Genomic DNA, 249,213 nt, shown 5'->3' on the forward strand with positions numbered 1-249,213 from the left:
AGAGGCTCTGTCACCAGATTCTAAGTGCCCTATCTCCTACATAATCTGATCGGCGCTGGAATTTAGATAACAGCAGTGGTTTTTATTTTGAAAAACGATCATTTTTGAGCAAGTTATGAGCAATTTTAGATTTAGTTTCTTAATGCCCAACTGGGTGTGTTTTTACTTTTAACCAAGTGGGTGTTGTAAAGAAGTGTATGAGGCTGACCAATCAGTGACCAATCAGCATCATACACTTCTCATTGTTCCAGCCCAGCTACTTTCACTGCACAATCTCACTGTGCTGTGGATCATGCTGGGCTGGAACAATGAGAAGTGTATGACACTGATTGGTCACTGATTGGTCGGCCTCATACACTTCTTTACAACACCCACTTGGTCAAAAGTAAAAACACGCCCAGTTGGGCATTAAGAAACTAAATCTAAAATTGCTCATAACTTGCTCAAAAATGATCGTTTTTCAAAATAAAAACCACTGCTGTTATCTACATTCCAGCGCCAATCAGATTATGTAGGAGATAGGGCACTTATAATCTGGTGACAGAGCCTCTTTAAGGTGCCAAAACAGTGGAAATCCCCCAAAAGTGACCTCATTTGGGAAACTACACCCCTTAAGGAAATTATCTAGGGGTATACTGAGCATTTTGACCCCACAGGTTTATTGCAGAAATTATTGGAAGTAGGACGTGAAAATGGAAATCTACATTCTTTCAAAGAAAATGTAGGTTTAGCAAATTTTTTCTCATTTCCACAAGGACTAAAGGAGAAAATGCACGACAACATTTGTAAAGCAATTTCTCCCGAGTAAACCAGTTCCCTATATGTGATAATAAACTGCTGTTTGGACACACGGCAGGGTTTAGAAGGGAAAGAGTGCTATTTGGCTATTGGAGCTCAAATTTAGCAGGAATGATTTGCGGAGGCCATGTCGCATTTGAAAAGCCCCTAAGGGACCAAAACAGTGGAAACCCCCCACAAGTGACCACATTGTGGAAACTACAATCCTTGGGGAAATTATCTAGGGGTATAGTTAGCATTTTGACCCCACAGGGTTTTTGCAGAAATTATTGGAAGTAGGCCGTGAAAATGAAAATTGACATTCTTTAAAAGAAAATGTAGGTTTAGCTAATTTTTTCTCATTTCCACAAGGACTAAAGGAGAAAAAGCACTACAACATTTGTAAAGTAATTTCTCCCGAGTAAAACAATACCTCACATGTGGTCATAAATGGCTGTTTGGACACACGGCAGGGCTGAGAAGGGAAAGAGCGCCATTTGGCTTTTGGAGCTCAAATTTAGCAGGAATGGTTTGCGGAGGCCAGGTCGCATTTGCAATGCCCCTGAGGGACCAAAACAGTAAAAACAACCAAAAAGTGACTCCATTTAGGAAACTACACCCCTTAAGGAATTCATCTAGGGGTGTAGTGAGCATTTTGACCTCACGGGTGTTTCATAGAATTTATTAGAATTGGGCAGTGAAAATAGAAACAATCCTTTTTCTTCAGTAAGACGTAGATTTAGCTAAAAAAGTTTCATTTTCTCAACAAATAAAGGAAAAAAAAGAACCATAACATTTTTAAAGAAACTTCTCTGGAGTACGGAAATACCCCATATGTGGTCATAAACTGCTGTTTCGGCACACGGCAAGGATCAGAAAAGAAGGAGCGCCATATGATTTTTCGAGTACAGCTTTTGCTGGATTGGTTACTTGACACTATGTCGCTTTTGCAAAGCCCCTAAGGTACCAGTACAGTGGAAACTACCCAAAATGGACTCCATTTGGGATACTACACCCCTTGAGGAATTAATCTAGGGGTGTGGTGAGCATTTTGACCCCACAGGTGTTTCATAGATTTTATTTGAATTGGGCAGTGAAAATAAAAATTCGCTATGCAGCATTTGCAAAACCCCTGTGGGACCAAAACGGTGGAAACCCCCCAGAAGTGACCACATTTTGGAAACTACACCCCTCAAGGTATTCACCCAGGGGTGTAGTGAGGATGTTAACCCCGCAGGTGTTTTGCATAAGTTAGTGTGCACTCGATATTGCAGAGTGAAAATGGGATTTTTCAATAGATATGCCAATATGTGGTGCCCAGTTGTGCCACCATAACAAGACAGCTCTCTGATTATTATGCTGTGTTTCCCAGTTTTAGAATCACCCTACATGGGGCACTAATCTTTTGCCTGGACATTCGACAGGGCACAGGAGTGAAAGAGTACCATGTGAAATTGAGACCTAATTTGGCGACATATAAAAGTATTGGTTCACAATTGCAGAGGCTCTGATATGAAGTAATAAAAGAAACCGATGAGAAGTGACCCCATTTTAGAAACTACACCTCTCAAGGCATTTATTAAGGGGTGTAGCGAGCATTTTCACCCCTCAGATCATTTCCATAAATGAATGCGCTACCGATGGTGCAAAATAATAATTAAAATTTTCCCCCAGATATGCCAATTCAGTGTCAAATATGTTGTGCCCAGCTTATGCCACTGGAGACACTCCCCCCAAAAATTGTTAAAAGGGTTCTCCCGGGTATGGCGGTGCCATATATGCAGAAGTAAACTGCTGTTTGGGCACACCCTTCCTGGTTTCCTAAAATCGCCTCTTGAAACAGACTAAATGTTCCCCTCTGAACTGCACATCTGCATATTTTTATTTCCTGACTTATTGGTGCCTTAACTCATTTTATTTTTTCATAGACGTAGTGGTATGAGGGCTGTTTTTTTGCGGAACGAGCTGTAGTTATTATTGGTACCATTTTGGGGTACATGCGACTTTTTTTTATCACTTTTTATCCTATTTTTTGAGCGGGAAGGTGACCAAAAAATAGCAATTCTGGAATAATTTTTTTAAGGTTTTTTTTATACAGCGTTCACCATGCGCTATAAACTACATGTTAACTTTACTCTGCGGGTCAGTACGATTTCGGCGATTTTATAATTTATAGCACTTTTTATGTTTTACAACTTTTTGAACAATAAAATTACTTTTGTAAAAAAAATGTATTTTTTCTGTCGCCATGTTATGAGAACCATAACTTTTGAATTTTTTCGTCGACAGAGCTGTATGGGTGCTTTATTTTTTGTGAGACGAGCTATAGTTTTCAAAGCTACCATTTTTGGATACATGCGATTTTTTGATCACTTTTTATTTCAATTTTTGTAGGGCAAAGTGACCAAAGAAATTCTGGCACTGTTTTTTACGTGTTTTTTGTACGCCATTCACCGCGTGGAATAAATAACATAATATTTTTATAGGTCCGACCGTTGCGGTCGCAGCAATACCACTTTACAAATGGTTTATTATTTTTTTTCAATAATAAAAGACTTGATAAGGGAAAAAAGGCGATTGTGTTTTATTTTATTACTTGAAACTTTTATTATATTTTTCACAACTTTTTTGTTCACTTTTTTTTACACTTTTCTTTAGTCCCACTAGGGGACGTGAAATTCCAACTGTCAGATTTTTTTTCTAATACATTGTACTACCTATGTAGCGATTTCATTGCTGGGGCGTCGATGAGCTGCAAACACCTTAAATGCAGCGATCGGCTGCATTTAAGGGGTTAATGGCAGGGATCGAAGTTAACTTCAGTCCCCGCCATTACAGCAGAATGTCAGCTGTAAGATACAGCTGACATCCGGGGATGATGGCACCGACTCAGCTTCTGAGCCGGTGCCATGCATTTGTCGTAAGTACACAAAATTTTGTGGGAAGCACTGGCTTTCCATGACGTATACTTACGAAAAATGTCGGGAAGGGGTTAAAGGTAACAATACATTGTTATTTTGTAAGCCCAGTTAAAAAAAATATATATATATATATATATATATATATATATATATATATATATATACACACTACCGTTCAAAGGTTTGGGGTCACCCAGACAATTTTGTGTTTTCCATGAAAACTCACACTTATATTTATCAAATGAGTTGCAAAATGACTAGAAAATATAGTCAAGACATTGACAAGGTTAGAAATAATGATTTTTATTTGAAATAATAATTTTCTCCTTCAAACTTTGCTTTCGTCAAAGAATGCTCCATTTGCAGCAATTACAGCATTGCAGACCTTTGGCATTCTAGCTGTTAATTTGCTGAGGTAATCAGGAGAAATTTCACCCCATGCTTCCAGAAGCCCCTCCCACAAGTTGGATTGGCTTGATGGGCACTTCTTGCGTACCATACGGTCAAGCTGCTCCCACAACAGCTCTATGGGGTTGAGATCTGGTGACTGCGCTGGCCACTCCATTACAGATAGAATACCAGCTGCCTGCTTCTTCCCTAAATAGTTCTTGCATAATTTGGAGGTGTGCTTTGGGTCATTGTCCTGTTGTAGGATGAAATTGGATCCAATCAAGCGCTGTCCACAGGGTATGGCATGGCGTTGCAAAATGGAGTGATAGCCTTCCTTATTCAAAATCCCTTTTACCTTGTACAAATCTCCCACTTTACTAGCATCAAAGCAACCACAGACCATCACATTACCTCCACCATGCTTGACAGATGGCGTCAGGCACTCTTCCAGCAACTTTTCAGTTGTTCTGCGTCTCACAAATGTTCTTCTGTGTGATCCAAACACCTCAAACTTTGATTCGTCTGTCCATAACACTTTTTTCCAATCTTCCTCTGTCCAATGTCTGTATGCTTTTGTCCATATTAATCTTTTCCTTTTATTAGCCAGTCTCAGATATGGCTTTTTTCTTTGCCACTCTGCCCTGAAGCCCAGCATCCCAGAGTCGCCTCTTCACTGTAGACGTTGACACTGGCGTTTTGCGGGTACTATTTAATGAAGCTGCCAGTTGAGGACCTGTGAGGCGTCTATTTCTCAAACTATAGACTCTAATGTACTTGTCTTGTTGCTCAGTTGTGCAGCGGGGCCTCCCACTTCTCTTTCTACTCTGGTTAGAGTCTGTTTGTGCTGTCCTCTGAGGGGAGTAGTACACACCGTTGTAGGAAATCTTCAGTTTCTTGGCAATTTCTCGCATGGAATAGCCTTCATTTCTAAGAACAAGAATAGACTGTCGAGTTTCACATGAAAGCTCTCTTTTTCTAGCCATTTTGAGAGTTTAATCGAACCCACAAATGTAATGCTCCAGATTCTCAACTAGCTCAAAGGAAGGTCAGTTTTATAGCTCCTCTAAACAGCAAAACTGTTTACAGCGGTGCTAACATAATTGCACAAGGGTTTTCAAGTGTTTTCTAATCATCCATTAGCCTTCTAACACAGTTAGCAAACACAATGTACCATTAGAACACTGGAGTGATGGTTGCTGGAAATGGGCCTCTATACACCTATGTAGATATTGCATTAAAAACCAGACGTTTACAGCTAGAATAGTCATTTAGCACATTAACAATGTATAGAGTGTATTTCTGATTAATTTAATGTTATCTTCATTGAAAAAAACTGTGCTTTTCTTTCAAAAATAAGGAGATTTCTAAGTGACCCTAAACTTTTGAACGGTAGTGTGTATGTATGTATATATATATATATCACACACAGTCGACTCACATTATTATGACCCCCTGTTAATATCCTTAGTAACTTCCGTGTGCAGCACGGACAGCAGCTAGACAGACTGGGAGTGACTCAATAAGATGCTGGCAGATTGTATCAGGTATCTGAAGCCATTCTGACTGTGGTGCATCCCATATTTGCTGGAGGGTGTGTGGGGGAGAATCCATAGAGCGAATAAGACGATCGAGGTAGTCCCACAGATGCTCAATTGGGTTCAAGTTTGGCGACTTAGGTGGCCAGGGAAGTACTTGGAAGTATAGCCGTGCTCTTCCAACCACTGTCAGACATTTCTAGCTGTGTGACATGTTCTATTCTCTTCCTGGAAGATTGCATCTGCCCCAAGGTAGACAAACAGCATGTATGGGTGGCCGTGATCTGCAATGATGGAGTCATACCGAAATTGGAGTGCCTTCCACATGGATGAGTGGGCCCAGAGAATACCATGAAAAAATTCCCCAGGCCATAACGCTGCCACCACCTGCTTGTGTTCTTCTAGCAATGGTTGCTAGGTGTTTGTTCTCTGACGTTTCTCGTTTGACATGCCAACGTCCATCCGTTCGATGAAGCAGAAAACGTGACTCATGGGAGAAGGCAACCCTTTGCCAATCATCGGTGGTCCAATTCCGAAACTGCCGTATAAATTGAAGCCTTTTTTTCCGATGCAACTTTGTTAGCATAGGAGCAGTGATCATCCGTCTTCTTCGGAGCCCCATACGCAGCAGGGAATGCTTGATAAAGGCCCATTCATGGGTTGAAACGTTGCAAGTATTTTTATGCTTGGTGAATAAATCAAATACACTTCATTGGATTCTCTTCAGTGCTGCTCCTTCTTTCTTCGATTGCATATTGATAGTTTCCCTTGGACCTGGGATTCTTTACTGCTTGCACCACCCATGTTTGGGGAGTTGTCCTTTCCCACAAAAATTTTTTTATGGCTGTGCTGCTGTTTTCTTGAATATCAACTGCCGAGACACGTCAGGATGATGGAGGATCGAGGCTGAAGTGAAGGCTGTCTTGAGGCCATTAAATGCAGATTCTGCCTCTAGAGTCCACACCTTGGCGTTCACACCCCTCTTGGTAAGGGTAGAGATGGAAGACATCAGTGATGAGAAGTTTGGGATAAACTGCCTGTAGAAGTTGGCAAATCCCAAAAAACGCAGTATGGACCACAGGCCTTGAGGACGTGGCCATTCCAGAACGGACTTTACTTTCTCAAGATCCATCTCGAGATGATGTAGCCTAGGAAGGGCACATAATTATTTTCAAAGACGCACTTCCCCAGCTTGGCATATAGACGATTCTCTCTTAATCGAAGTAGAACTTGACGGACATGCCTCCGATGAGTGATCGGATCTGGGGAGAAAATCAAAATATCATCGAGATAGACTACAACACAGACAAAGAGGAGATCTCGGAAGATATCATTGACGAATCCCTGGAAGACCGCGGGAGCGTTACACAATCCGAAGGGCATCACCAGGTATTCATAGTGCCCCTCTCGGGTGTTGAACGCAGTCTTCCACTCATCACCTTTACGGATTTGGATCAAATTATAAGCCCCATGCAAGTCTAATTTTTACAAAATCCTGCCTCCTCGTATATGGTCAAATAGTTCGGTTATAAGTGGCAACGGGCATTTGTTTTTGACCGTGATCTGGTTGAGACCACGGTAGTCAATGCAGTGTCGAAGAGATCCGTCTTTTTTTCTAACGAAGAAGAACCCGGCCCTGGCCAGGGAGGAAGACTTTCATATGAAACCCCTCTCCAAATTCTCCTTGATATAGACAGACATGGATTGAGTCTCTGGCAGGGAAAGAGGGTATACCCATCCACGGGGAAGAGAGGCATTTGGAACCAGTTCAATGGGGCAGTCATAAGTCCGATGTGGGGGCAGACTCCCTCTTGCTGAAGACATCCACAAACTGAGCAAAATGAGGGGGTAATCCTGCTAATGACTGAGACATTTGGAGCCCCAATGGAGAACCTCTCCGGAATTCCAGTCCAGGACTGGGGCATGTAGTCGAAGCCAAGGCAGACCCAGCAGAACAGGATTGATGGCTTTGGACAAAACAAGAAACAAAATCAGTTCTGAATGAAGAACTCCAACTTGGAGCATCAGCGGCTTGGTCTCAGAAACAAACCGATCGGGCAGAGGCAGTCCATTAACCGAGGCAACAGCCAAAGATGTCTCCAGAGGAACTGTGGGCAACGTAAGATGATCCACTAGATCCTTATGGATGAAGTATGCCGCGGACCCGGAGTTTAGAAACCCGATGCGTCTTCTCGCCGGACACTATGGTCACAGAAATGGTCAGCTTGGAATTGAACCAATTATTTGATACCATTACGCCTAGGGTCGTCTCTCCAACCAATTCTAGGCACTGGGGTCTCTCTGACTTCTGGGGACACAAATGCACAACATGGCTTCCGAGGCCGCAATACAGACAAAGTCCTGAAGTGCATCTGTGTTGTCTGTCCTGGGTAGACAATTTGGCTTGGTCCATCTGCATAGGCTCCTCTGGTGGGACGACTGAAGAGGACAGTAGAGATTGCTGGAAAGTAGAAGCCAGCCTAGGAAATCCTCTCTCCCGGAGAACCTCTTGGGAATGCTCCCGGATCCTCTTGTCAACCCGGATGGCTAGTAGGATGAGATTGTCTAGGGTAGGTGGCAGATCGCGAGTGGCCAGCTCGTCTTTAATCCCAGGAGATAGTCCCTGCCAGAATGTGGCCACCAAAGCCTCGTTGTTCCAGGTTAGTTCAGCAGCCAGGGTACGGAACTGAATGCCATACTCGCCCACGGAGAAGTCTCCCTGGTGTAGAGTCAGCAGGGATACAGCAGCAGAAGAAACTCTCCCAGGTTCCTCAAATATCGAACGGAAAGTCCGTAAAAATCACTGCAAGTCACGAGTCTCTGGTCCCTGATGTTCCCACAGAGGATTTGCCAGTAAGGAGAGAGTGTATGATGGCAATCCTAACATCATCTGAGAAGGCCCTGGCATGTAGTCTGAAGTGGATCTGGCACTGATTCAGAAATCCCCTTAAGGACCTCGTGTCTCAGTCATAGCAAGGAGGTAGCGGCAGGAAGCATAGGGGATCGGCACTGGTACAGACAGGAGGTGTAGCAGGAGGAACAGCAGGAATAGGTGCAGTGATGACTGTGGCTTGAGCAACCAGCCGATGTCCAATGGTGTTCACCAACAGGAGGAGTTGGTCTTGCCGTGACTGAAGGTCTTGCATCTCTGCCAGCATGGCTTGTGTCGTCAAGGTCTCAGGTTGACCAGCGGGGTCCATGGCCTGAGCGTACTGTCACGGTCTGTGGGTATGTGGACCCACTAGGCCGCACCGCCGTAGTGGGGAGGCAGCTGGCCAAGCAACAGAGCACCCAAACAATACAAAGTCCCGCGCTAGGGTACCTGAATAGTCCAGACAGTGGCCAAGGCTTTATCATGAATGGAGGTGGGTACAGTAGGTTACGCCAGACGTGGCGGATGACAACAGGTGCAGTAGGTTGTGCCAGACATGGCAGATAACACTGGACGTGGCAGATGACACTGGACGTGGCAGATTACAGCATGTGCATTAGGACACGACTCCAACACTAACAGGCTCAGGAACAAGGACACAGCACGAGATACAGGTAGCAGGGCACGGTTAACAACAGGAGCAGGATTACACTAAGGGACCTTTTGCAAGACTGACATGGGAATACTAACAACGCTTAGGCAATGAGTGAAGGGGCAGGGCCCTTCTTATAGTCCAGGGTTATCTGGGAGCAATCAGTCAAATCTAAAAAATGTGTGTGCTCTGGCCCATTAAGGCCGGGAATGAGCCTAGTGGTTACTGCAGGACAGGACGGCCGCATGTGCTGGCATCCCTGGAGAGGAAAACGTCTGCAGGATGATAGAAGTCTGCGGTCTGCGACCGCGGACATTACAGTTGTCAATTCTGGTACAACCCCTTTCAACATTTGCGTTGCTTATGACAACAGAGACAGTGGTTGTACTTATGTCCTTTTCAAAGACTAGTGGAAAGCATGTTTCTTAATGGTCAGTTCCCAAGGCGGACTTTGTGTGGCGGCTCCCGCTGTAAAATCAGGTAGCTCAGACAGTACACTGTGATGAGCAGCAAAGTGAATAGAATTTAAATACAATGTACAGTCCCAGAAAAAGTCTTCATCTTGTAAAGTTCATTGAACTATATATGGGATTTTGGATGAAGAATGGAAACTGCATAGTTCTAGAAATACTAGCCCACCAAAATTCTAAAGGGGCAAGCATATATGCTGGAAAAATGAGTTATTTGTGTTTATTGTAAATCATTTAAGCCGTTGTCACTATTATGCCCCCCCTCAATGAGCAGGGTGCCACTCTGGCGGACTCAACACAACCATGTCCTACATGGATGCTGTAAATCGTCTTCAGATGTGAACATATCCTTGAAAGGTGTGTACATTCTTTAAATGAAGGGTTTAGTGAGAAATTCCGAATGCCTTTAAAGATGCTCTGTCACCAGTTTATAAGTGCCCTATCTCCTACCTAATCGGATACGCGCTGTAATGTAGATAACAACAGTGGTTTTTATTTTGAAAAACGATCATTTTTGAGCAAGGTATGAACAATTTTTAATTTATGCTAATTAGTTTCTTAATGACCAACTGGGTGTTTTTAAACTTTTTACCAAATGGGCGTTGTAAAGAGAAGTGTATGACGCTGACCAATCAGCGTCACACACTTCTCTTCATTCATTTTTAGCTGTACTCACAGCACAGTGTTATCTCGCAAGATCACGCTGTGCTGTCACTTATTCCCACGTTAACTTTACCGAAGTGTCTTGAGAGTGAATAGACAATACCTCCAGCCTGGCTGGTATATACAGGGATGATGGCTGGTATATAAAGGGATGATGCTTGATATATACAGGGATGATGGGGGCTATATATGGGGATGATAGCTGGAGCAGCCATCATCCATGTATATAATCCCCACTATCTCTGTACACAACCCATCATCCCTGTATATACCAGCCATCATCCCTGTATATAACCCCCATCATCACTGTATATAACCCCCATCATACCTGTATATACCAGCCTGGCTGGTATATACAGGGATGATGGAGGGTATATACAGGGGTGATGGTTGATATATACAGGGATGATGGGGGTTATATATGGGCATGATAGCTGGAGCAGCCATCATCCATGTATATAACCCCATCATCTCTGTACACAACCCCTTATCATCCCTGTATATACCAGCCATCATCACTGTATAAAATTATATAACCCCCATTATCACTGTACACTACCCCCTATCATCCCTGTATATACCAGTCATTATCCCTGTATATAACCCCCATCATACCTGTATATAACCCCATCATATCTGTATATAATTCTATAACCCCCATCATCACTGTACACAACCCCTTATGATCCCTGTATATAATCCCCATCATTACTGTACACAACCCCCTATCATCCCTGTTTATAGCAGCCATCATCCCTGTATATAACTGTATATACCCCCATCATCCCTGTATATAACTGTATATAACCCCCTTCATACCTGTATATACCAGCCTGGATATTATATACAGGGATGATGGAGGTTATATACAGGAATGATGGCTGGTATATACAGGGATGATGGTTGATATATACATGGATGATGGGGGTTATATATGGGGATGATAGCTGGAGCAGCCATCATCCATGTATATAACCCCCATCATCTCTGTTCCCAACCCCCTATGATCCCTGTATATAACTGTGTATAACCCCCCACATCCCTGTGTCAGTTTGAAAAAATGGACCACATAATTATTTTTGACTTTGAGCCAACGTGGACATCGACTTGGTGAGCAACATGTTTTTTAAATGTATTTTCTATCAGTATATTAAAGTGTTTTTCTATCTGAATTATAATAGCTGCATGCTGTAGGTCTAATTGTGAATGTACTTCTGGCGGCTCACCTGCTCTGCTTCTGGGATTTGGCAGCCTCTGCTTTGTATATGATAAGGTTTATGTGATGGATTAGAGCCGATGTTCTCCTTGCTTATATTTGGCTAGTCTACTGCTTTCAAGTATCAAGTTGGTTTGGATGTGTATCTCCTTTTGATATACCGCTGAACTGGTAATATAGTCTGCTATTAAACTTCTATAGATTAGGATGTGTCTCTGATATTGAGATGACTGCCGTGTCCTCTCCTGTTAATCATTCCTAATGTAATAGTCCCCTACTTTTCTACTGTTTTGCATAATGTAGTAGATAGCATTTAAACTAGGCAATACATGTGTAATGTACTTAAAGTGTAGCTAAACGTTTGACAATCTTCCGACATGTCATAGTGACATGTCAGAAGCTTGGATTGGAGGGGGTTGGATTGGAGACCCCCACCAATCACTAGACCGAAGCAGCTGAAGCGCTCGTGTGAGGGCTTCGTGTCTGTTCGGCTTTTTCCGGAAATAAATGTATTGCTGTACAGACTCAATAGAAAGTCTATAATCCCATTCTCCGATACAGCGGCTTTCTGGAAAAAAACGAACAGACACGAAGCGGCTGAGCGCTCAGACGAGCGCTTCAGCTGCTTCGTTCTAGCGATTGGTGGGGGTCTCAGTGCTCGGACCCCCACCAATCCAAACTTCTGACATGTCAGAAGTTTGTCAAACGTTTAGCTACACTTTAAGACAGCCTTTTACACTGCTCTCAAACTTTTAATTATCCTATAACTAGGAAAGACTGAGCCCCATAGCAGACACATGACTGCCCCCCCCCCCCCCGTGTGCCACAAGCAGCCCCCCTTATAAATAGTGCCCCCTGTAGAATGTGCCATACAGCCCCCCTGTATACAGTGCCATATAGCCCCACCTATAGACAGTGTCACACCCCATTTGTAGATAGCGCCCCCACCTCCCCCTTGTAGATGGTGCCATACAGCCCCCCTGTAGATAACGCCATAAAGCCCCACTGCAAATAGCGCTATACAGCTCCCACTGTATATAGTGCCTCACAACCCCCCTTCCTTGTATATAGTGCCACACAGCTCCCCCTTAGTAGATAGTGCAGCACAGTCCCCCCTTACTAGATAGTGCCACACACAAACCCCTGTAGATAGGGCCACAGCCCTCCCCCTTGTAAATAGTTCCATGCAGTTCCCCCATGTGTATAGTGCCACACAGCTCCCCCTTTTGTATAGTGCCACAGCTCCCCCTTGTGTATAGTGCCACACAGACCCCCTTTGGGTATAGTGCCACACAGCCCCCCCTTGTGTATAGTGCCACACAGCTCCCCCTTGTTTATAGTGCCACAAAGCTACCCCTTGTGTATAGTGCCACACAGTCCCCCCTTGTGTTTAGTGCCACAAGCAATGGAGCATCTGAGAAAGTTGTATCAGCCAGGGAGATGTCACTCAAATATGGAAAGGTGGGTTTGGAAGCAGGACTATGTGACTCTTCAGGATAGCGGCACCGCACCATGACCATCTAATGAGTAATTATCATATAGTGTGCGCTGTTTTAAAAGTGGATTTTAAAGATTTTGCTGCATCTGAAAAAAACATAAAAGGGAATGTTTGGAAATATTGTCAGGTCATGTATTACTGCATGGTGGCGGTTCAAGGAGTTAAAACTACCTGACTGATTCCCATGAAATATACAATGAATTGAAAACAATTCCATCTACCCTGCAATTTTGTTATTATAAATATATCCTATATAATTACAGTACCACAACCAAGCTCAGTACATAAATACAGCATCAGAACCAAGCTCAGTACATATATACAGCACCAGAACCTAGCTGAATACATAAATACAGCACTAGAACCAAGCTCAGTACATAAAAAAAGCGCTAGAACCAAGCTCTGACATATATACAGCACCAAAACAAACCTCAGTACATATATACAGCACTAGAACCAAGCTCAGTACATAAGTACTGCACTAGAACCAACCCCAGTACATAAATACGGCACTAGAACCAACCTCAGTATATAAATACAGCACCAGAACCAAGCTCAGTACATAAATAGATCCCCAGAACCAAACTCATTACATACACTAGCGTTCAAAAGTTTGGGGTCACCCAGACAATTTTGTTTTTTCCATGAAAACTCACACTTATATTTATCAAATGAGTTGCAAAATGACTAGAAAATATAGTCAAGACATTGACAAGGTTAGAAATAATGATTTTTATTTGAAATAATAATTTTCTCCTTCAAACTTTGCTTTCGTCAAAGAATGCTCCATTTGCAGCAATTACAGCATTGCATACCTTTGGCATTCTAGCTGTTAATTTGCTGAGGTAATCGGGAGAAATTTCACCCCATGCTTCCAGAAGCCCCTCCCACAAGTTGGATTGGCTTGATGGGCACTTCTTGCGTACCATACGGTCAAGCTGCTCCCACAACAGCTCTATGGGGTTGAGATCTGGTGACTGCGCTGGCCACTCCATTACAGATAGAATACCAGCTGCCTGCTTCTTCCCTAAATAGTTCTTGCATAATTTGGAGGTGTGCTTTGGGTCATTGTCCTGTTGTAGGATAAAATTGGCTCCAATCAAGCGCTGTCCACAGGGTATGGCATGGCGTTGAAAAATGGAGTGATAGCCTTCCTTATTCAAAATCCCTTTTACCTTGTACAAATCTCCCACTTTATGAATGAGAGAAATGAAAATGCGGCACTCACTCGTTTGCAAATCTTTTTAACTTTATTGTGTCACCTTGGCGAGGGTAAAAGCATTACAGGGAGGACAGCTAGTTGTAGGTTACAGCCTGTTTCGCGCTGGAGATTGCGCTTCTTCTGACCTAGTACGTCACTGCTGGAGGCGTTCTTTTAAACTGCCAACAGCTGTAGCTTCCATAGTAACGCATGTAGCAACAGTGAACAGCTTCTGGAACACACCCCTTTATGTTAATTTCTTTTCACAAAGCAAGCATCACTTTTACCTTTCAAGGAAAAGGGCTCCATTCACACCTTATTCTGACCTGAAGGCCGCAAAGAAGCAAAACTTCCATCACGGACACATCAGACAACGATAGGTGAGTATGATTTTAAGAAAATATATACATATATATGTAGATTAATTAGAATGGAAACTTTTGATGAATTATCGGGGGATGGAGCAAAGAACTGTATTCAATTAAATACACTATAAATAAATAGTTTTATCCTTACATAGCCATTTTTGTTTGTACACCATAATGGATATGATATAGGAAGTCGTTCATTGTTCCTTTACAGAAAGCATAGTTACACTGTTGTACACATAAGTGAGGATAAAAAGCAACACATACATCATATGTGTGGCAAATTAAAAACAAAAACTATAAGCACAAATATAAAGATTGTTATAGAAAGACTGCCATGTCATTTTTATCATTTAGGCCGGCAGGTCCCATTGCATTGGTACGGATAATCCATCCTGATTCTTTTCTCAATAATATCCTGTGTCTATCCCCCCCATTTTCAGGAATTGGGACATGTTCAATACCTGCGAACCTCAATAGATTAGAGTCTCCACCATGGGCTTTATTCATATGGTGGATTAATCTGGGAGCTCCCTCATTTGTTGTTATAGATTTACAGTGTTCTCTGAATCTAACATATAGGCATCTGATGGTTTTTCCTATATAAAATCGTCCACAAGGACATAAAATGATTTTCGTTTTGCAACTGATTTTCGTTCGAATTTCGTTTTGCAACTAATAAATTGTTCTATTTTTTGTGTGATACCCCCAAAATTCAATATTTTTGCCTGGAGGTTAAACCTACAGAAGGCGCAATTTCCACATCGATGGTTCCCTTTCGGGATTTGTTTGTCAAGCCAATTATGTTTAATTTCAGAAAATCTACTATGTACTAGATTGTCTTTTAGTGTGGTACTTCGTCTGAACGAGATCAAAGGTTTTTTTATGGCTATATTTCTCAGACTTGAATCTTCTTCGATTAAATGCCAATATTTATAAATCGCATTTTTGATGATTTGTGCTTGACCAGTATATTTGAAAGTAAAGATGAATCTTTTTCCCTCCTTTTCATTCCTATTTTTATATTTCTTTGGTTTTAACAAATCGTTCTGATTTTTCATGAATGCAGTATTCATGGCTTTATTTAATATATCAGGCGGGAAACCTCTTTCTAATAATCGTTTTTTTAGGGTGTTTGCCTGTTTAACCCCTTAGTGACCAACAGTACGCCTTTTTACGTTCCTCACTAATGGGCTTTAGGCTAATGCGACGCCTTTTAACGTGATCGCATTAGCCTAAAGTAGCGCCGAAATTAAAGATCGGGGCTCCGTTCTCTCAGCTACCGGAGGTAGCTGAGAGTTCGGGGCAACGACCAGAGACCATAACGAGTGGTCTCTGGTCACGTGATCGCCGTGAATCGCTATTTCACGGCGTTCACGCTAAACCGGCAGATAATCGCCATTTCTCTCTCCTCTCATGGAATAACTCCTTAGAGAGGAGAGAGAAGGGGTAAATAGTGCGTCCCCCCCCCTCCCACGTCCGATCCCCCCCGTCCGATTCCCCTTCATGTCCGATTTCCCCCCCCCCCAAAATGGCGCCCGAGTGCGCTTTGCATGTCTTACCTGTGTCGTCATCTGGCACAGCAACAATCAGGGACCGTTGTGACTGGTCCCTGATCAGGTGATCTCTGTGATAAAACCTATCACAGAGATCACTGACAGTTATTTTCAAAACACAGCCAGGACATGGGCTGTGTTTCTCTCTCCTCCCATTGTAGTTGTTCTGAGAGGAGAGAGAAATCAGTCTAAGTCCTGTGCTGTGAAGAAAGAAAAAGTGAAAAAAAAATCATCGTTCTTATACACACATATATATATATATATATATATATATATATATATATATATAATATATAAAATCTATATTAGCGTCAGCGCTAGATTAGTGTCAGCGCTAGTTTAGCGTTAGTGCTAGTTTAGCGTTAGTTCTAGTTTAGCGTTAGTGCTAGTTTAGCGTTAGTTTAGCGTTACTTTAGGGTTAGGGCTAGTTTAGCGTTCGTGTTTAGGGCCGTTTAGAATTAATTTTACGTTTGTTATATAAAAAAAAAATATAAAAATATATATATATAAAAAAATAAAATAATAATTTGTGTCGTTTTTAGGATTTTAGGTTTACTTTAGGGTTAGGACTTATAGGGCATATATATATATATATATACATACACATCTATAAATATGTCTCAGAGTATGTACAGCGCGGAGCAAGCCTACGCCTTGCTATGTTCCGAAACTTCTGAAAGCGAAACAGACACCGCTTCAGAATTTGTTCCAGACAGTGACGATTCTAATTCCACCGCTGAACCCCATAGTCCTATGGTGGTGGATACGTCAGTCGCTGTAGGGTGTCAGGTGTCAAGTGCAGGGCCGAGTGTTGCAGTCCCTCCCGTGATGTGGGATCCTGCACTATCATTTTCCCCCCAAGTACCCCAATTTGAAGCGACCCCAGGAATTAGTGTCGACGTCCAAAATTTTACCCCCTATAATTTTTTTAATTTATTTATATGTGATACGGTCCTAGACTTGATAGTCCAGCAGACTAATCTGTATGCTAGGCAGTTTGTTCTACAAAAGCCTGCGTCTATGTACTCCAGAATGTGGAGCCCCACAAGTGTCCCAGAAATAAAAAAAAAATTAGGCATTACCCTCAATATGGGTTTGGTTAAAAAACCCTCTGTCCGGTCCTACTGGACTTGTAATGCTGTCCACGCTACCCCTGTATTTGCAGCAGTGATGTCCAGAAACCGCTATGAGGCCCTAATGCGATTCATGCATTTTACTGATAATTCCCAAGTCCCCCCAAGAAGTGACCCAGCTTATGATCGGCTTAATAAATTAAGGCCATTAATCACCCTTCTAAGTGATTTATTTCTAAAGTTGTACACCCCTGACAAAAATTTGTCAGTAGATTAATCGCTCATGAGCTTCAAAGGGTGTCTTTCCTTTCGTCAATTCATCCCTTCCAAACGAGCCAGATATGGGGTGAAATTGTACAAAGTGTGCGAGAGCACAACGGGTTACACCTGCGGTTTCAAAATCTATGAAGGCAGGGACTGCCAAATTTATACCCCAGGCTGCCCAGAAACTATTGGCACCTCTGGCAAAATTGTGTGGAACCTAATGGAGCCATTTCTGCACAAGGGGTACCACGTCTATACAGACAATTTTTATACCAGCGTTGCCCTTTATAAAGCCCTCCATGCTGCAAATACAGGGGCCTGTGGGACAGTACGGAAGAACAGAGTGGGACTCCCACAGTTGGTGTCCAGGCGTTTGGGAAAAGGAACATCCATGGCCCTTGCAAGTCAGGAATTGCTTGCAGTGAAGTGGGCCGACAAGAAGGATGTCTACATGCTGTCCACCGTACACACGGACACCACTGTGGCAATTACGGAGAGGGGGGCTACCACTGCAAAGCAGAAACCTGTCTGTGTAACAGACTACAACAAATTTATGGGGGGTGTAGACCTTTCCGACCAGGTGCTTCAGCCTTACCTGGTGAAGCGCAAAAATAAGGCCTGGTACAAAAAGGTAGCAATCTACCTCATCCAGGTTGCTACCTATAACAGTTTTGTTATTTTCAAAAAAGCCCAAGGAACGCTCACTTTCCTTCAATTTCAGGAGAAGGTCATTGAGCATCTCCTTTTTGAGTCCACTATACCTGCAGAATCCTGCGAATCTGAGGATGTGCGCAGGCTTTCAGAGCGCCACTTTTTACACCCTATTCCCTCCACTGAGACCCAAAAATATCCCCAAAAAAGGTCTCGGGTATGTAGCAAGCATGGCAGGAGGAGGGATACCCGCTTTTATTGCCCCATGTGTCCATCAAAACCAGCCCTTTGTAACTACCCCTGTTTCGAAACCTTTCACACGGTTGCAAATTACTAGAATTTAACACAAAAAAAAAAAATGGGTTGGGGGCCTTTTTAGGGAGTCAATTTCTTTATATTTTCTTTTTAGTTCGTGGGCTTTCCAAGTAGGGATTATTTCTTGTGGGAGAGGTTGTAGAGCACATTTTTTTCAGACCGTGAAACTAATTTTACCCCTTTATGATTTTTTTTATTTATTTGTGGGTGATCAAGTGCTGGAATTAATTGTCCAGTACAAAATCCCACATCCACAATTTTTTTATTTTGACTGTTCTTATGACTATGTCCTGCCACATACAGCTGTTACATTCCTAATTCTGTACCGTGATACGGGCATGATCTTTTTTTTTTATTTGGAGGATCTCTAATAATTGAGCTGTTCCTTATCAATACACCATGGGCTTTGTTACGGTTCTTCTGGAAATACTGACATCATTTTGGGGATTAGTGATCCTTTACTGTTCCTATAGATGGTTTTGGACACTGTCCTTTTATATATTCTGTAGGTGATTGGTTGTTTTGTGCACATAGCGGTTCCTACCTTGCCGGGCAGGGGTCTGTTATGGTGTACCGCGTCACTTGGCACATTCGTCCCTCATAAGGATTGATGGAGCTAAAGAGACGTTGTACAACCAGTCACTGAAAAAAAAAAACCTTGTCTTGACAGCCCTGCAGGTGTTCTTCTATCTAGTGAACAGACTCGAGTTTGCAACATAGTTGGATACATTTTCCTCCATTTGTTTGAAGATATTGCCCGTCACTCCAGTACAGTTTATTTTTTCCTCTCTGACTGATTTTATATTAGGACAGAATTCTGTCCACAATGACATCATAATGGCACCAACTGCTTCTTCAGCAAGACATAGTCATAAGTATAGGCAAATACGTCTATAGCGACATGTATCCGTTATGAATACACGGCTTCACTTCTATTCTGTGCCGCACAAATTTATTAATGTGGCATATTTCTAACAAAATAACCTTCTACCACGTCTCCTCTATTTCATGTGGAAACGTAATAAAAGCTTGAAGAAAACATTATATACCCATAGTGTCTGAAATGATACCCATTATTTCCTCCTTTAAAAAAATTTTGGTCCGCATGCCCACTACACCACTACATGAATACCTTTAGGGGTTTAGTTTTTAAAATGGGGTCATTTCTGCGTGGTTTTTTTTTTTGTTCAGGCAGCTCAATGCCTCTAAATGCATGATATGGGGCCTAGAATTTATTCAATTGTGCCCTGAAAGCCAAAGGGTGCTCCCTCTCTTTTTGGCCCAGCCACACGTCTAATAAGCAGATTGGGGCAACAATGAGAGTATTTTTGAAAACAGGAGAAACGGGGTGATAGATTTTGGGGTGTGTTTCTTCATTTTCATGTTCGCTTTACAAATAAATCGGTCTTCAAAGTGATACTTTTATATAAAAAGTGATTTATTTTTTTAATTTCACCAGCTATGCATTAAATTTAGCAAAAAACTGTGGGGTCAAAATACTCACTACACCCCTAGATAAATACCTTAAGGGGTCTAGTTTTCTAAATGGGGTCGTTTATGGGGAGTTTCTATCGTTCTGGTAGTTCAAAACCTCTCCAAATATACATTGGGGCCTAAAACATTTTCAAGCAAAATATGAGTCCTGAAAGCCTCTGGGTGCTCCCTTCCTTTCAAGCCCTGCTGTGTGTCCAGGCAATGCATTAGAGTCACAATGGGGGCATTTTTGAAAACAGGAGAAACAGGGTGATAGATTTTGGGGTGTGTTTCTTCATTCTTATGGTCGCTTTACACAGAAATCGGTCTTCAAAGTGATACTTTTATGAAAAAAGTGATTTTTTATTTTTTTTCACCTGCTATGCATTAAATTTAGCAAAAAACTGTGGGGTCAAAATACTCATTACACCCCTAGATAAATACCTTAAGGGGTCTAGTTTTCTAAATGGGGTCGTTTATGGGGAGTTTCTATCGTTCTGGTAGTTCAAAACCTCTCCAAATGTACAGTGGGGCCTAAAACATTTTTAAGCAAAATAGGAGTCCTGAAAGCCTCCGGGTGCTCCCTTTCTTTCGGGCCCTGCTGTGTGTCCAGGCAACAAATTAGGGTCACAATGGGGGCATTTTTTAAAACAGCAGAAACAGGGTGATAGATTTTGGCGTGTGTTTCTTCATTCTTATAGTCGCTTTACACAGAAATCGGTCTTCAAAGTGATACTTTTATGAAAAAAGTGATTTTTATTTTTTTTCACCTGCTATGCATTAAATTTAGCAAAAAACTGTGGGGTCAAAATACTCACTACACCCCTAGATAAATACCTTAAGGGGTCTAGTTTTCTAAATGGGGTCGTTTATGGGGAGTTTCTATCGTTCTGGTAGTTCAAAACCTCTCCAAATATACAGTGGGGCCTAAAACATTTTCAAGCAAAATATGAGTCCTGAAAGCCTCTGGGTGCTCCCTTCCTTTCAAGCCCTGCTGTGTGTCCAGACAATGCATTAGAGTCACAATGGTGGAATTTTTGAAAACAGGAGAAACAGGGTGATAGATTTTGGGGTGTGTTTCTTCATTCTTATGGTCGCTTTACACAGAAATCGGTCTTCAAAGTGATACTTTTATGAAAAAAGTGATTTTTTATTTTTTTTCACCTGCTATGCATTAAATTTAGCAAAAAACTGTGGGGTCAAAATACTCATTACACCCCTAGATAAATACCTTAAGGGGTCTAGTTTTCTAAATGGGGTCGTTTATGGGGAGTTTCTATCGTTCTGGTAGTTCAAAACCTCTCCAAATGTACAGTGGGGCCTAAAACATTTTCAAGCAAAATAGGAGTCCTGAAAGCCTCCGGGTGCTCCCTTTCTTTCGGGCCCTGCTGTGTGTCCAGGCAACACATTAGGGTCACAATGGGGGCATTTTTGAAAACAGCAGAAACAGGGTGATAGATTTTGGCGTGTGTTTCTTCATTCTTATAGTCGCTTTACACAGAAATCGGTCTTCAAAGTGATACTTTTATGAAAAAAGTGATTTTTATTTTTTTTCACCTGCTATGCATTAAATTTAGCAAAAAACTGTGGGGTCAAAATACTCACTACACCCCTAGATAAATACCTTAAGGGGTCTAGTTTTCTAAATGGGGTCGTTTATGGGGAGTTTCTATCGTTCTGGTAGTTCAAAACCTCTCCAAATATACAGTGGGGCCTAAAACATTTTCAAGCAAAATATGAGTCCTGAAAGCCTCTGGGTGCTCCCTTCCTTTCAAGCCCTGCTGTGTGTCCAGGCAATGCATTAGAGTCACAATGGGGGCATTTTTGAAAACAGGAGAAACAGGGTGATAGATTTTGGGGTGTGTTTCTTCATTCTTATGGTCGCTTTACACAGAAATCGGTCTTCAAAGTGATACTTTATGAAAAAAGTGATTTTTTATTTTTTTTCACCTGCTATGCATTAAATTTAGCAAAAAACTGTGGGGTCAAAATACTCACTACACCCCTAGATAAATACCTTAAGGGGTCTAGTTTTCTAAATGGGGTCGTTTATGGGGAGTTTCTATCGTTCTGGTAGTTCAAAACCTCTCCAAATATACAGTGGGGCCTAAAACATTTTCAAGCAAAATATGAGTCCTGAAAGCCTCTGGGTGCTCCCTTCCTTTCAAGCCCTGCTGTGTGTCCAGGCAATGCATTAGAGTCACAATGTGGGCATTTTTGAAAACAGGAGAAACAGGGTGATAGATTTTGGGGTGTGTTTCTTCATTCTTATGGTCGCTTTACACAGAAATCGGTCTTCAAAGTGATACTTTTATGAAAAAAGTGATTTTTTATTTTTTTTCACCTGCTATGCATTAAATTTAGCAAAAAACTGTGGGGTCAAAATACTCACTACACCCCTAGATAAATACCTTAAGGGGTCTAGTTTTCTAAATGGGGTCGTTTATGGGGAGTTTCTATCGTTCTGGTAGTTCAAAACCTCTCCAAATGTACAGTGGGGCCTAAAACATTTTCAAGCAAAATATGAGTCCTGAAAGCCTCCGGGTGCTCCCTCCCTTTCGGGCCCTGTCGTGTGTCCAGGCAACGCATTAGGGTCACAATGGGGGCATTTTTGAAAACAGGAGAAACAGGGTGATAGATTTTTGGGTGTGTTTCTTCATTCTCATGGTCGCTTTACAAAGAAATCGGTCTTCAAAGTGATACTTTTATGAAAAAAGTTAAATTATATTTTTTTATGCCTGCTTTGCATGAATTCTTACAAAAAAACTGTGGGGTCAAAATACTTACAACACCCCTTAATAAATACCTTAAGGGGTCTAGTTTTCAAAATGGGGTCACTTGTGGGGGTTTCCACCATTCTGACACCTATGAGCCTATGAAAACCTGGCTTGGTGCAGGAAAACAAAATGTACTACAAAATTTATAAAATTATTACTTAACTTGTAAGTCTTCTAAATTGCTCAAAAATTAATTATTTTTTTCAAAAGTGCTGCCAAAATAGAGTAAAGAGATGGAAATATATATTTAATAAAAAAAATGGTACAGTATGTGTGTACATATGTGACATATTGCAGTTAAAAATAGGGAAAAATGATAATTTTTACAAAATTTCTTCAATTTTTCTATTTTTTAAGTTATTTCCGCAAATCGTATCAGTCCACTTTTACCACTAAAATAAAGTACAACATGTGACGAAAAAACAATGTCAGAATTACTTGGATATTCAAAACTTTCACAGAGTTATTCTCTGATAAAGTCACACATACCAGATTTGACAAATTTGGCTTGGTCATTAAGGTCCAAACAAGCTTGGTCACTAAGGGGTTAAGAAAAGATTCATCTGTGTCATTTATGCATCTTAGCCTTATAAATTGACCGTCTGGAATTGCTTTCCTGACGTGTAGGGGGTGGAAACTATCGTAACGTAGTAAGGAATTTGTAGCAGTTGGTTTCCTAAAACCTTCCGTATGTAATATATTCCTCTTGATTGTTAATTTTACGTCAAGAAAGTCTAACTCCACAGGGTCAATTTTACTTGTAAACTTCATGTTCATTTTATTAGAATCATTCAAGTATGTGACAAAAAGTTCGAATTCTGATTTTGTACCGGACCAAACCATAAAAATATCGTCAACAAATCTGACAAATAATTTAATCTTAGTTAGGAATGGATTCAAATGTGTCATGATATATCTATCCTCAAAAACCCCTAAAAAAATATTAGCCAACGTACAAGCTACTGGGGTTCCCATGGCTGTTCCGTTATTTTGTATATACCATTTATCATTAAATTTAAAGGCATTATGTGTGAGGATAAAATCTAAACCTTCACTGATAAAAGAGATGACATTTTCACTCTTCTTAGCTAAGGAAAGAACTCTTTTCACTGTATCTACACCTATGTCGTGAGGGATTCTGGTGTAGAGACTTTCAACGTCTATAGACGTGAGGTAGAAATCTTTTTCCCATGAAAAATTCCTAACAACATTCAAAAACTCGTTAGTATCTTTAATGTATGATGGAATACTTTTTAGTAAGGGCCTCAGCAGCCAGTCAATATATTTAGAGAGGGGCTCGGTTAAAGAGCCTACCCCCGAAACTATTGGACGGCCGGGAGGGTATTTTTTATCCTTATGTATTTTAGGAAGAAAATACCATGATGGTTTTGAAGGAAAATCAAGGTACAATTTTTCTGCCATTTTTTGTGATAAGCAGCCGTTTTCCACGTTTTTTCTCAAAAAGGTCTGTAATTTTTGTTGAAACTTATGAGTAGGATCTCTATCTAAAACTGAATATGTACCCATATCGGACAATTGTCTCAAAGCTTCAGAGAGGTAATATTCTCTTGACATCAAAACAACATTACCTCCCTTGTCCGCTTTTTTTATAACTACATTATTCATATTTCTTAAAAGGTTTAAATCTTTTTTCTCCCCTTTCGAGATATTACTTTCAGTGCTGTATAGGAGTGATTCCACTTCATTTTTCACTGCTTTTGAAAAAAGGTTTAAATTGCTTCCTGAAAATATAGGGGGTGAAAAGGTGGAGGCAGTTCCACCTTTAAAATAATCTGCCTCGCTTCCTTCACATACATTAATATCTTCTTCCGAAAAACTATCGACTAAGGTTTGCAAACAGGCAGATTCTTCCTCTGAAAAATTTCCACTTACACTAAATCCTAGAGGTCCTACTTTGCAAGGTTTTTCACAATCTCTTCTAACACTGTTATCTGTCGCAAAATTTAAGGTTTTATGCAAGTTTAGTTTTCTTATACCCTTGAAAAGATCTACTTCAAAATCTACAACATCAAAATCTTCTACCAGACTGAAATTTAAACCTTTTTCCAAAAGACTAACACAATCTTTATCCAAAATCAAATCTGTAAGGTTTATTATATTAGTATTTAAATGGTTTTCCCGATCTTCTATTTCTTCCATGTCACTTGTTTCCTTTTCCGTATAGGTCTCCCTTCCTTTTTCTCAGTTTTTTCGTCTACCCCCTCGTCGAATTCGTTTCCTAAAGGGATACTTTGATTTATGGGGATCCTAGTAGAATCATCCGATATACTTGAATCAGAATCCGTGGTCCAAATGTCATTATTGATATTTTTTCTTCTTGCAGTAATGCGACTTTTCTTTTTTTGTTGGCGTTTATTCCCCCAATCGAAGATTTTTCCAGAATCAAAATCTTTTTTATCTCTGAGAAATGTATCTTTTTTCTTTTCTTTTATCTCTGCTTGAATAGGAACTAGTTTCTTTTCCAATTTTTTTGAAAAATCATTCATTTGTTGTTCGGTGAATCTAGTTCTCAGTTCTAATTTTGCTTTACACAATTCGGTGGTGATTTGTTCATATTCTTGTTCATTTCTTTTTAAGATGATTTTCAATAGGTTGAAAGAATGGGTTAAATGAGCCTCTTTCCATTCTGCCTGGAAAGCAGGATCTTCTTGATATAGGGAAGCTTCCTTATATGCTCTTAAACCCCTTGGTGCTCGATTGCAGGCAATATATGACTTTAAAGAATTTATAGTCCAGAATAGACGAACTTCCTTTTCAGCAAGTTGATGGATTCTGCCATGCAAAGTTTTTGTGCTTATCACTTGTAGTTCCTCTCTCAAGTTACAAAGAGCAAAAAACGCAACTGCGTCCTCCCTTCCAGCTTTAAAATTGTCCGATATGGGTACATATTCAGTTTTAGATAGAGATCCTACTCATAAGTTTCAACAAAAATTACAGACCTTTTTGAGAAAAAACGTGGAAAACGGCTGCTTATCACAAAAAATGGCAGAAAAATTGTACCTTGATTTTCCTTCAAAACCATCATGGTATTTTCTTCCTAAAATACATAAGGATAAAAAATACCCTCCCGGCCGTCCAATAGTTTCGGGGGTAGGCTCTTTAACCGAGCCCCTCTCTAAATATATTGACTGGCTGCTGAGGCCCTAAGGCGGGATTCACACGACCGGGTCGCGTCCGAGCCCGAGTGCCGGCCGGTAAAATCGGCCATTCTGCCCGGCCGGTTTGCATAAAGTTATGCATCCGTGCCGGGCCGGGCAGATCCGGACAGTGACATCATCGGCAACTCCTGAAGGGGAATCCCCATGTGTTCGGGGATTCCGCTTCTGGAGTTTCCCCTGATGTCACTGCCCAGATATGGACAGAGACATCAAGCGCTCTGTCCAGGAGCGGAATCCCCGAACACACGGGGATTCCGCTCCTTCAAGGAGCTAAGTGCGGCTAGCACATAGCAGAGCGGGGAGATACCTCCCCGCTCTGCTATAGTGGCGTCGCTGCAGTAGCAGCAGCAGCTACTAGCGGCGCCATCGAAGGTGTCGCCGGGCCAGGGTGCTTTTAACAAGCAGGGGAACGGAGCCAGCGCAGCGCTCCCTCCACCTGCTGTACACCCCGGCCCTGCCACACAGTGTACAGCGATGCCATTCGTCAGAATGGCATCAACTCCTCCTCCTCACATGCACTCTGCGCTGTGAGGAGGAGGAGATAGAGCGCAAGCGACGGAAAACCCGGCCGTCACTCGGGACACATCCCGGTGATGGCCGGGTATTACCCGGCCCCATAGACTTCTATGGGAGCCGGGCGGCCGGGTACCCGGGCGAAAATAGAGCATGTCCTATTTTTTGACGGGCGGTTTTCCCGGCCGTCAAAAAATCGGCCGTGTGAATAGCCCCATTAGGAGTCTATTATTTCTAATGCAGCCGGGTGCCGGCCGATTTATGAACGGCCGGCACCCGGCCGGGAAACCCTGCCTTGTGAATGAGGCCTTACTAAAAAGTATTCCATCATACATTAAAGATACTAACGAGTTTTTGAATGTTGTTAGGAATTTTTCATGGGAAAAAGATTTCTACCTCACGTCTATAGACGTTGAAAGTCTCTACACCAGAATCCCTCACGACATAGGTGTATATACAGTGAAAAGAGTTCTCTCCTTAGCTAAGAAGAGTGAAAATTTCATCTCTTTTGTTAGTGAAGGTTTAGATTTTATCCTCACACATAATGCCTTTAAATTTAATGATAAATGGTATATACAAAATAACGGAACAGCCATGGGAACCCCAGTAGCTTGTACGTTGGCTAATATTTTTTTAGGGGTTTTTGAGGATAGATATATCATGACACATTTGAATCCATTCCGAACTAAGATTAAATTATTTGTCAGATTTGTTGACGATATTTTTATGGTTTGGTCCGGTACAAAATCAGAATTCGAACTTTTTGTCACATACTTGAATGATTCTAATAAAATGAACATGAAGTTTACAAGTAAAATTGACCCTGTGGAGTTAGACTTTCTTGACGTAAAATTAACAATCAAGGGGAATATATTACATACGGAAGGTTTTAGGAAACCAACTGCTACAAATTCTTTACTACGTTACGATAGTTTCCACCCTCTACACGTCAGGAAAGCAATTCCAGACGGTCAATTTATAAGGCTAAGACGCATAAATGACACAGATGAATCTTTTCTTAAACAGGCAAACGCCCTAAAAAAACGATTATTAGAAAGAGGTTTCCCGCCTGATATATTAAATAAAGCCATGAATACTGCATTCATGAAAAATCAGAACGATTTGTTAAAACCAAAGAAATATAAAAATAGGAATGAAAAGGAGGGAAAAAGATTCATCTTTACTTTCAAATATACTGGTCAAGCACAAATCATCAAAAATGCGATTTATAAATATTGGCATTTAATCGAAGAAGATTCAAGTCTGAGAAATATAGCCATAAAAAAACCTTTGATCTCGTTCAGACGAAGTACCACACTAAAAGACAATCTAGTACATAGTAGATTTTCTGAAATTAAACATAATTGGCTTGACAAACAAATCCCGAAAGCGAACCATCGATGTGGAAATTGCGCCTTCTGTAGGTTTAACCTCCAGGCAAAAATATTGAATTTTGGGGGTATCACACAAAAAATAGAACAATTTATTAGTTGCAAAACGAAATTCGTAGTCTATATCATTTTATGTCCTTGTGGACGATTTTATATAGGAAAAACCATCAGATGCCTATATGTTAGATTCAGAGAACACTGTAAATCTATAACAACAAATGAGGGAGCTCCCAGATTAATCCACCATATGAATAAAGCCCATGGTGGAGACTCTAATCTATTGAGGTTCGCAGGTATTGAACATGTCCCAATTCCTGAAAATGGGGGGGATAGACACAGGATATTATTGAGAAAAGAATCAGGATGGATTATCCGTACCAATGCAATGGGACCTGCCGGCCTAAATGATAAAAAATGACATGGCAGTCTTTCTATAACAATCTTTATATTTGTGCTTATAGTTTTTGTTTTTAATTTGCCACACATATGATGTATGTGTTGCTTTTTATCCTCACTTATGTGTACAACAGTGTAACTATGCTTTCTGTAAAGGAACAATGAACGACTTCCTATATCATATCCATTATGGTGTACAAACAAAAATGGCTATGTAAGGATAAAACTATTTATTTATAGTGTATTTAATTGAATACAGTTCTTTGCTCCATCCCCCGATAATTCATCAAAAGTTTCCATTCTAATTAATCTACATATATATGTATATATTTTCTTAAAATCATACTCACCTATCGTTGTCTGATGTGTCCGTGATGGAAGTTTTGCTTCTTTGCGGCCTTCAGGTCAGAATAAGGTGTGAATGGAGCCCTTTTCCTTGAAAGGTAAAAGTGATGCTTGCTTTGTGAAAAGAAATTAACATAAAGGGGTGTGTTCCAGAAGCTGTTCACTGTTGCTACATGCGTTACTATGGAAGCTACAGCTGTTGGCAGTTTAAAAGAACGCCTCCAGCAGTGACGTACTAGGTCAGAAGAAGCGCAATCTCCAGCGCGAAACAGGCTGTAACCTACAACTAGCTGTCCTCCCTGTAATGCTTTTACCCTCGCCAAGGTGACACAATAAAGTTAAAAAGATTTGCAAACGGGTGAGTGCCGCATTTTCATTTCTCTCATTCATATTATACTACAAGACTGTCTGTTTTTATGCTGAGCACCGCCCGAAGTTTGCTTAAATGAGGAAACCCTGACTCCACTTGCATCTATCTGTCTGTTCCATGCTGTGAAGATTGAGAGTGGTGCCGACTTCCCTCTACTGTGCTTGAAATCTCCCACTTTACCAGCACCAAAGCAACCCCAGACCATCACATTACCTCCACCATGCTTGACAGATGGCGTCAGGCACTCTTCCAGCATCTTTTCAGTTGTTCTGCGTCTCACAAATGTTCTTTTGTGTGATCCAAACACCTCAAACTTCGATTCGTCTGTCCATAACACTTTTTTCCAATCTCCCTCTGTCCAAGGTCTGTGTGCTTTTGCCCATATTAGTCTTTTCCTTTTATTAGCCAGTCTCAGATATGGCTTTTTCTTTGCTACTCTGCCCTGAAGGCCAGCATCCCGGAGTCGCCTCTCCACTGTAGTCGTTGACACTGGCATTTTGCGGGTACTATTTAATGAAGCTGCCTGTTGAGGACCTGTGAGGCGTCTATTTCTCAAACTAGAGACTCTAATGTACTTGTCTTGTTACTCAGTTATGCAGCGGGGCCTCCTACTTCTCTTTCTACTCTGGTTAGAGCCTGTTTGTGCTGTTCTCTGAAGGGAGTAGTACACACCGTTGTAGGAAATCTTCAGTTTCTTTGTAATTTCTCGCATGGAATAGCCTTAATTTCTAAGAACAAGAATAGACTGTCGAGTTTCACATGAAAGATCTTCTTTTCTAGCCATTTTGAGAGTTTAATCGAACCCACAAATGTAATGCTCCAGATTCTCCACTAGCTCAAAGGAAGGTCAGTTTTATAGCTCCTCTAAACAGCAAAACTGTTTACAGCGGTGCTAACATAATTGCACAAGGGTTTTCAAGTGTTTTCTAATCATCCATTAGCCTTCTAACACAGTTAGCAAACACAATGTACCATTAGAACACTGGAGTGATGGTTGATGGAAATGGGCCTCTATACACCTATGTAGATATTGGATTAAAAATCAGATGTTTGCAGCTAGAATAGTCATTTAGCACATTAACAATGTATAGAGTGTATTTCTGATTAATTTAATGTTATATTCATGGAAAAAAACTGTGCTGTTCTTTCAAAAATAAGGAAATTTCTAAGTGACCCTAAACTTTTGAACGGTAGTGTATATACAGCACCAAAACCAATCTCCTACGTATATACAGCACCAGAACAAAGCTCAGTACTTACATACAGCATCAGAACTAAGCTCTGTACATATATACAACACCAATACAAATACAGCTCAATTTAGTGCAACCCCTGCTGTATAGGTTTGTACGGCGTAAAATTACAGCTCCCAGCATGGCCCAAACAATGGTAAGGATATGCTGGGAGATGCGGTTTCACACAAAAAAAATCATATCATAATCATCTCGCTGCAGATCATACAGTGACTACAGTGCTGATTAGAGGCAGAATAAAAATTTACATTATGTGACTCACCGGCGACGTCTCAGATTCTAGTTCTTTTCATCTTCCTCTGGTCCAGACATCTATGATGGATTTCTACCGGCCATGTCACATTTCTGAAGTTTTCCGCTCAGATGTCTTCAGTTTCTCACTTTTAAAACATTTCTTCACCTATAAACGAAGTTAAAATTCTCAATACCTCTAAATATAATAAAGCGCCATACACTGCACCTCTAACTATAATAGCGCCATACACTGTGTCACTAATTATAATAGTACCATACACTGACACACACACACACACACAGTGCCCACAGTAGATAGTGCCCCCCCCATAGAGCCTCTGTAGATAGTGCCCTACATAGAAGCCCCTGTAGATAGTGCCCACATATGGAATCCAGAGCTGCAAGGCAATAGTGCTAACCACTGAGCTACCGTGCTGGCCTACATATAGTTTCCCCTTACAGATAGTGCTCCACGTATAGCCCACCTCTGTAGTGTCTCACATATAGCTCCCCCTGTATATAGTGTCCCACATATAGCTCACCCCTGTAAACAGCGCCCTACATATAGCCACCCTGGAGCTAGTACCCCACAGGTAACCCACCCCAGTATATAGTGTCCCACATATATCCCACCCCTATAGATAGTGCTCTACATATAGCCCACCCCTGTATAGTGTCTCACATATAGCTCCCCCTGTATATAGTGCCCCACATATAGACCACCCTGTAGATAGTGCCCCACATCCCCACATATAGACCCCTCTGTAGATAGTGGCCCACATATAGACCCCCCCTGTATATAGTGGCCCACATATAGACCCCCCTGTATATAGTGGCCCACATCCTCACATATAGACCCCCCCTGTATATAGTGGTCCACATATAGACCCCCCTGTAGATAGTGTCCCACATCCCCACATATAGACCTCCCCCTGTATATAGTGGTAGTGGACCACATATCGATGACCCACCCCCCTGTAGATAGAGCCCCCACTATAGATAATGCCAGTCACAGTTTTATTAGAAAAAAACCAAAACTTTACATACTCACATGATCCCGTTCCCACGCAGTCCGATGGCAATGCAGACCTGCTCTCTTCTGAGCAGGTCTGCTGGAGCTGAACGACGCATCGTTCAATGACGCTGATTGGCGGGGCAGAATAACTTGCCCCGTCAATCAGCACCTTTCAAGCACGGATGTGGCACAATGACGTCATCACGCCGCTAGCGACATTGAAAGGCTCTGATTGGCGGGGCAAGTCATTTTGCCCCGCCAATCAGCGTCATTGTAAGGTGCTGAATCGTCAGGCACAGAACATGCCCGGCCATTCAGCACTAATGCATATATTTGGCTGTCGCTAGCACCGGGGCCCCCTCCGGTGCTAGAGACGGCTTCCTGCAAGGGAGGACCTGTGTTCCCCAGCCCATACTTGTTGGCGGCGTGGGCCCCGTAGTAGCGGCGCTACCGCTATAGCAGCCATAACGACTGCTAGCGGCGACACCGGGCATATGGGGGGGCGTGTCGGCTGGCGGCACGGGCCCCCTCAAGCTACGGGCCCCATAGCAGGTGCTACGGCTGCTACCGCGGTAGTTACGCCACTGATAATATAGCCGCGTATAACGTACAGCACTCTTGCTCATTCATAATGATAACCGATATGATTAGGATGCACCTCTGCAGTTGTAAAAATGCATTAGGGGGGCCTACTGGGTTCGCCCCCCCCCCTGTGCTAAACCCCCAGCTACGCCTCTGCTGTGGACCATGTAGTGCGATTGATTGTGTATATAACGTTCTCTGAGGTCTCATTCAGACGAGCGTGTATCACGTCCGTGTGATAGCTGTTAAAACAACGGCCATCAAATGGACTCATGCATTTCAATGGGGCCGTTCACACGACGTGTGAAGGGCCCATTAAAAGGTAGGACATGTCCTATTTTACTGCATGTCCCGCATCCCTCTATAGACTCTAGTCTATAGGGGATCCGTGACAACGCGTCCCGCACGGGTGCACCTCGGACGTGAAAAACTGCAGTTTTTCACATCTGAGGTTAGCTATGTTCATCTGAATGTAGCCATAGAGAAATAAGGATATGAGTCACCCAAATGAGACGAGCTGCCAATTTCACACAGTGCAGTTCCTGAAGAGTCTATTATTAGCCAATAAAAAGTATTAGTATACAAAGTATTTCCTTTATGCTTTTCCTCCCTTTATGTCCTACCGAACTGCTTTGGCTAAAACTAAAAGAATATCCTGTAATTTACAGCATCTAGGAAAGATAGTTATAGTTATAGGGAATGCCCAGGATTTTTAAAAAAGTTTGCTAGGAGAAGGAAAGTTGATAAAACAAAACTATACTCACCTGTTCAATCCCCTGCTGCCAGACTGATGGTTCCTGACGGTCTTTGTTGATTTGTCCTACAGTGATGAAGTGCTATTGCAACCAAACACTGGCACCACCGGTCTAGTACCGTACAAACTAGCATCACCACTGAGGCCAGTGATTAGCTGCAGCGGTCACATGCATGATCAGCATGTCATCACTGCAGGGAAGTTAATAAAGACTCACAGGGGTGAGGGATTGAACAGGCATGTATTGTTGTTTTGTTTTTTTTAATGAACCTGCTCTTAACAAAAAAAAAATGTAAAATCCCTTTAAAGGGGATGTTCAAGATTAGAAAGACCTGGCTGCTTCCTTTCAAAAACAGCATCACACCTGTGAACAGGTGAGGTGCTGGAAGGAAGAAATGTTTTTCTAATCCTCTACAATCCCTTTAATAATAAACAAATGTAGCATGGAAAACCTCTTTAAGGGCAGATTCAGACGAACGTTGCGTTTTTGCGCGCGCAAAAAACGCGGCGTTTTGAGCGCGCAAAAACCACTTGACAGCTGCGTGTGTCATCCGTGTATGATGCGCGGCTGCGTGATTTTCGCGCAGCCGCCATCATAGAGATGAGGCTAGTCGACGCCCGTCACTGTCCAAGGTGCTGAAAGAGCTAACTGATCGGCAGTAACTCTTTCAGCACCCTCGACAGTGAATGCCGAACACAATATCGAGAAACCTGTTAAAAAAAAAAAAAAAAAGTTCGTACTTACAGAGAACTTCCCTCCCGGCCGTTGCCTTGGTGACGCGTCCTTGGTGACGCGCCTCTCTTGACATCGGGCCCCACCTCCCTGGATGATGCGGCAGTCCATTTGACCGCTGCAGCCTGTGCTTGGCCTGTGATTGGCTGGAGCTGTCACTTGGACTGAATTGTCATCCCGGGAGGTCAGACTGGAGGAAGAAGCCGGGAGTTATCGGTAAGTCAGAACTTCGTTTTTTTTTTACAGGTTCATGTATATTGGGATCGGAAGTCACTGTCCATGGTGCTGAAACAGTTTAACTCTTTCAGCACCCTAGACAGTGACTATCTCCTGACGTCGCGTACCGGAAATTTTTTGCCGGGTTCGGCCAAAATGAGTTCGGCCGAACCCGGTGAAGTTCGGTTCGGTTGTCCGGGTTCGCTCATCTCAAAGACACTCCGTTTGGATGTTTGGAAACAGAAAAGCACGTGGTGCTTTTCTGTTTACATTCATCCTTTTGACAGCTGGTGCGCTGTTTCAGTCGGTTCTCACGGAAGTGCTTCCGTGCGACCTGCGTGGTTTTCACGCACCCATTGACTTCAATGGGTGCGAGATGCGCGAAATACGCGGAGATATTGAGCATGTCGCGCTTTTTGCGCAGCTGACAAACGCTGCGCAAAAAGCACGGACTGTCTGTGCTGCCCCATAGACTTGTATTGGTCTGTGCGTGGCGCATGAAAACCACGCGGCCCGCACGGACCCAATACACGCTCGTGTGAATCCCCCCTAATTGTCCTATTTTGTTACGCTAGACATAAACATTCCACGACTCATTAGAAATATCTCTGCAATAGTTTCAATTCCTCATTTACCAGCATTTAATATAATGACAAAGTTCCTGATATTTGTATCTTTCACTGGTGCTGGTAAAAGATATCCGTTGTATTGTATTTTCAGAGGGGGTGGAGGGGGGAAGACCCTGTTGTTTTATTTCTTTATAGTACGTTGTTAACGTTAGAACGACATGTATTTATATGTAACAATAAGGGCTAGTCCACATGTAGCGTAAATACTGCGGATTTCCGCAGCATAATACAGTAGCAGAGAAGTGGATGAGATTTCAAGAAATCTAATCCACATATGCTGAGATTCCGCACACAAATGAACCCGCGGTGCGTTTTTTTTAGCCGCAGCATGTCAATTGTTGTTGCGGAATCGCCGGCAGTTTGTTGCGGGTCTAGCCTATTGAATTCAATGGGGGACCTAGAACCCGCAGCAAACAGCGATTACGCCGCAAAAATCTTAGAAAAAAAACATAACACCTTATACTTACCACTGACGTTCTGCAGGCCAGCCTCCTGGGATGACGTTTCATCCCATGTGACCGCCGCTACCAGTGGCGGATTATCATTAGGGCGGTTCGGGCGGCCGCCCGGGGCCCATGGCTCCCGGGGGGCCCATGGCCGACCGAACCACACATGATCGCACGGCCCCCCTCATGCCCGGTGTGGCGTCGCTAGCACCAGAGGGGGCCTTGGTGCTAGCGGCAGCCACATTCACACATCAATGAAAAGTTACTATAGTAACTGGGGCCTATGTAATAAACTACACGGGCCCCTTTTACTATAGTAACTGACAGTACTTACCCCTCCTCTTCCTGGAGCGCATTGGAGGTTCTGACGTCACAGCGCTATGCGCAGCGCATAACGTCACGATGCTATGCGCCGCGCACAGCGTCCAGACAGTTGATGGAGTGAGGACCAGTGGCCGAAGAGGAGGTAAGTTTAATTTTATTTTCTTGCTGATGGGTTGGGGTCAGACACCCGGGACCCCCGCTAATCAGCTGTTTTGAAGGGGTTGCAGACGCTCGTACAAGCGCTACTTCCCCTTCATTCCGGTCACTTTCTCACACTGAATCGCTGACACGGACGTGACAGCGATTCACAGTGTGAGCAAGTGAGGGAAATGAAGGGGAAGCAGCACTCGTACGAGCGGCTGCAACCCCTTCAAAACAGCGGATTAGCGGGGGTCCCGGGTGTGGGACCCCGACCCATCAGCTATTGATGGCCTATACTGAAGACAGGCCATCAATGTTTAGGGACTGGACAACCTTTAAAGCCTACCGTGTGTTAGGCTTAGATACAGAGCCCAAGCTTATACTGCATATGCATACTGTCTGCTGGACCCTGTATTTAAGCCTACATTAGGCTTAGATACAGGGTCCAACAAACAGTATCACACATGCACATGGGCCCTGTATCTAGGGCCCTGTATCTAAGGCCCTGTTCACATCACCGCTGCCCTTCCGTTGAGGGGTTCCGTCTGGTTAACCCCTCAACGGAAAGGCAAATGGAAACCTTAGCTTCCGTTTGCAGCACCATTGATCTCAATGGTGATGGAAACTTTGCTAAAGATTTCCGTTTGGGGGGATATTCATTTGTATCTATAGGGGGCTGTATGTAACGCTCTCTACGGGGGGGGAGGGGATGTGTGATATCTACAGGGGGCTGTGTGTGGCGCTATGTATGGGGGGGGTGTAATATCCACAGGGGCTGTGTGTGGCAGTATGTACAGGGGGCTGTGTGTGGCACTTTGTACAGGGGGCTGTGCGTGGCGCTATCTATGGGGGGGTGTAATATCTACAGGGGCTGTGTGTGGCATTATGTGCAGGGGCTGTGTGTGGCACTATGTACAGGGGGCTGTGTGTGGCACTATGTACAGAGGGCTGTGTGTATGTGGCGTTTTACAGTGTGTGGTATTATTATATTTAGAGGTACAGTATGTGGCACCATGATAACTTTATCTTCACTTATAGGTGTGGAAATGTTGGAAAAGTGAGGAGTCGAAGACATCTGAGTGGCAAGTTCTGCAGAAATCAGTCATGGCCGGGAGAAGTCGTCATGTGCTCTGGACCGGATGGAGAAGAAAAGAGGGAAAAAAAACTACTAGAATCTGAGACGTCGTCACATGTGAGTCACTAGATTTATAGAGAATCTGTCACCTCTCCTGACATTTTTATTATCGGAAATCCTTGTATTTCACAAAAAGTCTTTCTGCAGTCCAGGACTGATAGACAATTCCCCTTGTCAGGAGGATGTGTCCCTGCACAGTGTGATACTGTCAGTATGTAGGGACACAGCCCTGTGACAAGGGGAATCTGTAACACCCATTTGTTAATGCTTGCCCAAAAAGGTAGTGTTAAAAATAGTTACGGCGCGGCAGGGCGGCGGTGCAGAAGGGGGGCCCAAGTTTGGGTAACAGCCCAGGGCCCATCATCTACTTAATCGGCCACTGGCCGCTGCAGTCCAACGTCATCCCAGGAGGCCGGCTAAATGCGGCAGTTTTCTGCAGTGGACATTCTGGGCGAAAAACTGTACCACAATTTGGTGCGGTTTTTCTAACGGAATTTCCTGCAGTCACCTGGGTGGATAAGTTGTGTACCTTGACACAGCGCATCCGCTTCGTGTGAACTTAGCCTAAGGCTAGATTCACACGTAAGTGTCCCTTTTGCGTCCGCAAAAAGGCAACATTTTTCCTGCATTACAGTTCCGTGTGCCATCAGTTTGTGTTCCGTGTGGCATTAGTGTGTATTTCGTGTGGCATCAGTTTTAGATGTCAGTGTTGGTGCACATTATTTTATTTATTTTTTTCTCTGCATTTGTTTAGCAACTGTGTGCGGGAATCACGGATAGCACACGGATGACATCCATGTGCTGTCCGTGATTTTCACGCACCCATTGACTTCAATGGGTGCGTGATTCGCAAAAACGCACAATAGGACATGAGTTGAGTTTCACGCAATGGAAACACGCTGCGTGAAAAATCACTGATGTCTGAATAGCCCCATTTAGCTGCATAGGTCCGTGTGCTGTCCGTTTCTTCACTTACCGCACACGGACGTAAAGTATACAATGTTCGTGTGAATCTGGCTTTAAATCAACCTTTCCACACCTCCTGTCTTGTCTGCCGACGACAAGCAGATGCCTGCTTACACAAGGGGTATACGGTCGACTACAAATTAGCAATTTCTCGCAGATCAGGTATTCGCTTCACAAATTTACACTGGCCACTGAATATGAACTTTTAGTCAATATTACTACATTTTACACCATAATCGCCCTGCACATAAAAGACTGTTTTGGGATATAAGATGTTTGCGGGGCAGAGGGTGATGCTTCGTTGGGAAGCTTGTGATTTTAAAACTATATACTAAGGCCCCATGCACACAACTGTATTTTTCATCCATAATTACGTATCGTGACTACGGACCCATTACTTTCTATGGGCTACGGACACCGTTCCGTATTCTTACGGATGGGTGTCCATTCCGTAGAAATGATCTGTAAAATATAGAACATGTCCTATTCTTGTCTGTGACTACAGCACGGACTCCCCATAGAAGTCTAGGGGCGCTTCCGTAATTACGGACGGCTACGGATCTGCACCCGTAGCTGTCCATAATTATGGAAGCGTTACTAAGCGATGCCAGGTTTGCAGATGTTGCAGATCATTTGTGGTTTTCTTCTTTTTGCGTATCCAAATATAGGGATGCATTACGGATGCACTATGGACCATATTTGCGGATACTGTTCCGTATATGCGGATAAGTTGCGGATGACTACGGACATGTATTTACAAACAGTATTTACGGATGGATGAAAATACGGTCGTGTGCATGGTGCCTAAGGCTACATTCACACGAGCATGAACGTTGATCGTCCATAAAACAGGTAGTCCTTTACGCGTATGTGTATCTCTGTGTGAGTTCCGTTTGTCCGTGTTTAGTGCATGTATGTTATTCGAGTTGTATGCGTATATCACAGACGCAAAATAAAATGGAATGAGGACTTTTGTAACAATTTTGTCCCAACCCTCAGAAAAACACCCACAGAAAGGACACATTATCACACAAATCTGTTTTAATTTTTTTTTCCCAATTTCCTTAGCAACAGTGCGTGAAATACGCACAAGAACACGGATGTCTTCTCTGTGCTGTCAGTTATTTTCACTCAACCATTGACTTCAATGGGCGAGTCTGATCCGCATACACGGATAAAAATAGGACATGCAGTGAGTTTTGCGCAACGGACACACGCTCTGTGAAAAATCACGAATGTATGAATAGCTTCATTGTATTTCATGGGTCAGTGCGCTGTCTGTTGTTAAAACAGACAGTACACGGACGCGGAACACGCTGGTGTGAATGAGCCCTAAAAAAAGGGGTGAGAGGGGACGAGAGGGGACTGGGTTTTATTTGCGTTATTTTTCCTCTAAAAATGAGAGAAGGAGGTAAAAATATCATAGTGACATTCTGGAATGTAAGGGGTATAAATTACAGTCACAGAGTAAAGCACATGTCTGTGTCTAATGTGGTGGGTCTCCCAGGTATTATCTGTTTGCAGGAGATTAAAGGGGTCTCTTCAATGAAGAGAAGATGGATCCTGGCAAGCTACCATAACACATATTCTTCCTACGCAAGAAAAGTGATCTTCATTTATAAAAACATACTTTCTAGAGAAAGGGGTCTGTATAGATAAGGAGGGGAGATATGTATTTCTACACAACATTATGGAATGAGTGGAGTGTGTAATTGCAGCAGTAAATAGTCCCCCTCCATTTAACCTGTTGATGACATGTGACTAACCACAAGCATGCCGATGCAATCAGGAGTGAGACAATGGCTGTATTAACAAGCTGCAGCCCTGCTCTAATGGCAGAGGTCAGAGAAACTTTTTGATCTTCGCCATTCCACGCTGATTGATTTTCAAAAAGGGCACTAGTTCTTGCCCGGGTAATTATAGACCAGTAAGCTTAACAACCATCATTGGGAAAATGTTTGAGGGGCTATTGAGGGACTATATACAGGATTATGTGACAATAAATAGTATTATAAGTGACAGCCAGCAGAAGCTGTCAAAGCAACCTGATTTGTTTTTATGAAGAGGTGAGCAGAAGCCTAGATAGAGGGGCCGCTGTGGATATAGTGTTTTTGGACTCTGAATATGCATTTGACACTGTCCCTCGTAGACGTCTAATGGGTAAATTAAGGACTATGGGTTTAGAAATTATCGTTTGTAATTGGATTGAGAATTGGTTCAAGGACCGTATCCAGAGAGTTGTGGTAAATGATTCCTACTCTGAATGGTCCCCGGTTATAAGTGGTGTACCCCAGGGTTCAGTGCTGGGACCACTATTATTCAACTTATTTATTAATGATATAGAGGATGGGATTAATAGCACTATTTCTATTTTTGCAGATGACACCAAGCTATGTAGTATTGTTCAGTCTATGGAAGATGTTCGTAAATTGCAAGCTGATTTGAACACATTGAGTGTTTGGGCGTCCACTTGGCAAATGAAGTTTAACCCCTTCAGGACTGAACCCGTTTTGGCCTTGTGGACGCAGCCAATTTTTTCAAATCTGATGTGTCCTTTTATGTGGTAATAACTTGGGAATGCTTTTACCTATCCAAGCGATTCTGAAAAATTTTTCTCGTGACATATTGCACTGTATGTTAGTGGAAAAATGTGATAAATAAATTCAGTATTTGTTTGTGAAAATCACCAAACTTTAGAGAAAATGTGCAAAAATTATAATTTTTCTAAATTTAAATGTATCTGCTTGTAAGACAGATAGTAATACCACACACAATAGTTACTAATTAACATTTCCCATATGTCTACTTTATGTTTGCATCGTTTTTTTGTTTTTTGTTTTTCATTTTTTGCGGAACAAACTGTAGTTTTTATTGGTACAATATTTGGATACATGCGACTTTTTGATCCCTATTTATGCAATTTTTTGGGAGCTGAAGTGACTAAAAACAGCGATTCCGGTATAGCTTTTTTATTATTTTTTTTATGGCGGTAACCGTGCGGGATAAATGACATTATATTTTTATAGTTCAGGCCTAACGGACGCGGCGATACCAATTCTGCATAGTTTATTTGTTTTTTTCATTTTTTTTCTAATAATAAAAGGCTTTATAAGGGAAAAAGGGCGATTTTTAAATTTTATTATTTTGACATTTTACTTTTTTTTAGTCCCACTAGGGACTTGAAGATCCAATTGTTGAATCATTGTTATAATACCCTGCAATACTTATGAATTGCAGGGTATTATACCTGTCAGTTTCACACTGACAGGAGGCATATTAGGTCCTGCCTCTGGCAGGACCTAATCGCCTTCCATAGATGGCAGACCGGAAGCATTTGTTAGGATTCCGGTTGCCATAGCAATCAACCCCCCCTCCGCAACAATTGGCCCCCGCAATCACGTAGCGGTGTACCGAAGTTGCTATAACAACTTAAATGCGGCGGTCGCTATTGACAGCCACATTTAAGAGGTTGATCGGTTCGGATCACCGCTGTGATCGACCTGAAGTTTTCTAGTAGCAGCCCGTACTGGGAGATGCCGGGCTGCGGGGAGCGCCTGTTAGGAGCACACATAGATTAACGGGCTGCAGGCACAAGGACCAGTGCTATAGCCCGCTAATCTACGTGGGGTGGTGGGGATGGGGTTAATGTAGGTAAATGTAAAGTTATGCATCTTGGTGCCAATTATCTGCATGCATCATATGTCCCATGGGGAGCTATAATGGGGGAGTCACTTGTTGAGAAGGATCATCTGGGTGTACTTGTAAATCATAAACTAAATAACAGCATGCAATGTCAATCAGCTTCTTCAAAGGCCAGCAAGATATTGTCATGTATTAAAAAAGGCATGGACTCGCGGGACAGGGATGTAATATTACCACTTTACAAAGCATTAGTGAGGCCTCATCTAGAATATGCAGTTCAGTTCTGGTTTCCAGTTCATAGAAAGGATGCCCTGGGGTTAAGGGGCATGGATAATCTAAGTTATGAGGAAAGATTAAAATAATTAAACCTATTTAGCCTTGAAAAAAGACGACTAAGTGGGGACATGATTAACTTATATAAATATATTAATGCCGCATACAAAATATATGGTGAAATCCTGTTCCATGTAAAACCCCCTCAAAAAACAAGGGGGCACTCCCTCCATCTGGAGAAAAAAAGGTTCAATCTGCAGAGGCGACAAGGCTTCTTTACTGTGAGAACTGTGAATCTATGGAATAGCCTACCGCAGGAGCTGGTCACAGCAGGGACAGTAGATGGCTTTAAAAAAGGCTTAGATAATTTCCTAGAACAAAAAAATATTAGCTCCTATGTGTACAAATGTATCCCTTCCCTTTCCCATTCCTTGGTTGAACCTGATGGACATGTGTCTTTTTTTCAACCGTACTATGTAACTATTTCCAGCATTTTTTTCTTTTAATGTTGATGATTATGCAGGGGCGTAACTAGGAAAGACTGGGCCCCATAGCAAACTTTTGACTGGGGCCCCCCCTTCCCCTGGGTGTCACACAACCCCCCCCCCCTTGTAGATAGTGCCTTTTTTACAGCCCCCCCTGTAGATAACGCCATACATCCCCCTGTAGATAGCGCCATACAGCCCCCCTGTAGATAACGCCATACAGCCCCCCTGTAGATAACGCCATACAGCCCCCCTGCAGAGAACGCCATACAGCCCCCCCTGTAGAGAACGCCATATAGCCCCCCCTGTAGGGAACGCCATACAGCCCCCCCTGTAGAGAACGCCATACAGCCCCCCCTGTAGGGAACGCCATACAGCTCCCCCCTGTAGGGAACGCCATACAGCCACACCCCCCCCCCTGTAGGGACACAGACCCCGGAAGTCCGAGGTTTGTGATGGAGAACTTCAGGGGACTTTCGGTCCCACGTTCTCCCTATCAATGCCAGCGATCACACATGTATCCCCTGTCCTGTGGAGATCCTGTGGAGAGGGGATACATGTCCTGTGGAGAGGGGATACATGTCCTGTGGAGAGGGGATACATGTCCTGTGGAGAGGGGATACATGTCCTGTGGAGATCCTGTGGAGAGGGGGGGGGATACATGTCTTTTGCTCTATTTTGCGCCTTCAGGACCAGACACCGTTTAGCCATTTTTAGCACGCGTTAGTTAAATGGCTATAACTTTTTTATTTGTTGGGCTAACGACGTGATTTTTGCGACGTTTTTTCCGTAGACAATGCAGGTTTCATTTTTAATCGTTTTCATACACACCTTTTTTGCTATTTTAGAATTTTTATTCATAAAGTTTGAAAATAATAGTAAAAAAATAAGCTTTTCTACATTTCAGCTATTTTTTTTGGGGTAATAACATAGTTTTACCCTAAAATAGACCTTTTATTTGTGATCGTCATTGTCTACCGTAAATTTTGATATATTACATGTCTACATTAGGGTAATTGGGTCAGCGCTAGCATTACAACAATGATTGGCGGGGGGGGGGAACGTTTTTTTTTGGGGTGGGTATTTTATGTGTATTTATTATTTACATTTTTTTTGCACTTTACTTTTTTATTTTTTTATTACTATGGTCTGTCCCCCAAAGGTCAAAGAAGACCTTTGGGGAACTTTATATATTTTTTTTCTTTCTTTTACACCATGTTTTTCCACTGTAACTGGAGCTGCACAGCAGCCCCAGTTACAGGGGAAATCAGCCCTCTCATAGTGACGATTGTCACTAATAGGGCTGTGCTGGGTCTAGTAAGACCCAGCAGCAGTCTGCCACTAACGGCACCCGGCGATCATGATCACTGGGAGGAATAGAGACAGCGCCGCTGCTGCTGTCTCTATTCCTGTACACAGCGCGCATTGAGCGCTGTGTACAAGTGATCAGAGAAGACAGAAGCAGCGAAAGCTGCTTCTATCCTCTCCTCAGGGTCAGACCCGACATTCAGCTGCCCGATCGCGCGGGCAGCAAGTTAAAACCCGAGCCGTAGAAAGTCTATGGCTCGGGTTTTAAGGACCATGACCGCTGGCCGTAAAAATACAGCCAGCGGTCGGGAACCAGTTAATGGCAGAGCGGGGAGATACCTCCCTGCTCTGCCGTAGTGTTCAGTGGCGTCCCGCTGTAGCAGCCATAGCGGCTGCTAGCGGAGCCTCCGGCCATGGTGGGGGCCCGTGCCGGCGGGCGACACGGGCCCCCTCATGCCGCGGGCCCCTGCTGCTACGGCGGTAGTTACGCCACTGTGATTATGGCTAACAGTTAATGAAAACCCCAAATTTAGTGTCGGCCTTATAATAAAGGGCTATTTTATAGAAAGAGAAAATTATTATTTTCCATAGACCCTATTGCCAATAATGACAATAATACATATGCTCCTAATAAATGAATATACCCATTACAAGTAATGCCCGAGGCAATGGCATGTGTAGACCAGTAAAACAGTGGCCAATTTGCAAATATAACGACACCAATTGTATATAACAAAGGCAGAGTGGCCAGAGGTATAAGTTTATTAAAAATAGTGCTTATGTCACTGTCTGTATGGTGCTTATATTAGTACATAGGAGCAGAATAGAATAAGCTGCCCTATGATTCTAATAGAACGGACGCGCTGTTCTGCAGCGGCGTCCCACAGGACTCGGGCTTAGTAGCACTAGTGAGGCGTCGGTGTAGAGCAGCGAGCGTCCATAGAGAACAGGACCAGCGTGCTGCTAATAAAGCCGCTCAGCATGTGGGAAGTGCCTCGCTCATTGAGAAGTAACGCTGCCGGCTGGCTGTATCAGTCTGGGGCACTGACTGGCGGTCCGATTGATACACAGTGTACATAGTGCCTTGCTCTTTAACCCTGTCAGGACCAAGGATCATAGATGCCTCAATAACCAGGCCTAAATTTAAAGTTTTGGCATATATTATTTTAAACAGTCAGAACTTTTGAACTACTTTGGATAACTTAACACTTTTATTAGATTTTTTTTTTTTAGCTATCTAACCTACCATTCCTGTCTGCCTGTTCTACCACTAAGAGTCACAGGGAATAGAAAGTACATACTTTATATATATATAGTCAGACCACAATCTAAAGAAAAAGGCAGCACTCTATCTTTGGATTGTGGTCTGGCGTTTACGTGAGGTTTTTCGTCAAGATTCCTCCGAGGATAGCAGCCACCATTTTTTGGTTTATGCTACAGTGCAGCTCCTATATCTTGTTTGTCCATACTTATATATATATATATACACATACATACATACTAGTCCTTCTCGATGAATTCAAATATCATCATATAGCACAGTAGACCAACTCCAGCAGATGACATGGCTCCCCAAACCATCACTGACTGTGGAAACTTCATACTGGACCTCAAGCATCTTGGATTGATGTCTCTCCACTCTTCCTCCAGACTCTGGGACCATGATTTCCAAATGTAATGCAAAATTTACTTTCATCTGAAAACAGGAATTTGTGTCACTGAAACAGTGTTGATCCACTGTGTTATATCAAGTCCAGAGTCAACGCAAGAAATTTTAGAGCACTTCGTGTTTCCCTCTGCTGACAAGCTTTATGGAGATGCTGATTTCATTTTCCAGCAGGACTTGGCACCTGCCCACACTGCCAAATGTACCAATAACTGGTTTAATTACCACAGTATCACTGTGCTTGATTGGCCAGCAAACTCGCCGGACCTAAACCCCATAGAGAATCTATGGGGTATTGTAAAGAGAAAGATGAGAGACACCAGAACCAACAATGCAGACGAGCTGAAGGCCGCTATCAAAGCAACCTGGGCTTCCATAACACCTCAGCAGTGCCACAGGCTGATCACCTCCATGCCACGCCGCATTGATGCAGTAACTCATGTAAAAGGAGCCCCGACCAAGTATTGAGGGCACATACTATACATACTATTCAGTAGGCCAACATTTCAGTATTAAAAATCATTTTTGAAATTGGGCTTATATTATATTCTAATTTTCTGAGACATTAATTTTGGGATTTCAAATACAGACCTCAGACCGGACCCCTAAATACAGACCCCAGACCAGACCCCCTAAACTAATACAGACCCCTAAATACAGATCCCATAAACTAATACAGACCCCAGACCAGACTCCTAAATACAGACCCCAGACCAGACCCCCTAAATACAGACACCAGACCTCAAACTAATAAAGACCCCCTAAATACAGACCCCAGACTTGACCCCTACAATAATAATGACCAAAAGACATGACTCCCTTAAGTAATACAGACCCCAGACCAGACCCCCTATTCTAATACAGACCCCAGACCAGACCCCTAAACTAATACAGACCCTAGAACAGGCCCCCTAAATAGACCCTATAAACTAATACAGACCCCAGACCAGACCCCCTAAATACAGACCCCAGACATTAAACTAATACAGACCCCCTAAATACCGACTCCAGACCCCTTAAACTAACACAGACCCATAAATATACAGACCCTAAACCCCTTAAACTGATACAGACCCCAGACCAGACCTCCTAAATACAGACCCCTTAAACTAATATAGACACCAAACTTCCTAAATATAGTCCCCAAACCAGGCCCCTAAATACAGTCCCCCTAAATACAGACCCCCTTAAACAAATCAATCCCCTTATAGTTATATAGCAGCTCTCCTCAGTCTTCTCTGTGGAATTTTGCTGCTGCTGCTGCTCAAGGTCCTGCAGTCATGTGACTAGCAGGTCTCTAAGCATTAGTAAGAACTTTAGAGATTATGTCATGTGACCTTATGTCTAAAGGTCCTTTTGCAGGACATACACAATGCAGTTTCGTCACGGTTTTTGCCGCGATTCGCGGCTAAAACGCAACAAAACTACAATATACTTTGGGCGGCCATCGGCCCCCCAGGGAGCCTCGGGCACCTGGCGGCCGCCCAAAACGCCCTATGATAATCCGCGATTGTATATAATATATGAGTTTCACTTTTTGAATTGAATTACTGAAATATATATACTTTTTGATGATATTCTAATTCATTGAGAAGGACTAGTATGTATGTGTGTATATATGTCACGATCACATGGTATGTGAATCCACTAGGCCGCTGTGCTGCAGCGGAGAGGCAGCTGGCCTAGTCACAGTCTATGCAAAAGTCTATAGCAGTTCGTAACACACGGGTACCTGAACTAGTCCAGACAGTGGTTATGGCTTCAGCACTGATGGAGGTAGGTGCAGCAGGTTGCGCCAGATGTGGCAGACAGTACTAGACGTGGCAGACAGTACTAGATGTGGCAGACAGTACTGGACGTGGCAGAAGACACTGGACGTGGCAGACGACACTGGACGTGGCAAACGACAGCAGGTGCAGTAGGGCACGACTCCAACACTAGGCTCAGAAACGAGAACACAGCATGGGATACAGGGCACGGGTAACAACTGGAACGGGAAAACACTAATGAACCATTTGCAAGACAGACTTGGGATACACTAACAACGCTCAGGCAAGGATCAGAAGGGCAGTGCCCTTCTTATAGTCCAGGAATCATGTGTAGTTGATGATGATGATTGTTTCACATGTGCGCACGCTGGCCCTTTTAGACTGGGCACGAGCGTGCACGCGTATCCTACGGGAGACAGCGGACCAGAGCGAAAGTGAGCGCTGGCGTTTCCTAGGAAGGAAATGCGAGCCAGCGCTCACTGATTACTGTGAGTTTACTCACCTCCCGACGCCCCCCGCCATGGACGCTACAGTATCCCCCCACTTCCGCCCGCTCTTCTTGGGACCAGAGCGAGAGAGAAATTTCTTAATGAGAGCATGGGCACTGAGGTTCTCCTCCGGCTCCCAGGACCTCTCCTCAGGACCAAACCCTCTCCAGTCCCCCAAATAGAAAGTCCTTCCAACTACCCTTTTGTAGTCCATGACCTCCCTCACCTCAAACACATCGGAAGAACCGCTGGGAGCAACTGTGGAACTGGAAGTTTTACTTTAGCGGTTCAGGACCACTGGTTTCAGGAGGGACACATGAAAGGAGTTGGGGATTCTGAGGGTAGGAGGCAACCACAGCTTATAGGAGACAGGGTTTATCTGTTGCAGAATCTCAAAAGGACCGAGGAACCTGTGAGCAAACTTGTATGAAGGCACCTTCAAACGAATGTTCCGTGAGGATAGCCAGATTTTGGTACCTGGAAGATACTGAGGCGGTTCTCTTCTCTTTGTATCCGCTTTTCGCTTTATGCGATTGACTTCCAGCAAAATAGAGGACCGGGTCTGTTGCCAGATTTGCAGAAAGTTCCCAAATGCAGAGTCAGCAGCGGGTACCTGAGATGTAGTCGATACAGGAAGAGGAACTCTAGGATGTTGACTGTACACAATGTAAAATGATGGGGAAGTGGTGGAATCGCTTGTGCGATTTTTATACGAGAACTCGGCCCATGGAAGAAGCTGTACCCAGTTATCATGCTGCAAGGAGATAAAGTGGCGGAGATAATTCTCCATGATCTGGTTGATCCTCTCGACTTGCCCACTGGACTGGGGGTGATAGGCTGAGGAAAAATCCAATCTCACATCCACGAGTTTACAGAGGGCTCTCCGGAAAATTGAGGTAAATTGTACCCCCCGATCGGACACAATGTGAAGGGGCAAGCAATGAAAGCGGAAGATGTGCTGAATGAAGAGACTTGCCAGTCGGGGAGCAGAAGGTAGGCCGGTCAGTGGGATGTCTCTAACCTGCAAAGGATTGGCAGTGACAATGCAGGATGGGTCTATGATACTTTGAAGGAGCTCCACCATGTCATCCATCTCAAACGACCTGGACAGGGCATCGGCCCTCACATTCTTGTCAGCGGGACGGTAGTGGAGCACGAATTGGAAACGGGTGATGAACAGCGACCACCTGGCTTGATGGGGATTTAGTAATTGAGCGGACTGGAAATAGGTGAGGTTCTTGTGGTCGTGTGTAGATCAAGATGGGGTGAGATGCACCCTCTAGAAGATGTCTCCACTCCTCCAGAGCCAATTTGCTGGGCAATAGCTCCCGATCCCCAATGGAGTAATTGCGCTATGCAGAAGAAAAAAGTCTCGAGTAATAACCACATACTACTGCCTTTTCTTTGGAGTTCCTCTGGAACAGAAGTGCACCTGCACCAACAGAAGAAGCGTCCACCTCCAATGAAAACTGCCGAGATACGTCTGGATGATGGAGGATCGAGGCTGAAGTGAAGACTTTCTTGAGGCTAATAAATGCAGACTCTGCCTCTGGAGTCCACACCCTGGCGTTCACACCCTTCTTGGTACAGGTAGAGATGGGAGCATTCAGAGATGAGAAGTTTGGAATCCCAAGAAACGCTGTATGGCCCTCAGGCCTTGAGGACGTGGCCATTCCAGGACAGACTTTAGTTTCTCAGGATGCATCTTGACACCTTGATCCGAGATGATGTAGCCCAGGAAAGGCAAAGACTTCTTTTCAAAGACGAACTTCTCCAACTTGGCATATAAGCGATTCTCCCTTAGTCGCAGTAGAACCTGATGGACATGCCTCCGATGGGTCGTCACATCTGGGGAGAAAATCAAAATATCATTGAGATAGACTAAAACACAGATATAGATTAGCTCTCAGAAAATATCATTGACAAATTCCTGAAAGACTGCGGGAGCGTTACACAGTCCAAAAGGGCATCACCAGGTATTCGTAGTGCCCATCTCAGGTATTGAACGCCGTCTTCCACTCGTCTACTTGACGAATTCTAATCAAATTATAAGCCCCACGCAAGTCTAATTTTGAAAAAATTCTGGCTCCTCGTATACGGTCCAACAGCTCGGATAGAAGTGGCAACGGGTATTTGTTCTTGACCCTGATCTTGTTGAGACCACAGTAGTCAATGCGGAGTCGAAGAGATATGCCTCTCTTCTTAACGAAGAAGAACCCGGCCTCGGAGGTAGATTTTCGTATAAAAACCCTCGCCAAATTCTATAGGCTGACATGGATGAAGTCTCTGGCAAGGAGAGAGGATATACCCGTCCACGGGGAAGAGAAGCATTTGGAACCAGTTCAATAGGATAGTCATAATTGCGATGCGGTGGCAACGTCTCAGCCTCTCGCTTGCTGAAGACATCTGCAAAACTGGCATACTGAGATGGTAGATTGGAGAGTGACTGAGGCAGAGGGGGCATAACAGAACAAACTTGTGACAATGGCTATGGCATCTGGGACCCCATTGAAGAATTTCTCCGGAACTCCAGTCAAGAGCGTACAGGCAAAGCAATGGCAGACCCAGCAGGATAGGATTGGTAGCCTCGGGTAGAACAAGGAAAGCGATCTGCTCCGAGTGAAGAGCTCCAACCCGTAGTGTTAACGGCTCCGTGATGAACATAATCGGACCGGGCAATGGTAGACCATTCACAGAAGCAACAGCCCTGCTGGATGAAATTAGCAGCTGCTCTGGAGTCAAGATAGGCAGAGTAGGGATGTGACGTCTCTCCGGAGACAATGGCCACAGGAATCGATAATTTGGAAGAGGTTTTAACGTTTGGCGACGTCCCACCTAGAGTTGCCTCCCCAACCAACCGTAGGTGCTGGAGAGTCCCGGTTTCTGTGGGCATTGGCGCACAAAATGACCTTTAAGTCCACAATACATACATAGTCCAGAGGAGCGTCTGCGCTGCTTCTCTTGTACAGACAACCGGACTCTGTCTACCTGCATGGGTCCTTCAGGTAGCGCACTAGGGGAAGGCAATAGTGGTCTTTGGACTGATGGTGCTGGTCTGTGACCCCTGGCTCTCCTGTCGAACCTCTTGAGTGCGCTCCTGGATTCTGATGTCAACCAGAGTGGCTAACAGGATGAGCGCATCCAAGGTAGAAGGAATGTCACGGGCCACCAGTTCGTCCTTGATGTGAGAGGTTGCCAGAAGGTCGCCACCAGTGCCTCATTGTTCCATGTCAGCTCTGCTGCCAGGGTACGGAAGGAGATAGCATACTCCTCTACTGTGGAACCTTCTTGCTTGAGGGTCAACAGAGTGGCTGTGCAGAGAATGTTCGGCCCGGCTCCTCGAACACGGCACGAAAGGACTGCAGGAACAAGGCTAGGTCCGAGGAGTCAGAGGAACTGTGGATCTGGAACAAACAGGGGGAGCAACGGGCAGTGGCAAAACAACAGCCTCTGGAGGAGGAACAGGAGGAGGAACAGTGAGTTGATCCAGACGGACCATGATAGTATTTACTGCCTCAAGGAGTTGATCCTGACGTGTGCGTAGGTCATGCATCTCCGTCTGTATCTCCTGGACTGCGGTCTTGGGCTGGCCAGCGGGTTCCATGGCCTGAGCGTACTGTCACGATCACAGGGTATGTGGACCCACTAGGCCGCTCCGCCGTAGCGGAGAGGCAGCTGGCCTAGTCACAGTCTATACAAAAGTCTATAGCAGTTCATAACACATGGGTACCTGAACTAGTCCAGACAGTGGCTGTGGCTTCAGCACGGATGGAACTAGGTGCAGCAGGTTGCGCCAGACATGGCAGACAGTACTAGACGTGGCAGACAATACTAGATGTGGCAGACGACATTGGACGTGGCAGAAGACACTAGACGTGGCAGAAGACACTGGACGTGGCAGACGACACTGGAAGTGGCAAACGAGAGCAAGTGCAGTAGGGCACGACTCCAACACTAAGAGGCTCAGAAACGAGAACACAGCACGGGATACAGGATACGGGTAACAGGGCACGGGTAACAACTGGAACAGGAAAACACTAAGGGACCATTTGCAAGACAGACTTGGGATACACTAACAACGCTCAGGCAAGGATCAGACGGGCAGTGCCCTTCTATTAGTCCAGGAATCATGTGTACTTGATGATGGTGATTGCTTCACATGTGCGCGCTAGCCCTTTAAGACCGGGCACGAGTGTGCGCGCGCACCCACCCTACGGGACATATATATAATTTTGACTATGTGATTTTCTGTTTTTTTTTTTTATATAATCTATCTCTCACTGGTAAAATTAACCTAGCCTAAAAATTCTAGACTGTTCATGTCTTTGACAGTGGGCAAACTTACAAAATCAGCAAGGGATCAAATACTTATTTCCTTCACTGTATGTACTGATATAAGCACCATACAGACAGTGACATAAGCACTATTTTAAATAAACTTATACCTCTGGCCATTCTGCCTTTGTTATATACATTTGATGTCGTTATATTTACAAATTGGCCACCGTTTTACTGGTCTATACATGCCATTGCCTGGGGCATTATATGTCATGGGTACAGCTATTAATTAGCAGCATATGTACTATTGTTATTATTGGCAATAAGGTCTATGGAAAATAATAATTTTGTCTTTCTATAAATAGCCCATTTTAGCACCTTCATTCTACCCTGCATGTAGGTATTGATATTCAAGAAAAAGAGAACTAAGCAGCACTCAAAATACTTGGGTTTCTTCAACCAACATCCACTACAACGTTTCACCCTCTCTATGAGGGCCTTTTCAAGTCACTGACTTGAAAAATCCCTCATAGAGAGGGTGAAACGTTGTAGTGGATGTTGGTTGAAGAACCCCAAGTATTTTGAGTATTTTTGAGTGCTGCTTCGTTCTCTTTTTCTTGGATATATGCTATACAAGGAGGGGTCACTCCTTGTTTAGAAGCTTAGCACCGGCCTTCATAGGCAAATAATCACAGTGCTGCTCCTACTTTTGACTTTTGTGTATAGGTATTGATATTAGTGCTGCACGGACTATTGTATAGCACTATCTGAATCAATTCAATATCCTTGGCCAATTTGCCTTACTGGATGTGATAGTGGGGGTCACTCACATCCACCTAGAAATTTTAGTTGTAGGAGATAATTCTTTTAATTATTTGGTTTATTTTATATGATATATAATAAAAGTTAATTTTTAATGAGTCAATTGCACAACCAAACACTTCTCCTTTTACCATTTCCTAATAATTAGTTACATAAAATAATAATATACACATATTTGATATAGTCACAAGAATAAACAACTAGCACAATTATAGCATTATTTATTATGATCAGTGTGTGCTGTTATAACAATAAATATCGCAGTCAAACTGCTTGTTTTCCTGAATTTTTGCCAAATAAAAATTTATATAAAACAAACGATAATGTATGGAGTACCAAAAAATGTCATCGACATAAAGTACAACTCGTCCCACAAAAAACAAAGCCTTATGCAGATACAGCAAACAAAAAATTTTTAAAAAGTTATGAGCGCCGGAATGCAAAGAAAAAAGAAAAAAAATTTGTCTGGTCTTTAAAGTGAGTTTATGATAGGAAAAGAAGACTTACCTATGCTTGCAATAGGGGACTACAATGCAGTGATTCATACAAGCATAGATAGGAACACTATACAAGATCAGCGACGAGCAGTTCCGATATTCGGAACAATAATAAGAGTTTTTTTAGCTTTGTGTAACAACCTTCTCTTTTCCCTTGGCGAGTCAGGTATGGGGCCAGAGGAATTTCTGAACATAACCAGTGCGTGCAAAAATAGAATGGCATGGAAAATTACTTCTGGTGGTTGAAATTGATATCAAATAGTTACAAGCCCATATGTGCAAGGTTTTCAACAGTAATAGCAGAAACAAGTTGCATGGGATGCATTTCAAGTGGTAGGCTAGAAGTATAGCTGTTAAAAGTCTAGCCGATTATAAAAAAAAGAAGACAGGTCAAATAAAAACTTAAAGCTAGCAGAGGAAACTGCAAAAGCCTATGCCTTGGATTCCCAAACTACCAATGCTGCGACCCGACAGTTGCAAAAAATCCAGCAGGTTGTGACACAGGTCGAATTGCAGCCACATTAACTTTCATTACCTGTGAAGCGGGCAGGGAGACAGAGTTATCTTTGGCTGTGTGACCTGTGTCGCAACCAAGTCTCCTTGTAGCCCTAGCATTATTCTACAAAATGTCTACTACATTTTAAGGAATGATGGGAAGACTACTGGCCAGTATAGTAAATACAACTCCTATATTGATTATATAGGGGCATTTCAAATGGAGGATGGCACCATCTGTAGGGAAAAAAAGGGGAAATTATCCAGGCATTTGGAAATGTATACAGTACACAATATAAGGCAGAATTGCAATGTGGTGAAACTAAATTGGATAGCTACCTAGAACATATACAATTCGCTAGAACAACACCACAATAGAGAGAGATGTTGGCCGTCCTTATTCGCATGGAAGAAATTAGGGAGGTTATTAGAGCGGTTCCAAAGAACAAATCATCAGGTCCTGACGGACCACTGTTTGCTATCCTGCAGAGGGAACCCTCTATCAATCCACATATGTTTGTTTCAAGTAGAAGGTTTTGAACAAAAATTCTTATTTGGGGAATATGGAAGGTACACTGTACTTTCAATTGAATAGGCACAAATTATATTGCTATCGATTTGAGCGGTAAATAGTACCTATAAAATAATCTAAGGGTTTTGGAATTAGGAGACTCCTTTAGATTTTTGGGAATATGGGTATCTGTGTCAGAATCTGAATTTGCAGTATGGAAAAAAGGACTACTTATTTAAAATTTTCCTATTGACTCAAATTTTATATCTGGTACAAAATGATCCCTATTAAAGAACTTTTTTCTGTACCCATAGAGCAATAATTTGAGAATTTAAATGGAAAGGAAAAGTCCCTAGATTAAACATTGAATTGCTAGAACTGCCATTGGATAAAGGGGGCCTGGCAGTGCACAACATGGAGCTATATTATTTATCTGCACAGGTAAAACACATATTATACACAAAATATTGACTGGAGAAATAGGAGTATTATAATTTCATATCAAATAGCAATTGGTCTAACAATCTATGAATTATTACAAAATTGATGTTAGATTAGACATCAGTCACAGGCTTTGTTCAACGTATACGTCGGGAGCTTTTCCTAGCGTGTATGTCAAACGGAGAGTACTAAACGCAGTGTGAAAAGAGTCCAACTGTTGAAAATGTGAGAAGGCGTTTTTCAACATGTCTTTTTCTACTGACTGACTAATCCCTCCAGGCAGTTATTTGCAAAACTTATTCATGGTGAGTCCCTCTCACTCTTGTGAAAACCCAGATTCATGAAATGCTTTCCCTACACTTCTGTTTTTTTATTTAACTAGAAGTTGCAGGCTTCCTGTTCACTGCCATTTCCTAATACATTAACATTGTCATCTCAGTTCTTTGAGAACAGTTGGCAGCGGCATTATCAGGTAAAGAAAAACAGACACAGCTCATATCAGTGAAGACAAAAGCTTACAAGAAAAGACAATTGTATTAAACTGGAAGTCAGTCACAGATAAGGTAATACTTTCATTGTCATTACCTAGCGCTCACTGGAAACATAGGGTACTTGGGATTGTGTGATGTATAGTTGTGGTACTAGATATGATGACATAAGTTACTAATCGGGCACTATTTTGCTATATATATGTAAATTTTACTTGTGGTTGATTACATTTAGGACACCGCCTTATTTAACTTATTGCCTTCCTATAATGTGTGTATAATGACTTTTATATCTTCTCAAAACACATCATATAAACTATTACTATATATTTGCTTCTTTTAGGATTAAAAACATTAAAAGAAAAAATTTGCTAGAAACTATTTATACAATTATTTTATCTATCCATGTTTCGCCTTCCAAAAGTTCTTTAAAGGGGTTTTCCAGCCACTAAAAATTGATGGCCTATCCTCAGGATAGGCCATGAATAGCTGATGGGTCAGGGTCCGCCAACAACAGCTGTGTTGAAGGGGCCGCAGCGCTCGTATGAGCGCTGCTTTCCCTTTATTTCTTCTTGCTCTTCTTGAGTCGTCGACACACATTTAGCGGCGATAAAAGGGAGAGTTTTTTTACGAGTTTTTTCATGCGGAAACTGCGCCAGAAAATGCAACAAAAAAAGGCTGAAATTGCCTCCCATTGATTTCAATGGGAGGCAGAGTTTTTTTCCCGCGAGTGGAAAAACCGGCTCACGGGAAAAAGAAGGTACATGCCCTATCTTCGGGTGTTTACGCTTCTGACCTCCCATTGACATCAATGGGAGGCAGAAGAAGCGTATTTCGCTGCGTTTTTTGCCCACGGTGCTCAATGGCCGCGGGCAAAAAAGTCGCGAAAATCGGTGTGCAGGCAGAGGAAAATCTGCCTCAAAATTCCAAATGGAATTTTGAGGCAGATTTTCCTTCTGCAAAAAAATCAGTGTGAACCCAGTCTAATAGTATGGCAGTCTTTTCTGCCGTTGAAGTGAATGGGAGAAAAGGCTGCAATACCTGTGAATCGCTGCCAAATGTGTGTTGACGTCTCACAGTGAGCAAGAAATTAAGGGGAAGCGCTGCGTACGAGCATTGTGGCCCCTTCAAAACAGCTGATCGGCGGAGGCTAGGCCATCAAATTTTTTTTAAATCAAGTAACTTTTTATTAACACAAACAATTTTTCACATTTTACACAATACTAGTGCATGCCACCCCCTACGAGCACTTATAAGTACATGCAGTGATAGAGATGCACACACATAAACATATAGACCATCAATTTTTAGTGGCTGGAAAACCCCTTTAATTGTTACAAATAGAACTTCCCCTATATTTTGATAGATCCGCTTTTATACTTCGTCTTTGGCTGTCTTCTATAGATTTTTATGCTTTTATTATAATTTCATCATAATACAGAAAAACCACAGTGCTCTTTTGGAAAGGTTTTACAATTCACACTTACTAAACTGAACCACATGATTATACCAGTCTTCATCTGACCTGAAACCTATCATATACAGCTTAATTTTCAACAATTAGGGTATGTGCACACACACTAATTACGTCCGTAATTGACGGACGTATTTCGGCCGCAAGTACTGGACCGAACACAGTGCAGGGAGCCGGGATCCTAGCATCATACTTATGTACGATGCTAGGAGTCCCTGCCTCGCTGCAGGACAACTGTCCCGTACTGTAATAATGTTTTCAGTACGGGACAGTAGTTCCACGGAGAGGCAGGGACTCCTAGCGTCGTAGATAACTATGATGCTAGGAGCCCGGCTCCCTGCACTGTGTTCGGTCCGGTACTTGCGGCCGAAATACGTCCGTCAATTAAGGACGTAATTAGTGTGTGTGCACATACCCTTAGAGGAGAATCTGCTATGTAGGAGGACAAATTTGATTCTATTGATGAGCAGAAGAGCTCAATTTTCCCAATTTCTTTTTTTGTAAATTTTGGGGAAAAAATAAGGAAAAATAATATTTAACTATTTGTTAAAGATAATTATGAAAAATTATAGATTTTAACTAGTGCCCTAGGGTAAAAAATTTTAATTATAGAAGGGCAATAAATTATCTTTATGTTTTTGGAGTGTGGGAGGAAACCGGAGTACTCGGGGAAAACTCAGGTGAGCACAGGAAGAACATACAAACTTCTTGCTATGCATTGGGAGGATTCGAACTCATGACCTCAGAGCAACAAGACTATAGTGCTTAGCGCTTGACTCACTGTGTAGAATTTAATAACCTTTCTATGCCAGTTTCCTGGCCTTTTTCTGCCACCCTTGACACTGTGAAAAGGCGGTGTGGTTTACAACAAGGAGCAGGGCCACCACCACTCCACAAAATGATTTATAATTGACACCAGAAAACTGGAGGAAATCGTAGTAGAAATCTCTACGCCAGCTCCTGATTTCACTCTGTGGGGCATAGCAAGAAAGAGGCCCATGGTAGGCCTTGTACCTTGCCCTCTATCAGACAACGCCTTCATCGGATAAAAAAATAAATAAATAAAAATAAATTATGTATGCTCACCTTAACGCTCCTCCTTACTTCTCCCCTTAGGTTCCCTCAACAGGCCGTGGCTTACACAACGTACTGACGCCTAGCAGTGTCAGAACATTATATGTGACACACCACTCAAGATGCTGAGTGCTGCCGCACATATAAGGCCGTGATGCTGCCACGTCAGGACCTTGTATGCACAGCAGCATACTGAAGGAACCTAGAGGGAAGACGTGGAGTATAATTTTATTATTTTATGTCCAATGAGGGGGAATGGTTTATGACGGAGTGTGCGCCTCTTAATAAATTTGTTGCATCTTACTCCAGCGGAGCAGAAAGCTAAGACTGGCGTATAAAAAGCCATTCTTAGTAAATCTGCCCAAAGTATCTATGCACACATAGAACCGTAAACCAACATGAATCAAGATGTACAAGAAACATTGGCAATTGTTGTTCAGTGGTGACATTAGCTAGGTAACTAGCTTCTTCTCTTAATTTATTTCAGTAGAAATTAGTATAAATAGATATGACTCTGTATACATCTGCATAAGAGCATGCTGCAATATTTTGCCCATCAAAGCGACGGACATCGTGATGAAAACCTGACTTAACCCACTTCAAAGTCAATGGATTTATTCGGCGCCATTGGTTTCCGTTATGCGACGGATCTGGCCTTTTATTGTTCTGCTACTATGACGGAGCAGAACAAGGGAAAGCCCTGATGCCGATGTGAACAGAGCCTAATCATAGAATTTTCAAAGAAACAAATATAGCTATTCTATTGTACACATTACCGGAAATGTTTTTGTTTAAATCTCTGCATATACTGTAGTAACAACTTAGAAAAAGGTCCCACAATATTTGAAAGTGGTTAAGAACAACTTCATGCATATATTTAAACCAACTCGAAAAAATGAAGTCATAAAATCCACAAAACAACAATAAGCAGAATATTATGAATTTAAAATAAACATTTTATTAAATACATTTAAAATACAGAATGAGATAAGGATACAGCTCTGAACCAGTCAACACTCAGATAATGCAGCATCAATATTGTGACAACTTAGTTGGATACATGATCCTGATGAATATGTAACATAGGAGGAGGTTGTCACGAAGGCTCTGTGGACCCACTGGGCCGTAGCGCCTTGGCGGTAAGGCAGCTAGCCAGGCAGGCAGGTAAATGTCTATAGTTCGTATAGGTACCTGTGGCAGCTCGGACAGCAGCAGGGCAGGCTCGGCTGGGACTAGGCAGCAGGTAGAAATCAGGCGAGATGAAGCAGGTCAGACGTGGAATACAGCACGACACGACTTTGGCACAGCACAGTGCTAGACCAGGATAGTATGGAATGCAGGGAACAGGAGCACACTAGGAGGCCATCATATAGACAAACTTAGGAAACATCAACAACGCTCAGGCATAGAAGGAGGAGGCTCGCCGACTCGTGGCTGCGGCTGTCAGGAGGAGATTGGAGCTGACGGCCCGCAGCCACGGACATGACAGTATCCCCCCTCTTATGCCCCTCTTCTTGGGACCTGAGCGAGAGAGAAACTTTTTCAGAAGAGTAGGGGCATTGAAGTTCTCCTCTGGCTCCCAGGACCTCTCTACAGGAACAAACCCCCTCCAATCCACCAAATAAAAAGTTTTTCCACTCACTTTCTTGGTGTCCAAGATCTCCTTAACCTCAAAGGTGTCCAAAGGGCCGCTGGAGGCAACCGCAGGGCTAGGAGTCTTGGTATAGCGGTTCAGAACCACCAGTTTCAAGAGGGAGACATGGAAGGAGTTGGGGATCCTGAGGGTAGGAGGCAGCCGAAGCTTGTAGGCGACAGGGTTGATCTTCTGCAGGATCTCGAATGATCCGAGGAACCTGGGAGCAAATTTGCACGACGGCACCCTTAGTCGGATATTCCTAGAAGACAGCCAGACCTTTGTGCCAAGAAGAAACTGAGGAGGTTCTCTTCTCCTTGTGTCAGCCTTCCGTTTCATGCGGTCGACTGCCATTAGGATGGAGGATCGCGTCTTCTGCCAGATCTGCAGGAAGTCTCTAAAAGCGGAGTCAGCAGCTGGTACCTCGGAAGTATCGGGCACCGGGAGAGGAATTTGTGGGTGCTGGCCGAAGACAATGAAGAACGATGTATTCCTTATAGACTCGCTGGTGTGATTATTTTAGGAGAATTCAGCCCATGGGAGCAACTGCACCCAGTCATCACGCTGCTTGGAGATGAAGTGGCGTAGGTAGTTCTCCAATATCTGATTGATCCTCTAGACCTGACCATTGGACTGAGGATGGTAGGCTGAGTAAAAGTCCAATTTCACACCGAGGAGTCCGCAGAGGGCTCTCCAGAACTTCGAGGTAAACTGAACCCCCCGATCAGACACAATATGCTGCGGCAAGCCGTGCAGGCGCAAGATGTGTTGGATGAACAGCTTGGCCAGCTGAGGAGCAGAAGGAAGAACGGTCAGAGGAACGAAGTGGGACATCTTCGGAAATCGGTCCACCACCACCCAGACAGCACTGCATCCAGGAGAGAGAGGCAGGTCCGTAATAAAGTCTATAGCTACATGCTGCCAGGGAGCATTGGGCACAGGTAATGGCTGAAGCAGACCAGCAGGTCTGGAGTGAGCGGCCTTGTGGGCTGCACATACAGAACAGGAAGAAATTAAGTCCATAATGTCCTTGGGCAGCGTGGGTCACCAGAAATGACGAACTATCAGATCCCGGGTCTTACGGACCCCCACGTGACCTGCCAGTCTAGAGGAGTGTCCCCAGCGGAAGATTCTTCCACGATCAGCGAGGCGCACAAAAGTCCTCCCTGGAGGAATGTCCCCAATTTGCAGGGGATTGACAGAGACAATGCAAGAGGGATCAATAATGTTCTGTGGAATCCCCATGGTGTCTTCCGTCTCGAAAGACCTGGACAAGCCATCGGCCCTCACATTCTTCTCAGCCGGGCGATAATGGAGCTCAAACTGGAACCTGGTAAAGAACAGTGACCACCTGGCCTGACGAGGGTTCAGCCATTGGGCCGTCTGGATGTAGGTCAGATTCTTGTGGACTGTAAAAATTAGGATCGGATGAGCTGCGTGAAGGCACTCTTCAGGCTATTGAATGCGGACTCTGCCTCGGGAGTTCACACCTTGGCTTTCATACCCTTCTTAGTGAGGTTAGAGATAGGAGAAGTCAGTGAGGAGAAGTTTGGAATAAATTGCCTGTGAATCCCAAAAAGCGCTGTATGGCCCTCAAGCCTTGAGGGCGTGGCCATTCCAGGACAGACTTTACCTTCCCAGGATCCATCTCGAGACTTCGATTCGAGACGATCTAGCCCAGGAAGGGTAGAGCATCTCTGTCAAACACGCACTTCTCCAACTTAACATACAGACTATTCTACCTCAACCGTAGCAGAACTTGACTGACATGTCTCTGATACGTCATAGGATCTGGAGAAAAAATCAAGATGTCATCAAGGTAAACTACTACACAAACATAGAGGTCATCACGAAAAATGTCATTAACAAACTCCTGGAAGACCGCCGGAGCATTACACAGGCCAAAGGGCATTACTAGATACTCATAGTGTCCATCACGGGTGTTAAATGCAGTCTTCCATTCATCACCCTGGTGAATCCAGACTAGGTTGTAAGCCCCACGAAGGTCTAATTAAGAAAAAATCTTGGCACCACGTATACGATCAAACAGTTCAGAGATCAGTGGCAACGGATATTTAATCTTCACCGTGACCTCAGTAGTCGATACAAGGATGAAGAGAGCCATCTTTTTTTTTGACAAAGAAGAACCCGGCTCCTGCCGGGGAGGAAGTCTTTCATATGAAGCCCCGCTCCAAGTTCTTTTTCACATAGGCGAACATGGACAGAGTCTCTGGCAAGGAGAGAGGATATACCCTGCCACGGGGAAGGGATGCACCAGGAATCAGTTCAATAGGGCAGTCATATGCCCGATGTGGAGGCAATGTCTCCGCCTCCCTCTTGCTGAAGACGTCCGAAAATGCAGCATAATGACTCGGAAATCCTGCCAATGACCGAGGCAGAAAAGGCTGAACTGAACGAATCTGCACTAGGCAACGGCTTCAACACTCAGGGCCCCAATAGAGAACCTCTCCAGATTTCCAGTCCAGGACTGGGATATGCAGTCGGAGCCAAGGCAGGCCCAGCAACACAGGGTCTACAGCCTTGGATAGGACATAGAACGACAGTAGTTCGGAGTGAAGAGCCCCTATTTGGAGCCTCAACGGCTTGGTCACAACTATAACTGGGTCTGGCAAAGGTAGTCCATCTAGACAGCAGGTAGACGTCAGGCTATGATGCGCTGGCCCCAGCCTTCTCCTGAGGAGACGCCAGTGCTTGCATCCACTCACCTCATCTGGATTCCGTAGGGTGCGCATGCACGCTCGTGCCCGCTCTTAAAGGGCAGCACGCACACCGAACTTCTGATGAACTTTAACTTGTGAGTACCCTGGACTATAAGAGGGCTCCAGTCCCCTGCTTCTATCCCTGAGCGTTGTTGATGTTTCCTAAGTTTGTCTATGTGATGGCCTCGTAGTGTGTTCCTGTTCCCTGCATTCCATACTATCCTGGTCTAGCACTGTGAAGTGCCAAAGTTGTGTCGTGCTGTATTCCACATATGCCTGACCTCTACCTGCTGCCTAGTCCCAGCCGAGCCTGCCCTGCTGCTGCCTGAGCTGCCACAGGTACACTATATGAACTATAGACAGTGACCTGCGCCCTGTTGGCAAGCTGCCATACCTTCAAGGCGGTACGGCCCAGTGGGTCCACAGACCCTTCGTTGCAGTACGCTCAGGCCATGGACCCCGCTGGTCGATTCAAGACTATGTCGACGTCTCAAGAAATGCGGGCGGATATGCTAGACCTCCGGTCTCGACAGTACCAACTCCTCCAGGCGTTGAACATTCTTGCACGTCGGCAGTAGGCACAAGCTGCCGTTCCTCCTACTACACCTCCTGGCAGTGTTGATCCTCAGACTACACCTCTTGGCAGTGTTGACCTGCGTGTTTCTTTGCCACTTCCATTACCACTATGATGGAGAAGCAAGTACCGGTCGTGGATTTCTGAATCAGTTCCAGATCGACTTCAGCCTGTATAATAGGACATTTTCGTCTGATGGTGCAAGGGTCGCTTTCATCACCTCTCTCATCACTGGCAATGCTCTTGCATGGGCGAATCCTATCTGGGAGAGACAGGGACCAAAGACCTGTGACTTTCAAACCTTCCTCCGGACTTTTCTTATGGTGTTTGAGGAGCCTGGTCGGGTCTCCTCTGCAGCGGCTTCTTTGATTAACCTACGCCAAGGAGATACTTCCGTGAGTGAGTACGCCATCCACTTCCGCACCCTGGCGGAAGAGCTGTTATGGAAGTATGAGGCCCTGTGGCTGCATTCTGGCATGGACTGGCTGCTAAAATTAGGGACGAACTTGCCGCTCGGGATCTGCCGTCTGTCCTGGATGACCTCATCCTTCTGTCCGCCCAGATAGATATATGGATCTGAGAACGCCTCCAAGAGATTGGACGTGCGTGTTTGACAGAGATGCTCTACCCTTCCTGGGCTACATCATCTCGAATCGAGGTCTCGAGATGGATCCTGAGAAGGTAAAGTCTGTCCTGGAATGGCCACGCCCTCAAAGCTTGAGGGCCATACAGCCCTTTTTGGGATTCACCAATTTTTACAGGCAATTTATTCCAAACTTCTACTCACTGACTTCTCCTATCTCTAACCTCACTAAGTAGGGTATGAACGCCAAGGTGTGGACTCCCGAGGCAGAGTCCGCATTCAATAGCCTGAAGAGTGCCTTCACGTCAGCCTCTATCCTCCATCATCCGGATGTCTCTCTGCAGTTCTCGTTGGAGGTGGACGCATCCTCTGTCGGTGCTGGTGCACTCCTGTTCCAGAGAGGTCCCAAGGGCAAGTCAAGGGTATGTGGGTATTTCTCTAAGCTCTTCTCTTCCGTAGAACGCAAATACTCGATTGGGGATCGGGAGTTACTGGCCATCAAATTGGCTCTGGAAGAGTGGAGACATCTACTAGAGAGCGCAGCTCATCCGATCCTAATTTTTACAGACCACAAGAATCTGACCTACCTCCAGACGGCCCAACGGCTGAACCCTCGTCAGGCCAGGTAGTCACTGTTCTTTACCAGGTTCCAGTTTGAGCTCCATTATCGCCCGGCTGACAAGAATGTGAGGGCCGATGCCTTGTCCAGGCCTTTCGAGACGGAAGACACCATGGAGATTCCACAGAACATTATTGATCCGTCTTGCATTGTCTCTGTCAATCCCCTGCAAGTTGGGGGACATTCCTCCAGGGAGGACTTTTGTGCGCCTGGCTGATCGTGGAAGAATCCTCCGCTGGGGATACTCCTCTAGACTGGCAGGTCACGCGGAGGTCCGTAAGACCCGGGATCTGAATGCTCGTCATTTCTGGTGGCCCACGCTGCCCAAGGACATTATGGACTTAATTTCTTCCTGTTCTGTATGTGCAGCCAAAAAGGCCACTCACTCCAGACCTGCTGGTCTGCTCCAGCCATTTCCTGTGCCCAATGCTCCCTGGCAGCATATAGCTATGGACTTTATTATGGACCTGCCTCAAACTGCTGGATGCAGTGCTGTCTGGGTGGTGGTGGACCGATTTTCGAAGATGGCCCACTTCGTTCCTCTGACCGGTCTTACTTCTGCTCCTCAGCTGGCCAAGCTTGTCTGCATTATAGCTTCGTCTATTACACGTGCACTACATTGCACTCACTTATAATTAGTTATATCTAGGTACATACATTCATAAACTACCGTTCAAAAGTTTGGGGTCACCCAGACAATTTTGTGTTTTCCATGAAAACTCACACTTATATTTATCATATGAGTTGCAAAATGACTAGAAAATATAGTCAAGACATTGACAAGGTTAGAAATAATGATTTTTATTTTAAATTTTTTTTATTTTAAATAATAATTGTAATAATAATTTTCTACTTCAAACTTTGCTTTCATCAAAGAATGCTCCATTTGCAGCAATTACAGCATTGCAGACCTTTGGTATTCTAGCTGTTAATTTGCTGAGGTAATCGGGAGAAATTTCACCCCATGCTTCCAGAAGCCGCTCCCACAAGTTGGATTGGCTTGATGGGCACTTCTTGCGTACCATACGGTCAAGCTGCTTCCACAACAGCTCTATGGGGTTGAGATCTGGTGACTGCGCTGGTCACTCCATTACAGATAGAATACCAGCTGCCTGCTTCTTCCCTAAATAGTTCTTGCATAATTTGGAGGTGTGCTTTGGGTCATTGTCCTGTTGTAGGATGAAATTGGATCCAATCAAGCGCTGTCCACAGTAGGGATATCACGATACCAGAATTTGGACTACGATACCGATACTTCGTTTAGTATTGCGATTTCGATACCAATTTCGATACTTTGCCAACAGTAATAAAAAAAAAAAAATCTTCCGTTTTCTGATGTGAGGCGCGACATATTAATAGTAATTAATCCCATCATGTTTCTCAGTCATAATGGGTTAATGTGTGAGGTACATGATGGGGTTAATTACTATTAATGTGAGGAACATGGAGGTTAAATTCATCGCACCTCGTGCCTCACATTAATAAGTCATAGAAAGCAGTGTTTATTTCATTTTTTTACAACGTACACATCATAAATGATGCAAAAAAAATTGTTGTGCGCGCCATTACTGAATGTGTGTATATTTTATGTATTGAGACCTATTTTAATGTTTATTGTAAAAAAGGTGAATGTGTATTTTTTTTTAAATTTAACAATACTTTGTTTTTACTTTATTTTTAAACTTTAATGTACTGACATATATCAGATATGTGCCAGTACATTAGCCTGTGGATGGATAGCACACAGGCAGTTGTTAGGACATACTTGGGTATATCCTAACAACATGAAATATGGTAAGACAGCCCTGGGGTCCGTCAATAGACCCTGGGCTGTCTGCCCATATATGGTATGGCCCTCGATCGCGTCACAGGAATTCCCTGTGACGCGATCCAGGGGCATCCCCCCTTCTCATTTTCTCCTGAATGCTGCAGTCAGCTGTGATCGCAGCATTCAGGGGAATAACGGCGGAGATGAGAGGTTTCTCTGATCTCCGCCGTTATAGAGCGGGGCTGCGGCTGTGTAATACAGCCATCGCCCCGCTCCTGACAGGAAGTGCGCGCGCGGTCAGCATGAGGAGGTGCGGCCGGCGCTGCACTAATGAGCGGCAGTTCAGGCACTGGAGACAGAACATGCGAGTGTTTTGCAGTGCGCCCGCCATGTTCCGTCTTCAGTGCCGCCGCTCATTAGTGCAGCGCTGGCCGCATCGCATCATCCTGACCCCGCAAACTTATCATGACTCAGGAGCGGGGCTGTGGCTGAATTACACAGCCGCAGCCGCGCTCCCATACATTCATGTATTACTATACTGAGCTGTGCGGCTGCGCAGCTCAGTATCGAAATACAGGTAATAGCGGTATCGAACCGTTTAGGGATGTACAGTATCTAAACAGTATCGAAGTTTCGATGCACCGTGCATCCCTAGTCCACAGGGTATGGCATGGCGTTGCAAAATGGAGTGATAGCCTTCCTTATTCAAAATCCCTTTTACCTTGTACAAATCTCCCACTTTACCAGCACCAAAGCAACCCCAGACCATCACATTACCTCCACCATACTTGACAAATGGCGTCAGGCACTCTTCCAGCATCTTTTCAGTTGTTCTGCGTCTCACAAATGTTCTTCTGTGTGATCCAAACACCTCAAACTTCGATTCGTCTGTCCATAACACCTTTTTCCAATTTTCCTCTGTCCAATGTCTGTGTGCTTTTGTCCATATTAATCTTTTCCTTTTTTTAGCCAGTCTCAGATATGGCTTTTTCTTTGCCACTCTGCCCTGAAGCCCAGCATCCCGGAGTCGCCTCTTCACTGTAGACGTTGACACTGGCATTTTGCGGGTACTATTTAATGAAGCTGCCAGTTGAGGACCTGTGAGGCGTCTATTTCTCAAACTAGAGACTCTAATGTACTTATCTTGTTGCTCAGTTGTGCAGCGGGGCCTCCCACTTCTCTTTGTACTCTGGTTAGAGCCTATGTGTGCTGTCCTCTGAAGGGAGTAGTACACACCGTTGTAGGAAATCTTCAGTTTCTTGGCAATTTCTCGCATGGAATAGCCTTCATTTCTAAGAACAAGAATAGACTGTCAAGTTTCACATGAAAGCTCTCTTTTTCTAGCCATTTTGAGAGTTTAATCGAACCCACAAATGTAATGCTCCAGATTCTCCACTGGCTCAAAGGAAGGTCAGTTTTATAGCACCTCTAAACAGCAAAACTGTTTACAGCGGTGCTAACATAATTGCACAAGGGTTTTCAAGTGTTTTCTAAACATCCATTAGCCTTCTAACACAGTTAGCAAACACAATGTACCATTAGAACACTGGAGTGATGGTTGCTGGAAATGGGCCTCTATACACCTATGTAGATATTGCATTAAAAGCCAGACGTTTGCAGCTAGAATAGTCATTTACCACATTAACAATGTATAGTGTATTTCTGATTAATTTAATGTTATCTTCATTGAAAAAAACTGTGCTTTTCTTTAAAAAATAAGGAAATTTTAGGACCCTAAACTTTTGAACGGTAGTGTATGTCTGTTGACTAACTAAATTGTAGCTACCTACATTTATCTCACAGCCTTTTCTTTTTTGCTAATATTGGTATTATTGCATCATCTCTCATTTTACCTCCTCCTATGTTACATATTCATCAGGATCATGTATACAACTAAGGCGGGATTCACACGACCGGGTCCCGCCCGAGCCCGAGTATCGGCCGGTAAAATCGGCCATTTTGCCCGGCCGGTTTGCATAAAGTTCTGCATCCGTTCCGGGCCGGGCAGATCTGGACAGTGACATCAGCGGCAACTCCTGAAGGGGAATCCCCATGTGTTCGGGGATTCCGCTTCAGGAGTTTCCCCTGATGTCACTGCCCAGATATGGACAGAGACATCAAGCGCTCTGTCCAGGAGCGGAATCCCCGAAAACACGGGGATTCCGCGCCTTCAAGGAGCTAAAGTGCGGCTAGCACATAGCAGAGCGGGGAGATACCTCCCTGCTCTGCTATAGTGGCGTTGCTACAGCAGTAGTAGCAGCCGCAGCAGCAGCAGCTACTAGCGGCGCCATCGAAGGGGCGCTTTTAAAACAAGCAGGGGAAGCAGGGGAATCGAGGGCGCTTTTAAAGCAAGCAGGGGAAGGGAGCAGCGCTCCCTTCCACCTGCTGTACACCCCGGCCCTGCCACACAGTGTACAGCCATTCGCAGTGGCGGATTAAGTAGACCATGGGCCCTGGGCTGTTACCCAAACTTGGGCCCCCCTTCCTCACCGCCGCCCTGCCGTAACTATTTTTAACACTACCTTTTTGGGCAAGCATTAACAGTGTTACGATTTCCCTTGTCACAGCACGGTGTCCCTACATACTGACAGTATCACACTGTGCAGGGACACAACCTCCTGACAAGGGGAATTGTCTATCAGTCCTGGACTGCAGACTTTTTGTGAAATACAAGGATTCCTATAATAAACATGTCAGGAGAGGTGACAGATTCTCTATAAATCTAGTGACTCACAGGTGACGACGTCTCAGATTCTAGTAGTTTTTTCCTCTTTTCTTCTCCATCCGGTCCAGCACTCATGACGACTTCTCCCGGCCATGACTCATTTCTGCAGAATTTGCCACTCAGACGTCTCCTCACTTTTCCAACATTTCCACACCTATAAACGAAAATAAAGTTATCATGGTGCCACATACTGTGCCCCTAAATATAATAGCACCAAACACTGCGCGCCTGAATATAATAATACCACACACTGTAAAACACCACATACACACAGCCCCCTGTACATAGTGCCACACACAGCCCCTGTAGATATTACACACCCCCATAGATATCGCCATACACAGCCCCCTCTATATATCACACATCCCCCCCGTAGAGAGTGTTACACACAGCCCCATATAGATAGTGCCATACAGCCCCCTGTAGAGAGCGCCACACAGCCCTCCCCCTCTTGTAAATAGCACCAAAAAGCCCCCCTATAAAGAGCGCCACACACATACCACTGTGGATAGCACTACACAGCCCCCCCTTGTATATAGTGCCACACAGCGCTCCCCCTTGTATATAGTGCCACACAGCGCTCCCCCTTGTATATAGTGCCACACAGCGCTCCCCCTTGTATATAGTGCCACACAGCGCTCCCCCTTGTATATAGTGCCACACAGCACTCCCCTTGTATATATCCCCCTTGTATATAGTGCCACACAGCACTCCCCTTGTATATATCCCCCTTGTATATAGTGGCACACAGCGCTCCCCCTTGTATATAGTGCCACAAGGTTATGTACACATTTAAAAACGTTATCATAATTTTATATATATATATATATATATATATATATATATATATATATATATATATATATATATATATATATATATATTAGTATGTGTGTGATTGATTTTATTAAAAAATATTTTCACTTTTTGAGATACAGCTGCTTTGTATCCTGTATCCGTCAGGTCAGCAGGACTGACAGGATCAGTGACACGCAGGATCCACCTCAAATCTATCACATCTAAGATTATAATTTAGCGCAAGGCCCGTTTCACTGATCCCGTCAGTCCTGCTGACCTGACGGATACAGGATACAAAGCAGCTGTATCTCAAAAAGTGAAAATATTTTTTAATAAAACGGAATTACAAAGTTGCACCAAACACACATTTTTATAAAAAGAAAAAAAAAAAAGACGTGATTTTTGCAACGTTTTTTTCCGTAGACAATGCAGGTTTCCTTTTTTATCGTTTTTATGCACACTTTTTTGCTATTTTAGAATTTTTATTCATAAAGTTTGAAAATAATAGTAAAAAAAATAAGCTTTTTTACGTTTCAGCTATTTTTTTTGGTAATAACATAGTTTTACCCTAAAATAGACCTTTTATTTGTGATCGTCATTGTTTACCGTAAATTTTAATATATTACATGTCTATATTAGGGTAATTGGGTCAGCGCTAGCGTTACAACAATGTTTGGCGGGAGGGGGAACGTTTTTTTTTGGGGTGGGTATTTTATGTGTATTTATTATTTAATTTTTTTTTGCACTTTACTTTATTATTTTTTATTACTATGGTCTGTTCCTCAAAGGTCAAAAAAGACCTTTGGAGAACTTTATATATTTTTTTTCTTTCTTTTACACCATCTTTTCCCCTGTAACTGGAGCTGCACAGCAGCCCCAGTTACAGGGGAAATCAGCCCTCTCATAGTGACGATTGTCACTAATAGGGCTGTGCTGGGTCTAGTAAGACCCAGCAACAGTCTGCCACTAACGGCACCCGGCGATCATGTGACCAGTCACATGATCACCGGGAGGAATAGAGACAGCGCCGCTGCTGCTGTCTCTATTCCTATACACAGCGTTCATTGAACGCTGTGTAAGAAGACATCGGAGAAGACAGAAGCAGCGAAAGCTGCTTCTATCCTCTCCTCAGGGTCCCCGGCAGTCACTGACAGCCGGAGACCCGACATTCAGCTGCCGAATCGCGCGGGCAGCAAGTTAAAACCCGAGCCGTAGAAAGTCTATGGCTCGGGTTTTAAGGACCCGTCCCTGACCGCTGGCCGTAAAAATACAGCCAGCGGTCGGGAACCAGTTGGGCAGGAGGATAAGCCGACTAACCTCAGCGCCGGTGAACGCCCGCCCGGGTCTTCTCTTGCAGCTTTAGAGCAACAGAACAGCCGTCCGTCGCTGTTCTGTTACTCATGGCGGCGCCCGCACTTGTCAGGGAGGCGTGTCCTACCCCTTTCCCGGCCAATTCCCTGCTCCTCCCCTCCTCATCTTCGGAAATTAGCAGCGCTAGCGCGCTGAATAGTTTTGTACGATAATGTGCGGTTCGGGCTGCCATGGGCCCCCTGGGAGCCTCGGGCCCCGGGCGGCCGCCCGAATCGCCCATATGATAATCCGCCACTGGCCATTCGTCGGAATGGCATCAACTCCTCCTCCTCACATGCACTCTGCGCTGTGAGGAGGAGGAGATAGAGCGCAAGCGCCGGAAAACCCGGCCATCACTCGGGATACATCCCGGTGATGGCTGTGTATTACCCGGCCCCATAGACTTCTATGGGAGCCGGGCGGCCGGGTACCCGGCCGAAAATAGAGAATGTCCTATTTTTTGACGGACGGTTTTCCCGGCCGTCAAAAAATCGGTCGTGTGAATAGCCCCATTAGGGGTCTATTATTCCTAATGCAGCCGGGTGCCGGCCGATTTATGAACGGCCGGAACCCGGCCGGGAAACCCTGCCGTGTGAATGAGGCCTAAGTTGTCACAATATTGATGCTGCATTATCTGAGTGTTGACTGGTTTAGAGCTGTATCCATATCCTTATCTGTATTTTAAATGTATTTAATAAAATGTATATTTTAAATTCATAATATTCTATATACTGTAGTATATTCTTGGTTTAGTCTCTTGTCAATTATTGATCGATGCACCAAGTATATCTTGGTCATTACCTAGGATCCAATATAGTGCATGCAATATAGCTGGCAATTATGCTTTACAGTTTACTGGTTATCTTTTCTTAGCACTACGTTTTATTGTATCCTGTTCGTTGGTATTCTATCGGTTTATATATACTGTAGTAATCAGACTCAGCAGAAGTACTTATTCATTATTAATCCTTTCCTTTTCTCTTGAAGGTGCAGAGTCCCTTTGAAGTAGTCTTCGAATATAAACGTGGTGAACATGTCTTCACAAGCAAACATCAGTGGAGAGGACCCATGCATGGTGGATTCAGAATTCAGATACTCCCTTTTTACAATATCTTATAGTTTTATTTTTATCATTGGATTCGTTGCTAACAGCTATGTGCTGTGGGTGTTTGCTAAAGTTTACCCAGCTAAGAGGCTGAGTGAAATTAAAATATTTATGATAAACCTAACAGTCGCTGACCTCCTATTTTTGGTGACGCTGCCTCTCTGGATTGCGTATTACAACTATAGGGGGAACTGGATCATGCCGGAATTTCTCTGCAATGTGGCAGGCTGTTTCTTTTTTATTAACACCTACTGCTCTGTTGCCTTTCTTGGAGTTATCAGTTATAACAGATATCAGGCTGTAACGAGACCTGTAGAGACTGCCCAGTCCACTGCCAGGTTTAAAGCAATATGTATCTCAACATGTGTTTGGATACTTGTATTTTTTAGCTCTTTGTACTTTCTTATTTTTCCTGGAACCAACCATGTGCAGACCAATGAAGGCCACAACTACACCCGATGCTTTGAAGGATACAGTACTGAAAACAGAGATCCTGTGGCTGCCATTCACTTTATTTTGATTGCTGCCTTCTTCCTTGTATTCCTCCTTATTTTAGTATGCAATGTGGTGATATTTAGGACTTTAGTTATCCAGTCAGTGCAAGTCAGACAGAGTGCAGAAATGAAGCGCCGTGCTTTGCACATGGTTGCCACTGTTCTAGGTGTTTTTGTGATATGCTTTGTTCCACATCACATTGTACATGGGCCCTGGACCCTGACAGTCTTAAGATTGTGGCATGAGAAAGACTGTGGCTTTCGACAAACCTTGAATGATGCCCATCAAGTCACTCTGTGCATCATGAGCACCAACTGTATGCTTGACCCTATCATCTACTGCTTCCTCACCAAGAAATTCAGGAAGCACCTATCTGAACGCATGCAGAGCATGAGAAGAACTCGTAAGTTTTCCAGAAATACCACCGAAACAAACATAGATGGTACCCTCCCTCTCAAAGACCAAGCAGACTAGTACATGTGAACTCTAGATTAACTATTATTTAGTGAAGGTTTTAAAGGGAACTTAGGTACGTCTGGTATAGACATTTGACTAAACCAAAAACTGTAGTAGTGTTCAAAGGTTTTTAGGAGTTAAAGAAGTGAGAAAATTTATAAGGAATGATGTTATTAAACTTTAACCAGGATGAAAGCAAAATGTATAAAAGAATATTGTGCTTGCTAAGTCTTTTTGATTATTGAATGGACAATATATAGGTCAGACATTTACAACATTCACTTGTTCACACAGAGTATTTTGCAGGCAGAATTTCTGCCTCAAAATTCCGTTTGGAAGTTTGAGGCAGATTTTCCTCTGCCTGCACGCCGATTTTCGCAGCGTTTTTCGCCATTGGGCGCAGCGGGCATAAAACGCCGCGAAATACGCTTTCTCTGCCTCCCATTGAAGTCAATGGGAGGTCAGAGGTGGAAACGCCCGAAGATAGGGCATGTCGCTTCTTTCTCCAGCGAGCCGGTTTTACCGCTCGCGGGAGAAAACCGCCCCCGCCTCCCATTGAAATCGACGGGAGGCATATTCGGGCCGTTTTTGACAAGCTTTTTGGCGCGGTTTCCACATCAAAAAAACTCGTCAAAATACTCTGTGTGAACATAGCCTTAGGCTGGGTTCACACTGAGTTTTTTGCAGGAGGAAAATCTGCCTCAAATTTCAAACAGTTTGGAATTTTGAGGCAGATTTTCCTCTGCCTGCACGCCGATTTTCGCTGCGTTTCTCGCCCGAGGTCATTGAGCCTCCCATTGATGTCAATAGGAAGTCAGAGGCGTAAACACCCGAAGATAGGGCATGTCCCTTCGCTTTCCCGCGAGCCGGTTTTTCCGCTCGCGGGGAAAAAATGCCTCCGTCTCATATTAAAATCAATGGGAGGCATTTTTGTCCGTTTTTTGGTGCGTTTCGTGGCGCGGTTTTGTGTGGACTCCCCCTAATGCTTATTCTAATTTGGATGTTGACTAAACATTTTTTTTTCATTAAACCGGTGAATGTACATATTTTGAGTGCTGTGATGGATATTTCTCCATACACCATATTTTTCTGTGTCTTCAGGAGGAGATAAGCCCCCAGTGGTTGAAGAGGAGCAGAAAATCAGTATAGCACCTTTGGATACCTGAATAACAAGAAAATAATGGACTTTTGTTTAATTGATCAAGAACTAAATTTAAAAATCATTAAATAATTAAATGGCATCTTGTAACAGCAGGAACTTCTTTCCTTGCCGTGCTTGTAGGGGATGTCCAAAACAAATTAATCTTATGGAAAAGTTCTTTCTCAGCTGAACATGGGGAATATGAACTTTTTACCAGCTGATTTTTAAAGTGTTCAACACCATTCTCTTCTGGATAAAATTTTTGGCTGGATAACATAAAGAGTATTCAAATCTACAGTATTCAGATGGAGGCCATGACTGCACAGTTCCGTATATTTCTTTTATAATTAGGTTTCTTCTGTATTTATGCTGAATGTTTTTATAATGGAAAAGTGTAAATAAAATTTGTGGCCTACTGAGGCAGTAGTTTTGTCATATACTGATTGAATTAAAGGCTGTAGACCACTAAAGTAGAAATAATGGTAAAAATGGGTTGTCTGAGATTAGAAAAAAAGCATTAGATTTTATGTAAGAAACCGTGCCACTCTTGTCTTTAGAGAAGGCCTGGTATTGTGGCTCAGCCCCATTTATTTGATTTTTTTCTCTGTTACTTTTGCAGTGGAAAAAAACAGTATCCAGATGTTAAGGGTCAGGGAAAAGCTACTTGAGTAATTTCCCAGGATGTATGCTTATGGAATTACTAAAAGAGCTATTCCATAAAAGTAGCAGGAAACTGTATGGATCAGGCGTACAAGTAAATAAGCAACCTCAAATTTGTCACTAACCTTATTGGCAGAGTCTAAGGCACGAGACCATGAACTCCTTCCATCCAGTCTACGCACTTCTCTCCAGAGATGTCTGCACATACGGCCGTCCTGTTCCACAGTGACCACCAGGGTGCGCTCGCAAGCTCAGTCCAGACTTAAAGAGGCTCTGTCACCAGATTTTGCAACCCCTATCTGCTATTGCAGCAGATAGGCGCTGCAAAGTAGATTACAGTAACGTTTTTATTTTTAAAAAACGAGCATTTTTGGCCAAGTTATGACCATTTTTGTATTTATGCAAATGAGGTTTGCAAAAGTACAACTGGGCGTGTTGAAAAGTAAAAGTACAACTGGGCGTTTATTATGTGCGTACATCGGGGCGTGTTTACTACTTTTACTAGCTGGGCTTTCTGACGAGAAGTATCATCCACTTCTCTTCAGAAGGCCCAGCTTCTGGCAGTGCAGACACAGCCGTGTTCTCGAGAGATCACGCTGTGACGTCACTTCCCCAGGTCCTGCATCGTGTCAGACGAGCGAGGACACATCGGCACCAGAGGCTACAGATGATTCTGCAGCAGCATCGGCGTTTGCAGGTAAATCGATGTAACTACTTACCTGCAAACGCTGATGCTGCTGCAGAATCAACTGTAGCCTCTGGTGCCGATGTGGCCGACACGATGCAGGACCTGTGAGTGACGTCACAGATCTGCACTGCCAGAAGCTGGGCGTTCTGAAGAGAAGTGGATGATACTTCTCATCAGAACGCCCAGCTAGTAAAAGTAGTAAAAACGCCCCGATGTACGCACATAATACACGCCCAGTTGTACTTTTACTTTTCAACACGCCCAGTTGTACTTTTGCAAGCCTCATTTGCATAAATACAAAAATGGCCATAACTTGGCCAAAAATGCTCGTTTTTTAAAAATAAAAACGTTACTGTAATCTACATTGCAGCGCCTATCTGCTGCAATAGCAGATAGGGGTTGCAAAATCTGGTGACAGAGCCTCTTTAAGAAGCCAAAGTGCAAGCAGGTGGAAGATTGAGCTGATTGCTTCCAGAGCACCCTGGGCTATAAGAAGGGCTGTGCCCCTCCCTGCAATGCCTGAGCCTTGTTTGTCATATCCTAGTTTGTCTATGCAAATGGTCTCCTAGTGTTTTCCAGTTCCCAGTGTTCCCCGTACCTGTATTCTGTATCCCGTGCTATCCTGGTCAAGTGCCGTGCTGTGCTGTAGTCATGCTGTGCTGTGTTCCATGCCTGTCCTGCTACTCCATGCCTGACGTCTGCCTGCTGCCTAGTCCCAGCCGAGCCTGCCTTGCTACTGACGGAGCTGCCACAGGTACACTATACGAACCATAGACTGTGACCCGCGCCCTGTTGGCCAGCTGCCATACTGTCAATGCAGTACGGCCCAGTGGGTCCATGAACCCTACGTGACAGTACGCTCAGGCCATGGACCCTGCTCGTCGATCCAAGACGAAGATGACGTCACAAAAGATGCGGACGGAAATGCTAGACCTCCGGTCTCGACAGGACCAACTCCTCCAGGCCTTGAACATTCTTGCACGTCGGCAGGAGGCACTAGCTGTCGTTGCTCCTACTACACCTCCTGGCAGTACTGATCCTCAGACTACACCTCCTGGCAGTGTTGATCCTCATTTTTCTTTGCCACTTCCTGACCGCTATAATGGAGATGCAGGTAACTGTCGTGGAGTTTTGAACCAGTGCCAGATCCACTTCAGCCTTTATTCAAGGGCATTTTCGTCTGATGGTGCAAGGGTCGCTTTCATCATCTCTCTTCTCACTGGCAAGGCCTTTGTATGGGTGAACCCTATCTGGGAGAGACAAGGACCAGAGACCCGTGACTTCCAGGGGTTCCTCCGGACATTTTGCACAGTGTTTGAGGAGCCTGGACGAGTCTCCACTGCAGCGGCTTCTTTGCTGAACCTACGCCAAGGAGACATCTCCGTGGGCGAGTACACCATCTACTTCCACACCCCGCGGGAGAACTGTGGTGGAACAATGACGCCCTGGTGGCTACATTCTGGCATGGACTGGCTTCTAAAATTAAGGATGAACTTGCCGCTCGAGAACTGCTGTCTACTCTGGATGTCCTCATCCTTCCGGCCGCCCGGATTGATAGAAGGCTCCGAGAACTACTCCAATAGACTCGTCGGAAGGGAGGTCTTCCTAGTCCGGTCCCTACCTTGCAGCAACGCCTGCTGTCCTCAGGTGCCGATCCTCCTAAGGAGTCTGTGAGAATGGACCAATGTAAGCTATCTACCCAGGAGAGACAATGCAGACGCACTTCAAGACTCTGTCTATATAACGGCCTCAGAGGCCATCTTGTGCATCTGTGTCCCCAAAAGCCCCAAAGCCTAGGGTTGGTAGGAGAGACAACCTTGCGCAAAGAGAGACGCCCGTCTAAATTGTCCATAACCGTGACCATAGTGTCCAGCGAGAAAACGCATCAGGACTCTGGATCTGCTGTTAATTTCATTTGTAGAGACCTGGTGGACCTTCTTTAATTACCCACTACCCCTCTGGAGAGACCGTTGATGGTTGCATCGGTAAATGGACTACCTCTGCCAGATCCAGTTATAGATATGACCAAGCAGGGGCTCTCCACTCTGAGCTTCTATCATTCTATGTCTTATCCAAGGCCGTTAACCCCGTGCTGCTGGGCCACCCTTGGCTCCAAGTACATGCCCCAGTCCTGGAACTCTGGAGAGGTTCTACAGTGGGGTCCCGGGTGTCACAGCCGTTGCCTGGTGCAGATTAGTTCGGCTCAGCCTCATCTGCCTCGGTCATTGGCAGGATTACCTGGTCATTATGCTGCATTTTCGGACGTCTTCAGCAAAAGGGAGGCGGAGACCCTGCCCCCACACCGGGCATATGACTGTCCTATCGAGCTGATTCCTTTTGCATCCCTTCCCCGTGGTAGGGTATATCCTCTCTCCTTGCCAGAGACTCTGTCCAGGTCTGCCTATGTTAAAGAGAACTTGGAGAGGGGCTTCATACGGAAGTCTTTCTCCCCGGCAGGAGCCGTGTTCTTCTTCATCAAGAAGAAGGATGGCTCCCTGCGTCCTTGTATTGACTACCGGGGTCTCAACCAGATCACGGTGAAAAATAAGTATCCGAATCCACTGATCTCAGAACTGTTTGATCGTATATGTGGTGCCAAGATTTTTTCCAAACTAGAACTGGGGCTTACAACCTCATCCGGATTCGCTGGGGTGACGAATGGAAGACTGCATTTAACATCCGTGATGGACACTATGAATATCTAGTAATGTCTTTGGCCTGTGTAATGCTCCAGCGGTCTTCCAGGAGTTCGTTAATGAAATTTTCCGTCACCTCCTCTATGTTTGTGTTGTGGTTTATCTTAATGACATTTTGATGTTTTCACCAGATCCTATGACTCATCAGAGACATGTCCGTCAAGTTTTGCTGCAGTTAAGGGAGAATCGTCTGTATGCCAAGTTGGAGAAATGCGTGTTAAAAAAAAGATGCTCTACCCTTCCTGGGCTACATTGTCTCGAATAGAGGACTCATGATGGATCCTGAAAAGGTAAAGTCAGTCCTGGAATGGCCACGCCCTCAAGGCTTGAGGGCCATACATCGCTTTCTGGCATTCGCCAATATTTACAGACAGTTCATTCCAAACTTCCAAACTTCTCCTCACTGACATCTCCTATCTCTAACCTCACTAAGAAGGGCATGAATGCCAAGGTGTGTACTCCTGAGGCTGAGTCCATATTCAATAGCCTAAAGAGTGCCTTCACGTCAGCCTCTATCCTCCATCATCCAGATGTTGCTCTACAGTTCTCGTTGGAGGTGGACGCATCCTCTGTTTGTGCTGGTGCTCTCCTGTTCCAGTGAGGTTCCAAGGGCCAGTCAATGGTATGTGGATATTTCTCTAAGCTCTTCTCTTCTGCAAAACGCAACTACTCGATTGGGGATCGGGAGTTACTGGCCATCAAATGGGCCCTGGAAGAGTAGAGACATCCCATCCTGATTTTTACGGACCACAAGAATCTCACCTATCTTCAGACGGCCCAACAGCTGAACCCTCGTCAGGGCAGGTGGTCGCTGTTCTTTACCAGGTTCCAGTTTAAGCTCCATTATTGCCCAGCCGAAAAGGATGGGGCGTAAGAGGGGGGATACTGTAACGTCCGTGGTCGCTGACCACGAACTCCTTCCATCCAGTCGACGCCCTTCTCTCCAGAGATGTCTGCACATAGGACCATCCTGTTCCACAGTGATCACCAGGGTGCGCTTGCGAGCTCAGTCCAGACTTAAGATGCCAAAGCGCGGGGGGGCGTGGCTTGGCAGCCGAGAGACATGGCAGCTTGATCCCGGAGCTCCGGTAACAGATAAAGCTAATTACAACGCAAGGCTCTTCTAATATTCTCTTAGAGACCCAAAAAGTAGACATAAGTACTCATGATGACGAGAGGAAAGAGAGGCCTGAAACAACAGGGCAAATTGGACTTCTATTTCGAGAAAGACCGAGAGGGAGAGGACGGGGCTGCTGGCCTCACTACTTATCCTTCCACTTTAAGCCCGGGAAAAACAACATCGCCACTTTCCTCTCACCAAAGCGGCAAAAGATCTTCACATACCCTAGCAGACTCCCGGGGAGCTGCGCAGCAGATCATTTCAGGATCCCGATACAGCCCTTTGGCTGCGGAGTCCAGTGAAGAAGCTGGTGATGCAGACACCATGCGGTCGGCGCCATCTTCCCCTCCACACAGTCCGGAGGCGCGGCAGCCTAAGACAAAGGAGCAAGCTCGACGAGGTTCAGAGGTAAGAGAGAGAGAGTCTCATTCCCAGGGGCCGTCTTTAATGGTAAAAGCATTCAGAGACATACCAACTACTGATGGTCCGGCCTCGGGCACTTTGATGAAAGAGATGTTAACGGTGTTTAGTGCCTCCATACATACAGAATTCACTGCCTTGCTGGCTCCTATTACAGCTACATTACAAGGCCTGGGGCAGCGGATACATCATATTGAGCATAAAATGGGAGAGTTCGCTGCCTCTCATAATAATCTAGTGGAGTCACACTCTGATTTATCTGCTGAGATCGAAAACTTACAAGCTAAGGTCATAGACCTGGAAGATAGGTCCAGACGGAATAATGTGAAAATTAGAGGCATCTCAGAGGATATTCTGCCTGCGGATCTTACTAAATATGTGCAAGCGCTTATGATGGCTATTTTACCGAAGAGTTCAGATTCAGATATCATAATCGACAGGGCACATAGAGTGCCGCGTCCGAAACACCTACCGGACACCTTACCCCGAGATGTACTGATCAGGATCCACTATTACCACGTCAAGGAGGCTTTGTTGGCAGCGATTAGATCACTGGGAGATATACCGACACCATATCAGCATATCAAGTTATACGCGGATCTATCAGCAGCCACACTTCGGATGAGGAAAAACCTATCCCCAATTACTGCAATCTTAAGAGAGCACAACATCGCCTACAGATGGGGATTCCCTGTAAAAATTTTGGTACGTCACAATGGAACACTGCAAGTTATTTCTACACTGGGGGAAGGAAGAAAGTTCCTGCACTCTAAAAATCTGCCAGTTCCGGAGATTACAGAAGAACAGGGGGGGGGATACCCCACTCGCCTGGAGCAAGAGTGGCAAAAGGTGCCACCAAAAAAGGGACCGCATCGCTGAAGAGCCAAAAATACAACATACCACGGTTGCCGTTTGGAGTTCTGGATTGTCTTTGGGATTCGAGCCCTGAGAATTTGTCCCACTATTTTTCAACAGCTTATTCAGCTGTATATGTGTTTAAGTTTGTGTGGTTGGTGCGACTCTATTTTATGGGTCAATAGACACCCAAATGTGTTTATATGTTTACGATTTCTCGTGACTAGTACAGTGATGAAATGTGAAGTTAACATACCAGATATATGGTCATTTATATGGATATATGCAATATTAAGCTTGGTAGGGATAGAGTGCTTTATATTATCCTTTCGTACACTTCAATATACAAAGTTCAAGGGACCAATGGGATATAGCAAGACACCGCATACCTACACTCTTGAGATCCTAATGTATTATGATGATTAAGTTTGTCTCTCTAAATGTAAAAGGTTTAAATAGTCCACATAAGAGAGCGTTTATGTGGAGAGAAGCTCTTTCCTTGAAATGCGACATATTGTGTACACAGGAGACTCATCTATTAGAACAGGATGCACATAGAGTAAAACATCCTCAATTCTCCAGGGTCATTCTCTCTCACCATACCAAAAAACAGAGAGGGGTACTTCTAGCAATACGAAATACAGTCGCATTCAATCCTATCTCATCTTTTCTAGATCCGGGAGGGAGATATATCATCCAGATAGGAGAATTAAACAATGTGGTATTCACCATAGTAGTTGTATATGCCCCGAACGCACACCAAATCCGTTTTTTAAATAGATTATTCCGTAAAATCAACAAAGTTAAAAGGGGGGAACTAGTAATCTGTGGGGATTTCAATACTATACATGACCCATCAATAGACTCCACGAGTGAACATAGAACCCACTCCCAGTCTCTAGCCCCTGTCTTACTAAGAGAAGATATGTACGATATTTGGCGCATTCAGCATGATTCGGAAAGAGACTACTCCTTTTTTTCACCGGTACATAAGTCCTACTCTCGCATAGATTTATTTCTGGTAGGGCGTTCGTTAATACAAAAAGTGGAAAAATCCTCTATTGAACTGATTAAATGGTCAGATCATGCAGCTATTACTATATGTGTAAACGAAACCCATAATTCACCAACACATTTCCTATGGAGAAACAATGCGTATCTGATGTCTCATTCTAAGTATAAGGAGGAATTGCGCAAAGGCCTAGAGGAATACTTTCTCTTAAATGTAAATTCTGTACGGGATCCATTTGTTCTGTGGAATGCCCACAAGGCATACATGAGAGGCCTTTTTATAAAATGGGGACATAGAGCAAAGAAAGAAAGGGATCGGAAATTTGAGGATACAATGACACAAATCCGTACTATAGAGGCCCTGAATAAAACTGACACCTCCCCAGCTAACACTGAGAAACTGCGACAACTACGTATTAAACTGAAGGATTGTTTGATGTACAAATATGAAAAAAACCTGCAATCCGTCAAAGCACAATATTACTCACAAGATAACAAGGCCAGTAAACTCTTGGCACATAGATTAAAAGCCAGGGATATCAAGAGTAAGATAGCATTCCTTAAGGATCCAATAGGAAACACTAAAATATACTCACCCGGGGATATAGCACAAAAGTTCAAAGAATACTATGAATCCCTCTATAATTTGCAACCACATACGACAAATCCACAACCGGCTCAACAGGCTGTCAAGGATTTCTTAAAAGACCTAAAGCTTCCACGTTTATCGTCCCAACAATTGGCAGATTTAAACCTCCCTATATCAGAGGAGGAAATATCCAAAATAATTAGTTCCCTCCCACTACATAAAGCCCCTGGACCAGATGGTTTATCGGGTATCTACTATAAAACTTTTGAAAAGTCTCTCCTCCCTCATCTGTTTGAAACCCTAAAGCATGCCATTTCGGAGGGTTCTTTCCCAAAGGAAATGCTGAGTGCAGTGATAGTGACGCTCCCCAAATCAGGCAAAACTCCTGATTCACCACAAAATTTTAGGCCCATCTCCCTCCTCAACTCGGATGTAAAAATCTATGCCAAGGTATTGGCAAACCGCTTGTCGGAGGTAATACCAATACTAGTTAATAGAGACCAAGTCGGATTTGTTAAAGGAAGACAGGCCCCGGAAAATACTAGGAGAGTTCTCAATATTTTAGACTATGTAAACAGGAAAAGAACTAAAGCTGTTATGGTAACTCTAGATGCTGAAAAAGCCTTCGATAGGGTTAAATGGTCATTTGTGTTCAAGGTTTTAGAAGAAATGGGCTTTGAAGGCTCTATTACAACGGCAATTCAAGCTTTATATTCCAGTCCATCGGCAAAAGTGTTTGTTAATGGTACGCTTTCGGAGGACTTTGGGATAACAAATGGAACTAGACAAGGGTGTCCATTATCGCCTTTAATTTTTGTCCTGTCTATAGAACCATTGGCACAGGCTATTAGACAACATCAAGACATATACGGGATAAAGATAGGAGATAGATCCCATTGCATTTCCCTATATGCAGACGACATAATATTAACCCTAGAACAGCCGGAAAAATCGTTGGCAACTGCATTTGAGATCATTCAGGAATTCGGTCAAATAGCATTTTATAAAGTTAATATGGGAAAATCACAAGCTATACCCTTGAATTGCTCATTGTTGGACCTGGGCTATATGAGGGAGAGATTTCCGTTAGATTGGCAACAAATGCATATTAAATACTTGGGAATAAACATCACTCCTAAAGTCTCACAGTTATACCAGGCCAATTATTGTTCTATGTTAGCGCAAATAGAAATAGATTTGAAACAATTGGAACTGCATGAAGTTTCGTGGATAGGTCGCATCGCGGCCTTTAAAATGTTGGTACTTCCAAAGTTATTGTACCTGTTTCGGACACTGCCGATTAAAATGCCCTTGTCCTTTTTTAATAAAGCACACAGGTTGGTAAGCTCTTATGTTTGGCAAAAAAGCAGACCACGCATAGCTGCTCGTTTATTGAATAAGGGGAAAAAACAAGGTGGCTTAAGTTTACCTAATATTCACCACTATTATTTGTCCACTCAGATATCGCAATTGAAATCCTGGTGGGAAGGAGATACATCCCAACATTGGGTACAGATTGAAACGGCAACATCACCTATACATAATCTGAAAGCCCTTTTAATTGTAAAACTACACCCAAAATCTCCAAATATATCCCTGCCATATTTTCTGTCCACTTCTGTACAAAACTGGGTAAAATTTCACTCTCTGTGTAGTAAATCGTCATTCTCATTACTTCCCAATTCACCGATAGAAACTCTAGAATTTCTTCTCACCGATTTGGATCTCCGACTTTGGAAAGTGGGAGGCCTGACACAGATGACATCACTTTTCGAAAACAACCAATTGGTTCAGTTTAGTTGCTTACACTATAAGTTTGGTATCGCAAACACGGAGTTTTATAAATTCCTTAGAATCAGACATCTGTTGCAAACGGATTACCCCTTTGAGGTCACAGCAAACACTGAGATATTCCGAATATGGGCTCAAACTGGGACGCGTTTTAAAGGGCTACGTCCCATTTATGACCTTTTGGGATCTAAGAATTTATTTGAAAAATCTTCTCCTTTCTTGGCCTGGGAAAAGGAACTTACAAATGAATACTCAGCACAAACATGGTCTTATGCACTTACTTTTATAGCGAAACATTTGAAATGTACTCTTCACTATGAGTCAGTAATGAAGACTATACTCCGCTGGTATTACACTCCAGATAAGCTCCAGCGCATATACCCGACCGCCTCTCACCAATGTTGGAGAAATTGTGGGGGTAGGGGGACGCTATTGCACATTTTATGGACCTGTCCGTCACTCAAAAATCTATGGAAGGCTGCATTTAAGCTGTTGTCTGATATTATAGGAATTACGGTTGAGTCTTCACCATCGTTAGCATTGCTTTTTCTGAATCTTGAGGACATTCCGGGAGAATACAGAATAATTGCAGCGCACATATTTATTGCGACCAAATTAGCAATAACCCGATGTTGGAAAAGTCAGATAATCCCTTCATTAACGGAGATTATTGCCCATATTAATAGTACATGTTCACATGAGAAAATGATGGCGCACAGGGGGCACTCTATTCTTAAATATGAGAAAGATTGGGGTCCATGGTTAGATAGCGTCTACAACTTTGCTAAATAGAAGACACAAGGTAGAGGTATCCCCTAGAATCTGAGTCATCTTAGGGGGCGAGGACACTGATTGAGAGATATGGTCCTAATTCATGTTTATTGTATTATCTATTTGTATTGTAAGACTTCCTTTGTTTTATATCTGTAAGATAACACAGGTATTGCTCACTGTTAGCTTTGAAATGCAAAATGTCTGTTATTTTGTATGTTGGAAAAATAATGTTCAATAAAAATTTATTGAGTAAAAAAAAAAAAAAGATGCCAAAGCGCACGCAGGTGGGAGATTGAGCTTTTTGCTCCGAGCGCACCATGGGCTATAAGAAGGGCTGTGCCCCTCCCTGCAATCCCTGAGCGTTGTTTGTCGTATCCTAGTTTGTCTATGCAAATGGGCTCTTAGTGTTTTCCAGTTCCCAGTGTTCCCCGGACCTGTATCCTGTAACCCGTGCTATCCTGGTCAAGTGCCGTGTTGTGCTGTAGTCGCGCTGTGCTGTGTTCCACGCCTGTCCTGCTACTCCACGCCTGACGTCTGCCTAGTCCCAGCCGAGCCTGCCTTACTACTGTCCGAGCTGCCACAGGTACACTATATGAACTATAGACAGTGACCTGCGCCCTGTTGGCCAGCTGCCATAACGTCAAGGCAGTAGGGCCCAGAGGGTGCACGAACCCTACGTGAAACTTTCCACCAGAGCTCGCTGTACAGCAGGTTGGATTTGGCTGCTTGGGACCCAGGTTGCAGCTGCAGAGTAAGATGTTAGACAAGAGGTGCACTTGCAGGCTATACCAGAACAAAAAAACCTGACAGACCAAGGGAAAAGTCAAATAAGTTGAGTCGAGTAACCAGGAGGGAAAATACAAGCCCAAATCAGTAAGCAGAGGGTTAATCATTAGGAAAGCCAAGTTAAAACCAGGAAAATCCAAAAGTAGTAACGGTGTGGTTCCGGGATTAATCAGAGCTAAGTCAGATACATGCATACACATGGAAATTGCAAGCAAAACTGAGAGACCAAGCCAGAATTCAATATCCCGCCCAGGACCAGGATTGGATGCAGAAAGAGAGATAGGATTGGCTCTACACCACAAACCAGGAAGTACTGAGGAGATAGGCTGGTAGTCATAGCAATCTTGAAAAGACAGGCGTTTCCTAACATTATGGGATTAACCATGTGTATCAAAATTAATTTCTATTCCAAAAAACACAGCAAAATAATTGCATGCAAAAAAAAAAAAACTACGGTTTTGCAGGTTTTCACTCTGGGGATGTGGCGTGGTCCTGAGCAACACCACAACGCAAAGTGTGATCATGGCCAATTATTGGTCAAAGTTATTTGCAAAATGTGTTTTTTATGTACTAGAGTGATTTTTCTTTAACCCCTTAATGACCACCTGTGACCACGGTATGATCAAAGTGAACTCCCCTCTATGATCGCGTTACTAGAAACCTCGGTGACGCGATCGAAGACCGGGTAATCCCTCTGCAGTCAGCCCTGGGGACCTAGAAAGGACCCCAAGGCTGTCTGTTCAGTTTGCCTGCTGTCATAGTGGTACAGTATAATGTATTCGCATATAAGAGTATGCTAATACATTAAAAAATAAAATTTTAAATAAAATTATTCCCGTAATGGGATTTAAAAATAATAATAAAATGTAACAAAAAAATGAATAAAAAAAAAATGGCCCACAAATGTCATTATTTTGAATAAAATATATTTTATTGCCCATACATTACACAAAAACAAAAAAAAATACACATATTAGGTATCTACACAACCGTAATAACCTGACAAAATAAACAGGTTGTTTAGTGAGAAACGTGAACAGGAAAAAATAAACAAAAACAAAATGCAGAGAATCGCTTTTTCCTATATTCAAGCTGTAAAAATCAATTATATAATTTACACAGAAATGTTTTTCTACTCCAAAACCAGGCAAAAACAAAAAAAATTTGCATAAAACAAGGACTTATACAGTCACATCAATATGTCAGTAGTTTATTATTGCCCTATTTCCGTACTAATCTAATAGCGGCTTTGCTGCTGATAACTAGTGTTTTGTTTTTTTCCAAAAATTTTTATTATTTTCAAAGTTATGTGCATTTTTCTAAATATGCTAATTTGGCTATACTTGCCAAATGGGAGGGCCCTCTTTCTTTTGTAATGTTTTCTGTATGACGCTGTCCAATCAGCGTCATACAGTTCTCCTCTTCCCAGGCCAGCAACACAGGGTGATCATATAGTATACAGCTTCCATTCGCGACTGCGTTTTCAACTGGTGACACCTCTAGTTGTTTCACAGCTAGACTAGAATTTCATCTTTCATATACCATCAGAACCACTGTTCTAGGTGGTCCACAGCCAGAGATATGGCTATTTGAAGTGATCCCCTTACCGCCAGCCTCAGTATCTCACATAGTGGAAAGCAGCTTCATGCTGATAGGACAGCATCAGAGGCTGTGAGATAGCTGCACCTCAGGGGAATCGCTGGTGTTGACACACACTTGTCTAGCATAACGTCATTTGCATATTTAGAAAAAATTATATAATAAACTGCACTTTAGCTTTGTATGTTAGGTTTAGTGTGTAGAGAGGCAATAAGGAGACAATTGGTTTCTTTCGTACTTTATTAATGTGAATTACAGTAGTAATACGTTGAGTGGTCAACTCGAGGCCGGGGACCTCAACTGAATCCAGGAGTCCCACCCTGTACCGGTTGCGTCTAATATTCGTCTCCGACCGGACGGTCGTTGTTCCTACTGCGCCTCCGTGGGTCAATGCGGGAACCCCCCCACTACCTCACGGGCTACTCCAAGAGTAGGGGAGAAGCCCTCTGCTCTTGGTTGCGCCACGAACTTAGTGAACGTCGCTGCTACGTCACTGCGAGGGGGATAAAAAAGGGCGCCATATATCAGTGCGACACCGGCCTGTGCAGAAGGGATTGCTTCACAGCGTAACACACATCTATGGATAATTTTATTGTTTACCCCATTATTATACCATCTGACTATGCCCCTGATGTAATCTGCCCAGCTCACATATGCTCCCACATTATAATCCGAAATACCAGTAAAACTCCAAAAAGCTACTACCAAGCAAAATCTACGCTTCAAAAGCCAAATGGTGCTCTCTCCCTTCTGAGCCCAAACAGCAGTTTACTTCCACATTATGGCACCACCAAACCCGGGAGAATCCTTAAAAAAAAATTTGGGATATGTGTCTCCAGTGGCATAAGCTGGGCATGACATATTTACAACTGAATTGGCATATCTGGGGAAAAATTGAAATTTTTACTTTGCACCATCCGCAGCACATTCATTTATGGAAAAGACCTGTGGTGTCAAAATGCTCACTACACCCCTTAATAAATACCTTGAGGGGTGCAGTTTCTAAAATGGGGTCACTTCTCAGGGGTTTCTTTTTATTATTTCAGATCAGAGCCTTGTAATGGTGAACCAATACTTTGTAAGTCGCCAAATTAGGCCGCAATTTTACATGGTACTCTTTTACTCCTGAGCCCTGTCGAATGTACAGGCAAAAGATTAGTGCCCCACGTAGGGTGATTCCAAAACCGGGCAACACAACATAATAATTAGAGAGCTGTCTTGGTATGGTGGCACAAGCTGGGCACCACATATTGGCATATCTATGGAAAAAATCCCATTTTCACTCTGCAACATCGAGTGCACACTAATTTCTGCAAAACACCTGCGGGGTTAACATGCTCACTACACCCCTAGGTGAATATCTTGAGGGGTGTAGTTTACAAAATGGAGTAACTTCTGGTGGGTTTCCACTGTTTTTGTCCCACAGAGGCTTTGCAAATGTGACATAGCGACCAGAAACGAATCCAGCAAAATCTGCACTCCAAAAGCCAAATGCCGCTCTTTCCCTTCTGAGCCCTGCCGTGTGCCCAAAAAGCAGTTTATGACCATATATAGGGCGGGAGAAATTGCTTTACAAATGTTGGGGTTCTTTTTCTCCTTTATTTTTTGAAAAATAAAAAATTTTGCGCTAAAGCTGCGTCTTATTGGAAAAAAAAATTTTTTATTTTCACCGCCCAATTTAAATAAAATCTATGAAACACTTGTGGGTTCAAAATGCTCACTACACCCCTAGATTAATACCTCAAGGGGTGTAGTATCCTAAATGGAGTCCGTTTTGGGTAGTTTCCACTATACTGGTACCTTAAGGGCTTAGCAAGAGTGACATGGTGTCAAGAAACCAATCCAGCAAAATCTGTACTCCAAAAGCCAAATGGCGCTACTTCTCTTCTGATCCTTGCCGTGTGTCCAAACAGCAGTTTATGACCACATATGGGGTATTTACATACTCCAGAGAAGTTGCTTTACAAATGTTGTTATTTATTTCCTTTATTTGTTGAGAAAATGAAATTTTGCGCTAAAGCTACGTCTTATTGAAGAAAAAAAATTGTTTTTATTTTCACTGCCCAATTCTAATAAAATCTTAGAACTCCCTGTGGGGTCAAAATGCTCACTACACCCCTAGATTAATTCTTCAAGGGGTTTACTTTCCAAAATGGGGCTACTTGTGGGGGGTTTCCACTGTTTTGGTCCCTCAGGGGCTTTGCAAATGCGACATGGCCACCGCAAACCATTCCTGCTAAATTTGAGCTCCAAAAGCCAAATGGCGCTCTTTCCCTCCTGAGGCCTGCTGTTTGTCCAAACAGCCGTTTATTACCACATATGGGGTACTGTTTTACTCGGGAGAAATTGATTTACAAATGTTGCAGTGCTTTTTCTCCTTTAATCCTTGTGGAAATGAGAAAAAATTAGCTAAACCTACATTTTTTTGGAAAGAATGTAGAGTTTAATTTTCACGGCCTACTTCCAATAATTTCTGCAATAAACCTGTAGGGTCAAAATGCTCAATAATACCCGTAGATAATTTCCTTGAGTTGTGTAGTTTCCCAAATGGGGTCACTTTTGGGGGATTTCCACTGTTTTGGCACCGCAAGATCCCTTCAAACCTGACATGGTGCCTAAAATATATTCTAATAAAAAGGAGGCCATAAAGCCACTAGGTGCTCCTTTGCTTCTGAGGCCTGTGCTTCAGTCCAGTAGCACACTAGGGCCACATGTGGGATATTTCCTAAAATTGCAGAACCTGGACAATAAATAGTTGCATTTCTCTGGTAAAACATTGTGTTAAAAAAACAATGGATTCAAAATCAATTTCTGCAACAAAAAAAAAAAGAAATTTGTAAATTTCACCTCCACTTTGGTTTAATTCCTGTGAAACGTCTAAAAGGTTAAGAAACTTTCTAAATGCTGTTTTGAATACTTTGAGTGGTGACTTATTGGGGGTTTCTAATATATAAGGCCCTAAAAGCCACTTCACAACTGAACTGCCCCCTGTAAAAATAGCCTTTTGACATTTTCTTGAAAGTGTGGGAAATTGCTGCTAAAGTTCTAAGCCTTGTAACGTCCTAGAATAATAAAAGGATGTTCAGAAAACAATGCCAATCCAAAGTAGACATATGTGGGATGTTAATTAGCAACAATTTTGTGTGGTATAACTGCCTAACTTACAAGCAGATACATTTAAATTTAGCAATTTTTCACTTAATTCAGGGTTTTTTTCACAATTAAATACTAAATGTACCGAGCAAATTTAGCCAGTAACATAAAGTCCAATGTGTCACGAGAATACAATCTCTGAATCGCTTGGATAGGTAAAAGCATTCTGAAGTTTTTACCACATAAAGTGAAACATGTCAGATTTGAAAAATGAGGCTCTGTCAGGAAGGTCAAAAGTGGCCAAAGCGGAAGGGAACTGGACGATTATGACCTATATCAAAATCACGATTAATTGAGCGCATAACCTTGATTACGATTACTGTATATATGATTATATTATATACTACTGTATATAATATACACGCTGACACTGCCCCTCACACATTGTAATGCCCCCACACAGTATAATGGCCCTATAGCTGCCATCCACACAGTATAAATCCCCCATACAGCCCCAATAGTGCCTAATAAAAATAATAAAATACATACTCAGCTACCCTTGTTCCAACAATGAGTGGAGGAGAACCTTCTGCTCCTCAGATCTGTGTAGTTTGGCGCAAATTTTCAGGTTCCGCTAGACTTCTGCCTTATACTGGCGTTTCAGCCATCCTATTGGTCCACGGTGTCCTCAATGCCCGCCCCATTTAATTCTTATTTAGACACAATGCCCACGCGCCATGGCGAGCGGACAGTGCCCGTCCCACTGGTATATACAGGGATGATGGGGGTAATATACACGGATGACGGGGTTCATATACAAGGTTGATAGGGGTTATATACAGGAATGATGGCGGGCTGGTATTTACAGCGATGATGGGGGATTATATACAGGAACAATAGGAACAATAAAGTATAACAATCTTCGGCCCTTTAATAAAATATATTGAACCGGAGCAGGTAAAAAAGAGGTGAAATCCTTAACACCCCAAGATAAATATAAATAAATGCCTAGATTTTACCGCTCAGACAGTTACTAAGAAGGCAGTCCAGAAAATTTTCAGAGGGTTCACTTTCCCCCAGCCTGTATTCAGATAGATAGTTCCAAGTCACGCTTGTGTGATATAAGCTGTCATCCACCTTGTAGATCCACAAGGGATACAGCAATGTCCTGACCCAGGTAGTCCTATTCGATTGTAGACCTATATCTCCGGTAGGAAAAAAAGGGACAGATAGTGCAACACTTTTGGGACAATTTACTCCACGTTTTGATTCCATACTCACAGGATAAACTAATATATAAAACATATCACGATCTAACAACATGCAGCACGCCAAACTCTCTAGCCCGACCCTGGGTTTCGCCCTTCCGGCTTCCTCTTGGGCCTGTCACACAAGCGGGACTTGGAACTATATATCTGCATACAGGTTGGGGGAAAGTGAACCCTCCGAAAATATTCTGTACTGTTTTCTTAGTAACCGTCTGAGCGGTAAAATCTATGCATTGATATAGGATTATATACAGGGATGATGGGGGTTATATATAGGGATGATGGGGGTCCCTGTATACAACCCCCATCATCCCTGTATATAACAGCCATCATACCTGTATATAAACCCCATCTTTCCTGTCTATATTAGACAGCCATCATCCCTGTATATAACTCCCATCATCCCTGTATATAACACCTATCATTCCTATATACAGGTTGATGGGGGTTATATACAGGAATAATAGGGTTATATACAGGGATCCCCTTCATCCCTGTAAATACCAGCCTGCCATCATTCCTGTATATCACCCCATCAACCTTGTATATAACACCTATCATTCCTATATACAGGTTGATGGGGGTTATATACAGAAATAATAGGGTTAAATACAGGAATGTTGGGGGTTATATACAGGGATCCCCATCATCCCTGTTAATACCAGCCTGCCATCATTCCTCTATATTACCCCATCAACCCTGTATATAACCCCCATCATCCATTTATATACAGTTGGAGCGGGCTCTGTCCGCTGTCATTGAAGCTAAACAATAAGTAAATAGGGTGGGCATTGAGGACACTGTGGACAGAAGTTGTCAAACTAACCTAATCTGTTTTTATGAAGAGGTAAGCAGGTGGGTGTTCTTTTAAATACCACTGTCAATGTTGGATGCTCAATATTGCTCCGTACTGCCTACTAGCAGTCCTATTCACCATCTACCCTGCAGAATATCTGCTTTAGTTAGGGACAATGGCCTGCCGAGGCTGCACGCTGAGCAGCTGATTTAGTTTGCTCTGCACAGGGGAACGGAGCCGAGCTGTGTCTGAGTAAAGTCCGTACACAGACAGCTGATAGCGGCTCTCCTTCCCCCAGCCCTCACCACGTGTGTGTGAATGACCTGGCAGCTCAACTTACATAACAAATAATAAAGAAACTGTGCTTCAGTATACTAACTGCCTGACAGGCAGAGTACTCACCCCTGCAAGGCACTGGAGCTCGTTATTCAGGCACACTGCCTGTGTGGCCGCCCGTCCGGGAGCACGGCCGATCTGTTACTCCCCCTTGCAGAGCTGTCACAGCATAGCAGTTTCAACACTGCTATGCCGAGATACACATACATGATAACACACAAGCTGTGATTCGCAAGTCATTGACTGCCTGACAGGGCAGAGTATTTGCTGATACATCATTCACAGGTCACTATCTAGGCAATTCAACAGTGCTGTCACTTGTTGTGGCTTGTTCCTTTCCTACTCCTGTGTAGTTGCTGGCACGCAGCAGTTTCGACTCTGCTGTGTCGTGTCTGCTCACACAGGATATTTGTGCATGCAATCTATGCAGTTATATGCATGTACATGGAACCCATTGCAGCAAGATTGATGTAGGGGTTTCCCCATCGCTGGGCTTTATCTACAGCCCGTTGGAGGAACCTTAATAATAATTTTTTGCTTGCAATTGACTGTTTTCTCACCAACACTGAGAGGTCAGTCGTCTATATAAATCAATATACTACTATAGAATTGGAGCAATTTAATTTAGACATAATTTGTCATATTGTGCCAATCTAGGGGACTTTGGCGCAACGTAAATTACATCCAACATTGTTTTTAATAACAATTTAATAATAAAGTATTTTTTATATCTATGAAACACACTACTTTTCCTACTCCCCCTGTTCCTTCAATCTTATATACAGGGATCCCCTTCATCCCTGTAAATACCAGCCTGCCATCATTCCTGTATATCACCCCATCAACCTTGTATATAACACCTATCATTCCTATATACAGGTTGATGGGGGTTATATACAGAAATAATAGGGTTAAATACAGGAATGTTGGGGGTTATATACAGGGATCCCTATCATCCCTGTTAATACCAGCCTGCCATCATTCCTGTATATTACCCCATCAACCCTGTATATAACCCCCATCATCCATTTATATACAGTTGGAGCGGGCTCTGTCCGCTGTCATTGAAGCTAAACAATAAGTAAATAGGGTGGGCATTGAGGACACTGTGGACAGAAGTTGTCAAACTAACCTAATCTGTTTTTATGAAGAGGTAAGCAGAAGCCTAGACAGAGGGGCCGCTGTGGATTTAGTGTTTTTGGACTTTGCAAAGGCATTTGACACTGTCCTCCATAGACGCCTAATGGGTAAATTAAGGACTATAGGTTTAGAAAATATAGTTTGTAATTGGATTGAGAATTGGCTCAAGGACCGTATCCTGAGAGTTGTGGTCAATGATTCCTACTCTGAATGGTCCCCGGTAATAAGTGGTGTACCCCAGGGTTCTGTGCTGGGACCACTATTATTCAACTTATTTATTAATGATATAGAGGATGGGATTAATAGCACGATTTCTATTTTTGCAGATGACACCAAGCTATGTAATAAAGTTCAGTCTATGGAAGATGTTCATGAATTGCAAGCGGATTTAAACAAACTAAGTGTTTGGGCGTCCACTTGGCAGATGAAGTTTAATGTAGATAAATGTAAAGTTATGCATCTGGGTACCAACAACCTGCATGCATCATATGTCCTAGGGGGAGCTACACTGGCGGATTCACTTGTTGAGAAGGATCTGGGTGTACTTGTAAATCATAAACTCAATAACAGCATGCAGTGTCAATCAGCTGCTTCAAAGGCCAGCAGGATATTGTCGTGTATTAAAAGAGGCATGGACTCGCGGGACAGGGATGGTAATATTGCCACTTTACAAAGCATTAGTCAGGCCTCATCTAGAATATGCAGTTCAGTTCTGGGCTCCGGTTCATAGAAAGGATGTCCTGGAGTTGGAAAAAATACAAAGAAGAGCAACGAAGCTAATTAGGGGCATGGAGAATTTAAGTTATGAGGAAAGATTAAAAGAATTAAACCTATTTAGTCTTGAAAAAAGACGACTAAGGGGGGACATGATTAACTTATATAAATATATTAATGGCACATACAAAAAATATGGTGAAATCCTGTTCCATGTAAAACCCCCTCAAAAAACAAGGGGGCACTCCCTCCGTCTGGACAAAAAAAGGTTCAACCTGCAGAGGCGACAAGCCTTCTTTAGGGGGGATTCACACGAGCGAGTATTGTGTCCGTGCGGGCCGCGTGGTTTTCACGCGCCACGCACAGACCAATACAAGTCTATGGGGCAGTACAGACAGTCCGTGCTTTTTGCGCAGCGTTTGTCAGCTGCGCAAAAAGCGCGACATGCTCAATATCTCCGCGTATTTCGCGCATCACGCACCCATTGAAGTCAATGGGTGCGTGAAAACCACGCAGGTCGCACAGAAACACTTCCGTGGGAACCGACTGAAACAGCGCACCAGCTGTCAAAAGGATGAATGTAAACAGAAAAGCACCACGTGCTTTTCTGTTTCCAAACATCCAAACGGAGTGTCTTTGAGATGAGCGAACCCGGACAACCGAACCGAACTTCACCGGGTTCGGCCGAACTCGGCAAAAAAATTTCCGGTACGCGACGTCAGGAGATAGTCACTGTCCAGGGTGCTGAAAGAGTTAAACTGTTTCAGCACCATGGACAGTGACTTCCGATCCCAATAACCATGAACCTGTAAAAAAAAAACGAAGTTCTGACTTACCGATAACTCCCGGCTTCTTCCTCCAGTCTGACCTCCCGGGATGACAATTCAGTCCAAGTGACAGCTCCAGCCAATCACAGGCCAAGCACAGGCTGCAGCGGTCACATGGACTGCCGCGTCATCCAGGGAGGTGGGGCCCGATGTCAAGAGAGGCGCGTCACCAAGGACGCGTCACCAAGGCAACGGCCGGGAGGGAAGTTCTCGGTAAGTACGAACTTTTTCTTTTTTTTTAACAGGTTTCTCGATATTGTGTTCGGCATTCACTGTCGAGGGTGCTGAAAGAGTTAGGGTATGTGCACACACACTAATTACGTCCGTAATTGACGGACGTATTTCGGCCGCAAGTACCGGACCGAACACAGTGCAGGGAGCCGGGCTCCTAGCATCATAGTGATGTACGATGCTAGGAGTCCATGCCTCTCCGTGGAACTACTGTCCCGTACTGAAAACATGATTACAGTACGGGACAGTTGTCCTGCAGAGAGGCAGGGACTCCTAGCATCGTACATCACTATGATGCTAGGAGCCCGGCTCCCTGCACTGTGTTCGGTCCGGTACTTGCGGCCGAAATACGTCCGTCAATTACGGACGTAATTAGTGTGTGTGCACATACCCTTACTGCAGATCAGTTAGCTCTTTCAGCACCTTGGACAGTGACGGGCGTCGACTAGCCTCATCTCTATGATGGCGGCTGCGCGAAAATCACGCAGCCGCGCATCATACACGGATGACACACGCAGCTGTCAAGTGGTTTTTGCGCGCGCAAAACGCCGCGTTTTTTGCGCGCGCAAAAACGCAACGTTCGTCTGAATCTGCCCTTACTGTGAGAACTGTGAATCTATGGAATAGCCTACCGCAGGAGCTGGTCACAGCAGGGACAGTAGATGGCTTTAAAAAAGGGTTAGATAATTTCCTAGAACAAAAAAGTATTAGCTCCTATGTATAGAAATTTTTCCTTCCCTTTTCCCGTCCCTTGGTTGAACTTGATGGACATGTGTCTTTTTTCAGCCGTACTAACTATGTAACTATGTAACAATAAGATGCCTGAAGGTCCATGGCAGAAGTGCAGCGGACACTGAAAATTTGCTTGCTGAGCAGCTCACGACTCGGCACAAACAGGCGCGAGTCAGTGATGTAATCGTGCATGTCTGCATAGCAACCTATGTTACACAGTGAGTAGTAGAGCAGGAAACAGATGGCTCCCTGTTCTACCATAGGATTCAACTGTATCTGTGTCCTAAGGACAAGGATACTGTTGAAAACGGGGGGAAAAAATATGAAAAAAACGATATGTGCAAGAGGACGTCGTTTATCTGCGCTGAATTTAGTTTTTTTCCGAATAATTTCTCAGCCCTACCACAAGTACAGAACATAACCCCAAACGACAGTCAGAGAGCCTCCATTACAGAACCATCAGTGAGAGCGCCATTACAGTGTCCACCATAAACATTGGGACAAAAAACACAAATTTGACCCTGGGTAGTCAGCGGGTGCAATATATAGTCAGAAAAGGAATGCCTGCAGGCAAACAAAACCCTATTTCCTGACCACCCAATAATAATAAGAATAAAGTTAGAATTAACAACCTTTATTAACCTTTATTAAGCTACGTGTAGCAAACTATACATAAATTTTAAAACTTTCACTGCCACAGACCGAAGTCAATTTGACAGCTGTAGAAACCTAGCAAAGTATCTGAAGTTCGCAATGTGTGCCGAGTGTCGGCAGACAGTTAGTGCAGGGGCATCAGTGCCACTATTAACATGCAGACGAAGATTCAGCTGAGGCAGGAATTAAAAATTAACAGAGCCCCCCCGACATGTTTCGCTAACTAGTAGCGTCCTCAGGGGTACATGGGGCTAATGGCGGCGCCACGAGAAAACTGCTCCTCTTATGGGAGTGTGGAATGACGAGAGGTGGGTGTGTGGATGACAACCAATAGGATGAGGCCAACCATCTGGAGCAACAGGGGAGAGTGAGTGTCCAATAAGAAGCCAGATAACGGGTGGCCCATATCAGCCCGTGAACTACCAGTATACAGACAAGTGCCGAGAAAGTTAAAAGACGGCACGCCTGCGCAGTGAGGCGGCTGAGAGACTCAGAGCGGAGCCGAACAAGGCGGCCTAGCTCAGAGTGTAACAGAGCATAGAGTATCGGCGCATGCGCCGTAAAGACAAAAACGGACTTAGTGCAAGGGACATTCTGACAGCCACCATGACTCACTCATGTAGAGTGTAGGGCCGGAAATAAATCTCAATTGACTGTGAACTGTATATGCACAGGTCTAAACAGAGACCCAGTGCAATACTACATGAAAGGCAAAATGCCCACGTGTCCCTCACAGACCATGTACATAGTGCATCACATACTCCCTCTGAAAAGGCCAACCGGTAGCAGCCGCTCATCCACACCAACACCTCTGAAGTGATCCTAAAATTCAATAAAGAATAAAATAAGATGACAAAGAGCATGAAGGCACTGATTGCATCTCCATTCATGCATCACAATAGAACAGAAAAGAGGGGAGAGAAGAGAGAGGAGAGAGAAGGGGCCGCCAAGCGCATAAAATGCATAGTAAGGTCACGTAAGAACAGTGAATCAAAATAAAACATATTTATAAATATATTCATATATACTATATCATATAGCCCCCTAGTCAGGAGGCCACAATAAGAAAATGTTGCCGGCAAAGTAGCCGAGAAACCAAGACAGTAAAAGCGAATAGAGTACAATATAGACAAATCCATACAGATGCGTGAAGGGAGACGCAGAGAAAATCACAAAAATGCACTAAACGTAAAGCCCTCATTAAGTCCCTGAGGGGTCATGGAACCGAGACGGTGAATCCATCGTGCCTCTTCCTGTAGAAGCCTACGATCCAGATTACCTGCCCTAGGTCCCAACTTAAGCTGTGTAATGCCCCAAAATTGGAGCAACTTCGGATTATCAGGGTGATACCTATGCATGTGTCTGGCAAGAGTGGTGTCCTCCTTAAGGTTGATGGTACTGAGATGTCTGGACACCCTTCTCCTCAATTCCTGCAAAGTTTTACCCACATAAAGTTTTGGGCAGGGACATTTAGCCAGATAAACAACTCCAACACTCTGACAGTTAAGAAATTGTTTAATGTCATATGACCTGCCGTCAAGAGGATTAATAAAACTCTTGACTCTAGGCATCAATGGGCAAAAGGAACACCTGCCACAGGGATGAAATTCTAACTTTATTCTTATTATTATTGGGTGGTCAGGAAATAGGGTTTTGTTTGCCTGCAGACACCATAAACATTGCACCCAGTAAACAGTGCCCACAAAAAAAAGATTAGTGAACTCAATGGGGGGAATTAATTTCATTTTTCCAAACCAGTTTTCAGCCATAGCAAAGTAACAAATTGCATAAATGTCACAATTTGCAGGAAAAATGGCAACATTGTGCCGTTTCAACCCCTCATGCCACTTTTTTAAAAACCTGTCAGAAACTGGCTTAAAGAGGCTCTGTCACCAGATTTTGCAACCCCTATCTGCTATTGCAGCAGATAGGCGCTGCAATGTAGATTACAGTAACGTTTTTATTTTTAAAAAACGAGCATTTTTGGCCAAGTTATGACCATTTTCGTATTTATGCAAATGAGGCTTGCAAAAGTACAACTGGGCGTGTTGAAAAGTAAAAGTACAACTGGGCGTGTATTATGTGCGTACATCGGGGCGTGTTTACTACTTTTACTAGCTGGGCGTTCTGATGAGAAGTATCATCCACTTCTCTTCACAACGCCCAGCTTCTAGCAGTGCAGATCTGTGACGTCACTCACAGGTCCTGCATCGTGTCGGCACCAGAGGCTACAGTTGATTCTGCAGCAGCATCAGCGTTTGCAGGTAAGTAGCTACATCGACTTACCTGCAAACGCCGATGCTGCTGCAGAATCATCTGTAGCCTCTGGTGCCGATGTGTCCTCGCTCGTCTGACACGATGCAGGACCTGTGAGTGACGACACAGCGTGATCTCTTGAGAACACGGCTGTGTCTGCACTGCCAAAAGCTGGGCGTTGTGAAGAGAAGTGGATGATACTTCTATACACAACGCCCAGCTAGTAAAAGTAGTAAACACGCCCCGATGTACGCACATAATACACGCCCAGTTGTACTTTTACTTTTCAACACGCCCAGTTGTACTTTTGCAAGCCTCATTTGCATAAATACGAAAATGGTCATAACTTGGCCAAAAATGCTCGTTTTTTAAAAATAAAAACGTTACTGTAATCTACATTGCAGCGCCTATCTGCTGCAATAGCAGATAGGGGTTGCAAAATCTGGTGACAGAGCCTCTTTAAGATTTGCCATAGATTTAACTCCAGAGATGCGCCTAGGCATATGACTTGTAATCAGTGGCGTAGCTATAGGGGTCTGAGCGGTCTCAATTGCGACCAGGCCCCGAAGCCAGGGGGGCCTGCAGGCCCCCCGCACCACATCAATAAAGAGTTACTATAGTAACTCGGGCCGCGGGCCCCTGTTACTATAGTAACTGACAGTACTTACATTCCTGGTTCCGGAGGTCCTGACGTCACAGCACTGTGCGCAGCGCATGACGTCACAACGCTATGCGCCGTGCACAACATCGTGATCCCGGATAGAGTCAGGACAGAACTTCCGCCGCGGCTCAAGAGGAGGGTAAGATTAATATTCCTGTCTGCCGAAGCTGATTGGCGTGGTCCGACTCCCGGGAGCCGGCAAATCAGCTGTTTTGTAGGGGCCGCAGCACTCGTACGAGAGCTGCTTCCCCTTCATTCCGGTCACTTCATTCCGTGTCGGCGATTCACAGTGTGAGCGAGTAAGGGAAATGAAGGGGAAGCAGCTGTCGTAGGAGTGCTGCGGCCCCTTCAAAACAGCTGATTGGCCGGCTCCCGGGAGACGGACCCCGACACATCAGCTATTGATGGCCTATCCTGAGGATAGGCCATCAATGTTTAGGGACTGGACAACCCCTTTAAGCCTACGATGTAGCAGGCTTAGAGGGCCCATGAGACAGGATCACAGATTGTGTGATGCTGTCTGCTGGGCCCTGTATCTAAGCCATTCACATGGTAGGCTTAGATACATGGCCCATGTGTGATTCTGTCTGATGGGCCCTGTATATAAGCCTACCACACTGTAGGTTTGGATACAGGGCCCCAGCACACAGTAATCTTAAACTGTATAAGATTACTATCTGCTGGAGCCTGTATCTAAGCCTACCTTGTGGTAGGCTTAGTTACAGGGTCCCACAGACAGTATCACAAATGGGCCCTGTATCTAAGCCTAACACATGTGTTGCTAATCGTTTTTTGTGTGTTTTCTTACAGGTTTGGTCGTTGGACTACGTCGGATTCCAGGACTACTTCGATGACGGCTTTTTTTATTATCAATAAAATGGTTAATGAGGGCTGTGTGTGTTTTTTTTTTTCAATTTCAATAAAATATTTTTTCTATGTCTTTTGGTTCTTTTTAAACTATATTACTACTGCCTTAGTAATGGGCGCCGGCTGATTGACAGCATCCATTGCTAAGGCGGGGCTTAGTATTAGCCGGTGCAGAGGCTAACACTAACCCCCATTATTACCCCGGTACCCACCGCCACCAGGGGTGCTGGGAAGAGACGGGTACGATCCAGTACCTGACCATCTGCAGTGATGGCCGGCCACCGGGGCGGCCGCAGGCTGGTATTATCAGGCAGGGAAAGGCCAGAAACAGTGGCCCTCCCAGCCTGGTAATGCTAGGCTGCTGCTGCTTTATTGTATCTGGCTGGTTATGAAAAATGGGGGGGACCCCACGTCATTTAAAAAAAATAAAAAATATTTTTTTGGGAAAGAACGATGTGGGGTCCTCCCCAATTTTCATAACCAGCCAGATACAACACAGCAGCAGCAGCCTAGCATTACCAGGGTTGGAAGGGCCACTGTTTTTGGCCTTCTTCAGCCTAATACTACCAGCCTGCGGCCGCCCCGGTGCCTGACCATCACTACAGATGATCGGGTACTGGTTCGTACCCGGCTCTTCCCAGTACCCCTGGTGGCGGTGGGTACCGGGGTAATAATGTGGGTTAGTGTTAGCATCTGCACCTGCTAAATTCAAGCCCAGCCTTAGTAATGGAGTTTGTCAATCAGCCAGAGGCCATTACTAAGGCGGTAATAATAAGTTGAAAATTTTTTTTATTGAAATAAAAAAACACAGACTCCATTAACCATTTTATTGAGAAAAAAAAAACGCTGTCATTGAAGTAGTCCTCGTATCTGAAGTCCAGCAACCGAACTTGTAAAAAAACACAAACACACAAAAATAATTAGTAACACATAAAGCAAAATTATTATTCTTACCTTTCCTGGGTCCAGCGCTGGAGCTGCAATGTCAGCGAGCTGGGCCCTATATCAATCTAATCCTATCATGTGTGATACGGTCTGCTGAGACAATGTATCTAATCCGATCATGTGTGATACTGTCTGTTGGGCCCTATATCTAATCCGATCATGTGTGATACTGTCTGCTGAGCCACTGTGTCTAATCCTATCATGTGTGATACTGTCTGCTGAGCTGTGTATCTAATCCCATCATGTGTGAAACTATCTGCTGGGCCTTATATCTAATCATATCATGTGTGATACTGTCTGCTGAGCCGCTGTATCTAATCCTATCATGTGTGATACTGTCTGCTGAGCCGCTGTATCTAATCCTATCATGTGTGATACTGTCTGCTGGGCCTTATATCTAATCCTATCATGTGTGATACTGTCTGCTGAGCCACTGTATCTAATCCTATCATGTGTGATACTGTCTGCTGAGCTGTGTATCTAATCCCATCATGTGTGAAACTGTCTGCTGGGTCCTATATCTAATCTGATCATGTGTGATACTGTCTGCTGAGCCACTGTGTCTAATCCTATCATGTGTGATACTGTCTGCTGAGCGGTGTATCTAATCCCATCATGTGTGAAACTATCTGCTGGGCCTTATATCTAATCCTATCATGTGTGATACTGTCTGCTGAGCCGCTGTATCTAATCCTATCATGTGTGATACTGTCTGCTGAGCCGCTGTATCTAATCCTATCATGTGTGATACTGTCTGCTGAGCCAGTGTATCTAATCCTATCATGTGTGATACTGTCTGCTGGGCCTTATATCTAATCCTATCATGTGTGATACTGTCTGCTGAACCGCTGTATCTAATCCTATCATGTGTGATACTGTCTGCTGAGCCAGTGTATCTAATCCTATCATGTGTGATACTGTCTGCTGGGCCACTGTATCTAATCCTATCATGTGTGATACTGTCTGCTGGGCCTTATATCTAACCCTATCATGTGTGATACTGTTTGCTGGGTCACTGTATCTAATCCTCTCATGCGTGATACTATCTGCTGAGCCAATGTATCTAATCCTATCCATATTTGATAGGGTCGTAGTGCTATAGATATGCTGTCTCCTATACACACACACACACACACACACACACACACACATTTTTTGGGGGGACACTGGGAAGGATGATTTATTTGCTTATATTCTCTGTATGAAATTTACATTGTGAATTATCAAGCAGGAGGCCGAATTACTAAGATATGTAATATGTGAAAGTGATGATAATGTTTAAATGATTTAGTTTCGTGCAGCAGCCATCTTGTCTGGAGTTCCCATCTTGGTTCTTTTGTAGTGAATAGAAAAGTCATTGTTCCTTTAATACAAGTAATGTTGATTTCGTATGTTTTATCTTTGACCTTGGTTCCCATGCGAAGATGGACAGGGAGTGAGATGGGAGGATGGCAAGTATGCGTGAAGAAAGGTCTCCCCCATCTCCACGAGGACATTCTGTCCAAAAGAGAGATAAGAAACCTGTAAACCTAATGTGTGAAGAATTATAATGATGTATCTGGGATGTACGTTATGATATGCTTTTTACTGAATAACAAATATTGTTACATTGTCTCTGATTGGTTAACCTCAAGCCTACACCCCTTCTGAATTTCAGTTTAACAGTTTGAGTTTGGTAATAAATCCTTCAGAGGAGCATTTTGAACATTTCAGAGTGTCTGTGTGTTTTCTTCTCCTCTCTCGATATATATCGGTGAAATATCCTAATTAGGATACTGACTAATGGAGTCTGGCCTTGAGAGTCTGTTGGGACTCATATAAATTTCAGTCTAATATATTTTGAGCGATGGATTTCCACGACAACACATATGTATTGGGGCTATTTCCACTGACATTTTAAGTCCTTAGTGACGCCCCTGGTTGCTAGTGCTGCATTGTTGGATCACTTAGGAGAACCAGCGATGCAGCTGAAAGCTGCGGGCCGTCGGCCATGAGAAGTTTGCGGGGGGGGGGGGGGGCAATAAGAACTTTTGCATCGGGGCCCATGAGTCTTTAGCTACACCCCTGCTTGTAATAAATTGGGTGTGTTTTATTCCAGCAATCTGTATATTAAAATTGCAATATAAAACGCCAGTCTTAATAAATCTCCCCCAATACATATGCAGCAAGCTCCCCCTAGTGGTGTCGGCTAGCAACCTTTAAAAGAGACTTGCCTGTTCTCATCGGAGCTCACCTATTTTAGTAGACGCCCAAACAATTCGAACTCCTGCACACGTTGCTTAAATGATAAGGAATTTCCATCCGCAAATTCCATATTATAGTAGCAGCAAATTGGATGAGATTTGAACAAATCTCATCCAGACACTGAAGAAAATTCTGCAGAAAAGAACACGTGTAGCATGTCAATTTACCCAGAACCCTGGATGAAAATTCTGCAGCATTTATGCTACGTATGAAGGGGACCTAAGTAGGCAGATCTTTCCAAGCTTAATAGCAGACTGTCAGAATCACGATATACTGCAATACATTAGTATTGCAGTATATTGTACAAGCGATCCAACGATCGCTGGTTGAAGTCCCCTAGGGGGACTAATATAAAAAAGTAAAAATTAGTTAAATAAAGTTTTTTAGTGTAAAAAAAAATTATTTTAAATTAAAAGTTCAAAAAACCCCCCTTTTCCCATTTTCCCCCTAGAGCATAGTAAAAAAAATAAAAAAATAAACATAATTGGTATAGGCGCGTCCGCAAAAGTCTGAACTATTACAATATATCATTATTTAACCCGCACGGTGAACACCGTAAAAAAAAAAAAATTGTGAATGCCAGAATGTCTATTTTTTGATCACCTAATCTCCCACAAAAAATGAAATAAAAAGTGATCAAAATGTTGCATGTACACCAAAATGGTATTATTAAAAACTACAGCTTATCCCGCAAAAAATAAGCCCTCATACCACTTAATCGACGGAAAAATAAAAAAGTTGTGGCTCTCGGAATTTGGCGGCGCAGAATAAATTATTTTTTACACTTAGGTTTTTACATGTAAAAGTAGTAAAATATAGCAAAAAAACTATATATATTTGGTATCGCCGTAATCGTATTGACCCACAGAATAAAGTTAACATGTTGTTTTAATTGCACAGTGAATTCCGTAAAAACAACACGCAAAAAACCATGGAGGAATCGCTGTTTTTTTCATTTTCTACCACACAAATAATTTTTTTCCCGTCTCCTAGTACATTATACGGCAAAATAAATGGTGCTACGAAAAACTACAACTCGTCCCGCAAAATTCAAGCCCTCATAGTACTATATCGACGGAAAAATAAAGACGTCATGGCTTCTGGAATGTGAGGAGGAAAAAACGAAAATGAAAATCTGAAAGTTGTTTACCACGGGAAGGGGTTAAGCCCCATAAAACACTGCGTGTGAACATACCCTAAAAGTTAATGTGGCCGCGTTGCCCTAGCATTATCCCTGACCTAGAGACCTTGCCCCGATTTTCTGTAAAGCTGGCTATAGAAATGGGATTGTTGTCAGCAGATTCGATAGTCTCAAGTCTAAGATGAGCAGTTGGACGTTGTCTGAAATTTGCCGTGGGGGGGGGGGATAGAGATCTGAGGGGTTGGAGTTATGTCTGATCCGATTGTTCCCCAGACATAAACACCACCATTGAAACAGTATGTTCAGTTGAAATCACGGGAGACAGCTGTTGGACGAGCAGTTATCTCATATCTATGGCCAGCCCCGAAATTCAATCTGAATAAATTCGCTGCAAATCACTAGTGCCGATTGTCCAGTTTGACTCTCTGATGGCTTCTCTGACTATATCCAAGTTGGATACAGTTCTAGAAGATATCATAGAGTAAAGGCCTCATGCACACCGTACTCATGGTCCAGGCCAACCGCTGGCGGCCGCGTACAGCCACGCGTTTTCGGCCCATGCTCCCATATAAAGTATGGGAGCACGGTCTGTAAAAAGCAAAAGATAGGACATGTCCTGTATTTTGCAGAGGCTTTCTATGGCCCAGACATCTACCTGTAAATATACAGGAAGGTGTCCGTGGTCAATAGAAATAAATGGGTCCGTAATTGCAGACCGTAATTACGGACGAATTCTACGGTCATGTGCCTAAGACTGGGCTTTTCGGGGGAACTTGCAATTTCACTGCTAAACTAAAAAAAATACCATACTCACCCTTCCATGGTTTTCCGTAGCGACGCATCCCCGCCGACCTCCTGAGATGACAGCGGTCACATGGGTCAAAACAACGTAAATCTCAGGAGGCCGGCAGGTGAGATGATATTATTTGTGGCTGTTGCAGTCAATAGCAGGCTGGGATCACAAGGGACAAAACATTATCTCAGGAGGGTAGCAGGGAGGTGTTGCTACGGGATACCAGGGCAGGTGGTGAGTATGGGATTTTTTTTCCCCCTCTTGTTTTTCCTTAATCTTTAAAACAACGGCCGGTTCCCGCCATTATGCCAATTCGTGCGCAACTCCAAAAGTTTAGGATTTTGTGAAATCCGAAACTTTTAGGAAATTTGGACAAAATGATTTGTACCTAGTCGGTTCGCTGATCTCTAGTTGGAGCTGCTAGACCTCCAAATCTCCTGCTTCTCTTCACACAATTATAGCTGCTTGTAGCCACCACTAGAGGGTGGCTCACTGCATACGGACTTAGAGGTATGAACAATACATCCGTATGCAATTAGATACTGCGCTCCCCTTAGCACAGGCTGGAGTTTACAGCAGCAAGTGCGAAATAAATGTGAGACCGAGGCGAACTACTATATGCATCATTGTACACTCATTTTCTATTTCTATGTAAACAAACGAGTGTATAAAATCTACATGCAAGCCCAGGGACAGCTGTAGAATTGTAATTACTCTCATTACGCCGCCTAATCTACACTTTCCCGCCGTCTACGTAACTCTAGCTGGCAGCATCCTTGCAGTACCAACCAGCGCCTGAGTGTGTGGCGTTCTCTTTCCTGGTTGGTTGCGAGACCACGCTTGCTGACGTAATCACGCTGCGAGTAGGCGCTTCTCCCGCTCCTGGCGGAAGTACCTGTGAGGTTGTTACCTGAGAGAAGGTGGAGAGTTATCCGTTGCCGTTCTTCCGGTGACCGGAACTCTGGTCATCCCCGTCTTTTCTCCTCATAGCAGGTAACGTGGATAGAATGAAGGCAAATGGCAGTGGTGTGGCCGCATGTGTTTGTGTTTATGGTGTTTGGGGCCCCGCCTCCTCTGAGCACACAAGTTTAGGCCTGGGACAACGAGTATCCCATTGCTTTGCTGTCTTTGCTCTTCTACTGGGAACTGTTCCTTCATGAATGCCTTTGTCGTGTGCCTGCAGGGTACCTATGATGTGTAATGGTGTCTATGGCTATTTGTTGTTTTGGAGGGGTCTCAGAATGTGCAGAGATCTAGGGTAGAAACACTGAGCCATATTGATCTCTGTAGCTGTTCAAGCAACCATATGTAAATGCATTCAAAGCAACAAGCAGGGAAAGATTTACGTCTGTAAACCCTGGCCTAGTTGTCTGTCTTATAACTCCTACTTTAGCTTCATAGTTCCATATGACCCTGCTAGTTTGGGCAACTAGATCCTTAGACCTGCTTAAAAAAAAAGTGCCTATACAACACTTGTTAGGGGCGAATTCTGCGTCATGGGGTGTCCAGCCTAGCTCACCAAATGTATGTAAAGGGACGGATGGTCGGGAGTATGACTGGAGGATCAGATGTTTTTTTGTTACCATGGAAACACGCAGGTCGGCATAGGTGACGTAGAAATAAAACAAAATTGGAAATTTGTATTCCTTAATTTAAAAATTTTCATTCATTGGGACAACTAAAACAAAAATGGTTTCTAGTGTGTGTCCTTATAAAATGTGTTTTCCCTACAAAGGACATTTATCACCTATCCGCAAGGTAAGTGATAAATCTATTATCGCTGCGAATCCCGAGTTCCCCATCGTTGCAAAGGAGTACAGCGCTCTGCTGTGTCAAGGGTTATTACCATACTAGACATTTTCTGCTATCTCCATGGGATAAATGTCACAAATTTCTGGTTTGGGATACAAGTTTTGTGAACTGCACCTATGTAGCGAATGGGTTCCAGCGACCCCCCCCCCCCCCCATTCTGTTTGGTGAGTTACCCTCTGCATCCAGGCGGAGAGTGAGTGAAGCGAGGTGGCCGCTGTGTGTACTATTCACGTTGTTAGGAGTTACGGAAACTGTCCAGCACTGCAAAACTGGGGGCCGCATCTTTTTATGGCATATCCCGTGGATATGCCGGTCGACTGCGCTATTGGTTCCGTCAAGAACATAACCCTGTCACAACGGTGACAAACGAAAGCCTTTAGCAATGTTTCCGTCACCGTTGAGATCAATGGTGAGAGAAACGGAAGCTAAGGTTTGTTTGCCTTTCCGTTGAGGGGTTAACCCGGTGGAAACGTCAGGCAAAACCCCTCGACGGAGAGGCAGCGCTGATGTGAAGAGCCCCCATAGTCTTTGAATGTAGCAGCAGGGCACATATGCCATTGCTCCATTTAGACTACAGTGAGGTGGAATCGGGGACTTGGGACCCCAGTTTTAGTGATAACTTAGATGTGATTGATAAGAGGTGGCGCCTGCGTGTGAGAGACCTGACTTTTTCAGGTTTCAGCGCAGAATGCATAGAAGCTGTATCTGAAAAAATAAAAATGATTTTTAATACAAACTACAAGATTGCACGAAACACTCTAATTCACTGTTTTTGTAAAAAAAAAATATAAAAAAAATACTTCTTAAAAGATTTACATAGCCTTTAAATAAAATAATAAAGCAAATGCAAAAAATACGGTAAATATTTCTTCAAACTTTTATTGAATTTAATTAAACTGTAAAAAAAGCGGAAAAATAAGGGATATGCCCTATCTTCGGGCGTTTACGCCTCTGACCTCCAAGAGAGAAAGCGTATTTCGCTGCGTTTTATGCCTGCGGCGCTCAATGGCCGCCAGCGCAAACACCATGAAAAACGCAGAAAACGGCGTGCAGGCAGATAAAATATGCCTAATATATAATGGCAGAATGCACAATAAAAGAAATGCTGTCATTATGAAGACATTTGTATAAATTCAAACGCTAACCTCTATGTTCTCAAATTATGTTTTATGCACTACTACCGCTCCGTTAATTTCCTGTTTGGATGTGGAGGCAGGGCGGGGTTGGGTGACCCCTGTTCCTATGATAATTGTGGGTCCTAGAACTGGGAACTGTATTTATCTGTCTAGACGTTTATGGCATATCCCGAGAATATGCCATAAACGTCTAAGGCCCTGTTCACTCACGGAAACCGCGCCCAAAAAAAACGTCCGACAATGCCTCCCATTGATTTCAATGGAAGGCGGAGGTGTTTTTTTCCCACGAGCGGAAAAAACGTCTCGTGGGAAAAAGTAGCGACATGCACTATCTTCAGGCGTTTGCGTCTCTGACCTCCTATTGACATCAATGGGAGGCAGAGAAAGCGTATTTCACTGCGTTTTTGCCCGCATCGCTCAATGGCCGCCAGCGAAAACACCATGAAAAACGCGGCAAACGGAGTGCAGGCAGATAAAATCTGCCTCAACATTCCAAATGGAATTGAGCAGAGTTTTCTGCCTGCAAAAAAACTCTATGAACATACCCGAAGGCTGGGTTCACACAGTTTTTTGCAGGAGGAAAATCTGCCTCAAAATTCCGTTTGGAATATTGAGGCAGATTTTCCTCTCCCTGCACGCCGTTTTTTGCCCGCGGCCATTGAGCGCCGCGGGCATAAGACTCTGCAAAATACTTTCTCTGCCTCCCATGATGTCAGAGGCGTAAACGCCCAAAGATAGGGCATGTCCCTTCTTTTTCCCACGAGCTGTTTTTTCCGCTCGCGGGAAAAATAACGCCTCTGCCTCCCATTTGAAATCAAGGGGAGGCATTTTTGGCCGTTTTTTGGCGCGGTTTCCGCGTCAAAATACTCGTCAAAAAACTCAGTGTGAACTGGTCCTTAGGCTATGTTCACACAGAGTATTTTGCAGGTGGAATTTCTGCCTCAAAGTTCCGTTTGGAAGTTTGAGGCAGTTTTTCCTCTCCATGCACGCCGATTTTCGTGGCATTTTCTGCCCGCGGCCATTGAGCGCTGTAGGCATAAAACGCAGCGAAATACGCTTTCTCTGCTTCCCATTGAAGTCAATGGGAGGTCAGAGGCGTAAACGCCCAAAGATAGGGCATGTCCCTTCTTTCTCCCCAATGGGAGGCATTTTCGGGCCGTTTTTTACGAGTTTTGCGGCGCGGTTTCCGCGTCAAAAAACTCTGTGAACATAGCCTAAGGCCTAGTTCAGAGTGTTTCTGGGCTTTATGCACTATGAGAAATGTATGTTAGCAGAATTACTAATACATGTATATTAGAAAATTGTATAATTTCCTATTCAACAAATGAGTAAAAAAAAAAATAAACATTGGATAACCCCTTAACCCGTTAGTGACCGGCCCATAGTATTTCTACGTCAATCACTAACGGGCCTTATCCCGATGCAATAGACTTTTTACGTCGCTGCATCGGAATAAGTAAACAGAGCAGGGAGCTGTCAAATCTCCCTGCTCTCAGCTGCCAGACGTAGCTGAGAGCTGGGGGCGTCCCTGCTCAACTGGGTGAGATCGATATTCGTATCGATCTCACCTGTTTAACCCTTCAGATGCTGTGCTGAATAGCGTGCACCGCATCTGAGTGGTTATGGAGAGAGGGAGGGAGCTCCCTCTCATCCCACTGACACCAGGCGATAAGATCACCGAGTTTTCGTGTCTCCCATGGCAGCCGGGGTCCTAATAAAGTCCCCCAGGTCTGCTTGTCGTGAATGCCTGCTAGATAATGCCTCTGGCATGACCTAGCAGATGCCTGTCCGTTTTACACGGACAGGCATAATACACTGCAATACAGAAGTATTGCAGTGTATTATAAATGCAATCGGAGAATCACATATTAAAGTTCCCTAGTGGGACTAGTAAAAAAGTTTTAAAAAAATGAAAAAACTGCTTTATTAACAAACAAAATAAAGTAAAAAATTACACATATTTGGTATCGCCGCGTCTGTAAAGACCCCGACTATAAAGTTATTACATCATTTAACCCGCACGGTAAACGTCGTAGAAAATAAAATTTAAAAACATGCAAAAATTGCTGTTTTCTTTGAATCCAGCCTTAAAAAAAAAAATTCATAAAAAGTGATCAAAAAGTCGCATCTACTCCAAAATGGTACCGATAAAAACTACAAGTCGTCCGGCAAAAAAAAAAGCCCTCCTACAATTGGATCAGCGAAAAAATAAAAACGTTACGGCTCTTCAAATATGGAGACACAGACAAATAATTTTGAAAAAAAGTGTTTTCACTGTGTAAAAGTACAAAAACGATACAAATTTGCTATTGTTACAATCTCAACAACCCACTGAATAAAGTTATTGTGTTATTTATACCACACGGTAAATGGCGTAAATTTAGGACGCAAAAAAGTGTGGCAAAATTGCTGTTTTTTTTTCTATTTCCCCCCCCCCCCAAAAAAAAGTTAATAAAAGTTAATCAATAAATTCTATGTACCCCAAAATGGTGCTATTAAAAATTACAACTTGTCCCGCAAAAAACAAGACCTTATACAGCTATGTCAACGCAAAAATGAAAAGGCTATATATAGCTCTTTGAATGAGACGATGGAAAAACGTAAAAAATGGCTTGGTCATTAAGTTACTTCAATTTGCAATCTCTGATCGCTTATATAATGCTTTGGTGTACTTAGTATACCAAAGCATAATTGCTTGTCCATGTAAAACTGACAGGCAATCTGTTTGGATGTGCCTCTGGCATGGCCTAATAGCAAGTTGCTGAGGGCAGACCTGGGGGCCTTTGTTAGGCCCCCGGCTGCCATGAAAACCCAGCAGTGTCCCGCTCTTGTAGCCGGGTGTTGTTGGGGTGACAGAGGGAGCTCCCTCCTACTGTCAAACACATTAGATGTCGCTATTGATAGTCGCATCTAATGGGTTAAACTGCTGGAATCGAGGAGTGACGGATATATCCGTTGCTATGCTGGAACTAGCTCCTGCTTGTGACAGATCTATCTGACGCTCATCGTTAAGGGGTTGAGCTGCTGGATCTACCCCTGTCAACTGTAATTGCTATTATTCTAAAGTGGAAGCATCTAGGAGTAACATCCGCTCAGCCACAAAGCAGTAGACCATACAAAATTACTGTAGGAGATGTTTTAAAACTGGGGCAAAGAAAAAGTGGAGCAGTTGCCCATGGCAACCTATCAGATCTCTCCTTGTTTTTCAGAGGGCCTTTGGACAATAAAAGCAAAAGCTTGATTGGTTGATATGGGCAACTAGTCCACTTTTTCTTTGCACCAGTTTTGATATCCCCCTCACTGAGGTGTAAAAAAAAAAGGCTGGGTTCACACAGAGTTTTTTGCAGGAGGAAAATCTGGCTCAAAATTCCGTTTGGAATTTTGAGGCAGATTTTCCTCTGCCTGCACGCAGTTTTTCGCCATTTTTGGCCATTGAGCGCCGTGGTCATAAAAAGCTGCGAAATACGCTTTCTCTACCTCCCATTGATGTCAATGGGAGGTCAGAGGCGTAGACGCCCGAAGATAGGGCATGTCCCTTTTTCCCGCGAGTCGGTTTTTGCACTCACGGGAAAAAAACGCCTCTGTCTCCCATTGAAATCAATGGGAGGCATTTTTGGCGCGGTTTCCGCTTCAAAAAACTAGTCAAAAAACTATGTGAACTGGCCCTAAGGGGTAATGTTTATGCAAAAGCATACAAAGATAACTTTGTAGCGAGTGTTTGGGAATACAATTATTTTTTTTTTCTGTTCAGCGTGACTGTGTCCCCGTGCGCAAAGCAAGCTACATAAAGCATGTTTTTACATGTCTGTGCAGGCCACTCGAGCTCCTACACGTCAGAGGTCTGACCTTAACCCCATCGACCACCTTCGGGCCCTGTTGTCCAACATCCGTGACTGACCTCACAAACCCTCTTTGGCTGAATGTGTGCAAATTTCCAGACACTCCAAAATCTTGTAGAAAGTCTTCAATGAAGAATAAAGTCTGTTAGGCCTCGTGCACACTTCCAACACCCTTTTCACGGTCGTTTTTGACGGATCCGTGTGCCCGTTTTAGCGGCCGTGTGCACTCTGTGTTTCCGAGCGCCGAGCATGGTACTGTCCAGGGTGCTGAAAGAGTTAATGGGCTGCACTGATCGGCCGTAACTCTTTCAGCACCCTGGACAGGACCATGCTTGGCGCTCGGAAAATACAATTTTAATGAAATAAAAAAAAGTTCATACTTACTTTCCTCCTGTCCAGCCTCCAGGGATGACGTTTCATCCATGTCACCGCTGCAGCCAATCACAGACTGTAGTGGCGGTTACGCACGTCAGGATTACGTCAGAAGGCCGGCCTCCAGGGGTGGCGCTTCATCCCACGTGACCGCCTCTGCAGACAATCACAGGCTGCAGCGGCCTCTGCAGACAATCACAGGCTGCAGCGGCCTCTGCAGCCAATCACAGGCTGCCACGTCATACAGGAAGGTCGGACTGGAGGAAGAAGAGGGACTCGTCACCAAGACAACGACCGGGTACGTATGAACTGCTTTTTATTTTTAATCAGCAGCCTCTTTTCTCTATCAGTGATTGATAGAGACAAGTGACTGCCGATTAGTGTAATATATCTGTAATGTATTTCTGCCCGCCCGGCTGTTGCTAGGCAATGGCTCCGTCACACACGGACGGCATATGGATGCCTTCCGTGTGCCTTCAGTTATTTTTACAGCCCCATTGACTTGCATGGGCTTCATGGTCACGGAGTCTCGGACCAAAGTAGGACATGTTCTACTTTGGATCGGAATTGAGCAACAGGACCGTCAAAAAAACCGGTAGTGTGCATGGCCTCATTGAAATGAATGGGTCAGGGTGCTAGCTGTCAGAAAAACAGCTAGCAACCTGAAGAAAAACACTGAAGTGGGCATGAGGCCTTAGAGCAACAAAAGTGGGCACAACTCCATATTAACGCCCTTGGTTTTGGAATGGGATGTCCAAAAAGCTCAAACAGGAGGCCTCAAAACTGCTGACTGTGCAATATAAAGGGGTGAGGGAGGAGACATTGTTACCATACCTTTTGTCTCGGTCATGCAAGTTGCATGACCGAGAAACTGAAGTTTCATTCCTCCAGTGCCGTGGTTTCAAGTTCCACGCTCTGATTTGAGTGATGGCTCTTGCAACCATTCAGAAGACCTCTAGAGCTGTTATTCAGAGGAGAGGAGAGAGGAGGGTCTGGCAGTGAGGAGAGCGAAGGAGTACTTGCACATCAAGTGCTTTCCTCAGTGGTACTTGTGACCACAGCGCCAGGGAAATTAAACATCGGTTTGTCGGTTATGCAACTTACATGACCGAGACACGTTATGGTTACAATGCCATCCCCTATATCGCGCTATCAGCAATTTTGAAGCCTCAAAACTGCTGACAGGTTACCTTTTAACCACCACTTTACTTTAGTATGAGGGGTTATGTGGGAATGAAAAGTATAAGGAGTGTACTCACTGCAGTATGCAAGTGCACTCGCTAATATACATTCCGATTCCCCTTTGCGCTGAATAAGATTTTAATATTTTTTTTATATTTTTTATAGCACTGGTGGGAGACCGGAAGTCTAGTAGCACAGCGTTTCTTCATGACCACACGACTCGTCGTAATGTGACCGGCCCCACTGTACTCTATCTACAAGCAGCAGTACATCGATTACAGAGGGGTCACATGAGGGAACCGGAATGTATATAAGCAAGTGTACTCATGTACTGTAATGAGTACACTGCTAATACTTTCCGCTTCCCACATAACCCCTTTAAAGTGTGAGTCCAGTTTCCTGCTCGAAAGAACATTGAGCTCCTCCAACCGTGCGGTGTCTCTGAAAATATCGTGCACGATAAATTCAATTTGGAGGAGCATATCTCCATGCCCTAAGTTATTTTGGGTGGGAGAGTAGAACTGGACCAGGGTATCCAGAAGATGATCGGTTAAGAGCGCCTTCCCTTTGCATTATCCTTGTAAAAGGTCTCCATTAGACAGTTGTAATTGGGGATAAACTCCCATATTGCCCTTGCTCTGATGACCTATATATCCACAAACATGCACATAACTGCTTTGTTTGGAATAACTGTTGCATTACCACACATTTGGCTATTGTAGCAGTTGCAAGATTGTCTCTTATAATTTTTGTTTTATTCTGACAGTTTTACGGGTACAGTATTTAAAATCATTCTTTTTAATCTTTCGACTTCGTAAGCTATTTGTATTTAGTTGTTTGAAGGAAACTAATCTTTGCATGGGTTGCTTTGGAAACCTTTTAGTTGCTAAGTCACAAATTGACCAGTGCTGTCCTTGGCAGACGTGCATAGAGCCACACCTGGTTGGCGCTTAATGAAAGGAATTAGGTAAAATGGGCCAGGTATTACATTGGCTAGCTGACTGTATATCCGTAATAGCCTGTTCATATAACTGTTCTACCTTGAGATAAGTCTCTCGATTTGGAAACTGAATGATTAAAAAGTGAAATTAATTAACTTGAAAGAAAAACACCAGCACCGTCCAAAAATTGGGATATTAATTTCTTAAAGAGGCTCTGTCACCGCATTATAAGTGGCCTATCTTGTACATAATGTGATGGGTTCTGTAGTGTAAATCACAGCAGTGTTTTTTTTATTTAGAAAAACAATCTATTTTCACCAAGTTATGACCTATTTTAGCTTTATGCTAATGACTTTCTTAATGCCCAACTGGGCGTGTTTTTACTTTTGACCAAGTGGGCGTTGTGGAGAGAAGTGTATGACGCTGACCAATCAGTGACCAATCAGCGTCATACACTTCTCTCCATTCATGTAATCAGCACATAGTGATCCTGCATTGTTCACTATGTGCAGTCACATACTCACATATTAACGTTACTGAAGTGTCTGGACAGTGAATAGACATTACCTCCAGCCAGGACGCGATGTCTATTCACAATCCCGACACTTCGGTAACGTTTGTGTGGGACTTACAGCACAGCAAGCGTGAGCTCGTGAGATCATGCTGTAAGCTGGCATTTACAACACGGCTTCAATACGTCGGCAAACATCTGCCCATTGCTTTCAATGGTTTGGCCGACATACTATGCCGACCTTTAATTTTACGCGCCGCTGTCAAAAGACGACACGTAAAATGACTGCCGTGGCAAAGAAGTGCAGAAAACTTCTTGGGGCGTAATTTGAGCCGTTTTTCATTGAATCCAATGAAGAACAGCTCAAAATTACGCCCGTAATTGACGGCTCGCAAAACGCGAGTACGTGCAATTACGTCTGAAATGCAGGAGCTGTTTTCTCCTGAAAACAGCTCCGTAATTTCAGATGTAATGGTTGTTATCGTGTGCACATACCCTAAGACTGACTTCATGCTTGGAGAGCCAGTACCCCCCCCCCCCCCCCCTCTAAGCTGCATCTAAGAAAGCTCATTCAGCTAACAAGTTCTGCTCTGTATAGATGAAGGGCAAGAACACCAAAACAGTGCTGTTTCTCTTTTGGAGGAGTCTCTGGTTTTGGCTGATATGAGCTAAATTTGCATTAGGGTATGTTCACACGATGAGAGGCATTTACGTGTGAAAAGACAGACTGTTAACAGCTGCCTCGTTTCACACGTAAATGCTCCTCGCATTTTGAGATGCTCGTAAATCTTGAGCTGTGCTTCATTGAGTTCAATGAAGAACAGCTCAAATTACGTGGCAAAGAAGTGCCTTGCACTTCTTTGCCGAGGCAGTCCATTTACGCGTCGTTGTTTAAAAAAAAAAAAACATGTTTTGCTGGCAACACATTCCCTTTAAGACTGGCGTATCAAATGGCAGGCTTAACAAATTCCCCACAATATTTGGAGAAAATGCATGCACCGTTTTACTGGGAAATAAAAGCCACACAAAATCTGTAAAAAGCCTCACTTTTTTTTTTCATTGAAAAATAAAGGGTTTACAAAAACCATCAATTTAGCACTCTTAGATATAGTGGATTCCTTACTATGGGATGTGTATATATATATATATATATATATATATATATATATATATATATATATATTTTTTTTTTTTTTTTAAATTTGCATTAGCTATTTGGAGAACTACAAAACGGATAAATGTCCCAACAGCCTCACAACATACAGAGGCAACTATACAACATCAAATAAAATACAAACCATAAGCAAAACATACTGAGCCTACAGCCATTAGAGATGACACACATACAAAGAATTATATATAGTATTTAGATTATGTCCAGGTAGTCCACATTATTATTTTTTTATTCCGATTGTGCATGTTAGGAGTAGAAGTTAGTGACATTTCATGATGACCTACCTATGTGACTACTAACCAAATGGTAAATTTTATATAAAAATTGCGTTTTTGCCCTACGTTTAGCTTGTATGTCGGGAAAGCCCGGGACGTACACACTAAACGTGTCCATAGGCTTCATTAGCACGACGGAGACCATAAGTGTCCTCTTGGCTCCCCTTCGTGCTTGTATACGTTATTAAATGTATGTCGGGAAGGTGTCTCCAAACAGAGCATTTGGAGGCTCTACCAGCGGACTTTGGCCTAGGGAAAGCTACTGATATAACTGTTGAAATGGGGAAAGTGACGTCGGAGGCTTCTCTAGGGCTCAAGTCCTCAGCCAGAGCGCTTCCAATGCTCTGGCCAGGGACTCCGGTTTTGCAGCTTCTGACAGGACAGTCCATATATAGACGGTGTTATCAGGGGCTTCTCCACAGCCGTAGTACCTGTTCAGAGCGCTTTTGGGGATACATGGATAGTGATGTCAGGGGCTTTTCCAGGGATGCAGTCTTCGTCCAGAGTGCTTCCGACGCTGTGGCCTGGGACTCTAGTGTTATACCTCCGGACATTACTGTCCATGTATGGACAGTGACTTCAGGGGTTTCTCCAGAGCGCTTTCAATGCTCTCGCTGGGAATTCCAGCATTGTAAAGCACTTGACATCACTGTCCTAGCTTCCCCAGGGCCAGAGTCCACGATCAGAGTGTATTAGACGCTATGGCCAAGATGTCTGGTGTTGTAGCACCTGACATAACTCTCCATACAGTGAAGGAAATAAGTATTTGATCCCTTGCTGATTTTGTAAGTTTGCCCACTGTCAAAGACATGAACAGTCTAGAATTTTTAGGCTAGGTTAATTTTACCAGTGAGAGATAGATTATATTAAAAAAAAACAGAAAATCACAGTCCAGATTATATATATTTATTTGCATTGTGCACAGAGAAATAAGCATTTGATCCCTTTGGCAAACAAGACTTAATACTTGGTGGCAAAACCCTTGTTGGCAAGCACAGCAGTCAGATGTTTTTAGTAGTTGATGATGAGGTTTGCACACATGTTAGATGGAATTTTGGCCAACTCCTCTTTGCAGATCATCTGTAAATCATTATGATTTCGAGGCTGTCGCTTGGCAACTCGGATCTTCAGCTCCCTCCATAAGTTTTCGATGGGATGAAGGTCTGGAGACTGGCTAGGCCACTCCATGACCTTAATGTGCTTCTTTTTGAGCCACTCCTTTGTTGCCTTGGCTGTATGTTTTGGGTCATTGTCGTGCTGGAAGACCCAGCCACGAGCCATTTTTAATGTCCTGGTGGAGGGAAGGAGGTTGTCACTCAGGATTTGACGGTACATGGCTCCATCCATTCTCCCATTGATGCGATGAAGTAGTCCTGTGCCCTTAGCAGAGAAACACCCCCAAAACATAATGTTTCCACCTCCATGCTTGACAGTGGGGACGGTGTTCTTTGGGTCATAGGCAGCATTTCTCTTCCTCCAAACACGGCGAGTTGAGTTAATGCCAAAGAGCTCAATTTTAGTCTCATCTGACCACAGCACCTTCTCCCAATCACTCTCAGAATCATCCAGATGTTCATTTGCAAACTTCAGACGGGCCTGTACATGTGCCTTCTTGAGCAGGGGGACCTTGTGGGCACTGCAGGATTTTAATCCATTACAGCGTAATGTGTTACCAATGGTTTTCTTGGTGACTGTGGTCCCAGCTGCCTTGAGATCATTAACAAGTTCCCCCCGTGTAGTTTTCAGCTGAGTTCTCACCTTCCTCAGGATCAAGGATACCCAACGAGGTGAGATTTTGCATGGAGCCCCAGATCGATGTCGATTGACAGTCATTTTGTATGTCTTCCATTTTCTTACTATTGCACCAACAGTTGTCTCCTTCTCACCCACCGTCTTACTTATTGTTTTGTAGCCCATTCCAGCCTTGTGCAGGTCTATGATCTTGTCCCTGACATCCTTAGAAAGCTCTTTGGTCTTGCCCATGTTGTAGAGGTTAGAGTCAGACTGATTAATTGAGTCTGTGGACAGGAGCGTTTTATACAGGTGACCATGTAAGACAGCTGTCTTTACTGCAGGCACCAAGTTGATTTGGAACGTGTATGGGTATGTGCACACAGTAGCTGGCTTTTACGTCTGAAATGACAGACTGTTTTCAGGAGAAAACAGCTGCCTCGTTTCAGCCGTAATTCCTCCTCCTCGCATTTTGCGAGGCTTCTCTGACAGCCGTAAATTTTGAGCTGTGCTTCATTAAGTTCAATGAAGTACGGCTCAAATTACTTTGCAAAGAAGTGTCCTGCACTTCTTTTGACGAGGCTGTATTTTTACGCGTCGTCGCTTGACAGCTGTCAAACGACGACGCATAAATGACAGGTTGTCTGCACAGTACGTCGGCAAACCCGTTCAAATGAATGGGCAGATGTTTGCCGACGTATTGCAGCCCTATTTTCAGACGTAAAACGAGGCATAATACGCCTCGTTTACATCTGAAAATAGGTCGTGTGAACCCAGCCTCACTGGTCTGGAGGAGGCTGAACTCTTAATGGTTGGTAGGGGATCAAATACTTATTTATCTGTGCACAATGCAAATAAATATATATAATTTTGACAATGTGATTTTCAGTTTTTTTTTAAAATATAATCTATGTCTCACTGGTAAAATTAACCTAGTCTAAAAATTCTAGACTGTTCATGTCTTTGACAGTGGGCAAACGTACAAAATCAGCAAGGGATCAAATACTTATTTCCTTCACTGTATATGTACAGTGACTTCCTGGGCATTGGGCTTCAGGTAGCACTCTGCCCGGCGGTTCAGATGTCTTATCCCAAAGTATGCGTATACAGTAGAAAACGTTGCAGCCTTCTGTCGGAGTTATATGTCGGTATACCTCCAACGAAAGGCAATGTGAACTAGGCCTAATATGCTGCACTAAAGCAGAATATTGTGAGGACAGATTCACTTTTAAAAAATATATATATTCTGATACAGGTGTGATATATCAAGCAATTGGAATAACAATTAGGCGATGAAATACTGTGATAGTGTGTTTCTTAGATCCATACAAAAACCTGGGTGTTTGGTCCATGTACCCAGTGCAGGCAATGCAGTTTCCTACAGTAATTGTATTTCTATTTGCTCAGTGTAAGGATAAACTTTGTAGATAAAGAGCCTTGTTGGAATACAAGGCTAAAGGTAAATGGGCTTTTCATCTCTGATGTTTAATATTACGTGGAACCATTAATGTAATTAGCACATAAGCAATTTTGTTACGTTTTGATCATTCTAATTATAAAAATATTACCTGTGCTTTGAGCGAATCGCGAGCAGAATTTTGTAAATCTATCAAGCTGACTTCCCTCCCGTTTGTTACCCTTGAAAAATGCTGAAGAGATGGACCTCATTTAATATATTTTTGGGGTAACGGGGAAATAAAGAGTAAGTCAATTCATTTTCATGAGTCTCTAATTGGTGGATGTCCTACCACTGAAGCCCCAATGATGCTTAGAACAAAGTAACCGGGGACCCCTCCTTTTTTTTTTTTTTTTTTTTCTTCCAAAGCAGTGGCTCCCACAATCAAGCGCAGTGTCGGTAATTGCAACTTCTGACACGATAGGTTTGGAAGTGTTCTGTTTGTGGAAGAAAAAACCTGAAGGGGCGTCTGCATTTTACCAAGTGTTAATGTCTTTTGTTGGACCACCCATATCGGACATTGACATAATTGGAGGCACCCCTTCACATGGGTATTGCTAAGATAAGCCATCACTTTAGGATTGTTGGGTGTTTGACCTCTGGGACCCCCACAGGTCCTGAGAATGAAAAAGGTTTCGGTTCTGATTTAGCGCTGCGTCCCCTTTACTGGTTCTTGAAAATTTAAATTTCTATGCTAGTAAGACCGATTATCATACTACTCGTAATAGTAAATATTTAACATTTCTCATATGTCTACTTTTTGTTGGCATAGTTTTTTAAATGTTTTGTTGTACGTAGGAAGGCCATTGTCCGTGGCATCTAAGGGTTTTTTTCTGCCGGATCTGAGCTAGCTTCGATTTAGACAGTTCACGGCAGTGTGTCACCTGTAATATACAGTTGACGTCCACTGGTGACTACGATAAAAGCTGAGCCTGCACTATCACCGCATCGTAACTCTACGCCAGTTTGCTGGAACCATACATATATACGTGGATGTCGGGAAGGGCTTAAAAGTTGGGAAAAACCTTGTTAAGGCTGTGTTCACACCACAGCAGACTAGTGATGTCACGATACCAGAATTTGGACTTCGATACCGATACTTTGTGTAGTATTGCGATACTCTATACCAAAACGATACTTTTGCCAATAATAATAATTTAAAATAAAGTTCTTCTGTTTTCTGATGTGAGGCTCGTGGTGTGATGAATTTTGAACCTCCACGTGCCTCACATAAAGGACGACATGGGGTTAATTACTATTAATGTGGGGTACATGAAGGTTCAAAATTCATAATACCGCATGCCTCACATTAATAAGTGAAAGAAAGTAGTATTTTATAACAGCGTAAACATGAATGACGCTACAAATGTTATTACGGTCGCTGTGATACAAAATGTGTATATTTTATGTATCGAGACTTAATTTAAAGAGGCTCTGTCACCAGATTTTGCAACCCCTATCTGCTATTGCAGCAGATAGGCGCTGCAATGTAGATTACAGTAACGTTTTTATTTTTAAAAAACGAGCATTTTTGGCCAAGTTATGACCATTTTTGTAGTTATGCAAATGAGGCTTGCAAAAGTCCAAGTGGGCGTGTATTATGTGCGTACATCGGGGCGTTTTTACTACTTTTACTAGCTGGGCGTTCTGACGAGAAGTATCATCCACTTCTCTTCAGAACGCCCAGCTTCTGCCAGATCACGCTGTGACGTCACTCACAGGTCCTGCATCGTGTCAGACGAGCGAGGACACATCGGCACCAGAGGCTACAGTTGATTCTGCAGCAGCATCAGCGTTTGTAGGTAAGTAGCTACATCGACTTACCTGCTAACGCCGATGCTGCTGCAAAATCAACTGAAGCCTCTGGTGCCGATGTGTCCTTTTACTTTTAAACACACCCACTTGGACTTATGCAAGCCTCATTTGCATAACTACAAAAATGGTCATAACTTGGCCAAAAATGCTCGTTTTTTAAAAATAAAAACGTTACTGTAATCTACATTGCAGCGCCTATCTGCTGCAATAGCAGATAGGGGTTGCAAAATCTGGTGACAGAGCCTCTTTAAAGTGTGCGTGTGCGTGTTTGTTTTAAATTTAACATTTATTTTTTTTACTTTTTATAGTACACAGGCAGTTGTTAGGACATACCTTAGTATGCCCAAACAGGAAATATGGTCTGACAGCCCTGGGGTCCTTTAATGGACCCTGGGCTGTCTGCCCATATATGGTATGGCCCTCGATCGCATCACAGGAATTCCCTGTAATGCGATCCAAAGGGAATCCCCCATTCTCATTTTCCCCTGAATACTGTGGTCCACTTTGATCGCAGCATTCAGGAGAATAGCGACGGAGATGAGGTTTCTCTGATCTCCGCTGTTATAGAGCGGGGCTGCCACTGTGTAATACAGCCGTTGCCCCGCTCCTGACAAGTGCGCACGCGGTCAGCAGAAGGTGATGCGGCATTGCACTGAGCAGTGGTGCAGGCAATTAAGACAAAACATGGGGGTGTTTTGCAGTGCGCCCGCCATGTTCTGTCTTCAGTGCCGCCACTCTACAGTGCGGCACTGTATGCATCACATCATCTCGTCGGCGCGCACATTTCAGGAGCGGGGCATTGGTTGTATTACACAGTGGCAACCCTGCTCATACATTCATGTATTACTACACTTAGCTGTGCGGCCGCACAGCTTAGTATCGAAATACATGAAATAGCGGTATCGAAACGTTTGAGGATGCACGGTATCGAAAAACAGTATCGAAGTTTCAATGCATCGTGCATCCCTACAGCAGATAGAAAAGTCTAATACATCTTTCTTTTGTCTTGTGTTTGGTTCGAGAAACTGCATAAAAACTGTGTGTGATCCTGGCTTTAAGCCCCCCTCCCCCCCAGAAAATGAGTTGTCAGACATGTCACTTGTACATTTCAAAAACAATTCGTGTTTTTCAATGAAAAGTGATCATAGTCACTTTTTCCTAACCATACACCAAAGAACTAGAGCATGTAGCCAAAAGTATATAAGAATATGACAATTTTATTACACAAATACGACAAAAAATATATAAAAAAAACATGTAAAGACAAGACTCTGGTAAAGTTTATGGAGCCAGACATGGAAATTGCTGGATAACATGTAAAAATAGAAAGGCTGTATTAGATGACTATTTCAGACCCAAAGGGGGTTCCATTCTGATTACCTCTAATCCCTGTAAACATTGTCGACTAGGGGGAGGGGGAACAAGAGAAAGTGTCAGTGCATGCAAATATCGCTTAGAAGACAGCCTCACCTCTAGCAGCATAAAGATTCTCTGAACCGATGTTGTCTCTGTGGTAGAGCGCCCAACGCGCATTTCGCTGAGAGTGCTTCCTCAGGGGGTGTGTTTCAGCTCCGTTGTCAAATAGCTTGTTAACCCCTTAGTGTCTAAGCCTGTTTTGGCCTTCAGGACCAGCCCCATTTTTGCAAATCTGACATTTCACTTTATGTGGTAATAACTCCAGAATGCTTTTGCCTATCCAAGCGATTCTGAGATTGTTTTCTCGTGACATATTAGGCTATGTTCACACGGGGTATTTTGCCGAGTTTTTTGACGCGGAAACCGCGTCGCAAAACTCGGCAAGAAACGGCCCGAGAACGCCTCCCATTGATTTCAATGGGAGGCGTCGGCGTCTTTTTCCCGCGAGCAGTAAAACTGCCTCGCGGGAAAAAGAAGCGACATGCCCTATCTTCGGGCGCTTCCGCCTCTGACCTCCCATTGACTTCAATGGGAGGCAGGAGAAAGCGTATTTCTCGCTGTTTTATGCCCGCGGCGCTCAATGGCCGCGGGCGAAAAAACGGCGCGATAAGGTAATTGCCGCGAAAATCGGCGTGCAGGGAGAGGAATATCTGCCTCAAAGTTCCAAACGGAATTTTGAGGCAGATATTCCTCCCCCAAAATACTCTGTGTGAACATAGCCTTATACTTTATGATACTGAAAAAAAATTCGTCGTTAAATTCAATATTTATTTGTAAGAAACACCAAGATTTTGAGAAAATTAGCAAAAATTCGCATTTTTCTAAATTTAAATGTATTTACTTGTAAAACAGATAGTAATACCTCACAAAATACTTACTAGTTTATATTTCCCATATGTCTACTTTATGTTTGCGTCGTTTTTTGAACATGCTTTTATTTTTCTAGGACGTTACAAGGCTTAGAACTTGAAGCAATTTCTAATATTTTCAAGAAAATTTCAATAGGCTATTTTTTCAGGGACCAGTTCAGTTCTGAAGTGGCTTTGAGAGCCTTATATATTAGAAAGTCCCCAGAAGTCACCCCATTTTGAAAACGGCACCCATCAAAGTATTCAAAACAGCATTTAGAAAGTGTTTTAACCCTTTAGGCATTTCACAGGAACTAAAGCAAACTATAGGTGAAATTTACAAATTTCATTTTTTTTCTTCGAAAATTCATTTGTAATAAATTTTTTCTGTACCACAGAAGGTTTTACCCAAGAAATGCCGCTCAATATTTATTGCCCAGATTCTGCAGTTTTTAGAAATATCCCACATGTGGCGCTAGTGTGATAATGGACTGAAACACAGGCCTCAGAAGCAAACGAGCACCTAGTGGATTTTGGGGCCTCCTTTTTTTAGAATATATTTTAGGCACCATGTTAGGTTTGAATAGGTCTTGTGGTACCAAAACAGTAAAGACCCCCAAAAAGTGACCCCCATTTTGGAAACTATACCCCTCAAGGAATTTATTGGTATAGTTAGCATTTTGAACCCACAGATTTTTTGCTAAATTTATTTGAATTAGTATGTGAAGATGAAAATCTACTTTTTTTTTTGTGAAAAAATTTAGAAATGTTAAATTTTTACAAGGAATAAAGTAGAAAAAACACCAACATATGTAAAGCAATTTCTTCCGATTATAGCAATACCCCATATGTGGTAATAAACTGCTGTTTGGACCCACAGCAGGCCTCAGAAGAGAAGGAACACCTTTTGGATTTCTGATTTTGCTGGAATAGTTTTCAGTGCCGTGTCGCGTTTGCAATGCACTAGAGGGATGAAAAACGTGGAAACCCCCCAATAGTGACCCCATTTTGGAAACTACACCCCTCAAGAAATTTTTCTAGGGGTAAAGTTAGCATTTTGACCACACAGTTGTTTTGCTGAATTCATTGGAATTAGTCTGTAAAGGTAAAAATCTAGTTTTTTTTTTTTCTGAAAAAAGGTAGCCATTTTTCATTTTTACAAGGAATAAAGGAAAAAAGCACCCCAACATTTGTAAAACAATTTCTCCTGATTACGTAAATACCCCATATCTGGTAATAAACTGCTGTTTGGACCCACACCGGGGCTTAGAAGGGAAGGAGCGCTATTTGGCTTTTGGAGCTCAAATTTAGCTGGAATAGTTTTTGGGTGTCATGTCGAATTTGCAAAGCCCCCGAGAGACCGAAACAGTGGAAGCCCCCCAAAAGTAACCCCATTTGGGAAACGACACCACTGAAGGAATCTATCTAGGGGTATAGTGAGCATTTAGGCCCTACACGTCTTTTGCAGAATTTATAAGAATTAGGCCGTGAAAATTAATATCAGCATTATTTCCACTAAAATGTTGAATTTTTTCAATTTCACAAAGGAGAAAATGCACCCCAACATTTGTAAAGCAATGTCTCCCGAGTACGGCAATACCCCACATGTGGTCATAAATGCTTTTTCATTAGAAAGTAATTAACCCTTTACGAACTGATTCATTTTTTGCTTTTTCGTTTTTCCTCCCCGCTTTCCGAGAGCCACAACTTTTTTATTTTTCCGTCAATAGAGTGGTGTGAGGGCATATTTTTTGCGGGACGAGCTGTAGTTTTTATTGGCACCATTTTTTGGTACATAAGACTTTTTGAGCACTTTTTATTACATTTTTTGGTTGAGCCAGGGTGACCAAAAAACTGAGATTTTGCCGTTTAAAATTCTTTATTTTTCACGGCGTTCACCATGTGAGTTAAATAATGGTATATTCTAATAGCTTGGACTTTTACGGACGCAGCGATACCAATTTTGTGTATTTTTATATTTTTACATTACTTTAGAGAAAAAATGTGAAAAGGGTTTCTTTTTGGACTTTAAATATTTATTTAATTTTTTCCACTGATAATAACTATTTACTTATTTGTTTTTACATATTTTATTAGTCCTCCTAGGAGACTTGAACCAGCGATCGTTAGATCACTGGTAGAATACACTCCAATACTAATGTATTGCAGTTTATTGTGAATTTTTTACAGGCTCCTGTAACAGCGCGATCGCTGTTTCTGTCCGTTAGTCCCGGGTATCAGCTGTAATACATAGCTGACACCCGCAGCGTATGGCACGGGCTCACTGCATGAGACGCTCCATTTATCACCCCCCCACACCACGACATGCTATTAAGTCATGGTGCGCAAAGGGTTTAATTCACAACCGATGGTGGAAAGTGAAAATTAAAATTTTCCACTGATGTGCCATTTTGTGCCCAGTTTGTGCCACAAATACCACAAATACCACAAATAAAATATTAACAGGGTTCTCCCGGGTATGGCGATGCCATATCGGTGGACGTAAACGGCTGTTTGGGCAGACTGTAGGGCTCAGAAGGGAGGGACGCTATTTGGCTTTTGGAGCGCAGATTTTGCTTGATAGAAGCTCTGGCGTTTTGCTGGTATTTCAGTTTATAATGTGGGGGCAAATGTAGGCTGGGCAGAGTATATCAGGGCATAATAAGAGGGTATAATAATGGGGTAAATAAATAATAATCCGCAGATATGTGGCCAGTGTTGCACTTATATTATAAATGGCGCCCGATCTTATCCGCTTTTGGAACGCTCTGCACATTTTGCATCGCCATAATCTGGGAGCTGGAACTTTTTATTTTTTCACCACCGGAGCTGCGTGAGGGCTTATTTGTTGCGGGACAATCTGTAATTTTCATTGGTACCATTTTGGGGTACATGCGATTTTGTTGATCACTGGTAGAATACACTGCAATACTAATGTATTGCAGTATATTGTCATTTTTACAGGCTCCTGTAACCGCGTGATCGCTGTTTCTGTCCGTTAGTCCCGGGTATCAGCTGTAATACACAGCTGACACCTGCAGCGTATGGCGTGGGCTCAGCGCATGAGACGCTCCATATATCACCCCCCACACCACGACATGCTATTAAGTCATGGTGCGCAAAGGGTTTAATGCGCAGCGGATGGTGCAGAGTGAAAATTAAAATTTTCCACTGATGTGCCATTTTGTGCCCAGTTTGTGCCACAAATACCACATAAAATATTAACAGGGTTCTCCCGGGTATGGCGATGCCATATCGGTGGATGTAAATGGCTGTTTGGGCATGCTGTAGGGCTCAGAAGGGAGAGACGCCATTTGGCTTTTGGAGCGCATATTTTGCTTGGTAGTAGCTCTGGTGTTTTGCTGGTATTTCAGTTTATAATGTGGGGGCACATGTAGGCTGGGCAGAGTACATCAGGGCATAATAAAGGGTATAATAATGGGGTAAATAAATAATAATCCACAGATATGTGGCCAGTGTCGCACTTATAAATGGCACCCGATCCTATTCGCTTTTGGAACGCTCTGTACATTTTGCATCGCCATAATCTGGGAGCCGGAACTTTTTAGATTTTTTTTTCACCACCGGAGCCGTGTGAGGGCTTATTTGTTGCGGGACAATCTGTAATTTTCATTGGTACCATTTTGGGGTACATGCGATTTTTGTTGATCACTTTTTATTCAATTTTTCGGCAAGCCAGGTGACCAAAAACCATCAATTCTGACAATGATTTTTATTTATTTTTGACAGCGTTTACCCTGGGCTATAAATGACTATTATACTTTATTCTGCGGGTCGGTACGATTGCGGCGCTACCAGATGTATATCGTTTTTTTGTGTTTTGCCGCGTTTGTACAATAAAATAACTTATTTAGAAAATAATTTATTTTCTGTGTCACCATATTCTGAGAGCCATAACTTTTTTTTATTTTTCAGTCAAAAAAGCTGTGTAAGAGCTTGTTTTTTGCGGGACGGGTTGTAGTTTGTATCGGTACTATTTTGGCGTACATGCGACTTTTTGATCACTTTTTATTACATATTTTGGGAGGGGTGGTGACCATAGTGATTCTGGCATTGTTTTTTCGTATATTTTTTTTTTGCGGTGTTCACCGTGCGGGAAAAATAATATTATAGTTGGGGTCGTTACGAACGCGGTGATACCAAATATGTGTAATTTTTTTTTACGTATTCATTTTTTCCTATAATAAAAGACTTATAATAGGAAAAAAAGCAGTTCATGTTTATGTCACTTATAACTTTTATTTTTACACTTTTTTTTAAAAACATTATTCTTTTTTTTTTTTACTTTTTTCACTTGTCCCACTAGGGGACACTTAGACTTGCAGCTCTGATCGCTGCTGGAATACATTACACTACACACGTAGTGTAATGCATTCCAACTGTCGTGACGTAACAGTCACAATGACAGGAAGCCATTGCCTGGCGTCCGGTTGCCATGGGTACAATCGCCAGCCCCCGTGATTTCACATGGGGTCTGCCGATCGGCGCTAAACACCTTAAAGAGGCTCTGTCACCAGATTTTGCAACCCCTATCTGCTATTGCAGCAGATCGGCGCTGCAATGTAGATTACAGTAACGTTTTTATTTTTAAAAAACGAGCATTTTTGGCCAAGTTATGACCATTTTTGTAGTTATGCAAATGAGGCTTGCAAAAGTCCAAGTGGGCGTGTATTATGTGTGTACATCGGGGCGTTTTTACTACTTTTACTAGCTGGGCGTTCTGATGAGAAGTATCATCCACTTCTCTTCAGAACGCCCAGCTTCTGCCAGATCACGCTGTGACGTCACTCACAGGTCCTGCATCGTGTCAGACGAGCGGGGACACATCGGCACCAGAGGCTACAGATGATTCTGCAGCAGCATCGGCGTTTGCAGGTAAGTAGCTACATCGACTTACCTGCTAACGCCGATGCTGCTGCAGAATCAACTGAAGCCTCTGGTGCCGATGTGGCCGACACGATGCAGGACCTGTGAGTGACGTCACAGCGTGATCTGGCAGAAGCTGGGCGTTCTGAAGAGAAGTGGATGATACTTCTCATCAGAAAGCCCAGCTAGTAAAAGTAGTAAAAACGCCCCGATGTACGCACATAATACACGCCCACTTGGACTTTTACTTTTAAACACACCCACTTGGACTTTTGCAAGCCTCATTTGCATAAATACAAAAATGGTCATAACTTGGCCAAAAATGCTCGTTTTTTAAAAATAAAAACGTTACTGTAATCTACATTGCAGCGCCGATCTGCTGCAATAGCAGATAGGGGTTGCAAAATCTGGTGACAGAGCCTCTTTAATTGTAGCGTTCAAAATCGAGCGCCGCAATTAAGGGGTTAACTGCCGATATCAGCGGCGATAGGCCGCTGATCGGCAACGGGGAATGCAGGGCAGACACCCTGCACAGTTAACCGCCGCTGCGATGTAGCGCCGCGCGGCGGTTAACTGCCAAAGCACAGACGTAACTGCACGTCAAGGTGCGCGAACTTACTACTCACCTTGACATACAGTTACGTCATGGTGCGTTAAGGGGTTAATAGCCGTAGGATGTTGCAGGTAAAACTGCATTACCTACAAAATTGTGTGGTTACTAATCAATACACCTTTTATGTCCCAACGATTTTACATGTAAAAGTTCGTATTACTATAAGAAATCACTAAGTACACGTAAATTAGTTTGTCTCACCATGACTCGCGTGCCTCCAGATGTGTGGCCCCAGCCATATTTAAACAAAGTACATATTGGTAGAAACAAATATTTCCAGTTCTTTGACTAGTGGTGTCCTGTAAAACACCTTTTTTAATTCCTACATGACAAGGCAGTTGTGCTCTGTTTCCGAGCTTGCAAGCAGCTTTCATTTGACAGCTTTCATATTGAGTATTAAAAAGGAAAATCAGTCTATTAAATATGATTGCGTTACATGGCTGTTACTGTAGTACTAATTGCCAGTAAGAGGGCTTTGACCCAAGTACTAAGCTCCAGTAATACGATAACACATTATTATTTAGAGCTGCCACTGGCTGGGGAATACTATGTTCAATGGATATTTCGGTTTCCTTTTTCTATATCTCTGCTTTGTCATTCGGTAGGAACCTTCATTGTTTATTTCCAGGGAATAAAAATCAGTCCTGGCCATGTGATGGGGACACAGGTGAAAATGAAGCTTTCTATTCAATGACTTCAAGACAAAAGCTGTGATGAATTGATAAAGAAAGTATATTAGAAAACTTTATAACCTGTCACTTGCTGAAACGGGATAAACCCATTTAAAGATGTTTTCTCATGGCGAGAACCCCTGCTTGGGACCCCTTTTATGTGCCAGAATAGAGACGCGCCCTCGAAGAGTGGCTTTGGCGCGTCCACGCATTACATGTAAGAATGGCCAGCATGTTTTGCTACACTGTGGCAGGCCCATGGCCAGATTATCATCACACCGTCTTTTTATAAAAAAAAATTGTCTTCGTGAGACCTCTACTTTTAATGTTTTCTGTAATATTAGTGGCACTTACAGTAGCTGAAGCCTTTTGAAGTATACGTCCCTCCTCATTGTGAATGGGGTTATCTCAAGTGTCTCCATCACTGATGCACTCCGTATTCATTTATTCCTCTATTTAGGTCAGTCAATTCCAGGGAAGATCCGGCTTGGGGGAATAGAACAGGCTATTTTACAAAATTGGATCACCTCCACTGATGTTATATTGTCAAATTTCCAAAAACACCTATAAGTGCCATGTCTGGATGCTCTCTGTGAAGTAAGCTGCCTACATTAGACTGGAGTCCTGTTTTTTTTGTTTTGTTTTTTTGTGGTGGTTATATAAATGCAAGGATTTTTAAAGAGGGTCAGATTGTTATCTATCCGCTTGGATAGAGTGAAGCGGTTCCATTAAGATCCATATTCAAGTGTGATGTTCCATTTGTTTTATTAACTAATTCTTACATTACTGGTACGTTATCTATACATTTAACCACTTCGTGACCAGACAAATATATATATATATAAAATTATTTTTTTCATGGTCACATTTAAAGAGCCATAATTCATTTTTATTTTTCTTTCCATCGACATAGCAGTATGAGGGGCTTTTCTTTTTTTTTTTTTTGGCGCCATTTTGGGTTACATGTAACTCAATGATTAATTATTTTAGGGGAGATGGAGAAAAATCAACAATACCGCCCTTCTATTTCGGTCAGTATGATTACGGCAATGCCAAATTTATATCGTTTTTTCTTTTTGTTTTACTACTTTTGCAGAAAGGGAAAAAAAACGAAAAAAAATCTACTTTTTGTGTCACTACATTCCAAGAGACCTTTAACATTTTTATTTTTCTGTCGATTATAGCTGTGAGGGCGAAGTGAGCACCCTACCTTTGATACGTAGATTCTGCGGTTACTATTGCATATAAACAGGTGGCGCTGTAACATAAAGCCCACTAGTAAATGCCATAAAAAAGCTGCATTAGCGGTCACAAATCGGTTGAGATTCTTTCACTTTTTTTCTAGTCATTGAGTAAAAAATAGCATGTGTAAGACAAGTTGCTATTTGAAACAATGCAGCAAAAACAACTATATGATATTTAAAAGTGCCAGTCACAACTATTTAACATCTAGTTGCTGTGGTAAAATATTGTAGCTGTCTAAGCACAGTAAGGGCTTATTGAGACGAACGTATAATACGTCTGTGCGACGCGCGTGATTTTCACGCACGTCGCACAGACCTATGTTAGTCAATGGGGCCGTTCAGACTGTCCGTGATTTTAACGCAGCGTATCTCCGCTGCATAAACCTCACGACATGTCCTATATTTGCCCGTTTTTCGCGCATCACGCAACCTATTGAAGGCAATGGGTGCGTGAAAACTGCGCACGGCACACGGACGCACTTCCATGTTATGCGCGCTACTGTAGTCAAAACTATGAATGGAAACAAAAGCACCACGTGCTTTTTTGTTTACAAACATAAAAACAGGGTGTCCTAATGATGCCGGCTGCGCGAAAAATCACGCAGCCGTGCATCATATGCTGCTGACACACGGAGCTTTTATGGACCTTTTGCACGCACAAAATGTCGCGTTTTTTTGCGCGTGCAAAACGCACACGCTCATGTGAATCCGACCTAATGCTGCTGCGTGTGAACGTACCTGCAGGGCAGATGTTTACAAGTTTCCTGATCTCAGGGCAACATTCCAGGTTGTACAACTTCCAAGGGCCACAAAAAAACTTTAAGGCTTCGTTCATATCTGCGTCGGGTTTCCTTTCATGGGTTCCGTCAGACCTTTCCATCAGGGGAACCCATGAATGGAAAACATAGCTTCCGTTTGCATTACCATTGATTTCAATGGTAATGCTTCCCTTGCTAATGGTTTCCGTTTGTCTCCGTTTCTTAAGGTTTCCGTTTTTTTTGCGGGATCAATAGTGCAGTCGACTACACTATTGATTCCGCCGTAAAAACTGAGACCTTACGGAACGGAGACAAACGGAAACCATTAGCAACAGAAGCATTACCATTGAAATCAATGGTAATGCAAAGGGAAAGCTAAGTTTTCCTTTTAGTTTCCGTTTCTGGATTCCCCTGACGGAACCCATGAAAGGAACCCCGACGCAGATGCAGACGAAGCCTTAGGAGTACTTTGGTAAAACTGATACTGTGCTATGCCTAGGGCAGTGCCTGAGGAGTCTATGCACTAGGCATAACAAATAATACATACTTTGCCCTACTCCTGTGTTGCTCCTCTGACTTGAAGTTCAAAACCTAGTAAAGGCATGTGAAGTTAAATAGTATTTTCATGTTGTGATATGAAATCGGGTAAGTTTGATGTAATGCTACTGCGTTTGGTGATAAATTCATAGTATACGTATTACATACCGTAATTAACATACCATTTTTGGCATTTGGGGAATATTTTTAATTTTTATTTTTTTTAATGTAATAGTTAATTTGCATTTATTTAATTTCTCTCTAAAGTGCCAGTAAAACAACTGTGATTGTTTGGTTTTATTTTTTAATTGAAGGGATAGTGTAAGGGCATGTTCACATCAGCATTCGGGTATTGTTCAACCTTTCCGGCAGAGGAAGAGATGAGCGGAAAGCCGAAAGGTAATGCTTCAGTTTGTTTGTTGCCGTTCCGTAAAGTTTCCCTTTTTTTCTTCATGGAAGCAGTAGTATTCGACTTAGGGTTGCAGGATGCATCGAAACTTCGATACTGTTTCGGTACCGTTCACCCTCAAACGGTTTGATGCCGTTATTTCATGTATTTCGATACGAAGCTGTGCAGCCACACAGCTTAATATAGTAATACATGAATGTATGAGAGCAGGGCTGCGGCTGTGTAATACAACCTTTGCCCCGCTCCCGAGTAATGACAAGTGCGCGCGCGTTCAGCATGATGTGATGCGGCACTGAAGACAGAACATGCTGGGCGCACTGCAAAACAACCCCATGTTCTGTCTTCTGTGCCGCTGCTAAAAGCGGACCACCGCATTATGGGGAAAATGAGAATGGGGGATTCCCTTTGGATCGCATCACAGGGAATTCCTGTGACGTGATCGAGGGCCATACCATATATATATGGGCAGACAGCCCGGGGTCCATTGAAGGACACCAGGGCTGTCTGGCCATATTTCCTATTCGGTCATACTGAGGTATGTTCTAACAACTTCCTGTGTACTATTCGTACACAGGCTAATGTACTGGCATATGGATATATGCCAGTACATTGAAATCTAAAAATAAAGTAACGTTAAATAAATTTAAAAAAACACACACGTTACAATAAACATTTAAAATAAGTCTCAATACATAAAATATACACATTCTGTATCGTTGCGACCGTAATAACACATTTATAGCGTCATTTATGTTTACCTGGTTATAAAATAAAAAACTGCTTCCTTTCACTTAATGTGAGGCACGAGGTGTTATGAATTTTATATATATATATATATATATATTTATATATAATTCGTAAAAGTATTGTTTTGGTATTGAGTATCGCAGTGCTACATGAAGTATCGGTATCGAAGTCCAAATTCTGGTATCGTGACATCCCTAATTCGACTACCCTATTGTTTCCATGAAAAAAAAACTAAAAAAAAACTGCAACAAACTGAAATTGAAGCATTACCATTGAAATCAATAGCAAACGGAAGCGGTAGTTTCCGTTCATCCGTTCCCCTGAACGGAACCTGAAAGCTGATGTGAACAGGCCCTAAATCTGCCTCATTCTTTCCCTCTCCCACGCTGGACCAAACTTTTAAAGGGAATGTGTCGCAAATGAAACCTTTTTTTTTAAGTGTCGTTACTTATTTCTATTATATTTTTTACGTTTTTTGCTGTATTTTTTTTTTTTTCCGTATGGTGGAAAGTATTAAAAATTAAATAATAATTTGACATGTTTTCCAATGTTGGCAACCAGGGGGAGCACTTCCCAGAATTACAGCAAGGTCAATAAGGCAAAGCAACCTGACTCACCGCTGCTGTAAATGTGGGAGGGAACCTCACCCCCCCTCTCACAAGCCAGGAAAAGGTGTCTTCAAATTGCTAAGCAGTGTCCGGCAGCCATATTGGGTGTGATTCTGCATCTGGAAGAAGTTATAGGACACACCAAAAGGCTAAGGGTATGTGCACACGGTGAGAGGCTTTTACGGCTGAAATGACAGACTGTTTTCAGGAGAAAACAGCTGCCTCGTTTCAGCCGTAATTGCTCCTCCTCGCATTTTGCGAGGCTTCTCTGACAGCCGTAAATTTTGAGCTGCTCTTCATTGAGTTCAATGAAGAACGGCTCAAATTACGTCTGAAAGAAGTGTCCTGCACTTCTTTTGCCGAGGCTGTATTTTTACGCGTCGTCGTTTGACAGCTGTCAAACGACGACGCGTAAATGACAGGTCGTCTGCACAGTACGTCCGCAAACCCATTCAAATGAATGGGCAGATGTTTGCCGACGCATTGTAGCCCTATTTTCAGACGTAAAACGAGGCATAATACGCCTCGTTTACGTCTGAAAATAGGTCGTGTGAACCCAGCCTTAGTGTATGTTCACACGCTTACTAAACAAAGGGAAAACCGCCATTTTTTAATCACTCGCGTTTTTTAACGGCCGTTTTTGGAGCTGTTTTTCTATAAAGTCAATGAAAAACGGCTCCAAAAAACGTCCCAAGAAGTGATGTGCACTTTATTTTGGTCGGGTGTCTTTTTACGTGCCGTTTTTGGAAAACTACCACGTAAAAAACGCCCTGTCGGAACAGAACGCCGTATTTCCCATTGAAACCAATGGGCAGATGCTTGTAGGCGTTCTGCTTCCGATTTTTCAGCTGAAAACATTGTGTGTGAACATACCCCTAGGGTATGTGCACACGCTAACTGCATTTACGTCTGAAATGACGGAGCTGTTTTCAGGAGAAAACGGCTCCGTCATTTCAGACGTAATTGCTCGTACTCGCGTTTTGCGAGGCGTCAATTACGGCCGTAATTTGGAGCTGTTCTTCATTGAATTCAATGAAAAACGGCTCCAATTACGTCTCAAGAAGTGTCCTGCACTTCTTTGCCGAGGCTGTTATTTTACGCGCCGTCTTTTGACAGCGACGTGTAAAATTACAGGTCGTCGGCAGAGAACATCGGCAAACCCATTCAAATGAATGGGCAAATGTTTGCCGACGTATTGGAGCCGTCTTTTCAGGCGTAAACCGAGGCGTAAAACGCCTTGTTTACGCCTGAAAATAGGTCGTGTGAACCCAGCCTTAGAATGATGAAAGTGAAGTGAATGACTTTTGAGTTGACCGGTTCACACGCCGTGTATTTGACAAGTTTTTTTTTTGCACATTTTACGTGCAAAATAACACATAAAAAACGCTTGGTTACGTGCGTGTGCGTGTGTGTGTGTGTGTGTGTGTCGCTGATTCTTCAAAACAGCTGATAAGCGGCTATGAAGTATCAGCCCCGCCCGTGCACACTCCTCTCTGCCACACACACACACGGGAAATGTCTTAAAGGGGTCGTCCAGGAAAACATGGCGCCGCACCTGTCCTCAGGTCGTGTGTGGTATTACAGCTCTGTCCTATTCACTTCAATGGAGGTGAACTGCAATACCAGACACAACCTGAGGACAGGTGCGGCGCTGTGTCTCCAATCCGGACACCCCTTCTGTCCTGCCTGAGATGACCCGACGGGGGAGGCGGGTGTCAGAGCCACCCACCGCCATCACTGCAGACAGAACCACACAACTACGGCATGAGGGCAGGGCTTGTCCTGAGTGCACTGTTTCTTGTTATGGACAGATTTATAGTCACATGAACCCCGTCTGATGAACCGATAACCTAGGTCCGATCGCATGACGGAGGGAGATCACCAAAAACCCTCTACACCCTCAGCCCGTCCATCCAGCCCTTTCCTGGTTAGATCTGCTTCTGGGAAAGCTGGGTAACCACCATTACCCCTCCTACTAGGTAGGAGGGGAAATGGTGGTCACCCAGCTTTCCCAGACCCCTGAACGGTAAATCTCTCTAATTGTGCTGAGACTGAGAGGTTCATTAGTCACATCCCCAAACAGTCTCCGCACAACTAGAGATTTATTGTTCAGGGCTTTCCCAGTACAGTTGCATCATGTGTCCTTCATACAAGGGGGGGGGGGGGCGCGTCGGGGGTCACGAGAGCGGGGGTCTGTGAGATAGAGAGTGGGACATGCAGAGACACATCTTACCTGTACTGCAGCTGGTCTTCAAGATGGCGCCTGCTCTCTCCCTGCAAACAGCTGCTCTGCTCTGTGTGACTCTGACCTGCGTCTGCGCAGTACAGAGCCATAGAGCAAAGTCAATGGAACGGCTCCCGTTCATAGACTCCTATGCACTGTAGCTGCCGTATTCCATCTCTGTATGTGTCGTTAAAGGAACAGTGTCACCCCAAATTTTTTTTTTATATCAGTTCGATTTTAGTGTTTTATTAAGAACTTTTATATTTATTTGTGTGTTTGTTTTTACTTTTTTTTTATTTTTTTACTTGTCTATGGGGGCTGCCATTTTTTTTTCCATTTCTGTATGTGTCGATTAACGACACATACAGACATGGAATACGGCATATACAGTCCCATAGTGAATGCGAACGGGCCCGTTCCATCCACTATGGTGTACGCCGTCTCTGTGGGAACGTTGCATGCGCCGCTCCCACACAGTCCAAGTTGAACTGTGCGCCGGCCGGCACCATTTTCCTGTGGACTGGAAGTCGCGGCCGGACAGTAAGATTACTACTTCCGGTCGCGGCTTCCGGAATTGTGCACTTGGAGCGGCGGTAGCAGACAGAGCGGACGGACCGGAGGGAGCGGCGGCGGCAGGAGCAGGTAAGTTATTTCTATGTATGTTCGTGTTTCAGTGTGTGTTTACTACTGTATGTTAACCTACTACACTGTGTGTTAGCTCAAAAAATGGCGACACACAGTGTAGGAGGTTTGACCGTTCTATCCCCTCGTTTCTCCCGGCACTAGCCAGGATAAAGGAGGGGGGATTCTGAGAGCTCACTAGAGCGAGTGAGTTTTTTTCCAATTTTGCAGCATAAATCAATGTGGTTGCTTTACCACATGCAATGCTGCAATTTTGGGAATTGCTCCATCTAGTGACCAGCACTGGGAAATATTATAAATTAGAATCTAATTTATAATATTTCCTGACTCGTGAAAAAAATAAAAAAAATTAGAACAATGTTTAATCACCCACACACTAATTGTTTAACTAAAAAAAAGAATACATTTTTTGCTGGCAACACATTCCCTTTAATCGACACATACAGAGATGAAAAAGAAAATGGCAGCCCCTATAGAGAAGTAAAAGTTAGAAAAAAGTAAAACACAAACACACACATAAAAAATAAAAGATGTTATAATAAAACACTAAATGCAAATTGATATCAAAATTTTTTTTTCCGTGACACTCGTCCTTTAAAAGCTTTGATTAAATCTTTTTTTGGTTTATTTTATAGAGGGCTTCATTGACCTGAGGGAGACTGCAGCCATGGAGAATGGACAGGAAATGCCAGAACAACCGGTAACTATTTTTCTACTTTGTAGCTTTTAACATTCTACCTGTAAAGGACGTATGTAACAAGTTTAACCCCTTAATGACCAGCCTATTTTAAACCTTAATGACCAAGCCATTTCTAACGTTTTTCAATCGTCGCATTCCAAGAGCTATAACCTTTTTTATTTTTGCGTCGACATAGCTGTATAAGGTCTTGTTTTTTGCGGGACAAGTTGTATGTTTTAATAGCACCATTTTGGGGGACATATTATTTATTGATTAACTTTTATTAAAGGAACAGTGTCACCACAAAAAATTTTTTCATGTCAGTTTAATGTTAGTGTTTTATTAAAAACGTTTTTATTTGTGTGTTACTTTTTTCTATTTTTTCACTTTTTCTTCCCTATGGGGGCTGCCATTTTTTTTTCCATTTCTGTATGTGTCGATTAACGACACATACAGACATGGAATACGGCAGCCACAGTCCCATAGGGACTGCGAACGGGTCCCGTCCCATCCACTTCTGTGTGGGAACTGCGCATGCGCCGCTCCCACACAGTCCAATTTGAAATGCGCGCCGTCCGGCGCCATTTTCCTGTGGACCGGAAGTCGCGGCCGGACAGTAAGATTACTACTTCCGGTCGCGGCTTCCGTACTTGTGCACTTGGACCAGCGGCAGCGGACGGGCCGGAGGGAGCCGCGGCGGCAGGAGCAGGTAAGAGATTTCTATGTATGTTCGTGTTTGTATGTGTTTACTACTGTATGTAAACCTACTACACTGTGTGTTAGCTCAAAAAATGGCGACACACAGTGTAGGAGGTTAGACCGTTCAATACCCTCGTTTATCCCGGCACTAGCCAGGATAAAGGAGGGGGGGATTCTCAGAGCTCACTAGAGCGAGTGCTTTTTTCCCAATTTTGCAGCAAAAAGCAATGTGGTTGCTTTACCACATGCAATGCTGCAATTTTGGGAATAGCTCCATCTAGTGACCAGCAATGGGAAATATTATAAATTAGAATCTAATTTATAATATTTCCTGACTCGTGAAAAAAATAAAAAATAAATGTGAACAATGTTTAATCACCTACACACTAAATGTTTAATTAATTAAAAAAAAAAACAACATGTTTTGCTGGCAACACATTCCCTTTAACTTTTATTTGGGGGGAAATAGAAAAAAAACTGACATTTCGCCACTCTTTTTCGTGTCTTAAATCTACGCCGTTTACCGTGTGATATAAATAACACAATAACTTTATTCAGCGGGTTGTTACGATTGCAACGATACCAAATTTGTATAGTTTTTGTATGTTTTACTACTTTTACACAGTAAAAACACTTTTTTTTCAAAATTATTTGTTTTTGTCTCCATATTTGAAGAGCCGTAACGTTTTATTTTTGCGCCGATGCGGTTGTATGAGGGCTTTTTTTTTGCGGGAAGACTTGTAGTTTTTATTGGTACCATTTTGGAGTAGATGTGACTTTTTGATTACTTTTTATCACATTTTTTTAAAGTCAGTATTCACAGAAAACAGCAATTTTTCTATAGTTTTTTATTACATTTTTTTACGGCGTTCACCGTGCGGGTTAAATAATGTTATAGATTTTTAGTCGGGGTCGTTACGGACGCGGCGATACCAAATATGTGTAACGTTTTAACTTTCTTTTGTTTTTTTAATAGTAAAGCATTTTGTAATTTATTAAACTTTTTTTTCACTTTTTTACTAGTGGTGTCCGTCATGTCACTGATCCGGCATTGCCGTCATTTTCATTGTTCTGTTCCTATGACAAAGCCTTTTGCATTTTTATAATTGTCACATGGCATGTTTTATAACCGGTTTTCTTTTAAAATGTTGAACATAAACTTATATTGTACCTTTTCTATTTATAAAGTTTCTCCTTTGCTTTACTACTTCTGGAGGATGCTCTTTTTAAGACTTTTGTCTTATGCACATATGGTATTACTTTACTAGTAGTACTTGCAGCATTCCAAAAGGGAGGAAAATGTCTCTGGTAAAAGCTTCTGAGGCTGTCCGGTTCAGTTCATCGTTCTAAATTCTTAAATCGGTGAAAATGTTCTATGTATTTGCTGTGCTGTTTTCGTATAAGCAATTCATGACGGCTGTACCCTATACTCTACCTGGCACAAAAGGGCACATGTTCTCTATCTGCTCTGCACCTGTCATTATACCAATTAGTCTTCAAGTGTATCAGTTGCGCAAAAACGTGTAGAATTTATTTGAAAATCTATAAATGTTGGAGGCAGAAATGTTGGCTACCCAAGGCTGCAGTAGAAGCCAGTCAGCTAGACGTGGTATAATGCAGATTCCAAATATATAGATTGGGTGTCCGGAGGCTGAAGTAATCGCGTGTTCTAAATGTCTTGCTGGTTTTTATGTGGATTCTCCGGCTTGAACGCGTTTCACTGTGTCCAAGTACATGAATTGCTGCAAAACAGGGTCCTTGCTAATCCCCTGCAGTTTTATTAGCTGCGGTCTGATCCTTCTGGTTGATAACAGCAGAAGACCGTATAACGCTTGTTACTTTACCTGCGGAACATGTGAATTAGAATTTACGTGAACAGTGTTTTTTTTACAAGTTTGTGTGGTCATTAATTCAGTCCTTTCATAATTTGTATCCCCATTTTTCTATTATCCCCTTCCCTCTGCAGCCATTTTGTTTTATTTTTTTTTCACTTTTTCCATTCGCACTTTTCAAAAGCCATAACTTTTTTTTATTATTATTATACTGCGGGAAGAGTTGTAGTTTTTCATGATATCATTTATACTATATAATGTTCTGATCAGAAAATTATCTCCATTATCTCCATGATCAGAAAATTATCACCTATATGATAAATAGGCTGGCCCAAAATCCTCAATTATCACCTAAATTCAAGGTTTTCATTTTTTAATACATATTTCTTGTCCGTGTAATGTCCGTTTTAACAGACCGCACGCTGACCCAAACAGGTCGATGGGGCTATTTACACGTTCGTTTTACCTGCATGGAGTGTGTCCGTTGCGAGAAACTTGCAGCATGTTTTATACTGGTTTTTTTTTGCGGACCAGACTCGTCCCATTTTAGTCGCTACGTAAAACCTTTATCTTGTCAGTTTTTCCCTTGTGACAAAATGTATTTCTAAAAATAAAATTTACTAGGAAAGTATTGTTTCTATGTTTTTTAGGTTTCCAATTGGTTTATTTTTCCCAGAGAAAATACTAGTGCATTTATGTAATGAATATTTATTAGGACGTTTGTTTATAGGTAAATTTAGGAGATTGAGATGAGCACAAGTGAGGTAGTAATTATATAAAACAAACAAAAAAAAAGACACTATACATCGTTGAATTTCAGGAGAAAATTTCCATTGCGATTATGTGGATTAACTGATAACCGTTCTCAAATTACTCTCCAGCAACACTACTTAAACCACAACCATCGGTTGTATGTAGCCATAGACACACACTGCCTTCTGGGGAGGTTTATCAGGAGCACTTTTAAATCATTGTGGGTTTTCTGAATAGACGTTATGCGTTGCCAGCCATGTGAAAGGGTTAAAACATCTGAAGATTTACATTTTTACATTGCACTAGTTTGAATTCTGTAATATAATAGTATTTAATATAACGTCTCTTGTTTTTTTAAAACCTATTTATCTGGAATAAAAAAAATCGGACCTTTTACTGAAATGAAAGCTTCAAAAACTAACTTTTTTTTTTTCCCTTTTAGGTCAAGAAAGCCAAAATGCAGGATGAGGAAACTTTAAGGTAAGTAAATGTGAAAAGTTTATTTTTAATTGTTTTTTATGTATTTACTGTTTTTGCATTTTAATGTTTTTATATAACCATGATAATTGCAGTCTACATTGTGACTTTTGGTAGATCAATCCAAATTGACAGCAATGACCCGTTGACACCATTAGATAAAGTTTTTTTAAAGGGACATTGATATACATGTTGTGCTATTCTCACAATAGCTTGGTTACTTCTGCTATTATATCTTGTACATCTTTTCACTTTACCGTTACAATTGTGCATCGTTTAAGAGCTTTTATTATTGTCATTTATGCCCTCGCTGACATTGCTGTTGTGCTGTAGTCATGCATGTTAGAACTCCAGGTCCTAGATTTGATTGAGCTAAAACTCCAATTTTAATGGAATGGTTGGCAAGATTTGAGCTTTATGCCTTCGATACGGTTTGAGATCAAGAGAATTCTTAGTGAATCTGTTTGTAAGCTCTATATAGGCAATGTGTAAGACCATTAAAGGCTTATGTAAACCTTTTTGAAGCAGTTTTTTTTTTTTTCAAATAAAACTATTGTGTGATTTTAGGTTCTTTATTAACTTTTTTTTTTGCTTTTTTAGAGATAGCTATCCTGTGTAAATAGAAGATGTATCATGCCGTCAAAGCCGATTCCGTCAGGTCAGCAGGACTGACGGCTCGGCAGAGAACTGAAAACGCAGGATCCAGCTGTTATCGGTCAAATCTGAGTTTGGATCCTGCATTTCTCTGACCCGCAGGATACATCAGTTATCGATCGCATCTAAGTTTATGAACTTAGATGTGATCGATAACCGCTCGATCCTGTGTGTACGAGACGCAGGACCCGTTCACTGCCGACCTGATGGATTCTGCTTTTATGCCAAGATACAGCTTTTATGTATACAGGATACATAGAAGCTGTATCTCAAAAAGTAAAAATAAAAAAAATTTAGTAACCTATTTAAAAGTTGCATTAAATCCTATAATAGTTTTATTAAATTTACTTCAAAGGCTTATATAGCCTTTCTGTTATGGACAAGCTGCATACGTTTATTTCATTAATTTTGTATGTACGTGGCTAGTGTTCAATGTACAACGGCTTGTCTGTATTGGTGAGTTCACGTACAGAAAATCTTTCAGGTCTACACAGCACGTGTACATCAGCTGGGGACTGATATTAAATAGTTGAAATTGTAAGGTTGTTTTACAACTTGGTTCAGTAAAATAATTACTAAATAATAGAACCTCTCTAACCTCCCTGTTCACAGGTTTTTTTTTTTACGCGTTTTAATGACGTGGAAACCGCGCCAAAAAACTTCCGAAAACGCCTTCTATTGAGTTCAATGGGAGGCGGAGGCGTTATTTCCCCACGGGCGACATGACCTATCTTGAGGCATTTGGACTGAATTCCTGCGTTTTTCAGAGGAGACGTCACTATCTCACAGCAATAACAAAAAAAATGCCGCAAAATGCGCACCATTTTCTGCAGGAAATGGTGCAGAATTTCTGCTAGTTTCTGCGGTAATGTTGCAGACATTTTCTGCAGCAATTCCGTTACATGTGGACAATCCCTTGCTCTGTACTGGAAATATTATTTTCGTAACCAGCTCCTATTCTTGAGTTGTCGTCATACCCCTTCAACATTGTTATATAAATACTAATCATAAATTCACTTTTTTAGTATAGCTCATTATTTTATTCTACTTCTATTCCTCTTAAGACAAGTTCCTAACCGTGAAAGCAGCCATCAGAAAGGAGAACTGTCTTCTAACCATACACTTTCCAATGCAAGTGAGTATAAATGCAAAAATCTTATTGTAAAAGAGCTAAACAAGAGATCTATAATATATAATTAAAGGGGGGAAAAAAAACTAACTAGAGCAACTATAAAAAAAAAAACAATGAAATTAAAGATTAACATTTTACTACCTGCCTCAGAAAAAGAATAATCTCTACATCAACTCTTAGCAGAGTGTAGTGTAGACCCACTTTTGAACTTTGTTTTTTCAGTTTCTACCTGTGATCTTGAATAACTTTACTTATGTTTTACTTTCATTTTTATAACCTGTCTCATTCAGACTGGGAACTACTTTTACAATGCTGCTAGCTTCCTGTTGGGCTCTGTTCACACAAGAGTTAATGGGGTTCGTCAGGGATTCTGTCCATCTTCCTGGTATAGTCGCTGGCTAGATTAGTCTACAGCGTTTTATTCTTGCCAACAAAAATACCCCAAAAAAAGTCAATTTGGTCCAGCAGAATTTGCCTGTGTTTTAAAAACTGATCTGGCATAGCTGCCATGTAAACCTCTTCTAGCAATCCCTTGCTGGTTCAGCATCCTCTCTATTTTCACCTTATGGTAGAAGAAATACACAGAGGTGCATGTCTTTATAGCATCTCGCTGAATTGCTGGAACTGTAATCCGTCAACACAGATTTCAAGTTGTAGAATTTTAACTGTATTAACTGTATGTTGTTAGGATTTGAGACCTGATGGTCAAGATCCTCCTTCACACTTGCGTATTTTGGTCAATATTTTGCATCGGAGTGGAATAGAGAAGAACTATAATGGAAAGATCTGTACCACTTCCTTGTTTTGGCGAACAAATAAGGAATGCAAAATACACAAGTGTGAGCAAAGTCCTTGCAGGGTTACTCAACAATTTATGTAGGCTGTTGCTAAGGAGCAACTCCCAATTTTAAATGCTTATCTCTGCGAAAGTGGATGTACACTTTTTAATATGACTACATTTGAACATTGTCATTTAGATACCAAAATAGAATGCCTTCAGGTAAGAACTGCAGAAAATCTCCCTCCTATATTTCTTTTAATATGTGTTGTTGGAATTGAATTATTTTTATGTATTTTCATTGGGGCTATGCCTAAATTTGATTGTTCCTGCAGCCTATGGAATATGCACTGAAGTGGATTTTGTTTTTGTTTTGTTTTTTTTCTTCTCTAGCAGTTCTTCCCTGCAGTGACTACATATCTCGTACCCCTGGTGACTATACCAGCCAGCTATATCCCTCAAAGTAAGCCTGGTGTTTTAACAGAAACATATTATTCTAGCAAATATGATTTTTTATTTTTTTTTATCTTTTGTAAATCATTTCCACTTATTGCTTATTTCAGAGTATATTTTTTTGCAACACTTAAAGAGTAATTTCTAATCGTCTAAAATGCTAAATTAATGTTGATAGGTTTGAGTTTTCAGTGTTTGTTGCATGACTTAACTTCTTGAAGTAGAACCAGGGCTCTACTGCTGCTTTATAGTACTGCGCATATCTGAGCTCTCTTTGTTGCATACTGGATTAGTGGGATGTCAGAACTATCAAATGCCAGGTTAACAATTCTACTGTTGGGAAAATTGCTTAACACAGGATGCAGCCAACAGTGATAATCTGTGAAGGTTTACCGTTCTCCCTCTCATTCGGGGTGCGTGGGGAGAAGGGGATAAGGTGCATGCCTGCAGAACCCCTTTTCTGAATAGCAATGGGTCAGAAAATTTCCAAATCAATCTCCATTAGTGCATCTAGAAAGCTCTCCCTTTTACTTATGGCCTTAGTAAATCTGGCATACAGTATAAACTATATTGTTTTCTCGTTCATATCCTTGGGGGACGCATCACCATAGGTATAGGCTCTTGCCACTAAAAGGGGGTCACGAGGTAAGAAAGCGTGTTGGCTCCGCCCATGCAGGCCATACCCTTCCCGCAGACACTGAGCTGCTTTATTTTAGTCAAGTGTTTGTAGGAGGCAGACACGACCTGCTTCTCAGGTCAGCTGCACCTTTTACATTCCGTTTTTTTTTTTCGTTTTTTTATGTTCAGGGTGGATTGTCAGTCTGGCCAACGGGTGTCAGGAAACCTGGCAGTACTCTGCACTTCCTCCACTGCCGTTCACCTTACATTGGCTTCTGCAGATGGCATGCTGGTAAACCTACTGTATGTGAGATGTTACAGAAGAGTAGACTTTTTAGGGGTTATTTCCTACCCCAATGAGGCTTTCGTCTGGGAAAGGCCCTCCTCGATCATGCTTTGGGATGCCGATCTTTCTCACTGTGGCACGTCGCAGTGCCACCGCTGGGGTGTCACTACTGTAGTCTCTGACCTCCGAGAACTAGGCCACAATCTTCCTGGAGGTTTCTCCGCCCACTTTGGTCATGTGTATCCTCTGGGCCTATCAGACGTTGTGCTCCACCACTGAGGAGACGGGTCCTGGTTTCCTTATGCGCTGGGAGGTCTCCCTCTTCAGAACGGGCTTCAGCAGGCAGTCTTTCTTTTACTAACGCCATAGCTGTGGGCATCGCCATCTTAGAGGCCTATTCGGACTTGCTCCTGCCTGTCAGCTATTTAGGATCCTCAGCCTGCTCTCCAGCTTTATCAGGACACCGCATCAGCATTAGTGATTCACTTTAATTGTGGTGGCTGTAACTCTAAATTCCCATTCAACCAGCCACTAAGCTTTCAGTGCCTACAACCCAGGGCCCCCCTGGATACTGCATCTTTGCAGAATGCGGTCCCTGATTGGGCAGCGTCCTTCACCCAGGCCTTAGGGGACATCTCCAGATTCCCAGACTATGGCTCAGTCTCTGGAATGCCTGCCATCTCAGATTGTGGCCCAGATTAATGCTCCACTGGTATCTCCCTCAGGGGTAATCCTGTAAGCGACCCAGGAGCACAAGGGTCCAGTCCCATTCTTCTGGCTCTCCACCAGCCTATGCTGTTCTGACCAGCACTGGGGAAGATATCTTTCTGCAGGATCAGTATGTTTCCCCTCAGGAATCCACCGACTCAGAGTCCGAAAAGATACTAAAATCACATACTTGCTGTCTTTTTTTTTTTTTTTTTTTTTCTTTTTTTTTTTTTCTAAAACACAGCAATTTTGAGGGTCTCGTCTCTAAAGGATGGAAGCACCCTGACAGGCGCTTGCTTGCCTCTAAGAGGACTGACATGTTTTCCTTCCAAGAGGATTTGGTTTCCAAGTCGGTTGTCTCTCCACTTGTGGAGCTGCCTGTGTTCAGGCTGTCCAAGAGCACCACTCTTTCGCTCTCCGAGCTATTCTTTTGACTAGAGGTTGGATTCAATAGCAAAGTCTGCTATTTTGGAGTCTATTTCTTCCTTGTGCCCATCGTTCGCCTCAGTCTGGGTTAAACTGCTTCACCAAGGCATCGCTGAGGGAGATCCGCAGGAGGACCTTACTGATCTGGCTTCCCAGCTTATCCATGCCTTTCTTATTCTATACTAGGCCTCCCTGGAGTACGCCCATTTTGCTGTTAGCGCAACAGCTTATTCGCCAATTTAGTTTGGCCCAAGTCATCCGCTTTGGTCTCACCACTGCTCCCAGGGTCTTCACCAACGTCCTGGTGACACTCGTGTCTCTTCTGTGTCAGGTGATTTTAATTTATCCATTACCTGGACAACCGCTTGGTGAAGGCAGCCTCCAAACAGGAACAGGAATATTTTTACAGTCAAGACCACCCTGGATACCTCGAAGAATTTTGGTTGGCTCATCAACGAGGACGTGTAGTCTCGGGTGCCCGCTCAGCCTATGGAGCTCCTGGGCATGCTTATCGACCAGAATGACCAGAGTTCTACCGGTGAACAAGATTGGGGCCAACCAGTCCGGGGTTGCTTTCCTTCACCAGGGGGGATCCAGTTCCCATTTGCCTCTGCATGCGGGTGCTGGGCAAGATGGTGTCAGCCTCTGAGGCATTTAAACTTCATACAAGATCTTTACAGAGCACAATCTTCGCACATTGGAACAAATTCCAGTATTCAATGGAAAAGCCAATCGTCCTGTCCCCTTGGGTTCGTCAGGAGTTGCTTTCTGCTGTCATTAAAGGAACAATCCATGCAAACAGATACTGTGTTATGCCTTGTGCAGGGCTTGATGGAGTGGAGCGCAACTTAGTGATTCTCTTTGGTGTTCTTAGTATGCAGTTTGCCTGGAGTGTTCCTTTTTAAAGCGCTCCTAAAATGTCTACTTTAGTAAATACTCGTAAAATAACTACCGCTTGAAAAAACGCAAAATAACTGTAAAACAAATGTGAATTACAATGTGAAAGTTGTTTCTTCCACCTACATTTATCAATTCCACATCTAATACGAGTGCAGTGTATATTAATGTTTCATAAGTAAGCCTACATCAGAAGATAATTTTTTTTTCGTGCTGCTCTTTTTAACATTTTCTGTGTTCCTCCAGGCCATATACACACATCCTTTCTGTACCTGTTTCAGAATCAATGTCCACTTATAGTGGTCAGACTCCATATCAGTCGTTGCAGCCATCTCAGCCATATACATCATACCCTCAAGCATCTCAAACCTATGGTCTACCTCCATTTGGTAAGTGTCCAAGTATTCTTCACAATTCTGCTATTTTTACGCTATAGTATTGATGTTGAACTCCTGTTTGGATAACCCCTTTCCACCTGACCAGTGCCCTGCGATTAGCTGTTAGGCAGAGTAGAGTAAAGGGTCTGGAAAGTGGACCATCTGTGTAATGTATGGGTGGACCAGTTCCTTCAGAGGGGAACGCTGCTTACAGTTCCTCTCTAATAGAGGGGGGGGGGCACGCACGCAAGTGGGATATACAGACCAGTTTGGTCTAAGGCAGAGAATCCCTTTTAAGGCTACTATGCTGCACTCCTCCCTCCTGTCCTGATAGCTCACATTTACACAAATACATTATAGCAAACTATCCGTTCGGAATCTAAGGTATTTTACTCAGAGGATTGTTCAGGCTGGATTCATTTTAGAAAACCGTCCAAACTATTAGGTGTTTAGGGTATCCATGATCTAGATGTAAACCAAAGATGTTCCCATTCTCTGACAGCAAGTAAAGATCTTGAAACTGGCTGGATGTTGAAACACTATGTATAATAGAAAGTTGTGTAGCTTTTCATTACACCATGATTAAATGGGGTTTTCTACCAAAGACCTTTATGGTATATCTTGTGGATGTGCCATAAATGCCTGCAAGCTGGCTCAGGTGTTTCTGTAACTGCCATAGACCAGAATGGAGAGAGACGAAAGCATTCTAGGCCGGCTCTCAATTCAATCTCCTGAATCTTATACTGTGGATGTGCATCAAATTTCTTTTATGGTAGGACCCCCTTTAAGATGACCTATTAGCTCTTTTGACATATCTATTTTAGTAAATGCTTTTTCCCCATTAAATAACAATTATAATAAGACCTATATTAGAACTGTGTTCTGCCATTCCTATTGTTCCTCCTAGAAATGTATGAATAAATTGACAAATGGGTGTTCTGATTCCCTTTGTCAAAGGGCTGTGTGCCTACACAGCCTCACTCTTCTAAATTATAGATCCAAAAATGTATATTTTTGGAGCTTAAATAGACTGATACGGTTACTCCACTCATGTCCCGGGATAAATGTTCTAAAGGCTTTGGTCAATTGTTTCTCATCCATCTTTTCATTAACACTTGTAATGTTTGCGATATAAATAGGAGACCGTCTTTATAAGTTGACGACGGCCCGCAAAAAATAGACAAGTGTTTCCAAGAATTCAGTTCTTGTGTGACAAAAGTGATGTGTGGAGAATTGTTCTTGAGGTAAATAAAGTGGGAGATAGTGTCCGTCCACTTAAATTTCTTCCACCCAACTTTGCTGCGCCAATTTAAAGAGGGCCTGTCACCTTTCCTGACATGTCCATTTAAGTAAATACTTGTGATCCCCATAAAATACCAATTCTGAAACAGATTTTCTTAAAACTTTGTGTTGTACCGTTTCCCTGTTATTCCTCCTAGAAGTTTATGAATAAATTGACAACTAGGTGTTACCATTCCCCTCGTTAAATGGGTGTGTTCCTATACAGTCTTGTCCGCACTGATTGGATGTTGTCAGTCTGTGAAGGGGCACACTGCCAACTGTTAGCACCCAGATGTCAATTTATTCATACATTTTCCAGGGGAAATAACAGGGGAATAGTACACCATAAAGTTCTAAGAAAAGTTGCCCCAGTTATTTTATGAGGATTACCATTATTTGCTAAAACAGACCTGTGGCCAAGAAGGAAACTCGCGTGCAGCTTTTTTTTTTTTATTTAAATTTGGGACCGTTTTTATTGCTATATACACCCATAAGAACACAACGCTCGATCAGGGATTGTTTTAAGTTGACTTTGTGGTTCCAGGAGAGACTTTAATTTGGGGATCCACCATTTGCTTTAGAGTAGTAATCATCCATGCCATCACAGTGCTGAGGGGTCCTGTGCGTCGTGATGACCTGCCGAACACTGTGGTCTGGAGCAGGATGGGTGAGACTTCTGATACAGTTTCTTTTGTCGTGTTTTATTTTTCCCTGCATTTCTGCAGAGATGCTTTGCGGTTCAGTTAACTGGGGCTAACACCCATTCCCCCTTTCTCCTTTTATATCTGCTTCATTTTCTCACATTGTACAGGTGATTGTCGTTGTGGACCGGAATGTTGCAAACCTGAACAGGATAATTCCTATTCACTGATGAACTCTGTTCATAAGAGATAGTCTTCAATTGAAAGCTTTGATATGTCTTTACTTATAGCACGTCTGCTATCATTATGTGCTACTTGTCATCTGTCTTTGCTTTGCCCCCACCCCCTTTTTTCCTTGAAAAAGTTAATAAAACAGACCTGTCAGGAGAAGCGACTGGTTCTCTTTTTAAGGTTATAGTATTGATGTAACGGATGTCACTTTAGCCCCCTAAACCGCCACTATGCAGTAATGCATGACTTGACAAGGTTTCTATGTATGTCACTGTATGTCTTCACAGATGCAGCAAAATCTATGTGAGTTCTATGCACTGTATGTGAATTCTGGATTGACATCCCTCAGCCGCTCTACGTCCCGAACGACCTGCTCCAATTCTCACGAATGTGCCGTTGCCTTGTACTGCGCAGTGCAGCGAGGCGTAGTCCCCAGGCATTCTCGGTGCAAAGATGAAGCCAGGCAGAGTACACCTTTCTGGACTTTGCATGCCCGGGGAGTACATTTGTGAGAGTTGAAGGAGGCTGTTAGTGATGTGGAGCGTGACTCTAGGATAGCGGCACTGCCGCCTTGACTCTTCTAGAGTCATTAGCTTATACATTTTGCTACATCTGTGAAAACCTACAGGGGCATGTCTTGATACCTTGTTAGGTCATGTATGGTAATTTGGGGGGCTAAAATGACGGGACAGGTTTCCTTTAAAACCTATGTATGCTTATTTCTGTTATGTATTTTGTTAAGAAAAAGCAGTGACTTTACATTGTTCTAAAATGCACAGTTTTATCGTAATGTTCAAGGGGTTGTCCAGTCATAAGAAATTGATCGGTGGGGGTCTGTCTCAGCACCCACGCCAATAAGCTGTTTTGAAGGGGCCGTCTGAATAGCACGAGGCTGTAATACTGTGGACCGCCGCTACAAGTGTGTCGGCGATTCACAGTACGAGCAGGTAAGGAATGAAGGGGAAGCAGCGCTCGTACGAACTCTGAGGCCCCTTCGAAACAGTTGATCGGCGGCGGTGCCGGGAGTTGGACCCTCACCGATCAGATATTGTTGGCCTATCCTGAGGAGCCATCAATTACTTCTGACTGGACAACCCCTTTATTCTTTCTGCCTTGTTTTTACATGTTCAGGTGCTTTGTGGCCAGGTATCAAGTCTGAAAGTGGTTTAATCCAGACACAAAATCCTACTACTGTCTTGACCTGTTCTTCAGGAGTCGCCAGTAGCCAGTCCAGCCCTGTACTGTATTCCTATCCTACCCAAGGTAAAAAATACAAAATGTTTTTATTATAAAATTTAAAAAAACTAAAGCATAGTGTCAAAATAGTTGTTGGCTTAGTTAAAGTTTTATGTAAGATGGGGGGAGGAAGACAGATGTCGATATTTTGTTGTGACTTAGATTGTATACTTAGTCAAAATATGGTGCAAACAAGGATCTGTGTGTGTGTATATATATGTGTGTGTGTATATATGTGTGTGTGTATATATATATATATATATATATATATATATATATATATATATATAAATAAATAAATAAAATGCAGCTTTACAGCAACCAGTATGTGGTTTTTTTTTTTTTTTTTTTTTTATTTTTGCTAAATCGGTTCTCACACCAAAAATGTATGGCATATCCACAAGATATGACATAAATGTCTGATAGATGTTGATCCCACCTCTGGAACCCGCATCTATCTTAAGAACCGGGGTTCCCCGCCCCCATTCTTACCTGGTGAGGCGCCCGCTACATCCTAGCAGTGAATGTGGTCATGTTCCGGAAACAGCCGAGCTTTCTGAGCTACGCTATTTCCGTCACTTCCATAAAAGGGAAAGGAAGTTACAGAAATGGTGTAACTTTCAAGTTAAGGAAACCACGTAGCTTGCTGTGCCACGCTTTTTTCATAACTCCTATTTTCTTCTATGGGAGTTACGGAAACAGCATAGCTCGGCTATATCCGAAACAAGACCACAATGCATGCATAGGGTCTTGATAGGTCTGGGTCCCAGAGGTGTGACCTGCATCTATCAGATGTTTATGGCATATCCTGTGGCTACGCCATAAATGTCTCATAAGCAACCCATTTTAAAGAGGCTCTGTCACCAGATTCTCAAATCCCTATCTCTTATTGCATGTGATCGGCGCTGCAATGTAGATAACCGTAACGTTTTTTTTTTGTTTTTTTTTAAAACTTTCATTTTTGGCCAAGTTATGAGCTATATTATATATATGCAAATGAGCTTTGAAATGGACAACTGGGCGTTTTTTTTCCGTTATGTCCAACTGGGCGTGTATTGTGTTTTTAACTGGGCGTGTTTACGTGTATGACGCTGACCAATCAGTGACCAGTCAGCATCATACACTCATCTCCGTTCATTTACACAGCAGCGATGTGCAGCCGCATAAACAGAGATTAACATTAATCAAGTGAATACACATGAAAGCCAGCCTGGACGTCATGTGTATTCAGAATCCTGACACTTCTGACTCTTTTCTTTGAGATTTCCAGCAAGGGAAACGAAAGCTCGTTTACCTCCGTAATCTCGCGAGATTACACGTGGCTTGCTGGAATCTCACAGAAAAGATTCAGAAGGGTCAGGATTCTGAATACACATGACGTCCAGGCTGGAGGTCATGTGTATTCATTATCAGGACACTTGTGTATGCGGCTGCACATCGTTCTAGTAAGAACACTATGTGCTGTGTAAATGAAAGGAGAGGAGTGTATGACGCTGACTGGTCACTAATTGGTCAGCGTCATACACGTAAACACGCCCAGTTAAAAACAGAATACACGCCCAGTTGGACATAACGAGAAAAAAAAACGCCCAGTTCATTTCAAAGCTCATTTGCATATATATAAAATAGCTGATAACTTGGCCAAAAATTAACGGTTAAAAAAAAAAAAACGTTACTGTTATCTACATTGCAGCGCCGATCACATGCAATAGGAGATAGGGGTTTGAGAATCTGGTGACAGAGCCTCTTTAAGTAAAATAAACAAGTATAAAGTTGGCATCTGACAGATTAGTGTGTACTTTTTTCTGTGGTTGTGAAAATCGTAGTAGCTGCACTTTTCAGTACCTTTTGAAAAAGGAGGTATCCACGCGTAAACCTGTCAAGAGAAAGATATATAGGACATAGAGCAGAAATCTTGTCAACAGATTTACAACTTCCGAACATTTGTTCATATTGTAAGTTATACTGGTCATAAACAGGACTATTTACCCCGAATCTGACTAGCATTGCAATGTTGGTCGTTACAATACAAGATATCCGCAAGAATAGGAATACATTTTGATTTTTATAAATTATTCTTACTATTGGCAATAATGTGTGTGTGCATTGCTGCACATGTATTTTCTCGTGCGTTAGCAGTATAATAATTAGAATGTTTAATTTGGTTGTATATGTGATACAATTACTGAATAAATAACCTACACAACACTCATTGTTAGCAATAGGATCAGGAAAGACCATGGTTAAAGAGACTCTGTCACCACATTATAATTGCCCTATAGCCTACATAAGGAGACGAGCGCTGTAATGTAGGTGACAGTAATGCTTTTTATTTTAAAAAACGATCTATTTTCACAACGTTAGGAGCGATTTTGGTTTATGCTAATGAGTTGCTTAATGCCCAAGTGGGCGTATTTTTACTTTCGACCAAGTGGGCGTTGTACAGAGGCGTGTATGACGCTGACCAATCGGCATCATGCACTCCTCTCCATTCATTTAGACAGCAGAATCGCGTTCTTACTAGAACATGATGTGCAGCCACATACACAGCGATTCTGCTTGATTTAACATTAATCCAGTGTCCTGATAATGAATACACATGACCATCCAGCCTGGACGTCATGTGTATTCAGAATCCTGATACTTCTGAATCTTTTCTCTGAGATTTCGGCAACGGAAATGAAATCTCGCGAGATTACGGAGCTAAACGAGATTTCGTTTCCGTTGCTGTAAATCTCACAGAAAATATTCAGAAGTGTGAGGATTCTGAGTACACATGACGTCCAGGCTGGATGGTCATGTGTATTCATTATCAGGACACTGGATTAACGTTAATCAAGCAGAATCGCTGTGTATGTGGCTGCACATAGCAGAATCGCGTTCTTACTAGAACACGGTCTAAATGAATGGAGAGGAGTGCATGATGCCGATTGGTCAGCGTCATACACTCCCCTGTACAACGCCCACTTGGTCTAAAGTAAAAATACGCTCACTTGGGCATTAAGCAACTCATTAGCATAAACCAAAATCGCTAATAAAGTGGTGAAAACAGATAGTTTTTTTAAATAAAAAGCATTACTGTCACCTACATTACAGCGCTCGTCTCCTTATGTAGGAGATAGGGCACTTATAATGTGGTGACAGAGCCTCTTTAACAGCTATTGTTATGTATTTAGGAATAAAAAGCTGCAGGGACGAGTGATGGGGACACAGAAACCTTTTGCTGGGCTAAGAATTTTTATTGTCTATAATGCACATGGTACTATACACGTTTTCTATTTTGTTTTTTCAGCTACCGCTACAAATTCAAATGTAATTTCCAGCGCGTCTCCTGTAGCAAATATTAGTGTTCCAACCGTTGCCAGCATCTCAAACCAGGTGACTTTCTTGTTTACGTCAAATAGCACAAAGCTGCTTTACTGTATTTTTCTATGTTTCTGATCTTAAACGCCCTTATATTTTTTAAATTCTCTTTACATTCCTCTTTTAAAGTCATGCGAGTACATACTGAAATTCTTGCAAATCACTGCTTAAATAAGGGTCTACTGCAGCTGGTGTTTGTATTATAACACCAGCCCCAGTATGAGCCCCCCGCCACTGAACTGTGGAAGCCACAGCACAATTTATTCACCCTGTGCAAGGTTAGCCACAGCATAGTGTCTCTCTTGTACAATGCCAGCCAGTTTTCCCCAAAGCTAGCTAAAATGCCCTACCCCAAAGTCGGCCCCAGTGCTCCATAACCCCCACCCCAACCTGATTTTTTTTTTTTTTTTATATATAATTAACTATTGGTTTGTATTCTTTCCCATCTGTTGACCTCTGAAGACTTTCGCATGTACCTGACCGTCCCGTGGTCTCATTCCATAGATAACAACAATATTGCTCACCTAGATGAGACTGCCCATTTCTGGTCTGTGTCCAAGGCAGTTATGAGAGGACACATTATCTCATGTCAATTTTAAACGAAGGGGGAATATCGCAAGAAGTTCCATACCTTGAACGCGGACCCTATAAAGTCTCATCAATTGCTGGTAGAATCCCACACTGCCATAGCCAAAACAGCGTATTTGGCAACTAGATCCTTACTGGAGACTCGCATACAGGGTCAGGCTAGGTGGGGAGTGAATATACAAGTAATAGATATTTTAGATGGGGTATTGGTTCCCTGCTGGCAAAAATTCACAGACCTAAACACTTGAACCACAATGTTGTGAAACTAGTGGATCCCGTGTCTCGTTCTGAGACATCCGACGAGAGTTCTAACAATTTTGCGGACTTTTATCGGATGACATCCTATGATCAGGAGGAAACTAAGTCATTTTTGTCCAAGACTCATCTGCCCAAACTAAACGAAGAAAGTAGAACAGTTTTAAATAATGATGAGGCGGAGGTTGCTTCAGCGATCTCTAACTTGCCCAATAACAAAACGCTGATGGCATATCTGCTGAATACTACAAACTTGTACCGACATTGGCGAGGACTTTACAGGCCGTGTTTAGCGGGGAGATTGACATACCTAACTTCCATGAGTCTAGGACAATATTGCTTGCCAAACCTGACAGGGACCCAACCCTTCTTTCCTCATACAGCATGATTTCCCTTTTAAACCAAGACTATAAACTCTTAGCAAAGATCTTGGCCAATCGTCTCCATACCATGCTTGGACTGATTATTGCCCCTACCCAACTGTGTTTCTTGAAGAACAGACATTCCACTAAAGGAATCAGTCGGGCTCTAGCAACCACGGTATCTGCACTTGACCCCTCCTCCCCGGTGACCATGTTGCTTGGACTTGATGCGACAAAGGTGTCTGACTCTGTATCATGGTCATTTCTCACAGCAGTGTTGAAGTCCCTGGCCTTCAGGGACCGCTTCCTAACGTTCCTCTTACACTCACAGACCTGCTCTACCACGTCCCTTACCATCAATGGGCTCCTCCTATCTCAATTTTCAGGGGTACACGCCAGGGATGCCCTCTCACCGCTACTATTTAATTTGTCCCTAGACCCACTTATTTGTCAGCTACAGTCCCTAGCATGTTTTCAGGGTATACAAATTGGAGATTCTCAAGTTAAGCTATAGGCATTTGCATATGATATTTTGTTCATATCGAACCCAGCTTCTACCCTCCAACTGATCCTCCAGGATATCTAATTTTATGGTTCCATGTCAGGTTTCAAGATTAACCCATTAGTGACCGCCAATACGCCTTTTAACGGCGTCCACTAACGGGCTTTATTCTGATGCATATGCCTTTTTACGGCACTGCATCTGGATAAAGTAAACAGAGCAGGGAGGGTCAAATCTCCCTGCTCAGCTGCTAAAGGTGGCTGGGGGCGTCCCTGCTCTGTCGTGTGAGATCGATATTCGTATCGATCTCACCCGTTTAACCCCTCAGATGCGGTGCGATACGATCGCCGAGTGTCTGTGTCTCCAATGGCAGCCGGGGGCCTAATAAAGGCCCCCAGGTCTGCCTGGAGCGAATGCCTGCTAGATCATGCCGGAGGCATGACCTAGCAGATGCCTGTCCGTTTTAAACGGACAGGCAGTAATACACTGCAATACAAAAGTATTGCAGTGTATTATTATAGCGATCGGAGAATCGCATATTAAAGTCCCCTAGTGGGACTAGTAAAAAAGTAAAAAAAAACTTTCATAAAGTTAATAAAAAAAAAAAAATGAAAAACCCACCTTTTCCCCTTACAAAATGCTTTACTATTATAAAACCAAAATAAAGTAAAAAAGTTACACATATTTGGTATCGCCGCGTCCGTAACGACCCCGACTATAAATCTATAACATTATTTAACCCGCACGGTGAACGCCGTAAAAAATGTAATAAAAAACTGGAAAAATTGCTGTTTTCTGTGTATCCTGACTTTAAAAAAATTTGATAAAAAGTAATCAAAAAGTCGCATCTACTCCAAAATGGTACCAATAAAAACTACAAGTCTTCCCGCAAAAAAAAAGCCCTCATACAACCGCATCGGCGAAAAAATAAAAACGATACGGCTCTTCAAATATGGAGACACAAAAACAAATAAATTTTGAAAAAAAAGTGTTTTTACTGTGTAAAAGTAGTAAAACATACAAAAACTATACAAATTTGGTATCGTTGCAATTGTAACAACCCGCTGAATAAAGTTAGTGTTATTTATATCACACAGTAAACTGCGTAGATTTAAGACGTGAAAAAGAGTGGCCAAATGTCAGGTTTTTTTCTATTCCCCCGCCAAAAAAAAGTTAATAAAAGTTAATCAATAAATAATATGTACCTCAAAATGGTGCTATTAAAAAATACAACTTGTCCCGCAAAAAACAAGACCTTATACAGCTATGTCGACGCAAAAATAAAAAAGTTATAGCTCTTGGAATGGGACGATGGAAAAATGTAAAAAATGGCTTGGTTATTAAGGTTTAAAATAGGCTGGTCATTAATGGGTTAATATACAAAAATCAGAAGCCCTAATTCTTAAAAGTCCCTCCAAGCCACTATGGTCCTCAAAACTTGCATTTAAATGGAACTCTGCTGATATTCCCTGTTTTGGGTGCGTATCATGAGACAACCATCATGTTTATATAAACAAAACCAGAATCCCTTTATTGCGTGTTTGGAATCCCAGCTCTTTGCTCGGAGGCACTTTACGCTATCTTTTTTTGGGAAGGGCGAATTTATTAAAAATGGTTATTTTCCCTAAACTGTTATACTTACTGCAATCCTTGCCTATATACTTGAGACCAGTGGACGTTAAGCGGTTGAACGCTCTCTTTCCTGGCTACATTTGGAACTACAATAGGCCAAGAGTAAGCATGTGCATATTACAGCAACACCTTGAACATGGTGGGTTTAACTTTCCCCAGGTTCACTTATACAATATGGCAGCTCATCTGCGAGTGATCAGGGGTTGGTTAACTGGTAGCTCCTGCTTTACTGATTCTACATTAGACCAACGATTTGCAAGACCGGTTTCCTTAACGTGCCTCCTACACACTCCCTATTCGGCTCGGTCACCTGATCAACGTGCTAACCCCCTAGTTGTGTCTTCATGGAGGACATGGACCAAGGTCAGACAACACTTGGGTTTAAACCTTAGATTCTCCTTACTCCTTCTTTGGATCAATAATTTTGACTTCCAAAATGCTAATCCCCATGCGGTTTTTTGTAGATGGGCTATGAAGTGGTTGACTTGCATTAATCAGATAGTTGACGTGTCCACTCGTCGTCCCTACCCATTTAATGAACTACGTATTCAATAAGATTTTTCGGGACAACACCCGTTTTATTATATGCAGTACTGTAGTTATGCTTACAGGGTCATTCGACACTTACGGGACCAAGACTGGGATGACTTCTTCTGTCACCTAACCCCATCTCATCAATGCCGAAAACGACTGATTACTACACATTACAACACTTTAAGACAATTGTTTGACTACTCTAAATCGTGATCAGGCATATCTTACTGGGTTGACTACTTAGATCAAATAACTCATGACGACATACTGCTATCTATAACTAACGCTGCCAAATATCTCAGCTACGTACTGGGAAATGTCCATTAAAATTGCTCATAGGGCTTACGTCTCCCCTCATAGGGGTTTTCCCATGGGTAACAGCTCAGATCATTCGTGTTTTAAGTGTGGAGCACCACACGCAGATTTATTACATTGCCTCTGGTTATGCCCAACTATTGACTTTTGGCGAAAGATACAGCACTTTGTATCAAACCCCCTGTCTATACAATACCCCCACTCTGAAATGGAGTTTATTTGGCATACCGCCTCCCTCCATGACCCCTATCCCGACCAATCGCAAAAAACGACTATATTGTGTCTCTGCGGCTGCTAGACAAGCGATCTTTCAGGATTGGATAAACAATACACCCTCAACACGTATTTTTCTAGAAAAACTATCATATCTCTTCAGAATGGATTGGGTGGAAACCTCACTTCATAAAGAGCACAAAACTGAAACCTTTTTTAAGTTATGGGAGAAATTTTTGCCTCTTCTACCACTTCATATAACACAAAAACTAATTGCATGCTTTGGTTCCACAACTTGGTATTTGGAACATCAACTGACTGGTGTGGCACCGATCACAATATAATTCCTTAATCTCCGTAGTACATCACAATGACAATGGGAGATACACGTGTCCATCCTCTTCCCTCTGTCCCAGGGTTCTCAAGCACGCGGGCTGCATGCGGCCCCTGGGGCTGTCCTCTGCAGCCCGCGGGACACAGAGCTGCTAGTACAGACTCTGCTCCGGGACTCTGGAATTCCCTGACATCGCTGTCCACATATGGACAGTGATGTCTGGGGCTTCCCCAGAGCCAGAGTCCCGTTCAGAGCGCTAGTATCGGCTCGCTGTCCATATATTGACAGTGTGTCAGGGTTTTCCCCCAGAGCGGAGTCCCGGGCAGAGGGCTAGTATCGGCTCTGCTCCGGTACTCTGTGGAATTCCCTGACATCGCTGTCCATATATGGACAGTGTGTCAGGGTCTTCCCCAGAGCGGAGTCCCGGGCCGAGCGCTAGTATTGGCTCTGCTCCGGGACTCTGGGGAAGCCTCTGACATCGCGGTCCATACATCAACAGTGATGTCAGGGGCTTCCCCAGAGCAAGAGTCCCAGTGATGACAGGAGCACAGCTGGAGTCCCAGGAAGAGCCTACTATCGCTCTGCCCGGGACTCCAGCTCTGGGGTTGCCCCTGACATCCATGTCCATATATGGACAGTGATGTCAGGAGCAGAGCTGGAATCCCAGGCATAGTGCTAGAAGCGGACAACCTAAAAGCGAACCACAAAGGGACATAACCCTTTAAGAAATAGTATACTAAATGATATACAAAAATACAAAATCTTTATTAGATATGATACAAAAATGACATAACACGGAATATAAAAGAAAGGATGAACCATACATGGAGATATAGACAGTGTATGTTCATGGTCTTTTACATCTGACCTCCGAGTCAACCAAACATGGGTAACCAGGAAACGCTCATATAATCCACAGGGAAGAAAAGGATGAAACGTGCGTATGGAATTACCATACCCAAATATTTTAAAGTGCTGCCTATCTGCAAATATAGTACATAAAAGTAAGCTCGGACAATCCTATCGTATTACATAGGCATAAATAGCCAAGGAAAGTAAGGCTGAAATAGCTAGTCAAAAGAAAATAAATCATTCAGAAATTAAAGGCCAGCACATACCCTGGAACATGATGGAGAGCGGAACCAGCAACCCAAAATGGATGGATGAATATGCGCCTCGGCGCGCCTTTCGCCCTACAGACCGGCTTCGTCAGGAGGCTCCGTGCTAGAAGCGGCTCTGCTTTGGGACTCCAGCTCTGGGCAAGCCCCTGACATCACTGGTCACTGTCCATATATGGACAGTGATGTTAATGGCTTCCCCAGAGTTCCGGCGCAGAGCCTATACTAGTGCTCTGCTCCGGGACTCCGGCTCTCAGGTTGCCCCTGATATCACATTCTGGTCCAGGAGGATCCCCTGACGTCCCTGTGTATGGACAGTGACGTCAGGGGCTCCAACAGTAGAGGAATCCCCAGCTAAAGTGTCGGCAACGCTCTGGCTGGGGATTCCACTCCTAGAGGGAGCCCCAATGAAGCCATCTACTTGGGGTGTGTGTGTCAGCATCTGCGGAGGGCACTGTGTCAGCATCTGCGGAGGGCACTGTGTCAGCATCTGCGGAGGGCACTGTGTCAGCATCTGCGGAGGGCACTGTGTCAGCATCTGCGGAGGGCACTTTGGCAGCATCTAGGGGTGTGTTGCAAATTTTAACCCCTTCCCGCACCTTGACGTAACTGCACGTCAATGTGTGCAGTACATTCACAATGGCTTCGGGGCTGCCATGTACAGAAGCCTATGAGGACCAGCCGGAGGCTTCCTGTCAGTGTGACCGTTACGTCACAATGACAGTTGGAATGAATTACACTACGTGTGTAATGTAATGTATGCCAGCAGCGATCAGAGCTGCAAGTCGAAGTGTCCCCTAGTGGGACAAGTGAAAAGTAAAAAAAAAAGAATAAAAATGTTTTTAAAAAAAAAGTGTCAAAATAAAGTTAGAAGTGATATAAACTAGAACTGTTTTTTTTCCCTATAATAAGTCTTTTATTATAGGAATAAAAATGAATACGTAAAAAAAAAGTACACATTTGGTATCACCGCGTTCGTAACGGCCCCAACTATAAAACTATAATACCGCAAAAAAAAATAAACGAAAAACAGTGCCAGAATCACTGTTTTGGTCACCACCCCTCCCAAAATATACAATAAAAAGTGATCAAAAAGTCGCATGTAGGCCAAAATAGTACCAATAAAAACTACAACCCGTCCCGCAAAAAAAATAAGTCATGGCTCTCAGAATATGGTGACACAAAAAATAAATTATTTTCTAAATAAGTTATTTTATTGCGCAAACGCTGCAAAACATAAAAAAACCTATATACGTATGGTATCGCTGTAATCGTACCGACCCGCAGAATAAAATATAATGGTCATTTATAGCCCAGGGTGAACGCTGTAAAAAATAAATGAAAATCTGAATTTTGGTTTTTGGTCACCTGGTTTGCTGAAAAATTGAATAAAAAGTGATCAACAAAATCGTATGTACACCAAAATGGTACCAATGAAAATTACAGATTGTCCCGCAAAAAATAAGCCCTCACGCAGCTCCGGTGGTGAAAAAATAAAAAAAGTTCCGGTTCCCAGATTATGGCGATGCAAAATGTGCAGAGCGTTCCAAAAGCGGATAAGTTCGGGCGCCATTTATAAGTGCAACACTGGCCACATATCTGCGGATTATTATTTATTTACCCCATTATTATACCCTCTTATTATGCCCCTGATGTACTCTGCCCAGCCTACACATGCCCCCACATTATAAACTGAAATACCAGCAAAACGCCAGAGCTACTACAAAGCAAAATCTGCGCTCCAAAAGCCAAATGGCGTCCCTCCCTTCTGAGCCCTACAGCATGCCCAAACAGCCGTTTACGTCCACCGATATAGCATCGCCATACCCGGGAGAACCCTGTTATTTTTTTATTTGTGGCACAAACTGGGCACAACATATAGTGCACTAAAATGGCACATCAGTGGAAAATTGTAATTTTCACTCTACACCATCTGCTGCGCATTAAACCCTTCGCGCACCATGACTTAATAGCATGTCGTGGTGTGGGGGGTGATATATGGAGCGTCTCTCGCGCTGAGCCCGTGCCATACGCTGCGGGTGTCAGCTGTGTATTACAGCTGATACCCGGGACTAACGGACAGAAACAGCGATCGCGCTGTTACAGGAGCCTGTAAAAATGACAATATACTGCAATACATTAGTATTGGAGTGTATTCTACCAGTGATCTAACGATCACTGGTTCAAGTCTCCTAGGAGGACTAATAAAATGTGTAAAAACAAAAGTAAATAGTTATTATTAGTGGAAAAAATTAAATAAATATTTAAAGTCCAAAAAAAACCCTTTTCATATTTTTTCTCTAAAGTAATGTAAAAAAAATACACAAAATTGGTATCGCTGCGTCCGTAAAAGTCCAAGCTATTACAATATACCATTATTGAACTCGCACGGTGAACGCTGTGAAAAATAAAGAATTTTAAATGGCAAAATCGCAGTTTTTTTGGTCACCTTCACTCTACCAAAAAATTTAATAAAAAGCGCTCAAAAAGTCTTACGTACCAAAAAAATGGCAAAAAATAAGCCCTCACACCGCTCTATTGACAGAAAAATAAAGAAGTTGGGGCTCTCGGAAAGCGGGGAGGAAAAAAGAAAAAGCAAAACATGGATGAGTCCGGAAAGGGTTAATTACTTTCTAGTGAAAAAGCATTTATGATCACGTGGGGTATAGCCGTACTCGGGAGAAATTGCTTTAAAAATGTTGGGGTGCATTTTCTCCTTTATCCTTTGTGAAATTGAAAAAATTCAACATTTTAGTGGAAATAATGTTGATATTAATTTTCACGGCCTAATTCTAATAAATTCTGTAAAAGACGTGTGGGGCCTAAATGCTCACTATACCCCTAGATCGATTCCTTAAAGGGAATGTGTTGCCAGAAAAACATGTTTTTTTTTTAAAAATGAAACATTTAGTGTGTGGGTGATTAAACATTGTTCAAATTTTTTTTTTTTTTTGCACGAGCCAGGAAATATTATAAATTATTTCTAATTTATAATACTACCCATTTTTGGTCACTAGATGGAGCTGTTCCCAAAATTGCAACATTGGGTTAAAAGCCCTCGCTCTAGTGAGCTCTCAGCATCCCCCCCTCCTTTATCCTGGCTAGTGCCGGGATAAACGAGGGGTTTGAACGGTGTAACCTCCTACACTGTGTGTCGCCATTTTTTTGAGCTAACCCACAGTGTAGTAGGTTTACATACAGTAGTAAACACACACAAACACGAACATACATTGAAATCTCTTACCTGCTCCTGCCGCCGCGGCTCCCTCCGGCCCGTCCGCTCCGTTTGCTGGTGCAAGTGCACAAATCCGGAAGCCGCGACCGGAAGTAGTAATATTACTGTCCGGCCGCGACTTCCGGTCCACAGGAAAATGGCGCCGGACGGCGCCAATTTCGAATAGGACTGTGTGGGAGCGGCGCATGCGCAGTTCCCACACAGACGCCGTACACTGCAGTCAATGGGACGGGAGCCGTTCGCAGTCCCTATGGGACTGTGGCTGCCGTATTCCATGTCTGTATGTGTCGTTAATCGACACACACAGAAATGGAACAAAAAATGGCAGCCCCCATAGGGAAGAAAAAGTGTAAAAATAAGAAAAAGTAAAACACAAACACACAAATGAATATAAACGTTTTTAATAAAGCACTAACATCTTTAACATATAAAAAAATAATTTGTGATGACACTGTTCCTTTAAGTGGTGTAGTTTCCCAAATGGGGTTACTTTTGGGGTGTTTCCACTGTTTCGGTCTCTCAGTGGCTTTGCAAATTCGACATGACACCCAAAAACTATTCCAGCTAAATTTGAGCTCCAAAAGCCAAATGGTGCTCCTTCCTTCTAAGCCCCGGTGTGGGTCCAAACAGCAATTTATTACCACGTATGGGGTATTTACGTAATCAGGAGAAATTGTTTTACAAATGCTGGGGTGCTTTTTCTCCTTTATTCCTTGTAAAAATTAAAAATGTCTAAGTTCTTACAGAAAAAAAGTAGATTTTTACCTTTACAGACGAATTCGAATGACTTCAGCAAAACAACTGTGGGGTCAAAATGCTAACTTTACCCCTAGAAAAAATCCTTGAGGGTTGTAGTTTACAAAATGGGGTCACTATTGGGGGGTTTCCACGGTTTTCATCCCTCCACTGCATTGCAAACGCGACACGGCACTGAAAACTATTCCAGCAAAATCAGAAATCCAAAATCCAAATGGTGCTCCTTCTCTTCTGAGGCCTGCTGTGGGTCCAAACAGCAGTTTATTACCACATATGGGGTATTGCTATAATCGTAAGAAATTGTTTTACATATGTTGGGGTGTTTTTTCTACTTTATTCCTTGTAAAAATTTTACATTTTTACGTTTTTTCACAAAAAATGTAGATTTTCATCTTCACATACTAATTCAAATAAATTTAACAAAAAAACAACTGTGGGTTCAAAATGCTAACTATACCCCTAGATAAATTCCTTTACGGGTATAGTTTCCAAAATGGGGTCACTTTTGGGGGGGTCTTTACTGTTTTGGTACCACAAGACCTATTCAAACCTGACATGGTGCCTAAAATATATTCTAAAAAAAAAAGGAGGCCCCAAAATCCACTTGGTGCTTCTTTGCTTCTGAGGCCAGTGTTTCAGTCCATTAGCACACTAGGACCACATGTGGGATATTTCTAAAAACTGCAGAATCTGGGCAATAAATATTGAGTTGCATTTCTTGGGTAAAACCTTCTGTGGTACAGAAAAAATGTATTACAAATGAATTTTCGAAAAAAACAAAATGAATATTGTAAATTTCACCTCTACTTTGCTTTAATTCCTGTGAAACGCCTAAAGGGTTAAAGCACTTTCTGAATGCTATTTTGAATACTCTGAGGGGTGCAGTTTTCAAAATGGGGTGATTTATGGGGACTTTCTAATATATAAGGCCCTCAAAGCCACTTCAGAACTGAGCTGGTCCCTAGGCTTTTGAAATTTTCTTGAAAATATGAGAAATTGCTGCTAAAGTTCTAAGCCTTGTAACGTCCTAGAAAAATAAAAGGATGTTCAAAAAACGATGCAAACATAAAGTAGACATATGGGGAATATAAACTAGTAAGTATTTTGTGTGGTATTACTATCTGTTTTACAAGTAGATACATTTAAATTTAGAAAAATGCTAATTTTTGCTAATTTTCTCTAAATCTTGGTGTTTTTTACAAATAAATATTAAATTTATCGACCAAATTTTTTCCCTAACAAAGTACAATATGTCACGAGAAAACAATCTCAGAATCACATGGATAGGCAAAAGCATTCCGGAGTTATTACCACATAAAGTGACACATGTCAGATTTGAAAAATCGGCTTTGTCCTGAAGGCCAAAACAGGCTCAGTCCTGAAGGCGTTAAACCTAGCGGTATTATTATAGTAATGTAGTATTATTATTATAGTAATCTAGTGTTCTAGTAGATGAAATAACTAATTTGATTAGTTCCACTTCCCATTTTTTCTATATGTGGCCCGTTCACCCGGCCGAGTTTGAGACCCCTGCTCTATCCTCTTTCCCCCTTTTCTTATGTTTTATTTAGTATGTTTTATGATTCAATGACTTTTGGCACTTCTTCATTTTGTTTTTGGGGCAAAATCTAAACCCAATTATCACTTTATGAATGATCATTTGATGTATACTGTGCAATGTGTACAATAACAGTATGTGTTTAGAGATGCTTTTCCCATGGGACATCTTGTTGATCCTTTGTTTGCTTGTTTGCAAAATAAAAATACATATTTAAAAAAAAAATTTGGTTTGTAGTTGTCAGTGGCTGCTGCTTACATTTTACCATCCAATTTTTTTTTTTAACTATTAGCAGTTTTTACGTCATTTACACCATAATTAAAGCTGTTACTTGTAGAACACGCAGAATAAATTGACTGGCTAAACAAATGCATTTGATAGTAATATGTAGTTTGTTTGCTCTCACTTTTTACTTGTACCACAACAACCTTGGTTTTTGCATCATTGGCCTGTCATTCATGGACAGATGGCTAAATGGTCGTTTTGGGTCCGACTTCATTTTAAAGAGATTTTCCGACATGTTGAAAAAATTCAATAGCTCACAATCTCCACACTATGATCTGGGCCTTGTAAAGACCGCTATAATTTGTTTTCCTGTATCCAGGATATTCTTTCATTCAGCTTTTTGTTTCTTCAAGGAATATCCCACATATACAATCCTTGGACAGAACCAGTATCAACAATGTTACCCAAATCAAAACTTCACAACAGGAACGGCCACTGGCACGGCAGAGAACATCATGGTGACATCAGATTTTCAAGAGAATAAAACAGGCTCAACATCCCCAGCACAGACTGCTCAGAGACCAGTTTCTGGTTTGTATATACTTTAGCAGTTTTACACATTTGGTGATTTAGAAAGTGTCCTTTAGTCTATCTAGACTCTTCAATACAGAATGCATTGAGTGGGGGATGCCTATTTGGTTGATTGTGGTAAGTTACTATTAAGTAGTTGTACTCTACCTATCCACAGGTATTTTCCATATAATCGGCTGTGTAATAGAAGTCTTGTTTAAAGGGAATGTGTCGCTCGGAAAAAAAATAAAATTCTTTTTTTAGTTAAACTGTTAGTATATAAAAGATTGCACATTGTTTTAATTTTTTCACAAGTCAGGAAATATTATACATTAGATTCTAATTTATAACATTTCCATGTGCTGGTCACTAGAGGGAGCAATTCCCAAAATTTCATGCCAAAAATGGCATGTGGTAAAGCAACCTCATTGCTTTATGCTGCAAAATTGGAGCAGACACACTCGCTCTAGTGTACTCAAACAATCCCCCCCCCCTCCTTTCTCCTGGCTAGTGCCAGGAGAAAGGAGGGGGTTGAATGTTCAAACCTCCTACACTGTGTGCCGCCATTTTTTTAGCTAATGCACAGTGTAGGAGGATTAGATACAGTGGTAATCAGACAGTATAACACGAACATACACACACATCACATGCATAAACATAACTTACCTGCCGCTGTCTTCGCTCCTAGTCCTTGCTTCTGAACATATGCACGGAAGCCGCGACCGGAAGTAGTCGTCATACTGTCCGGCCAAGGCTTCCGGTCCACATGAAAATGGCGCCGGATGTCGCTCTGCCGAAGACCTTCCTTTCGGACTGTGTGGGAGCGGCGCATGAACCGTTCCCACAAAGACCGCGTACACTATAGTGAATGGAACGGCCCCCGTTCGCATTCTCTATGGGGATGTATGTGCTGTATTCCATCTCTGTATGTGTCGTTAATCGCCACATACAGAGATGAAAAAAAAAAAAATGGCAGCCCCCATAGGGAAGAAAAAGAAAAAAGTAAAACACAAATAAATAAAATTTACTTTAATGACATAATAAAAGCAATAACATATATAAAAAAAAAAAATTTCCGTGACACCTTCCCTTTAACCCCTTAGTGACCACCAGTACGCCTTTTTACGTTGGTCACTAAGGGGCCTTAGGCTAGGCTGACGCCTTTTCACGTTCGCCTAGTCTAAGTCCTGCATGGGTCTCACGTGCAGGCTGGAGCCGGGGCTCTGCTGTCTGATGACAGCTGAGCTCCTGCTCCAACGCCCGCAATCGAAGTTTACTTCGATCGCAGCCGTTTAACCCGTTAAATGCCGCCGTCAATAGCGACCGCGGCATTTAACTTTGTTTACAGAGGGAGTGCGCTCCCTCTGTCACCCATCGGCGGCCCGCGAATGCAATCGCTGGTCTCCGATGGGGTGTCATGGCAGCCGGGGGCTTGATAAAAGCCCCCAGGTCTGCCCTAACAGATTGCCTGTCAGATTTACACGGACAGGCAATAATGCTCTGGTATACCAAAGCATTATAGCAGCCATCTGAAGATCGCACAGTAAAGTCCCCTAGTGGGACTAGTGAAATAAATAATAAATGTGAAATGAAGATTATTAATAAAAAGTACAGTAAAAAAAGAAATCCATTTTTTTCCCTAAAAAGTGGTTTTATTTAGTAAAAGTGTAAAAAATAAATGTACACATATATGGTATCGCCGCGACCGTAATGACTCCATTAATAAAGTTAATATGTAATTTAAACCGCAAGGTGAACACCGTAAAAAAAAAACACAAAAAACAATGGCGAAATTGCAATTTTTTTTCCATTGCCCCCCAAAAAAGTCATAATAAAAATGAATTAATAAGTTCCATGCACCCCAAAACAGTACCATTCAAAACTACGTTTCGTCCCGCAGAAAACAATCCCGAAAAATCACTACATTGATGGAAAAATAAAAAAATTACGGCTCTTGGAAAGCGACGATGCAAAAACAAATAATTTTAGTTCAAAAGTGTTTTTATTGTGCAAAAGTCGTAAAACATAAAAAAACCTCCACATATGTGGTATCGCCGTAATCGTACCGACCCATAGAATAAAGGTAACATGTTATTTACGTCGCATAGTGAACGGCGCCAATTTAAAAACGCATAGAACAATGGCGGAATTTCAGTTTTTTTTTTATAATCCCCCCCCCCCCCCAAAAAGTTAATAAAAGTTAATAAAAAAATTATATGTACCCAAAAATGGTGCTATTAAAAAGTACAACTAATCCCACAAAAAACAAGTCCTCATACAGCTATGTAGACGAAAAAATAAAAAGGTTATAGCTCTTTGAATGCGACTATAGAAAAACGAATAAAATAGCTTTGTCATTAGGGCCTAAAATGGGCTGGTCACTAAGGGGTTAACCAGACAACACCTATCTTGCCCATCACCTTTTAACATACCATTACTAGATCAGCCACGTTTGTGGCAGTAGAAGATTGTTTTGGTGCTCTGCGTAAACCTGTTATTTCCATACATTTGTGACACAAAGCACTATGATATTTGGCTTGCGAAGTTTCATGGCCACGGCCTTTTTTTCTGATAGCATATTGCTATGCAAAACCACTGTGTGATATTCAGCATTTTTATGATGTCTTACTACTGTACAAACAGCTACATGATCTCAAAGGGGTATTTCGATTAGATATTTATGCTATATCTGTTAGAGGGAGCTACGCATGTGTAGTTAGGTCTAGCCTGCCCCTCCACCTGTTTTTGGCTGCCTCCTGAAAGATGGGGTCAAACTTCTGGTCCCACCACCTATCAGATGCTTATGGCATATACTTTGGATAAGCCATAGATGTCTTGTGTCAGAATATCCCTTTTGAGCTGGCTATTCAACTTAGGCCGGATTCAGTCGAGTGTGTGCGTTTTGCGCACGCAAAAACCGCGGAGTTTTGCGTGCGCAAAAGGCACTTGACAGCTCCGTGTGCCCTGTTCATATGGATGCGCGGCTGCGTGCTTTTTGCGCAGCCGCCATCTTTATGACACTCCGTTTGGATGTTTGTAAACAGAAAAGTACGTGGTGCTTTTCTGTTTACATTCATTCTTTTACTGTTATTGCGCAAATAACGCTTGTCCCACGTGGGGCATGCGTGATTTTCACGCACCCATTGACTTCAATGGGTACGTGATGCGCGAAAAACGCCTAAATATAGAACATGTCGTGAGTTTTACGCAGCGGACTCATGCTGCGCAAAACTCACGGACAGTCTGCACTGCCCCATAGACTTGTATTGGTCCGCGTGAAAACCACACGGGCTGCACGGACGCAAATCACGTTCGTCTGAATCCGGCCTTAGATTAATGTCAGGAGATTGCGCCAGCAATTTGTACAGATGCTTTACACCTGAAACAAGGATCGAGCATGTTGGGATTTCCACATGTACGATTGATCCTTTGTTGCCAGGGAGGTATGAGCTGCCAGAGGGCCCGGTATTATCCTCCTGGCCCTATGGCAATAAAAATGCAAGCTTGCCTGATGTATGTTTGAGTGAGTTTAGGAACATTCCTGACAGGCGTGTTGTGTATAACCAGCTTTAGGTCTTATTTACACAAACGTGTGCGTTTTGCGCACGCAAAAAACGCGTTTTTTTTGTGCGTTGCAGTTCAGTGTGTCATCGGTGATTGGTGCGTGGCCGTGTGAATTTCGCGCATATGGCATCCTTATGACACGCGGTTTTGAGGTTTAGAAAATGTAATGAAGGAGGTGGTTTTATTTTTCCCTTCATTTCTTGAATATCTGTTGCGCGAATCATGCGCAGCACACGGAAGTGCGTCCGTGTGCTGCGTATGATTCGCGCTGCGTGAAAAACACTGAATGTCTGAATGGCCCCATTGACTTACATAGGTCCGTGCGTCGTGCGTGATTTTCACGCGCCTATCACGGACATGAAACACATTTGTGTAAATAAGGCCTTACTGTGTGTGTGGTCCTTATGTTAGAGTATAGTAGGGATAGTTTCCTATTCTTACATTTACTATTATGTCTTCAGTTTTTGTGTTTTTAAGTTGATCTGAAAGTGTACTGGCTATAATCGGTATGTCCGTGTATATATAGATGGTTTGTATGTGTTCTCACAAAGAAAACGTCATTAGATTATGAGAAAGCTACCCAAAAAGTTTAGTGCCAGCAGCAAATTTCTAGGCACATTGGCTTCCTTGTTCCTGGATTTTGTCCAGTTCTAACATTAGAGTATTAAAGCTTAAGTGTTGGATTTCTTTCAAATTAAAAAATTAGAACAGATTTTGGTCCAATTCTCAAAGTATCTGTGAATACAGGAAGTGAGCGTGAATGTATTTATATTCTTTGAATACCAGTCAGCTGTCTTTTTTATTATGTGATGACTTATCTTATATTGACCTATCTTGTTGTATTCTTTTGGGTTGGCTGGTGCTAGGGCCTCAGAATTCATATCCCCAATTCATTAACCCCACAACTATCCTGACCAATAAATGGGCGATAGACCTACATTTACAAAATATGATAGTATATACAGCATATTACAAAATTCTGGGCTTCCCTGGCTGAGATAATAATATTTTTGTAAAGATCCTGATAATCTTTCTTATCCTTCCTTCTAGGTGATAACATTGCAGGCCAGGCAATGATGAGAGCAATGAGCAGCAAAGAGACCGAGGAACAAAGTAAGAAGAATGTAACTGTAAAGAATAGAGGGAAGGGTAAGAAAAGTGATGCCTCCTCACCACAGCACAGCGATCTTGAGGTAAGTAAATGGTACTGCAGCCTGAGTTAATGTACTTTTGCCGTGGCTCTCTGGAAATGGCTAATTGAGGGAGGTCCCAAGCGTGGGGATTCCCTGTGAAGGTCATATGTGCTAATAGGATATATGGATAGGGATTGTCTAGATGTGACCGCTCCTTTAACATAAAACTTACATAGTAAGGGAATTAACTATATTGATAGTCTGTAACTATGACTTGAAGGGCAAGTCCTTTGATGTTTAGTTTGCGTGTATTCACTGACATAATTGAGAAGAAGTTCTGAAAGAAGTTGGTCAGTGTGTACATAACTTAGATGGAGTTCACTTTTTAATAAAGTGGCTTTTAGGGTTGTTGGAGATGACTTTTTCTTCTCAGAAACTGCACCCCTCTTTTCCATGTCCTGTGTCTGTTATTGAATCTTCATCCTATTCACTTGATCTCCGGACACAGCCCATTGACAAAAGTAGTGCTGTTTCTGGGGTGGGGGATGAGGGGTAGCAGACCACTTTTTCATACAAGCCCTTTAGATAGACTGCACACTCTTAAGCCTCATCCACACGAACGTGTTATACGTCCGTGCTACGCACGGGATTTTCACGCGCGCCGCACGGACCTACCGTGTTTCCCCGATAGTAAGACACCCCCGATTGTAAGACGTATCGGGGGTTTCAGGGGGGTCGGCTAATATAAGCCGTACCCCGAAAGTAAGACATATGTCTTACTTTCGGGGAAACACGGGGGTATTTCTGATGCGCGGCTGCGTGATTTTCGCGCAGCCGCCATCATAGAGATGAGTCTAGTCGCCGCCCGTCACTGTCCAAGGTGCTGAAAGAGCTAACTCTTTCAGCACCCTCGACAGTGAATGCCGTGAAAAAAAGAAAAAGTTCGTACTTACCGAGAACTTCCCGGCCGTTGCCTTGGTGACGCGTCCTTGGTGACGCGCCTCTCGACATCGGGCCCCACCTCCCTGGATGACGCGCCAGTCCATGTGACCGCTGCAGGCTGTGCTTGGCCTGTGATTGGCTGGAGCTGTCACTTGGCCTGAATTGTCATCCCGGGAGGTCAGACTGGAGGAAGACGCCGGGAGTTATCGGTAAGTCAGAACTTCTTTTTTTTTGACAGGTTCATGTTTATTGGGATCGGAAGTCACTGTCCATGGTGCTGAAACAGTTTAACTCTTTCAGCACCATGAACAGTGACTATCTAGAAAATCGAGCAACGCAACGCAATATAAGACATACCCCGAAAGTAAGACATAGTGGGGATTTTGGGGATAAAAAGAAAGTAAGACACTGTCTTACTTTCGGGGAAACACGGTATGTAAGTGGGCCGTTCAGACTGTCAGGGATTTTCACGCAGCGTATGTGTGCTGCATAAAACTCATGACATGTCCTATACTTGCCCGTGTTTCGCGCAGCACGCACCCATTGAAGTCAATGGGTGCGTGCAAATCGTACATGGCACACGGAAGCACTTATGGGTGCTGCGTGTGATTCGCGCAACCGTAGTAAAAAGAATGAATGAAAACAGAAAAGCACCTCGTGCTTTTCTGTTTGTAAACCTAAAACCAGAGTTTCATAATGATGCCAGCTGTTCGAAAATCACGCAGCCACGCACCATATGCTGATGCCACACGGACCTTTTGCGTGCGCAAAACGGACACGTCCGTGTGAATAAGGCCTAAGTATAGTATTTATACTGTCAGATCCCAAGATCTGCTCTGAATGGCTCTGGCGTTTTTTTTTTTTTAGGCTAGGCCGTCACAGAAATTTTTGATCACATTCTGGTTAAGAAAGTTAGACAACTATGGTAGAATAATTTTTGCAATCGTCGCTAGTTATCCACAACTTTTTCTCCATGGGAAAACATTGAAGTCACTTTTTTTTTTTTCTACAATAATTGCATAACTAAAAGTTGCCATGGCGCACTAGCCCAAGTTACTATGTTAGGTTGCTATAATGTTCTGTGATACGCTACATTCATGAAGATCAATGCACATTTTTTTTGGCAGAGCTGCTTACACGAATGCAGCAATGGAAATTGACAGCACTTTACACATACTTTAACCATAATGAATAATAAATAACCCTTTATCAAAAAGGATTATTCATTTCTATGATGTTTTTGTTAGTTGCATCAGTCATGTTAGTCTGTTATATTAGTATATTGTTTTTGTGGCTAAGTTTGAGTTATCTTTGAGACACTACACGAGCGGTCACTGGCCATCTACTTGCGTCTTCTGCTTTTCTTTCCATTTTTTTCTTTTTTGCCAGTATGACTGTTCTTAGACACTACAAAGCTTGTTGCATATATTTCTCTTTGTTTCCCCAGCGTGTGTTTTTGTGGGACTTGGATGAGACCATTATCATCTTTCACTCTCTGCTCACCGGTTCATATGCACAAAAGTATGGAAAGGTACAGACTTCAGGATCCACTCTTGAATGTAAAACACCTATGTACTCATCTATCGTCAAACCGTTCAATAAGTTCAGTCTGATAACTGTGACTACACTTCCATTTCATTTTTGTTAAATTTCAGCTTTAACAAATAAAACAGCAGAAAGCTGAATGTGCTTTCAGCTGATGATATACTTTGAGGCATGTTTATGGGATGTGTAGGTGGGACATAGGTGAGTCATAGTTTTGTTTGTTCAAAATCGGCCATATACTTGCACTTCTGCATAAAGCGGTTTGTAACTTTTTATTTTATGCTGACACTCAAAGAGAATCCTCACCTTTTATCATCGTGTCATGTTTTATGCCCAAAATTCTGTGCAATAATTTCTTTTATATCTCTCTATCGGTCAGGGCGTTGTTTTTCTAATACAGAGCTCCAAATACTGTGCATAGACACAGTCCCAGAGAACTCCTATAAATCCATGACATTAACAGTCTAGCCTTAGAATAGGCCATCAATCTTTTATCAATAGGGATCTGACCTCTGAGACCCCTGTCGATCATTGAAGGGCCACGGGTCTTCTGCAATCGCCCCGTCCCCTTCATTGTTTAAATAGGCAAAGAGACTACTCCATACAAGTAGCCGTGCCTGGGTTTGCAGCTCATACTATTTAAGTGAATTGGGATGAGCTGCTGCACCAGGCCACAGCTTTTTGTACAGACAAGTCTCTTTGCTTACGTATGTAAACACTGACCACAGCCCTTTCAATGGGCTGATCGGCAGCTCATTGGGAAGGCTACCGGCCAGTAGAATTTTCACAGGGACCCTATATAAGGGTAGGAGAAGTCTCATAGTCTTCATTTACTGTAGTTTTACAAGTTGCAGAACTCTTGAGTTTTGTCAACTTGTTATATTAGACTGGCTATTTACAACCCAATTGGTGTCCTGTCTGGCAGGAAGTTTACACCTCCGCACAGAAAACCGTTTTAGTTTTAATAGAACTAGCTTTTATAACCGGCGTTGCTCAGGAGGTTGACTTACGGTATAGATGGCGTCCGTCAGAGCGCCATGCGCATCCGTCAGACACCGGCGCCATGTTGCATGACACGGGACTCCTCGCATGCCCAGTGCAGCACGAGAACACCCCTCCCCCGCCTGTGCACATCGCGCACGTGCCAGGGCCGCCCACATCGCGGCACTCCGCGCGTGCCAAGTGCGACGGCCGGGGGCAGGACCAAGCACCACACCTCCCGTACCCAGTGCGCATGCAGTACCCAGTGACACCAGGAGAAACATGGCGCGGCTCCCTGCGCATGCGCAGTACGACAGGCGCCGGATGCCTCAAGTCCAGTAACGGGAACGATGCAGCTCCAGGGAAAGTGAATGTGTGTAGTGGTGTATGCGATAACCGCAATGTGTGCCCCACTTATAATAATAATAATAAATGGTACATAAGAAGTGTGTGTTATTAGAGGTTGGAGATGATAGAAAGAATCCATAACCCTCAATATTATGTAGGAATAATGACAACTTCCCCTTTGGCACATCCTGTTAGTATGATCCATTTTAAACCAGTGAAAAATCGGTCTTCAAACAAACTTTCGATTTTAGTTTTAATAGAATACCCCTCTTAGCAATTCAGCGCTTAAAGGGGTATAACGATCTCAGACATTTATGGTATATCCTCAAGATAAATCATTAATGTCAGCCGCTTGTCCCATCCCTGTGAGCAGAACATGAGGGTTCCCAACACTCGTCCCTTCTCACCAGGCAGAGAATGAATGGGGAGGTGTGCGTGGCTCTCTCCACTCTCTTCTATGGGAGGTACTGAGGTGGATATTCCATAAATATCGGAGATAGGAACACACCTTTTAATACATTAGTGCTGATCCTTTTTGCTCATTTAAAGTCTGTTAAGCGTCCGTATGTATGAGTGTTATTTTATTTATTTTTTCTTCATTTGAAGAGATGAGTCGTTTGTGATATTGGCCTGATTGCCACATATTGACAGCCGTGGCCGTATTGCAGCTGCAACACCCAACCCTGCAGCAGTTCTGCTGAATCAAACTTAGATCACCAAAGGTTTCTGTGTTGAGTTTAGTTTAGTTGAACTCGGGAGGAGTTCTATGTATTTCTAAATGCGGTCGTATTAAAGGTTAGGCTTAATGTTCCTTTCACTCGATTGATCAGTACTCAAAGTGAAGAAAAGTATTGGGAGCTACATGAATGTAGATGTATGCAGATATCTACTGTTTACTGGTAGATCTACTTGGGTATAATGAGGGCAAAAGGATTGATACAGAATGTTTTCTCATTAATCTCATAGGTAAACAGGAGAAGTTTGCAAGATCTATTCCAGATGGACACCGCAATAAAGCAGCGGATTGTGTCTGATGCTTAGCTGTAGTTAGTACTTGTTTGCAGGGTTCTGATCTAGTGACTTGTGGTGCCTTTTGTGGAAAATAATTGTTTAGAGGAAGATTTCACTGAAATAGTTGCAAGTTTTATGAAACCTATTATGCATACTATGTGTTTCAAGCAGTTTGTCATGAATAAGATTTTGTATACATCTGCATTTGATGTTTCCAGTTCTGCTCTGTCATAGGAGCAGATCAACGAAAATCCTGAAAGCGCCATATCGGTTGCATGACGGAACCCATTGACTTTAATGGTTTCAGTCATGGTGTGCTTTGTTTTACCGGAAATAAATAGCACAGCATGCGGCACTATTTTTTTCTGGTATTTTAAACTGGATCTGCTATACCGGGTCCAAACAAAATCTTCAACGCAGATTTGAATAAAGCCTAACTTGAGGAACTCTGGGATATGTAGCAATCTTCCAATCCTATATATGTATTTTATAGGTGGAGTGCTTGTGAAGTGTCAAGTATCTCAAACAATAGGGAAAGAAGTATCCCGTGACCTGCAAGACCACTAATAAAGCGATTTTCCATAATTTTTAAAGATGCCTTTGAGACTCTTCTGGTTTCAAATTTGAAACAATTTTGTTTTTTTTTGCAAAATGTATTTGATAAAGGTGTCAAAAAAGCTTTTTGTTCATGTGCATATAATAAAGTATGTCACCCAGCGTGCTAGTTCGTTTTGAGGATCCGGTTAGGTTTCCTTTATCCCGGTTACTTTTTTCTTGGACTAGCAGCAGAGACTACATGGAGGATAAGTCGGCATCTCACTACGCCTGGTACGACATTTCGGGGGTCGGTCCGAGTATTAATGAATCAAAAATACATATTTCGTTAAGATCGGTCGGACTGACGCTATTTCAATAATATATCTAGTATACCTCTTTGCAGCAATTTAATTAAAAAGTGATTATAATCCTTCCCATCCATCTCTAATTCTATTGTATACTTTATATAATTATATATTAAAGTACATGGATGTCAATTATATTAAATATATATATTTTGAACTTGAGTTGTATTGTGTAAACACTTATTATTTTTTACCAAGATGTAAAGAATTGTTTTATCGAAAAATATTCAAATTACATGTTTCATTAACACTCGTTGGACTAGTACTCATCAATGTACAATGCATTCGGAAAGTCTTCAGACCCTTTCACTTTTTTCACATTTTGTTATGTTGAGGCCTTGTGCTAAAAGAAAAAAAAAAATTCTGTTTTTTTCCCCATCATTCTGCACTCAATCCCTCATAATGACAAAGTGAATACAGAATGTTAGTAATTTTTGCTAATTTTATTGAAAAGGAAAAACTAAAATATTGCATTGACGTAAGTATTCAGACCATTTACTCAGTACTCAGTTGAAGCACCTTTGGCAGCAATAACCGCCCCCAATCTTCTTGGGTATGATGTCGCATGGTTTGTACACCTGGAAATGGGGATTTTCTGCCATTCTTCTCTCCCGATCCTCTCAGATAGCTCTGTCGGGTTGGATAGAGACCGTCGGACAGCCATTTTCAGGTCTCTCTAGAGATGTTCGAATAGGTTCAAGTCAGGGCTCTGGCTGGGCCGCACAAGGACATTCACAGAGTTGTCCCTAAACAACTCTTGTGTTGTCTTGGCAGTGTGCTTTGGGTCCATTATCTTGTTGGAAGGTGAACCTTCAGCTCAGTCTGAGGTCCAGAGCACCCTGGATTAGGTTTTCATTAATATCTCTGTACTTTGCTCAATTCGTCTTTTTCCTCAACCGTGACCAGTCTACCTGTCCCAGCCAATGAAAAACACCCCCACAGCATGATGCCGCCACCACCATGCTTCACTGTAGGGATGGTATTGGGCAGGTGATGAGCAGTGCCTGGTTTCCTCCAGATGTGACGCTTAGAATTGAGGCCAAAAAGTTCAATCTTTCATCAGACCACAGAATCTTGTTTCTCACAGTCTGAGTCCTTTAGGTGCTTTTTTTTTGGCAAAATCCAGGTGAGCTTCCATGTGTTTTTTTTTACTGAGAAGAGGCTTTTTTCTGGCCACTCTGCCATAAAGCACAGATCGGTGGAGTGCTGCAGTGATGGTTGACATTCTGGAGGTTTCTCCCATCCGTACATAGGAACTTTGAAGCTCAGCCAGAGTGACCAATGCGTTCTTGGTCACCCCTTTACCATGGCCCTTCTCCCCCGATTACTTAGTTTGGTGGGGCAGCCAGCTCTAGAAAGAGTCCTAGTTGTTCCAAACTTCTTCTATTCAAAGGAACAGTGTCACGAAAAAACATTTTTTTACATCAGTTTGATTTTAGTGTTTTATTAAAAACTTTTATATTTATTTGTGTGTTTGTGTTTTACTTTTTTTTATTTTTGAACTTTTTCTTCCCTATGGGGGCTGCCATTTTTTTTTCCATTTCTGTATGTGTCGATTAACGACACATACAGACATGGAATATGGCACATACAATCCCATAGTGAATGTGAACGGGGCCCGTTCCATCCACTATGCTGTACGCCGTCTGTGTGGGAACGGTGCATGCGCCGCTCCCACACAGTCCAAGTTGAACTGTGCGACGTCCGGCGCCATTTTCCTGTGGACCAGAAGTCGCGGCCGGACAGTAAGATTACTACTTCCGGTCGCGGCTTCCGCACTTGTGCACTTGGAGCGGGAGGTAGTGGAGGGAGCGGCGGCAGCTGGAGCAGGTAAGTTATTTCTGTGTATGTAAGTGTTTTACTGTGTGTTTACTACTGTATGTTAACCTACTACACTGTGTGTTAGCTCAAAAAATGGCGACACACAGTGTAGGAGATTTGACCGTTCAATCCCCTAGTTTCTCCCGGCACTAGCCAGGATAAAGGAGGGGGGATTCTGAGAGCTCACTAGAGCGAGTGAGTTTTCTCAAATTTTGCAGCATAAAGCAATGTGGTTGCTTTACCACATGCAATGCTGCAATTTTGGGAATTGCTCCATCTAGTGACCAGCACTGGGAATTATAAATTAGAATCTAATTTATAATATTTCCTGACTCGTGCAAAAAATTAGAACAATGTTTAATCACCTATACACTAATTGTTTAAAAAAGAAAAAGAAATTTTTTTTCTAGCGTCACATTCCCTTTAAGAATTATTGAGGCCACTGTGCTCCTGGGAACATTCAGTGCAGCATACATTTTTTTTGTACCCTTCGCTAGATCTGTGCCTCCACACAATCCTGTCTTTGAGCTCAGTTCTTTCCTCCTCATGGCTTGGTTTTTGCTCTGATATTCATTGTCAGCTGTGAGACCTTATAAAGACAGGGGTGTGTCTTTCCAAATCATGTCCAATCAAATGAACTTACCACAGGTGGACTCCAATCAAGGTGTAGAAACATCGAAGATCTAGAGGAATGGGCGGCCCCCAGAGCTAAATTTCAAGTGTCATAGCAAAGGGTCTGAATACTTACGTCCATGCGAAATTTGAGTTTTTCATTTTTAATAAATCTTGCAAAAATGATCACATTTTTTTTCACTTTGTTATTATGGTGTAATGAGTGAAGAATGATGGGGAAAAACATTTATTTTTTTTCCCTTTTAGCACAAGGCCTCAACATAACAAAATGTGATAAAAGTGAAAGTGTCTGACGACTTTCCGAGTGCACGGTATATATCCAGTATACCTCTCTTTGAAGCAATTTAGTTCTAATATGATTTCATCGTTGCCCTCTATCTCCAAGACCGCTTTGTTTCAAACAAATGTTTGCCTACAGTAGTTTCGCCAGGTTTTCTTTTTGGTTTCTCAGTTATCGATGTTTGATCTTTTGCTTTTGTTTTTTTCAAAAGTTTTAATTGCTGATCGATGTCCATTTATGCACGTCTTCACAAAACGCATATTCTGACTTATTAAAATGTCAGTGCGGTAAAGTTGATATAAGTAGATCACATACTTTCAATATTTGTTTTATAGTAGTTCTAATCATATTGGGGTGACTTTCATGGGTGGGGATAAATAGGGGTTTTTGTTTGGTGTTTTCTGTTTTACATTGAGCTCCGAGCCTATACTTTCCATTTCGTTCCTTTTGATAGCCTCCTTCAGTGAATTTGTGAGTTATTTTATTTTTTGTTTGTGGTATTCTCGGTCATCACTGAAAAACATATTTTTGCTTAAATGAAAACGTAACATGAGAATTTTAGCCCAATAAATTTATATATATATATATATATATATATATATATATATATATATATATATATACATACACATTATGAAACTTCCACTATATTTCCATTTAACTCAATGTTTGTTTTTATAGTTTTTAACTTTATATACACTAAATAGCGATTCATTAATACTCAAGATTTTTTTTGTAGAAGTCATTTGTATCACGTTAAAAATATTTAAGCTGGTGTCTGGTGTAACCATGCATGCTCGAGAAAGGTGGCAGACCCCCAAAAACATCGCACCAGGCGTAGTGAGACGCCGACTTGTCCTCCACCTGTAGTCTTTGCTGCCATTTCAAGAAAAGTAACCGGGAAAAAGGAAACCTAACTGGATCCGCAAACTGACTCTAGCACACTGGGTGATATACTTTTATTATCATATGCACATGATCAAAAAGTTTTTTCGACATACCCTTTTCTATAAATGAAAATACACTTTGCAAGAAAAAAATTGGTTCAAATTGTAATCCGTGCTTTTCTATATACATTACGTTAATCAGAGACATAGAAAGAGTCTCTTACAGCACGCTATACCCGTATGCTAGTTTAAATCAGGTCTACAAATCATTCATCTTACTGTTCCGGTTTACACATCTGGTTTTGAATAATAATTTAAAGGGAACCTGTTAGCGTGTCCATCTGTCCTAACTGCGGGCAGCATGGTTAATCGTCGGGTGCCCTGTTTCCATTAAACTGTTATTTTAAGGTGTTGCAGCGTTTTAGAGAAAATCATAGTTTTAATACCGGCTGGACTCTGGAAGAATAGTCTGCTGGGTGACTCCCCTGCAGTTTTTACTACACCCGGCTCAGCTTCATCAACAGGTCTCGCTCTATTTGTGTATAGGGAGATACCTATGATTTGTCTAAAACACTGCAGTGCTTTAGAGTAAAGGATAGTTTAATGGAAACGGGGCACCTGTCGCTAAAACATGCTGCCCACTGTAAGGGCAGCATGAACGTGCTGATAGGTTCCCTTTAGGTAACGGAGTGGAAGAGTGGGGGAGCTTGCTGTTGCATGTAATATAAAGCTTTTATATAATGTTTTTGGTTTTTTTTTTCTTGCTGTTTAGGACCCCACATTGGTGGTAGGCTCAGGTTTGACTATGGAGGAGATGATCTTTGAAGTGGCAGACACACATTTATTTTTCAATGATTTGGAGGTAAGACTGTGACTAATATTTATTTTGGCAGTTGTCATCTTGCAAAAGACAAAGTCCGTCATTTCGAGCATTTATGGTGTATCCAGAGGATAGGCCCTAAATGTCTGATAGGTAGAGGTCCCACCTCTGAGACGTTCATCTATCGGGAGATTGGGGGTCCTTGTGACCCTCGTTGGCCAATTCAAATCAGTCGACGGTAACTACTTTTACCATTGTGATCAATAAAGAGGTGACTGTGCTTGCATGGCTCTCTCCATTGAAGTCTATGAGAATCCTAGAAAGAGCTTCTTTCTGATCAATGGAGTTCCCCACCTATCAAGCATTTGGCATTCCCTGTAGATGTACCATAAATGATTAAGATGGGAATACCCTTTCTGTCTCCTCAATTATTGTATAATCTGTGCATTGACAAAACGTAAACCATTTGTGGTATTGCCTTTCGGATGTATTCTACATCTACATATCCTGTTGTATGTGTCTGGATGTTGTCCTGTCCTTTGTTTTAGCCTTTTTAGTTTAAGATTTTAGGATTTGTGCTTGACCTGTTTTTTACAATAAAGATTTTTGTGATGTGAATTCATATAATCTTTTTAATTATTTTGGGTATAATTGGTATCACTTTTTAGGGTTACTCTATAGGACATTGGTAATTCAAGTTGTCTCCTCTAAAAATACAGCAACTTGAAAGGTTTTAGTTTTATTAATGTGACCTGTTACTCAGGAGGTGGAATTGGTACATCTGTTCTAATGACTCTGGATGGGGTGATAATTATGCAGTAGATGTCTCCATATAATGGCATTTAATTGTATATCCCTAGGAATGTGATCAGGTTCATGTGGAAGATGTGGCATCCGATGACAATGGTCAAGATTTAAGGTAGGCGTTATTTATCACTTGGCACACAAGTATGTTCAATTTGGAGAAGCTTGATGTGACCTAATAAAATTTAGAAAAATGAAAGCTTTTGTAAATAGTCATATTACTTTAATCTGGCATCTGGTAGTCCCAGAAATGTATTTAGACTATTTATTTATTTTACACATTTTAAAAAGGTTCTGGATTTCATGTCCGTAAGGCTTATTCAGTATATAATAAAACGTTATGCAACTTTCTGATATTCTTTTTGTAATCCATTTCTACCTTTTCTAGAACATTGCATTATACAATGGTTAAAAGGGTCTTTAAAATTCTCGCTTGTCCTTCGAATCAGCAGAACGAAGCAGCCCCTTCATTGTTTATCCAGGCACACTGCCGTACAATTGTGTTTGTGCATGCTACTGCAGTTCTGCTCGCTTATGTGAAATGGGTTGAGCCGCAGCACTACAGCCGCTTCGTTCTGCTGATTAGTGAGTCCTGGGGGGGTTGGACCACCACTGATCATACGTTGATGGCTAATCATGAAAATAGGCAGTCAAAACGACGGAACCCCGTCACAATGGTGACAAACTGAAACCATTAGCTAGGTTTCCGTCACCATTGAAGCTGAGGTCTCCGTTTCACTTTCCGCTGAGTAGGGTTAACCTGATGGAAACCTCCGACAGAACCCTTCAGTGGAAACTAACGATGATGTGAACAGGCTCTAACCTGCCCTAGTGACATGGGATTGTATATCGGTTGTTCTAGTAACACAAACCGTAATGATAGCGGAGAGGCTGATAGCCTGTGGTGTGAGACAATAGGAGGGATGTCTCTAAGAGAGAAACATTACACCTCGTTGTTTGCCCCTTTTCTGAATGAAAATGCAGTCTATGGAGTGTTCAAGTTTATCTTATGATTTATGGGGTGGGTACCCTACTGACCGCACCCAACATCCACGCAGTGTGTCACCGACAATATCCTTATTGGGGATCACGAGGTCTGTCAGGGTTATGCCTCATGCACACTGCTGTAGCTGTGTGCACAGTCCGTGATTACAACAGATGGGCCGCTGACTTCATCCGCGGGCAGTCCGCAATTCACGGACCGTGCCCGCATTGGTTTCAATGAGCCCAGATCGCAAATCTGGACCGTATAATGACGTCCTATTTTTTTTACGGTCCAGGCAATACATGGACCGTGGAAACTATAGTCGTGTCCATTGACCCGAAGGTTAGGCCTCATGCACACGACCGTATTTTTGATCTACACTTACGAACCGTAACAGGTGTCTGGGCCATATAAATGATCCGCCAAAAATAGAACATGTCTTATTTTTATTTTTTTACGGACCATGCTCCCATACTTTATAATGGGAGCACATCCCGCAAACGTAGGTGCCTGTCCGCGGCCGACCGTGCCTGTAATCACGGGCCGTGCAGGGGGCATAAACATGTGTTTTATACTATCCGCAATTGCGGATAGTATACGGCCGCAAGTGCACGGTCATGTGGCTTTTAGATACGGGGAAAAAAAAAAAAAGTACAGCTCATCAAATGTGTGTAAAAACCAGAGGCAGCACGATCAGAACTAACAAGTAGTGAGTTAGTGACGGTGCTCGTTGTTTGCTGATCGGTGCTGTCTGGGAATAAAAAAAACAAACTTGATCCTGCACCGACCAGAGCATTAAGGCCTCGTGCACACTTCCACCACAGTTTTCACGGCCGTTTGTGACAGATCCGTGTGCGCTCCGTGTTTCCGTTTCCGTGCGCCGAGCATGGTACTGTTCAAGGTGCTGAAAGAGTTAATGGGCTGCACTGATCGGAGGTAACTCTTTCAGCAACCTTGACCGTACCATGCTCGGCGCTCGGAAAAAACAATTTTAATGTAATAAAAATAAGTTCATACTTACATTCCTCCTGTCCGGCCTCCAGCGATGACGTTTCATCCATGTCGCCGCTGCAGCCAATCACAGGCTGTAGTGGCGGTCACGCACGTCAGGATGACGTCAGAAGGCCGGCCTCCAGGGATGACTCTTCATCCCACGTGACCGCCTCTGCAGCCAATCACAGGCTGCCGCGTCAGAAAGGAAGGCTGGACTGGAGGAAGAAGAGGGACTCGTCGCCAAGACAACGACCGGGTACGTATGAACTGCTTTTTTTTTTATTTTCAATCAGCAGCCTCTTTTCTCTATCAGTGATTGATAGAGACAAGTGGCTGCCGATTAGTGTAATATTTCTGTTATGTTTTTCTACCCGCCCGGCCGTTGCTAGGCAACGGCTCCGTCACACACGGATGCCTTCTGTGTGCCTTCAGTTTTTTTGACGGCCCCATTGACTTGCATGTGCCTCACGGTCACGGAATCTCAGACCAAAGTAGGATATGCTCTACCTTGGATTGGAATGGAGCAACGGACCGTCAAAAAAACGGAAGTGTGCATGGCCCCATTGAAATGAATGGGTCAGTGTGCTAGCCGTCAGAAAAACAGCTAGCACCCTGAAGAAAAAAACTGATGTGGGCATGGGGCCTAAGCTTCAAGGTGAAAAAAATAACTGCTTGTTACTAGCGCTGCCTCCGGTCATTACACTATCCCAAGCATGTCAGAATGTCACTTTTATGAAAACTTCCACTTTCTTTGTTCTCATGCATAGGTGGCACAATTCTAAGACCTAAAGCCTCTTTTACATCGTGTGCACTATCATTCAAAGTCTCTGTGTCTTGTAGTACCGTATCTACTGGATAATCCATGTCCTAATTTAAAAGGGGATCTGTCATCAGACTATGCTGCCCTAGGCAAAGGCAACATAGAATGGAGGCTGTTATTCTCTCCTATTAGCCAAAACGGCACAAAAAAATATGTTGTGCTGTTTGGATAAAAGAATACACTGGGCTTATAATTATAAATTCAGTGTATTCATGAGGGAAGCTTTCCCACCTGCCCTCTCAGTGGTGATTGATGGCTGGCTGCTGTGCATCTGCATATATATATAACAATCAATCAATCAATCACTGTGAGGAGTGCCCCCGTATAAGGCCAGTATCATATATTTTTCCGCTGGTGTTAAAAAATAAAATAAAAAAATAATTGTGTGTATACTATTATCTCACTGTGCTGTCCTATTAGCACAAGTATTATAGCAGCACAATGAGTGTATTATGTCGTACCGTAATTTCTCTGTGCTGTAATACTGGTACTTATTATAGCGCCAATAATAGCAGCATCACCGCGGCTCCCCACCAGTAATATAGCAACACAATATAGCCATTTGTGATCAGCGCTATTTCAGTAGGAGGAGAGGCTTACAAACATAGCACAAAGAAAGTCTTATTTTTTTGTTGTTATAACATTAATTATGTATGGATTTTTTTTATTTTAACTTTTTCAACCTAGGAGCCGTATATGCGGTTCACTGAATTGACAACTGAGTAAAAAGATATCTTTAATAGTAACTAGTTTAAAAACAGGGGTAACACACCACTGTGACATAAGCCCCACCGTGAAAATTTAAAAAATGTATTAAACAAGGAAACACTGAGTTATTATGATACCTATATCTCTGTGTATAAACGATATTTGTAGGAATCAGCATATACCCAGGGCACAACAGTAGTACAAGCCCTAATTATAGCATAGGTGTCCGACAATTACGGATCTCCTAACGCTGGGTTTCACACAATATATTGTCCCCAATGCACACATTCCTTAAACATTAAACGACCCTACGCGTTTCAGATACTCATCCTCAGGGGTCCGTATCTTGGTAACTCTGGCCTCATCACCAGCGATATTAGTATTTCAACAGCGGATATTCCGCTGTGCGTCACGGGAAGATGCACGTATCGATGTCAACGGCATACTCCATAGCAGGCGCTAGGTTACTATAAACGCTAAACTCCACCCATCGTGTATAAACGATATTTGTAGGAATCAGCATATACCCAGGGCACAACAGTAGTACAAGCCCTAATTATAGATATAATTAAAATTCTTTATATTGTGGGAGCACAATTAGATTCTATCTAACTATACAGTGAAACTATATTTAATCTATACAGTCAATAATTTTGTTTTATCTGGGTATGGCAGCCTTTGCACTCTCAGACTTAAACACAGAAGGGTGGATGAGTGAGGCTAAAAGTGTTTTCTCTGAATGTGAACTGGTGTATACAGTTCAGGGTGCGTCTCTTAAATCTACCTTTAAAAACCTTAATAGATTGCATAAAGATTATACGAGAAGTTGGTGGGAGATCCAGAGTCTGGAAAATTATTTAAAGAACAAGATAGTTCCCAGAGGCCTCAGGGTCCCCATTGTCCCAGCATTAAGATTAAGAACTGCTAATATAAAAGAAAGGTGGGAACAGGAGATTACAGGGAGTTCACTTAGGCTTATGCAGATTTTGGTAGAGGAGGAAAAAATTCAGTTCGACTTTATTAGTGCTGAGCTTAAAAAAGAGATTGAGGCAGTTAAAACCCTGGTAGATACCCCTGGTTTTGATAAACGGGATAAAATCCTTCAACAAACTTTAGAGAGATTTACCAATCATCTTAAGGAACGCAAACACTTCCAATTCCAGAGAGATCTACAGGAATTTAGGGAGAAAAAAGCGTATGATTTTGTCCATACACAACAACAACAATATCAACAGACCAATAGGGGGACGAGGGAATCTGACCCTTCCACATCAGAGAGTGAAACCACAGACTCTGAAAGAGTGGGCCCATTTTTCGGTGGTAGCGGTGGGAAACAAAAGTTTAGGGGAGGAGCTAGAGGTAGAAATAGAGGCCGTGGTAGAGCCTCTTCTAATAGTGGCAATAATTTTTTAGCCAACAATCCTCCCATTTCCCGCTATATGCTGAGGGGACAAAAGGATTAATGAAGGGAAAAAATATGGATAGACTACAAATCATTAACCTATCTGAATACAATTTGAGCGCATCAGAGAACACATTATTAGAGAAAGGACTTTCCTTTGTCCCCACAGTTAAATTTGACTCTTTCTCGTGGATAAAAGATCTTAATTTATTTGCTCGCAAACTCAAATGGATTAAATTTTTCAAACATCATAATAGAAAAAAATGTATGGAACTAGGGTTGGAAGAGTCTGATATGGAAGGCCTTGTAGCCTTAGAGGGGTTATTAGAGGAATCTGGAAGAGCTCCAGGTCTAGGTCCCTTTACCAACCTAAAAATGAAGAGTAGAAAGCTGCCACCTATAGGAGATTTTACCAATGTGGATTTATTTGTGGATATGGTGGGAGATGAGATCAAAAATCTTAGTCAGGATAGTAGGGGCATGGATAACAATTTGTCCTGGTCCGAACGATTAGCTCTGACCACTCTAGAGAAAAAACAGAACATCGTGTTAAAAGCATCTGATAAGGGTGGTAACATTGTGGTCATGAGTAGGGATGATTATAAAAAAATGTGTGAGGACATATTGTTTAACCATAATTGTTACACCATTTTAAAGGATAACCCCACAGCACTATTCAAGAAGGAGTTGCTGAGCATTCTGAGTGATGCAAAGAGCAGATCCTTGATTAGTGCAGGAGAGTTTGGGTTCCTGTACCCACAATTTCCTGTTATGGCGTGTTTCTATAGCCTGCCCAAAATCCACAAAGGGTATCCTCCCTTACGTGGCAGACCCATTGTTTCAGGCATTAACAATTTAACTCAAAATGTGAGTACTTATGTTGATCAGGTGTTGCGCCCCTTTGTCTTAAGTCTTACATCATATGTACGTGACACCATGGATGTCTTGAAACAGATTGATGGTATTTCTCTGGAGAAAGATACAATCCTGGCTAGTTTGGATGTTGAGGCCTTGTATTCATCCATACCTCACAAATGTGGCTATAAAGCGATTGAGTACTATTTGGGATCAAGAGGTACACAGTTTGCTGCTCATAACCAATTTGTTTTGCAGTTATTACAGTTTGTTCTTGAAAAAAATATATTTATATTTGAAGATAAGATCTTTCATCAGCAATGTGGAACTGCAATGGGGAGTCCCGCTGCTCCCACCTATGCAAATCTATTTCTTGGCTGGTGGGAGGAGACAATTGTTTTTGGTGACAAATTTGTAAATTGGACTTCATCCGTTGGACTGTGGATTAGATATATTGATGACGTGCTTATTCTCTGGAACTCTTCAGTAGACGAGTTCCATAAGTTCGTAGCAGCCCTCAATAAAAATGATGTAGGACTTAGGTTTACATGTGAGATCAGTGAGAATGAACTGTCCTTTCTAGACTTGAAAATTATAAAAACGGAAGGAGGTACAATTCGCACAAAGGTACATCGGAAAGAGACAGCAACAAATAGTTTTTTGCAATGGAATAGCTGTCATCCTTATTCCCTCAAACGTGGCATTCCGAAGGGCCAATTTATGAGAGTACGTAGGAACTGTAGCTCTATGGGTGATTTTGAGTGCCAGGCCCAGGAACTCAAAACAAGATTGAAGGATAGAGGTTTCCCCAAGAGTGTTATTAGAAAGGCCTATGAGGGAGCTAGGGATGCAGATAGGCAATGTCTTCTGGTCCCTAAAAAACGGAAAGAGGAACAAGTTACCAGACTCATAGGCACCTATGACTCAAAACAGAATGACATTATGCAGATACTGAATAGGTATTGGCGTATTCTCAGTTCTGATATAGATCTAGCAGATCAGATCACACAGAGGCCTTCTGTCACGTATCGGAGAGGGAAAAATATAAGGGACAGAGTCATGCACAGCTGTTTTGACCCCATTTCACCTAGGGGTACATGGCTGGATAGACAAACACCAGGCACTTTTAGATGCGGTGGTTGTAAAGCCTGTGATTTCATTCTTAAAGGAAATAGCTTTACCAGTGTTGTCACCCAAAAACAATACAATATTCGGGACTATGTCAATTGCAAGACAGCTGGAGTAGTCTACCTTATTACATGCCCATGCCCCCTAAATTATGTGGGTAAAACAGCACGACAACTTCGTCGTCGTATTAGGGAGCATGTTGGAGACATTATTCATGGTAGGGACACTCCAATATCCAAGCACGTGCATGCAAAACACCAAGGCCAGGCAGCAGTGTTAAAATTTCAAGCAATTGAACTTGTCAGACCCCCCAAGAGAGGAGGGGACTGGGATAACCTGATTCTACGGAAGGAAGCGCAGTGGATCCATAGACTGGAATGCATACAACCACTAGGTCTAAATGAGCAGACTAACTATACATGTTTTATTTAAAATGTGTGATACAATCCCCCTATAGGTGTTTTACCTTGGGGTGGGTGAGTGTTTATCTGCATTTGTGCATTACTTATTTGAGATGGCTATACTTGTTAGCCAACATACTAAGAGATCGTTTTGTCAGTTTTTCTAAGGAATAGGGACCTCAGCAATTTCTTCCACCTCATATGTGTCTTTTTTTCTTGAGTTGCTTTGTGAGGTTGCCCACTTGCGGTGGTACACTGTGCCGCAAGATATACTTACAATATATTATCTTTTAGCGCTTACCTCCTCGTGTTTGGCAGTCCGGGCGACACGTCCTTGGCTTCCACTGCGCCTGCGCGTTCGGCTTGATGCGGCCGATGATGACCCCTGGCTGTCAGCTGACGGCGGGGGGTCACATGGGCAGGTGTCACGAATCGAGAGGGTGTTGTGATTGGTCAATTCATGTTTTGCCGCCGTACACGATGGGTGGAGTTTAGCGTTTATAGTAACCTAGCGCCTGCTATGGAGTATGCCGTTGACATCGATACGTGCATCTTCCCGTGACGCACAGCGGAATATCCGCTGTTGAAATACTAATATCGCTGGTGATGAGGCCAGAGTTACCAAGATACGGACCCCTGAGGATGAGTATCTGAAACGCGTAGGGTCGTTTAATGTTTAAGCAATGTGTGCATTGGGGACAATATATTGTGTGAAACCCAGCGTTAGGAGATCCGTAATTGTCGGACACCTATGCTATAATTAGGGCTTGTACTACTGTTGTGCCCTGGGTATATGCTGATTCCTACAAATATCGTTTATACACAGAGATATAGGTATCATAATAACTCAGTGTTTCCTTGTTTAATACATTTTTTAAATTTTCACGGTGGGGCTTATGTCACAGTGGTGTGTTACCCCTGTTTTTAAACTAGTTACTATTAAAGATATCTTTTTACTCAGTTGTCAATTCAGTGAACCTTATAATTAAAATTCTTTATATTGTGGGAGCACAATTAGATTCTATCTAACTATACAGTGAAACTAGGAGCCGTATATGCCTAGGTAAAATCTGTATAAAGAAAATATTGATTTGAATTGTGTTTTGGTATAAAATGAGATCGAAATTCGCCCATAAGGTTTAAAAATGTAGATTTTATTTCTAGGCCATATTGCTCAGCCCTAGTGGTAACGCATACTTGATTCTAGCTGACAAGAAGGTTACAGTATTTAATCTGGTCGTTTCTTATTTTGGCCGCAGAACTGGCGCTCATTGAATGTATTTTTTTTTTTCTTTGCACCTAAAAATTATAATCTTCGTAATAAATATTTTTTTTGATAATTCTAGTATTAAATTGCTTTACTTGAATTGCAGTAACTACAGCTTTACCACGGATGGATTTAATGGTTCTGCAGTAAACCGGAATCATCCTTCTAGCGCTGGGGTACAAGGTGGGATGGACTGGATGAGAAAACTGGCATTTCGCTATCGGAGAGTCATTGAGGTGTACGAGAAATACAAGAGCAATGTTAGTGGTGAGTGAGTAATATGACTAAGGCTTCGTTCACATCTGTGTTGGGGGTTCCGTCAGACCTTTCCGTCAGGTGAACCCATGAATGTAAACCGTAGCTTTCCATTTGTATTACCATTGATTTCAATGGTCCTGCTTCCGTTGCTAATGGTTTCAGTTGGTCTCCACTCCGCCGAAAAAACGGGAACCTTACGGAACGGAGAAAAAACAGAAACCATTAGCAACTGAAGCATTACCATTGAAATCAATTGTAATGCAAACGGAAAGCTATGGTTTCCCCAGACGGAAAGGTGTGACGGAAACCTGACGCAGATGTGAACGAAGCCTAAGGCAGCATAGGATTGAATTGCTTCCACCCTGTGTACTGTCTTTTTTATAGCTAGTTTTGCTGACATGGCAGCCATTTTTTGTTTTTAATGACCCAGTCCACAGTTTTGAGGAGAAACTTTTAGCCAAAATGTGTATTATATATCAATATGTCGATGCTGTAACATTGGAAAAAAAAAGCTTTGCTGTAAAACATGTTTTACTGTCTTAAGACAGTGTACAGTCTAACAAAGCTAGTTTTAGAATTGTATTACAGACCATTTTTCTGGATATTTTAAAATGTAGAAAATAGACTATACCTATACAAAGTTACTGTATAATCTGGATTTCCTCGGAACTGTTTTGTCTACTCTAGAGCCACAAGATTTATTTATTTTTTATAAAAAGTTGACCACTAGAGGGCATTCTTCTACTGTTGCTATTCCAAGTTCCATCACCTAGTCACGGAGTCAGAACTAATTTCACTTGTAATGCCTGGCATGTATTTCTTACATTATTTTGTCTCTAATTGACAGCACTTCTCAGCTCACAGCGGCGTGATTCTCTGCAGAGGCTTAGAGCTGATATAGAAACGTTGACAGATGGCTGGTTAGGAACTGCATTAAAATGCTTACTACTTATCCAGTCAAGGTAAGTACTGATAAATGTTGTAGACCTAAGCTACCAAATGCTGATTTATAGTCCTTATTTCACCATATTATATATATCACCCTCTTTTCACACTTTTTTTTTTTTAATACTTTAAATTTATCTATGTATGTCTTAAATCGGTTTCTGCATCTAATTATAACCGAAATCTATTTAATAGGGTGGTAAGACAGCCGCTTTGCCCCCATGGTCTACCTTTCTTTTATTCCCACTCTTCTCGGACTGGTTGCTGGAGACTACCTGCCTGGCCATTCATTTCAAAGTCTCTAGATGTTAGGCACTGAAACAGACTGTCAACCATGACTGTACAGCACCAAATCTAAATGAGCACTCTGCCGACAGGCAAGGAGGGGAAAGTCACACCATTGCCCATGTTGGCATGCATTATAAAGCAGGTTTTTCTGATTACTAAATGTATGTAACTGGCCCAATTACCATGGGAATATTTTAGTGTAAGTAACCCCGAGTTTTCCTACTATAGTAAATTACACTGTCTGGGTCCCCTCACTGTTTTACTCTGGTCACTTCCTAAGAGTTACCAGACGCCTTGTTTTCTTTTGACAGAAAGAACTGCGTTAACGTGTTAATAACAACCACGCAACTAGTACCGGCTCTTGCGAAAGTTCTACTCTATGGCTTGGGGGAGATTTTTCCAATTGAAAATATATACAGCGCCACAAAAATAGGTAACATCCTTTATACTGTCTGCATCTTAAGGACAAGATTTAATGTTTGTAGCTTTGATCTAGTGTAAGAATGATCGTGTCTGAGTCCAACAAGTGACCACTTATGACTTTGTACACATCTCTGTATGAAAAAACAAATCATGTACTACTTTGTATGTTACTCATTTTACGGTTTGGAGTAGCTTGTCCAGCTATTAATTCTGGAAAGCTTTGATCTATGTGGTAACATGTTGCCAACAAACGTTCATGTACCAGGCAGATGGCAAAGCTGTGGGATTGAGGTTTGGCTTGCCATCAAAATGATCTGTTATTTAATGTGTGTCTGTGTAGTTAATCTAGTTTAGCTACTTATTGACATTTAACGTAAATGTAGAAAGTACGGGGAGGGGGGTATGGAGCGGACTCACGGGCCTCTACTACGTACACCATAGGCGTCAGCTGATCCATTCAATCCAGGTTGATTAGCTACTTAACTTCTGCGATGGTGGGGTGCCGATGGTTGTCATTGCTGCCTGGGGACCTAATGACGGCACCCAGGTCAGCCATCTTGGTCCTCCTATTAAGCTCTGCCAGAGACATGCCTTAATAGGAGGATGCTTAAAGAATAACACTGCAATACATAAGTATTGTGCAAGCAATCGAACAATTGCATGTGTAAGTCACCTAGCGGGACTAAAACAAATAGAGGAATTTTATTTTTTTTCCCCCATTCCACAAGATAATAATTTTTGAACGTTTACTAGTACATTATATAGTTCATTAAATGGAGCCATTAAAAACTTGAGGGAGGGTGGGGGGGGGATGAAAAATGGTTGCAGCAGCAAGGGGTTAAAGGACAAACCCCATAGTTTTTTCCCTTCTGTACGAGGTGTCGTAGATCTTCATTGACTATTGAAGAATCCCACGTTCTTTTTTCCTAAGCTTATAGCCTAACTTTGCCTGTTCTTTTTATTAAGATTGAGTTAACATTTGGAGTATGACTTCGATGTGATTTAGCATTTTTCTGCTCTTCACATCTGTAATGTTGGTATTGTGCTTCTATAGATTATATGAATATTCTTGACTTACAGGGAAGGAGAGTTGCTTTGAAAGAATCGTGACAAGGTTTGGGAAGAAGGTTACCTACGTGGTTATTGGAGACGGCCGGGATGAAGAAATGGCGGCCAAACAGGTACAAGAAATGTGTATTTTCTTTAGGTCCTTATAAAGACTATTGGTACTATATGTTTGTCATTATAGTGCTGTTATTTCTTAAATATAGCTCGCTCTACAATGCCAAGGAGCAACAAATTTCTAGTCCAAATCGTAAATATTTTTGGGGTTTGGAGTCATTTAGGTGGCTATAATGTGGCTGCATTTTAATGTCTGTATTATGGTCACAACACCAAGACACCTAGCAAATCGGCTGAACCAATCTTAAATCAACATAGACCCATATGCCGGGGTATTGCAACCGTAATACAGACACTAAAATGCAGCTGCATAATGGCCTTTGAATGAGGCCTTTCTTAGGACAAAGGTGGGATAAAGTACTATTTTTCGGACTATAAAACGCACATTTTAGGAAGAATAAATCTTGACAAAAAGTCCCAGCGTCTTCTATTCGGCAGTCAAGGGGCCTGACTGTGCCAGACCCCGCTGACCGCTTCCTTAACCCCTTCCCGACCCATGATGTGCAGGCATGTCATGGGGGGGGGGGTGATGATTGAAACATGCTCACACGTGGAGCCTGCTCGATACACTGCAGGTGTCAGCCTTGTTTTACAGCGGACATGCTGTCCTAACACCCAGGAACAGCGTTCGTGCTACTCCTGGCCGTTTAACTAGTTGAAAGGGTTCTCCCAGGAGGGACATTTAAGACATATCCACAGGATATGTCATTAATGTCAGATAGATGCGGGTGCTACCTCTGGGACCCGCACCTATCTCTAGAACGAGGTCCCCTTAACCCCACTCTAGCTTTTTGTGCTCATGCTGCCTCCTGGCCACTTGCTGATTACACGGTCAGGAGTTATAGAAACAGCATAACTCACTGAGCTGTTTTCGTAACTCCCATAGAACTGAATAGAAGTTACGGAAACCGCATACCTCGCATGCTAAATTGCATCTGTAACTGCTATTCACCACTATGGGAGTTAAAGATACCGTTACGTGGTTTCCGTAACTCACGACCATGTAATCAAGAAGTGGTTGGGAGTCAGAGTGAGCACAAAAAGCTAGAATGGGGTTTAGGGTTTGTTCTAGAGATGGGTGTGTGACCCGCATCTATCTAACATTTATGATTTATCCTGCGGATATGCTATCAAAGAAAGGAACTGCAGCACTCAAGATAATCCAAAATAATCCCTTTAGATTATTTTGAGTGCTGCAGTTCCTTTCTTCGATTGCATATTGATGTCTCCCTTGGACCTGGGATTCTTTGCTGCGTGCACCACCCATGTTTGGGGAGTTGTCCTTTCACACTGAAGAATTTTTTGTGGCTGTGCTGCTGTTTTCCTGAATATTTATCCTGTGTATATGTCATAAATGTCCCTCATGGAAAAACCCCTTTAAATGCTGCGGCCCCCTCCGACAGACCAACTCGATAGGAATGGGGGGCACCGATGGTTGTCATGGCAGCCCAGGGGCTTAATGAAGGAACTAATAGAATGTGTAAAAGAAAATTTTTAAAAACATTCGATACATTTTCAAGTGCAAGAAAAAATAAAAAAAAACTCCTTTTAGCTTTCACTTCTGTTCAGAAAAGCACAAGCATTGTGAGCTTTACACCACACCTTATTTGCTTCTTTAACCACTTCCTGACCAGGAACTTCACCCCCCCCCCCCCTCTTCCTTGTTCTATTATTCTTCCAACCTGCATGTATTTGTCTTGTTTTTCTCAGAACATATTGGGCTTCCATATTGTGTAAAAAAAAAAAAGATATATTTTGCTTCTTTAAAAAACATGGAAGGAAAAATGGGAAGTAAGGTTGAAAAAAAATGTGAATGTGTGAGTTTAGGTTGATTTTTTTTTTTTTTTTTTTTTAACATCTGGTGCATGCCACTGGGTAAACACACCTGAATACATATTTGGCAACTTCTACCGACTTCAACTATACCAAATATGTGTCTGTCTTGCAGGGTGGCGCTTACAATGAATGGTGCGCAAACTGGCTTTTAGAGAAAAAAATTCTAAAGCTGGTTCGCTGACACTATACGACCATTAAAGATATTGTGGTGTTTCCAGTCCACAAAAATTGATTGCCTATCCTCAGGATAGGCCATCCATATCTGATTTGGTCAGGACCCGACACCCCCGTCGATCAGCTGTTTTGAAGAGGCCACTGTGCTTATACGAGCGCTGCTTCCCCTTCATTTCCTTTACTGCTCACACTGTGAATCGCGGACACACTTGTAGCGGCGGTTCACAGTATTAAAGCCTTCTCCCATTCAAGTGTAAACTGTAATACTGTGAACAGCCGCTACAAGTGTGTCCGTGATTCACAGTGTGAGCAGTAAAGGAAATGAAGGGGAAGGGATGATGGTACGAGCATCGCTGTCCCTTCAAAACAGCTGATCGGCATGGCTGCGGGGAGACGGGCCACCACCGATCAGATACTGATGGCTAAGGCTCTATTCACAGTGTCGGCAGTTTTGCGTCCGTTCCAGGCCGTGTTTCCGTTTTTAACGGTCACACAGACCCCCCGTAGGTAGTGCCCCACTGCCCCTCCCCCCGTAGGTAGTGCCCCACTGCCCCTCCCCCCGTAGGTAGTGCCCCACTGCCCCTCCCCCCGTAGGTAGTGCCCCACTGCCCCTCCCCCCGTAGGTAGTGCCCCACTGCCCCTCCTCCCGTAGGTAGTGCCCCACTGCCCCTCCCCCCGTAGGTAGTGCCCCACTGCCCCTCCCCCCCCCCGTAGGTAGTGCCCCACTGCCCCTCCCCCCCCCCCGTGGGCAGTGTGCCACACTGCGCCCCTGCCCCTCGGTGGGCAGTGTGCCACACTGCGCCCCTGCCCCTCGGTGGGCAGTGTGCCACACTGCGCCCCTGCCCCTCTGTGGGCAGTGTGCCACACTGCGCCCCTGCCCCTCTGTGGGCAGTGTGCCACACTGCGCCCCTGCCCCTCTGTGGGCAGTGTGCCACACTGCGCCCCTGCCCCTCTGTGGGCAGTGTGCCACACTGCGCCCCTGCCCCTCTGTGGGCAGTGTGCCACACTGCGCCCCTGCCCCTCTGTGGGCAGTGTGCCACACTGCGCCCCTGCCCCTCTGTGGGCAGTGTGCCACACTGCGCCCCTGCCCCTCTGTGGGCAGTGTGCCACACTGCGCCCCTGCCCCTCTGTGGGCAGTGTGCCCCACTGCGCCCACATGCCCCTCTGTGGGCAGTGTGCCCCACTGCGCCCACCTGCCCCTCTGGGCAGTGTGCCCCACTGCGCCCACCTGCCCCTCTGGGCAGTGTGCCCCACTGCGCCCACCTGCCCCTCTGGGCAGTGTGCCCCACTGCGCCCACCTGCCCCTCTGGGCAGTGTGCCCCACTGCGCCCACCTGCCCCTCTGGGCAGTGTGCCCCACTGCGCCCACCTGCCCCTCTGGGCAGTGTGCCCCACTGCGCCCACCTGCCCCTCTGGGCAGTGTGCCCCACTGCGCCCACCTGCCCCTCTGGGCAGTGTGCCCCACTGCGCCCACCTGCCCCTCTGGGCAGTGTGCCCCACTGCGCCCACCTGCCCCTCTGGCTAGTGTGCCCCACTGCGCCCACCTGCCCCTCTGGGCAGTGTGCCCCACTGCGCCCACCTGCCCCTCTGGGCAGTGTGCCCCACCTGCCCCTCTGGGCAGTGTGCCCCACCTGCCCCTCTGGGCAGTGTGCGCCCACCTGCCCCTCTGGGCAGTGTGCGCCCACCTGCCCCTCTGGGCAGTGTGCCCCACCTGCCCCTCTGGGCAGTGTGCCCCACCTGCCCCTCTGGGCAGTGTGCCCCACCTGCCCCTCTGGGCAGTGTGCCCCACCTGCCCCTCTGGGCAGTGTGCCCCACCTGCCCCTCTGGGCAGTGTGCCCCACCTGCCCCTCTGGGCAGTGTGCCCCACCTGCCCCTCTGGGCAGTGTGCCCCACCTGCCCCTCTGGGCAGTGTGCCCCACCTGCCCCTCTGGGCAGTGTGCCCCACTGCGCCTCTGGTTAAAGTTCCATGATACAATGGTCAGGTACTGGATCGTACCCGGCTCTTCCTGATACCCCTGGTGGCGTTGCGTACAGGGGTAATAATGGGGGGTTAGTTGCAGCCTTTTTACTGGCAAACAGACAACTGCCATTACTAAGGTGGTAATAAAGTATTAAAAAACAGAGATATAACTCCCTGTTCATACACATCTTGCTGGCACCGATCTTGATGCGGAAATCACGTAGGAATCAGCGCCATAAAACCCCCAAAAAAGCGTAGTTTCCTTTCTTGCAGCTTCCGCCTCTGACCTCCCATTGAAATCTTTTCGGAGGCGTTTTTGCCCATGGTCCTTGCATTAGCTTCAATGGCTGCGGACGTAAACTGCGGGGAAAAAGTGCAGGCAGTTTAAAATAGTCTTCAAAATTCCTGAATGAATTCTGAGGCACATTTTTTTTTTTTCTGCCTGCAAAAAACTGTGAACAGGGCCTAAGGGTGTATTCACACAGTGCAGTTTTGACACGTCTTTCCCGTGCGGCCGAAAACCACATCGAATCGGCTGCGTGGCGAAAACACTGCAAAACCGCACTGGTTTGAATAGACCCTCAGAAGTTTATTTTTTTCTATTCAAGTAAAAACTCCCCCGCACAACCCATTTTATTTTTTTTAAATAAACGTAGTCCAGCGTATCTACGTCGTAGTCCAAACGGTCGATCAGAACCTGCAAAATAAAAAAAAAGTTAGCAATATAAAAAATACAATTCTTTTCAACTACAGGGACTTCGGTCTTCTCCCTGCACCGCAATAAAAACTAGACGCCAATGAAAAATAATTCCCTTAGGGCATGTTCACACGACGCTCCAAAAAACGTGTAGACGTGTCAAATACACTAGCGTATCTTGTGAAGCGCCTTTTAAAATACGGCTTTATGTGTTTTTCACGTGTTTTTTTTTTTACGCATTTTGCGTCATTGGGAGTTCCATTGACTATGGGAACGTTTGGCGCGCTTTACGTGCCAAAGAATTGACAAGGCGCTGCTTTTTTTTCCTCCCAACGCGTTTTTTTAAAACACTTGCGTAAAAAACTCGTGTTGTATGTACTAACGGCTCGCTTTCCCACTCATGTAAATATGAAGCCAAGCGTTTGATACGTAAAATGCAACAAAAACCGAGTCAAATACATGTGAACCAGTCAACTGAAAGGTCATTCACCACAGGATCTTCCCTCGTGACTTTCATTATTCTGAGCCTTTTGGTGTTTCCTGTAGCTTCTGCCAAAAACACTCCCAAAATGAAGCTGGACACTGCTTACCAATTTAAAGACGCCTTTTCCTGGCTTGTAGCCAAAAATAGGGAGGGGGTGAGTCCCCCCCCCCTCCCACACGTTTACAACAGCTGTAGGTCAGGCTGCCCTGCCTGATTCACCTTGCTGTAATTCTGGGAAGTGCACCCTCTAGTGGCCAACATAGGAAAACATGTCAAACTATTTAATTTAATACTTTCCGCTTTACTTAAGTGATAAAAATAAGTAACTTACTTAAAAGAAGCAAAAAAAACAACGTTTTATTTGGCGACACATTCCCTTTTAAGGAATATGTCTCAGACATTACTCCAAATCCGTTTTGGTATAGTGCTAACATCCTTCCCAGTAGAAGTATTGATACATGAGCACCACTGCTTTTTAGTGCATAAATCCCTAGACACGTCTATGTCCTGATTATGCTAATTCAGAAAATTGTCATATAATTAGAATCACCGTTTTTCATATGTGAATGTTATTACTATACTTTAATAATAATAATGCATGCTAATATTGTATTTCCTCCCAATGATCTCCAAAACTGCCACACCACCTATGTAAACTATGATATATGTTTTTCAAGGTCAATTGGGTCATAAGCAAGCTGCAACAGTAGCAAATTTTATTATTAAATATATATGGAGGGTTCTCCCGTCAAATAGCTTTGACTGGAGAAGCTTTTAAAGCGTACCTAACTTTTCAGGTGACTTCTCAGAATAAGGTGTCATATGTGTGCACATGCGGAATAAAACTATTTCTGGCCGTTATATCACTTGTATGTAGCATTTTTTTAGCTGATATCCCCTATGCAGGCGCTCTCTAATTCTCTGTTTTCCCTGAGCTAGTGGCTGGAGTGTACCTGCTATCATGTCTTCTATACACAGCACACATAGAAGAGGCAAATCCTTCTCACCCCTCCCCTCTCCATTGACTTCTATAGACTGCAGCATCTGTCTCTTTGCTGCTGCTCCCCTCTCAATAGACTTCTATAGGCAGCGTCTGTGTCTCTCTCTGCTATCCCCTCACGTCTCCATAGACACACCCCCAATTCCTGCAGTGTCCTCTGCTCTGAAACTAGAGACTGATTTTGCTTGATAACTGGGTGAACAGCAGATTACAGGAAGTGGCAGTAACTTCACACAGAATTTTAACAGTAAGCAAATTACAAAGTTGATCTACATTTCTGTGCAAAAGTTTTAGGCAGTTGTGGAAATAATGCTGCCAAAGTTTTAGGCAGTTGTCAATTAACCAAATACGAAGTGAATGATCAGAAGAGAAGTCTAAATCAAATCAATATTTGGTGTGACCACACTTTGCCTTCATAACATGCCAAGACTGAGCACAGCAACAAGACACAAGGTATATTTCCCTCGATGCCTCACATAAATAAGAATACCAAACTATGTAGCAAAATATAAATACTTTATTATTACTTTAACAAATCGTTGTACAAACCATTAAAGGCACCCAATTAAAATATAATATGCAAGAAATTGCACACAAACAGGACAGTGTGATTTATATAAGACAGGACAAAAGCAAGTTTAACATATCTACTAATGCATCTATATACATAGTACCAAACTAATCAGTAAGCATTTACTATATGTGCAAAATTCCCAAAATCTTACATGCGCATATCCATAAAAACAGATGCAAGCTCAATACACAAGTAGACATTATCCACCGTCAAGTAGACATTACTAACTGCCTTCACACTGTAAAGCACCCCAACACACATTTCGCACCTGGCTATTCTGCAGCAGGATAACAACCCCAAACGTTCAGCCAATGCATTTAAGAACGATCTTCAGCATAACTAAGAACAAGGAGCCCTGAAAGTGATATCGCCCCCACAGAGCCCTGATCTCAACATAGAGTCTGTCTGGAATTACATGAATTGACAAAGATTTGAGGAAGCCTACATCCACAGAAGATCTGTGGTTAGTTCTCCAAGATGTTTAGAACAACCTCCCTGCCGAGTTCCTTCAAAATATATTGATTTGAGTTAGATTTATCTTCTGTTCATTCACTTTGCATTTGGTTAATTGATTAAAAAAAAAACTCACACTTCTATTTTTGAAAGCATGTTTACATTGCAGCATTTTTCCACAACGGCCTAAAACCTTTGCACAGTACTGTATATTAGGTATACTGTTGGACTAACATACAATGTTTAAAAGGTTAGTGTTCATTTAAATACAGTTGCTATAAAATGTTGTGCTCTTGGGGTCTAACAGATCTGAAAACATGTTAAATTCAGGAGCGTTCTGTTAACCAGCATTGCTGGATCAAGAGGACAGACTGTCCTTTTCTGGAGTTTGAGCATGCTAGAAATAATAGATCTTTGGGGCCGAGGGTTACAATTTGTTTTCAACTAATATGTAAATGTACTTTGTACAAAGAATTAGTCTACTGTTTGTTACATTGAAATATCTAAAATTTAGCTGAAGCAGGCTTTTAAAAAAACATTTTTTCTCTTCATTTAAAAAGCATAACATGCCTTTCTGGAGGATCACAAACCACAATGACCTCATCTCCCTACACCAAGCTCTGGAGCTGGACTTTTTGTGAGAAAAGCATGGACTCTTGTACAAGCCACCAGATCTGCTGAAATGAGATGAGCAGAACTAAATTTGTCAACCTAAGAAAAATCAGTTTGATCTGATATCTGCATCTATCCTCCTGGAAGAGGAAAAAGCCATTGGGTTCTGGCCTCCATGGATGAAAAATCATTCACATGTTCCTGTCCTTCAGTATTGCAGAATGTCCAACTGTCTTTTACATGTCACCTACCTCTTCAGTTGATTGCCAGACTATTTAGTTTCCTGCTGGGTATTTACCATGGCACCTACCTCTTCAAGCTCTTCACGTTCAGCGTCATCACAACAGTAAGGCCATCTTCTTGTGAAATACACATTTTCCATCAATAAGACTAAGTAAATAAAAAGCAGACTTTTTTTTTTTTACTTTTTTTGGTTAATATCTGATGAGCCGTGAAATGTAGCAGTGGATCCTGACTTATTCTGAATTTCATCCTTGTATCAAATGAACTCCCCAAATCTTTCAACTACGGATGGATACTGTCTGCATCAGACTAAATCTGTCAGCTCCCCTAATCTGAGTAAAGATTAGGGTAATGTACGTTTATCTGGGATTTTTAATAGCAGAACAAGTCATAATGGCTTGTCTTTATTGTTGTCTTCTTGATAACCATTCTGGAAAACTTTATGAAATACCTCGATGAGGGAGGGGAGAAAGACTCCCATTACTATATCTTAAAAGTTGGTAACTTATTAAAACGTTTTTCTCCTCTCTCTATATTCTTCTGTCTTATTTTATATCTCATATTTTATGGCCATCAAAGAACACAAACCCTGTGGCGTGGATTGAAATGTTACCATTATCTGATAATGTTGCAATATTGAAGCCCAACGTATCAAGAGTCTGTATTAAATGCATAATTTCAGTGTATTGTGGAAAACATAAACAATTGTAGGGTGAACAGTTGTCAAGAAAGGCATGAAGGTAACTATGCCCACTGTGACCTGGGTGTCAGTCAGTATATTGTAACTGCCTTATTTATGGGATTCATAATGTTGTGACGTTAGATATGAGCAGACAGCTCAGTCTCATCATATGTAAACTTTTACAAAGCTAAAATAAAACTACCAACAAAAACTGTTACTCTTTCAGTTTAATTTAAAAACAAATGTTGGTTCATGCTCAAGGACTTCAGGCAGCTTAATCCCATAAAGGGATTTTCCAGCCAATAAAAATTGATGGCCTATCGTGAAAAGGCCTAGCTGATGGGTCTGGGTCCGACCCCCGGGACCCCCGCTGATTCTGATGTTTTGAAAGGGCCGCAGCGCTGGTACGAGCGCTGCTTCTCCTTAATTTCTACTTGCTTGCTCACTGTGAATGTTCGACACACTTAGTGGCGATTCACAGGCATTGCAGCCTTTTCTCCTGTTAAAGTGAATGGGAGAAAAGGCTGCAATACCTGTGCATCGCCACTAAATGCATGACGGACATTTACAGTAAGCAAGAAGAAATTAAGGAGGAGCGCGGCGCCCCTTCAAAACAGCTGACCGGAGAGGGTCCTGGGAGTTGGACCCCGACCCATCAGCTATTGATGGCCTATCCTGACAATAGCCCATCAACTTTCATCAGCTGGAAAACCTCTTTTTCACAAACACTTTGTAGCATTTCTTGGGGTTTTTATTTTGCCCAAAAGTGCTGTGGCCAGAAGTTACTTTAAAAGATGTAGCAAAATATGAGAAGCCTACATAGTGTTTTGGTTTGTGCCATTTTTATAGCATTTTGGTCAGTGGCATTTCTTTCAAAAGGCGTCTCTAAAGGACTTTAAAAAAAAAAACATGGCTTGTAAAACTTTTAAAACGTTGATAAAGTGTGTGTGTGAGAAGGAAGCTTAAGAAGAAATCTTTACTAAGGAGCAGATAACATTTCACAAATATTAAAAATATATTAATACTGTAGTTTGTAAACACTAATAAAACAATACGGACACAATATAGCAGTAACAATATATACAGACACACACATGAAAATGATGCATAGATATGTACACAATCAACTTTTCCAGCGTATGTTAAGGCAATCTGGTAGGAAATCTTACACATAAGCAGCAACTGTATAATAAAGCTTGTTTAATGCTTCCAGAATTGTGACCCTTAGTAAACACACAAGTAGCTACTCCTATGTGTAGTGTTCCCAAAGGCAACAAGCTGTATAATAGCCATCTGTGGGTCATTTATGTAATGTATTAAGTAGCCCTTGTGTGCGATCAATTGGTAACCAGAATAATGTAGTGTTGGTTCCCGGATTCATGAAAAGCCTGTTTCCCATTCCTGAAGCAGCATTGAAAAGAAGTGAAGTCAAATGCATTAATGAACACAATGTCTATAGGATAAATGACAAATCACTTGTTGGCCAGCCATTGTGTGTACACTACACAATGGTATATACTACTGAGACAAACGTGTAAAGGGGTTGTCCGCTAGCAGAAACTGATGACCTATCCACCAGATAGGTCATCAGTATATGATCGTGGGGGTTTGACACATGGACTCTGCACCGATTGGCTGCCAGCGGGCACCTGATGTCATTGCACAGCATGCAATGTAAGGAGCCGGATGCAGTTGGCTCCGTACATTCCATAGTGGCCATGTTGCAGCTCTGCTCCTATTCACTTGCATACTGCAGCTTGGCCGCTATTACGTGACCGGAGCCATCTGCGACCGGCATGGACGTCTGATGCCCAGAGGCAGCTAATTAGCGCAGGATCCGGGTATTGGATCCCCACCGATCGTATACTGATTACCTATCCGGTGGATAGGTAGGCAGTTGTCCGGTAGTGGACAACCTCTTTGTCTCTTTTACACAGGTCGATCATTGGGCGAACCAGCGCACTTCATATAACATGCCCAGCGATCAGCAGACAAATCAGAAAATGCTTGTTTGTCGGCTGATTGGATCTTTTGTGACCAATAAGTGATTATTGCAAACTGTATAGGGATGAATGTAGTAACGATAATTCGCCCCCATACTTACAATCATTGCTTCATATAAATGGCGCATAGTAGCGCCGATAAACATGTTATCAATTGGCGGTTGTTACGTGCCATGAAATGCCTGTGTAAAAGGACCTTAAAGAGGCTCTGTCACGACCTTATAAGTGCCCTATCTCCTACATAATGTAGGTGACAGCAGTGCTTTTTATTTAGAAAAACTATCTATTTTTACCACGTTATTAGCAATTTTACCTTTATGCTAATTACTTTCTTAATGGACAACTGGGCGTGTTTTTACTATTGACTAAGTGGGCGTTATACAGAGAAGTGTATGACGCTGACCAATCAGCATCATACACTTCTCATTCATTTACTCAGCACATAGTGACACTGCGTTGTTCGCTATGTGCTGTCTTATACTGACACATTAACGTTACTGAAGTGTCTTGACAGTGACTAGACATCACCTCCAGCCAGGACGGGATGTATAGTCACAATCTCGACACTTCGGTAACGTTTGTGTGGGACTTTCAGCAGAGCAAAGTGTAATCTCGCTGTAACCTGTCATTTACAGCGTGATCTTGCGAGATTACGCTTGCTCTGCTGTAAATCCCACACAAACGTTACCGAAGTGTCGAGATTGTGACTAGACATCCCGTCCTGGCTGGAGGTGATGTCTATTCACTGTCAAGACACTTCAGTAACGTTAATATGTCAGTATAAGACAGCACATGGTGAACAACGCAGTGTCACTATGCACTGACTAAATGAATGGAGAGAAGTGCATGATGCGGATTGGTCAGCGTCATACACTTCTCTTCACAACGCCCACTTGGTCAAAAGTAAAAACACGCCCAGTTGGGCATTAAAGTCATTAGCATAAAGCTAAAATTGCTAATAACGTGGTAAAAATAGATAGCAGTGTTTTTTTATTTAGAAAAACTGTCATCTACATTATAGCGCCCATCTCCTCATATAGGAGATAGGGCACTTCTAATGTGGTGACAGCCTCTTTAACAAGGCTCTACTGATCATTGCTCAGTACTTATAGGTGTTTTTCCACCATTGGAAGGGATTGCATAACACGAAGACCCCCCGCTCACCGATTCCCAATATAAGGGGGCGGCTGGCTAGTTAAACTCTGCAGTTCCTTCAAAGTTGTGAGGGTTTTTTTTCCCCCCTTCACTTGACTGCAGCGCTGTTACAATAGCCTACTATGCAGGTTGATGGGAGGACCGCTATGCATGGAAAAAGCCAGGATTGGTAGGGCCCTTCCCCCACTGATCACAATGGGTATAGTATATCTTGCCGATTTTCCATTACATTATAAGATGGGAATGCTGTACAGCCAAGCGTTTTGTGCTTTGGGCAGCTTCACTAATTTGAACAAGGCCTTTCAATGGATTCTGGTAGGTTGTTTTTTTTTTTTCTTCTTTAATGAACAGCTAATGATGCAGTCATTGTGATACATTAACAAATACTGGCATACCTGTGGAGTTGCAGTGTGTGCACTTTATTCCCCAAAATAGTACATGTTGTGCTTCTGTCACATCTGCGCCAGGGTCCTGTTGCGTCGGAGCTCTTCATCGGAACAGGACCCTGATTGACAAATGGAAACCAAAGGTTTCCGTTTCCATTACCATTGATTTCAATGGTGACGGATCTGGTCCCAATGGTTTCCGTTTGTCTCCGTTGTGCAAGGGTACCGTCGTTTAGACCCTGGAGCAGATTACAATTGAATACGGTGCAGCTACTGAATATCAGGTTGCACCTGCTGTTGCTAATCACAGGTTTTCTCAAGAGAATTATTAGAAAACGGTAATCTGACGTGCCTAATATGACTTGAAGATTATACCCCTTTAACAAATAAAAAAAAAAAACAGTTTGTATGGCAAAAAGTAAAGAGTGGGCTTGATAACGTTTTTGTTCTTCACACAACTGCATTAATCATTTTACCCCTTGTATTACATTTGTCCTCAAGCTGCTAATTAAACAAAAAAAACACCATGCTAATTTTTTGCCAAAAGGAGTGGATGCCAAAAAAAGACTATGTAGTAAAACTTTAGAATAGTTTTCCTCTATATCCTGGCTTTAGCAAAAAATACAATTAACTTCATTATGTTAACATGGCCTAAACTACTGCGTGATATTGAATATTCATATTCCTAAGGCAAGAGACAACTCTTGATTTATAAAGCGGCCATTAAAGGCTACATTCCTTTTCTTAAAGTGTAACTAAACTTTTAAAAAACTTTTTACATGTCAGAAGTTTTGATCAGTGGGGGTCCGAGCACTGAGGCCCACCATCAATCACTTATATAAAGTGGCAGAAGCTCTCTGGTGAGCAGCTTCGTTTTTGATCGGCTTTCCTCTGAGCGGTGTGTCAATAGAAAGTCTACATAGAGTCCAAGGAAAGCCGATCATAAACTAAGCAGCACAGCGCTCACCTGAGCGCTTCGTTTTAGCAATTAGTGGGGGTCTCTGTGCTCGGACCCTCACCGATCAAAACTTTTACCATGTCTAAAGTTTTTTTAGTTTTTTTTTAAAGTTTCGTTACCCTTTAATACTATTCTTATACGGCATCATGTGACCATATATTGGTTAGCAGCAACTGGCTTTATGGTTGTCCATCTACATGTATGAACTAATGAACCTGAACGTGTAATGAGTTGTTTTTTTTCTTTCTGGTAATTTTTCAGGATTCTTTTTATATGCAATGACTAAACAGTAAGTGGAAACAATAATTAAAATATTAACCCCTTGGCACTGCAACCATCTTTAATTTTTACTGTAGGGGAAAGGTGGACTTTTTAAAAAATAGATATTTTTTTGTACATGACAAACTATTTAACAAATTATTTCAATTTAAGTTTTTTTAATTATGCATTGCAGTGTAATGTGATTTTTACCGGCTCCTATTAAGCCCTGCCAAGGCTTTAAAGGTGAAGCAAGATGGCAGACCTGGGGGGCCTTCATTAGGCCCCCAGAATGCCATGACAACGATCGGCACCCCGTAATCACGTTGCTGGTGAGGAGCCCCCTCTCTGTCTAATGGCTTAGATGCTGTGGTTGGGAGAGTTTGGCCAACGGTTATCTAAAGTGTTTGGCTAGCTTCAAGCCGGTTATAAACATCAGGCTACGGCTACACCTAGACTTTTTGTTGTAAGACTTTTTTTTTTTCTATAGTGTAATCCAAACTAAACAATTGATTTTCATGTTACTTGATGGAAGAAGTGTGGCTACTGCTTTTTAAAATTGCACCATGAAACTATTCAAGCGAGTTGCTAAAGATTCCTTATTTCATAGAGTAGTTGAGAGTCTCAAACTTCTCTATGCATATCACTGATATTTTTGTAGTGAGAAACAAAAAGGCTAGGTGTAGCCCTAGCCTAAGGCCTCATGCACACGACCGTGATTTTGCGTCCGCAATTCCCCCGCAAATCCACGGGAGAATTGCGGACCCATTCATTTCTATGGGCCCATACACACTATCCGTGTTTTCACGGGTCTCCGCATGTCCGCACATCCGTGCCGCAGAAACTCAGGACATGTCTTATTACGGGCCGCAAATTCGATGCGGACATGCCAATAGAAGTCAATGGGCCCGTGGAAATTGCGGATACACCTCCGTATGTCATCCGCAGTTTGCGGATTTGCGGAAGTGTTGCTAGGCGACGAGCGGGAATGAGTTCTGTCGTCATCCTGTTTTACCTAGGCTTTTTTTTTTTTTCATCCGCATTTTGCGGATTACATACGGATGACCTGCGGATTACATTTCACGGAACACGGTCCTGGAATTTGCGGACCAGAAAAACACTACGGTCGTGTGCATGAGGCCTTAGATGGTTATTGGGTGAAGCATTTGATTTTGACTCTCCCAACAGTAAAGAGTGTGTTCTTTTTGTCCGGTTCATTCAACCCCACAATGCCAACGCTCTACAAATAATCTGCTAAAAAATATGATTACAAACCGGATATGTACAAAAATGCAAGTATATACCCTGGGAATAGTGGCCATTTGTCTGTCTTTTGAATAAGGTGGTTTTTGAATAGTGTCCTCATGGTGGTGGTGGAGTAGCCATATCCGAAGTGTTCCCGGATACTTGTAAGAATTGTATTGCTTGTTTTACCATAGATGCTAGGACTGTAATATATATATTTGAGAATCTCTAAGGACTATGCTATATATCTTGCTTACCTTGTTTATAGGAATCCTAGTAGTTCTATTTTCGCATGGCTCTTATCCTTTGTTAATTTATACTGAAGAATATTACAAATCTGAAGTACAGAAGCGATTTAGAACATCTTGCACATGGGAAGATTAAAAATGTCCTAGTATATTTGCCTTGCTAAATACTTCATTCTATTATTGGCCAGTTGCACAGTCTTCCCTGCTAAAAGTAATTTATTTGTTCCTGCACCTATTATGCCATCTGGTACATCAAAGCACTGTTTGGTATCATTGCGCACATTGGGATGTAGATACTTGTAATAAATGAACCTCAACAAAAGACCAACTGCAAAAAATATTATGTTAATCATAATAATGTGTGTTTCGTACCCATCGAGAATGGATGAAAGCCTAAATTTTACCCAAGACACAACAAGTATCACACTGTCTATTGTAATAAACACATGGTACACAATACATCTGTAGATTGTTCTCCCATCAGCAATGTTAAACCATGAGAAGTAAAGAATTATGGCCACTGTAGCCCTGTACACAATCTCCAGGAATTTGTGCTTCATGAATTTTGTTTTCTGCTGTGTAGCCCATAAAAAGAAGGCTAACCAGAGGAGAAGAAAGTGCAGAGCAATCATCCAATGGAAAGTGACTGTAAAGAGTATAATACAGAGGATGCGTGATGAAATGAGACAAAAGTTCCAGAAGTAGTAGATGGCTGAAGAGAGGTTGCTAAGCTTCTGTTTCCCCTGCAGGAACAGTCTCAGGGATTGGTGGTAGTCCAAAATTGCCCAGCTAATACAGATAAATGACATGAAAATGGTGAAACCTACAAGACAAACAGGTGTTAAAACTGCATCATCGTGTTACTGTTCCTTTAATTGTACTGTGCTTTTTGAGATGTTCCCAAGGGAATATCTAGTTCCTCGCAATAGCCTAGTCTAATTTACACAATTGCCAGTCTGGTAAAACAGGTCTGTAGTACTGCAGCTTAGAGTGCATTTACATGAGACCTTTTTATCAGCACAGCAAAAACACAAGCGGTTTTACCGCTGTCTGGAAAGCAATTTTGAAGAGATTTTCGAGCTACTCCATGTATTCCTACAGACAGCGATTTTTTTTTTTTTTTAATACAAGAATTTGCTTTTAGACTAATGCTTTTGTATGGACAGCTATTAAATCGCTCACTACAAATAAAAAAAAGTTTGTCTAGCCCCAGCCTAAGGGTATTATTTTCGGCCTTTTTTCTGGCCAAAAAATCGGAAGCAGAACGCCTCCAAACATCTGCCCATTGATTGCAATGAGAAATACGGCGTTCTGTTCCGTGGGGCAGTTTTGAAAAACGGCCGCGAAAAAGAAGTGCAGGTCACTTCTTGGGACGTTTTTGGAGCTGTTTTTCAGAGACTATTGAAAACCGCTCCAAAAACGCAGCGAAAATCGTGAGTGGCTTCAAAAACGTCTGAAAATCAGGAGCTGTTTTCCCTTGAAAACAGCTCCGTATTTTGAGATGTTTTTTACTCAGCGTGTGAACATACCCTAAGACTACACAGACTGGGTCCACACATCGTGTTAAAAATGTGTTTTCTTGATGCGGATTGTGACAAAAATGCGTTTTGGCCGCAAAGCGAAAACCCAGCCTAAGTTTTTTTTTGTTTTTTTTTGCGGCATTCTTGGTTCATTTTATCGCTGGAGTGACAGCTGCAGTCCACAAGATTGAAAGCAACTCTAATCCTGCAGCGATTGGCCACAGCATGTGGGCATTGTTTCGGCCACCTCTATGTGGGATCGTGCCCTCAGTGAATGTCCATCCCTCAACACCATTTCATTTTTTTTTTTTTAATCAAAGTCAAAAATGACAAAATATCTGAAATATATATTCGTGGTATTGTATATCGTCTACCACCTAGACAATGTTGGCTTGGCAAGTATTCTCCGTAAATTATAACAAATAAACAAGATTGATCCGGAGTATATTTATAAAAAATAACTTTTACTTAAATTTCTTAAAACATAAGCATTTTTGCGACATGTGCGCATAAATTCAATTCATTTGTCACAGTTGTATGCGATTTTTCTGTTTTTTTCAGTATGCATATACAACAATGTTAAAGACAGAAAAAATAGTCCACCTTTTAGGGTTTTCTAATCCATATAGTTTCAATGATTTGTTAATTTCAGAGGTTCTCTCATAAGCACTTAGATGCTCTGTTTGTCATATAGGATATACAGGAGACATAAGATTTTTCGGGCAGTTGCCCTCCTACCCCTTTGTTTGTGGGATGATGGTGTTCCTTTCAGGAGTTGTCTGTAAAATCCTGGATTTAGTTAGACCTCTGAAGAAAGATAATTTTTCTCCCAATTTCTCTCCCAACGCGTTTCCTCTGACCCATTGATTCATCAGGGGAGATAGGTCATGAATGCTGCTTTGTCCTATTCCTTGGGAAGCTGCATGAAAATTAGATGTAGCTGTCTTGTACAAAGTATAGTTTGCTGTCAGCAAAACATGCTTGCAGTGGCAAGAGAATGGCCTCTCGGTTTGGAGGCAGAGTATCGGCGTCTGGTCCTGACGCCTGCTGTCACTACACTAAAGGATTCCCTGCCTCTTTTTATATAATCCATTTCCCTCCCACCCATACACACCTCCCAGGTGTGACACACCTCCCCAGTGACGTGTTTAGAAGAGGTAGGGGGGGGGTGTGTACTGAAGGGGGCGGGGACCCGCAGCGCCGCCGCCGCCGACACAAGGGAAGATTTCCCTGTGTCTGAGGTGACACAAGCACGCTGCAGGCCTCCGTCCTATGTCCCCAGATCGTGCTCCCTAGACATCTCCTAGTGGAGGAGATGTACAGTAAGCGTCTGCATACAGCGATGGATATCATCGCTGCCTGCAGACGCGTAGTCAGGGGAACGGAGATAACTCCGCCCCCCATGGTGACGTCGCGGCCAGGGGTAGGTCGCGACGTAACCCAGGAGACCGATCAGCTGTGCAGCACCAGGCGTCTAAAATAGACGCCACTGGTCTGCACAGGGATCGGTATATACAGGCAGAGAAACTCTGCCTGCATAGGGGATGCGCGATCTAAGGGCAATGAGGGGTGTATGGTAGGTGGGGACCTTGTAATAGGACGGCTGAGTGTGGGGATTTGAATATTAAGACAGATCCAAGATTATGGCTTCCGTCTCTCCCTAAGCACTACAGACCATTCTAAAGTGTTATGGAAAAGAGATGTTTTTTTGTACAAGGGAAAACAATAATCATAACTCAATGGTTTATCAAATAGAGGATATTGTCTGGCTAAGTTTTTGGTTTAAAACTATTCATTTCCATAGTACGTTATTTAAACACTAGAGCAAGCAAAGGCTACAGAACTGCAGAATATTCACACCATTAATGTTGTTATTTTCTTGTATAAATATATGTATTCTTATACCCTTAAAGAGGCTCTGTCACCAGATTTTGCAACCCCTATCTGCTATTGCAGCAGATAGGCGCTGCAATGTAGATTACAGTAACGTTTTTATTTTTAAAAAACGAGCATTTTTGGCCAAGTTATGACCATTTTTGTAGTTATGCAAATGAGGCTTGCAAAAGTCCAAGTGGGTGTGTTTAAAAGTAAAAGTCCAAGTGGGCGTGTATTATGTGCGTACATCGGGGCGTTTTTAATACTTTTACTTGCTGGGCGCTCTGAAGAGAAGTATCATCCACTTCTCTTCACAACGCCCAGCTTCTGGCAGTGCAGATCTGTGACGTCACTCACAGGTCCTGCATCGTGTCGGCCACATCGGCACCAGAGGCTTCAGTTGATTCTGCAGCAGCATTGGCGTTAGCAGGTAAGTCGATGTAGCTACTTACCTGCAAACGCTGATGCTGCTGCAGAATCAACTGTAGCCTCTGGTGCCGATGTGGCCGACACGATGCAGGACCTGTGAGTGACGTCACAGATCTGCACTGCCAGAAGCTGGGCGTTCTGAAGAGAAGTGGATGATACTTCTCTTCAGAGCGCCCAGCTAGTAAAAGTAGTAAAAACGCCCCGATGTACGCACATAATACACACCCACTTGGACTTTTACTTTTAAACACACCCACTTGGACTTTTGCAAGCCTCATTTGCATAACTACAAAAATGGTCATAACTTGGCCAAAAATGCTCGTTTTTTAAAAATAAAAACGTTACTGTAATCTACATTGCAGCGCCTATCTGCTGCAATAGCAGATAGGGGTTGCAAAATCTGGTGACAGAGCCTCTTTAAGGTTATATATGTTATTACTTCCGATAGAGGAGTCGTTTATAGGTTCTAGTCAGCGAGAAAGAAGTGAACTAAAGTGAAGGTGCAAGTTGTTTGCACCCCCAATTTAATTTAAATGTTTTCAAAGTATTTAGTGTTTTATTTTTACTTTTTTTTTTTTTTTCCTTATTTTTGATTGTTTTGATTTTTTTAGATTTTTTATTGGAATGGAGGAGTCAAGTGTTATCCCATTTAGACAGAAAAAATGAGTGGCTGGGACATGTATGTATAAGAGTGGACTCAGATGAAGCATCCGAAATCCAACTGTTCATTGAGCCCATTTGGTGCAGTTGATCTCATTTTAAAAATCCACTTGGACTCTCTCTGCAATAGGATTCTATCTAGATCTCCCCCTCTCACCGCGGGTTGTAGACACTCAAGTGTCGTAAATCGTAGACATTCTGGGTCCCCTTTATGTTTTAGATGTACATGCCGGGAGACCGGTTTATCTCTGTCATGCAGGATATCCCCTACATGTTCGAGTACCCTTTTTCTAAGCTCCCTAATTGTTTTTCCAATGTAGTCTAAGGGACATGGACAGGTAATTTTACAAACAACATTTTTGGTGCTGCAGTTTGAGAAACTTTTTATGGGATAACAAATTCCTGTATGGGCACTCTGATTAATTTTAGTTGTTTGTATATAGGTGCATGCTTTACAGTGTCCACATTTGAAGCATCCGTCAATCTTTCTGTTCAGCCAACATCCTCTCTTCTTTTTGGTGTTTAAGTGACTATGGGTAACTTGGTCACCTATACTCCTCCCCTTCCTGTAGGTAATCTGTGCTCTTGGAGTTATGGTTTCTCTTATGTCAGTGTCCATACCGAGGATTTTCCAATGCTTGTCGAGTATGCCCTTAATCATGTGATCTGCTAGGTCATAAGTCCCAATTAGTCTTATCGGTTGCTTTGAGAATTCTTTCTTTTTAGGGGTCAGTAGTTCTTCTCTATTCTGAGAGTGTGCATATTTGTATGACTCTTAAGACCGTAGATGGATAGCCCCTCTCGATAAATCGTGTTTCCAAATCTCTTGCCTGTTTTCTGAAATCCCGTATATCTGAGCAGTTTCTTCTTAAGCGGAGGTATTGCCCCTTTGGTATACCTTTCTTTAATGGATATGGGTGATGACTCTCCCACCTCAGAAGGCTATTCGTGGCAGTTGGTTTTCTGTAGATTGACGTTTTAAGTTTACCATCCTCTTCAATAGATGTAAGTACATCAAGGAAAGGGAGCTTTTTTGGGTGAGTTTCAAATGTGAATCTCATACCTATGTCGTTTTGATTTAACCGTTCGACAAACCCTTCAAATGTTTTCAAGGGTTCTGTCCACAACACGAAAATGTTGTCGATATAACGCGCCCACATTGAAGCTGGTAGATTTGTTATGAGTCGTTCATCAGTAAAGACCATAGTTTCTTCCCACCAGCCCAGAAATAGGTTTGCATACGTGGGGGCACATGAGTTACCCATGGCCGTACCTCTGAGCTGGTGGTACATACGCCCATTAAACAAAAAGTAATTTTTAGTTAAAACAAATTCCAGCAGCTTCAACATGAGCGCGCTATGGTCCCTAAAGTGTGTCCCCCTTGTGTCTAGAAAGTGTCGTACTGCCTCAAGTCCTTTTTCGTGAGGAATAGAGGAATATAGAGCCTCTACGTCTATACTACACAAGATTGTACCTTTTTCGATGGGTAAATCGTCAATTTTAGACAGTAGATCCATCGTATCTCTCGCGTAGGAGGGTAAGGTCTCTACAAAAGATCTTAAACTTATCAACGTAGATCCCCACATTCTGTGTCAATCCCCCAATGCCAGATACAATAGGGCGCCCTTTCAAAGGGGTTATGCCCTTATGTATCTTGGGGAGAGCATAGAAAGTGGGGATCTTCGGTTTGTTGATGATCATGAATTTGTACTCGTGTTCGTCGATGAGGTTGTTACTTTTGGCGTCATTGAGTATTTTAATTAGATCTTTTTTAAATTTGGTAGTAGGGTCTTCCGTGAGAATTTTGTAACTCCCAGGATCACTGAGGATGTTGTTGCACATCTCTATATATTTCTCCCTTTCCAAAATGACGACATTTCCCCCCTTGTCGGAGGCTTTGATCACAATATTCTCATCCTTTTCCAGAGAGATTAATGCTTGGTTTTCATTTCTTGTCAGATTCGTTAATTTTTTGTGTACATTAATTTTCATGAGGTCATTGATGACCATTTCTTGAAATACATCTATAACCGAGGTCTCCCCGATAGGAGGCATCTTTTGACTCTTTAGTTTACAAGATGTGAAAGGACCTGTTCCTCTGTGTTTTTCGTTTACAGACAGTAATTCCGCCAGATCTCGTGCATGTGGGAGTTCTTGCAGCGTAATTCCCAATTCTTGACACTCTTTTTTATCTTTCATCCTATGGAATTTATGCCATCTTAGTTTCCTTGTAAATAAGTGAATGTCTTTGATCCAGTTGAAGACATCGAAACTGGTAGTTGGTACATAAGACAGGTGCTGCACAGCTGATCGGTCTCCTGGGTTACGTCGCGACCTACCCCTGGCCGCGACGTCACCATGGGGGGCGGAGTTATCTCCGTTCCCCTGACTACGCGTCTGCAGGCAGCGATGATATCCATCGCTGTATGCAGACGCTTACTGTACATCTCCTCCACTAGGAGATGTCTAGGGAGCACGATCTGGGGACATAGGACGGAGGCCTGCGGCGTGCTTGTGTCACCTCAGACACAGGGAAATCTTCCCTTGTGTCGGCGGCGGCGGCGCTGCGGGTCCCCGCCCCCTTCAGTACACACCCCCCCCCCCCCTACCTCTTCTAAACACGTCACTGGGGAGGTGTGTCACACCTGGGAGGTGTGTATGGGTGGGAGGGAAATGGATTATATAAAAAGAGGCAGGGAATCCTTTAGTGTAGTGACAGCAGGCGTCAGGACCAGACGCCGATACTCTGCCTCCAAACCGAGAGGCCATTCTCTTGCCACTGCAAGCATGTTTTGCTGACAGCAAACTATACTTTGTACAAGACAGCTACATCTAATTTTCATGCAGCTTCCCAAGGAATAGGACAAAGCAGCATTCATGACCTATCTCCCCTGATGAATCAATGGGTCAGAGGAAACGCGTTGGGAGAGAAATTGGGAGAAAAATTATCTTACTTCAGAGGTCTAACTAAATCCAGGATTTTACAGACAACTCCTGAAAGGAACACCATCATCCCACAAACAAAGGGGTAGGAGGGCAACTGCCCGAAAAATCTTATGTCTCCTGTATATCCTATATGACAAACAGAGCATCTAAGTGCTTATGAGAGAACCTCTGAAATTAACAAATCATTGAAACTATATGGATTAGGAAACCCTAAAAGGTGGACTATTTTTGCTGTCTTTAACATTGTTGTATATGCATACTGAAAAAAACAGAAAAATCGCATACAACTGTGACAAATGAATTGAATTTATGCGCACATGTCGCAAAAATGCTTATGTTTTAAGAAATTTAAGTAAAAGTTATTTTTTATAAATATACTCCGGATCAATCTTGTTTATTTTTCATAAAATATCTGAGTCAGAGCTCTGTTTTTATGATACAGAGCACTTTTTTTTCCAGTTATAAAAACAATAAGTGCTTTTCCAGAGATTTTCATGTTAGGCCCCTTGCACACTCACGTGCTTTTGCGGCCATAATTCCCCCGAAAAGCCACAGGAGAATTGCGTCCCCATTCATTTCTATGGGCCCATGCACACGACCGTGGTTTCCACGGTCTCTGCATGGCCCAGGAGCCTGGACCGCAGAAAGAACGGACATGTCTTATTACGGCCATGTTCTGCGGTCCAGGCTCATAGAAGATAATAGACACTGCCATCTGTACGGCCCACGATTCGCGGGCGGCTCGCGGGTGACACTCCGCGGCCGGCCGGCCCGAAAATAACAGCCGTGCACGTGGCTACGGTTGTGTGCATGAGGCCTTACTCTTTTGAAGGAAGGAAATGGCACATTTTTTATTTTTAAATTGTTTCGAAATCCCATCAAGTAGCGAATAAAAAAATGTTTCCCAGGGCATTGCTATGGACCACGATCTGAGTCTGTGTAACCCAAGCAGAAATGTAATCTGCCTTCATTTTGCACACCGTTCATACACCCAATGCCTGATAACTTGTTGCCATGATCGAATGGATTACATGTGAATGACCAGCACAACAGTCACACGTTCTCTTTGGACTTTATATCTTTGATAAATTATTGGGTGTGTATTCTGAAACTGGGAGCCAAAAATAATACTAACCCTGTACTTTTTTTTTTTTTTTTTTTATTATTGCATAGGTTAGATAATCAACTGCTAGATGTCACAACCTGTCCATGGAAAAAAATAGTTTAAAGTTTGGAGGTATTGCCCTCTGTTGGGTTTGCTCCATATATACAAATTTTTCAGCAGTTAGCCAATGGGGTGGGGCTAGATTCCTTGCCTCTGATGCCGGCCAATCAGTGTGAGGCAGCTTGAGGGCAGTTCACACTCTGTTGCTTAACTGCAGAAAATTAACATTTATGGAGCCAACAACTGTGGGCCGTATCTCTGGAATGGGGGGGTCCAGTGGAGGGGAAAAAAAACCACTGGAATCATTGAGATAGCGCTATTTAGGTCATTGAACCAGTTCAACATATGACATGGGAGGGACTTTTGACTGTATGTACTCACATTGAAAAGTCTCTATGGCTTCTCTTTGTATGATTATATAGAGCACAAGGATGAGCTGAGGAGTGTTCTCTAGGAAAGTTTCCACAAGTCGCATCATGCTGATGTCATGGGTGAGGAAGTAAGCGTAATCTTTGAACAGGTCATCCTCCGGGTTTCTGTACGCAGCGAGACCCACTTCTAATGAATGCACACACCTGTAGGAACATGGCATATGGTTAATAAAAATTGAAAATGCACGTTTAAGGCTCTAGTAACTAAAACCAATTTAACATATATCTACAATGAGAATTACAAAGCGAATCGGTCAACTGAATATGCTGCCCTAGTTAAGGGTAGCATTTTACAGGGACAGGTCAATCCTCTTATTAGCCAAAACGGCACAAAAAATATTGTGATAAACTAAGAGCGATCAAAGTATACACCGGACTCAGTTTTGAGTCTGCACTTACAGTGAAGGAAATAAGTATTTGATCCCTTGCTAATTTTGTAAGTTTGCCCACTGTCAAAGACATGAACAGTCTAGAATTTTTAGGCTAGGTTAATTTTACCAGTGAGAGATAGATTATATATTTTTTTAAAAACTGAAAATCACAGTCAAAATTATATATATTTATTTGCATTGTGCACAGAGAAATAAGTATTTGATCCCTTTGGCAAACAAGACTTAATACTTGGTGGCAAAACCCTTGTTGGCAAGCACAGCAGTCAGACGTTTTTTGTAGTTGATGATGAGGTTTGCACACATGTTAGATGGAATTTTGGCCCACTCCTCTTTGCAGATCATCTGTAAATCATTAAGATTTCGAGGCTGTCGCTTGGCAACTCGGATCTTCAGCTCCCTCCATACGTTTTCTATGGGATTAAGGTCTGGAGACTGGTTAGACCACTCCATGACCTTAATGTGCTTCTTTTTGAGCCACTCCTTTGTTGCCTTGGCTGTATGTTTCAGGTCATTGTCGTGCTGGAAGACCCAGCCACGAGCCATTTTTAATGTCCTGGTGGAGGGAAGGAGGTTGTCACTCAGGATTTGACGGTACATGGCTCCATCCATTCTCCCATTGATGCGGTGAAGTAGTCCTGTGCCCTTAGCAGAGAAACACCCCCAAAACATAATGTTTCCACCTCCATGCTTGACAGTCGGGATGGTGTTCTTTGGGTCATAGGCAGCATTTCTCTTCCTCCAAACACGGCGAGTTGAGTTAATGCCAAAGAGCTCATTTTTAGTCTCATCTGACCACAGCACCTTCTCCCAATCACTCTCAGTATCATCCAGATGTTAATTTGCAAACTTCAGACAGGCCTATACATGTGCCTTCTTGAGCAGGGGGACCTTGCAGGCACTGCAGGATTTTAATCCATTACGGCGTAATGTGTTACCAATGGTTTTCTTGGTGACTGTGGTCCCAGCTGCCTGCTGCCTTGAGATCATTAACAAGTTCTCCCCCGTGTAGTTTATGGCTGAGATCTCACCTTCCTCAGGATCAAGGATACCCCACGAGGTGAGATTTTGCATGGAGCCCCAGATCGATGTCGATTGACAGTCATTTTGTATGTCTTCCATTTTCTTACTATTGCACCAACAGTTGTCTCCTTCTCACCCAGCGTCTCACTTATGGTTTTGTAGCCCATTCCAGCCTTGTGCAGGTCTATGATCTTGTCCCTGACATCCTTAGAAAGCTCTTTGGTCTTGCCCATGTTGTAAAGTCAGACTGATTAATTGAGTCTGTGGACAGGAGTCTTTTATACAGGTGACCATGTAAGACAGCTGTCTTTAATGCAGGCACCAAGTTGATTTGGAGCGTGTAACTGGTCTGGAGGAGGCTGAACTCTTAATGGTTGGTAGGGGATCAAATACTTATTTCTCTGTGCACAATGCAAATAAATATATATAATTTTGACTGTGATTTTCTTTTTTTTTTTTTTTTATATATAATCAATCCCTCACTGGTAAAATTAACCTAGCCTAAAAATTCTAGACTGTTCATGTCTTTGACAGTGGGCAAACTTACAAAATCAGCAAGGGATCAAATACTTATTTCCTTCACTGTATGAGGAGAGCGACACCTGCCTCGCTGTGAGGAGGGTGGGGGATCGCTCTACTCATTACTAGTAGTCCAGTTTATTCTTTGATTGCTCCTGTTTTGGCTAATAAGGTGACAGACCTGTCCCCGTAATACGCTGCTTATTCAGCCAAAGATCAGCTTTAACCTGTTGTGACAATAAATGTTAATCTCTAGCATTGTCCGTGATGCTGCTGTCCGCTGAACATTAATGTTTCAAACAGAAGAGTACTACATATGGGAAGTGTGCTCATGTGGCCTTCCTGATAAACAGCATGACTGTATCCTCTGAATAATCTATCCGGTTCAGAACTACAGAAAGAATGCACTTTCCAGGAAATGTACGTTAACACGGTGGCTCAGTGGTTAGCTCTGTTGCCTCGCAGCGCTGGGTTTGAATCCAACCAAGGACCATATCAGTATGACGTTTGTATGTTTTCTCCCTGTGTTAGGCCTCATGCACACGATCGTATTTCTGTCCACCCGTAAATACTGGCGTAAATACAGGTCCTTGGTCACACGTATTCGACCAGTATTCCACCCGTATTTACAGGCAGGTTTCCGCTGCAAAATTACACTGCAGTAATTGGCAGCCCTTCTCTCTATCAGTGCAGGATAGAGAGAAGGGACAGCCCTCTCCGAGGTAAAAGTAATTCATACTTACCCGGCCGTTGTCTTGGTGACGCGTCCCTCTCTCGACATCCAGTCCGACGTGGCAGTCCATGTGACCGCTGCAGCCAGTGATTGGCTGCAGCGGTAACATGGGCTGTAACGTCATCCCAGGAGGCCGGACTGGAGGAAGAAGCAGGGAGTTCTGGGTAAGTTTTTTTTTTTTTTTTTTTTTTTTTTTTTACACAGCTTTATCTATATTGTGATCAGTAGCCACTGTCCCTGGTGCTGAAAGAGTTACTGCCGATCGTTTAACTCTTTCAGCACCATGGACAGTGACTATACACTGACGTCGCCTAGCAACGCTCCCGGAATTACGGGAGCCCCATAGACTTCTATGGGCCTGCCTGTGCCGTAATTACGGCTTAAAATAGGACATGTTCTATATTTTTCAACGGCACGGGCACCTTCCCGTAAGCATACGGGGAGGTACCTGTGGCCAATAGAAGTCTATGCGCCCGTAATTACGGGCGTTTTTACATTCGTGTGCATGGGGCCTTAATGTGAGTTTTCTCCGTATACTCCAGTTTCCTGCCACACTCAAAAGATGTACGCACAAGGAATTTATATTGTGAGCCCCACTGGAGCCAGTGAGGATGACTTCTGTACAGGGCTGCAGAATATGTTGGCACTATAAAAACAAATACATTTACCCCCCTTTACCTGACTGCAACTGGTGCCGAGAGGAACTAAAGTGCTAACGTTTCCTTCCCCCATTAACATGCATGTTTGACTTGGACAATATTGTATGAATAGCAGATAATATGGATTAGGGATGTAATCGTAACATACATATATTACAGGGGAAATCTAGCTAAAATGATCTTCTGATATGTCATAGTGAGAAGATCACGTTGGTGAAGTCTGATCACCACTGATTTTCCAAAATGACAGGACTATATACGGGTTTAAACCCCTTTGACGTTACTGAGATTTCTGAGGAGATTTAGCAATAATGTCAATATACAAGTTGGTGAAAAAGGAGACAAACGCGTCATGATACATTTTGCACAACTTGCTAGGCAACTTGACCCCCCCAGACGAAGGCATTAGCGCTGAAACGCGTGTTGGGGCGGACGTTAGCTGTGTACTCTCTTGCATCTATTATGGGTATGTTATATCCCCTTGATATGCTTCAGCATTTCTTTGTGTAATTTCTCTCCTTGGTTTATATTGAGCCAATACATGTTCAAATACGGTATATCTCTTGTAATTATATAGCAAGTTTTTGCACTTCTATATGGTCCCTTTACTTTAGTCTATATAAGCCTTTTGGAAGGTAAGTCACTGGCACAATTTTGTACTCTGTGTATTTGCGAGATACACAGCGTATTGTCCTTTTTCTGTTGGTTCATGGATTCCTAATTTTATCTATTGTCTTATGTAATTCAATAAAGATTTTTTCAATTTTTTTCTTTGCATACTTACTTGTCTTTATAGGTTATATATAACCAGCTAGCCATGTTACACACTTTCGTCTCCCTTATGCCATCTGGCTGGCATACATAACCAATATCCAATAACCAAAATGTTGCATGTCTTATAATTTTTATGCATTTTACAACACCTCTTAGACTTTTTCCTAGACAATTGAGGTATGTATAAAATGTGTCTAAAACACAAATTTAGTGCATGTATACAGTGTTCCAAATTATTATGCACATTGGATTTAAGTGTCATAAACATTTAATTATTAGTTTTTCAATTAAACTCATGGTTGGTATTGTTTCTTAGGGCTGTTTGGATCATTGTAATCAATCTCAGACACCTGTGATAAATAGTTTGGCAGGTGTGCCCAATCAAAGGAAAACTACTTAAGAAGGACGTTCCACATTATTAAGCAGGCCACAGGTTTCAAGCAATATGGGAAAGAAAAAGGATCTCTCTGCTGCCGAAAAGCGTGAAATAGTGCAATACCTTGTGGAAGGTATGAAAACATTGGATATTTCCAGAAAACTTAAGCGTGATCATCGAACTGTGAAAAGATTTGTGGCTGATTCAGAGCACAGACGGGATCGTACAGAGAAAGGCATAATGAAAAAGGTTTCTGCCAGACAAATTAATAGGATTAGGAGAGCAGTGGCTCAAATGCCATTGCAAAGCAGCAAACAGGTATTTGAAGCCGCTAGTGCCTCTGGAGTCCCGCGAACCTCAAGGTGTAGGATCCTCCAGAGGTTTGCAAGTGTGCATAAAGCTATTATTCGGCCACCCCTAAACAATGCTCACAAGCAGAAACGGTTGCAGTGGGCTCAAAAATACATATAATACAAGACTAATTTTCAAACCGTGTTGTTTACTGATGAGTGCCGTGCAACCCTAGATGGTCCAGATGGATGGTTGGTGAATGGCCACCATGTCCCAACAAGGCTGCGACGTCAGCAAGGAGGTGGCGGTGTAATGTTTTGAAATGGAATCATGGGGAGATAGCTGGTAGGCCCCTTTAGGGTCCATGACGGTGTGAAAATGACCTCTGCAAAGTACGTAGAGTTTATGACTGACCACTTTCTTCCGTGGTACAAAAAGAACCGTGCCTTCCGTAGCAAAATTATCTTCATGCATGACAATGCACCATCTCATGCTGCAAAGAATACCTCTGTGTCATTGGCTGCTATGGGCACAAAAGGAGAGAAACTCATGGTGTGGCCCCCATGTTCCCCTGACCTCAACCCTATTGAGAACCTTTGGAGCATCCTCAAGCAAAATATCTATGAGGGTGGGAGGCAGTTCACATCAAAACAGAAGCTCTGGGAGGCTATTCCGACATCCTGCAAAGATATTCAAGAAGAAACGGTCCAAATACTCACAAATTCAATGGATGCAAGAATTGTGAAGGTGATATCAAAGAAGGGGTCCTATGTTAACATGTAACTTGGCCTGTTAAGTTTTTTTTTATTGAAAGAGCTTTTGATTTCTGTAAATATGACCTCCTGATGCTGCAAATTCAACAAATTACCATTTAAGTTCTCTTTACAACCTTTAAAATGTTTTGATCTCTGTTGTGCATAATAATATGAAACAGTGCATTTTGAGTTTTTTACTTCTAAAAAAAAAAATCTGTTATCATTAGGAGATTTGTTCAATAAAATTTGCATTATACTCCAACGGTTGATGGCTTGAAGATTATACTGACTGTCATTTGCATCGACTATTTAGGAAAATCAGCGAAAAATAACATTTGCATAATAATTTGGAACACGGTGTATTCTGATTTTTTGCTTAGTAAATCTCCCTCAACATTCAAAGCAAAGTGCCACGGATTTGATAAACCCTTAGAGCTTCTTCACCCAGCGGTCATACTTCAACGAGCAAAAACCATGCAACATTTTCTTATCTAGCACAACAGGGTTTACATTTTCCAGTGGATGTCAAAAGATTTACATAAAAAGAGGAGCTTCAGTAGCAGTATGTGTGATAGTACATGGAGTCTTGCTTCCTAGACACCTCAAAACAACATTGCATGTCATGAAACTCGTCTCAATAAAGCGGGCCAAAACACTCCTCCAATATACAGCTGGATCGCTGCAAAACCACAACCATACAGGAGAGCGGCATTCAACCACAGCGTAAACATGAAGACGTTACAGAGCTTCAAGCAAAAGTCCCGAGAACCATTTCGCACATCCAATGTATCTCCTTCCAGCTTCATTCGGGGCTAATAAGACAGATGGGTATGTTCACACAAGTATTTTGGCGGTTTTTGACGCGGGAACCGTGTCAGAATCCACACCCAAAATCACCTCCCATTGATTTCAATGGGAGGCAGAGAAAGTGGTTTTCGCTGCGTTTTTTTTGCCCGCGGCGCTCACTGGCCGCAGCCAAAATACACCCAGTGAAAAAAAACGCTGCAAACCTTGCAGGCAGGTCAAAAGTTTTTTTCACCTGCAAAAATAACTCTGAACAGGGCCTTAGGCTATGTTCACATGGGTCTGATACGCTGCGCAAAAGTCTGCAGTTTATCCAACCAGGAACCTGCAGGGAATTCCGAGCAAAACTCTGCACACAAATTTAGTGCAGATGTCTGCTGCGAATAGCAGGGGCAAAAACAAAAGGTCTATACTCACTTCCTGCAGCGTTGCCATAGTGACACTTCCTTGCTTTTTACGTCTAACCTCTGTGCAGCCGGTCGCCTGTGACTGTCTGCGGCAGTCACATGGGACGCAGCACAATCACTGGAGGCTGACAGAACAGCCGAGAGGACAAGGAGGCATCGCTATGGCAACGCCACAGGAGGCGAGTATGCATTTTCTTTCTTTTGTAAACAGGAATTTGTTTTGGTTTTTTCCCTAACTGCGATTTTTGCTTCAGAGTTGCAACAAAAATCGCAACATTTGCAATTTGTTGCAGATTTTCACTTCAAAGGGGAAAATACACAACAAAAATGCAACGCTTCTGCGGTATCAAAAATCTGCACCACACAGCAATTTTCTGTGTTTTTTGCCGCAGCATATGGAGAGTTGTTCAAATCTCATCCACTTTGCTGCTACTGTAATACGCTGTTTAATTTGCTGTCCGCAAATCAAGATGGAAAATTCGCAGTAAATGCACTATATGTGGAACTAGCCTTATTCTATGCTAGTTGTCTTTGGTATGTTTTTGTAGGTATACATTGCAAGTGTGCCTGTGCATGCCGGATGATAATCCATATCGGTAACTGTAGAGTTGTGTAGAATTAACATTACAATGGAATAGAGACTTTGGGGCCAAGGCATTAGTGTAGATAAAGGGTTTAATATAGTGAGATACTGTAGTGGGGTTTAGGGTATGTTCACATTAGGGCTGGGCAATTATGAGCTAAATCAAATTCATGATTAATTGAACATGTAACCTCGATTACGATTATTTAGGCCACACCTCTTGTTCCATGCCATGCCCCCTATTTGCATGCTGCGCCATTGAATTAATATTTATCTCCTGAGCCTGCTGTATACTATTGTATATAATATACCCCCTGACACTGCCCCCACACAGTATAATGCCCCTATATCTGCCCTCCACATAGTATAATGCCCTCAAAGCTACCCCCACATAGTATAATGCCTCCAAAGCTGCCCCCACATAGTATAATGCCCTTCATAACTGCCCTCCACACAGTATAATGCCCCACATAACTGCCCTCCACACAGTATAATGCCCCCGTAGCTGCCCTCCATACAGTATAATGCCCCTATAACTGACTTCCACGCAGTACCTATAGCTGCCTTCACAGTATAATGCTCCCATATATGCACCCCATACAGTATAAAGTCCCCCATAGCTGCCCTCACGCTGTATAATGCCCTCACAGCTGCCCCCAATAGTGCCTGATAAAAATAATAATATACATACTCGTCTAACCCAGTTTTAATGACGAGTGGAGGAGATCCCTATAGTCTGCGGCACTGCACAGACAGGCACGATGACATCACTGGCTCACGTCCAGTGATAAATAGTGAATGGTAGAGCAGGGACCTTTCAATCCCCTGCTCTACCATTGGATTCAAATGTATCTGCGTCCTGAAGATGCAGATACAGTTTAAAACCGGGAAATAATAATTGATAAACAAAATTCGCAAGATGACATCTATTAATTGCGCTGAATTTCGATTCTTTTTGGTTTAATTGCCCAGCCCAAGTTCACACAGGGCGGATACGCTGCGTAAAACCACAGTGTATCCGCCCTGGTCCCCGCAGGGAATTCCGGCTTAGAAACCGCACCAAATTGTGGTGCAGTTTTTCGGCCTGAAAGTCTGCTGTAGAAAACACCATGTAATAAAAAAAAAAAAAAGTCTATGCTTACCTGTAGACATGGCGATGCGTCCCTCTGACGTCCTGCAGCCTGGAATGAGGTTTCATCCCATGTGACCGCTGCAGCCTGTGATTGGCTGCACCAGTCACATGGGATGAAACAGCATCCCTGGAGGCCAAGTTGGACACAGGAGCAGAGACCTTTACAGCTGCAAAAGTCAGAACATCTGCTAGTTGTTGTGGGGTTTACCTCCCCCTTGAATTCAATGAGGAAAACAGGCAACAGAAAAGCATTGATTCCGAATAATGAATTGACATGCGGATTAATAAAAACACATAGCAGGTCAATTTATTAATGCTGTTTTGGCAGGTTTTTTAGGCAGCGTGTGGATGAGATTTGTTCAAATCTCATCCACTCTGCCTCTACTGTATTACAGCAAGTATTTTCAGAGATTAAATCTGTTGCGAAAAATCCGCAGTATGAACCTGCTACGTGTGAACCCGAGGTCAGGTTGGGGAGTATGGAGCGGGCTCACAGGCTGAGTGTGTCACTTCAGTGTAACGTACGGAATTCCACTCGAGAGCAATCCCGCTCATTTAACCTGTTAGATGCCACAGTCAATAGCAATCACGGCATCTTAGCGTTTAGACGCAGGCCATGCGGCCCCCCCCCCACCTTATATATGTAAAAAAATATATTCCCCGAAACAAAATAATAAAAAAAAAAAAGTTTACATAACTGGTATCGCCGCGTACGTATAAGTCCGAACTATTGCAATATAACATTATTAGACCCGCAAGGTGAACACAGTAAAAAAAAAAAAACGCCAGAATCGCTGGTTTTTGGTCACCTCATCTCCCACAAATAATGGAATAAGGAGTGATCAAAAAGTCTCATGTACCCCAAAATGGTAGAAATAGAAACTACAGCTCGCCTGCAACAAACAAAACCCTCGTACCACTCAATCGACAGAAAAAAAAAAAAAAAAAAGTTATGGCTCTCAGAACATGGCGACAAGAAACAATTTTGTTGCCGTAAGCGTATTGAACCGCAGAATAAAGTTAATATGTTTTTAACGCACAATGAACGCCAAAAAAAAATAATTGAGGAATGGATGTCTTTTTCTAATTCCACCCAACAAAGACATGTTTCCCAGTACATTATATGGTAGAATAAATAATTTACGGAAAAATTACAACTCGACCCGCAAAAAACAAGCCCTCATATGGCTAGGTCAACGGAAAACTAAAAAAAAGTTATGAGTTTTGGAATGTGGGGAGGAAAAAACAAAAATGAAAATCTGAAAAAAAAAAACTGCGGTGGGAAGTCAACCCTATTGACTTTGCTTATAAATTTCTGCTACCAGAAAAACTATAGAGCCCTTTCATTCTGGAAACTAGCGGTAGGATATTACAGACGGATTTCCGGTTTTCACTTCTGGTAAGGGACTGTCCGCAAAGAGCACATAGGCCTCAGATGGCGGTGTGAACAGCTGAACGTATTCTAGGGCTCATGCACGCGGCTGTTATTACAGCTATTTTGTACATAGTGCAGAGCGTTTCTGCCCCTTCATTTTAGCGATCGGTGGGGTCTAAGTGGTCAGATCCTATCTGATCAAAACGTTTGACACATTAAAGTTTTATGAAAGTTTAGTTACACTTTAACTCAATATAAAACTTTTAAGTCAAGGCCCTGTCCACATTTGCACCGGGGGCTCCATTAGGGTCCTCCGTCACAGATCCAGTTAAAAATTCCAGAACATGCTGCACTTTTTCTTCCGGTAAAACGACAGACCGGAAACCCGACGGAACCCATTAAGGTCAAAAGGTTCCGTCAAAGGGTACACAACAATTGGTTAAGGCTCTGTTCACATCTGCGTCAGAGGCTCTATTAGTTGCCTCTGTCTCCGATCCGGTGAAAATGTCATATGACATTACAATTATATCCAACATTAGCGGGATGCTTATTGATTAATAACATTGATGAAACCCGTCATAAGAAACAGAAGGCGAAAAACATTGACATTGAGGTTTTTTCGAAACTACAACGTAGAAAAAAAGTTTTACATAACGAATGACAGATCGCCACAGGAAGAGGAAGTAACATTCAACAGGCGCTGACAAGATGTCACTTCCTGGCTGCTGAGAGGAAGTAGCGGTATGGGAAGGTGGAACATGCAAGTGTTGTTCTGCACTATGAGCCTGGCACTGTGGTGGTGGTGGTACTATTGTGAGGCATTATCCTCAATGCCCAATGGTTACAGTGGCACACAATATCCATATTATTAGCCATGGTAAAGGGGAGTTATTGGAGGCTTCTAGATGGAGGAATCCTGTCCCTCCTATACTCCATCCCTGGGTACTGCCATAGCTAGCTATACATATAAGTATTAGTAGCAAACACACCTGTTTGCGCCAGTTTACTTATAGAGTGACCCCCTGACACGCACTACATAATGCCCAGGACAGAGCAGGCTTACCTGAGCGGGTACCCCAGCTGGAGGACGTGTAGTAGAGTAAAGCATGACGGCCACAATATGATCTTAGAAGTAAAGAAGCGCTTCACGATGAGCTCGTCGTCGCTGCCCGCAGCATTGTAGGTCGTACAGCCGCAGCACAGCGCCGAGCGCTCCTCAACTGTCGGATCTGTCTGTGTGTCCGGCGCAGGAATGTCGCCCGGACATCCAGGATTCGTCGCTAGTTCAACCGGACGAGGTGTCTCTGTGTGTACATTGCTCTGGTCACACACTCCAGGCGCAACTTTCTCTGTTGGCACTGCATCCACGACACTGACAGCTGTGCCCACGCTGGTGACGTGACTGGCATCTTCCGGGTATTTGGCACCATTCTCATTGTGGTGCTTCATATCCCCATTGCTCGTCTCGTTGACGGATGCTTGTAAACGGTAACACTCCACGTAGTCGGTATCACCACAGATCTGTGCCGCCCCTCCTGTAGAATTCTCTTTTCCGTCGCTTCTGCCCTCATTGCTCGGTGCCTTGCTCAGCTCAAGTTCCAAGTCTTGCCGGTCAACCCAAAACCAACCCCAGCTGAGTATCTGCAGCACGGCAGACGACAGGACGTATAGGCCGATGTGCAGTACGGCCCAGCCCGTGTCCCCCGCCTTGTAGTACCACACTGCGCTCCACACATCAGAACCCAAGTCTACTAGGAAGGCGACTGTTCCAAACAGCGCAAATACCAGGTCCAGGAGCCGGTAGCGGGCCGGCAGGCACCCTGGCATCCCGGACAGCCCGCTGCATGAAGGGGGCGCGGTACTGCCAGACCATGGGCGGGAAGTGAGGCCGGTGCAACCTATAGCAACTCTCTTTCTGTTTCTGTCCTGTCACGAAGTTCAGGGCATTACACAACCGTGTATTTCTCTATAGACACCGCGTACCTCCGAAGTGTTCCTCTTTTGGAGGGATAGTTTCTACTTTCAGAGTGGTAACTTGAGGCTCCTGGGCCCCATTGCAAAAATTGTAACAGGACTCTGTCCCCCAACTATAGTACTGTCTCCTCATATGGGGCCCTTCAGGCTCAAGGCCCGGGGTGCAATTGCACCCATTATAGTTACACCCCTGCATACTTTTGGATAAAGTCCCTCTCCCTCTTTTTGACTTGGGAAATAGATTGGTATGAATAAACGTACTATATTGGTCTAGAAACTATCTGTCTGGTCCCTTTCTGTATATTTACCTCCAACTTTTATATTATTTAATCATTTGGTGCAATTTGACCCACAAAAATGTATCTTTTCAGATGACTTTTGAGCTAATATTTAAATGATGAGCTATTCAAACCCATAGGCATGTATGACTAAGGCCTGATTCACACGAACGTGTTAAACGTCCGTGGGCCGGCCGTTGAAACAGCGCCCGTCCCACGTACCTATGTAATTAAATGTGGCCGTTCACACAGACGTTGTTTCAACAGACAGTGTGAAGGGTCCGTGGGAAAATAGGACATGTCCTATCTTTTCACGCGTCACGCATCCCTCCATAGACTCAACTATGGGGGATGCGTGATATCGCGTCCCGCAGCGCTGAGCACGGATGCACCTCGGACGTGAAAAACTGCAGTTTTTCACGTCCGAGATGCGCAGCGCTCGTGTGAATCAGGCCTAAAGCAGATCTTTCACACAATGAGCCAGAAGCGTCCCTCTATGACTGTCCAAGTTTGAAGGTATGGATCCAAAAATAGCATCGCCTCTACTATCACTATCTCATCTTGTATATGATATGCTCATACACGTTTACCCTTCTAAGGGTATGTTCACACGTGCACGTCCGTTACGGCCGAAATGACGGGGCTGTTTTCAGGAGAAAACAGCCCCGTCATTTCAGCCGTAACGGCATGTGCAGGCGCTTGAACGCCGCGTCCATTACGGACGTAACTGGAGCTGGTTTTCCATGGAGTCCATGTAAAACGGCTCCATTTACGTCTGAAGAAGTGACATGACACTTCTTTGACGCGGGCGTCTTTTTTACGCCCCGCCTTTTGACAGCGGGGCGTAAAAAAAATGACCGTCTGAACAGAACATCGTAAGACCCATTCAAATGAATGGGCAGATGTTTGCCGACGCTATTGAGGCGCATTTTCTGACGTAATTCGTGGCTAAAACGCCAGAATTACGTCCGTAAATAGTGTGTGTGAACATACCCTTAGGGTATGTTCACACGGGGGCGTCCGTAACGGCTGAAATTACGGGGATGTTTCAGCCTGAAAACATCCCCGTAATTTCAGCCGTAACGGCATGTGCAGGCGCTTGAACGCCGCGTCCATTACGGACGTAATTGGCGCTGCTATTCATTGGAGTCAATGAATAACGGCTCCAATTACGGCCAAAGAAGTGACAGGTCACTTCTTTGACGCGGGCGTCTATTTACGCGCCGTCATTTGACAGCGGCGCGTAAATTACGCCTCGTGTGAACAGTCAAACGTCTGCCCATTGCTTTCAATGGGCAGATGTTTGTCAGCGCTATTGAGGCGCTATTTTCGGATGTAATTCGGGGCAAAAACGCCCGAATTACGTCCGTAAATAGGCCGTGTGAACATACCCTAATACTTCTACACACTCTGGGCCGTCATCAGGACTTTCCGGGCTCCATTCAGCCAAGTAGTCTAGGCCCTGTTCCTCATTACCACGGGCAGGGGTGAGATGCAAACTGGCAGGGACTCTGTGCAGGTGTATGGTAGAGACCGTATGTTTTCAGGGGCTTTGTCGGGGTAAAGGTAAAAGACTGGATGATAGGGCTATAAGGGGGAGGAGAGTGCTGGGGAATGGAAAGGGGCAGGGTAGAAACACAACTTGACAGGGGCTCTGTGGGGTGAAGGGGGGCAACCTAACAAAAATCATTGCACTTAATCTGCTGCCTGTACAGAGCACAGTCACTCACCATGATATAGTGATGGCTACTGCTTCTGGATCATGCGGGCTCTAAAATCACCCACCGCCACGGCACACCTGGACAAAGTCTCCCCTTCCTTCTCACAAGAGGCACCCACGTCATCTCCATACTTCCCAGACCAGATGCCAAAATTACTTCAGACTTCAAACCAAACCCCTTAACTAACCCCCCCCCCCCCTCCGGAAAAAAAAAAATTCTGACCCCAGACTAGACCCATATGTACTTAACCCTCCTGATTCAGGGACCCTGCTCACCATGTCCTGTGCATGTGTATAAAAGTTGATGCATAAGCAGAAAACGGGCATAAATACATTGATATATTTGACCCAATTTGTCCAGAGGTGCTCCGAACATGAAATGTCAACTGACAGGGCATGTTTTCCACTTCTATTTGTATTATTATGTAACATAATTAAGAAATAGTCCTTACCAATGATGTGTAATATTACATACACATGATGTGAAGTAATATCGTGTCATTTCTATTTTATGTTTGCAGGAGGAAATGTTGCAAGACAAGTTTTTTCTTTTTACCAAGAATTGCTTTCTAATGGAAAGTGAAAGCTCCAGAATATACTAATTGTCACATTACAGGAGAGGCCTACGAGCAACTAGTTCACTATGTGAAATGATAAAAGCCCTCATGGACAGATGTAAACGGATGCAAAATGTCTAGAAACGCCGTGTTTAAGGTACCACGTTTCTAGACATTTTGTATCTGTTCACAACTGTGCTTTCGATGGAATTTCCATCATCCCAATTGAGCAGGTAGCAGCCTCCACACCCAATAATTTTCTTAAACTGACACAGCAAGTGAACTATTGGATCTTTAACCTGTCATGCAGACAACATAATTCCGAGTTCACACGTTGCGTAAATACTGCGTTTTTTCCGCAACATATTTTGTTGCGGAAAATCCGCGGCATAATACAGTAGCAGCAGAGTAGATAGCATTTAAACACATCTCATCCACACGCTGCGTAAATGATAAGGCCCCATGCACACGAACGTGCTTTTGCAGCCACAATTCCCCCGAAAATCTACGGGAGATTTGCAGCCCCATTAATTCCTATGGGGCCATGCACACGACTGTGGTTTCCACGGTCCGTGCATGGCCCAGGAGCCCGGACCGCAGAAAGAACGGGCATGTCTTATTACGGCCGTGTTCATAGCAAATAAGGGCCGTGGCCATGTGCACAGCCCGCGATTTGCGGGAGGCTCGCGGGTGATACTCCGCCCCCGGCCGACCCGAAAATCACGGCCGTGCTCATGCCTACGGTCGTGTGCGTGAGCCCTTAGAGGAAAAAAATGCTCAGAAACTGACCTGCGGTGCGTTTTTTTAAATCTGCAGCATTTCAGTTGTATTTGCTTCTTCGTCCAGGCAGGCCTCCTGGGATGACATTTAATCCCATGTGACCGCTGTAGCCAGTCACATGGGATGAAACGTCATCCCAGGGCTGCAGGACGTTGAAGGGACGATTCACCATGGTAAGAATAGCTGTTTTTTTTTTCCCCATTGCAGGATTTCCGCCTAGACATTCCAGGCGAAAAACTACACCACAATTTGGTGCAGTTTTTCGACAGGAATTCCCTGCGGGGAACAGGGTGGATACACTGTGTACTTTTACAATCAGTACTTTTACTCTGTAAAATCCGACCTTTGTGAACTTACCCTAACTAGTTCAATGACATCATTGAAACGACTTTGTGAGCAGCAGAACTTCTCGTATTATTTATGTGCCCTTGTTTGTTTCATCTCGGTTTCCGTAAGTCTGGGCTAAGCGTCCAGTTACTTTTACAGTTCCATCTAGGCTCCTGTAGCCATTGTTTAGCCTTTGGTCAATATAACAACCGCTAGACAGAAAACTGAACAAGTGGTCTGCTCAGGCCTTCACTCATAACCTCTACGCAGCTATACATACCAACGTGGAAAATCATACAGGGCATTTCAAAACATTAAAAACAAATACAGTCCGTTTTTTAAATCGAATCACTAACATTACCATATCAGCAGTGATATTTTTAAAGATGTTTATTATTAGCATAACATGTTTGGTGCTATACTTTTTAATTCTTAATTTATCTTTGCTTAGTTTTTATCAGGCTTTTTTAGTAATTAATTTGGCTAACTTTTATACATATTTTTTATATGCTATGATCTTGTATACGTATTATGCTACTATTGATCATACTGCATACATTAGATTACTACTTATACCACTATTTATTATATTTTTTCATCTAATACATTTCTTTACTGCAATAATAGTGTAACATTATTATTTTCATTATTTCTCTCTGCACTTGCAGCTATTTTGTGATTGGATGTGTAAACTATCTGTTAACCCTTTGACCCCATATGACATCAGAAACACTTGTTTGGCTTTTTTTTTTACTGTATTAATTTGTCCATTGTACTTGTTCTGTAATGGCCTGATGAAGTCTCAAGTTCGGTCTTGAAACGCATAGCCGCATGTTTTCGTTTACTTTGGAAGTATCTTGGATGTTGGCATTGCTTCAACATTTGGAGTGGCAATATAGATTTACATCAATCGGCCAGGGACAGCTGCAATATTGTCTACAAGTTTACACCAGTGTTGTGCCTAAAGTTGCACAACCCAAACAGGTTAGCATAATACCTGTTTCTTACCATACTTCTCTCTATATTGAACGTTGGGCACGGTGAGGCGCCCTGTGTCCTTTTTTTTAATTATAGGTATACTTAGATAAATCAGAAGCTTCCTCTGACATTTTTAGTTAAATTCCCTCCTGACCAAGAAATTAGTACTAGAACTAACTGCATGACCGCAACCCTACAGATCATTAAAGGAAGAAAATCGAGACACTTCATTTTATTTACCAGGTACTATAGTCATATCAATTATATTATAAAAATACTTATAATCTAATACTAAAGCGCCACAAAAATCGACCTATCATATTATTTTACCAATCATTGCGCATGGTCTGTGGGTTCCTTGAGTGGTGGGTCCAATTTTTTTTATATACCACAGCTGGATATCAAGTAATATACATATTGGGGAGATAATATTTAATGTGTGCAGGGCCGATTCTAGCTTTTTTGCTGCCTGAGGCGAAAATTAAAATGGCGTCCTCCCAGATCTTGATTGACATTCCCCTGGTTCTACATCACTAGCAGTCTTGTGGTTGCGTCGTTGCCTTGTACTCCCCTGGCATGCGTGGTGCAGCAATGAAGCCGGGCAGAGTACACCTCGCTTCACGGTGCGTGCCCAAGTAGTACAAAGCAATGCTGCATCCGAGAAACTTGGAGGAGGCTGCTAGTGATGTATAACAGCCGGGGGATTGTCAATCAAGCATGGAAAGGGAGCCAGGACTATGTGACACTTCAGGATAGCGGCACAGCCCCATGATCCTTTAATGGGTAATTAGTATATAGTGTGCACCGTTTTAAAAGTTGATTTTATAGATTTTGCTGCATCTGAAAAAAACATACAAGGGATGATTGGAAATATTGTCAGGTCATGTATTACCACATGGTGGCAGTTCAAAGGGTTAAAACTACCTGATAGGTTCCCATTAAATATACAATGAATTGAAAACAATTCCATCTGCCCTTTTGTTATTATAAATATATCCTGTAATGTCCGTGGCCGCAGACTCCTCTCGTCCTGTCGACGCCTTCCTTCCTGGAGATGCCAGCACATGCGGCCGTCCTGGCCTGCAGTGACCATTAGGGCGCACGCACGAGCTCAGTCCTGGCCTTAAAGGGCCAGCGCACACACGTTTAGAATTGTCTAATCACCCATGATCACTCTGGACTATAGGAAGTGCCCTGCCGCTTCACTCATTGCCTGAGCGTTGTTGTGTTTTCCCGTGTCAGTCTAGCAAATGGTAAACGAAAAACCAAAAAACTATCCAGGACATATCAAGCACTCATATGTGTATAAAGATATGGTATAAAAATGTATCATTTATTTATTTACTAGGACGGCATTTGGGCCACAAAACCTTTTGGGTTATTGGATATTGTAACGACGGGGGTAGGGAAACGAACAAGTGAGCCCTAATCTACCCGCCACTCTGTCCCTGCCTACTTGCAACGACCCGCCCTAGGCGACGGAGTACAACTGGGCGGCGGTCCCTACGCTCAGTAAGTGCACGAGACAAACATACAAGGGAATACAAAGCAAAGGGAAAGGGGCAATTGCCCACGGCAACACCGTGAGCAACAGAGTGGTGAACGAGACAAGTCAAACCAGGAGAGCACGAGGTACCAAACGCAGAGCAGAAGAGTAGTCAGTAAGCCAGGGTCAGTATGGAGCAGGATCAAATAGTTAGGAGCTGTAGCTGGGCCAAGAAACCACACGGAAAGAATCACAAGCAAGGGAGAAACAGGAAAGGCAGGTATAAATAGACAGAGGGCGGGAGCTAGCTCCGTCTGGCCAGGCTGCGATAGGCTCTCCCACTCCTAAGTCTGCCATCCTGAGTGGTGGAAGAAGGAGTCAGTCTCAGAGACGTAGATTCAGGTGTAGACTGATTACCTATGGGCGTTAACCCCGAAGCTGTGCCTGTCAGATCCTTTACAGTACCCCCCCTTTTATGAGGGGCCACCGGACCCTTTCTAAGAGGACCTGGTTTACTGGGGAAACGAAGGTGGAACTTCCTGACCAATACCCCAGCGTGAACATCCCGGGCGGGTACCCAAGTCCTCTCCTCAGGCCCGTATCCTCTCCAATGGACCAGGTACTGGAGGGAGCCTTGGACCATCTTGCTGTCCACAATCTTGGCCACCTCGAATTCCACCCCCTCAGGGGTGAGAACGGGAATAGGAGGTTTCCTCGAGGGAGCCAAGGACGGGGAGCAGCGTTTAAGGAGGGAGGCATGAAACACGTCGTGTATACGAAAAGATGGGGGTAACTCCAGCCGGAAGGAGACAGGATTGAGGACTTCAATGACCTTATACGGCCCAATAAACCGGGGAGCAAACTTCTTGGACGGAACCTTAAGACGCTAGTTCCTAGACGATAACCACACCAGATCCCCGACCATAAACAAGGGGTTAGCAGAAGGTTTTCTATCAGCCTGAGTTTTTTGTACGCTCTGGGACGCCTCTCGGTTCTTCTGAACCTGGGCCCAGACTGTGCACAGTTCCCGATGAACGACCTCTACCTCGGGATTGTTGGAACTACCAGGTGAAACGGAGGAGAACTGTGGATTAAACCCAAAATTACAGAAAAAGGGGGAGACCCCTGACGAGTTACTGACCCGGTTATTAAGGGAAAATTCAGTGAGGGGAATGAATGAGACCCAATCATATTGACAGTCAGAGATAAAATACCTTAAATATTGTTCTAGAGACTGATTAGTCCTCTCAGTTTGGCCATTAGTTTCAAGATGGAAGGCAGAGGAGAAGGACTAATCAATCTCCAACTTTTTACAGAAGGCTCTCCAAAACAATGAAACAAATTGTACCCCTCTGTCAGAAACAATATTGACAGGGACCCCATGGAGACGCAGGATGTGTTTGACAAACAAGGTAGCTAACGTCTTGGCGTTGGGTAGTTTCTTGAGGGACACAAAGTGGCACATCTTACTGAAGCGGTCTACTACCACCCACACCACCGACTTGCCTTGGGATGGAGGCAAATCGGTGATAAAATCCATGGAGATATGAGTCCAAGGTCTCTGGGGAATGGGCAACGAACGTAATAAGCCCGCTGGTCGGTACCTGGGAGTCTTGGACCTAGCACAAACCTCACAAGCGGCGACGTAGGCCTTAACGTCTTTAGGCAACCCAGGCCATCAATAGTTTCTGGCAATGAGGTGTTTGGTACCCAGGATGCCTGGATGACCAGATAGTGCGGAGTCATGATTTTCCCTAAGTACCCTTAGCCGGTATTGCAGGGGAACAAACAGCTTGTCCTCAGGAAGGTTCCCGGGAGCTGAACCTTGATCAGCCGCAATTTCAGAGACTAAATCAGAATCAATAGAAGAAATGATTATACCGGGAGGCAAAATACAAGCAGGATCTTCCTCCGAAGGAGGGCTGGCCATGAAGCTACGCGACAGTGCATCGGCCTTAATATTTTTAGACCCAGCCCTATAGGTAACCAAAAAGTTGAATCTGGTAAAAAATAGCGCCCATCGAGCTTGTCTCGGGTTTAGCCTCCGGGCAGATTCTAGGAAAACCAGATTCTTGTGGTCGGTAAGGACCGTTACCTGGTGCCTAGCCCCCTCCAGGAAGTGGCGCCACTCTTCAAATGCCCATTTAATGGCTAAGAGTTCGCAGATGCCAATATCATAGTTACTCTCAGTGGGCGAAAACTTCCTGGAGAAGTAGGCACAGGGGCGGAGATGGGTGAGGGACCTGGTACCCTGGGACAAGACAGCCCCCACCCCCACCTCGGATGCGTCAACTTCCACGATAAAGGGCTCCATTTGGTTGGGCTGAACCAGCACCGGGGCCGAGATAAAGCACTTCTTAAGGACCTCAAAAGCCTGGACAGCCTCAGGAGACCAGTGGAGGAGATCAGCACCTTTGCGAGTGAGGTCCGTAAGAGGCTTAGCGATGACCGAGAAGTTAGCAATAAATCTCCTGTAATAATTAGCGAACCCCAAAAAACACTGTAACGCCTTCAGGGAGGCAGGTTGGACCCATTCCGCCACAGCCTGAACCTTGGCGGGGTCCATGCGGAATTCATGAGGAGTGAGGATTTGACCCAAAAATGGTATCTCCTGTACCCCAAACACACATTTTTCGGTTTTTGCAAACAGTTTGTTTTCCCGAAGGACCTGGAGCACCTTCCTGACATGCTCAATGTGGGAGGGCCAGTCCTTGGAAAACACCAGTATGTCATCAAGGTACACTACAAGAAATATCCCCAGGTAATCTCTCAAAATCTCATTTATGAAATTCTGGAAGACCGCCGGAGAATTACACAACCCAAAGGGCATGACGAGGTATTCGAAATGACCTTCGGGCGTGTTAAACGCAGTCTTCCACTCATCCCCCTCTTTGATGCGGATAAGGTTATACGCCCCCCGTAGATCAAACTTAGAGAACCACTGGGCCCCCTGAACCTGATTAAAGAGATCAGGAATCAAAGGAAGGGGATACTGGTTCCTTACAGTGACCTTATACAGGTTACGGTAGTCAATGCATGGCCTAAGACCACCATCCTTCTTCCCTACGAAGAAGAAGCCAGCACCTACCGGAGAAGTAGAGGGGCGAATGTAACCCTTGGCCAGGCATTCCTGGATATACTCTCTCATGGCTTCACGTTCGGGACAAGAAAGATTAAATATCCTACCCTTAGGAAGCTTAGCTCCTGGTACCAATTCGATAGCGCAATCGTATTCTCTATGAGGAGGTAACACTTCGAAGGCCTCCTTAGAGAAAACATCAGCGAAGTCCCGAACAAACTCAGGTAGCGTGTTCACCTCCTCAGGGGGAGAAATAGAATTAACAGAAAAACATGACGTCAAACATTCATTACCCCATTTGGTAAGCTCCCCAGTATTCCAGTCAAACGTGGGATTATGCATCTGCAACCAGGGTAGGCCTAAAACCAAATCGGACGATAATCCCTGCATCACCAGTACAGAGCACTGCTCCAAATGCATGGAGCCAACAAGGAGTTCAAAAACAGGGGTATGCTGTGTAAAATAACCATTAGCAAGAGGAGTGGAGTCGATACCCACTACCGGGACAGGTTTAGACAAATCAATCAAAGGCATAGCAAGAGACATAGCAAATTCCACAGACATGATATTAGCAGAGGACCCTGAATCCACGAAGGCACTGCCGTTAGCAGACCTACCACCAAAAGTGACCTGAAAGGGAAGCAAGATCTTATTACGTTTCATATTTACGGGAAATACCTGTGCGCCCAAGTGACCTCCCCGATGATCACTTAGGTGCGGAAGTTCTCCGGCTGCATTCTTACGCTTAGGACAGTTGTTCACTTGATGCTTGTCATCCCCACAGTAGAAGCAGAGACCATTCTTCCTGCGGAAATCTCTACGTTGTTGGGGGGACACGAAGGCCCCGAGTTGCATAGGTACCTCTAACTAGCAGGTCTTTCAGGGCATTCGACAGGCCCAACCTAAACTGGCACCTTAAGGCAGGGTCATTCCACCGAGAAGCTACGCACCACTTCCTAAAGTCAGAACAATACTCCTCAACAGGTCTCTTACCCTGACGTAAGGTCACCAGCTGACTCTCGGCAAAGGCAGTCTTGTCAGTCTCGTCATAAATGATTCCGAGAGCAGAAAAGAAAAGATCAACGGAGGAAAGTTCAGGGGCGTCAGGAGCCAAGGAGAAGGCCCATTCTTGGGGCCCGTCCTGGAGCCGGGACATAATTATACCCACTCGCTGGCTCTCAGAACCTGAGGAGTGGGGCTTTAAGCGAAAGTAAAGCCTACAACTCTTCTGAAAGGAGAGAAAAGCCCTCCGGTCCCCTGAGAACCGGTCGGGCAACTTGAGGTGGGGTTCAGGAGGTGAGGTGAGGGGAACTACCAAGGTAGCATCAGGCTGGTTGACCCTCTGAGCCACGGCCTGGACCTGTACGGAGAGACCCTGCATTTGCTGAGCCAGGGGCTCAAGGGGGTCCATAGTGGTGTCAGGGACCAGGGTAGACTAGGTATGGGCTTGTGATTATGTAACGACGGGGGTAGGGAAACGAACAAGTGAGCCCTAATCTACCCACCACTCTGTCCCTGCCTACTTGCAACGACCCGCCCTAGGCGATGGGGTACAACTGGGCGGCGGTCCCTACGCTCAGTAAGTGCACGAGACAAACATACAAGGGAATACAAAGCAAGGGGAAAGGGGCAATTGCCCACGGCAACACCGTGAGCAACAGAGTGGTGAACGAGCCAAGTCAAACCAGGAGAGTTGCTGTTTTGTAGGAAAGAATGGTTGGATCCAGCGCTGACAGAAGTAAAAGGAAACTTTTTCCAAGTTTTATTAGTTCTTGGTTAAAAGAAGGTATTCATTAGCGTATGTGGTATATCTTGCAATGATTGGTTTAAAGGTAGGTAGCCTACGCGTTTCGGATGGTGTCTCCGTCCTTATTCATGGCTTAGAATTCTAAGCCATGAATAAGGACAGAGACACCATCCGAAACGCGTAGGCTACCTACCTTTAAACCTATCATTGCAAGATATACCACATACGCTAATGAATACCTTCTTTTAACCAAGAACTAATAAAACTTGGAAAAAGTTTCCTTTTACTTCTGTCAGTGCTGGATCCAACCATTCTTTCCTACAAAACAGCAAGTTTTTCCGTGTGCCACCACGAGGATCCGAGCGCCAGGATAACCATCCATAAAACACGCAACTTCCACAAGGTGAGCTGGAGAAATCCTCCCTATTTTTACTTGCAAACCAGGAGAGCACGAGGTACCAAACGCAGAGCAGAAGAGTAGTCAGTAAGCCAGGGTCAGTATGGAGCAGGATCAAATAGTTAGGAGCTATAGCTGGGCCAGGAAACCACACGGAAAGAATCACAAGCAAGGGAGAAACAGGAAAGGCAGGTATAAATAGACAGAGGGCGGGAGCTAGCTCCGTCTGGCCAGGCTGCGATAGGCTCTCCCACTCCTAAGCCTGCCATCCTGAGTGGTTGAAGAAGGAGTCAGTCTCAGAGACGTAGATTCAGGTGTAGACTGATTACCTATGGGAGTTAACCCCGAAGCTGTGCCTGGCAGATCCTTTACAGATATCCAGTATTTTCTTCTTTAGCAAATGGTCCCTTAGTGTTTTCCTGTTCCCAGTGTTCCTGCTACCTCTATCCCTGCTACCTCTATCCCGTGCTACCTTGTTCCTGTGCCTTAAAAGAGTTGGAGTCATGCTGTGTTACACCACGCCTGGTGTCTGCTGCCAAGGTCACATCTGAGCCTAGCCATCGCTACTGTCTGTACTACCACAGGTACCCTTTAGACTTTACTTGGTACACTGTTTGGCCAGCTGCTTTCCCGCTACGGCGGTACGGCCCAGTGGGTCCACATACCCCGAGGTCATGACAGTACGCTCAGGCCATGGACCCCGCTGGCCAACCAAAGACCATGACGACGTCAGAAGTGATGCGGGTGGATATTCACAGGACCAACTCCTCCAGGCGGAGAAGATTCTTGTACATCGGCTGGATACGCAAGCTGCAGTTCCCCCGACACCTGCTGCTATTGTCTCTGCAGTACCTCTTACTACACCTCCTGGTAGTATTGACCCCCCCGACTACACATTCTGCCAGTACTGGGCCCCTGATTTTCACTGCCACTACCTCATCACTATGATGGAAACGCGAGGACCTGCAGGGGATTTCTGAACCAGTGCCAGATCCACTTCAGCCTACATGCCAGAACATTTCCTACTGACGGCACAAGGATCACTTTCATCATCTCTCTCCTTACTGGTAAGGCCCTAGCATGGGCGAATCCCATCTGGGAACGTCAGGGACCAGAGACCCGGGACAGCACATTGCAATGGACTTCGTCACAGAGCTTTCTCCCTCAGCAGGATGCAACACTGTCTGGGTGGTGGTGGACCTGTTTTCTAAAATGGCACATTTTATCCCGCTGACCAGCCTACCTTATGCTCCCCGACTGGCGAGTCTGTTCATTCAGCACATCTTCCGCTTGCATGGCTTGCCCCTTCACATTGTGTTCGATCGGGGGGTTCAGTTTACTTAAAATTTCGGGCGAGCTGTATGTAAACTGTTGGATGTGAGATTGGACTTTTCCTCAGCCTATCCCCCCCAGTCCAATGGGCAAGTCGAGAGGATCAACCAGATTATGGAGAATTATCTCCGTCACTTCATCTCCTTCCAGTATGATAACTGGGTACAGCTTCTTCCATGGGCCGAGTTCTCATATAACAACCAGACAAGTGGGTCCACCACTTCTACACCATTTTACATTGTGTACAGTCAACATCCTAGATTCCCTCTTCCTGTGTCGACTACATCTCAGGTACCCGCTGCTGACTCTGCATTTGGGGACTTTCTGTAAATCTGGCAATAGACCCGGTCCTCTATTTTGCTGGCAGTCGATCGCATTAAGCGAAAAGCGGATACAAAATGAAGAGAGCCGCCCCAGTATCTTCCAGGTACCAAAGTCTGGCTTCATACAGGTTTTCTCCCAGGTTCCTCGGACCTTTTGAGATTTTGCAACAGATAAACCCTGTCTCCTATAAGCTGCGGCTGCCTCCTACCCTCAGAATCTTCAACTCCTTTCATGTGTCCCTCCTGAAACCAGTGGTCCTGAACCACTACAGTAAGACTTCCAGTTCTACAGTTGCTCCCAGCGGTTCATCTGATGTGTTTGAGGTGAGGGAGTGCAAAAGGGTAGGAGGAAAGACTTTCTATTTGGTGGACTGGAGAGGGTTTGGTACTGAGAAGAGGTCCTAGGAGCCGGAAGAGAACCTCAGTGCCCCTTCTCTCATTAAGAAATTCCTCTCTCACTCTGGCACCAAGAAGAGGGGGGATACTGTAGCATCCATGGCTGTGGGCCGTCGGGTTTATTCACCCCCCGATGGCTGCAGCCATGGATCTGTGAGCGCTGGCTTGCATCTCCTTCCTAGGAGACGCCATCGCTCACTTCCGGTCCGCTATGTCCCATAGAGTGCACGCGCACCCTCGTGATTGGTCTTAAAGGGCCAGCGTACATGGAAATCATCATTATCAACTACACATTTCCTGAGCTATAAGAAGGGCCCTGCCCTTCTGATCCTTGCCTGGGCATTGTTAGTCTATTCCATGTCAGTCTTGCAAATGGTCCCTTCGTGTTTTCCCGTTCCAGTTGTTACCCGTGCCCTGTTACCTGTATCCCGTGCTGTGTTCTTGTTCCTGAGCCTATTAGTGTTGGAGTCGTGTCCTATTGCACCTGCTGTCGTTTGCCATGTCCAGTGTCTTCTGCCACGTCCAGTGTCATCCAGTGTCTTCTGCCACGCCATGTCTAGTATTATCCGCCATGTCTGGCGCAACCTGCTGCACCCACCTCCATCTGTCCTGAAGCCTCGGCCACTGTCTGGACTAGGTCAGGTACCCGTGTGTTACGAACTGCTATAGACTCTTGTATAGACTGCAACTAGGCCAGCTGCCTCTCCTCTACGGCGGAGCGGCCTAGTGGGTCCACATATCCTGTGATTGTGACACTTTGCTAATGGTTTCAGTTTGTCACCGTCGACTGCCCTATTGATTTTGTCAAAAACAATGGAACCCTGTCAAAACCTAATTCATAGACTATTTCAACAGGGGTTTCCAAATATCCTATCTATATGCAACATGGCTTTCCAATGTAAATTTGTAATGTAGAGATACTTAATCATATACAGTATGTACAAGACAGGATACTTGGTAGTCACGATGCACGAGGTAAATCATCCAGAAACCACTCTCACCTTCTTGTTCTGTTCAAGAAGCGGAGATGGAGGTGCTCGCTGAGGCTTGTAACCTGGCAAAAGGTAAGACTGACAACATTTACACTGACTTTGGGTACGCTTATGGCATCGCCCACGATTATGGGCCCATTGGTAGTAGGAACTTTGTTGGATTGAGAGAGCGCAAGAGATTACAAACCTGGCAAGGAGAGTATGTGCAGCAAGGTATCAGCAAATTGTCTTGTCCCCGGATTAAATAATGCCACCACTAGGTCTGTAGTTGCCTACATTATATGCGCACGGTATGACATAGGTAAAACAGCAAAGGTACCTATGAAAAGTGCACCCTGGCCAAATTACCCATTCCAGCGACTGCAGAACATACAACTACCCAAGGTAGGTGTGTATGAAAATGTGCTCATATGTGTAGACCTGTTCTCAGGGTGGCCTGAAGCTTGGCTAGTATTTTCCCCACTGCAAAGTACACAGCCAAGAAAATTTTCAGTGAAGTTGTGTGTAGTGACAGGGGAATAGTTTTTACCCCAAGTATTGATCTGGTGTTTGTACAATGACTAAGATATCAGAAACTCTCCAGATGCTGTCCCAAAGTTAGTTTGTCGAACGTTTAGCTACACTTTAACATTGGATTATTGGAGGCATGTGTCACTATTATGATTGTGTAAATGATAACTACTCAGTGGACGTAGATTCCCATTTGAAAACATTTTTTTGTTGTAAAAGGAAAATTTTAGAGCAGAAAATTCTGTAAAATATATATAAAAAGAAGAGTTTGTATATAACAGTTTTAGTTACTGCTCAATGTGAATGTTTAACGTAAAGATGTTATTGTTAATGTTTTTCTTCAATTGAATTATCTGATTAAGATCAATTAATGATTATGTGGCAAAAAGATTGCTTTCCACAGGAAGTGTCCAACTGGGAGCAGAAGGTGTGAAAAACAGATTCTAATGGAATGTGGACGGATAACGGAAGGTAAACCGGTAGCACCCAAGGCACTCTTGATGGCACTTGCATTCATGGTGTGTGGCCTCACATATGCCCCAAGACTGCAAGGATCAATTTGGTAAAATCTAATTGGTATGTCCCAGGTTTTACAGCTATTGCTGGTAAAAAAATTTTTTAGCTGATTTGCCTACAGAACAGTCCTGGCAGACCGCTGCCAACCTTGTCATCATACCCCCTCCCATGCGGAGACCTTGAGAGTCCTTCCCAGGTAATACAAATCAGAGTAGGTAAAAAGTGGTTTGAGGCATTTGTTCAGATAAAATATATGGTATCTGTGAATATTTTTGTGGGTAGGTAATCAGCTCAAATCAAGGTACAAATCCCATTGAAAAGTTTAACACAAGTGCAAAATAAAATGTACCCAGTAGCTACATATTTTCTAGGTGCCCTGGCAGAGAAGTTTTCCTTTATATAAAGGGTTTTGTTTGATTTAGTTTAAGGGCCTGTCATTGTTATTGTATGTACTTAGAACAACTTTTATAGAGTATGTAGGTATTTTTATCACCAGATGAGCATTTATTTTAACAATTGATAAAGGTTGGGTCCCCAGCAAGTGCCAATAACCAAAAAACTAAAAGACTAAAATATGATAACTAAGACGCGGCAGGCACAGCCTGAGCCAATAGAACGTGCTTGGCATGAACTGAAGGCAGGGTCACAATTCTAAGCAGCCGTGCAGACAAGCAACTTGCCGGAGAAAGAGGATTTCTATATGGAGGGTTTGTGGTAGTCATAATAAAATTCAACTAATCGCCTACAGTGGAAGATAAGTGACCAGTAGGAGGGTAATATTAAATCTTCCCCGGTGACCACCGTACAGTCTGACTCCACAATTGTGTGGGTTACCCTAAGGGTGACAGTCAGGGAAAAGCAGAAGAAGAAGAAAAGGATGATGATATACAGAGCTTGACAATGCACTGATGGGACCCAAACCTAAGGGGAAATACTGAGATTGATGATAGCATGAGATTGGTGATAGCATTATTTTATTAGTTGAGGCCCTATTGTTTATATTGTTTGAGGTTTATAATTATAATGTATGCAAATATGCCGTGGTACTGCAAATTACAATCTAAGGTGTTTTAATATGTGGAGTTATGAGGTGAAGGTCACTGGTTATTGTCACTCATAAATAAGAAGTACATGGCAGCAATGAGAGCCCAGAGGTTATGTTACCTGGGCATCTTTAGGTTTGAGAAAGATGCTGCCCATGACCTGTTATATCTGCAGTGGTAAAAGTCCCATTACGACAGTAAATGACAGTGCAACACAATTATTATGATCAATATATGTGCCGTGGTAGGACAAGTTCAGATTATCTCTAACTTTAGTAGGTTTAGCAGTAAAGAATGCAATATAGAGGAATTAGCTGACAGATTTGACAATATTACAGATTATGTGTTTGATGTTTTGATAGCTGCCCAAGGGGGCATGTGCATGTGCATGTGCCAAGTATTTGGCCCCGCATGTTGCCATTATATAGACCTTTTTAGCATTATGTAGGTCAAGTATGACATGGAGCAAGCAGAGAAAATAAAGAAAGACTTCAGGAAAGTCTGAGGCCTGCAAAAACTTTTGCAATTCATTGCAGCAAAGGCTAAAAAACTTACCCACAATCCTAGATCTTTTAATTAAGTGTGTCCCTAATGAGTGAAACGAGTATGGGATGGAATTTTGTTGACATGTCCATGGAATAAGGTGAAACGTTTAGGTAAGCCCTGTGAAGCCCTGGGGTTTATTTGCTTATATTCTCTGTATAAAATGACATTATGAATTATCAAGCAGGATGCCGAATTACTAAAATATGTATTCTCCATTATTTTAATGACCTTTCCTCTACATAGTTCTGCTATGTGGTCTTCATACATCCATGCTAGTGGGTTGGCTGAATGCCCTGACATAAAATGCAACTGTTTGTCGTTATCGCAACAAACCCCCTCATGGAAAAGAACAGTTAACAACACCCCATTGTATGTTTGTCTCCAGGTGTTACCTGATGTCATCATTTTAATGAAGAATTATAATTATGTCACATTGCCTCTGATTTGTTAACCTCAAGCCTACACCAATTTTGAATGATATTATTGTAATTGAGTTTGGCAATAAACTCCCAGAGGAGTATTTTGAGCATACCAGCAGCGTCTATGTGTTATTTCTCCTCTCTCGATATCTATCGGTATGAAATCTCCTGATTAGGATGCTAGATAAAGTTTGTGGCTTGAGTGTCTGTTGCAACACTCGTCTAAATTTCAGTCTAATATATATATTTTGAGCCATTGACTTCCACGACAGCCCGCAAGGGGGGATAAGCCCTCTTTTAAGTACCAGGCTTGGATGAAAAATGTCCTCAAATAAACAAAAGGTGGGAAATGTGAAAGTGATTAGAATATGTTTAAAAGATTAATGGCTTCCATTTTGGATATCTGGAATCCATCTTGTGGCCTGAAGGAGCCATTTTGAAATTAATAAATCATGTTGCTTTAAAGCTAATATATCTATGTCAGCATTGTCTGAAACAATTCTATGTTATTTGTTCTCGAGCTGAATGTTTATATTTAGTCCCTCTCTTGGTTCAGAGAATACAAATAAATATTTACCTATTTTTGTGTGATAAGGAGCCTCTCATCCTTGAGCGTCTGTAGGATGACATTGTTTACTATAAGGGAGGGGGTCAGTCTGATGTGATATTTTTTGGGAACTCATAGTTTTACATTTAAGACGTCATCTAAGCCTATGATTGGTTCAGGACAAAACATATTGTCATTATATGCTATTGGCTAAATCAAATCCAAATTAACATCACATCGTAAACATTGTAAATGATTGGTTGAAATCAAGCTGCTCCTACTTTGAAAGATATTATTTTAATTGTTTGATGAATAAATGAAAGAATTTTGAGCATACAAAGCATGGTCTCTGTGTCATCTTTCTCTCCGACATATATCGATGACCTATGATTTGAAACTGGATAACTCACTGGGGGTATCGGTTGACATACCCAATATAAATTTCAGTCTAATATATTTTATCTCAGTTGTTGTGTCAACACCCCTAAACCCCGTTCTACTGCTCCGTGTTGTGGCTGAATCGTGTGATTTCTGATCATGAATTACGGAAACCGCATAGCTCGCTGAGCTACGCTGTTTCCGTAAGTCCCATAGAACTGATTAGTAGTTACAGAAACAGCGTAGCTCAGATGCTACGTTGCTTCCATAACTGCCATTCACTACTATGGGAGTTACGGAAGCAGCGTAGCTCAGCGAGCTATGCTGTTTCCGTAATTCATGGTCGAGAATCACACGCTTCAGCCACAACACAGAGCACTAGAACAGGGTTTAGGGGGCCCCGTTGTAGAGATAGGACCCGCATCTATCTGACATTTATGACATGTCCTGTTGATATGTCATAAATGTCTCTGATGGGAAAACCTTTAGGCTGGATTCACACGAGCATGTCCGTAAAGGACGGAACGTATTTCAGCTGCAAGTCACGGACCGAAAATACTGCAGGGAGCCGGGCTCCTAGCATCATAGTTATGTACGATGCTAGGAGTCCCTGCCTCTCTGTGGAGTAGTTCGTATGTGAGGCCACACACCATCAATGTAAGTGCCTTTACGGATCGAACATGCTCGTGTGAATCCAGCCTAAAAATGGATCAACTGTCAGTTTTTCATGGCCATTTTGCATCAGTGTGTCCCAACATTTTTATCCATTTCCCGTCTGTCGAACTGTTTTTAACTGCCGTTTGTCATCCTTTTGCCATCCGTTTTTCATGGCCGTTAAACGGATGAATTTAATTTGTATGTTGTTTTTTTTGTCCCAACCCCCTGAAAACACCAAAGTGCCCATGTAGATAGTGCCATAATGCCCCTGTAGATAGTACTCATATTGATAGTGCCAGTGCCCACATATAGTGCCACAGTGCCCACTATACATAGTGCCCACATAGAAGTGCCAGTGCCCCCATAGATAGTGGCATACACAGTGCCCATGTAGATAGTGCCCATATAGCGCCACACACCCCTGTAGGTAGAGCCACCCCCTGTAGACCTCACTACACACCTCCTGTAGAGAGCACCACACCCCCCTGTAGAAGTCACCACATCCCCCTGTAGATGGCATCACCCCTCCCCTGTAGATAGCGCCACATACATCCCCCCTGTAGCAGAATCCACTCCTAGACAGAGCCGCTGACGTCACTGTCCATATTCGGAAAGTGACGTCAGGGGCTACTTTGGGAGCGGAATCCCCGGCCTGAGAGTCGCCACTCCGTAGAGGAAGCTTCAATGGTGCTATCTACAGGGGGTGTGTGCCGCTATCTACAGGGGTGGCACTATATACGGGGGGTGTGGCACTATCTATCTACAGGCGGTGTGGTGCTATCTACACGTGGGTGTGGCGCTATCTACAGGGGGTTGGATTCTGGAATCTCAAAGCCCCTAACGTCACTGCCGAAGACAGGAGTCCCC

At 43.1% G+C, this 249,213-nt stretch overlaps 3 protein-coding genes across 9 annotated transcripts; 2 read left to right on the top strand and 1 right to left on the bottom strand.

Annotated features, from left to right (window-relative positions):
- Positions 1-70,768: 70,768 nt before the first annotated feature.
- Positions 70,769-72,235, top strand: PTAFR (platelet activating factor receptor). Its single transcript, XM_075850545.1, has one exon. It carries the CDS (start codon positions 70,809-70,811, stop codon positions 71,847-71,849), a length of 1,041 nt encoding a protein of 346 aa, XP_075706660.1. The 5' UTR covers positions 70,769-70,808; the 3' UTR covers positions 71,850-72,235.
- Positions 72,236-105,500: 33,265 nt separating this feature from the next.
- EYA3 (EYA transcriptional coactivator and phosphatase 3) lies at positions 105,501-202,485 on the top strand. 5 transcript variants are annotated; one of them, XM_075853304.1, is made up of 19 exons: positions 105,502-105,652; positions 129,799-129,935; positions 137,143-137,207; positions 140,913-140,950; positions 142,666-142,736; positions 143,905-143,974; positions 147,146-147,288; positions 150,561-150,692; positions 153,958-154,043; positions 166,069-166,246; positions 170,840-170,982; positions 173,312-173,395; positions 181,045-181,134; positions 181,953-182,011; positions 190,562-190,722; positions 191,561-191,675; positions 192,258-192,379; positions 193,450-193,550; positions 201,289-202,485. In XM_075853304.1, exons 3-19 carry the CDS (start codon positions 137,175-137,177, stop codon positions 201,367-201,369), a joined length of 1,707 nt encoding a protein of 568 aa, XP_075709419.1. In that variant the 5' UTR covers positions 105,502-105,652; positions 129,799-129,935; positions 137,143-137,174; the 3' UTR covers positions 201,370-202,485. The 5 variants fall into 5 exon arrangements, with proteins under 5 accessions (XP_075709420.1, XP_075709422.1, XP_075709419.1 ...); XM_075853305.1 differs by lacking the exon at positions 129,799-129,935 and having other exon boundaries at positions 105,501-105,652; positions 143,908-143,974; XM_075853303.1 differs by lacking the exon at positions 129,799-129,935.
- On the bottom strand, positions 188,183-229,341 carry XKR8 (XK related 8). Of its 3 annotated transcripts, none has more exons than XM_075853309.1 (3): positions 228,428-229,340; positions 217,495-217,688; positions 188,183-188,533 (listed from the first exon to the last, which is right to left on the bottom strand). In XM_075853309.1, exons 1-3 carry the CDS (start codon positions 229,189-229,191, stop codon positions 188,490-188,492), a joined length of 1,002 nt encoding a protein of 333 aa, XP_075709424.1. In that variant the 5' UTR covers positions 229,192-229,340; the 3' UTR covers positions 188,183-188,489. The 3 variants fall into 3 exon arrangements, with proteins under 3 accessions (XP_075709424.1, XP_075709423.1, XP_075709425.1); XM_075853308.1 differs by lacking the exon at positions 188,183-188,533 and adding an exon at positions 205,074-209,341 and having other exon boundaries at positions 228,428-229,341; XM_075853310.1 differs by lacking the exon at positions 188,183-188,533 and adding an exon at positions 209,178-209,307 and having other exon boundaries at positions 228,428-229,339.
- Positions 229,342-249,213: the final 19,872 nt, after the last annotated feature.

Source organism: Rhinoderma darwinii, chromosome 2 (assembly GCF_050947455.1).
Source record: "Rhinoderma darwinii isolate aRhiDar2 chromosome 2, aRhiDar2.hap1, whole genome shotgun sequence".
In the NCBI taxonomy this organism is placed as follows: domain Eukaryota; kingdom Metazoa; phylum Chordata; class Amphibia; order Anura; family Rhinodermatidae; genus Rhinoderma; species Rhinoderma darwinii.

Bases quoted from the DNA above. Each gene is read 5' to 3' on its own strand.
- XKR8 (XM_075853308.1), bottom strand. From the start codon at position 229,191: ATGCCAGGGTGCCTGCCGGCCCGCTACCGGCTCCTGGACCTGGTATTT. The intron at 217,689-228,427 runs GTAAGCCTGCTC...ATGTTCCTACAG, and splicing joins CAGCTGGGGTACCCGCTCAG to GTGTGTGCATTCATTAGAAG. The intron at 209,342-217,494 runs GTGAGTACATAC...TTTGTCTTGTAG, and splicing joins AGCCATAGAGACTTTTCAAT to GTTTCACCATTTTCATGTCA.
- PTAFR (XM_075850545.1), top strand. From the start codon at position 70,809: ATGTCTTCACAAGCAAACATCAGTGGAGAGGACCCATGCATGGTGGAT.
- EYA3 (XM_075853304.1), top strand. From the start codon at position 137,175: ATGGAGAATGGACAGGAAATGCCAGAACAACCG. The intron at 154,044-166,068 runs GTGACTTTCTTG...TGTTTCTTCAAG, and splicing joins TTGCCAGCATCTCAAACCAG to GAATATCCCACATATACAAT. The intron at 181,135-181,952 runs GTAAGACTGTGA...GTATATCCCTAG, and splicing joins TATTTTTCAATGATTTGGAG to GAATGTGATCAGGTTCATGT.